The sequence below is a fragment of the Lepidochelys olivacea genome (genome assembly GCF_965140295.1).
Source record: "Lepidochelys olivacea isolate rLepOli2 genome assembly, chromosome: 11".
NCBI lineage: Eukaryota > Metazoa > Chordata > Testudines > Cheloniidae > Lepidochelys > Lepidochelys olivacea.
The window spans coordinates 72,071,733-72,360,090 of record NC_140421.1 but is presented as its reverse complement, the minus strand read 5'-3'; the positions used below and the strand labels follow the sequence as shown (position 1 = coordinate 72,360,090).

The 288,358-nt window shown below is 44.9% G+C and overlaps 2 protein-coding genes across 3 annotated transcripts; both read right to left on the bottom strand.

Moving 5' to 3' along the window:
• Positions 1-103,599: 103,599 nt before the first annotated feature.
• On the bottom strand, positions 103,600-129,963 carry SPP2 (secreted phosphoprotein 2). Of its 2 annotated transcripts, XM_084643770.1 has the most exons (7): positions 129,773-129,963; positions 129,559-129,683; positions 127,267-127,389; positions 124,779-124,889; positions 120,258-120,312; positions 116,002-116,109; positions 103,600-103,914 (listed from the first exon to the last, which is right to left on the bottom strand). In XM_084643770.1, exons 1-6 carry the CDS (start codon positions 129,822-129,824, stop codon positions 116,012-116,014), a joined length of 564 nt encoding a protein of 187 aa, XP_084499896.1. In that variant the 5' UTR covers positions 129,825-129,963; the 3' UTR covers positions 103,600-103,914; positions 116,002-116,011. The 2 variants fall into 2 exon arrangements, with proteins under 2 accessions (XP_084499896.1, XP_084499897.1); XM_084643771.1 differs by lacking the exon at positions 116,002-116,109 and having other exon boundaries at positions 129,773-129,961.
• A 22,722-nt stretch (positions 129,964-152,685) lies between these two features.
• Positions 152,686-282,632, bottom strand: TRPM8 (transient receptor potential cation channel subfamily M member 8). The gene is made up of 26 exons (XM_084643494.1): positions 282,614-282,632; positions 253,407-253,531; positions 250,429-250,502; positions 235,023-235,179; positions 229,290-229,467; positions 228,055-228,227; positions 226,547-226,721; positions 224,674-224,741; positions 217,456-217,653; positions 212,427-212,529; positions 209,655-209,773; positions 208,349-208,639; positions 206,039-206,134; positions 203,527-203,656; positions 200,489-200,634; positions 199,484-199,596; positions 196,221-196,437; positions 188,546-188,637; positions 185,290-185,431; positions 182,890-183,061; positions 176,813-176,990; positions 169,507-169,697; positions 164,710-164,809; positions 158,512-158,545; positions 157,059-157,146; positions 152,686-154,306 (listed from the first exon to the last, which is right to left on the bottom strand). Exons 2-25 carry the CDS (start codon positions 253,503-253,505, stop codon positions 157,096-157,098), a joined length of 3,297 nt encoding a protein of 1,098 aa, XP_084499620.1. The 5' UTR covers positions 253,506-253,531; positions 282,614-282,632; the 3' UTR covers positions 152,686-154,306; positions 157,059-157,095.
• Positions 282,633-288,358: the final 5,726 nt, after the last annotated feature.

The window sequence follows — 288,358 nt, the reverse complement described above, 5'->3', positions numbered from 1 at the left end:
TCTGATAAGCTAGCTACTTCAAATTGTGGCTAGTTTGGATAGTGCTTAATTTAGGAGGAAAGGTTCCCTTACGTTTATTGGTATCTGGACAATTGTGGGCATGAACAACATTAGTAGGACAGAGCCTCTGTCAGAAGGTGATCTGTCACTGAGTCTGAGGTGCCAGCTTTCACAGACTAATTAGCACATCTCTTGGACTACTGAAACGACTTAACATGCACAGAGCTCAGTTCCTTATTAATCATAGTGTCCCCCCACCAATGGTTCCAGTAACTACCTACCATTAGAGTCTTACACAAATCTCTTCCATTTAAAGCCTTCAGGCAATCTGAGAGCACGTGTCTTTTAACAGGCTGAAATAGTTTATATCAGAGGGTAAACAGAGGGGAGGAGGGAAGCTGATGTGGGTAAAGGGAGTTGAAGCAGGCAAAGACGCTGATGGTGAAAGGAGGTAGCAAGCCCTTGCTCTGCCCTAATGCCCTTCTGCCTCAAGTTGTAGCTCCCCATCCAAACCCGTTAAGTGAATTGATAAAAAAGTTTGCCCAATCACAATAAGCAGAAGCTTTGCTAGAATACAAGTGTACCAAATGAGTTTGGTGGGACAGGCCCCAGTAGCTATCTTCAAATGAGTTTTCCTGTTATTCTGTCTGTTGTAGGCACCCTTAGTACCCACCCCACCCCAAGGAATGCTGTTTATCAGCACAGTGGGTTCTTGAATCATGACAAGTAGGTACCACTTTCATTCTTAAATCTACCACCTCCTCCAGTGTAGAAACACCACGAGGGAAAAGCAAGTTCCCTTATCACTACAGTCTGTTTTTATATTAGGAGTACTTGACTAACACATTTATTTGAGCATAAGCTTTCGTGAGCTATAGCTCACTTCATGGGATGCATTCAGTGGAAAATACAGTGGGGAGATTTATATACATAGAGAACATCAGTGGAAAATACAGTATTTTCCACTGCATGCATCCCATGAAGAGAGCTGTCGCTCACGAAAGCTCATGCTCAAATAAACTGGTTAGTCTCTAAGGTGCCACAAGTCCTCCTTTTCTTTTTGTGAATACAGACTAACACGGCTGCTCCTCTGAAACCTGTTTTTATATTGCAACTTGAATTCAACTCTGGCAGGAGCAGGTGAAACTGCGCCATTACCCCAGGACTGAAGTTGGTCCCATAACTCTTTCCTCACCCAGGCAGTGTTCACTTTATGTAACATATGCTGTAATTCTCCACCAGGGCATGACTGCTGTTTATCCTCCCTGCTGTGGAGTTTTATGGGGCCATTGCTTTGAGCTGTAGCAGTGTAAATCAAACAAGTTTAGCTAGCACAGATCTCAACCGGGAGAGTTCCTTAGGGTAGTTCAACTGATCTTCCAGTCCTTTGTTTTAACCTTCATATTTAATTAAAAGCAATTAGCATTAGTGCAATGTTAATTTTTCACAGATCAGCACTTGTAGCTCATGTAAAATCCACATCCTTGAGAGATGTAGCTAGGCTGAACTAACCCCTGGAGCAGACAGTGCTAAATTGATGGAAGAATTCTTCCATCGAATGAGCTACCACCTCTCAGGGAGTGGATGATCTACACTGACAGGAGAACCCCTCCCACTGGCATAGCTACACTACAATGCTACAGTAGCACAGCTGCAATGCTGTCGTAATGTAAGTGTAAACATACCCTAAGCAATTTCTCAGTTTTTTCCCCCACATCTATCAGACTCAAGATTGCCATTTGAATTATGCTAGTCCAAAATCAAAATTAGGCAAGATTTAATTTTGTACCAGTGGAGGCCTTTCTAGAACAGCAGAGTCTAGTCTCTTGTAACCCTGCAGGCCTGGAAGTAGGAGCTTTATTCCAATGGATGAAAAAGAGATTCCCAAATTCCTAAGGGTACAAGAAACATTTGGTTCTAGTACGGTAACATCCAGAGATTTCTGTATAACTGGCATTTACAAGGCACATGGTTTGCTGTGTATCTATTTGAGATACCCTGCATAACTCATTTTAATTGCTCTGGGGTTAGATTGTTAGAATTCTCCATTGAGCTCCCTGTGCCTGTACAATGTTAGGTGTCAGATTTAGGACTTGATTTTTGCAGACAGCCCATTTCAAAGAGGCCCTGCTAACTCAAATTCAATTACTCTGAACCAGGCAGTGCCCATCACCTGGAGGATGAAATCAGCAAAGGTTTAAAGTAAGGGGGATTAGAAATTTCTAAGATTTATCAGGAAGCCCCATTAAGCTCATTATTTACTGTCAAAGTCTTCAGTCAGCTTGCAGCCCATTCTAATTATAGAGTCACTTAATGCTTTTCTAAAATCCAAGGAATTCAGAACGGGAAATGAAAATGACACAGACCTACAGTAGTGATGAAGGACTTCATCAAGGCTATTTTAAAACTAAGCCTCTGCACCTGAATGCACAAAGAATAGCCAAGATTCCACAGGGAAGGGATAGTTAATCAATGGAGAGCAAGGGCTACAGCAGGGGTAATCTATTTTTTGTCAAGGTCCAAATTCCTTGGTCAAGGTATAATCAAGGTCCAGACTCCAGAGAAAATACAAAAACAACAACAATGACAATAGTAAGTAAATAAAAAGATTTCACGGTCCATTCAAAAGTGTCTGGCAGTACGGATTTGGCCTTTGGTCCCCCTAGTGACTACCCTGGGCTACACTATTGTACTGCAAGAACATTCAATATTGCAACAAGATCAGCAATTCTTCTGTTTGACTCTGGAAGACACCTGACAAGATGTGTTCTCAGGAGGATCCCACATTTGTTAGCTGTTATCAGGAATGTCAATATGACTTATGCCCCAAATACAACATGAGTTTCTGAAGTTTCTAAATTCCCTATCAAGGTCACCCGTGATTTGATTGTCTCAAGGAGATGCAGCAGCTCTCCACCTTTGATAACCAAAGATGGGTGTGGCCTGATGTTTGTTTAGGATGTCAATAGATGATATTTCACCTTTTATGACAGCGGGCAAGCACAGTGCAGTCTCTAGTAGCTATATACTTGCCTTTCCCTTGACTCCCAATATCCAGTACTGAAAAGGCCTTTAGCTGTATCTGTTAGTACTTAATCAGTTAGTTACCATTAGAGACTTGGTAGGATCTTATATAGTACAGATTCATAGAAACAATGATATTGAATCAGACCAACTGTTCATCTAGGCTAGAGTCCTGTCACTAACAAAGACCTGTACCAGATATTTCAGACAAAGGAGCCAGAAGCCTTGCAGTAGAGTTCTATGGAATTCTTTGCCCCTCCTAAGCCCCTATAGCTATGCGACTTAAGTCCCACACATGTAGGTTTACATCCCTTCCAAAACCCCAATTTTTAATATTTACTATAATGGGATATTCTTGTTATTCACAAAGCTAATCCCTTTCTGAATCCTGCTAAGATCTTGCTGTCAAAGATATCTTGTAGCAATAAATTCACCCTGCTAGTTATGTTGTGTGATAAAAAAAAAATCTCATCAGTATTGAATTTACCACCTTTTCAATTTCATTTCATGTCTCCTTATTCTTGCAGTACGAGAAAAGGTCATCAGAAACTCCTATTCACCCTTTCTATCCCTTCATTATTCTATAGGCTTCTATAATGTCTCCTTTTTTCACCTGTCTAAGGTAAATAATCCCACTCTTTGATTAGAGGCATGGAAAAGCTCACAATAAATTCACTGGCTGATCTAAAAAAATCTGTGGAAAAAAATGTTTCATGTCAAACAAATGATCCCGCCCTCTCCCCCCGGTTTCTTGCTGAAAAAAAATCATTTCAGGTCAAACAAAGCACTGCATTTGATCCAAAATCAATTTTGGTGGGGGCTGTTTTGTTTTTTAGGGGGTCATTTCAAAAACAACAAGTTGAAACATTTTATTTAGACTCTCAAAAACTTTTTTTTTTTTTTTGGCCAAAGCTATTTGCTGAATGCATTAATTGTTTCAGTCAACCAGAAACTGCATAATTTGGCAAAGAAACCATTTCTCCAAAATTTTGCCCAGCTCTACTCTCATTATAGCATTCTTACCATGCTTGTTTGAACTCTGCTGTAACCTTCTGAGACTGGGTGACCAGAGTTTACAAGGACTCCATGCAAGGGTAAGAGGATTGATTTATTTAACAGAATTATAATATTCTCTGCATTATTCTCCATTCCACTCTTTAATGCAGTGGTACTCAAACTAGGGCCGCAGCTTGTTCAGGGAAAGCCACTGGCAGGCCGGGCCGGTTTGTTCACCTGCCACGTCCCCAGGTTCGGCCAATCGCGGCTCCCACTGGCAGCAGTTTGCCACTCCAGGCCAATGGGGGCTGCGGGAAGCTGTGCTTGCCGCCCTTCCTGCAGACCCCATTCACCTGGAGCAGCGAACAGTGGCCTATGGGAGCCGCGATTGGCTGAACCTGCAGATGCGGCAGGTAAACAAACCAGCCCTGCCCGCCAGGGGCTTTCCCTGGACAAGCGGCGGTCCTACTTTGAGAACCACTGCTTTAATATATCCTAAGGGCTTGTTTACACAGAGAAATTGACCAGAATAGTTATTGCAGAATGAATTGTTCCCGAATAGCTCCCCATATGGGCACACTAGTCTCCTATAATAAGCGATTTTATTCCACAATACTTACTGGACTTTAGAAGTAAATTTAGCAAAACCAAATTAATCATAGAATCACAGAATCAAAGAATATCAGGGTTGGAAGGGACCTCAGGAGGTCATCTAGTCCAACCCTGTCAAGGTTCCTCCCCCACTCTGAACTCTAGGGTACAGATGTGGGGATCTGCATGAAAACCTCCTAAGCTTACTTCCACCAGATTAGGTTAAAACTTCCCCAAGGTACAAATTAATTTTATCCTTTGTCCCTGGATCTCCACTGCCACCACCAAACTCTAACTGGGTTTACTGGGAAATGTAGTTTGGACACGTCTTTCCCCCCAAAATCCTCCCAACCCTTGCACCCCACTTCCTGGGGAAGGTTTGGTAAAAATCCTCACCAATTTGCATAGGTGACCACAGACCCAAACCCTTGGATCTGAGAACAATGAAAAAGCCTTCAGTTTTCTTACAAGAAGACTTTTAATAGAAGTAAAGAAATCACCTCTGTAAAATCAGGATGGTAGATACCTTACAGGGTAATTAGATTCAAAACATAGAGAATCCCTCTAGGCAAAACCTTAAGTTACAAAAAGGACACACAGACAGGAATAGTCATTCTATTCAGCACAGTTCTTTTCTCAGCCATTTAAAGAAATCATAATCTAACACATACCTAGCTAGATTACTTACTAAAGTTCTAAGACTCCATTCCTGGTCTATCCCCGGCAAAAGCAGCATACAGACAGACACAGACCCTTTGTTTCTCTCCCTCCTCCCAGCTTTTGAAAGTATCTTCATTTTGGTCAGGTGCCAGCGAGGTTACCTTTAGCTTCTTAACCCTTTACAGGTGAGAGGATTTTTCCTCTGGCCAGGAGGGATTTTAAAGGGGTTTATCCTTTTATATTTATGACAAACCCCCTGCTCAAAGCAGGACCAATCTCCAACTTAATCATCCCAGCCAGGGCTTTGTCAAGCCTGACCTTAAAAATTCCTAAGGAAGGAGATTCCACCACCTCCCTAGGTAACGCATTCCAGTGTTTCACCACCCTTCTAGTGAAAAAGTTTTTCCTAGTATCCAACCTAAATCTCCCCCACTGCAACTTGAGACCATTACTCCTTGTTCTGTCGTCAGCTACCACTGAGAACAGCCTAGATCTATCCTCTTTGGAACCCCCTTTCAGGTAGTTGAAAGCAGCTATGAAATCCCACCTCATTCTTCTCTTCCACAGACTAAACAATCCCAGTTCCCTCAGCCTCTCCTCATAACACGTGTTCCAGTCCCCTAATAATTTTTGTTGCCCTCTGCTGGACTCTTTCCAATTTTTCCACATCCTTCTTGTAGTGTGGGGCCCAAAACTGGACACAGTACTCCAGATGAGGCCTCACCAATGTCGAATAGAGGGGGACGATCACGTCCCTCGATCTGCTGGCAATGCCCCTACTTATACATCCCAAAATGCCATTGGCCTTCTTGGCAACAAGGGCACACTGTTGACTCATATCCAGCTTGTCGTCCACCATAACCGCTAGGTCCTTTTCTGCAGAACTGCTGCCTAGCCATTCGGTCCCTAGTCTGTAGCGGTGCATGGGATTCTTCCATCCTAAGTGCAGGACTCTGTACTTGTCCTTGTTGAACCTCATCAGATTTCTTTTGGCCCAATCCTCCAATTTGTCTAGGTCCCTCTGTATCCTATCCCTACCCTCTAGCATGTCTACCACTCCTCCCAGTTTAGTGTCATCTGCAAACTTGCTGAGGGTGCAATCCACACCATCCTCCAGATCGTTAATGAATATATTGAACAAAACTGGCCCCAGGACCAACCCTTGGGGCACTCCACTTGATACCGGCTGCCAATTAGACATGGAGCCATTGATCATGACCCGTTGAGCCTGACAATCTAGCCAACTTTCTATCCACCTTTATAGTCCATTCATCCAGCCCATACTTCTTTAATTTGCTGGCAAGAATACCGTGGAAGACTGTGTCAAAAGCTTTGCTAAAGTCAAGGAACAACACGTCCACTGCTTTCCCCTCATCCACAGAGCCAGTTATCTCATCATAGAAGGCAATTAGATTAGTCAGGCATGACTTGCCCTTGGTGAATCCATGCTGACTGTTCCTGATCACTTTCCTCTCCTCTAAGTGCTTCAGAATTGATTCCTTGAGGACCTGCTCCATGATTTTTCCAGGGACTGAGGTGAGGCTGACTGGCCTGTAGTTCCCAGGATCCTCCTTCTTCCCTTTTTTAAAGATGGGCACTACATTAGCCTTTTTCCAGTCATCCGGGACTTCCCCGGATCACCATGAGTTTTCAAAGATAAATTAAGGCCACATTTATTCCAGATAGTGCCCTCGCAAGGGCTTAATCCAGTTTAACTAAACTAGTTTGAATTCACACCATTAGTTAATCTGGATTAATTTTCCTGAGCAGACAAGGCCTAATATTCTTGACTCACTGTGTAGCAGTGGTTAAGAAGCAGAGGCCTTCATTGAGCTGCTAACAGTGATTCCCAGGTTTTTTTCCTGTCTTGATATAGGCCATTTAGAGCCCATTGACGTGCATGAGTAATTCAAATTAATCCCTCCTGTGGACATTATATTTGCTCTCACTGAATTCCATCTGTCATCATGTTACCCATTCACCTAGTTTACTGTAAAACTGGATCCTTGGGTATGTCTTGAATGTGGCAAGGCTGAAAAATATACAATTTTGCTGCATGCAATTTATTTTCCAATTTCAAAAAACATGTTCCTCTTATTAAAAAGGAACTGGTTTGAGAGGGAAGGGGTTTGGTGGAAGAGGATTGATAATTAAACACTTGGACTGTCTGCAGGTTCAGCACTGAGAGTTCTATTCCAAATGCAAGCTGAGAAAGTGGCAGTTAATTTTACCAACGAACAGCAGCTCAGGAATCAACTGTGCAACCCTTACACCTCTAGGTTATGATTTGCCACAAAGTTAGCTCCATTAAAGCTAGAAAGTCTATCTGGGTGAGTAAGTGCTCCTCAACTCCTGCCCCAGACAGGAGTGTGAAAATAACAAAGTTCCCAAAAAAGACAGAAGAACATTCACTAGCCTAAAAAACAAAACAAAACAAAAAAAACAGCTACCAAATTAGAAACCAGGCCCATCTAAAGAGACATAGGAGTTGGTTTAGAAGGCAAGAGTCAATGACTGTGGTATTAAAATTAGAGGTTAGCAAAAGACAACTCCAGTTCAGCCTCAGGTAGCTGCTAGGGAAAAATTCCTTTTGATCTCTTTCATATGAAAAGGATCAAAAAAGCCTTGAATGGTCTTTGCGTATGCATACAGCTTACTACACAAACCAAAACAAAGAGGCCCTCCCACTGAAAGAGGCCCTCCCAGTTTTGTGCAAGCAAAATAAAACCACAGGATCAAAATCATAAAGCTTGGTACCATAGCACTGACAAAGGAAGTCACAGCCTCTCTGGAAGTCAGCTGGGTTGCAGCCATGCAGACACGGATAAACCAGAAATACTGCAATTTCTATAATACTTATACATTTAAAGAGGAGACTCATAACCTGCTGGAACAGCTTCTCCACCCATCAGAACAGCTCCTGCTGTCAAGTTATAAGCAATGCCCTTTCATCATTTCCCCATCAAAGCAGCACATCATACCCTACCTATTTCCAAATTCAGCATAAATCAAGAAGATCGTTTAAATGATCTCTAAAAGTGTGTCTATAGTCCCAGAGGAGAAACCGCAGAAAGCAACCCCAGGTGTAATCAAAGTTAGCTAGCTTGGGACTTACAACCTATTTCCTCCTGAAGGCCTGAGGTTCCTATTAAAACATTGCCTTGTGGCCCCTTCTCAACAATTAAGCAGGCTCATGTGGAGTGAAGCATGTGCAAACCCCACTGTGGGGGAATTCCCCCAGTTCACAGAGCCTCTGTGCCCAGCCCAGAGCTGTCATCACCAGTTTTGTTCCTGTTCCAGTTCAGGGGGAGGGCTTGGTGGAGGGTGTGTTGTGGGCAGCACTGCCCTACAGAAGTTCTGTACCTCAGCTGTAGTCTACTGCACGGGTGTGTGCGTCTCACTCTGTCCATCATGTAGTGTAGTCAGTACCTTAGCCCTGGTCTACACGAGGAGTTGAGGTCGAATTTAGCTGCGTTAAATCGATTTAACTCTGCACCCATCCACATGACGAAGCCCTTTTTTTTTACTTAAAGGCTCTTAAAATCGATTTCCTTACTCCATCCCCGACAAGGGTATTAGCGCTGAAATTGGCCTTGCTGGGTCGAATTTGGGGTACTGTGGACGCAATTAGAAGGTATTGGCCCCCGGGAACTATCCCAGAGTGCTCCATTGTGACCCCTCTGGACAGCACTCTCAACTCAGATGCACTAGCCAGGTAGACAGGAAAAGGCCAGCTAACTTCTGAATTTCAATTTCCTGTTTGGCCAGCGTGGCAAGCTGCAGGTGACCATGCAGAGCTCATCAGCAGAGGTGACCATGATGGAGTCCCAGAATCGCAAAAGAGCTCCAGCATGGACCGAACGGGAGGTACAGGATCTGATTGCTGTATGGGGAGAGGAATCCGTGCTATCAGAACTCCGTTCCAGTTTTTGAAATGCCAAAACATTTGTCAAAATCTCCTGAGGCATGAAGGACAGAGGCGATAACAGGGACCCAAAGCAGTGCTGCGTGAAACTTAAGGAGCTGAGGCAAGCCTACCAAAAAACCAGAGAGGTGAACGGCTGCTCTGGGTCAGAGCCCAAAACATGCCACTTCTATGATGAGCTGCATGCCATTTTAGGGGGTTCAGCCACCACTACCCCAGCCGTGTTGTTTGACTCCTTCAATGGAGATGGAGGCAACACGGAAGCAGGTTTTGGGGACGAGGAAGATGATGATGATGAGGTTGTAGCTAGCTCACAGTAAGCAAGCGGAGAAACCGGTTTTCCCAACAGCCAGGAACTGTTTCTCACTCTGGACCTGGAGCCAGTACCCCCCGAACCCACCCAAGGCTGCCTCCCGGACAGGTGAGTGTACCTTTTAAAATACTATACATGGTTTAAAAGCAAGCATGTTTAATGATTAATTTGCCCTGGCATTTGTGGCTCTCCTGGATATACTCCCAAAGCCTTTGCAAAAGGTTTCTGAGATTCCATCCACCATGGTAGGACACTTTACCACTCCAGGCCAGTAGCACGTACTCAGGAATCATTGTAGAACAAAGCATTGCAGTGTACGTTTGCTGGCGTTCAAACAACATCCGTTCTTTATCTCTCTGTGTTATCTTCAGGAGAGTGATATCATTCATGGTCACCTGGTTGAAATAGGGTGCTTTTCTTAAGGGGACATTCAGAGGTGCCCATTCCTGCTGGGCTGTTTGCCTGTGGCTGAACAGAAATGTTCCCTGCTGTTAGCCACGAAGAGGGGGGAGGGGCTAGCCACGCGCTGGGAGGAGGCAAAATGCGACCTTGTAACGAAAGCACATGTGCTATGTATGTAATGTTAACAGCAAGGTTTACCAAGAAAGAGTGTACCCATTGTTCTATAAAATGTGTCTTTTTAAATACCACTGTCCCTTTTTTTTCCTCGACCAGCTGCATGTGTTTCAAGGATCACAGGATCTTCTCCTTCCCAGAGGCTAGTGAAGATTATAAGGCAAAAAAACCACACTCGCGATGAAATGTTCTCTGAGCTTATGCTGTCCTCCCACACTGACAGAGCACAGACGAATGCATAGAGGCAGACAATGTCAGAGTACAGGAAAGCACAAAATGACTGGGAGGAGAGGTGGCGGGCTGAAGAGAGGGCTGAAACTGAAAGGTGGCAGCTGCGTGATGAGAGGAGGCAGGATTAAATGCTGAGGCTGCTGGAAGATCAAACTCATATGCTCCAGCGTATGGCTGAGCTGCAGGAAAGACAGCAGGAGCACAGACCGCCGCTACAGCCCCTGTGTAACCAACCGCCCTCCTCCCCAAGTTCCATAGCCTCCTCACCCAGGTGGCCACGAACGCGCTGGGGGGGCCTCCGACCACCCAGCCACTCCACCGCAGAGGATTGCCCAAGCAACAGAAGGCTGGCATTCAATAAGTTTTCAAGTTTTAAACTTTTAAAGTGCTGTGTGGCCTTGTCCTTCCCTCCTCCCCTCTTCCACCACCCCTCCTGGGCTACCTTGGTAGTTATCCCCCTATTTGTGTGATGAATTAATAAAGAATGTATGAATGTGAAGCAACAATGACTTTATTGCCTCTGCAATAAAGGGAGGAGGAGAGGGTGGTTAGCTTCCAGGGAAGGAGAGTGAATCAAGGGGTTGGGGGTTTCATCAAGAAGAAACAAACAGAACTTTCACACCATAGCCTGGCCAGTCATGAAACTAGTTTTCAAAGCTTCTCTGATGCGTACCGCGCCCTCCTGTGCTCTTCTAACCGCCCTGGTGTCTGGCTGTGCGTAACCAGCAGCCAGGTGATTTGCCTCAACCTCCCACCCCACCATAAACGTCTCCCCCTTACTCTCACAGATATTGTGGAGCACACAGCAAGCAGTAATAACAGTGGGAATATTGATTTCACTGAGGTCTAACCGAGCCAGTAAACTGCGCCAGCGCGCCTTTAAACGTCCAAATGCACATTCTACCACCATTCTGCACTTGCTCAGCCTGTAGTTGAACAGCTCCTGACTATTGTCCAGGCTGCCTGTGTACGGCTTCATGAGCCATGGCATTAAGGGGTAGGCTGGGTCCCCAAGGATACATATAGGCATTTCAACATCCCCAATGGTTATTTTCTGGTCTGGGAATAAAGTCCCTTCGTGCAGCTTTTGAAACAGACCAGAGTTCCTGAAGATGTGAGCGTCATGTACCTTTCCCGGCCATCCCATGCTGATGTTGGTGAAACGTCCCTTATGATGCACCAGTGCTTGTAGCACTATTGAAAAGTACCCCTTGCGGTTTATGTACTCGCTGGCTTGGTGCTCCGGTGCCAGGGATAGGGATATGGGTTCCGTCTATAGCCCCACCACAGTTAGGGAATCCCATTGCAGCAAAGCCATCCACTATGACCTGCACATTTCCCAGGGTCACTACCCTTGATAGCAGCAGATCTTTGATTGCGTTGGCTACTTGCATCACAGCAGCCCTCACAGTAGATTTGCCCACTCCAAATTGATTCCCGACTGACCAGTAGCTGTCTGGCGTTGCAAGCTTCCACAGGGCTATTGCCACTTGCTTGTGAACTGTGAGGGCTGCTCTCATCTTGGTATTCTTGCGCTTCAGGGCAGGGGAAAGCAAGTCACAAAGTTCCATGAAAGTGCCCTTACGCTTGCGAAAGTTTTGCAGCCACTGGGAATCGTTCCAGACCTGCAACACTATGCGGTCCCACCAGTCTGTGCTTGTTTCCCGGGCCCAGAATCGGCATTCCGCCACATGAGCCTGTCCCATTAGCACCAGGATGCCCACATTGCCAGGGCCCGTGCTTTCAGCGAAGTCTGTGTCCATGTCCTCATCACTCTCATCACTGCACTGATGTCACCTACTTGCCCGGTTTCACTTTGCCAGGTTCTGGTGCTGCATATACTACTGGATAATGCGTGCGGTGTTTAATGTGCTCCTAATTGCCAAAGTGATCTGAGCGGGCTCCATGCTTGCTGTGGTATGGCGTCTGCACAGAAAAAAGACGCGGAACGACTGTCTGCCGTTGCCCTGACGGAGGGAGGGGTGACTGACAACATGGCTTACAGGGTTGGCTTACAGGGAGTTAAAATCAACAAAGGGGGTGGCTTTGTTGGAAACTGAATGGCGCCCTCAAGGATAGAACTCAAAACTGGGTTTAGCGGGCCGTTGATTTCACGGAGGGAGGGAGGGAGGAGAAAATGAATACAAAACAAATCTGGTCTATTTCTTGTTTTGAGCCACTTCATCTATCTTTATACATCTTGCTGGTAGCAGACTGTGCAGTACGACCGCTAGCCATTGTCAACACTTGGGTGCTCGGCAGAAGACGGTGCAGTATGACTACTGGCCATCGTCTTCTGCTAGCTGCAGATTAAAAGACAGTGCACTGCCAGTAGGACTCAATCGCCGTGAGACGAAACAAGGGAAATGACCTGGCTGAGTCACTCCCATGTTTGCCCAGGCGCCCAGATAAAAGAGCACCCAGGACTACGTCGATGACAGCTACCAGTCATACTGCATTGTCTGCTGCCAAAAGGCAATAAACTGCTGCTGTGTAGCAATGTAGTACCATGTCTGTCAGCACCCAGGAGACATATGGTGACGGTGAGCTGAACGGGCTCCATGCTTGCCGTGGTATGTCGTCTGCACAGGTAACTCAAGAAAAAAGGCGCAAAACGATTGTCTGCCCTTGCGTTTACGGAGGGAAGGAGGGAACGGGGGCCTGACGATATGTACCCAGAACCACCCGCGGCAATGTTTTAGCCCCATCAGGCGCTGGGATTTCTACCCAGAATTCAAATGGGCAGCAGAGACTGCGGGAACTGTGGGATAGCTACCCACAGTGCAACGCTCCGGAAGTTGACGGTTGCCTCGGTACGGTGGACACACTCCGCCGACTACGTGCACTTAGAGCATTTGTGTGGGGACACACAAAATCGACTGTATAAAAACGCTTTCTACAAAACCGACTTCTATAAATTCGACTGAATTTCGTAGTGTAGACATACCCTTAGTGACCCCTCTCACAAACAGGGTGGTTTCATCTTCTGGCTAAGCCCATATACTCCTCGCCTTCCAGGGCCACAGGAGTCCACAGGAACAAGTCCAGACTGGACTGGGCAGTTCACTTGCATTCTGTTTTCCTGGGTCCTGTAGCAAGAACAATAGAAGCAAATGAAATGCAGAGTAAATGACCACCACCCCTGGGGTTACAAGCCCTTTCCCTGCATGCTGGTGGTAGAGTCTCAAAGCCAGCCCCCCTTGCTCCCTGATTCCTGAGGGAACCCCAGGAGGTTTTCAGGACTGGATAGGTCCTCTGCTGAGGGACTCAGAAGCCGCTTCTGCTCCTTCAGTGCAGAGACCCCTAACAAGTCTTGCCTTTCCCTTGGTCTCTCAAATCCTTGCTGGAGAGACTCCTCTAGCAGCTCTCTTGCCAGGTCTGCCCCTCACCAGAGAGCACCATTGCCCATCTTACTCCTCCAGGAGTCTGTTGGTTATGAAGACAGAGCCTTTTTTACATTCCTGCACCCTTTCCCACCTTTCATTGCTGTCATCTACAAGTCCCATGGTTCTTCTAGTCCAAAAGAGAGTCAGATCAGGCTGGGCCAGATGCCAAATGCTGTTAACGGACCACACCACAATTTGCTTGAGGGTGTTTTGGAAGAAGAGAACCTCAAGATACCAGAAGCCCATTTCACCCTCTCTTTGGAAGAAGCGGGCATGTTCCTGGGGATCAGAGGGTGAAAAGGACTTCTGCTGCTCTGTTTATTGGGCTGACCAAGTTACCTTGTTATCAATGCATGATTATTTAATGAGGCTACACAGCTAAGTGAAATTGTTACTTTGTGATTATTGCTGCTCTGTGGACACCTTCAGGACCATAATTTTAATTACTTTTTAGGATGCCTAGAGCTTTGAGTGCTCACTGTTTCAATCTAAAGAAATAAAACACACCAAGCAAATAACTCCTTTAACATATTGCAGGCCACCATGTTCTGAAGTCAGTTGGCCAGTGAGGAAAGGGTCTACATCCTATTGGGCAGGCACTGTGCCCTATGTGATACAATTGGCGGAACATAAGCTGCTTGTCTTCACTTTCAAAGTCCATAACGGTCTACTCCACTGGGACCGAATGCACCCCGTATTCACACCCTAGACACTGTTGTAATAATCTTAGTATAAAATATGTCTTGTGAGGTATCATTTAAAAATGAATAATTCGCTGCTCAATAACGTCACAGTGAAACATGTGTAACATTATATGTAAAGTTATGAACGTACGTTGAAATGATGACTGAAACATGTTTACCAGACAAGTCTGAGGCAGGGGTAAACCTGTTTCTCAAAGACAAAGGACAAGCTGATGCCTCTAGCTAAGTGTCAAAGTTAATGGCCAATTGCCTGTCAAGCAGCCATTCTTTGGCAAGGAAGGAGGTTAGGGATCTGTATTTTAGCAAACAATCTGGAACCTCTTTCACCACAAGTCTCCATGTCTCCATCCTCATAATGGGAAGGAACTTTATCTAGTGGTAACCCTCAAGAAAATGCCTTTAAAGCGTGACTGGACTATAAAGTGAGGGGCAAAACCATCCCCAGGTTCTCTATTTTTTCACCTTCTCTCTCTCCCCAAAGATGACAAAGGAACCAGGCTTTTGACTTTGGGAGTGATCCTGACATGAAAATTTGGTTAGCCCCATTGCTGGGAACATGTGATAAGGATTTTACCTTGAACCAAGTCTAGTTTGTCACGTTTTAGCTACTAGAAAGTATTTCACCTTTATTTCTCTTGTAGCCATTTCTGTCTTTAATGCTGTCACTTAAAACCTCTTCTTGTAGCTAAATACACTTATTTTGTTATTTTTTTAAAATCAAAACTAATCCAGTGTTGTGTTTAAAGTGACCTGTTTGGTAACTCCAGTTAGAAAGCAAAGTGTTGTATATTAACCACTTACAATGGCAACGGACCCCTAATATCTGAGCTGCTCAGGAGAGAGCTGGACAGTGCAGGACACATGTTTTTGGGAAAATTCGGGACTGGGAGTGTGCAGGCAGTAACCAAGGCTGCTAGGAGCCAGAGCATGGCTGGAGTGTTGCTGACTGGCTGCTGGGGTCAGAATTGCTGACCAGGGCTGCAGTTGCACACAGAGACTCTGGATATGACATGCATGCTGTCTGTGAGCAGCCTACTTGGGAGCTACAACAGCAAAGCATTGTGAGGCACCCACGGCTGCAGGGTGGGTGGTGACCCAGCCCCTCAGTGGTCTAGATTGCACCCCACAATATGACATCCACCCTACAAGTCATCTCTCATTTGCTATTGAGATGTCAACTCCCACACCCGCTTGGCCCATGTCATTAGCTTCCACCACCCTTTTGTTATATTTTCAAATCAGCACCTTTATGTTTTCTGTCATGCGGCCCCACATAGTTGGGAGGAACTTCCCATACCCATCTTCATCCTTCAAACTCTCCCTTGCCCTAAAGCCTGCACAAAAATTGACAACAGTTAGGCTGCTGATATGCTGAAACCACTTTGATATTAGTGGCTCTTTGCTTTCTTGCACACCTTCATCAGTCTACATCCATGCGTTGTCTCTTGTCCTCCATTTCAAGCTCTTTGGGTGGCAGGGACCATCTCTTAGTACTGTGTTTGCGCCTAGCACAATGACATCCCAAGGAGCCCCATGGCAGCTATGAGCACAGTAATTCACTAAGGTGGCATGCATATACCTACAGACAACTCCTTAAGTATAGATATGCAATAGCGAAAAATTATGTTCTTAAGATCTTGGAGGTAAGGCAGATAGCAAGGTGCCTCAGCCCCCTGGATTCCCCTGGGAAGCATCACAGCCAGGACCCCTGGATGATGCAGATTTGTTCCTCAGTGCAGTACTCCTAATCCTGCCTCTTATTTCATCAGGAGGCTCTTTTAGGGTCAGGTTTCCCCATGTGAGCTCAATTACCCACATATATTGTTTTACTTCCACAACACTCTCAAGAGCCAATCGAGAGTTTCACAGCAGTTATTTGGAAAATAGTTTAAATAAACGACTACACGTGATTGGCTTGGGGAGAGTTAGCTCCTGAAGGGGAAATTCTAATGTATTTGCTCTGAACTAATCACCCAGCTACCCCCCGCTCCTATTACCATTAAAAGCCTAGGGACTGTAATTATACACTTGCACCTTGGAAACAAATTATTCAGCATAAATTACAGTTGACGTTAAGAGAAAAGTTAGAAGCATTAAAATGGAGAACAAAGAGCTAGAGATGCAAAAACATCAACAAAAGATGAAGCGTATCAGACGTCTGAAAAATAATTGGTGGGTTCTCTGGATCACCAAGGCTTGAAGGGAGCACTTAAGGAGGTCATTGATGAGAAGCTGAATGATTTATTTTCACCAGTCTTCACCCTTGAGAACATTGGGAAAATTCCTACCCCAGATGTGATCTTTTCTATTTGCAAAGATGAAGTACTCTCCGAGACAGAGGTGACAGAAGGAAAGTTGCTGGAGCAATAACAATAATATCCAGAGCTTTCAAACTGACAATACAATTTTGTGGAACGGACATTAAAACTCTTGCTACCAGCCTTAATCGAATCTCTATTAAAGATCCAGATGAGTCCAATGTGGGGGCCAATTATCCCAAGTCTGCTACTGCAAGGTTCTTACACATTCCTGCAAAGCAGGTGGTGCTGTCAGAGATGAGACACTGGGAAATGTGGGCCTCCACTCTAATCCAGTCTGGCCTTTTTGCATGATGTATTTACTTGTGTAGTTACTTTTCATACCATCCTTGTAAGCCCTTGGCACTAGAGTGCAGTATGCAAGATTTGTGGGTTTACAGTTTTTTGGAAGTGTCCAGCAGTTACTGGGAGTTAAGTGTTTACCTAAATAGAATCTGTCAGCCAATCAGATTTCTAAATGGATATCCCTTCAATAAGAGTGTAAGAAGAAATAAATCAGGCTTCAACTAGCCAAAAATATAAAAAATATGTTTTGTGTGTTTTTTTGGCAAGAAAGATTGGCAGCAACACAGGAGCTCTAGAGACTGAGCCAGTCAATGCAAAGATTCAGCAGGGATGGATGGCAGACCTTTGTGTCACTCTTGAGAGAGGGACACAGGGTGCTGGCCAGCAGCTGTGTAGAATTCCCAATTCTGTCAGCCAGCACCTTAAATTCTCACTTTGGCAGGAACGTTTTGAAAGCTTCACTATGGCCCTGCCACACTATATCAAGGCTTCATGCAGGGCCCAAAGTAGTATCATGACTGATGTAGTAAGTCCAGAAGCACTGGAGATGGGGTTCAACTGATACACATGCTCTGTTAAGCATCACATCAGAATACTACTGAATTGGAGAGAGTTGAAATCAGGATTTGAACTTTCCCTAAAGTTCAGGGATAGTAATTGGACCCATTAGGGTTTGTGTTGCATAATTCTGGATTAAATCCCAGTGCTATGGACTTCAGTGGGACTGGGATTTCACCCTTTGGATCCAAATCCACATATGGAGTTTGTATCCAGGGCATTTTTTGTGCTTCTATCAAAGGAGAGTCATCAGTCTCTCAGCTCCAGATCTATTTACTGTTCTAGCTTCAACTGAGATTTTGGGAGCTCAGAGCTAACATGATGTCAAAAAATAACACAGCTCTGCTGCTTCAGTGCAAACCAGTCAACTCAAGTGGGGGGGCCTATGACCACCAAGTTTCACTGTGCCCAAAATTCAGAAGGATGTTGATACACTGGAGAGTGTTCAGAGAAGAGCCACAAGAATGATTAAAGGATAGAAAACCTGCCTTACAGTGATAAGCTAAATGGATTGAGTTCTTTGAGCCTAACAAAGAGAAGGTGAAGGGGTGACTTGATTAGTCTGTAACTGGGTTCTCATAGTGAGCGTCCCTGAACTATGAAAAAAAATGAGTGCACCCCCCACTAGCGGGCTGGGGCTCCCACTGTCTCATTTATCCCCTCTCCCCACCTTCTGTGTGCGCACAGCTATTCTGCATGAGCCCCAGCCACTCAGGGCTGACAGCCCCAGCTCAGGGTGGGAGGGGGAGGGAAATAGCAGCACACTGCACACACCTCCTTCAACACATTCCTGTGCCTCCCTTGGGAGGTGTGCCCCACAGTTTTAGAAGTGCTAGTCTATAAGCATCTACACGGGGAACAAGTATTTAACACCATTACATTAGGCTTGAATAGAGACTGGGAGTGGATGGGTCATTACACAAAGTAAAACTATTTCTCCATGTTTATTTCCCCCCCCCACAGTTCCTCACACGTTCTTGTAAACTGCTCGAAATGGCCCACCATGATTATCACTACAAAAGGCTTTTTTTTTTCTCCTCTCCTGCTGGTAATAGCTCACCTTACCTGTCACTCTCATTACAGTGTGTATGGTAACAGCCATTGTTTCATGTTCTCTGTGTATATAAAATCTCCCCACTATAGTTTCCGCTGCATGCATCCGGTGAAGTGAGCTGTAGCTCACGAAAGCTTATGCTCAAATAAATTTGTTAGTCTCTAAGGTGCCACAAGTACTCCTGTTCTTTTTGCAGATACAGACTAACAGCTGCTACTCTGAAACCAAGTATTTAATAGTGGGCTCTTTAATCTAGCAGAGAAAGGTATAACATGATCCAATGGTTGGAAGTTGAAGCGAGACAAATTCAGATGGAAAATCAGAAACATGGTGCACGTTTTTAAATGGTGAAAGTATTCAGCCATTGGAACAAGTTACCAAGGGTTGCAATGGATTCTCCATCACTGACCTATTTTAAATCAAAAGTGGATGTTTTTTCTAAAAGATCCGCCCAAGGAATGTTTTTGGGAAGTTTTCTGACCTGTGTAATACAAGAGGTCAGACTAGATGATCACAATGGTCCCCTCTGCCCTTGGAATGTATACACTTACGACTAGGATTGTTGATGGGAGTCCTTCCTGTGCACGAGATTAGTTCTCTCTGTAGGGTACTTCCACTGAAACACTGGAATCATTCCCCCAGTGCATTAACAGCAGGCCAGGAAGAATCACTTGTTTCTTCTTTAGCACCTACCATCAAGAGGTTCACATTAGCAGGCAGTTCCCACTTAAAGGTCACATCCATTTCACACAACTGCAAAATGGGTACCTAATCCACCTGGTTAGGGCTGTTAAAGGCAGTCAGATGTGATGCTGGCCACACCACACCCTTGGTCTACCATTGGCTATGAAACTGACATGTCTTAATCATGTCAGTCGACCCTGTGGGCTGCCCCTTTGCTGCTATATTTAGGGAACTTAATATCAACACAAAGACAAATCCATTTTCCTCCAATGTTAATGCAGGATTGCACTTACTTGAAGGTTGCTGCCTGCATTCTGAATTTCAGTAACTGGGTTAGTTGGGATTGTGTGTCTGGAGAGCTTTTGTTCCCTGGATCATCCTTGATCAGCCTTAATCAGCCTTGTGATCACCCTCCGCTGTGTGATTAACAAGGGGGTAGGGCTCATGTAGGTGAGAAGGCCTTAAAATCCAGAAGCTAAGTGACCAAGGGACCGCAAACAGGAGAGCTTGTAAGAGGGAATCATAATATAACCACTATGGTTAGGAAGGGCCACATCACCAGTGCCAACGCTGCTCCTGTCTCCCTCACCTGCATCTAGACGGACAACTTAACCATGGATGCCTCTACCCAGATCCTGGTGTGGAGTTGCAAAGACTGTGGCTGGCATTTCCCACTCACAGAAAACCAGGCTGGGGGGGACTATCCAGTGTGAGAGGTGCCTGCTGATGGAATCTCTCAGGAAACAGGTGGGAGAGCTACAGGAGGAGGTGGCTAGGCTAAGGAGCATCCGTGCCCAGAGGAATTCCTTGAGAGTATTCATATGGTGACATCCAAGGCTGAGGAAGCTATCCAGCTAGAGAGGACTGCTGTCACAACACTAGGGGAGGAGGATATGGCTCTGTCACAGGGAGAACACTGGCTACTGGTTACTTCTGGCAGCAGGTAGTGCTCCACCCCTACTCCAAATCCACCCACTATGGTGATGGAAAACAGATATACTGCCTGGCAACAAGTGATGAGGAATCAACCGCAAAAGGTGAAGGAGGAGAAGCCATGTACCCTCAAGGCTGGGAGGATTGCAGCCACCAATCCTAGGAGGAAACAGAGTCAGAGAAGGCACTTTTTGCCCTCACTACTTCCTCTGCCCCTCTGAGTGGCCCAAGGTCATAAATCGCTTGTCGGGAGCATGCAAGCCCTGGGCTAATATTGCAAGGCCGCCTCTATGATCTGTGCTTACATTTTTAGTGGACTCCAGCCCACTGCCGCCAGATTGATGGTTTTGGGGGCTCTGATCCTGTAAGGACACATCCTTTATAGATACTTGTTCTCTATACCCCTTACATGAAAAAAAATTTATGCCTTCTAGCCTTCGACAGTTAGAAAAGCTATCCATGTCTGTTTTTCCCAAAGTAGGATCCACCTAGTACTGAACTCCACCTAGAAAGTAAAGACAGGGAAAATTATTTGCACTGTGCCTGCCAACACTACAAAGGTATGTCAGTGTAACTACATCGTTCGGGGGTGTGTACCCCTGAATGACACAGTTATACTGACCGAACTCCAGTGTGGATGGCACTATGTCAATGGGAGGGCTTCTCCCGTCGACACAGCTACCGCCTCTCGGGGAGATGGAGTACCTAGATCAACAGGACAAGCTCTCCTGTCCATGCAAGTAGCATCTTCACAAGCGCTGTAGCTGTGCAGCTGCAGTGCTGTGACTGTAGACAAGTCCTGTGTGAGACGCTTTGCCTAAAGACCCACTGTCATAAAGATAAAGGGAAGGGTAAACACCTTTAAAATCCCTCCTGGCCAGAGGAAAAACCCTTTCACCTGTAAAGGGTTAAGCAGCTAGGATAACCTCGCTGGCACCTGACCAAAATGACCAATGAGGAGACAAGATACTTTCAAAAGCTGGAGGGAGGGAGAAACAAAGTCTCTCTCTGTCTGTGTGTGTGATGCATTTGCCGGGAACAGAAAGGAATGGAGTCTTAGAACTTAGTAAGTAACCTAGCTAGATATGCATTAGATTCTGTGTGTTTAAATGGCTGAGAAAATAAGCTGTGCTGAATGGAATAGATATTCCTGTTTTTGTGTTTTTTTGTAACTTAAAGTTTTGCCTAGAGGGATTCTCTATGTTTTGAATCTGATTACCCTGTAAGGTATTTACCATCCTGATTTTACAGAGGTGATTCTTTTACTTTTTCTTCTATTAAAATTCTTCTTTTAAGAACCCTGATTGCTTTTTCATTGTTCTTAAGATCCAAGGGTTTGGGTCTGTGTTCACCTATGCAAATTGGTTAGGATTTTTATCAAACCTTCCCCAGGAAAGGGGGTATAGGGTTTGGGGAGGATTTTGGGGGGAAAGATGTTTCCAAGTGGGCTCTTTCCTGGATATATATCTGTTAGACGCTTGGTGGTGGCAGCAATAAAGTTCAAGGGAAAAAGGAAAATAGTTTGTACCTTGGGGAAGTTTTAACCCAAGCTGGTAAAAATAAGCTTAGGAGGTTTTCATACAGGTCCCCACATCTGTACCCTAGAGTTCAGAGTGGGGAAGGAACCTTGACACCCACAGATGAGCTAAGGTTAGGAGCTCCACTCTTAGAATAGAAACTAAGATGGCTAAATGAGAGTATTGTTAATCACTTAGGCAATGATCTCAAGTTACTTATGGATAAACCTCTTTCTCCCTCCCAGCCTAGCTAAAAGGAAACCCAAAAGGTTACGAAGTAGGTCAACATCCTACTTTCCTATGCAAGTGGCCCATTGCACACTGAATCAATCAAGAGATGGGTGGGGAAACTGCGAAGTAACCCAACCAGAGCTCAAAAGGGTGAAGTTGGTTCCTTATCCCCAGTTCCTTATTTGGGGTAACCAACTTCAGCCTAGTCTAGAAAGAGCTTGATGGGAGACTCAGAATACTGAAGGTCAAATAGGACAAAGCTGCCTGTTACCCCATAAAGTCCAGTTTACATGTCTTCTCCCCAAATTATAACCAGTATATGTGTTAGCCTTATGAATCCAATATGCCATTGATAATCTTTGTCCCATCGGTAGATCTTTCAACCCAAATTAGAAGCTGCACATTTGTCTGCCCTGTGACTCAGGCTGCCTCTCTATATGTGGATAATGTCTCCTGTTCTTTTGTAAGGCCTAAATGAAGTGAAATGCATATATACTGTCAAAAAATGTATGGAGCATGCCCCTTAGATTTGGAAGATAAGGGATTTTGCTGGTTTTCATTGTGTTCAGGTGGCACAAATTGCTTAAAAATGGGGAAATTCCAAGCATTAATTAGGGATAATACTGAAATACAATCCTTGAAATGAAACCAAAAGCCCCTGATAAGAATAAGCTTGAAGAAGTGTGTTATACACTGACTTCCTCTACTGGATACCATTAGATGCAGCAGAGAAACAGAGCTGAAATCCGAGCACTCAGTTGACAAGCATACAATAGAAGTCAGAGTGTGGCCCCTCTCCAACAAGCCCTGGAATCAAGATATATAAAACTGAGGTCAACATGTGGGACCCCAGAGTTGACTGAACCCATGGAGAAGCTGCAGATTCCAGAAGTGTGAATGACACCCAAACCAGCTGTGTGGAAGAGACTCTTCCACATCCCAGGGTTAACAAGATAAGAAGTGGGGAGATTTCATTTCAAAGATTGTATTTTTCTGTCTGTTCTTTAAAAATTGAAGGTTAGGTTGTTAATTCTACACTCCTTAGTGAGACCTCAAGAAACAATGTTTTACAGCAAAATAACGCTTTGTGCATGCTCTCCTTTATAAGTCCAAACAAATTGGCCTGAGAGAAATTTAAAACAATTTCTTTTGATAAATAATTTGGTATGAAAGGGACAAATTTTAACTAACAGTAGGGATCACACTCAAGTGCCTTTAAGACAGTGCATCCTTGATAAAGCAACAGAAGTGTAATAAACATGTTAGAGATACTAGAGAGTTGCTAACTGATGGTTATAAGTAAATGTAGTAAACCTAGGGAATTTGTATTGTTATGTGGTATAATTGCACTGCCTCAACCCTAGTCTATGACACTTACTTGGGAGACTGTGTTCAGAACTTGCCTAGAACCTAGGGGGGGAGGGATAGCTCAGTGGTTTGAGCACTGGCCTGCTAAACCCAGGGTTGTGAGTTCAATCCTTGAGGGGGCCATTTAGGGATCTGGGGCAAAAATTGGGGATTGGTCCTGCTTTGAGCAGGAGGTTGGACTAGATGACTCCTGAGGTCCCTTCCAACCCTGATATTCTATGATTCTTGGTGGCTTTTACACTTGATCGATGAACTGTGGATTATATACTGGTGTGGTTATGCGTGAATTAATAAATTGTTGATTCATTAACAATAATCAAGTGTCCTGATTTGAGAAATACTGTTCAAGGTAAAAACTGACCTGAAAAGAACCTAGCATTACATTCGTAAGCTAGCACTCTCTGGACTCAATACAAGGGATTATTCTATTAGATTACATTCTAATATTTGCCAATTGGATAAGCATTATTGCCATCTAGTTTGTTAGATTTCAGCTTTAAATCTAACTGGCACCTCAGCCAATTCATAACATTGGGTCTTTCACGCTAACACTCAACACTGCTAGCAGTGGCCACTCCAGCGCACTTACAGCTTGGTTGTTGTCTCCCCCGAAGCAACGAGGGAACCTTTGGGTGCTGACACATGAAGGACCATGCACCAAGCTGCTGGCAGTAGCTGCCCAGGCATCTTGCTGACCAGGCCTGCACTAGCCCAGATCAGAGAGCAAGATATCCTTAAGCGATCAGTAAAACCATTGCCAGTGAAAGGGAATGTGAAGAACAAACTTTACATAAAGAGTGAAGGGGACAAGTTAATCAGATCTCTGGCTTGCTATGAGTGTTGGAAAGGCTGGGTATCTGGGTAGAGCAGGGAAAGCCCTACATTTAATCCTATCCTTCATCTGGAACAAGCCAAGGCTGATCTGAAGCATAAGAATCTGTGTACCCCCTTGGTTTCCCATGGAATGCTCCAGTACAAAACCTAGGCTACAGTATTGCAGTCAGCCCTGCTCAGGTAGACCATGCATGCCTCAGAGCTCAGGCAACTTCAGTGGGACCTATGCAGGTTTAGTCCCTTCCCCCTCATCCCCCCTCAAACACACATGGTTGAAGTATGGTTCTGGTTAGAAGCTCGTGTGGCCTAGCAGATAGAGCATTGGACGGGGGTCAGGAGACCTGGCTTCAGTTCCTGGTTCAGCACTGCTTTGCTGAGTACTTCAGTTTCCCCATCTGCAAAACAGGGATAGTGATAATGATATAGCAGGTCCTCAAGGAATCAATTCTGAAGCACTTAGAGGAGAGGAAAGTGATCAGGAACAGTCAGCATGGATTCACCAAGGGCAAGTCATGCCTGACTAATCTAATTGCCTTCTATGACGAGATAACTGTTTCTGTGGATGAAGGGAAAGCAGTGAATGTGGTGTTCCTTGACTTTACCAAAGCTTTGGACACCGTCTCCCACAGTATTCTTGTCAGCAAGTTAAAGAAGTATGGGCTGGATGAATGCACTATAAGGTGGGTAGAAAATTGGCTAGATTGTCGGGCTCAATGGGTAGTGATCAATGGCTCCATGTCTAGTTGGCAGCCAGTATCAAGCGGAGTGCCCCAAGGGTCAGTCCTGGGGCCGGTTTTGTTCAATATCTTCATTAATGATCTGGAGGATGGTGTGGATTGCACCCTCAGCAAGTCTGCAGATGACACTAAACTGGGAGGACAGGTAGATACGTTGGAGGGTAGGGATAGGATACAGAGGGACCTAGACAAATTGGAGGACTGGGCCAAAAGAAATCTGATGAGGTTCAACAAGGACAAGTGCAGAATCCTGCACTTAGGATGGAAGAATCCAATGCACCGATACACACTAGGGACCGAATGGCTAGGCAGCAGTTCTGCGGAAAAGGACCTAGGGGTGACAGTGGACAAGAAGCTGGATATGAGTCAACAGTGTGCCCTTGTAGCCAAGAAGGCCAATGGTATTTTGGGATGTATAAGTAGGGGCATTGCCAGCAGATCGAGGGACGTGATCGTTCCCCTCTATTCGACATTGGTGACGCCTCATCTGGAGTACTGTGTCCAGTTTTGGGCCCCATACAACAAGAAGAATGTGGAAAAATTGGAGAGAGTCTAGAGGAGGGCAACAAAAATGATTAGGGGACCGGAACACATGACTTACGAGGAGAGGCTGAGGGAATTGGGATTGTTTAGTCTACAGAAGAGAAGAATGAGGGGGGATTTTATAGCTGCTTTCAACTACCTAAAAGAGGGTTCCAAAGAGGATGGATCTAGACTATTCTCAGTGGTAGCGGATGACAGGACAAGGAGTAATGGTCTCAAGTTGCAGTGGGGGAGATTTAGGTTGGATACTAGGAAAAACTTTTTCACTAGGAGGGTGGTGAAACACTGGAATGCGTTACCTAGGGAGGTGGTGGAATCTACTTCCTTAGAAGTGTTTAAGGTCAGGCTTGACAAAGCCCTGGCTGGGATGATTTAATTGGGGATCAGTCCTGCTTTGAGCAGGGGGTTGGACTAGATGACCTCCTGAGGTCCCTTCCAACCCTGATATTCTATGATTCTATGACACTCTTTTGTGAAGCACTTTGAGAACAAAATGCTTGCTAGCTAGCTCTCAGTCATCACAGCCTAATCATGCTCCTACTGAGCTCTATGGCAAGATACCCACTGACTTCTTGTAGGTCTCACTACTGCAACCATGGAATCTACTTCCACTATGTAGCGCAAATCCATCCTAGCTTCTTTGTGCAAGAACTGCACCTCCTAGACAGGAAGCACTTGATAAAGTGCTAGATGGCAGACAAGGAATTCACACTGTACTGGATCTAAACAGCTGCTCCTTCTCCTGTCCTTTGCTCACCGTGCACACCATCCCTGAAAGGCATGCTACCATCTCACATGGATAACTGCTAGTACACTACAGATCTTCCCATTCACCCCATGCGATGTATGATGTCCTAACTTCACTCTTAAATGACAGGATTCCTTACTATCCAATCACATGGGCATTCATGAACGGAAAACTGCAAACTGACCAAGCTAGAAAAATAATAGTATGCATTTGTCATGTGTTTTGCATATAGTGTATATTCAAAACTAAGTTTTGGAAAATAGCAGCTCACACTGAGAACCCTGAATCACCACCAGCCATTTCTGAATATTAAAAAAAGCCACAGTTCAACTGCATTAACTTTGATATTTCACTCAAGGGACCAAATACAGCCCTGGTATACATGTTTAACACTGAAAAATCACGACGCCCCATTTTGTAACATATTAGAGTATTTATATCTTACACACAATAAAATGTATGAAACTGATAGCAGAGGCCATATAGCTTCATTTAGAATCATGGCTTTTGACTGTTATTAAATTTAATTGCTTCCCCTGCAGCTTTAAATCAAGGGCAGATTCTATTAAAAGTAATTACTTTTTCCTGCACCTGGCATGGTGAAGTTACATGATAAAGGTTAATCTATTAAATGTCAGCAGCTACTAAATGAGGTTAGATTTTATTAATAACTGCCTAGTGAAGGTGAGCCTACAATTTATGCATAAAATGTATATGGCACCTGTCACCACAGCCCCTGGGTGCCCTACAGCCTGTTATACAGAGAAGGAATTTTCTCAAGTGATCAGGGTGCAGGAATGCATTAAATAGGCACCAGCCAAAGGGCACTGATTTCCATCTTGTACAGTTGTTTCTTGGTCACCTGACGGTACATGAATCCCTGTGCTCCAATTGTATCCTCCATTACTAGCCAGTCAGCACAGGAACTGGCAGAATCATTTGGGTTATAATGTATGTTTAACTGTACTGTCAGAGTGCAAGTCTTCCCCATCCGACGGGCTCTGTACTCAGAGTCTTTAAGCTCTTTTCTTTTTGGTTGCTTTTCCTCATTCAGTATCTAGCGAAGGGAGGGAGAAGCAGAGGCAACTGTCTCATGATAGAAGAAAGAAGCATATCAAACAGCAGAACGTGAATTTAGGTTTTAAATATTTAATCTCCTATTCCAGTTCCCTTCCCTGTAGGTCAGCAGCCCTTTAGTCCCTGCTTTAACCGTTTTTCTTGTGACAGCCTTGTCAACATAGTGACCATCTCAGCCACCTTCAAATTCAATGCGGAAATACAACGTAAACACCAGGCATGCTCATCTGGAGGCTACATATATTAAACAGCCACACACCTCTAATTGAAGGAAGTTCCACACATGTGCCGTGTATGGAGCAGGATTTTTTTTCCCCCAAAGGGAGGGGAGGAGCTTAAATTACACTAGCAGATCAATGTGTTAAGTGCAGGTTAGCCCCTCCATTTCTGTGAGGGGAGGGAGCCTGTATGGGGAAGCCCTGGGCCAAGGGGCACATAAGGTGAAGTGCCAGCTCTGTGGTTTATCCCCCTCCCTTGACCTGACTTTTGTTCTTCTGAAGGCACTGTGAGCTCAGTCAATTGGAAAGGAGCAGAACCAGGGGCAGAGGAGAGCTATCACTTTCCCCTCCCAACTCCCTGCAGAGAGACCCCATACAAAATAATGCAAATGTTAGCATGCGTCACTGACAGTCCTGCACCCCACAGTAACACTCCTTTCCGTGATGCAGAGCTTTGGGAAGGAGTGTGCTGCTCCGGATGCTGTAGTAAGCCATGCAAAGGTACAGGGCTCGTGCTGGTATCAGGGGATGCCAAGAGGATGGAAAAGATGTGAACAGATCATGCAGTGTTCTTGGCACACAAAACTATTTCATACAGTAGTAAGTGACAATATACTTGTTTAATCAAGGTAAATTCTCGGCCTTCCTGCCCCCACAGAAAATCTTGGGCAGCACTTTTGGGAGAATTCCAGGAAGGACTGTCTGTTTTCTGACACACCCGGTCATCCAAGTTAATCGCATAACCCAGACAAACTGTTGAGTCTAGACAGTGACGATCGTTACCCTCTGAAGTCAGAGCTGTACCATGATTGTGCTGAAATCGTGTAGATCTAGGAGTTGAGAGTTGCAGGGTAAGAAAAGCAAGAGCTGCAAAGTAAAGCCTAAGAGCAGGAAGAGGTTTTTGCATAAAACCAAATGCTCTGCTGAATAATTCACAAGCTATTAGCCGTGTATGAGAACTGGGTGTTGCTTTGGGCATCTTTTGGGACAAAGCCATTCAGCAATTCCTATACCCTCTTAAGATATTAGAGCAGAAGATGTGCACATATGTAATATAGGAAGAGATGATCATCTCCTCCGTGTCAGACAGATGTAGTAAGATCAAAACATGATGCAGACAGGATCCTTGCCACATAGGTATTTGAAAAGCACATAGCACACTTTAGGTGCTCAATAAATTATACAGGGGCAGTCCCTTTAATTGGGCTAATAATGAAAGCGGTGAGCTTTTGAGAATCACACTCTGCACTCATGAGGCTCTGGGAATAGAGCAAGGTAGAATGAGATGCGGCAGAGCTATGCTAATTCTGACCTCATGATTAAATTCATGGATACACCAGATTTAAAGGGGATTGCAGAAAGATAACTGAGTATAGAGTGAGGATTAGAGCTTCTTTCTGGAACGGTGCTGTAATCCAAAAAGAGCTATTAAAAAACCCTCTCATCTACACCCTGTGCTTAGTTCTGTTCAGAGCACCCCTTGATATGGGTTGTTGTTTTTTTGCAGAGGGGGCGGGTGGAGAAAAAAAATCAGAACTAAATACCTTGCTACTCTATATAACTGTTTTTAGGACATGACAAACTAAAATAGTCAAGCTGAATAAAAAAAATCATTTCAACATTGCACAGTAATGACTCCAACATTAAAGTTATCTATCATTTTTCAAGATAAGCTCCCCACCTCCCACCCCTTCTTTAAAAAAAGGAAGATACAGTTCTCATGCATAGTTTGCATCCAGAAGAGAAACTTGAGGTTCATCTTACACACAGACTCAGGATTTGTAATAACATTGACAGTCATATCAAACTATTTTTGCTTAACTCCACATGGAGAGGTTATGGGTGTTTAAGGGATTTAAAATCTCTGCAAAGTGCTTATGAACTCCATCCAAAGTGCTTATGAACTCCATGAGCCAAAAAGCTATTTTTAGAGCACAATCTGCACAGGAGTTTGTATGCTGAAGTCCACAGAGAAATTATGCACTTGAGATATCTGCAGAGGAGAATTTAGTTGCAACATCGCAATTCAAAGTTGGTATGCAGAGAAGCTTATTGTTAAAGTTCTCCACATTCCAACTGTCCTTAGACTATAGGCCAGAAATCCCCATCTATCTATCCATGTTATCAGCATGAGCTGCAGGCCTCCAGTAGCCCCCCTATATTCTGCCCCCAACTCCTGCAGTCACCACAAACAAGCTAGACCAGTCCCCTCTTTTTAATCTTCTCGCCTTCCATGAGCTGCAGATACAGTATCTTGACCTTCAATCTATAAACAGTTGTGAGATTCAGCCTGTCATAAATATAAAGGGAAGAGTAACCACCTTTCTGTATACAGTGCTATAAAATCCCTCCCGGCCAGAGGCAAAGTCCTTTTACCTGTAAAGGGTTAAGAAGCTCGGGTAACCTGGCTGGCACCTGACCCAAAATGACCAATGGGGGGACAAGATACTTTCAAATCTGGAGGGGGGAAAAGGCTTTTGTCTGTCTGTGTGATACCTTTGCCGGGAACAGATCAAGGGTGCAAGCCCTCCAACTCCTGTAAAGATAGTAAGTAATCTAGCTAAAAAATGCATTAGGTTTTCTTTGTTTTGGCTTGTGAAATTCGCTGTGCTGGAGGAAATGTGTATTCCTGTTTTTGTGTCTTTTTGTAACTTAAGGTTTTGCCTAGAGGGATTCGCTATGTTTTGAATCTGACTGCCCATAAGATTATCTTCCATTCTGATCTTACAGAGTTGTTCTCTTATCTTGTTTTGTTCTCCTAATAAAGTTCTGTTTTTTAAGAATCTGATTGGGTTTTTTGGGTGTTAAAAATCCAAGGCTGGTCTGTGCTCATCTTGTTTATTCTCAAGCCTCCCCAGGAAAGGGGGTGTAAGGGCTTGTGGGGGATATTTTGGGGAAATAGGAACTCCAAATGGTCCTTTCCCTGATTGGTTGTTAAATCACTTCGTGGTGGCAGCATTTAACTAATCCAAGGGCAAAAACTTTGTGCCTTGGGGAAGTTTTAACCAAAGCTGGTAGAAATAAGCTTAGGGGGTCTTTCATGCGGGTCCCCACATCTGTACCCTAGAGTTCACAGTGGGGAAGGAACCCTGACACAGCCCTCCCACTGTGCTACAGAGACACTCATCTTACCTTCCAAATTGGCTTGCAGCACAAGGGAAATGATCCAGTGGTTAGGGCAGTGACCTGGGACTTGGAAGCCTGGGGCTCAATTCCCTGCTGTGCCACAAACTTCTTGTGACACCTTGGACAAGCCACCATAAAAAGGTAGTTTGTGTGTCTCAATTCCCATTAGCATTCATGAACTCTGTCACTGAAGCACCTAGCAGCCCCAGTCATGGCCCAGGTCCCCCGTGCGCTAGGGGTGGTATGAACACAGAACAAAGACAGACCCTGCCCCAAGAAGTCCAAGTGTAAAACAAGAGTCAGCTGCACACAGAGACAGGGGACTACAATGAGACAGCATGGATCAGCGTGACAGGCTGTGGTCACTTCCCTTGCTCACAGGGTGTTAAGAGGAAGTTACACTGAAGATAGTTAAGAAGTTGCATCCAATGAAGTGAGCTGTAGCTCACGAAAGCTTATGCTCAAATAAATTGGCTAGTCTCTAAGGTGCCACAAGTACTCCTTTTCTTTTTGCGGATACAGACTAACACGGCTGCTACTCTGAAACCTGAAGATGGTGAGGTGTTCACATACTATGCTGATGGAGACCATGTCTCTACCCACAGTAGACAGAGACCCACAGTGAGCTGGAGAACCCAGGCTACCCCAGCCACCGTTTACATACGGGTTGGGAACCCTGCTGCACCTCCCAGTCTGGCTACAGAAACCTGGTCTCCATATACAGGCCAAGCCCTTGATGGCCCACATGCAGAGACTCTAAAATAGCATCCAACTTTAACCTCCTGCCATCGACCCCAGCAGCTCAGAGATGCCAGCTCCTCCCCACAGCTGTTGTCCTCTCACTCCATGACATACCGTCGATATGCAGCTGTATTTCCACCTCCCAGTCCAGCCAGCACAAGTTCAGCTGCTAAGCATGCTAGGCAGCCAGACAAACATGAAGGTCGTCTCGCCCAACTCTTGGGGCTGCTTCTTGCATGCCTGGCTGCTGCTCGTTAACTACCCGTCTCCCCTCCCTCAGAAAACCACACTCATTGCTCAAGTAGTGCTTGTCACTGTTCTTCCCCCATTCTACCTCCAGCTTCCACTTATATGCAACTCCCTTCCCCAACCACAAGTGAACATGGCTCCCAAATATGAGCAGTGATGGGAAATACAGGAGTAGATTGGAAATGTGATATATCTGGGAACAAAAGATTATTTGTAATACATTCTGGGGGACGGGTGTGTCTGTGAGAAGTTTGTCTACGTAATTATCACTTCAGTTTGAAGAAGATGCTGCCTCCCTTGGGCCAAATACAATAAGTAATAAAATGACATGTTCCTACCCGGCTACAATTATCTACAGCCAGCTCCTACTGTAAGGTCAGTGGAAGATTAGATATTCCCAGTCCCTGTAAGAAAAGGCACTTAATTAGTTATTTCTGCAGTTAAGTCAAGCAAGGGCTGGAAAGGTGTTCTATTACTGTCAGCTTATCCACAGGTTCAAAAATAAATTCTTTCCCCTTGCTGGATAGAGTCACTAGAGAAAATGAAATTGGAATGGAAAGCTGGGGAGGCAGACACATTCATTCAGACCAAGGCTGTCTGTCAAGGAAGGTCTGTACCTATTAAGTGTTGCTCAGCTCCTTATGGACAACTCAGAAAAGTGACTAGTCTTATCTGCAGATAGCAAGAGCATTTAGAGTACAGGCAGACAGCAGGTCTTGGGTTGCATATAAAGGATTGCAAAGGTAAAAACATGCATAGAATTGATAGCGCTCTTACACCCCAGACAATCTTTCACAGCCAAACAAATTGCAGTTGCTTGCATGATGGATCAGTCCTCAGAAACTGTTCTCTAGCAACCTCAGCAACAAAAGAGGTTACATGTGGGGCTTTGGATGAGCAAAACTACACGTAATTACACTGAAGAAAGACTAGTAATTTCTTTTCAGTCCTCTATTGAGTTTAATCAGACATTCAGTAAACATAGGAATCAGTCTTAACAGTTCCAAACTAACTCCAGTATCATTCTGATGTTATTGTTCCTGATATTGACCGGGGTACTTGTCACGCTCAGGACGGGATGTGGAGATAAAGTTTCTAGACACCTTTCATGATTGCTTCTTGGAAAAGCCAGTCCTGGAACCCCCAAGAGGAGAGGAAATTTTTGATTTAGTCCTAAGTGGAGCACAGGTTCTGGTCCAAGAGGTGAATATAGCTGAACCACTTGGTAATGGCGACCATGATATAATAAAAATTTAACATCCTTCTGGGGGGGAAAATACAAAAGAAACCCACCACAGTAGCATTTAATGTCAAAAAGGGGAACTACATAAATACGAGGAAGCTAGTTAAATGGATTTTAAAAAAAAAAGCCACCATGCTAAACAGAGTAAAGGGAGTAGTTAGAGACAAAAAAACATCTTTTGAAAATTGGAAGTCAAATCCTACTGAGGAAAATAGAAAGGAGCATAACTCTGGCAAGTGTAAGTATGTATAATTAGGCAGGCCAAAAAAGAATTTGAACAGCAACTAGCAAAAGACTCAAAAAAGCAGCAAAACATTTTTAAGTAGGTCAGAAGCAGGAAACCTGCCACACAATCAGTGGGGCCACTGGACAATCGAGGTGCTAAAGGATCACTCAAGGAACAGAAGTTCATTGTGAAGAAGCTAAATAAATTCTTTGCACCAGTCTTAATTGCAGAGGATGTGAGGGAGATTCCCACACCTGAGCCATTGTTTAGGTGACAAACCTGAGGAACTGTCCCAGATTGAGGTATAAATAGAGGAGGTTTTTGAATAAACTGTTTAGTTTAACTGTTTAATAAGCCACCAGGCCCACATAGCATTCTCCCAAGAATTCTGAAGAAACTCAAACATGAAATGGTAGAACAGCTAACTGTGGTATGTAACCTATTACTTAAATCAGCTTCTGTACCAGATGACTGGAGGATAGCTAATGTGACACCCATTTTTAAAAAAGGCTCAAGAGGCTATCCTGGCAATTAGACCAGTAGTCTAACTTCAGTATCAAGCAAATTGGATGAAACTATAATAAGGAACAGAATGATCAGACCCATACACGGACAAGATTTGTTGGGGAAGAGTCAACACAGCTCCTGTAAAGGGAAATCATGCCTCACCAGTCTATTAGAACTCTTCGGGGTGGGGTCAAAACAAACATGTAGACAAGGGTGATTCAGTAGATATAGTGTACTTGGACTTTCAGAAAGTTTTTGACAAGGTCTCTCAACAAAGGCTCTTAAGCGAAGTAAGCTGCCATGGAATAAGAAGGAAGGTCCTAACTGGTTAAAGGACAGGAAACAAAAGGTAGGAATAAATGGTCAGTTTTCACAATGAGAGAGGTAAAGAGCCGTGTTCCAGGATCTGTACTAAGACTAGTGCTGTTCAACATATTCATAAATGAGCAGGAAAACAAGGAAGCAGAAATGCTGCTTGTTTACAGCTGTAGCAGACTTTTAAAAGAGAAACTGATGCAACCTTTTCAAATGCATGAACACATGTTTTTGTTTGAGCCCATCTGTAAAACTAGTGTTCTAATAGGGTTTTTTAAATGTACTTCATTGCTTTCTATGGCATTTATCACTATAGCAAGTACCTGCTTTGAATTACAAAAGTTGAAAGCCACAAGTCATGCACTACCCATAAGCGATGGGCTGAAAACGAGAACTAGCATGAGCATAATTGTTACTGGCTAAACAGACCAACAGTTAAGCAAGATAAAGAGCAACAAGGTAGGGTAGTTACAAGGTAGTAACAAAAAGGGTTTCTTCAGGTATGTTAGCAACAAGAAGAAAGTCAAGGAAAGTGTGGGCCCCTTACTGAATGAGGGAGGCAACCTAGTGACAGAGGATGTGGAAAAAGCTAATGTACTCAATGCTTTTTTTGCCTTGGTCTTCACAGACAAGGTCAGCTCCCAGGCTGCTGCACTGGGCAGCACAGCATGGGGAGGAAGTGACCAGCCCTCTGTGAAGAAAGAAGTGGTTTGGAACTATTTAGAAAAGCTGGACGAGCACAAGTCCATGGGGCCGGATGCGCTGCATCCGAGAGTGCTAAAGGAGTTGGCGGATGTGATTGCAGAGCCATTGGCCATTATCTTTGAAAACTCATGGCGATCAGGGGAAGTCTCGGATGACTGGAAAAAGGCTATTGTAGTGCCCATCTTTAAAAAAGGGAAGGAGGAGGATCCTGGGAACTACAGGCCAGTCAGCCTCACCTCAGTCCCTGGAAAAATCATGGAGCAGGTCCTCAAGGAAACCATTCTGAAGCACTTAGAGGAAAGGAAAGTGATCAGGAACAGTCAGCATGGATTCACCAAGGGCAAGTCATGCCTGACTAATCTAATTGCCTTCTATGACAAGATAACTGGCTCATGCACCGCTACAGACTAGAGACCAAGTGGCTAGGCAGCAGTTCTGCAGAAAAGGACCTAGGGGTTACAGTGGATGAGAAGCTGGATATGAGTCAACAGTGTGCCCTTGTTGCCAAGAAGGCCAATGGCATTTTGGGATGTATAAGTAGGGGCATTGCCAGCAGATCGAGGGACGTGATCGTTCTCCTCTATTCGACATTGGTGAGGCCTCATCTGGAGTTCTGTGTCCAGTTTCGGGCCCCACACAACAAGAAGGATGTGGAAAAATTGGAAAACGTCCAGCAGAGGGCAACAAAAATGATTAGAGGACTGGAACACATGACTTATGAGGAGAGGCTGAAGGAACTCGGATTGTTTAGTCTGGGGAAGAGAAGAATGAGGGGGGATTTAATAGCTGCTTTCAACTACCTGAAAGGGGGTTCCAAAGAGGATGGCTCTAGACTGTTCTCAGTGGTAGCAGATGACAGAACAAGGAGTAATGGTCTCAAGTTGCAGTGGGGGAGGTTTAGGTTGGCTATTAGGAAAAACTTTTTCACTAGGAGGGTGGTGAAACACTGGAATGCGTTACTTAGGGGGCGGGTGTGGAATCTCCTTCCACAGAAGTTTTTAAGGTCAGGTTTGACAAAGTCCTGGCTGGGATGATTTAGTTGGGAATTGGTCCTGCTTTGAGCAGAGGGTTGGACTAGATGACCTCCTGAAGTCCCTTCCAACCCTTATATTCTATGATTCTAAGGTACAGAGCAGGCCATATCTTTGTAGTTTCTAGCTCACTGCTGCAGTATATTGAAGATTGTGTGTGTAGCCAAAGGCAGCCAATGAAGCAAACATATTGCTTGTTTACGGCTGTAGAAGATTTGTAAAGGAGAAACTGATGTAACTTTTTCAAATGCATGAACGGTGCACTTGAGATTCAAGAATACAGTTTTCTTAGATGTCCACTATCTTTTTGGAAGTTTTACCCTGAATTTCAAACTTGCACTCTCAAAAGAAAGCAAATGTGCACCAAGCTGAACCGGCTAAGTAAACATGTGAGAATGCAGGGACACTTGTGTTTTTACAGTGAATCATACTTAGATTTTAATTGCAATGTTATTGAAAGCTGCCTGAAAGAAAGACTATGGAGGCAATAGCCTAGGGACAGCTTTTCCCACAAGGCACTAAAGTTTTCTGGCACAACTCTTACATGCTTACTATAGTATGATTGCAACTGAAGACTGGAAAAGCAAACAGCTATTGAAGCACCAGTTCTGCAGCACTTAATTAAAGTTACTCTTGCAAGGTGGAAGAAAACAGCTAATATCTGTTTCAGTTAATACCAAGCATAGCCATCGTTTGGAATGCCCACAGGTAAGCTTACATACCAGAAACTAGAATGCCTTAAGGCTTGGAATCTCTGATCTGCTGTTTATTGCAAACAGCAATTAAATTCTGTGAAAAGAGCTCTGGAGCTCATGGCATCTCATCCCTCTATGGCTGGGTGGAGAAAGTGCAGCCTATGGACAAAGCCATGTTGGAGTTCAGTTCCTCCAGGTTAGTGTGTAATTGCATTAGAAAGCGAGATGCACATGAGCTGATTGCAATTGAGAAAAATGTAGATGAACCCCAGAAGAACAGTAAAATTAATTTATGAGTAGCCTGGAGCAGAAAGCAGAGGTCTAGTAGAATTTTTCATAGAACTGCATTGCATTCTCATTCCCTGATTCTGAGTGCTTTGTATAGCAGTACCATTCCACCTTTGAGTAGGAGTATATAGGACAAAAACTATCTCTGTAATATTACTTTAACATCTTAAACATGTCCACTCATCCTTCAGATAGCGGTTAGGGGAAGTTAAGTGAGACAACAAGCATTGCTTTCACTATTGATTTAGGAAGGCAGCAGCCTCAGTGTTCAGTCCACTTACCCAGCTCAGAAAGTGTCAGGACTTGAGCTTGACTCCATCTCCTCCAGGGTTTTGGAGCTGTTCTCTTGACTAACTGAAGCCTTGCACCTTCCATGGATCAGGGAACCTACATTTGAAGAGAGAAAAGCCTGTGTCAAGATTTATGGTAAACTGATCCTGATGTCTCAGGCTTTAAGAGAAGTTCCATTTTAAGGGAATCAAGTGTAAAAAAGCTTCATGCCTCTCAAAGGGAAGAGCAGGTTCCAGGACACTGTTTCATCTCTTGTTTTTAGGAGCACTTTTAGGCTTTTGGAAGGGCTGGTCTGTTAGCCAGCCCAATAAACTCCTCAAGGACTCTGCCAGCCCTTACTCTACCTTGCCGGTCATACCTGGCGTGCATCAGTTCCCAACCCCCTATTCGACATTGGTGAGGCCTCATCTGGAGTACTGTGTCCAGTTTTGGGCCCCACACTACAAGAAGGATGTGGATAAATTGGAGAGAGTCCAGCGAAGGGCAACAAAAATGATTAGGGGTCTGGAACACATGACTTATGAGGAGAGGCTGAGGGAGCTGGGATTGTTTAGCCTGCAGAAGAGAAGAATGAGGGGGGATTTGATAGCTGCTTTCAACTACCTGAAAAAAGGGGGTTCCAAAGAGGATGGCTCTAAACCGTTCTCAATGGTAGCAGATGACAGAACGAGGAGTAATGGTCTCAAGTTGCAGTGGGGGAGGTTTAGATTGGCTATTAGGAAAAACTTTTTCACTAAGAGGGTGGTGAAACACTGGAATGCGTTACCTAGGGAGGTGGTAGAATCTCCTTCCTTAGAGGTTTTTAAGGTCAGGCTTGACAAAGCCCTGGCTGGGATGATTTAACTGGGAATTGGTCCTGCTTCGAGCAGGGGGTTGGACTAGATGACCTTCTGGGGTCCCTTCCAACCCTGATATTCTATGATTCTATGATTCTAAGAATGTTCTCCTTCAGCCCCTATCACTGGACACTCAGAAATTACCAACTCCACTGTACACACCAGTCTGTGAGCTCAGCTGAGGATTCACACTTCAATATTTTGCACAGTGATGAACTTATTCTGGGTTTTACTGTTAGTTTATTAATAAAGAATAGAGATTCAAGTGATACTAAGCAAGCAAAACAGAAAATGATTATAATTAATAACACAAGCACATTGTCTCCTGAGTAAAATTTGTTAACAGGCTATACCCTTGTCTAAGGCAATTTCTCACCAAAAGCCTCCTCTCAGCATCACAGTGCAACTGGGCCAAGATCCAGTTTTCATGGATACAGAAAAGTGCTGCTCTTTTTGCTCCCTCAGTGACAGATAACCTCTTCCTATATGTAAGGGGACTGTTGCCCCCTTACTAACATTCAGTGGGGGTGTTTTAGTTGCTAGCTCCCAGTACTAAAAAGGGGAAGGGTCAATGGGAAATCAGGACCCTGAGACTGACAGTCCCCAGGAACAATGGGGAGAGGCCAATGCTCCAGGTCAGTGTGAATGACAGGGTGAGCACGCTAATCAGGGAGTCAGGAGGCCAGGGAGGTCCCGTCCTCTGTGTGAGCTGGATTTGCCTGGGTCAAACAAAGTGGGGCCAAGCTAAGGAGAAAGCGGGGGCCCGAGCTGAGCTGGGGAGCAGAGCTGAGCCAGATCCAGAGGGACCAGAAAAGCAGCCCAGAGAGAGCAGACCCTGTCCTGGGAGCAGAGCTGCAGCCCCAAAGCCAGAGGCACAGCCCATAGAGAGCAGACCTGCCCTGGGAGCAGAGCTGCAGCAACCAGAGCCAGAGGGGCCAGAGAAGCAGCCCAGGAAGCAGGTCAGTGCTGGGAGCAGAGTCACAGAAGCAGCCTGCAGAGCAGACCTGTCCTGGGAGCAGAGCTGTAGCAACGAGAACCAGAGGGGCCAGAGAAGCAGCCCAGGGAGCTGGAGGCAGAGCAGCAGCCGTGCTGAGACAGAGTGGGGCTGGAGCTAACAGAGTGGTGGAGTTGGGGCTAGAGCAGTCCAGAGCCGGGTGTCATGAGCAGCTGGGGAGACCGAGGGGGACCCTGGGCAGTGGGCCCCGCACAGGGAGACACCTCAGCCAGGAGCTCTGCAGGCCAGACTTGAAGGGGGATTGGTAACCCTGATGGGGGCGGGGGCAACGCTGGGAAGAAGGGCGCTGCCACCTAGAGCGTGTGGCCACCACCAGAGCGAGTGTCCAACCGGCAGCATCCCTGCAGCACGGCCAGGGCTGGAGAAGGGGCCTGGGTCTTACAAGGAGCAGACTGTGAACGGCCCTGACGTTCCAGAGACACTGTCTGTGATGTTCCCTGCCACAGAGCAGGTTGATGTGTTTCCTTTAACCTTTCCCATTTCCCCTTATTCTTTTTAAAATTAATTGTTTATTAAATAACTTGCATTTGCTTCAAATTGTATGTAATAATCAGTGGGTCAGAGAAGTGCCCAGTGCAGAGAGTACCCCAGAGTGGGGCATCCTAGACCCTGTCCTGGGTGACCACAGCAGGGTTGGGGGTCGAGCCCCCCAAGAATCCTGGGCTCAGACTTGTTGGGGTTACGAGAACTCTGCCAGACAGGAGAGTGGAAGGGGAGTCCTCAAGGGCAGGGAGGACACTGGGTAAAGGGAGTGGGAGCGAGGACTCAGATCCTTTCGCTAGCCCACTTCACCGGGGTAGTGCAGAAGCCAGGAAAGTTCCTCACAATAGCAGGACTATTCCCCGCTTACATATAGTCTCTAGTCAACCTTGGAAACGTCCCCTCTGAAGTACAGCCCCCGACAAAATACCTCTCCCCTGCTGTTTGTTCGTTAGGTGCAGATGCCATGGTGTTCTTCTAACCCTTCCGTTAACTTGCTTTCCCTGTTGACTCAATGTGGAAATAGAATTCCCATTGTGTCCGGCTAACACTGCTCCATTTACAGTCCAGACCTGGGCAGACAGGTCCGTCAACATCCCATTATCCAGGACACATTTGTGCCTGATTTCCAGTATGAACATACATCACACAGTGATCTTGATAACCAGCATGATAGAAATTCTCGTTGGATACCTTAAATGACGTTCTGTGTAGATAAATACCATGACAGTAATGTGTTAGGTATAGTGAGTTGGTCAGTTGCTGTTATGACAGGGATCCCTTTGCCAGTAGGCACTGAGGTGCTCTTAGGTCACCGTACGGTATATTTACTATCTTACAAGGCTTTTTTTGAGCAGAGACTTATGGCCTCGCTGAAAGCGCAGAGGAATTCCAAGCAGAACTGGCCAAAGTACTCTGAAAACTCAACTCACAAGTTCAGTCACTACAACTGTAACATGGCATTGAAAGCAAATGAAAAGCCTCCTAGCTTATGTACCTGAGAAAATTTAAGAATGAAATACACCCTTGTACTCTAACACCAAGCCCCCACAAGTGTCTGTCTGCATCAGCAAGGTACAAGCAGATATGAGGCTGGATCCATCCTAAGAACACAACTGACACCACAGCACTGTCTGCTAGATGACATCCTCAAATGGTCCAGAGTTAGCACTAGAAACCTGGGCAGAGTATTAGAGCCCTCTCTTTCTCAGTTACTGTCTGTGCCAAATACCCAGATGAGTGACATGCTTCTGACTGTTATTTAATCTGAGCCCAGGCGTGCTAGTACTTTACACTACTTTACACTAGGAAAGTGATCAGGAACAGCCAGCATGGATTCACCAAGGGAAGGTCATGCCTGACTAATCTAATCGCCTTTTATGATGAGATTACTGGTTCTGTGGATGAAGGGAAAGCAGTGGATGTATTATTTCTTGACTTTAGCAAAGCTTTTGACACGGTCTCCCACAGTATTCTTGTCAGCAAGTTAAGGAAGTATGGGCTGGATGAATGCACTATAAGGTGGGTAGAAAGCTGGCTAGATTGTCGGGCTCAATGGGTAGTGATCAATGGCTCCATGTCTAGTTGGCAGCCGGTATCAAGTGGAGTGCCCCAAGGGTCGGTCCTGGGGCCGGTTTTGTTCAATATCTTCATAAATGATCTGGAGGATGGTGTGGATTGCACTCTCAGCAAATTTGCGGATGATACTAAACTGGGAGGAGTGGTAGATATGCTGGAGGGGAGGGATAGGATACAGAAGGACCTAGACAAATTGGAGGATTGGGCCAAAAGAAATCTGATGAGGTTCAATAAGGATAAGTGCAGGGTCCTGCACTTAGGATGGAAGAATCCAATGCACCGCTACAGACTAGGGACCGAATGGCTAGGCAGCAGTTCTGCGGAAAAGGACCTAGGGGTGACAGTGGACGAGAAGCTGGATATGAGTCAGCAGTGTGCCCTTGTTGCCAAGAAGGCCAATGGCATTTGGGGATGTATAAGTAGGGGCATAGCGAGCAGATCGAGGGATGTGATCGTTCCCCTCTATTCGACATTGGTGAGGCCTCATCTGGAGTACTGTGTCCAGTTTTGGGCCCCACACTACAAGAAGGATGTGGATAAATTGGAGAGAGTCCAGCGAAGGGCAACAAAAATGATTAGGGGTCTAGAACACATGAGTTATGAGGAGAGGCTGAGGGAGCTGGGATTGTTTAGCCTGCAGAAGAGAAGAATGAGGGGGGATTTGATAGCTGCTTTCAACTACCTGAAAGGGGGTTCCAAAGAGGATGGCTCTAGACTGTTCTCAATGGTAGCAGATGACAGAACGAGGAGTAATGGTCTCAAGTTGCAGTGGGGGAGGTTTAGATTGGCTATTAGGAAAAACTTTTTCACTAAGAGGGTGGTGAAACACTGGAATGCGTTACCTAGGGAGGTGGTGGAATCTCCTTCCTTAGAGGTTTTTAAGGTCAGGCTTGACAAAGCCCTGGCTGGGATGATTTAACTGGGAATTGGTCCTGCTTCGAGCAGGGGGTTGGACTAGATGACCTTCTGGGGTCCCTTCCAACCCTGATATTCTATGATTCTATGATTCTATGATACACACTAAATGAGTGTAGTATCATCCCATAGTTAATGGCAAGGTAAGGCTAGAACATCCTCGCCATCTTCAGATGCAGATCTTCTAAGCCACGTGGGGCAGGGTGGAGGCCCCCTCCACAGCCACATAAGCTCCAGCTAACAGAGCTGTTCAGCATTTGTCAAGCTGTGAAGGAAGTTGTGACAGCAAACTTCACATTAGAGTTGGTCAAAAAATGAGAATAGAAGAGAACTAGAGGGTCTCTGCTGGATGTATTATGGGAAAGGGGGCTTTTGCTGAGAAATTTACGGTGGGAGATTGCCTAGACTAGGGGATAAGGAAGTGTAGATATACTACATAGAGGAATTCTAGGAGCTAGACAGACACAGTTAGGCCCTGATCCTGCTAACACTTATCCGTGGAGGTACTATGAGTAGGTTGACCAGATAGCAAGTGTGAAAAATCAGGACACCTTTCAGTAGGGTGACCAGCTGTCCCGATTTTATAGGGATAGTCATGATTTTTGGGTCTTTTTCTTATATAGGCTTCTATTACCCCCCCCCCCATGTCCCAATTTTTCATACTTGCTGTCTGGTCACTCTCCTTTTCAGGGGAGTGGCGGGTATATAAGACAAAGCTCCTAAATTTGGGATGATCCCAATAATATCGGGAGGTCTGGTCACCCTATGAGAGTCATGCTAGGCACATGACTATCAAAGACTGTTCCTGTGTGCCAAATTGTACACGTGTGTAAGTATTTGCAGGATTGGGGCCGGCTTTTTCTCATGCAAAACCCAGAAAAGTTTTTCCTCTGGTTCACACCACTGCTGGCTTCTAAGCCATGCAAAGCAGCAGAGTGCATGCTTGTGCACACGCCTTTTCTTCACTGTGTGCTCCAAGTTAACATGCTGAAAGGCTTGCCCCACTTTTAGCCTCCAGACCTTACTGTGTGTGAGATCACAAGTCACTAAAGATAAAGGCTTCATATTGGAGCGCTGCAGATACTGGCAGGGCAGTTGTGCAAAACTCTCTGATACTCCTGAATTCATAATAGCCTAAGAAAAGCAGCTTTGATAAAACAGCAGCTTTGAGTTTTCTACAGCAGCAATAAAATAAGTGAAGGGTCTGGAGTACAGACCCACTGAATGCATGGAAAGCCTGGAGAGATGCGCTTGGGAGTTACGGGGTTAAAACTCTTGACTGACTTTTTTTATTTTTTCACTTAGTATACTAAAAAAAAAAAACATTTGGATTTGAAAGAAAATCCAAATGATTTTTTTTCCATTTCGAAAAATGTCAAAATGGGATATTTTAACTTGAATTAAAATCAAACAGGAAGTTTGTCAAAAGAGACCCATACCCAAGAACAGTTTCAGTTTTGACAAAACTGGTGAGTTGAAAGATTTCCAAACAGCAGGACTAACAAAAGCTATTTATAGGCATTATTACATAGCCCCACATAATGAATTCATTGTCATGATTTAGTTGGGGATTAGTCCTGCTTTGAGCAGGGGGTTGGACTAGATGACCTCCTGAGGTCCCTTCCAACCCTGATATTCTATGGTTCTATGATAAGCTACACACTGAAAGCAATACACAATCCCCGATATACAAGTGACGCCCCAGCTCCACTGCCACTCTGCTCCCCTGGCCCTTAGAGAGCTCCAGGACATGCTGATTGTATGGTAGCTTAACGATGTGGACAACAGAGTGCGGCTGCATTTGGTGTATGCATGTAGAATGTGCCCCATAATATCTGTACACATTCAACTCCTGTTGCAGTAATTAGAAATTGCATGCAGGAAACTAGCCCTGCATGCTTGCAATAGGCTGAATAAAAACATTTCCACTACATGCAGTGGGGTGCAGTTTTCATGAGAAAGTTAAAGCTTCCTTAGACATGTAAATGTTTTTGGAGTAAAAACATATGGGGGGGTGAAGTGTGCTTTCCCTTATCAAATCTCATGGTGATGCACTCTTCCTACATGTTGTCTAAATATGGCGAACACTCAATTGGACTACTATTAACTTAAAAATAAAATATCTTTGAAAGGGCACAGCTAATCTGAAGACTGTGTTGAAGATTAAAAATCCTGCTCTTGCTTGACATATCTGAACTGCTCATCAGATCATGACCCTTCCTCTGCACCAGTGAAAGTCTGAGTCCCCTTTTCTCCTTTTTACTGCTTCATTAACATTCTACTAATTATCCCAGGAGCCAGAGTTAATGATTTAGAACTGTTAGTCGTTCTCTTACATGTTACTCATTATTATGAGTTTAGACACAAAGCCCCTCACTGTTATGCTCAGTGGCTTATTCACACAGGTGAACATTCCTGCAGCAGTCTATGGGACAATAAATTACTAGTGCCATGGAGCATTCTTGAAGCCCACTCAGTCACTTGGATCACTGAACCTGCCAGCAATGAGACAACCCTTCCCCCAAAACACTTGTCTTTCTAATAACTGCCTTGACAAGTTTCCCTTGTGACAGCCTTAGATATTCCAAGGCTATAGGTTTTCCTAGTTATCTCAGATATTTCAGTGATCTGACATGCCATAGTTCAAACCCTAGTACTCATAAGAAACACAGCTGAGCTACTGATGTTTTACAGAGCTGAGCGAGAGTAATGCGCTCTTCTTTTATGAATTCTCTTGCTAGTCCATTTCTATAAGAAAGGTCCCTCTTTCACCTTCCTTCTACCATCTCATTTCCCTAAGCCTCCAGCCCTACAAACCAACTTTCCATCTCCAGCCCACCGCCTTCCATCTCTATGTTTTTGTGGTCTTCCCCATCATACCATAGGACACTAGTATCTCTGGGGGCATTCTTTCCCAGATAGACAAAATTCTCTCCAACTTGACAGTTAGATAGAAGTTATTTTGGTGCTAATTAGCTTAGTGCAATGATTTTCAGTCTTTTTCCATTTGCAGACCCCTAAAACTTTAAAATGGACGTGCAGACTGCTTTGGAAATCTTAGACATAGTCCGTGGACCTCTGTGAGTCCATGGACTACAGGTTGAAGACACTAAGCCAGTGGTTTGCAGTTCAGTCTCCACAGGGAACTGATTCACATCACAGATCTTAACTCCTCTGTTTGACTTCAGTATAGTCCAAACTGGTCTCAGTGTACCTCTGCAAATATCAGTATAACTGTCCTATCAACTTCCTCTTATACAGATTGTTTGCATCCTGACCAAGAGGTTGACAATCTCAAAGATGCTCTAGAGAGCTTCTATCACAAGGCAGCTGCCTTTGGGCTACAGATTTCTCATGAAAACACAAAAATCCAGAGTGTCAGTGCAGAAGTTATGATACAAGTCATCTGTGCTTCTGGACAAGCCCTGGCAGTGGTGGATGACTTCATCTATTTAGGCAGCAAACTGTCAAATGGGCACACCCAGTCAGACAGCCTAAGAAGAATTGGTTTAGCAGCCTCAGCTGTGAAGGACCTGCATAGGGTCTAGAGCCAAAAAAGGTGAAATTATATACAAGAATATGGATTTCTCAAGCCTGTGTACTTCCAATCCTCTTATATGGAACTGAAACATGGACACTGCTTAAACAAGACATCAGGAGACTGGAAGCATTTCTTATGCCTTTCCAGCCACAATTACTGGTTTGGCTTTTTTAGGAATAGCGATGTATCATTGATAACTGCCCTTGAGAGGACTGAAGTCATCCTTGGCCACCACCAGCTGGCCCTTTTTGGTCATGCTGCCCATCTAGGAGACAGTCTCCTCACACCGAGCCCTGAAGGTTAGACCTGAGGTCAGGAGGGGACACTATCAGCTGTGAGACTGGCAGTGGTCATACGTTTGCCAACAATTAATCTAGTTGCATCAGATCACTAGTAATGCTGTGGAGCTCTTAGACACCTGGAATAAAGCCATGCACTGTCGACATGGACGCTCAATACTACAGACCTTCACTGTCTATGTGTATTGTTATTGGTCTTGACTGTCCATAGTACTGCTATCTTTCTGTTCTGTGTTTGTACAGTGCCTAGCGTGCTGAGGTCCTCTTGTGAGACCGGAGCTGCAATGATATACATCTACCACCACATTATACTGTTAAAGTTGTATATTTCCTATTCACATTTCAAAGTCCAGCCCTTGTTTTAGTTGTATTGCTCTCAAAAACCAGATTCTGTGGCTCGCAAAACTGTTTCATAATCTTATGTTAACAGCTCTGTGGGACTGATTCACAGCCCCTGATTCAGGCTCAGAAGTAGCGCAGAGCTTGGGATAGCATGGGGGAGATTTTTAGTATAGCAAACTGTTCCTGAGAATGCAGGATTTGAGCCAGACAACTCATTGACAAAGCCCAGTTTCTGGGCAAGTGGTGGATAGAGCAACAAGGCTGAAGTCACTATATTTCAGCTTATCCATCCAAAAACAACCCCAAAATTCTTATTGACATAACTTATTCAGCCTTCTAAGCCACTGACCCTCTTCTGCCTCTTTCACAGTCTTGTTTTCTCTGTGCTATTTGTGGGTATGAAGAAAGCAAGCTTTATGGTGGCTGTGAGCAAAAGTATTATGTAAGTCTGCAACAAATCAGTGCTACAGTGCTAGGTGTGTGTCATGACTATTTCATTGGGACAGCTGAGGGAGGAGAGAGGAGAGACAGCCACTGCTTTATCCTAGAATTCCCATGGACCTGCACCCACATAAATTGGATTGGAGGATCAGGGCCCCATATTAAGCAGTTCTGAGCAAAGACTGGGTTTACCCCCAGGTCCACACAGTGGATGCCACAATGGAGTCCTGATCCTGACTGGGACCTGTGGTCACTGCCACAGTTCAAGATTAGGTGCCCCTTTGACCCTTCTCAGGGATGTCTACACAGAAAAAAAGGGGGGAGGGGATTCTTAATATGAGTTGGGTAACTCTGGTTAAAATAGCAGTGAAGATGTGGCAACCAGGCTTAGCGGCATGAATTCAAACCTATGCTCCCCTATAGGCTTTAACTTCAACTGCTAAGCTGGGATGCCATGTCCTCACCAGTATTTTAACCCAAGGTAAGAACACACCTTTTTTGGCATGTAGATCTACCCTCAGGCTCTCATAGAGCAACCGCTCCAGGTGGCACATCTACATCCCTCAGTCCCTGCGTCTGTCCCCTACCAAAGCTCAGAGCTCAGGTTTCTATCTACTTCCAAGGTCTTTCTTTGCCCGTGCCTGGCACCTGATCAAACTGGTTTACATGCCCCACCAGAGGTAACACAGCAGAGTGAGTAATGCTGAGCTGCTGAGGACCTCTTATTGGGGATGCTATCCCTTTCCTGGCTGGAATTATCCCCTTGTGACCATGTAACAAACATAACAGTAAGGCTAACAGATATGAATATTATGTTCTAAGATACTACAGACAACATCTTGCTTTATATCAGCCGGTTAGTTTACACTGCCAACCACCATCGCCCCAGTGGCATGTGCATTCCATTGTAGTACTTTAGCATACATTCATAGGGTTTGCCAGAAGGGACAATCACATCTAGTCTGACCCCCTGCCTTTCACCAGCCACTAGCACCCCCCAGCCTCCTCCACACCAAGGCCGACTCCCAGAGCCAGGCTAGGAGACTAGATTATTCTGTGCCACAGGAAGAAAACAGGAGGGACCAAAGTGCCCCAACGCCCAAGGCACATGCAACGGGAGGGAATTGATAAAGTGAGAGACACCCAGACAGTCCTGGTACATGACTTGCTAATGAAGCAGTAGCCACATCCACTGCCATAGCTATTCATAAACATAAGGCCGGGGTCCCATTCTGAACTCCTTACTAGAACTGGTTGAAAGGTAGTAATTTGTTACATTTATCATACTTCTGAACTTATTTGTTAGAAGCTGGAACGGGATGGATCACTCTGCTCTGTTCTGCTTATTCCTCAAGCAACTGGCATCAGCCACTGCCAGAAGACTGGCTACTGGACTAGATGGATCATGGGTCTCACCCAATATGGCCATTCTTATGAACGCTGAGGAGTTTGGCCAACTGCATTTCCTAACCAGCTCTTAATGAGAGATTTGCCCAAGTGAGGAGTGCAGAAGAGAGCCCATACATAAATGTCTATCTCAGACAATACTGAACTTTTAAAGAACTAGCTTCGAAGTTTCACAGGAGAGTTGACTCTTGCAGGGCTGGTTGGTTTTGAATATGGGTATTAGAAATTTAGAGACATACTACTGAATTCACAGGCGTCTTTGTTTTGCTCATTCCCACTCCATATTTTATGGCTATTAACCCTAAAACCAAGAAAAGGAGTCTTAAATTCTGTACCACCCTCTGACTTGTGTGAAACTGAAAGAACCTATTCAATACAGTGGCCTCAGGTGAGTGCACGACTTATTTTGATATCAGGTGCCTGGCTATACCTCGCTTTTGTCCTTCCCGCCTAGCAGAGCAATTCAGCCCCCCCCCCGCCCCCAGCCAACCCAAGAGTCCTCCCCTTCTAGGGATATTCAAGCACAGTCAAGCCTTCTCCTGACTGTACAGGAAAGCTGCAGATAGTTCTTTACCCCTTGGTGGCAGGGGTGTTTGCACACCCCTTGCCAAACATACAGGGGAATCTGTGCCCTTCCTTTACTACAGGCTCTAGCAAAAGAACCTCCAGCAGAGAACACAGCTATTTAGGCTGACTTGCCTGACTCCTCGGCCTGCCTCTTGACCTTTCCACACCCTTCTTCCTCAGCTTCTCCCCAGAAAGCCCCCTGTAACAGAGCTCCCTCACTGCTAGGTGCCCATGCATGGCAAGGCACAGCATAGCTGCTCTCTCACTGAGCTAACATCCCCTGCCAACAATCACTCCAATGGTTTTTCTTCCAGTGACTTAGCTCTCCAGCCAGGGCACCAAGGACAAATTTGTCCAAACTGAAAGGCCCAAAAATGTCTTTAACACAAACAAAAATCCTTCCCCCTCTCTGAGGTTCTTCCTCAGGGCTGTCTTCAGCTCAGCCTGTAACCCCCTTGCTAATCTTAACTGCTTGTTCACCCCCTTCTCTGGGGCCAGTAGGGAACCCTGTCCTGCCCTCTACTGCATATCTCGCTCTACTCCTTTACTTATGTTGCAGTTTTCCGTAGGCCACTTCCTACCCAGCTTCTCCAGTTCTCCTAAACCTCTTAGCTTGCCTCCCAGCTGGGCTTTATCACAGCTTAAGGGTAGCTCTTATGGAGAATTTGCCTGACTCTCCTCAGGTGAGGCTTATTTTATAATCAGGCTGGTTTAAGTCCAGGCTCTCGAGCCCCTGGGGCAAGCCAGTCCATTGTACTCAGGGATACTGTAACAATTTGTATAGTTGGGGTGCTGAGAGCCATTGAATCAAACTGTAAATCCTGTATATAATGGAAACCACTTCAAGCCAGGGGGTGCAGCAATGCCCCTAGTTCCAGTACCTATGATTATATGCCATCAGGCGTCTATTTCTCCCTCTCGTTTTCCTAAGATTTCCTCAGGCAAATCTCTCATGAGCTCTACTCCTTTCCCCTACTCCACAGGGAGCCTTCCTGCCCCCCAGCCTACTGCTGTCTTTCCCCAGGACTCCCACAACTGGGTAGAAGGGTGCTATTTTTAATAGTCCTGCCCCGTTCCCCAACAGGCCTTACCTGGGAGGAAGATCATGCACCGGTGAGCACCTGAGCTAAGTCAAAGCCCTCTTCATGCCCCACTCACTCTGTGATGCCCCTGCACTGTTCTATGCTTTTTATACTCAAGTCTAACTTCTTCCAGACAGCTCTTTAGGTAAGTGTAGATGGGGACTGACATAGACTCTTATTCCTGTTCTGTGCCCAAACGGCCATAAATACCCATCCTACACAACCCAGAAATACACAAGAAATCTGAGCCAGGTACCAAGCACCAGTGTGTCTCAAGGTTACCTGGGTCCTGAAAGCAATTCTGAACATATTTTCTACATGCTAATGAGTCTATTTGTGTGAAACCTGGGCTCATTTTTAGTAGAATCAGTGTCTTGGTAGCATAAGCTCATTAATTATGAATTTTAGTGACTGTTCATTGAAATTTGTTTTGATTGGACAGGGAAATTGGTTGCAAAAGCACTTCCTTTGTATGAAGCTGAGTGGCGAACAGCAGAGAGGCTAACAGAGGGAGTTTGCCTCAGAGTTCGCCCAGGGAGAGCCCACTGAGGCTTACATCTTGCCGGCTTCTCTGAGTAGTTACTACAACTCCTGAGGAAGCTCGTAGAAGGAAGGTAATATGGATGGGGAGTGTTCAGCTGTTGTGACCTGCACTGGATGTGCCATGTTTGTCTTTCTTCCACAGGACAGAAGCGACTTTGTCTGTACAAAGTGCAAGCTGGTCTCCATATTGGAAGAGAAGGTTCAAGGTCGGGAGAAACAAGTATCAACCCTGCGTTGCATAAGAGAAACTGAAGATTTCCTGGACGGACATCAGGTTATGCTTCTATGGGCACAATGTTCTGAAGATTCAGAGCAGGCTGCGCAGTGGGGATAGGAGAACGGTGAAGAAATTTGGCAGCATGTGACCTCCAGAAGAAGAAAGGGGAGCGTCCATGTACCAGCAAAGAAGATACAGGTAAGCAACCATTTTCATGTTCTCTCCATAGGTACTAATGCGGAGAGTGGACTAGATGATACATTTGAGGGAAGGGAACAGAAGGAGACTCTGCCAATTGGAAGGCATGAGATGCAGTGTCCTAGGGATGGGGGTTCCACGACCACCACTCCCAAGGGAAGGAGGTGGGTGGTGGTGGTCGGGGACTCTCTCCTCGGGGACTGAGTCATCAATCTGCTGCCCTGACCGGGAAAACCGAGAAGTCTGCTGCTTGCCAAGAGCTAGGATTCACAATGTGACGGAGAGACTGCCAAGACCTATCAAGCCCTCGGATCACTACCCCTTCCTGCTTCTCCATGTGGGCACCAATGATACTGCCAAGAATGACCCTGAGCGGATCACTGCAGACTACGTGGCTCTGGGAAGAAGGATAAAGGAGTTTGAGGCCCAAGTCATGTTCTCATCCGTCCTCCCCGTGGAAGCAAAAGGCCTGGGTAGAGACCATTGAATTGTGGAAGTCAACGAATGGCGATGCAGGTGGTACTGGAGAGAAGGCTTTGGATTCTTTGACCATAGGATGGTGTTCCAAGAAGGAGGAGTGCTAGGCAGAAACAGGCTCCACCTAACAAAGAGAGGGAAGAGCATCTTCGCAAGCAGGCTGGCTAACCTAGTGAGGAGGGCTTTAAACTAGGTTCATCAGGGGAAGGAGACCAAAGACCTGAGGTAAGTGGGGACGTGGGAGGAAGCACGAGCAGGAGAGCGCGAAAGGGGAGAGCTCCTGCCTCATACTAAGAAAGCAGGACAAACAGCAAGTTATCTCAAGTGCCTATACACAAATGCAAGAAGCCTGGGAAACAAGCAGGGAGAACTGGAAGTCCTGGCACAGTCAGGGAATTATGATGTGATTGGAATAACAGAGACTTGGTGGGATAACTCACATGACTGGAGTACTGAAATGGATGGATATAAACTGTTCAGGAAGGACAGGCAGGGCAGAAAAGGTGGGGGAGTTGCATTGTATGTAAGAGAGCAGAATGACTGCTCAGAGCTCTGGTATGAAACTGCAGAAAAACCTGAGTGTCTCTGGATTAAGTTTAGAAGCGTGAGCAACAAGGGTGATGTCGTGGTGGGAGTCTGCTATAGACCACCGGACTAGGGGGATGAGGTGGACGATGCTTTCTTCCGGCAACTCACGGAAGTTACTAGATTGCAGGCTCTGGTTCTCATAGGAGACTTCAATCACCCTGATATCTGCTGGGAGAGCACAGACAATCCAAGAAGTTTTTGGAAAGTGTAGGGGACAATTTCCTGGTGCAAGTGCTGGAGGAACCAACTAGGGGCAGAGCTCTTCTTGACCTGCTGCTCACAAACTGGGAAAAATTAGTAGGGGAAGCAAAAGTGGATGGGCACCTGGGAGGCAGTGACCATGAGATGGCCGAGTTCAGGATCCTGACACAGGGAAGAAAGGAGAGCAGCAGAATACGGACCCTGGACTTCAGAAAAGCAGACTTTGACTCCCTCAGGGAACTGATGGGCAAGATCCCCTGAGAGAATAACATAAGGGGGGAAAGGAGTCCAGGAGAGCTGGCTGTATTTTAAAGAATCTAAAATTTGCGGATGATACTAAACTGGGAGGAGTGGTAGATATGCTGGAGGGCAGGGATAGGATACAGAGGGACCTAGACAAATTGGAGGATTGGGCCAAAAGAAATCTGATGAGGTTCAATAAGGATAAGTGCAGGGTCCTGCACTTAGGACGGAAGAACCCAATGCACAGCTACAGACTAGGGACCGAATGGCTAGGCAGCAGTTCTGCGGAAAAGAACCTAGGGGTGACAGTGGATGAGAAGCAGGATATGAGTCAGCAGTGTGCCCTTGTTGTCAAGAAGGCCAATGGCATTTTGGGATGTATAAGTAGGGGCATAGCCAGCAGATTGAGGGACGTGATCGTTCCCCTCTATTTGACATTGGTGAGGCCTCATCTGGAGTACTGTGTCCAGTTTTGGGCCCCGCACTACAAAAAGGATGTGGATAAATTGGAGAGAGTCCGGCAAAGGACAACAAAAATGATTAGGGGTCTGGAACACATGACTTATGAGGAGAGGTTGAGGGAACTGGGATTGTTTAGTCTGCAGAAGAGAAGAATGAGGGGGGATTTGATAGCTGCTTTCAACTACCTGAGAGGTGGTTCCAGAGAGGATGGTTCTAGACTATTCTCAGTGGTAGAAGAGGACAGGACAAGGAGTAATGGTCTCAAGTTGCAGTGGAGGAGGTTTAGGTTGGCTATTAGGAAAAACTTTTTCACTAGGAGGGTGGTGAAACACTGGAATGCGTTACCTAGGGAGGTGGTGGAATCTTCTTCCACAGGTTTCAGAGTAGCAGCGGTGTTAGTCTGTATTCGCAAAAAGAAAAAGAGTACTTGTGGCACCTTAGAGACTAACCAATTTATTTGAGCATAGGCTTTTGTGAGCTATAGCTCACTTCATCGGATGCTCAAATAAATCGGTTAGTCTCTAAGGTGCCACAAGTACTCCTTTTCTCCTTCCATAGAAGTTTTTAAAGTCAGGCTTGACAAAGCCCTGACTGGGATGATTTAGTTAGGGATTGGTTCTGCTTTGAGCAGGGGGTTGGACTAGATGACTTCCTGAGGTCCCTTCCAACCCTGATATTCTATGATTCTAAAAATAGTGCTCACAAAAATAGATCATTGTTTTTTCATCATTCCTGTTCCAATAGTTATTTTTGTTTGATTCAGAACATTTATGTGGCTGCAACTGTCCTTGAAGTTATTTAATCATCTCATTGGAGAAGTCATTGCAGAGAAAGAACTGAAGGGGGTAATTTGGTAAAATGTGAATACGAAGACCTGGCATTAGCTTCATACTGTTGCACAGTAATTGGAGCATAGATGTACTGTGTACAGACTCCGAGTGCCTCTAGCCCCAGATAATCTGCTTTGGAATTCAAATGTGACCCAATTACAATGGAAACCTTCACCATGAACCTCTGTTTGTCTTGTATGCAGTGTTGTAACCATGCTGGTCACAGGATATTAGAGAGGCAAGGTGGGTACGGTAATATTTTATTGGACCAACTTCTGTCATGGAGAGAGGCAAGCTTTCCAGGTTAAAGCTTGTGTCTCTCACCAGCGGAAGTTGATAACGGGCTGGTGGTGTTTGGGAGCTGACACCCAGCTAAGCACCAGCAAGACTCCCTCACACAGGAGGCAGGGGGACAAGGTGACTCACAGCCACAGGCATTGACTCCATGGGTGCTCTAGCCCTGGAGCACCCACGGAAAAAAAGTAGTGGGTATTTAGCACCCACAGCCATCTTCCCTCCTGCCTCCCAGGACTTCCCATTTGCTGGCGGCACTGCTGATCAACTCCTCTCCCTCCCTCCCTCCCTCCCAGTGCTGCCTTCCTGCTGCGATCAGCTGTTCCGCAGTGTGCAGGAGGTGCTGGGGATGAGGGGGAGGATCGGGGATGGGGGATGCTCAGGGGAGGGGGCAGAACTGGGCGGGAAGAAGCAGGGCAGGTGTGGAGGCTTGAGAGAAGGGGTGGGATGGTGGCAGGGTCTTAAGAGAAGGGGTGAGATGGGAACATGGCTTGGGGAGGAGCAGGGGTGGAAAGAGGGAGGGCGAGGGTGAGGGCTTGGGGGAAGGGGTCGGGTGGGGGCAGGGCATGAGGTGGAGTCGGGGGTTTCAATACCCCCGGGGCCCAGAGGAAGCCGGTGCCTGTGCTCACAGCCCTGGTTACCCTGAGAACCGTCACACATACTGCTGTGTAGGATGAATCTGCTTGGCCATTCCTGGATGCGATTTGGATACTAGATTGAGCTTTTTTCTCCCCACTAAAACACTGAAATAGGACTTCTCTTTCCCTTAGCCATGTTTATAGTAGCAGGAAGAAATGAGAAGCTGTAGTTACTGTCACCACATATCATTCAGCTGAAGTGACCCAGCCCAAAGTCAGGCCTGAGCATTGTACCTTGATGTGCCCACTACAGCCCTCTCCACATCCTGTAGTTTTATTGCTTGCCACCTAGTGCAGAATGCAAGGGTGGAGGTTGCATGAACGTGCGTTCCTTACTCATTGACGAGGGGTTCCGTCTTCTTTTGAGAAGTCTGTTATCTAATGCAACCAGCATCTAGGGGTTCTGGGTGAAGGAAGGCTGCTTTTCTAGTAGTTGGGTGTTTTCCTTTCACAGCCTGCCACCATGAGCTCCCACTTACAAGAAACTTTATTTCTGTTAGGAGAATGAAAGAAGAAATAAGGGCAGGGTCTCCACAAGCACATATATAATGTGCCTGATCCTCCTCGCCCTTTGTTATTGGTGTTACACTGGTGAAATGCCATTCGCTTCAACAGCATTGCTCTTAATTTGCATTAGTGTAAATCAGGGACATCAGGCTTCTGTGTGTTTATCTTCTCTGCTGCCTTGGTGGCTGCCTTGCACACAATAGGCCCACCCCAACAGTAAGCAGAATGACCACAGAGTAGACTTCCCAGGCCAGTCCTGTCTTGAAGGGGACAATTCTTGAACCTGTCTGTGGTCATGGAAGGTTCCACTCTGTGCAGAAACAATGTAGTTCCACTGAATTTCACTGGGGAGTGACTGATTTGAAGGTCCTACACAGGGTGTTTGTAACCCAACTCTCCCTTGTGTCCAGTTCCTAGGGTGTATGTCCATAAACAGATTTGGAGGTAGAGTCAGGGTGAGTAAAAGGAGCAACAGGGATGGTAGATCAACCAATGAACCTGCCTGCATGGAGCAGGATGAAGGGACCACTTCACCCTCAGGGCTTAGTAAAGTTCCTGTATTCCAATCAGCATGTTCTTCTGTGGCTCCTTTTAAAAACAGATTTTAATATGTAATTTGTGAAGGATTTGGGCCCTATGGGGTGTCACCTGATGTGCTGGGGTGCCACTGAATAAGCCTATTCTGCCAGCCTGGGTCCCCTTTACCTGGCCTTGCTGAATTAGGCTCACAAGCCTCTTCCAGCCAAGCGTACAGGCAGGGCCACACCTAGCTGCACAGAAAGACAGAGATCCACTCTGGAAAGATTCAGCCTTAGGGGCTCTCATAGAATCATAGAATAACAGAGTTGGAAGGGACCTCTGGAGGCCATCTAGTCCAACCCCCTGCCCAGAGCAGGACCAATCCCAACTAAATCATCCCAGCCAGGGCTTTGTCAAGCCTGACCTTAAAAACTTCTAAGGGGTTCCACCACCTCCCTAGGTAACACATTCCAGTGTTTCACCACCCTCCTAGTGAAAAAGTTTTTCCTAATATCCAACCTAAACCTCCCCCACTGCAACTTGAGACCATTACTCCTTGTCCTGTCATCTGCTATCACTGAGAATAGTCTAGATCCATCCTCTTTGGATCCACCTTTCAGGTAGTTAAAAGCAGCTATCAAATCACCCCTCATTCTTCTCTTCCGTAGACTAAACAATCCCAGTTCCCTCAGCCTCTCCTCATAACTCATGTGTTCCAGTCCCCTAATCATTTTTGTTGCCCTTCGCTGGGCTCTCTCCAGTTTCTCCACATCCTTCTTGTAGTGCGGGGCCCAAAACTGGACACAGTACTCCAGATGAGGCCTCACCAATGTCGAATAGAGGGGAACGATCACGTCCCTCGATCTGCTGGCAATGCCCCTACTTATACAGCCCAAAATGCCATTGTCCTTCTTGGCAACAAGGGCACACTGTTGACTCATATACAGCTTCTCATCCACTGTCACCCCTAGGTCCTTCTCTGCAGAACTGCTGCCTAGCCATTCGGTCCCTAGTCTGCAGCGGTGCAATGGATTTTTTTTCCAATCTTCCAGGACTTCCCCCGATCGCCATGAGTTTTCAAAGATAATGGCCAATGGCTCTGCAATCACATCCACCAATTCCTTTAGCACTCTCGGATGCAACGCATCCGGCCCCATGGACTTGTGCACATTCAGTTTTTTAAATAGTCCCGAACCATTTCTTCCTTCACAGAGGGCTGGCACCTCCTCCCCATGCTGTGCTGCCCAGTGCAGTAGTCTGGGAGCTGACCTTGTTCGTGAAGACAGAGGCAAAAAAAGCATTGAGTACGTTAGCTTTTTCCACATCCTCTGTCACTAGGTTGCCTCCCTCATTTAGTAAGGGGCCCACACTTTCCTTGGCTTTCTTCTTGTTGCCAACATACCTGAAGAAACCCTTCTTGTTACTCTTAACATCCCTCGCTAGCTGCAACTCCAGGTGTTATTTAGCCTTCCTGATTCCATTCCTACATGCCTGAGCAATATTTATATACTCTTCCCTGGTCATTTGTCCAATCTTCCACTTCCTGTAAGCTTCTTTTTTGTGTTTAAGATCAGCAAGGATTTCACTGTTAAGCCAAGCTGGTCGCCTGCCATATTTACTATTCTTTCTACACATCGGGATGGTTTGTCCCTGTAACCTCAATAAGGATTCTTTAAAATACAGCCAGCTCTCCTGGACTCCTTTCCCCCTCATGTTATTCTCTCAGGGGATCTTGCCCATCAGTTCCCTGAGGAAGTCAAAGTTTGCTTTTCTGAAGTCCAGGGTCCGTATTCTGCTGCTTTCCTTTCTTCCTTGTGTCAGGATCCTGAACTCGACCACCTCATGGTCACTGCCTCCCAGATTCCCATCCACTTTTGCTTCCCCTACTAATTCTTCCCATTTTGTGAGCAGCAGGTCAAGAAGAGCTCCACCCCTAGTTGGTTCCTCCAGCACTTGCACCAGGAAATTGTCCCCTACAGTTTCCAAAAACTTCCTGGATTGTCTGTGCACCGCTGTATTGCTCTCCCAGCAGATATCAGGGTGATTGAAGTCGCCCATGAGAACCAGGGTGTGCGATCTAGTAGCTTCTGCGACTTGCCAGAAGAAAGGCTTGTCCATCTCATCCCGCTGGTCCGGCGGTCTATAGCAGACTCCCACCACGACATCACCCTTGTTGCTCAGGCTTCTAAACTTAATCCAGAGACTCTCAGGTTTTTCTGCAGTTTCATACTTGAGCTCTGAGCAGTCATACTGCTCCCTTACATACAGTGCAACTCCCCCACCTTTTCTGCCCTGCCTGTCCTTCCTGAACAGTTTATACCCATCCATGACAGTACTCCAGTCATGCGAGTTATCTCCCCAACACTCTGTTGCCCACTCCATTTAAGGATTACAAACCCAAAGGTTTTTTTGAAATTTGCCCCCTCCCTCAATGTGGAGGGAGATATGCACAACTTCTCCCCTCCCCCCCATTAGATATTACATAAACTGGGTTATATTATAAACAAGCAATAAGTTTATTAACTACAATAGGTGAATTTTAAGTGCATATAAGAGATAGAACAAAGCGGATTAGTGACCAAATAAAGCAAAATACGCAAGCTAAGCTCAATATACTTAAGAAACAGATAACAGAATGTAATTTCTTACTCTAAATGTTATTTTAGGCAGGTTGCAAAGTTCCTATGGTTCAGAGTTCCAGTTATATTGCTTTTCAGACAGGACTCCTGTCTCAGTCTGGACTCCTCCCCCGTCTTTCCTTCAGGTGGCTTTAGCAGTCTTTCTTCTTGGGCAGACTTCCTCTTTGCCTTCCTCCCCACCTTTAAATAGGATTTACATAAGGCGGGAATCCTTTGTTTCCCAAACTTGACACCCCCCCTTCCCTTCCAGTGGAAAGTTACAAGAGTCCCAGGTAATGTTTAGTATCAGGTGACAAGACCACCTGACTCTGAAGTATCACAGCATCCATGAGTTAGTGGCAGTATGGAGCGTCCGCAAGAAGGCCAAGCCTTTTCATAGTCCATTGTCCTTGCTGATGGGTCATCAGCCCTGTCTGGCTTTTCCATTGTTGTACCTGAAATGTTAGCAGTGGGTGTCACCCAAAGTAGCATGGTTGAAATACAGATACATAGTCAATATTCCTAATTTCAGATACAGAAAAGATACAGGCATACACATTGGATAATCACATTCAGTAAATTATAACCCTTCCAATGATATCTTACAAGACTCATCTTGCATAAAGTACATCTCAGTTATGTCATATTCATATCATAAGCATATTTTCATAAAGAATATGGAGTGAAACATCACACAATCAACTTCGAAAATATTAAGAGAACATGAGTTTATTTTTCTTAAAAATTTATTCCAGGTTGAGTTATAATCAGTTCAGAAGCTCCGCCACCAAAAGCGTATCACCCCTAAAAACCACTAAGCAGTACAGCAGTTTTGCTACATGGCTGTTATGGGTCAAGAATCTTTGATGGCACAGAGCACTTCAAAACAGATGTGTAAAAATGGTTCTAAAATTAGCCACACCAGTTCTAGGATCCAGTGAAACATCTCATTACTATTATTTTCCTCTACAGTAGTTCATTACTCTGAGCAGACTTCCCCCACCCTGCTCCAAGTGCAGTCTAGAATTGTAGTGGGTCAAAACTTGCCCCTTTCCTGGAGTTTTGTTTCATGCCTCAAAGAAATTTGAGACAGAGCAAAATCCAGCTCAAGCTATCAGTGTCTTCCAAAAATTGTGGTTCAGCTCAGTACACTAAAGAGGGGGTAGAGCAAACTGTATACTATTGCACATATCCAGAATAAAAATACTGGACTACTCCATCATCTTCAGCTTGTACAGGAAGCATCAGGCAGTAGCTGTAAATATTGTGGATGGGGATAGAGAAGGTAGTTGATACAGGTGCAAGTGGCCAATTCATTCTGCACACGCACAGCTCAATCATCACAGGTATTGCATTGATTGCTGGCATCGAATTGGACACTCCATGTACCTAGGACACAACCCCACACACCTCTTTCCCCAGGGAAGGATCTGGCTTGAGCAATTTTCTCCTAACCCATGGTTTTCCTATAGGAGGGGAAGAGTAGCCCTTAGACTGTGAAACATCAGCACTCTTACTAACATTCTACTTTGGCTCATTGTCACTTCCCTGTCTATTATAAAAATAAATAAATGATGTAAAGAACATTAAGGTTGCAAAGTCAAGCACTCAAAAGTTAGGTGATGCCAGAATTAAAGTTGCCCATGTAACCTTTATTCAGCCCCCATGTGCATGTGTTATGATTCAGGGCTAGTAACAATGATAATTAAAGGCAAGATGAACTGGAGGCCTGGGTTTGAATCCCACTTCCAGATTAGCCCTTTTAAAGCCCCAGTTGTATCTATTATTGTTGGCTCTTTGCCCATAATTAATGTACTCTGTGCATTGGTCCCTAAGCCACCACCAGCTTCCAGTCCAGCGATCAGAGTGACAGACAAGATGCTTTGGAAACATGGAATATTCAAAGACTATTCTACTGAGATTTGACAGATGCTATGGACATATGGAATATTCAAAAGCCATTGAATCAATTTTAGAAATGTTGTTTAAGGGCTGGCTAGTGATCATGTTCCTGGCTCAATCGGTGAACTCAACAAGGCTTCCAACAGGAACTAAAATCAAGGGGGTCAGGGGATAGTTAATGCAAATCCCTAATACAAATAACAAGTCTGTGAATTGTCATCCCCTGGGGAATAGTATAATTGGTTTGAGCTGGTTCAAGAAGACTGTAAAACGTAACTGCCCTGACCTGGGCCAGGGTCACTCTCACTCAATTCAAGAACCAGTGAGAAACTATGACCGAGAGAGACAGGCCCTGCAGAATGGGTCTGAATTACTTTAGTCCTATCAGGGTCTCCATGTGGAAGATGGGTGACTGCCCAGTATAAACACTACTTTGCTCTATGAAAACTGGCTGGTCACTGGTTAACCCAGTCATGCTTCTCAGAGAACAGGAGTGCAGGTGCAGAACTAAATTCAGCCCTGCTGAGGCAATCATAGTGAATTGCAGGATGCTGCAGCCTGAGACCCCTGTCTGGAGGGAAAGGATCATGGGATCCTGCTCCAAGAAAAGTGACAGCTGAGCCCTAAGCGGGGTGTCCTCAAGGAGGCCACAAAGAGGTCAGAGGTGCAGTGCATGGTGCTGGCTTATCCCCTGCCCATGAAGGATCCACACCCAGAGTCTCTTTCCAGGCACAGTATAATTTTCCAAATATAGGCCAAACACAGTTCCTCAGCCCATCCTGGGCTAAAGCTCCCAGGGCATATTCCTCTTTGGGCATGGCTTACACTTGCAGATGTAGAGCACTTTGAGTTAAACCTGCCTTCAGAGAGCGCAGTAGGGAAAGCGCTGCAGTCTGTCCACACTGGCAGCTGCAAGCGCACTGGTGTGGCCACATTTGCGGCACTTGCAGCGGCATTGGGAGCGGTGCATTATGGGCAGCTATCCCACAGAGCACCTCTTCCCATTCTGGCGCTATGGCTTGTGGGAAGGGGGCGGGGGGTGCAGGGCATTCTGGGTCCTATCCAAAAGCCCTGTGATGCATCAGTTCTCATCCCAGCAATCCTTGTGCTTCCGTCCACATTTGGCGCCATCTTTCAACGTTTTTTGTACTGCGCGCTGTGTCTTCCCTTTCGGTCTGTGGGAATGGAGTCCAAACTGCTGAGGAGTCTGCTGACGAGTCTCGCCAGCATGTCATGTTTGGCAGTCGAGTTATTCCTTATGATCCAAAGTAACAGCTAGTGCGCCCGGGGCTCCTCTAATGTGCTCTAACTCGCAAATGTAGCCAAGCCCTTTGCCTCTCTCACTCTCTCCTGCTTCTGGGCCTACTGCAGGATTCTTCCTTGCTCTCTCTGCTTGGGTCTTTTACCCCAGCAGCGTCTCCCTGCCTCCCCTCCCAGGGGACTCCTGTTTCTCCCTCTCCCTGCTGACTCCAGTAGCTCTCCCCTGCTACTTCTTGTCTCCTCTTAGGCAGCTTTTTATACAAGCACTGAGTGGTGGGATCACCTGATCAATGGGAATAGCCGCACCTGATCAATGAACAGGGCTGGGTACTCCAGGCTTCTGGCCCTTAAAGTTTCAAGGAGCTACCCCAGAAACTGTGATATACTGGGTGGCAGCCTGTGTTGGATCTGTGATGTATTCCAACAGGAGGGGAAGCAAATAGCATAGAAGGGAAAAGCACAGAGAGAGTCTCATAGACTGTTTGGGGGAAAAAACACTAAGAAGACACAAACAGAAGAGATGAGTTATGAGCAGCTGAAGAAGAGTCAGCTGGTGGAACTATGCAGAGAGAGACGCTGACGAAGGCACAGATAGCCAATCTACTAAGAAGTGATAGTCCAGGGCTGCAAGGGGCACCCAGCTCACTGGCAGAGACACCAGTGGTTGAGGGAGATCTTGGAGGCTGCTTCCTAGAGGGAAGGCGGAAAAAGACTGACAGGAGCTATGAGGAAGCTTTAGGATCTGGATCAGAATTCTCCGCCTCCTCAGGATATACAGGTTTGGAGGCATGTCCACAAAAACCTGCAGTGCTTCCCAGGGAGGGCAGCATAAAAAGGCAACCCTGTATGGTGACTCTCATGCATCTATTCCTTGCCCACATAGATCGTATCCCTCGCTGGTGGCTGATCCTTACGATAAGAACTTACTGCTGCTGCCATCCGAGGGGCTCACATGGTAGAAGTATGAGCTTGGGAACTGAATCTGAGGCTTTAAGCTCCTAAAGTGACTAACCACATTTATAGACCCATCTATCTTTCTGCTGTTCGGCTACGAGGAAAGAACATTGTAGAGATACAGCAAATGCATCAGATGATGCTCCCGCCAGGAACACCCTGGGCATCTACTACAACAATAGAAGGGCTTTTCAGTATGTCACTGTTACCCTGACAACCAGGTGAAGCATGCAGTGTTGGTGCAGCTGTGCTGCTCCTAGGATATTATAGAGGCATGAGATGAGTGAGGAAATAGCTTTTATTGGACCAACTTTTGCTGGTCAGAGAGACAAGTTTCTCAGCTTACACAGAGCTCTTCTTCAGGTCTGAAATTGAAGAAATAGACATCAAGTTATTCCTAATAAGGCACTCAGAAACAGCTAGCATGCAAAGATTTAAGGGGGAAGGGGGAAGATAGTAAAGGGATAACTGTGGAGAAGGAGTTGTATAAATCCCAGGGCAAAGAAGGTCTGGCCCCTATTTCTTGGGGATCAGTGGGCAGCCTGTTCTTGTAGCTGCCAGTGCAGACCTGTCTGGTCCAGGTGTCCATCCCTAAGCAGCTGTCCTCTACGTTACCCACTCAGCCAGCCCAGAATGTTCTTGAGACAATGGGGCTCTCAATACAGCGAATTTAAATAAAGGAATGAATGAGGCACAAGGCTGAGTTCGGAGTCGAGCACAGTGGACAGGGCAGCTATATCAGTGGGGTTTGTGGATTAAAAAGTTCAAATTATATCCTAATTTGAATCCTTCTGTGCTCTTTTTGCTGCAAATAAATAGTTCTAGGAGAGCACAGCAGTGATCTATACTGGTGTAATTCTACATTAGTGTGTGTGATTGGGGGCTGCACATGTAAATTACACTCATTTATTTTCCCTCTCTGCCCTCTTGGAGTGACTTCTTTGCAGAAGAGGTAGCAACAGTCTGTTCTTATTGTCACCAGGGAGAACACAGGAGTAACTCCAATATAAGTGGATTTACACCCATGTGAGTGAGACCAGAGTCAGGCTCTTAAGTGTGAGTCTAAGGGAGTATTGGGGCCCGACTGATCTCAAAATCAGATCATTCTAAAATCCTGGTGCTGTAGCTTATTCCGCTGTCTTCACTGAGGGCTGTGGCTTTGGAATATAGTTTTAAGAAGCTGGAGTGGCTAACTTCTAAGCTATTCATTGAGGTACCTTTTCACCCCAACTTAATAAATCCACATTCTAGAGCACACACACACACAGATAGGGAGCTGGGACTAGAACATTTCGGTCCCTTAGTTCCAACACCTGTAGGTTTGTAGCTAGCTGTAAGAAAGAGCTCTTTGAGTTTAATCAGTGCAGCAAGCCAACTTCTGGCCTTCCTGGGAGCCATCCACCACAAGGCTTAGTGTTCACAAATGGAAACAGCCAGGTGCACACCTTAGTGGGCAGGGCTGGGGGTGGTACAGCCACGCCGGAGGAGTTGCCTGGGCTGGGCACGGCTCCTGCGAGAGGTGGCCCGGCATGCTGCTGTTTTTGTCGCTGCGGTTCCTGGTGGAGGCCCTGCAGCTCTGTGGATAGCCACATTGTATGCATGAAAAAAGAAAAGGAGGACTTGTGGCACCTTAGAGACTAACCAATTTATTAGAGCATAAGCTTTCGTGAGCTACAGCTCACGAAAGCTTATGCTCTAATAAATTGGTTAGTCTCTAAGGTGCCACAAGTCCTCCTTTTCTTTTTGCGAATACAGACTAACACGGCTGTTACTCTGAAACCTGTCATTGTATTCATGGACATCCACATCCGTGCATTTAGTATTCAGTTGAGGCATGGAGACTTTGTCATGAGCTGGCACCTGACCTGCCAGCATCACACCCCTTATGCCCTTTTACAGTTGGTATCAAGAGGTCTCTGGATCACAGTAACAAATCTGCTGTGGGGTCGCTAGGAAAGCTGAAGCAGGAGGCTCAGAGTTCTATCCTTGGTACTGCTGCAAATACAGACCTCGGGCTTGCCGAGAATCTCCACTAGCTATTAGCAGTGTATGGTCTCCTGCAGTCCCAGTCCATCTAAGAGAAGGCAGTGGTAACACCACCTAATTCTTTACAACAAGTGCTAAAGAGAGCCATCCCACCCTTCTGTCCATGTGTTCAGAGATCAAGGCGCGGCGGGTTATAGATGGGAATAAGTAAAATGCTGAGGGACCCTTTTGTTTCTCTTTTTTTATTCCCTACTTTCCCTGCTCCTGTCTGACTCATTCTGTCCATCTGCCTCTCCCACTAGGGCTTCTCTGAACTTTAGCTTCCAGCATAATAGATTTGTGATGGTACTTTTTTCTTTTTTTTTTTTTTGCTGACATAGGCCAGTAAAAGCCCCAGTGTAGGTTCAGTTATGCTGGCATAATGGTGCCCTATATTGGGATGGCTTATTTTGGATCCCTCAGTAGTATAAGCACTTTTATAGTGGGGTATAATTGCATCCAAATGAGGGGGATTTTGCCAGCTCTTGAGCTGGCAAAGAATAAGTGCAAGTTAGGCCTGGGTGTCTGTCTCTTCAAAACACAGAATCTTCTTTATCCCTGCTTCTTTCTTCCTTTGGTAATGCCCCATTCTAGCTGATTTGCCTCCCTGCTGCTGATTACTTCTCTGCATTACAAATAGCAAGCAGAGGCTCCATGGTGCTAGTTTCTGTACAGAGAGCCAGACCACACATGGTCCCTGCCCCAAAGAGCCAAGAAGCATACACTCTTAAGTAGGTGTACAACATATAGAGGCCTGGGAAGAGGGAGGCAACTGCACGTACAAAATGTTTCCATAGAGAGATCCATCTATGCCTCTCACCACCCATAGCTCTCCCCAGATCTGGCCCTGCCCCCCTCCCAGGTTCATTTAATCTGCTCCCCACTCACAAGACATACAGGTTCATTACCCCCCCTCCCCCCCACACTGTCCTTCAAGGAGGGAACCTCACCCCACCCCATTTCTGGTTATGTGCAAATAGTGATGTGCAGGGGCTGCCAAGCAGGGCCACACCCCTGATGCCTCAAGGCTCTTTGGTAGGAGGAATTGGCAGCCTACTCCCACTTCCACCCCTACACCCATCTTGCTGCAGTGAAGAGCCTCACAGACCCCCTCCCTGGCTCCAGCATCAGCATTGAGCTCTGCCTGGCTGCTAACCAGCCCCATCAACATGGTTTGTTGGAGGCCAGGACTTGTCAAATACAGTTTTGGTGTCTGCATTTTAAAAAGGATGTTGAAAAAATTGGAGAAGGTACAGAAAGAGCCACAGAAATTATCTGAGGGCTAGAGAAAATGCCTTACAGTGAGCAACTTAGAAAGCTCAAGCTGTTTAGCTAATCAAAAATATGATCAAGGAGTGACTTGATTACAGTGTCACAGTATCTTCCCAAGGGGAAAACCGTGGGGTACTCATGAGCTCTCTCACCTAGAGGAGAGGGGCAGCTGAAAATTAGAAATAAGGCACACATTTTTAACAGTGAGAGTGTGGTTAACCATTGGAACAAACAGCTAAGAGAAGTGGTGGGCTCTCCATCTCCTGATATCCTCAAATCAAGTCTGGGTGGCCTTTTGCCTTAGCCATGTACAAGCTACTGGATTCAATATGGGTGAAATTCTCTGGCCTCTGATCTACAGAGGTCAGACTAGATGATCTAATAGTTCCTCTGGCCTTCATCAATAAAATCCCCTCAAACTGTGCTCCCTCTCCTCTCCCAAGCCTGTCTGCCAGTAGCATGGAGGTAGGGACGACAGAGCACAGTTCCATAGTATGCCTGGTGGTACAACCCCTGTGCTGGCTCCTAGCATCTTGCCCCCTTCCACTCAGCAGAATTATGTTTGTTCCCCTGCAGCGCAGAGCCTCCATAGCTGCAAGGGATAAGGTAGGGTTTGGTTTTTAAGTAACATGGATTTCTAGTTATTACATTAATTTTCTTGTCCTTGTAACTGGTCCCATCCCACAGGGGACAGACTTTGTAACCTGGTGAAATGAAATAGTTTGCAAAGGCTGCTGAGCTACAAGCAACAGCAAGTCCATACTAAAAAGAAAGAGCTACACTACAGGACAACCATCTGTGTTGAGCTTCATATGTGCAGTCTGCCAGGGAGTATAATTAACACTGCCCTGACAGCTCCTCTTCTGTCTGCTGTCATCAGTCTTTTATATGTTGCAAAGTCTGCCAGTGGCACTAAGAACAGATGTCTCTAGTCTGTGCAAACGCTTGCAGGAGACTTCAAGATGATATTTTCACTTTCATACCCTAAGTGCAACAAAGGAAGGACTCTTTGTAAAACCATTTTATAAATTCCCTTCCATGTGTTTTCATAATAAAAAATTCCCACATTGCAGTCCCCTTATACTAAACCAGACCAAGACCTAGGGTATTACTACCCTAATAGCAAATAGCCTACAGATCTAGCAGCGCAGATGCCAACTTGACGCAAAGATCTCTCTGACCTAAGTTGCAGCATTCTCCCATTTCTTTGAGCTAATTTAGATTTGGTTTCAACAGAACTGGTTCTGCAGAAGTTGAAATGGGTCTGACTTAGCTCCTTGGGACTGGGACCTTGTTATATTTTGTTCCTGGAAAGCACCATGCATGCCTATGGCACTCTCTCCCACCTCCGCTGTTCCATACATTACCAGTAGTCTCAGGGACATTGACATGTTACATGGAGTTGCCATTCCAGAAGCATGGCATATGGAAAGCAATATATTTCTTGGACACAGCTTCAGCTACTCAGGAGTTTGCAGTTGAATCATCATTCTTTCGAAATTACATTTGTGAGGGGCAGTTATTCCAGGAATAACAGACGGAGTGGCAAATAGAAAAATGCCTTCCTCACAAAAGTTCCTACTGATAACCCTGTTTTTCTGGGTTATCAGTAGAGGCCTGAGTCTTTCTTCAACAGACTCAGACAATGTTGCAAGGATAAAACAGAGCACACAGATCAGTCCTGAGCCCCAGTAACCCAGCACTTGCTGCTAAGAAGTGTCTGAGTATCCACTCAAATAGCAAGGTGCTGTTTGGTACCACTGTGTTGTATAAAGACTGTTCTCTTCACAAGTACTTTATTTGCACATAACCAGAAATTTTTGTTCATGGACAAGATTATTGGTTCATTATTTCCTATTTGCCATTCCTTTTTCTCCCCCTTCATTTCAGTCATCCAATAAGTAAAGCAGGAACAATACCATGTACCATCCATAGATGCTAAGCATAAGTATTAATGCTTTGCCACCTTTGTGAAGAGACTAGTATAATATCCCCATTTGAAGATGGGTAAACTGAGGCACAAATTAAAATAACTTGCCCAAGATCATACAGCAAGCTAGTGGCACCGCCAGGATTAGAATTCAGCTATCCTCTCCATTTACTTATTTCTATTTTACTATTGGGAATTGCACACCAAAGAGCAGTGAGTTAAGTGAGCTTTACCTTACCAGTATTTGCTGCAGAGCTTCTGCCTATATGTGACAATAGAAATAATGAATAAGCCCTGATGCGAAGCAAAGGCTAAATCCCCTGGACATTTTTTTTTGCCAGTCATATTCACACATCACCTATGCATGCCCGCAGAGGTGTCTCCATACCCATACCCCCTGGAACTGTCACAGTCTGAAGGAAGAAATCTAATACAACTGAATATAAATCTGAGTTAAAAGTTTAATGTCTGAAGTTTTAGCATTAGTCTGAGTGTATTTTGTTACCAAGCAAAACAATTAGCTCAAGCGTGTAATTGCTTATTGCTGCCAGTAGTTAATTAGTATCAAATTAGTGATGTGTGTTTAATGTTATGTATAGATCTAATTTCAAGCAGCAAGTCAAAGAACAGCACTAAACACGCTTCTTTGATGTAAGTGGAAAAATGTATATTCCCAATATGGACTTACGAGGTTTCTATTCACTGGCATTTGTTTATTCTCATGCTCAGAGGAAACACTCTGGAAGCAGAGTTTTGGTGCCAAACTGCTCCCCCTATATCTGAGAGCTAGAATTCCCTCGCAGTCTCAGTCTGCTGCACATGGAGACATATCAAGTACCTTCTCTCAGCAGTCCTATAGTGATGCTTGTTAAACCGGGTACCTTTGGGTCCTACCAAGAGTCCTCTCTTCCCTTCTTCCTCTGCGTCTCTCTCCGCAGCCCTGGTACTCCGGACTCAGACTGTGATGGGGGCTATTGTCTAGGGCCACAGAAGGTTGCCCGCCAGACAGCGGGGGATAAAACAAACAAACAGTCTGGAGCCCTGCAGCCTCCTGGCTGGGGTGACCAGTAGCACTTGGGGTGTGGTAGGTAAACCCAGTCCCGCCCTGTCCACTAGGTTCCAACACAGGGTCCTATGAAGCTGGAGAACTTCCCGTCAGGGTCTCAGGTATCCGCTTCTCCTAACTCCCCCGGGTCACTTCCCACCACTAAGTTCATCCTGGGCGCCTCCTCAGCTGGCAGTGTCTCAGCTTTCCCGTCAGTCTCTGCAGTCAGCAAGTTGTCCACGGCGCGGTCTCGGTCTACTGCCTCTGCCGCCTGAAGCATCGCAGGTACTTCTGCAGGGACCTGCAGAATACGTCCTGCTCCCTCCACTGACCACCCCGCCTGAGCTCGGCTGCCTCCTTTTGTCTGGTTCTTCCACCTGGAGCATGTGCAGCACGGGAAGGTGGGCATGGACTCCTGGGCCAACAGTGATTGGTCTTCCCCCCTTGGCCCAGGGTGTAGTCGGTACGCCCCATCACACTTCCAACAAAGGGCTCTTCTGTGATGAAAAAATATTAGCAATATGTTTGGACTAACCAGTTCAAAACGAAGAATAGGAACTGTAGTAATTTGCTACAGCCGGGGTCAATATCTCCATTTCTTCTAATTGTTTCTGCCTATACACATTGTCTGTCTTCTCTGGCATGAACTTCAGAGAAGAAACCAACGTCCAAACCTTCATCTTTGGGTATGTCACTGAGGCCCAGCTGTCAAAATCCTCCATAAGCTATGGTGGTGATATCAGTATTCTAAAACCAGAGCGTCATATCCTCACTAACCCTCCTTGGAGCCTCAGATATTGAGCAGGAATGGTAACAAAATAGAACTCTGCAGCACAGCACATGAGAACCTTCATTACAGGCAAGTTATCTCTCAGCATAGCCCTTTGGCACCTTGCAGAAAGAAAGTGAGACAGAAGTCCAAAGCAACTTCAGCAGTGCTTGTTAGGGACTACAGGTATATCACTAAAACCTCCTGGTGATAAAGGCAACTAACAGACTTAGACATTTCAGCATGGACACCATTTTTTATCCATCATCAGCTGTCAGTTTCTTTATATACCTCATTACTGAATGGAAACTGACTAGGGTCAAGGAAGTTAGCAAAGAATCCTAGATATTGCCAGAATTGTATTGTCACACCTTTCCTAAAAAGGTTGGAAGCAGGCCTGTAACTGAGAGAGACCTCTATTCAAGAAGGTTTTTCCTGAGACACAGACAATTGTCTCTTAAGATGGAGAGGATCAGACCCTGAACCATTCAAGTTGGGTGAGGTAATATGTTTTATTGGATCAACTTCTGTTGGTGAGAGACAAGCTTTCAAACCTCTTCAGGTATGGGAAAGTTACTCCCGGTGTCATGGCAAAATACAAGGTGGAACAGATTGTTTAGCATAAGTAGTTAGCACATATTGTAAGGCACCAGTCAAGGTAGAGTGGCCCATTAACACCTCTGCAGTCATAGGACAACAGAAGTTGGTCCGATAAAAGATCTAACTTCTTCCACCTAGCTTGTTTAATATCCTGGGACCAATATGGCCACAACTGAACTGCATTCATGTATTAATATGTCCAGCCAAGGTGGTGAGAACAGCTACTGCCTGCTGATTTCCTCAACACTGATTGAATTCTGCATTGCTTTAAGATAGTTACCTGCAGAACAGCAGCCTTGTTAAGCAAGTCATAATTAAAGATTTTAGTCTAAAAATATAAACGTCGATGTTTAAATAGTGGCTATAGCTTAATAAGATTGACTCCAACTTTCCTTTCTATCCCACAGAAGAGACTCTATAGATTCATCTTGGATTATTTCAAGAGTTGTCAAAAATGTAGCCTATTTGGAGGTAGCCTGCCTTGCATTCAGCATCTGCAGAATCAGACCTTTCATTTAGAAGTAAATTTCTAATCTCCATGGCGGTAAAGAAAGCAGTATGAGTGTATTCGTGCAGCTGTGTTTCCAAGTCTGCTTTGCTGAAGAGAACATGGGCACAATCTGACCCTTCTGTTGTATGGAATAATAGCGTGCTTGTTTAAAAATTGTAATAAGCTCTACTATTATGACTTGCTGACAGACCTGTCAGTCAGTAATTATTTTAACTCAGAGCATAGTTTAGCTGTGACACATACAATGATCACAGTTAATTTAGCACTAGTTTGTTTTAGGAATGATGAACCGTAAATGGGTTTGTAACTGGAGTTGACAGATCTCTCTGACCCCCACCCGCGAACACTGCTTTCCAAATAAGTCACTTGAGGCATTATGATCTGTTAGACAAAGCCTGACCTGACTCACATTTCTCAGAATAAGAAGAGATACCCTCATATGTGGAAGTTTTGTTGTATCCGTCTCTTCATGGGAACCAGTAGGTCTGTTACACCACACATTGCACTATTTTACAGAAGTCTTAGCATTTGTTAACACAGTGATAGCTGAGTGTCTTCCCGTACTTAAAAAAGGAAATAACTGACTTTCACTCACTTATTTAAATAGAAACCACTGTCATAGAATCATAGAATCATAGAATATCAGGGTTGGAAGGGACCCCAGAAGGTCATCTAGTCCAACCCCCTGCTCAAAGCAGGACCAATTCCCAGTTAAATCATCCCAGCCAGGGCTTTGTCAAGCCTGACCTTAAAAACCTCTAAGGAAGGAGATTCTACCACCTCCCTAGGTAACGCATTCCAGTGTTTCACCACCCTCTTAGTGAAAAAGTTTTTCCTAATATCCAATCTAAACCTCCCCCACTGAGCACTGTCCTAGGCATCTGCTCCTATATTTTGTAAAAAAACGAGGAGTACTTGTGGCACCTTAGAGACTAACAAATTTATTTGGGCATAAGCTTTCGTGGGCTAAAACCCACTTTATCGGATGCATGCAGTGGAAAATACAGTAGGAAGATATATATATATATATATATATATATATACACACACAGAGAACGTGAAAAAATGGGTGTTGCTATACCAACTGTAACGAGTAATTAATTAAGGTGCGCTATTATCAGCAAGTGGGATCCCACAAGTATTCCTCTTTTTTTTTTTTTTTGTTGTTGTTGATACAGACTAACACGGCTACCACTCTGAAACCTGTATTCTTTGTGTGACCCACTGGGAGTTCTGGGTGCACAAGTGTTTTAAAAAAATGTTTAAATACGGCAGGTCAGCAAAATAAATATTGAGAACTGAAAAAACCCTTTACCTGTTTCTAGCCAACAACCACCAACCTCCTCTACCTCCGCAAATGAAAAATGCTGTCAGACACTTCACTGCTAAATGATTAAACCAATTAATAGGCATGTTGTGCTACCTTGAAGCGTCATATCCCAACTGGGGGGCCTCCAGAGTCAGTTTATATGCAGGGAGACAAGTTTGTATCTGCAGAGGTAGTTCTACTTTGATGCCAATGGGTGGGGATAAACAGGAAATTAATATATATTAGCTACAGGCAGCTTGTGATTAAGGTTAATGACTCACTTCTAACTAGTATCATCACATGGCTCTTAAATTAATATGCTTTTCCAAACATATGGTTGTTTGCACTGGTTAAGCAAGGTTGGGAAGCCAAGGTTCCAAAAAGGGTCAGATAGGTACAATAATCACTTTTCCTACCTACACAAAACCTCTTCCCCAACAAAATTGTAGCATAATAAGTTGTCAGTTCGCTCAATATGAAGAATTTAAAGACAAGGGGGAAAATAGGGCAGTAACATACATACCAAAGACAGGACACAATCCAATCAATCTCTAACAGTGATTTTCTCAGCTCTCCCCTTGAAGTTGGAGAGCATCCCTGGAGGGCCAGGGATAAGGGGTTGAGGAGGTGCTGTTTCTAAAGCTCTTAACCAGTTGACGAATTCCTAATGCATACTGTGACCTGCCTTTGTACTGTGCACCAACCTGTCTCAGAAAGATGGGTGCTCTTGAGTAAAATGAGTACAGGTTAGCTGCAATCAGCTGGAAATTCTGCGGCAGCTTCAGATTAAGTGTCAAAATCTTGAATTTTATTAACTATGCAAATATTAGTATGATACCCTCTGCCACTTTATTCATTTCAGTGTTCTGTTGCCCTTAATTTTCAGTGCTCTGCAGGAGATTCTATTAATATTAATTGCATCGTATGAATGGATATGGGAAACTGGGCATTTAAGCAGCTGGGGAGAGGACAGTTGTTGTTTTTGGCACCCAGGAAGGCATGTGAGGAAGAGTTTGTTGTTGTACCTGCCACCTCAGAACAGGATGCAGAGATAAAGTTTCTAGACACCGTTTATGACTGCTTCTTTGAGCAGCTGGTCCTGGATCCCACAAGGGGAGAGACAATTCTTGATTTAGTCCTAAGTGGAGCACAGGATCTGGTCCAAGAGGTGAATATAGCTCAACCACTCGGTAATAATGACCATAATATAACTAAAATTTAACATCCTTGTGTGGGGGAAATACCAAGGAAGCCCACCACAGAAGCATTTAACTTCAAAAAGGAGAACGACACAAAAATGATGAAGCTAGTTAAATGTAAATTAAAAGGAACAGTCACAAGAGTGAAATGCCTGCAAGCTGCATGGAAACATTTTAAAAACACCATAATAGAAGTTCAAATTAAATGTATACCTCAAATAAAAGATAGTAAGAGGACCATAAAAATGCAGCCATGGCTAAACAGAGTAAAGGAAGCAGTTAGACGCAAAAAGGCATCCTTTACAAATTGGAAGTCAAATCGTACTGAGGAAAATAGAAAACATTCTGGGAAGTCAAATGTAAAAGTACAATTAGGAAGGCCAAAAAAGAACTTGAAGAGCAACTAGCAAAAGACTCAAACTAATAGCAAAAAAAGTTTTAAGTGTATCAGAAGCCTGCCAAACAATCAGTGGGACCACTGGAAAATCAAGGTGGTAAAGGAGCACTCCAGGAAGACAAGGCCATTGCAGAGAAGCTAAAATGAATTATTTGCCTTGGTCTTCACTGCAAAGGACAAAAAGGAAATTCCCACACCTGAGCCATTCTTTTGAGGTGCCAAATCTGAGGAACTGTCCCAGATAGAGGTGTCAGTAAAGGAGGTTTTGGAACAAATTGATAAATTAAAAACAGTAATAAGTCACCAGGACAAGATAGCATTACCCATGAGTTCTGAAGGAACTCAAATGTGAAATTGCAGAACTACTCACTGTGGTATGTAACCTATCACTTAAATCAGTTTCTGTATCAGATGATTAGAGGATGGCTAATGTAACACCTTTAAAAAAAAAAAAGCTCCAGAGGCAATCCTGGCAATTACAGACCGGTAACCCTAACTTCAGTACAAGATAAATTGGTTGAAACCATAATAAAAAACAGAATTATCAGACACATACATGAACGCAATTTGTTGGGGAAGAGTCAGCATGGCTTTTGTAAAGGGAAATCATGCCTTACCAATCTATTAGAATTCTTTAAGTGGGGGTCAACAAACATGTGGACAATGGTGATCCAGTGGATATAGGGTACTTGGACTTTCAGAAAGGCTTTGACAAGGTCCCTCACCAAAGGTTCTTATGCAAAGTAAGCTGTCGTGGAATCAGAGGGAAGGTCCTAACTGGTTAAAGGACGGGAAACAAAAGGTAGGAATAAATGGTCAGTTTTCACAATGGAGAGAGGTAAAGGGTGGGGTCCCCCAGGAATCTGTACTGAGACCAGCGCTGTTCAACATATTCATAAATGATCCGGAAAACAATGAAGCAAAAATGTTGCTTGTCTACAGCTGTAGCAGACTTTTATGGATCAATAACTGGTTAAAAGACAGGAAACAAAGGGTAGGAATAAATGGTCAGTTCTCACAATGGAGAAAGGTAAATGGCCATGTTCCCCAAGGATCTGTATTAGCACCAGTGCTGCTCAATATATTCATATGTGATCTGGAACAAGGGTAAACAGTGAGGTGACAAAGTTTGTAGACGGTAATAAATTACTCAAGATAGTTAATTCCAAAGCAGACCGCAAAGAGTTACAAAAGGATCTTACAATGTGATTGGGCAACAAAATGGCAGATGAAATTCAGTGTTGATAAATGCAAAGTAATGCACATTGGAAAAGTAATCCCAACTATATCTACAAAATTAAGGGGGTCTAAATGAGCTGTTACCACTCAAGAAAGATCTTGAAGTAATTGTGGCTAAAAAGAAAAGGAGTACTTGTGGCACCTTAGAGACTAACCAATTTATTTGAGCATGAGCTTTCATGAGCTACAGCTCACTTCATCAGATGCATACCGTGGAAACGGCAGCAGACATTATATACACACAGAGATCATGAAACAATACCTCCTCCCACCCCACTGTCCTGCTGGTAATAGCTTATCTAAAGTGATCATCAAGTACACTCTCACAAATCTTGGGAGACAGGCCAGTCCTTGCCTACAGACAGCCCCGCAACCTGAAGCAAATACTCACCAGCAACCACACAACAAAAACACTAACCCAGGAACCTATCCTTGCAACAAAGCCCCTTGCCAACTGTGCCCACATATCTATTCAGGGGACACAATCACAGGGCCTAATAACATCAGCCACACTATCAGAGGCTCGTTCACCTGCACATCCACCAATGTGATATATGACATCATGTGCCAGCAATGCCCCTCTGCCATTTACATTGGTCAAACTGGACAGTCTCTACGTAAAAGAATAAATGGACACAAATCAGATGTCAAGAATTATAACATTCATAAACCAGTCGGAGAACACTTCAATCTCTCTGATCACGCAATCACAGACATGAAGGTCGCTATCTCAAAACAAAAAAACTTCAAATCCAGACTCCAGCGAGAAACTGCTGAATTGGAATTCATTTGCAAATTGGATACTATTAATTTAGGCTTAAATAGAGACTGGGAGTGGCTAAGTCATTATGCAAGGTAGCCTATTTCCCCTTGTTTTTTCCTACCCCCCCCACAGACGTTCTGGTTAAACTTGGAGAGTGGTCACTTTGGATGAGCTATTACCAGCAGGAGAGTGAGTTTGTGTGTGTATGGAGGTAGGGGGGTGAGAAAACCTGGATTTGTGCTGGAAATGGCCCACCTTGATTATCATGCACATTGTAGGGAGAGTGGTCACTTTGGATGAGCTATTAGAGGGGGGCGCTTTTCTTGACCTGCTGCTCACAAACCAGGTAGAATTAGTGGGGGAAGCAAAAGTGGATGGGAATCTGGGAGGCAGTGACCATGAGTTGGTTGAGTTCAGGATACTGATGCAGGGAAGAAAGGTAAGCAGCAGGATACGGACCCTGGACTTCAGGAAAGCAGACTTCGACTCCCTCAGGGAATGGATGGCCAGGATCCCCTGGGGGACTAACATGAAGGGGAAAGGAGTCCAGGAGAGCTGGCTGTATTTCAAGAAATCCATGTTGAGGTTACAGGGACAAACCATCCCAATGAGTCGAAAGAATAGTAAATATGGCAGACAACCAGCTTGGCTTAATGGTGAAATCCTAGCGGATCTTAAACATAAAAAAGAAGCTTACAAGAAGTGGAAGGTTGGACATATGACCAGGGAAGAGTATAAAAATATTGCTCGGGCATGTAGGAATGATATCAGGAGGGCCAAATCACACCTGGAGCTGCAGCTAGCCAGAGATGTTAAGAGTAACAAGAAGGGTTTCTTCAGGTATGTTGGCAACAAGAAGAAAGCCAAGGAAAGTGTGGGCCCCTTACTGAATGAATAAGGCAACCTAGTGACAGAGGATGTGGAAAAAGCTAATGTACTCAATGCTTTTTTTGCCTCTGTTTTCACTAACAAGGTCAGCTCCCAGACTGCTGTGCTGGGCATCACAAAATGGGGAAGAGATGGCCAGCCCTCTGTGGAGATAGAGGTGGTTAGGGACTATTTAGAAAAGCTGGACGTGCACAAGTCCATGGGGCCGGATGAGTTGCATCCGAGAGTGCTGAAGGAATTGGCGGCTGTGATTGCAGAGCCATTGGCCATTATCTTTGAAAACTCGTGGCGAACCGGGGAAGTCCCGGATGACTGGAAAAAGGCTAATGTAGTGCCAATCTTTAAAAAAGGGAAGGAGGAGGATCCTGGGAACTACAGGCCAGTCAGCCTCACCTCAGTCCCTGGAAAAATCATGGAGCAGGTCCTCAAAGAATCAATCCTGAAGCACTTGCATGAGAGGAAAGTGATCAGGAACAGCCAGCATGGATTCACCAAGGGAAGGTCATGCCTGACTAATCTAATCGCCTTTTATGATGAGATTACTGGTTCTGTGGATGAAGGGAAAGCAGTGGATGTATTGTTTCTTGACTTTAGCAAAGCTTTTGACACGGTCTCCCACAGTATTCTTGTCAGCAAGTTAAGGAAGTATGGGCTGGATGAATGCACTATAAGGTGGGTAGAAAGCTGGCTAAATTGTCGGGCTCAACGGGTAGCGATCAATGGCTCCATGTCTAGTTGGCAGCCGGTATCAAGTGGAGTGCCCCAAGGGTCGGTCCTGGGGCCGGTTTTGTTCAATATCTTCATAAATGATCTGGAGGATGGTGTGGATTGCACTCTCAGCAAATTTGCGGATGATACTAAACTGGGAGGAGTGGTAGATACTCTGGAGGGGAGGGATAGGATACAGAAGGACCTAGACAAATTGGAGGATTGGGCCAAAAGAAATCTGATGAGGTTCAATAAGGATAAGTGCAGGGTCCTGCGCTTAGGATGGAAGAACCCAGTGCACAGCTACAGACTAGGGACTGAATGGCTAGGCAGCAGTTCTGTGGAAAAGGACCTAGGGGTGACAGTGGACGAGAAGCTGGATATGAGTCAGCAGTGTACCCTTGTTGCCAAGAAGGCCAATGGCATTTTGGGATGTATAAGTAGGGGCATAGCGAGCAGATCGAGGGACGTGATCATTCCCCTCTATTCGACATTGGTGAGGCCTCATCTGGAGTACTGTGTCCAGTTTTGGGCCCCACACTACAAGAAGGATGTGGATAAATTGGAGAGAGTCCAGCGAAGGGCAACAAAAATGATTAGGGGTCTGGAACACATGAGTTATGAGGAGAGGCTGAGGGAGCTGGGATTGTTTAGCCTGCAGAAGAGAAGAATGAGGGGGGATTTAATAGCTGCTTTCAACTACCTGAAAGGGGGTTCCAAAGAGGATGGCTCTAGACTGTTCTCAATGGTAGCAGATGACAGAACGAGGAGTAATGGTCTCAAGTTGCAGTGGGGGAGGTTTAGATTGGATATTAGGAAAAACTTTTTCACTAAGAGGGTGGTGAAACACTGGAATGCGTTACCTAGGGAGGTGGTAGAATCTCCTTCCTTAGAGGTTTTTAAGGTCAGGCTTGACAAAGCCCTGGCTGGGATGATTTAACTGGGAATTGGTCCTGCTTCGAGCGGGGGGTTGGACTAGATGACCTTCTGGGGTCCCTTCCAACCCTGATATTCTATGATGATTCTATGATGATTCTATTACCAGCAGGATAGTGAGTTTGTGTGTGTGGTTTTTGGACGGGGGTGAGAGAACCTGGATTTGTGCAGGAAATGGCCCACCTTGATTATCATGCACATTGTGAAGAGAGTTGTCACTTTGGATGGGCTATTACCAGCAGGAGAGTGAGTTTGTGTGTGGGGAGGTGGAGGGTGAGAAAACCTGGATTTGTGCTGGAAATGGCCCAACTTGATGATCACTTTAGATAAGCTATTACCAGTAGGACAGTGGGGTGGGAGGAGGTATTGTTTCATGATCTCTGTGTGTATATAATGTCTGCTGCAGTTTCCACGGTATGCATCCGATGAAGTGAGCTGTAGCTCACGAAAGCTCATGCTCAAATAAATTGGTTAGTCTCTAAGGTGCCACAAGTACTCCTTTTCTTTTTGCGAATACAGACTAACACGGCTGTTACTCTGAAACCTGTAATTGTGGATAGTTCTCTGAAAACATCTGCTCAATGTGCAGCAGCAGTCAAAAAAGCGAATAGTGTTAGAAACCGTTCGGAGAGGGATAGATAAGACAGTGTGATGCAGTAGAGAAACTGACAAGCAGCACAGCAGGGATTAAGCAGAGGCTTTGGGCCCAGCTAGCCCCACCCTGTTATACCTAAAGCCAATGCCGGTCTGGAGCAGGGAGAAAAGGAGAGGACTTGACTGGCAAAGAGGTAAGAGCTATCTGCCTCCTTACCAGAACGGAAGGATCATGAACCTGCCAGCCAAAGCAGCCACCTGGGAGTGAGCAGTGTCTCCCCATCCAAGGGAGACTGTGGTGGAGACCTAGAAGCTTCCGGCACCTGAGTGAGCGAAGCTCAGAGACATTATGGGGCTTGACCTCACCAACTGGTGGATGCCCTACTCGAAGAAGCCTGGGACCGTGGCAGGGTGCCACCCCAGATCCATGACCAGGTGCTATGGGAAGCAAGCTTCCAAGCAAATTGGATTAGAGGGGCCATGCCCCAAACTGAACAGACACTGGTAGGAAGTAGCCCAGGGCTGTGGGTTTAGACTCCCTGCTGAGAAGTCCTCCGTACCCCCTTTCAGAGGTTGACATACACAGGGCCCTGGGTTGTGAGCCAGTAGAGAGGGAGGGCCTGGGTCCCCCTACCCCTCTGGCCTTAAAGACTTAGGCTCCTCAACCAAGCAGGGGGCTGAGAGCCCCATGCTCTAACCACTAGGCTCCTGGCTCTCCAAGCCATTTGTTACAGACAGTAAATATCATAATGCCACTGTATAAATTTGTGGTACACCCACATCTGGGTGCAGTTCTGATCACTCCATCTCAGAAAAGATATATGAGAATTGGAAAAGGTACAGAGAAGGACAACAACAATGATGATATGGAACAGCTTCCATATGAGGAGAGTAAGAACACCAGGACTATTCAGCTTGGAAAAGAAACAACTAAGGGGCGATATGATAGAGGTTTATAAAATCATGATTGATATGAAGAAAAAGTTTATTTACCCCTTCACATAACACAAGAACCAGGGGCCACCCAGTGAAATTACTAAACAGCAGGTTTAAAACAAACATAAGGAAGTACTTCTTCACACAATGCACAGTCAACCTGTGGAATTCATTGACAGGGGATGCTGTGAAGGCCAAAAGTATAACTGGGTTCAAAAAACAATTAGATAAGTCCATGGCGGATAGGTTCATCAATGTCTATTAGTCAAGATGGTCAGGGATGCAATCCAACACTCTGGGTGTCCCATAGTCTCTGACTTCCAGATGCTGGGACTGGACAACAGGGGATGGATCACTTGATAATTGCCCTGTTTTATTCATTCCCCCTGAAGCATGTGGCATTGGTCATTGTCAGAGACAGGATATTGGGCTGGATGGACCATTGGTCTGACCCAGTATGGCCATTCTTATGTTCTTGGGAGATCTGGGTTCTATTCCTGGGTCTGCCCCAGTTCCCAGTATAATGCTTTAGCCACAAGACCATTGTTCCTGCCCAAGAGCTTCTGGCTCTTTTTAGGTAAATTTAGTGAAGGTGTTTTAGAGCCACCACCCACATATGTGTTGAGAGCAATTTAATGGAGGATGCTCCATGTTCTCATCACAAATTGGCTTATTTCCTGCAGCTATGTTCTTTCATCCAGACAGATCTGTTCAGTCCAATACAGGTGCTCTTTGCAGTTTTGCTACCCAATAGTTGGTGTTCTGGTGCATTACTTTGATCAGGCTCCCACTAACAGAAGGAGTCTACTTCCTCTACAGTGAGTAGGTTTGGATTACAATCTGCTGTCATAGTAGATAACACATCCCTTGTCCAGATGTGCAGCAATCAAATCAGCATAGAAAGATGCCACCTTTTAAAACACACTTATGTTCTCTCTAGACCCACACATCCTGGCTATATCTAAATCTTGCCACTTCTTCATGCACAACATCTCCAAGATGAGGTCTTTCTTTCCCCTCCACACAGCTAAAATTCTTGTCATGGCATGAGATAAGGGTATAGACTACTTCGGCTTCCTTTCTGGTCCTTAATGTCATGTTATTTCCTTAAACCCGTTCACAACTGCTTACAGACACACTCACACCCACCACCCCTTCTTGGCTCCTCACTTTGACCATGCTATACCCACTCCCAACTCTTGCATCCCTCCATTTGACAAGCCCCTCCCCCCACCCTTTCCTACTACATCAAGCATAAACTACTTTGTCTTCACAGTCAAATGCCCCTCCTTTAAAAGCTATTGACTCTTTGCCTTCGCTCTGCCAATGGTGCCTTTTTTTATTACACATCAGTGCAATTCATCCATCCCCCACAACCCAACACTTTAATGCTTTCTCCCATGCCATTCCTTAAGCATGGAAAGAGTGCCCCATCAAAATTTGCAAAGCCCCTAAGTTGTCCTCAAAACTCACCTCTACCATGATATCTACCAAACAGTGATTAGACAGCTAGTGTCTTGTGATCACTGTCTTTCACACTGATCATGATCACCTCACTTATCTTGTTCTGTCATATCTGTTGTGTACACCTGTTGGCTCATTACAGACGTCTAACTGTAGTTCCCTGGAGCAGGGACTGTCCTTTTTGATATGTAGGTGTACAGTGGAGCCATGATTCCTGACTGACCATCTAGTCACTACTGTAATAAAAATATCAATATTTTGAGTCCCACCATCTGCAGTTCAAACCATTTCGCTCACACCCGCATAGCTGGCTCTTAGGTTTCATTTTACATCTGGTTTCTCCTTTGGCAAGGGCTTGCTAAAGCCAGATGTGGAGGGAGTCTTCCATCCTCTCCGCCTTGGATTTATGGATTATCATCCCCATGTGGCTGATCGTAGCTGCTTGATTCTTGAAGCTTTTCTCTGGCAACCGATAGCAATGGATGCAAAGCCCCTCCCATATACCCTCCTCCCCCACACACACACGCACAGTAGCTTATTGAGCTTTATGGCCATTATAATCTCTGATTTATGTGTTCCCAATAAGTAGTTTAAAGAGAAGGAAAAAAAACAAACTGAATTCTTTAAGGTTCAAGGCTCCAGGCTGGTCACAGATAATTAAATGTAGTGGAGGACAGTGACACCAGGAGTGATAAAATTAAAGACTTTATTTAATGTAAAATAGTGAGTTAAGCAAACAGGCTTCACACTATTGCCACACCCTGCCTTGATACTCACATTCAGAGATGAAATGATGCATTTGGGGCTAATCAGCCCTGAACTGAGAAGAACAGGTATAATCCTTTCTCTATCGATGCCTAATCTCAGATTAATTTGATACCCTTTTATAGTCAATTATAAGAGTGCCCCTTAATTAATGAGCGTTAAATCCACCTTTTTACCATAATTAAATATTTTCTACTTTCTCATTGGCTATTTAATGTTCAGCTCATCTTTATTAGCATCTGTATATGTTCAGGGCCTTTTCACTTACACTCTGGAGCATTATGTACATCACAAAGAACCATGGAACTGAGGTGATAGAACTGAGATAATAATTCAGATTGCGGCAGCACCTAAAGGCCCCAGCAGAGATTAGGGCCTCACTGTGCTGGACGCTGCACAAACCCAGTGAGAAGCTGCCATTGCCTTGAAGGGCTTACGGTATGAACGAAGGATGTGAAGGGAAAGAGGCACAGTGCTGGGGGAAAGTCATCTGCTTGAGGTCACACATCACGTCACTGGTAGAGGCAGGAACAGAACCAGATCTCTTGTTTCCCAGTTCACGGCCTTAACCACAAGACCATCCTTCATGAGGAAAGGAGCCCTCAACACATTCTGTTCTCGTTGATTTAGGGCCTGGTGTCACACATTGTGTGCAAGGATCTAGGATGGATCTAGACTGTTCTCAGTGGTAGCAGATGACAGAACGAGGAGTAATGGTCTCAAGTTGCAGTGGGGGAGATTTAGGTTGGATATTAGGAAAAACTTTCACTAGGAGGGTGGTGAAACACTGGAATGCGTTACCTAGGGAAGTGGTGGTGGAATCTCCTTCCTTAGAAGTTTTTAAGGTCAGGCTTGACAAAGCCCTGGCTGGGATGATTTAATTGGGGATCGGTCCTGCTTTGAGCAGGGGGTTGGACTAGATGACCTCCTGAGGTCCCTTCCAACCCTGATATTCTATGATTCTCTTTGGAACCCCCTTTCAAATAGATGAAAGCAGCTATCAAATCCTGCCTCATTCTTCTCTTCCGTAGATTAAACAATCCCAGTTCTCTCAGCCTCTCCTCATAAGTCATGTGTTCCAGTCCCCTAATCATTGTTGCCCTCCGCTGGACTCTCTCCAATTTATCCACATCCTTCTTGTAGTGTGGGGCCCAAAACTGGACACAGTACTCCAGATGAGGCTCCACCGAATAGAGGGGGACGATTACGTTCCTCGATCTGCTGGCAATGCCCCTACTTATACATCCCAAAATGCCATTGGCCTTCTTGGCAACAAGGGCACACTGCTGACTCATATCCAGTTTCTCGTCCACTGTAACCCCAGGTCCTTTTCTGCAGAACTGCTGCCTAGCTATTCGGTCCCTAGTCTGTAGCGGTGCATGGGATTCTTCCATCCTAAGTGCAGGACTCTGCACCTGTCCTTGTTGAACCTCATCAAATTTCTTTTCGCCCAATCCTCCAATTTGTCTAGGTCCCTCTGTATCCTATCCCTACCCTCCAGCATATCTATGTCTCCTCCCAGTTTAGTGTCATCTGCAAACTTGCTGAGGGTGCAATCCACACCATCCTCCAGATCATTTATGAAGATATTGAACAAAACCAGCCCGAGGACCAACCCTAGGGGCACTCCACTTGATACTGGCTGCCAACTAGACATGGAGCCATTGATCACGACCCGTTGAGCCCGACAATCTAGCCAACTTTCTATCCACCTTATAGTCCATTCATCCAGCCCATCTGTGGGAGACCGTGTCAAAAGCTTTGCTAAAGTCAAGGAACAACACATCCACTGCTTTCCCCTCATCCACAGAGCCAGTTATCTCGTCATAGAAGGCAATTAGATTAGTCAGGCATGACTTGCCCTTGATGAATCCATGCTGACTGTTCCTGATCACTTTCCTCTCCTCTAAGTGCTTCAGAATTGATTCCTTGAGGACCTGCTCCATGATTTTTCCAGGGACTGAGGTGAGGCTGACTGGCCTGTAGTTCCCAGGATCCTCCTTCTTCTCTTTTTTAAAGATGGACACTACATTAGCCTTTTTCCAGTCATCTGGGACTTCCCCCGATCGCCATGAACTTTCAAAGATAATGGCCAATGGCTCTGCAATCACATCCGCCAACTCCTTTAGCACTCTCGGATGCAATGCATCCGGCCCCATGGACTTGTGCTCATCCAGCTTTTCTAAATAGTCCCGAACCACTTCTTTTTCCGCAGAGGGCTGGTCACCTCCTCCCCATGCTGTGCTGCCCAGTGCAGTAGTCTGGGAGCTGACCTTGTTCGTGAAGACAGAGGCAAAAAAAGCATTGAGTACATTAGCTTTTTCTACATCCTCTGTCACTAGTTTACCTCCCTCATTCAGTAAGGGGCCCACACTTTCCTTGACTTTCTTCTTGTTGCTAACATACCTGAAGAAACCCTACTTGTTACTCTTAACATCTCTTGCTAGCTGCAACTCCAGGTGTGATTTGGCCTTTCTGATTTCACTCCTGCATACCCAAGCAATATTTTTATACTCTTCCTGGGTCATTTGTCCAATCTTCCACTTCCTGTAAGCTTCTTTTTTGTGTTTAAGATCAGCAAGGATTTCACTGTTAAGCCAAGCTGGTCGCCTGCCATATTTACTATTCTTTCTACACATCGGGATGGTTTGTCCCTGTAACCTCCATAAGGATTCTTTAAAATACAGCCAGCTCTCCTGGACTCCTTTCCCCCCTTATGTTATTCTCTCAGGGGATCTTGCCCATCAGTTCCCTGAGGGAGTCAAAGTCTGCTTTTCTGAAGTCCAGGGTCCATATTCTGCTGCTCTCCTTTCTTTCCTGTGTCAGGATCCTGAACTCGACCATCTCATGGTCACTGCCTCCCAGGTGCCCATCCACTTTTGCTTCTCCTACTAATTCTTCCCAGTTTGTGAGCAGCAGGTCAAGAAGAGCTCTGCCCCTAGTTGGTTCCTCCAGCACTTGCACCAGGAAATTGTCCCCTACACTTTCCAAAAACTTCCTGAATTTTCTGTGCACTGCTGTATTGCTCTCCCAGCAGATATCAGGGTGATTGAAGTCTCCCATGAATCCAGGGCCTGCGATCTAGTAACTTCCATGAGTTGCCGGAAGAAAGCCTCGTCCATCTCATTCCCCTGGTCCGGTGGTCTATAGCAGACTCCCACCACGACATCACCCTTGTTGCTTACACTTCTAAATTTAATCCAGAGATTAATCACTTCCCTCGATCTGCTGACAGTGCTCCTACTAATGCAGCCCAATATGCCATTAGTCTTCTTGGCAACAAGGGCACACTGCTGACTCATATCCAGCTTCTCATCCACTGAAATTCCCAGGTCCTTTTCTGCAAAACTGCTGCTTAGCCAGTTGGTCCCCAGCCTGTAGCAGTGCACAGGATTCTTCCATCCTAAGTGCAGGACTCTGCACTTGTCCTTGTTGAACCTCATCAGATTTCTTTGGGCCCAATCCTCCAATTTGTGTAGGTCACTCTGGACCCTATCCCTACCCTCCAGCATATCTACTTCTCCCCCTCAGCTTCGCGTCATCTGCGAACTTGCTGAGGGTGTAATCCATCCCATCATCCAGATCATTAATGAAGACGTTGAACAAAACTGGCCCCAGGACTGACCCCTGGGGAACTCTGCTTGATATCAGCTGCCAACTAGACATTGAGCCGTTGATCCCTACCCATTGAGCCTGACGATCTAGCCAGTTTTCTATCCACCTTATAGTCCATTCATCCAGCCCATACTTCTTTAACTTGCTGGCAAGAATACTGTGGGAGACCGTATCAAAAGCTTTGCTAAAGTCAGGGTATATCATGTCCACTGCTTCCTCCATATCCACAGAGCCAGTTATCTCATCACAGAAGGCAATCAAGTTGGTCAGGCATGACTCGCCCTTGGTGAATCCATGTTGACTATTCCTGATCACCTTCCTCTACTCCAAATGCTTCAAAATGTATTCATTGAGGACCTGCTTCATGATTTTTCCAGGGACTGATGTGAGGCTGTAGTTCCCTTGGTTCTTCTTCCTTTTTAAAAGATTTACACTATATTTGCCTTTCCCCAATCATCCGGGACCTCCCCTGATTGCCACAAGTTTTCAAAGATAATGGCCAATGGCTCTGCAATCACATCAGCCAACTCCCTCAGCACCCTCGGGATGCATTGCATCTGGCCCCATGGACTTGAACATGTCCAGCTTTTCTAAATAGTCCTTAACCTGTTCTTTCACCACTGAGGGCTGCTCATCTCCTCCCCATACTGTGCTGCCCAGTGCAGCAGTCTGGGAGCATGACTCTGGGAGTCAGTGAATATGTTTACACTTCTGGTAGATGAACCATTTTTTAAAGACCCTAAACAAACAGCTTTGCTTGGGATTACCTCCTGTTGTATTTTGCTTAGCTCTATTACAAGGACCTACGATTTGGGTCTAAGCAGAGCCGATAGAATTATTTGTCACAACAGAGAGAAAAGACTTTAGGGGATAGTCATTTGATAACTAACTCTAGGGCCATTAGTCAGAAAGATGCTAAAGCACAAGTTACCTCAAGCCACTCTCTAAACATTGACAACTTACACCTCTTCCAGGCAACTAGAAGGGGTCACCTCACTTACCAAATGCAGCTACCAGCACCCACTGTTTTGGTAACCCTCTCCCTATAGCTTAGGACAGGAAGTGAAGAGACATCTAGCAGAAAGTAAAAGTGGCACTGAGCCAGGGACTCACTAACATGGCTTTCTACGAATCTCTCATATATCTCCTATTTAGTTATGGATGCACCAAAGCCCTACTTAGCTTAGATATTGGATGGGATGGAAGTACAGGGGCACATTGTTAGTAGCCAGCACCAAGGTGTAAACAGAAAACCATTAGACAGTCCAGAAAAAGAGGATGAATGGGGAGAGCCAAGAGCTGTGATGCTCTGAGTATATGTCAGAGACCAGTCACCAAGCAACTGTTCCATTGCCTCTCCCGTTTGGAAAGACTCTGAGAGGTGCAATACTGCAAAGTTCTGCTGTCCTAGGGAATCTCTTGTAACCTGGGAAATGCTGTTTTGCCCAAGTTCTTGTCTCAAGCACCATGCGTTCACATCCACCCACAGTTCATTTTAGTTTGTCTTTGGGATCTGAACAGTAATGCACTCATGCAATAGACTAATCACTCCATTTCATTAATCATTCATTTCTTCAATCATTCCCTGGGGGCCACTCAGCCTTCCCTACAGCTTGTTTCATCTCTAACCTAGTTTCAGAGCTGCCTTGTCTCACTGCCTTTCATGTTTTCATCTTGCATTTTATTCACACAAATTCATTCTGCTGACCCTGCCAGTAGAAGGGGGTGATCCAGACTAATTATTGCTGTTTTTACTAAGCCTAGAATCTTGAAATAAGATGTTTCAGTTGCTTAATTCAAAGTCTTGGAAGAGCAAGAATCCACAAACTGGGCAAAACTCCATGCTAACCATTATCTATGGGTCTCTAGTAATTAGCAGGCATTTGATCACTGTATGAAACAAAACATGAAACAGTATGTCCTGGTTTTACATAGGACCCATCACACAGGAATTGGCAATGAGCACCAATGCACTTTAGGCTCAGTCATTCACAACAACGTCCACAAATTTAATCATGAGGACTAGCAAGATGCTTCCACATGTTTAAGTCTGGGAGTGGGGAACCTTTGTTCTTTCAGAGGCCCCAATGTACAGTAGTAACAGTGTGGCCTTTGTTGGCATGGTAGCAGACAGAGGGCTGCACTCACTCTCCCTGGGATAACAGAGAGAAAGGGCTTTTGGACTGAAGAGGAAGGGTTTGTCCAGCAGACCCCATAGGGATGTAGCTAGGGTGGAGAATGCAAACCTGGGTTAGGCAAAGTAGGAAGTAGTCCAGGGGAGAGGCAGGAAGGTTTGGGATAGTATAGACCTTGGCTGCTGGAGATAAGGCCCCTGGACTAGAACTCAGAGTAGAGGGCAGGATGGTGAGTAAATGGGAGAGTGAATGGAAAGATTTGAGGCTTTTGTTTACTCTTATGGTTATCCTGCCCTTGCTGAGCACTTTGGTCACTGGTATAAAAAAAATCCTTTAATGATAAGTCTTTCACACCTGGAGAATTCCCCCAACTAGTAAATTAAATCCTCCATAACCACATCATAGTCACCATGATGCCAACTAACGGGATGCAGTGAAGAGGCTAGCTGCCTTCTCCAGTGCAGATAGCAATCTTCTTCCAGTGAGTTCCCCACTCCAGAAACAGACCAGAAGTTATAATCCAAAGAAAAAGCCGCCACCTTAGTCAAACAGCTCGCAGCAGATCCTGCATCTCCCAGTCTCCTTCCCAAACTTAGCCCCAAATCCTCACTCCACCTAGTGTCCCCCCCGCCACCCAGACTGATAGTTTGAAAGGAATAAAGACAAGGGGTAACCTGAGAAAGTTTCCACTCTGGGATGGGGGGGAGGGGGTTAATGTAGCTTTAGGTTTTGCAAAGCTCCTTTCTTTATCAGTGAATGAACTGGAACCCCGAAGCCAAGCACCCCTGAATTTGGGGATATTTAAAGCCCAGACGTAAATTTTGCAACGTAGGCCCATTTCTATGTTGTGTGTAAACAGAGAAGCAAAATGCCTCAAGATAGCCTGCAGAAAGGACATGTCATGTACACATACACACCAGCCCCTTGGGCATAGCTTTCTCCTGAGCATCCCTGAAGGATGAGGACATAATTCCTGCTATAGGCACCAAGCATGAGTCAGTGGGAAGTGAGAACTCCCTGTTTCTCATGAGACACTTAACACTTGGCAGGATCAGCTCCATTAACATTCTTCTGTGGAGGGCAAGTCTACCTTTGAGCTATTCACCCAAGCAGGGCCCAGTGGGAAACCAGCATATAGCTTACACAGGAAGACTTTTTTTTTAGTGAAGTCCCACACTCCTCTCAGCAATAACATTGCCTCATTGAGAACAACCTGAAACACCATCACTTCCTCTGATCAGTCTCTTAATATCTCAGACTAACCACATGGAGCCAGAAATCCTTGTCTGTGTGCACTTCTCACTTGGTAGGATGCACACAAAAAAAAATTGTTTTTTTCTTTATTCAACTTTGCCCTGCAGATTAGCTCTTGAAATGCTGCAGTTACTCTCCTCCTTTATGCTTAAACTTGTTAACGTGTTATCTCTGCCTGTCCCCAAAGTGATAAATAGAAAACAGACAACAGCTGCTTCTTTTCTGCCCTTTGGCTCTGCTTGACAGACAGGATGTATAGCTAGCTTCAAAGGGTTCCACTGACATACCCACTGTCTTTCACATACCTACACCGGCTCAATACAAATATGTAAATCCAGCAATTTATGCTTTGCTTGAGAAGAGGCTTCATACAGTGTTTTGTGGAGAGGAACGCGGGAGTTCAAATCTGCTACTCCAGACCCTTTCAGAACTCACCAGCTGTTCACACTACTGTTTCTACCCTTATAATTATAATGTTCTGGAGAGCACCTAATCCACTTTGATCATTGCCTTTTCTCTGGGAAGGATGGTATGAAGGGTGGGTTATTTTTGGACTATCTGTGCCTGATTAAACATTAAAGAAGCAGTGCATCACCACCCAGGCATCCATCACTTAAAAGCACTCAGTTGGAAGTCTAAATAGCTAAAGAAAATCCCAAACCAAACACCGTAGTCAGATGCCTTCAGAGATGAAAGTCCAAGTATCCAGGATGAAGACAGGTTGATGTTTTACAATTTGTTAGGATCACCTATCAGACCATCATGTCTCATATCCTGCTCCTGGCAGTGCCTTACACCCAATGCTTTACCAGCCCCTAACAAAGGCTGTTCCATTGTGCTGTGTGGTGCATGAGAGGAAATATTCCTTACTGAGCCCTATGTCAATCAGCTAGTATCCCGATTGGAAGATCTAGCCGTATTCTTTGACAAGCATGACGACTAAGGTGGAGTTGCTCTACAAAGGTCGTAGTCATTGCTGAACAAGAATTAATGCCCCCGCTAAAACTTGGAGAGACTGTTGTAAGCCAGCAGAGCAAGTGAGCCTTATATTCCTAATCCTTTCGTTACCCAGGACCACTAGCATGTGATAGGTGAGACCAGCAAAAATTTTCCCCAGGAGTAGCTGGATAGAAGCCTGGCACAGAGGCACCCACCACAGAATGATGAATTATGGTTGAATTACACCACATGGGAGACCCACCCTTGTTTTGCACTTCCTGAGCCAGCTGGTGGAAAGCTCTGTGAGCTGAGGATAAGGGAGGGACTTCCAGCAGTGGGGTCAAAGTTGTGTGTGTGTTTGTGAAATATTGAAACAAATCTGTAGTCATATCGGGTATCCTGGTGGTCTTTGGGACCATAGGAATTGCCATGCTGGATCAGAACTGTGATCAATGGCTAGTACCATATGTCCCAGAAGAAGGTGTAAGGGGCAGACGTAGGAATACTCTTCCTCCGACATAGGTCTCATCCTGAGGTCCAATAGCTAGAGATTGGCTCAAACATTGAAGCAGGAGGTTTAATATCCCTTCCACAAAATTAATCCCAATAATTCTGGATATCTGTGTAAGTGTCCCAGTCCCTTCTGACTCTTGTTAAATTCTTGTCCTAAAAGAATCATCATAGAATATCAGGGTTGGAAAGGACCTCAGGAGGTCATCTAGTCCAATCCCCTGCTCAAAGCAGGGCCAATCCCCAAGAATTCCTGTGGCAATGAGTTCCACCATCTAATTCCATGTTGTGTGAAAGAGCATGGTCTTTTGTCAGATTTGAATTTCCTCCTTTTAGTTTCACTGAATGTCATCTTGGCCTGTGTTCTGAGGTAAGGGGAGTGTATCCCCCATACCATTCATTATCTTACATAAATGAGAGGGGATGTGATAAAATTATCTCCTTTCTAAGGGAAGGAATCCCAATCTGTTCAATCTCTCTATGTGGGAAGGTTTTTCCAGACCCATGATCATTCTCAGCACCCTAGTCTTGAATGCCTTCTATGTACTTTTTGAGATGGGGTGACCAGTGGTGCACATGGTATTCCAGGTATTGCACCATTGATTTATAAACAGGCATAATCCTGAATTTCATCTGCCACTGTGTTGCCCATTTACCTAGCTCTCAGTACCTGACTAACCTACATAACTCTATGCCATCTGCAGATTTTGCTACCTCACTACTCACCCTGCTTTTCAAATTAATATATTAAACCCAGGACTTGGTACATTGCCTTCAGTACTCCCTTTTGCCATGATGAAAACTGACCATTTAATCCTACTCTTTGCTTGGCCTTGGCAGTTTTTGATCCATGACAATACTTTGCCTCAGTCCATGACTAGCTTCTTTAGTAGTCGCATGCCAGACCTCGTCAAAGGCTTTTGGGGAGTTTACATAAGTTATGTTAACTAGTTCTCCTTCATCCATTCCTTATTGACACTTCCAAAGTATTCCAAAGAGATTAGCATAACAATTTCCCTTTGCAGAATGGGTGCGTGTTAGGCCTTACTGTATTATGATCTTCTACATATTTTATTATCCTGTTTTAAATGATCATTTGAATCAATTTGCAGAGTACAGATGTAAAGCTAAATGATCTAATATCTAGGATCAAATTTCGTTACATTTCAATCCAATCCCCTGGAACAGTGGCTGTTTTTAATGAGATGGTATATTTTAGTTGGCACTCAGCCACCTCATGCTTAAGCTCCTTCAAAAGTCTTGGATGTAGACTATTTGGGTCCAATGAATTACTGTTTTTTAAATGATCAGTTTGCTCCAGAACCTCTGAGACCTTAGTCTCTGATGGCACCTCACCTTTATTATGAGAAAAGAGCAGCCCCAACAGACTTGGCAGTGAAGCCTGATGAAAAGAATTCATTTAGCTTCTCACTGTCCTTATTTCCCTTAATCACTCCCTGCGACAGGACATACCAGGCCTTCACTGCCCCCTAACAAAGACATCTGCCTTGACACATCTACCTGTAGGAAACATGTCACTTGAGAAGGTGGGACAGTGGGATTAGACCTCTGATACTGCCTAGAGAGGCCACTCTGGCTCTGGTATTAGCAGAGCCACTTAAGACTTGATTCCCTAAACCACTCAAAGGGCTTGGAGGAGGCAGCAGCCAACCGCCAACCAGCTACATAACCAAATAGATAAGAGGTCTTGCCTGCTTCTAAGAGGAGAGCTGGTGGAGCTAGGGCAGGAGAACAACTCACAGTCCTACCCCAAAAGCGCCAGGCCTGGGTCAGGGCCTCACAGCCTGACTGCACCTTCAGTTAAAGTGTGCAACAAGCATCATTTTGGAGTTAAAACCCAGAAGGACACTTGTGTTGAATTACAATTAACCATGGCAGGACTAGCAAGGGGTTTATGGCATGAGACACTGCTCTGGCTCTCCCTTGAACCCTGCGGGATCCAGTAGACCTACCAGTTCTTTTACAGATGTCCTGCTTTTTATATATTCACAGAATCTCTTGGTGGGTGTTTTTTTGGTTTTTTTACACCTTTAATATTTGCTTTCTGAATTCCATTTTGGCCCTTCTAATTTCCCTCTTACATACTGCCATCTGTGATTTATGCTCCTGTTTATTGGCTTCTCTAAGCTCAGATTTCCAAGCCTGGAAGATTTCTATGTGTCATGAATACCCTCTCAAACCTGCTGTTTACTCCATGCCTCAGTGGTTTCCTATTTGTTCATCAGCAAGCATCTTCCAGGACTGGTTCTTAAGTAGCATCCATGCCACCTCCCAGGATTTTGCTTCCTTTACTTTTAAAGTTAAGGCCTTTTTGTCTATGCATCTCATTTTGCTGGAGACTCCCTTTCTATAATTTGTTCGCTGTAGACTGTTGCTATCCAGAACTCCACAGTAGTAGCAGAGAGAGAACCTAAATCCTCCTGGTCTGAAAGCCCAAGCCCCCGCCATCCGAGCACAAGGAGAATTGCCATTAGTCATGAAGTATAGGGCCTGTGACACACAGAAGTCAGACATTGAGGCTGTTCTAGAGAGCCAGTTGCACCCTGCCCAATGAAGACTGCATATGTACACCTTTCAGGATCAGGGCCCAATGACAAAGGACTGTCTAGGCACTGTGGTAGAGGGATACATTCCAGTTGCATGCAGTTTTTATATCCAGATCTTTAAAAAAAAAGAAAAAAAGATATTCACACCAGCTTATACTATTACAAGAGACTAATTGTTCTCATACTCAGGGCCCAGTTCCTCTGAAAGGAAGATGTGTAAGAGGTCTGAACAGTTCTTCTAACCCTGCTGGCCTCTCTTCTTAATGCCACAAGTGACTCTGACTCCCTGGGCCAATGGAGCGATTGTGCCTCTCATCTCCTACTTCAGTTACACTCCTTTAAGTCTGGAAATGGAGAGAAAGCTAGGATGACCCTGCTAGCTCATTTCTGTGCAGCTCTCCCCTCACCCCAGCAGAGCTGGAGGGAAAGGATCAAGCCAGTGGAAAACCCCTTATCAGCCAGCCAGTACAGGGCTCCAGGATGTCTGGTGTGTAGGCAAAGGAAGAAACACTCTGGAGATCAGAGAGGGGAGGGTGCAGGGGATAGCAGAGGGAAGGCTGGGCAGCAGGCAGTCCGAGAGCTACGACTAAGAGCTCTCCAGCCTTCAAAATGCCTCCTCCTGGCCTGTGTCTCGCCTGCCACTGGCCCACTGTCCCTCCTGGACCCCGGTGCCCTTTTCCTCAGGGTTCTGTTCCAGAAGTACCCCCACACTCTGGGTCTCCCCTCCCAGGGGAACCTCCAACCCTCTAAACCCACCTTGCCTCAGTGGCTACTGCCAGGTATCATCTAACCCATGCTCACTTTGCCCTTCCCCAGCACTGCTCCAGCTCTAGTTACCTTGCTCCTAGGCAGCTAGCCCTTCCCACTCCAGGGCTAGAGTGAGACTCCTCCAGCTTCTGGCCCACAGCCCTCTTATAAGGGCCAGCTGTGGCCTGATTGAGGCGTGACCCCAGCTGTGGCTGCTTCCCCCCAATCAGCCTAGCTGTTCCCAGCCACAGCCCTCTCCAGGCCGGCTTTAACCTGTTCAGGGCCGGAGCAGGATGACCACCCTGCCACAAGGACTCACAGCACCCCCTGGCAGCAGGGGCGGGGACAATACCACAGCACAGCAAGGAGGAATGTGTGCAGTGAACACAGTTCCAGCAAAGACGAAGCTGGAATTTGGTCCAAAAACTAGTCAGACAGTGTGGGATAAAAAAATTGTAATAAAATCAGGCTGCTCAGGTGGAAATCAGGCCTGTCAAAAACGCAGAGAATTATGAGTTTGTCAGCTCAGCTCCTGATCGACGTGAGGTGATCATGTGCTAGCTGAGACCAGTGCCCCATTGAGCCAGGAGCTGTCTGGTCACATAGCAAGAAAATCCCTGGCCCAAACAACTTCCAGTCCAAAACAGATCTGATAGACGGAGGGTGGGAGGGGAGACAGGAACAGAGGGGAAGTCTGTTGTTTGAGGTCAGTGATTAAGTTGGGTACAGAACACAGGTGTCTCAAAACTCTGCCCACTGGGCCATATTGTCTCTCAGCCAAGAGGTGTGCTCATCCTCTTTAACAAGAAACATCCTGTTTGCAGCTTTGTTAGCCCAGTATCTGAGCCCCTTCAGACTGAACAAAAGACATTATGAAAACAGTTGGAGAAATGTTCATAAGAGATTTAAAAAAACTAATGAAAAGATCCATCAATACCTGAGTCAGGTCCAGTGAACAATGCACAAAGCAGGTCGGCCATGTGCTCTCCCCGCTTACAGGCCTCTCTCTGGGAAAGGAACTTACAATGGAAAAGATAGATCTGGGAAATGTGATTTCTTTGCAAGTCCGATTTGAGGTAAATAGGGATATGACCCTAACAGCATCCCAATGCAAGAGGGCCAGGGGCTCACTGGTATCTGGTAGCAAGTTTCAGCCAGCCTGACCAATTCAGTTTACCCCAGCTCACTGTCGTCATGACCTGTATCTAGAAGGTATCAGGTAAGACAACAGTAGACAGCTAATAACATACTGATCAGTGCAGGGCTGACAGCCAACAGGCAATGTAAGTAACGCAGCCTCTACACAGACACTGCATCGCCCAAACTACATGAACCTAAGCAGAGGTGGAGTTGTTAGGTCGGTGTAGTGGGTGACTTACACTGGCGGGAGGGCTGTAGTAGTGTGGACACTTATGTAGTTAGGTCAACAGGAGCTGCCTTACATCAACCGAACTCTGTAGCATCGACCAGGCCTCAGGAAGGCCCAATGCAGAGAAGGCAGAAAGAAGCCGCAATGTAGGGTTTGATTCCTGAGTAAATTAACCCCTTTAATGGAGAGCACAGTGCTTAGCAGAAGTGCAGTAAGGTGCCACTGGACCTGCCACTGTTCAGAGGATATAGCTAGGAGATCCAAACAGGTCATTGGCTAAAAACTGATCGTCCTTCATCCAGCTCCCCTGGTATTTTACAATAAACCCCTCACAGCCTCAAGACTTGCAGTTATTCAAGCCTACCACCTACTGGCCCCTCAATCACGAGCCAGCGCAGAAGTGGGAAAGGAAACTAGATAGCGCTTTCAGAACTAGCATTAGTCCCTGTATCAGTTTTTGGCCAACCCTATACTGCCACCAGAGGTTTCATGCAAGTCTTAGAAGAACTGTGTAATTATGATGAATTCTGTCTGCAATATGCTTTTATAAGTGCATCTTTATGTTACATTGGAACTGGGAAAAGCGCTAATGTCAAATGTGAATCAGCTGATCAGACTGAGGTTTTGCAGTGCAGGTCCATCCATCATCAAAGGTCCCTCTTTTTCATTACCCACCTGAGATTAAGCTGATGGCAGAAAAGGATATTCCTGAACTCACTGTATTCCCTTCGAGTGACTAAAAGCCTTCCTTTCTAACGAGCCTTCAGCTCTGTGCAGTGAACTCACTCAAGAACGTTCCTTCTACATTGAAATCAAGTTGGTTCCAAACTAGTCTCAAGGAACTTTGAGCTATTTCTTAGTTGATTTAGTGCTGAACAACATATCTAGCAAATATGCTTCCCTCGCTGCTACCAGAAATACAGTACATGGCACAGCACACACCGAGGGTAGCATCAAGCAAGTCAACAGTTAGTGGGAATCTCCTATCAGAACACAAGCATTTCATGGTAGCTGGTATTATTGAAGCTTTATATTACAGTAGCACCAAAAGCCCACAATCAGGTTGGGGCCCATTGTGCTAGGTGCTGCACAACCCTAGAGCCCCAGTCATGCAGTGAGTGCTGCGCACATAGACACACAGAGCCCACCGAAAGCAGGCACATCGATCCTCCAGCATGTAGGTCATTGTAGGATCAGGGACTAGGGCAGTGTTTGCTTAATCAGGCGTGAAGGGGAATTGTCCAGGTTTAGGGATTCTTCTTGAATATTCAGAAGAAATGCCCTTGCCCCTCTTGGCGATGGTGGTGATGCCCACTGCTCTCAGCCCCTGCCACACCCTGGGCTCTAAGTGGTTTCCAGGGTAACCCATTGCAGAATGTCACACTGACAGGAAAATGGAGTTTGAATAATGAGGGACACATTATCATTGCCTCTGGACTTTCCCCCTCGATTTTCTAGATGAGCAAGATGTGCTCTAAGTGGGATTGTCTCCCACTTCCACCTGGGGCAAACATGTTTCCCTTAGATCTGGTGAGGGATTTTGTCACTGTTCTAGACAATTTGATCGAGAAGAGCAATGCTTCCACCCAAGCCCTCACACACGCTGCAGTCTCCTATCTTGTGCTACAAGACAGCCGTCCTCAGTTCTCTCTTCACCTAGATGGCCTTTGTTATTGCTTTAGGTTCAACACTCCAGGCAGATTAAAAACCCACTTCTCCTCAGGGAATAGGAGTCCAAACCAACAGCCCAGACTTTCTTCACCCAGTGTGTGGTAGAATCATAGAATCATAGAATATCAGGGTTGGAAGGGACCCCAGAAGGTCATCTAGTCCAACCCCCTGCTCAAAGCAGGACCAATTCCCAGTTAAATCATCCCAGCCAGGGCTTTGTCAAGCCTGACCTTAAAAACCTCTAAGGAAGGAGATTCTACCACCTCCCTAGGTAACGCATTCCAGTGTTTCACCACCCTCTTAGTGAAAAAGTTTTTCCTAATATCCAATCTAAACCTGGTACACAGGCTCTACAGCAGAGGGCTGTGCAGATTTCTACCCTGGATGCAGTGGGGCTCAGTAGAACTTCCACTCACCCGCTACATGAAGCAAATGCCCAGTCTGAACATCAGGCTTGCTATGTTGCCTTGCCTGATGCCACCTCTGTCATATCTTTCCCTTTCCAAGATCCTCCAAAGAAGCACTTCCTCTCCCCAAGTGCCTTCTGCTATCTGGTTCTTCAGAAAACCATGCAATAACAAGGACTATCCATAGCACCTCCCAGGAGTAAGGAATAAGAGCTGCATATATAAAGCCTGACTCCTTCTTAGGATGCATTTCTCCAGAGGTAGCAACTCTCATCAGCCCTTGGAATTACAAATCCCAGTATTCCTTTGATCTGGACTGAACCCCAAAGCCTATCTTAAAGAGTCCACATACTCTATTACACAGAGAATATTTTTCCACAGGTCAGGTCCTTTCAAAAGCCCCCAAAGTTCAAATGCAATAGTTCCTTGGTGTGCTGCTACCTGCCTATATGAAGTTACTGTAACTACTACTCACTAGGGAGTTACATGACCTGACTTCAGCATAAACCACTTTTTGACTATATTTGTTTTAATAGAATTTGGTGCTGAACTCTTCCATTTGCAGCCTCTTCCTCCTAAGCATAGAATGGACCAGAACCATCACTAGGTGAGGAAGGAATTTTGCATTGAGGGCACATGCAGGTGAAATACATTATGCCACTGGTAAATTTTGGAGGTTAAGTTCTGACTGCAAGGAAATCCATTAGGAAAAGGCAGCACATCCTCTCCTAGGATGCTAACAGTGCTAACAGTGGACAGTGGACAGTGGGGTGGGAGGAGGTATTGTTTCATGATCTCTGTGTGTATATAATGTCTGCTGCAGTTTCCACGGTATGCATCTGATGAAGTGAGCTGTAGCTCATGAAAGCTTATGCTCAAATAAATTTGTTAGTCTCTAAGGTGCCACAAGTCCTCCTTTTCTTTTTGCGGATACAGACTAACATGGCTGCTACTCTGAAACCATTCTAAATACGGTATTTTCATTGATTCTGGCATGTTCCAGCCGCTCCCACCTGCAAAAAGATTTTTTTAAAATGCTACAGTATTTCCCCCCAAAAAATGGAGTGAAGGAAATCCCAGTCTCTCCATAGCTGGTGTTTTTCTTAAAGGCCCAGCTCCTGGAGTTATGTGAAGATCCCAGCTTTTATTTTAAACACCATCTCTGGTTCTCTGGTGTGTAGCAAAAAGCTTGAAAACATGGCCCTGTAAAGGCTCAAACAAAAGAAGGGAAAAGAACCCTGAATGCATTAGTTTTATAATCTCATGAGTTTGAAGCCAGTCTCATCATTTCTTGGGACCTGTTTTGAGATTTTTTTAAAAAAAATTTTTTAACACTTGGTTGCCCAACCTTCCACCTTATCAGGACCTGATTTTCAAGGGCGGGTGCACACCTGTTTTGGAAGCCCCATTAGCCGTCTCAGTTTGCACCCCCAAAATCACTGGTTACTTTGGCCAACAGCGATGCTATTGCGAAAAAGGCTAATATCATTATGGAGAGTATTAATGGGAGTGTCATGTATAAGAAACGGTAGATAATTGGCCTGCTCTACTCAGCACTGCTTAGGCCTCAGTTGCCAAGAAGGCTAACGGCATATTGGGCTGCATTAGTAGGAGCATTGCCAGCAGATCGAGCGATGTGATTATTCCCCTCTATTCAGCACTGGTGAGGCCACATCTGGAGTATTGCGTCCGGTTTTGGGCCCCACACTACAGAAGGGATGTGGACAAATTGGAGAGAGGCCAGCGGAGGGCAATGAAAATGATCAGGTGGCAGGGGCACATGACTTATGAGGAGAGACTGAGGGAACTGGGCTTATTTGGTCTCCAGAAGAGAAGAGTGAGGGGGGGATTTGATAGTATCTTTCAATTACCTGGAGGGGGCTTTCAAAGGGGATGGAGCTCGGCTGTTCTCAGTGGTGGCAGATGACAGAACAAGGAGCAATGGTCTCAAGTTGCAGTGGGGAGTCTTGATTGGATATTAGGAAAAACTATTTCAGTAGGAAGGTGGTGAAGCACTGGAATGGGTTACCAAGGGAGGTGGTGGAATCTCCCTCTGTCAGGGTTCCTCCCCACTCTGAACACTGGGGTACAGATGTGGGGACCAGCATGAAAGACCCCCAAGCTTATTTCTACCAGCTTAGCTTAAAAACTTCCTCAAGGCACAAATCTCTGTTTGTCCTTGGACTGAGGCATACTGCCACCACCAAGTGATTTTGACAAAGAATCAGGGAAAGGAGCACTTGGAGTTCCTATTCCCACAAAATATCCTCCCAAGCCTACACCTCCTTTCCTGGGGAGGCTTGAAAAATAAACAAGGTGATCACAAACCAGACCCTTGGGTTTGTAGGACATTAAAACCCAATCAGATTCTTAAAAAACAGAATTTTATTATAAAGAAAAAAAAAGTAAAAGAAGCACCTCTGTAAAATCAGGATGGAAGGTAACTTTACAGGACAATCAGATTCAAAACACAGAGGATTTCCCTCTAGGCAAAACTTAAAAGTTACAAAAAACTAGGGATAAACCTCCCTCTAGCACAGGGAAAATTCACAAGCTAAAACAAAAGATAAACTAACGTATTTCCTTGCTTTACTTACAGTTTTTGTAATCCAGATGCTTAGTTCAAGTAGGGCTTTGGGAGATGTATTTTCCCTGTCCTGATTCCTCACTAACCTGGAGAGAACCAACAAAGAGAACAAAGCAAAAACCTTCCCCCACAGATTTGAAAGTATCTTCTCCCCTTATTTGTCCTTTTGGTCAGGTGCCAACCAGGTTACCTGAGCTTCTTAACCCTTTACAGGTAAGGAGGGATTTTATGATACCCTTAGCTGTATGTTTATGACACCATCCTTAGAGGTTTTTAAGGCCTAGCTTGACAAAGCCCTGGCTGGGATGATCTAGTTGGGGTTGGTCCTGCTTTGAGCAGGGGGTTTTACTGGATGACCTCCTGAGGTCTCTGCCAACCCTAATCTTCTGTGATTCAGGTTAGATATTAGGAAAAACTTTCTAGCTATAAGAGTAGCTAAGATCGTTCCCGTCTATTCGACATTGGTGAGGCCTCATCTGGAGTACTGTGTCCAGTTTTGGGCCCCACACTACAAGAAGGATGTGGATAAATTGGAGAGAGTCCAGCGAAGGGCAACAAAAATGATTAGGGGTCTAGAACACATGACTTATGAGGAGAGGCTGAGGGAGCTGGGATTGTTTAGTCTGCAGAAGAGAAGAATGAGGGGGGATTTGATAGCTGCTTTCAACTACCTGAAAGGGGGTTCCAAAGAGGATGGCTCTAGACTGTTCTCAATGGTAGCAGATGACAGAACGAGGAGTAATGGTCTCAAGTTGCAGCGGGGGAGGTTTAGATTGGATATTAGGAAAAACTTTTTCACTAAGAGGGTGGTGAAACACTGGAATGCGTTACCTAGGGAGGTGGTAGAATCTCCTTCCTTAGAGGTTTTTAAGGTCAGGCTTGACAAAGCCCTGGCTGGGATAATTTAACTGGGAATTGGTCCTGCTTCGAGCAGGGGGTTGGACTAGATGACCTTCTGGGGTCCCTTCCAACCCTGATATTCTATGATTCTATGATTCTATGATTTGGAACAGGCTTCCAAGGGAGGTTGTGGAATCCCTGTCAGTGGAATCATAGAATCATAGAATATCAGAGTTGGAAGGGACCTCTGGAGGTCATCTAGTCCAACCCCCTGCCCAGAGCAGGACCAATCTCCAACTAAATCATCCCTGCCAGGGCTTTGTCAAGCCTGACCTTAAAAACTTCTAAGGAAGGGGATTCCACCACCTCCCTAGGTAACGCATTCCAGTGTTTCACCACCCTCCTAGTGAAAAAGTTTTTTCTAATAGCCAACCTAAACCTAATCTCCCCCACTGCAACTTGAGACCATTACTCCTTGTCCTGTCATCTGCTATCACTGAGAATAGTCTAGATCCATCCTCTTTGGATCCACCTTTCAGGTAGTTAAAAGCAGCTTTAAATCCCCCCTCATTCTTCTCTTCTGTAGACTAAACAATCCCAGTTCCCTCAGCCTCTCCTCATAAATCATGTGTTCCATGGAGATTTTAAAGAACAGGTTGGACAAACTCCTGGTTGGGATGATCTAAAATTTACTTTGTCCTGCCTCAGCTCGACTTGATGGGAGTTGGACTTGATGACTTCTTGAGGTCCCTTCCAGCCCAACATTGCTGTGATTCTGTGATAAAGTGTCACATATAGAAGATGCTGTTTTGCAAAACTGATGTGCCTGTAGTGAAGTATCAGTCTTTGGCAATCAGATGCAAACCCAAAGCCATATATTGTAAATGAAGGCATGGCTGATGGTTTCTGCTCCATTTCCACAGACAAAGGACACCTAAGCCCCTAGGAGGGCAGATGTTCCTTTGCTCGCCTGCACCCCTATGTCTCTTCAACACCTTTTTTATCCTGCAGCTAGTACCCTGTAAACTTGGAGAGCTCTGATTCCATGTTGTTGCATTTAAAGGACAGAAACCCATATGAAATTGGGCTATTTTGCTGCAGTCTGGAAAGCGAATTAGCAGAGAGGGAAACAGCATGAAAAAGTCGCCCTACAGAAAAAAAATCAGCAGGCTTCCAAACTGGGAAGGTCCCATAGGGGCTAAAATGCTAAGCATCCACCTTTTGTACAATGGCCCATATCCCAAGAGACAGGCTAGCGGCTGAGTCTGTCGGGTTGGCTGCAGATCAAACTGATGCTGCACATGCTTGGTTTAAACAATGACAGTGGGAAGGATTTAAACTCTGCTTGATGCTTTCTTTAATTTGCCCCGAGAGAAAAATTTTATTGTAGGTTTGCCTATTCTGATGAGCTTGTCATGTGACAAGGTCACTCCTGTCCATGGGTACGCAATAAGCCTTTGATTTTGCCATCTCAGCAGACTGACCCTGGCTGAACTGTTCCAGATCAGTCCAAAGGTACAAGCAGTTAATGGCAGAGGTAAGTGCACCCATCTGTGTATTTCAGTGGCATGACACTTGCTTTTATTGTACAATGCTTTACACTTCTGTCCATCTCTGCTTAATTTCACCCAAAGCTCAGAACCACATACATTCTCGCAGTGAGGTTTCAACCTTTTTCCTACTGTGATGCCCTATATTACAACAGAGAAAAGTTCTGAGATTGCACTCACATCAGGGACACTTGGGTGGAAAGACAGGGGGATAAAGCGGATGGGGCTTTGGGCCAGCATGGTAGATATTTACTGAAAAGTGCTTGTATCCCTCTGGACCAGCTACGATGGTGCAGCGGGGTGAGTTCCACACTTGGCTAATAAAGAATCCTTATGATATATATATATATATATATATATGGGTGGAGAGAGAGAGAGACATGCACAAGGAAGACTCAGACTAATACAAGACATTGCCTAATTCAGATACCTGTTATTGAAATTATAATCCTTACCCTGTGCACTATCAGCTGTGAATTACATTGTGCTGCTGATATGGCGAACAAAGACCCGTTCATTTTGATCCAGTCCGTTCCTTATTTGTATCACCGTCAATGAAATAAGACAACATGGGAATGGCATGTCACTTTCCATTGGAATTTATTAAATAGGCAGGATTGAGTGAGTAATCTGATTAGCTAGCTAAACTACCAGCCTCAATTATAGATTAATTATGGGTATGCAGTTGACAGCTACTGTGTCAACATTTCTGTCAACGTAAGGGAGCCCACTGTAAAAGCCTCCTCTTTCTTCTGAGCCATGTTCTCTCATGTGCGCGTGCCATCTCATGTCATTTTTGAGCTCAGACTCTCTACTACAGTACAGATGTTTCTATTACAACTGTGCGTAAAGGCCTCAGGTAGGATACAGACCCCTGTAGGCCCTGTACAGAAGTACAGTAAGACAGTTCCTTCATTGAGGAGCTTACAGTCTAAAAGCACCAAATAGGAGTGGGAGGACAACTAGTGAAATGACATGCACAAAGGCACAGAGCAGGTCAGTGGCACAGCTAGGAATAGAACTAGTTAGTCTGCTCAGTTTCATGGCTGCTATTCAGTGGCCCTGCATGAAACTGACAAGATCATATCAGTTGCACTGAGCAGCTGGGGAGGATCCCATGGTCTGTTGCTCCAGGGAAGCCCTGCTGTATGAACTGCCCAGGTGAGCCCAGAGCTATCAAACTCCCAGCTGTCCTCAGGACAGGGATAGCCAGGAGAGGCTTCCATACTCCGGGTGCTGTGACAGGGAGGCCGGATCCCTGTAAGCCCTAGCTTAAACTGGGGCTCATTGGAGCTAGGATCCTGGCACCTAGACCCTGCTGCAAAGCCAGGACTTTCAGGCTCCCAGCTCCAAAGCAAGTAGAAGATGGAACCCTAGCTTAGCTTGCAGGGAGCCAGGCAGGTTTTCTGGAAGGGAGAGGTCTGGGAAGACCTTACCTGCCATTTGAGAAAACTGAACTGGTTTTGTGAAACATTTTGGGTTCAACAAATCAGCATATTTTGATGGAACTCTTGTCAGAAAAGTTTCCAACCACCTCTAAATAGAACCTAGGACTCCTACTTTTTATGTTGGGTTATTTTTTATATTTCTAACTACTCATTCCTGCAGTCCTCACTGCCACTCCACAGATGGAGGGATCAGGTAGGGTGACCAGATGTCCTGGTTTTATAGGGATGGTCCCGATACTCAGGGCTTTGTCTCTTATAGGTGCCTATTACCTCCCTCCCCCATCCTGATTTTTCACACTTGCTATCTGGTCACCTAGGACCAGGACACTAGAAGCCCAGGGAGGGGGTCTGCCCTCATTCTGTGCCATGCTGCCCTGCTCTGTCAAGGTGTCCTTTGCAGACTCACACAGCATGATTTCAAAGGCAAGGACCAGGATCTATCACTACCATGGAGCTTCTGCTCCTTCTCTCTTCCATTCCAGCTTCTATGGAGAAAGGGTACAAGGACTATAATGTTACTCCACCTCTTAGGAGGTAGTAGCAGACAGTGTCACTGTTGCTGTATGGAATATTCTGGGACACTAGACCCCCTTCCTGTTTTGTGCGTGGAAAGAATAGCCTAGAGGGCAAAAATTGTTTTTATTGTGTTTTAAATTGAACAAGAATTAGTAACGAGCACAACAGAAAGTGATGAGTGTCGCCGGCGAGTGAGCCACCCAACACATGGAGACGATATAATGATCCTTTAATAGCACCATTATGAGATGATACACCGCACATTGGAGACAGTTATGCTAGGTGCATGAGACAGCTCTCCAAATGAGCCCCAATATACAGCAATGCAATAGAATGCCCATTTCCACACATTTGTGTGCATACTTCAATGGACATTTGCCATTAAATGGAAAGTGGTCGGGGGAGGGGGTGCTGGGAGTCAATATGTTACAAAATGGCTTTTGCTGATGAAATAAAGTTAATTGCTGTCGAGTTCCTCCTTCATGTGCTGGTTCTTTGGCTTCTGGTCCTGTTGGACCTTCAATTTACTTTAAAAAAAAAGAAAAGAAAACAAATCATAGTTAAAGCATTCAGTGTCTCATCCTTAACAAAACCTAATCAGACACAGCTTAAGGAAGGAAACCGTGTATAAACCTGTATTCATATCAGCTACTAATTATTTTCTTTAGCATCAATATCAGTTCACACCCTGCATTGCCATCTCACATTTCTGGTGTTCAGTAAAGAGGGTCCATAATATTCCATGGCTATTGCTCACACAGGTATGTTGAAATGTCATTCCTACAAGGTCACTCTCCCCAGCAGAAGTTGGTCCAATAAAAGATACCACCTCACTCACCTTGTCTCTCTCATATGCCTACAAAGTAGTCCCTCAGACTTTTGCAAATAGTAAGACCATATAACTGGCTCCGTGGATGAGGGGAAAGCGGTGGACATGTTGTTCCTTGACTTTAGCAAAGCTTTTGACATGGTCTCCCACAGTATTCTTGCCAGCAAGTTAAAGAAGTATGGGCTGGATGAATGGACTATAAGGTGGATAGAAAGTTGGCTAGATTGTCGGGCTCAACGGGTAGTGATCAATGGCTCGATGTCTAGTTGGCAGCCTATATCAAGTGGAGTGCCCCAAGGGTCGGTCCTGGGGCCGGTTTTGTTCAATATCTTCATAAATGATCTGGAGGATGGTGTGGATTGCACCCTCAGCAAGTTTGAGATGACACTAAACTGGGAGGAGAGGTAGATATGCTGGAGGGTAGGGATAGGATACAGAGGGCCCTAGACAAATTAGAGGATTGGGCCCAAAGAAATCTGATGAGGTTCAACAAGGACAGATGCAGAGTCCTGCACTGAGGACGGAAGAATCCCATGCACCGCTACAGACTAGGGACCGAATGGCTAGGCAGCAGTTCTGCAGAAAAGGACCTAGGGGTTACAGTGAACAAGAAGCTGGATATGAGTCAACAGTGTGCCCTTGTTGCCAAGAAGGCCAATGGCATTTTGGGATGTATAAGTAGGGGCATTGCCAGCAGATCGAGGGACGTGATCGTTCCCCTCTATTCAACATTGGTGAGGCCTCATCTGGAGTACAGTGTCCAGTTTTGGGCCCCACACTACAAGAAAGATGTGGAAAAATTGGAGAGAGTCCAGCTCTCACCAACAATAATGATTAGGGGACTGGAACACATGACTTATGAGGAGAGGCTGAGGGAACTGGGATTGTTTAGTCTGGGGAAGAGAAGAATGAGGGGGGATTTGATAGCTGCTTTCAACTATCTGAAAGGGGGTTCCAAAGAGGATGGATCTAGACTGTTCTAAGTGGTACCAGATAACAGAACAAGGAGTAATGGTCTCAAGTTGCAGTGGGGGAGATTTAGGTTGGCTATTAGGAAAAACTTTTTCACTAGGAGGGTGGTGAAACACTGGAATGCGTTACCTAGGGAGGTGGTGGAATCTCCTTCCTTAGAAGTTTTTAAGGTCGGGCTTGACAAAGCCCTGGCTGGGATGATTTAGTTGGGGACTGGTCCTGCTTTGAGCAGGGGGTTGGACTAGATGACCTCCTGAGGACCCTTCCATCCCTGATATTCTATGATTCTATGTTTGGCTAACCCAGACAAAACTGAAGAGATCACAGTACAAAATGTACAAAGTGACCTAAAACAGCTTTAGAGAACTAAAATTAGCACTACAATGGACAGTCTAAAACAGAGGTGGGCAAACTACAGGCCGCAGGCCACAACCGGCCCGTGGGACCATTCTGCCCAGTCCTTGAGCTCCCGGCCAGGGAGGCTAGCTCCTGGCCCCTCCTCTGCTGTCCCCGCTACCCCGCAGTCATGCTGCTGTGCGGGTAGCGCAGCTGGCTCTGGCCGGGCAGTGGGGCTGCTAGTCCTGCTGCTCTGAGCTGCATGGTAAGGGGGCTGGGGGGGTTGGATAAGGGGAAGTGGGGTTCTGGGGGGCAGTCAGGGGACAGGGAGCAGGGGCAGGTTGGACGGGGCAAAGGTTCTGGGGAGTGTGGTCAGGGGACGGGGAATGGAGGGGGTCAGGTTGGATAGGCGTGGGAGTCCCAGGGGGCCTGTCAGGGGCAGGGGTGTGGATAGGAGTTGGGGCAGTCAAGGGACAGGGAGCAGGGGGGTTGGATGGGTTGGCGGTTCGGGGGGGGCGATCAGGGGATGGGGAACAGGGTGGGTTGGATAGGCGTGGGAGTCCCGGGGGGCCTGTCAGGGGCTGGGGTTTGGATAGGGGTTGGATCAGTCAGGAGACAGGAAGCGGGGGGGTGGATATGGGGTGGGGTCCCAGGGGAGGGCAGTTAGGGGTGGGGGGTCCCAGAAGGGGGTGGCCAGGGGGGTTGGATGGGTTGGGAGTTCTGAGGGGGGCAGTCAGGGGGCAGGAAGTGGGAGGAGGCTGATAGGGGGTGGGGGCCAGGCTGTTTGGGGAGGCACAGCCTTCCCTACCCAGCCCTCCATACAGTTTCATGACCTTGATGTTGCCCTTGGGCCAAAAAGTTTGCCCACCCCCAGTCTAAAAGGAGGAGCCATTGCTCATCATAACATAGTGCCAGGTTTTATGGGAAATGCAGTTAAATCAAAGGTTCCCATGAGCCCTGTACTCTTGGGTTACATGTGTTTCTGGAAGAACACATGAGCATGTCTCCAGCATGCTCCGCCAGATTTTCATGGGGTAATCGTAGCCAGAAATCTCATTTCTAAGCATTTCCCTGCACACTACCATTCTATAAATTAGTGAAAACAACTGAGGCACAGACTTCTCCCAGGAAGAAAAGCCTAGATGAGCTGCAGTAAGCTACCAGCTAACAGCCACTCGCTGGCTTGTGTGAACAAGTTTGTGGCCTCAGCTCAGTTCCTCACTAACAGGTGTCCAGGTCAGAGAACTAGCACTGTAAGCAGCACTCAGTCTCAGAAGGACGGCAGGATCATGGACAAAGAGCTATTCTCTGGGCTAGGCATGGAACCCGGTGTGTAAATCCCCACCTATGTGAGGAAGTGGACATCATAGAATCATAGAATATCAGGGTTGGAAGGGACCCCAGAAGGTCATCTAGTCCAACCCCCTGCTCGAAGCACATCACCACTCCCTGGGCTATGTATTAGTTGTGGGGGTAAACACGGACTTAACCTTTGGTGCTTATGAAAGATGCCATCTTGACAGTACAGGAGAAAACTATAGGGCTTCCATCAGTCTGCCTTTGCCTGGGAATAAATCAACAACTTTGGATCAGGCCCCCCTAACTGCAGAGTCAAAAGGAGTCTTGCCTTTGGCTTCAATAGGCTTTGAACCAAGTTTGGAGTCTCCTGGGAGCAGTAGCAATTCCTAGACATCAACAAGAGCAAATACCTATAGACTCCGGGTCCAAGAGGGAAAGGCACACTCTGGAAAATCATAGTAGACAGTTTCCTCGACTGCTAAATGGCAGAGAAAGTGACAAGTCTTCAGAACAGCTGGAGTGGACTATTGTAGCCACTCTCCTATTTGTCAGGACACCTGGGCTTTGTTCTCCTGCAGAAAGCAGCCTGTGGCATTCTGATTTATAAGCAGGGCGGGGGTATCAGATACAGAGTGCAGAGATAGCAATAGCAGATTCTGCAGGGGAAGGGGCAACAGCTGCAGGGAACTAGGATCTTTGCCGCTGCCTGCCACCTTACCCAAGTTGCATAATGGTGAAATCAAGGGCCCTTGCTCTGGCTCTGTGCCAGGATGAACACTCACTCTGAGCTCATCAATTATGCAGCAGCTCCCAGCTTGCAGGGATTTTTTCTTTCCACCAAACAGAGATAAACCTCCTGCAGAGGATGAGGGGAGGTGGGGGGAAGTGAGTGACAACCCAGGGCTGGGCACTAAGTTCTGGAGAATGCAATGCTGTGCCTAAAGAGGTGGTCTCCTAATGAGTACACCAGGGATGATGTATTTTCCTCCCACACCCTGGAAACATGATGCATCCTACATTGGGACTGTCCTTTACCTAGAAGGACCAGGGCAGCTCTCAGATCCTCCCTGTATTTTTCATCCAGGATTCCTATTAGGTACGTACATACGATTAAGTCCAAGGTTAGCTAGGCTTTCATTGCTGGAAAATCCCAATATTCTATGCTGTCACACTCTTATCCATTCTGTTCGATCCCTCCTCAACTTCTCAATTGCCTCTTGTATTCAGAGTCTACTATAATGTGAGTCAGATGCCCAGCTCCATTGCAGTCAATCGCAATTTATCCCAGCTGAAGATATAGCCTTGTCTAAGACTATATTTCAAAACCCCCATTACTTTGCATTGGACCGGATCTGCTTTGAGGAGACACTGCCCTGGTGTGATTAAGACAGAGAAAACACATTAGTAACAGTGATGACCCACAGGTTACTTGAAGTAGAATCAGGGGCTTGTTGCTTTGTTTGTTTGACCTCAAACTTCAGGGAAATACACCCAACCCTGGACATGAGAGGGATTCAGAAAATAAACCCAGCTGCAGATTTCATAGCTGACTTCAGCAAAGAGAGATTTCCAGAGGCACAAAGGGGAAGCAGGTGCTCCACAGCCCTTTGTGGCTTTGACAATCTCCTCCTAAAACTTCCAATCCACACACCTGACCTTTGGAACATCCAAAGCCTAGCCCTCAGCTGGGGGGGGGGGGTCTCTGGCCTATATTTACCATTGGCAGCTTAACGTTTTCAGTTCATCCTAAGAAAGAAAGCAGGTAAGATTTTAAGAGTCATATGTTCCTCTCCATTTGCTTTATTTTCCTTTAAAAGGATGTTTTCCTGCTTATTTGTTTTTAGGTGTGGTTGGTTTTATTGGGGGCACGCGGGGGGGCATATACACTTTATACCTTAGGGAACACAAAATATTGGTGATATTACTGTTTTACCTGGATGACTTCTTGGGGGACTAAAGAACTGGTTTGGGAGACCTTGCACTCTTTAGATTAAAAGGAGAAGGGCCATGAATTTATTCAAAGAGAATCCCTCACCTCCCTCCCAAGTTTTATTAGAAGTTGGTTTAGAGAGATATTAAAAATGAACACAGATTTTTAGGCAGTCTGACAGACTCCATCCCCCTCTCAGTATCACTTCTTACAGTCTCTTGACCCTTCTGGGGTCATTTCACTAGCTTGCCAGCAAAACCAAAGAAAACCCAGTATTTCTGATGCAAGATCTGAGCAAAAGAAGTTTTAAAATAAATATTATACATAAAATTAACACACACACACACCCCCACCATAGGTCTATAGATGAAAGAGTTACAGTCATCCTTGGTGCCACTCTACTGAGCTCATTGGAATGAATTCACAATCTAACCACAGCCAATTATTTAATTTATTTTAATCTTTGTTTTAGAACATTGAGGGAGATCAAACCTTTTATTTACTCTTGATTTAGCTTTAGTTTTGTCATCTTGAGCCTCCTAATGGGAAAAAAGCCAGCTAGAAGAAAATAACTTGCATGCTGGAACAACACTGCAGCCTGACCATGGAAGTCGGAAGAAATTAGAAAGGTCAAAGATTACATAAAAAGGAAAAGCACTAATTAAAATGGTGTGTCAGCTTGACATGACTTGTGACTAGCATAAAAGAGGACAGACTTAGGGAAAGCATTATTTTTTAAATAGCGTGATGAAATAAAACAAGCCCTGATCTAGCAGAGTACTGGGTTTTCTCTTTTTAATTTTGACCTCTCGTTTGAAAGAAAAAGTACTCTCCCCTATCGTGTAATTTTAAACAAGAATCTGGCTCAGGATCGAACAGCTGCTTGGGGTTTGTCAGTGACTCACTGACATTAAACTTTGTCTAAAACTATCATTTTTCCAAACCGGAGAAGTTAGTTCAGCCTCCTCACATATGGTATGGTATCCTAGCTCTTTCTGCCCGGGCTGTGAGCAACGGTGCCAATCGTGCTGTGGTTACATGGTGAATAGGAACTGCACACAGGCCATCTCTTATCCTGTAGAAAGATTCTTCTGCTTAAAGAACAGCTTTCCTTTTCCTCAGCAGACTTTGAAAGTGTTTAAAATGCTAACCAGCTATCTTCATGGTGTGCACATTAATCTCATTTAAAGTCACTTTCCTTTAGATTAACTTCTCTGTCGCATGATATGGTGGGTGACATAGCAGCAGCAATTAGAACGACTCCCACGCAGCCTCTCAGAAGTAGGTTAGCAAAGACAGTTTGTGCAATGCAAGACTTACTGAAGCCAATGAATTGCTTGTGCCTTCACTATTATTTGCATTAATTAGACTCTAAATAGATTACCCTTGCAGCCAGACTGCAGGTGGAGGTGTAATGAACAGCTGCTGCAGTTACATTGCTTCTTTGTTCTTTTAGATACTGTAATACAGAGGTAATGGTTTGTATGACAGAAGGGCCCTGAGGCTCCATTGTGATAGTCAAAGAGACTGCTCCAGAGACCTTAGACTCTAAATAAACATGACAGACACAGGGGAAGTGGATGTGCCCAAGGTCACAGAGCAAGTCTGTGGTGGAGCTGTGAACGGAGGAGAAGCCAACAGAGGGAGTTTGCCTGGGAACGGTCCGAGAGGAGCTACGGTGAGTGCTGCATTAGGGGGACTGTGTTCTGAGCTGGTGGGGTGAATATCTGAGTGTCTATCTGCTGTGACCATTTGTTGGACTGGAGCTACTTTGACCCTGTGGTTCTTTGTTTGAAAAGTGTGAATTGGGAGTGCTTTGTTTCAGATGGGCCTTGAGTGGTTGATTGGAGGGAAGGCTTTGAGCTGGGGCAACTGCTTCGAACCAGCAGCCTTATAAAAAAGCAGCCAGTTGCAAACCGAGTGAGTGGCCAACAGAGGAGAAGCCAACAGAGGGAGTTTGCCTGGGGTTGGGAGAGTTCCCATAGAGTTTTAGCCTTTCAGGCTTCTATTAGCAGTAAATACAACATCTGAAGAGGCTCTTAGGAGGAAGACAATATGGATAGTGAGTCTGTTGTGACCTGCACAGGATGTGCCATGTTTGTCTTTCTCCCAGAGGATAGAAGCGACTTCATCTGTACAAAGTGAAAGCTGGTCTCCATATCAGAAGAGAAGGTTAAAGGACTAGAGACCCAAGTATCAACCCTGCGTTGCATCAGAGAAAATGAAGATTTTCTGGATAGAAATCAGTGTTTGGTACTGCAGCACAGCATGCTGAAGAATCTGAGTGGGCAGTGCAGAATGGGAAGAAAATTGGCAGCATGTGACCTCCAGAAGAAGAAAGAGGAGAACCCATGTATCCCCAATGCAGATAGAGGTAAGAAAGCATTTTCAGGCTTTCTGCACAGGTACTATGGCAGAGAATGATTTGGAAGAGTCATCTGAGGGACGGGATCAGAAGGAGACCCCATCAACCGGAAGGCATGGGATGCATTGTTCTAGGGCTCAAGAAGAGGAGATGGGTGGTGGTGGTCAGGAACTCCCTCCTAAGGGGGATGGAGTCATCCATCTGCTGTCCAGACCAGGAAACTCGAAGTGTGCTGCTTGCCTGGAGCTAGAATTCAGGATGTGACGGAGTGTCTGCCGAGACTGATCAAGCCCTCAGACCACTCCCCTTCCTACTTCTCCATGTGGGCACCAATGATACTGCCAAGAATGACCTTGAGCAGGTCACTGCAGACTACATGGCTCTGGGAAAAGGATAAAGAAGTTTGAGGTGCATGTCATGTTCTCATCCATCTTCCCTGTTGAAGGAAAAGGCCAGGTAGGACCATTGAATTGTGTAGGTAAATGTGTGGTTACGCAGATGGTGTCGGAGAGGGGGCTTTGGTTTATTGGGCCATGGGATGTTGTTCCAGGAAGAAGGACTACTAGGAAGAGATGGGATCCACTTAATGAAGAGAGGGAAGAGCATTTTCGCAGGCAGGCTTGCTAACCTAGCGAGGAGGGCTATAAACTAAGTTCACCGGGAGATGGAGGCCTAAGCCTTGAGGTAAGTGGGAAAGTGGGACACTGGGAGGAAACACAAGGAGGAGGGTGCAACAGGGAAGGCCTCCTGATTCATACTGAGAAAGTAGGGCAATCGGCTAGTTATCTTAGGTACCTGTACACGAATGCAAGAAGCCTGGGAAACAACCAGGAAAAATTGAAAGTCCTGGCACAGTCAAGGAACTATGATGTGACTGGAACAACAGAGATTTGGTGGGGTACCTCACATGACTGAAGCACTGTCATGGATGGGTATAAACTGTTCAGGAAGGACAGGTGGGGGAGAAAAGGTGGAGGAGTTGCACTGTATGTAAGAGAGCGGTATGATTGCTCAGAGCACCAGTATGAAACTGGAGAAAAGCCTGTTGAGAATCTTTGGGTTAAGTTTAGAGGCAGGAGCAAGAAGGGTGGGCATCTGCTATAAACCACCAGACCAGGAGGATGAGGTAGATGAGGCTTTCTTTGGACAACTAACAGAAGTTTCCAGATCACAGGCCCTGGTTCTCATGGGGAACTTCAAATCACCCTGACATCTGCTGGAAGAGCAATACAGCAGTGTACAGACAATCCAGGAAGTTTTTGGAGAGTGTTGGGGACAACTTCCTAGTGCAAGTGCTGGAGGAAGAACTAGGGGCCATGCTCCTCTTAACCTGATGGTCACAAACAGGGAAGAATTGGTAGGGGAAGTAGAAGTGGGTAGGCAGGGTCCTGGGCAGCAGTGACCATGAGATGGTCGAGTTCAGGATCCTGACAAAAGTAAGAAAGGAAAGCAGCAGAATATGGACCATGGTCATCAGAAAAAGCAGACTTTGACTTCCTTCATGAACTGATGGGCAGGATCCCCTGAGAGGCTAATATGAGGGAGAAAGGAGTCCAGGAGAGCTGGCTGTATTTTAAAGAAACCTTATTGAGGATGCAGGAACAAACCATCCCAATGTGCAGAAAGAATAGCAAATATGGCAGGCGACCAGCTAGGCTTAACAGAGAAATCTTTGGGGAGCTTAAACACAAAAAGGAAGCTTACAAGAAGTGGAAACTTGGACAGATGACTAGGGAAGAGTATAAAAATATTGCTTGAGCATGCAGGGGTGTAATCAGGAAGGCCAAAGCACAATTGGAGTTGCAGCTAGCAAAGGATTTGAAGGGTAACAAGAAGGGTTTCTACGGGTATGTTAGCAACAAGAAAGTGGTCAGGGAAAGTGTGGGACCCTTACAGAATGAGGAAGGCAACCTAGTGGCAGATGATGTGGAGAAAGCTGAAGTACTCAATGCTTCTTTTGCCTCTGTCTTCACAGAGAAGGTCAGCTCCCAGACTGCTGCACTGGGCAGCACAGTATGGGGAGGAGGTGAGCAGCCCTCAGTGGTGAAAGAACAGATTAAGGACTATTTAGAAAAGCTGGACATACACAAGTCCATGGGGCCGAATGCAATGCATCCAAGGCTGCTAAGGGATTTGGCTGATGTGTTTGCAGAGCCCATTGGCCATTATCTTTGAAAACTTGTGGCGATCGGGGGAGGTCCCAGATTGGAAAGGGGGAAATATAGCGTGAATCTTTAAAAAATGGAAGGAGAACCCAGGGAACTACAGACTGGTCAAACTCACCTCAGTCCCTTGAGAAATCACAGAGCAGGTCCTCAAGGAATCCATTTGGAAGCACTTAGAGGAGAGGAAAGGGATCAGGAACAGTCAGCATGGATTCACCAAGGGCAAGTCATGCCTGACCAACCTGCTTGCCTTCTAGGACGAGATAACTGGCTCTATGGATATGGGGAAAACGGTGGACATGGTATACCTAAACTTTAGCAAAGCTTGTGATACGGTCTCCCACAGTATTCTTGCCAGCAAGTTAAAGAAGTATGGGCTGGATGAATGGACTATGAGGTGGATAGAAAGCTGGCTAGATCATTGGGCTCAATGGGTAGTGATCAACGGTTCAATGTCTAGTTGGCAGCCGATATCAAGTGGAGTTCCCCGGGGGTCAGTCCTGGGCCCAGTTGTGTTCAACATCTTCATTAAGGATCTGGATGATGGGATGGATTGCATCTTCAGCAAGTTCGCAGATGACACTAAGCTGTGGGGAGAGGTGGATATGCTGGAGGGTAGGGATAGGGTCCAGAGTGACCTAGACACGTTGGAGGGTTGGGCCAAAAGAAATCTGATGAGGTTCAAGAAGGACAAGTGCAGAGTGTTGCACTTAGGACAGAAGAATCCCATGCACTGCTACAGCCTGGGGATCAACGGGCTAAGCGACAGTTCTGCAGAAAAGAACCTGAGGATTACGGTGGATGAGAAGCTGGATACGAGTCAGCAGTGTGCCCCTGTTGCCAAGAAGGCTAACGGCATAATGGGCTGCATTAGGAGGAGCTCTGCCAGCAGATCGAGGGACATGATCGTTCCCCTCTATTCGGCACTGGTGAGCCCACATCTGGAGTACTGTGTCCAGTTTTAGTCCCCCCACTACAGAAGGGATATGGACAAATTGGAGAGAGTGCAGCAGAGGGCAACACAAATGATTAGGGAGCTGGGGCACATGACTTATTAGGAGAGGCTGAGGGAACTGGGCTTATTTAGTCTGCAGAAGAGAAGAGTGAGGGGAGATTTGATAGCAGCCTTCAACTACCTGAAGGGAGGTTCCAAAGAGGAGGGAGCGAGGCTGTTCTCAGCGGTGGCAGATGACAGAACAAGGAGCAATGGTCTCATGTTGCAGTGAGGGAGGTCTAGGTTGAATATTAGGAAACACTATTTCAGTAGGAGGGTGCTGAAGCACTGGAATGGGTTCCCTAGGGAGGTGGTGGAATCTCCATCTGTAGAGGTTTTTAAGGCCCGGCTTGACAAAGCTCTGGCTGGGATGACTTCACTGGGGTTGGTCCTGCTTTGAGCAGGGGCTTGGACTAGATGACCTCCTGAGGTCCCTTCCAACCCTAATCTTCTATGATTCTATGGTTTCCATTCCAGTGCTCAAGCCACTAGACCACTCTTTTCCCCCACCACCCTGCAGCTCTAGATTAAGCTTTACATTAATCATTATTCCTACAACAGTCTGAATGGCTGCCAAGTTGTACCTGTGTGTGTATTTGAATCAAATATGGCTACACAGCAGGAACACAGTCAGGACTCACCAAGAGATTTATAACATTTCAAGATGTGCCCTCACATCAGACACCTCAACAAGGGCATGATCCGGAGCCAAAGTCAATTGGAAAGGCCCTAACTACACATGATGTGCTTTATTGCTGACAGAAATTTCCTCTGTATCAACCAGGACAGGTCGAGAAAAGTGGTAGAGATGAAAGAGTGTAGGCCTGTGAACACCAGAGTTCATTCTAGGCTACTGAATCAAGGATTTATTTGTGGGGACGGTTTTTGGGATGTGGAATGGGATTAAACCCATAAATATATCACAGTCTCCCCAAAAGCTATCTGATGGCAGTAACCTCCAGTCACTACCTGTCCATGGAGCTATCCAGTCCTGAATGCCTGCCAGGCTCACAGAATATGAGGGGGGACGAGAGAGGGGGGCGGTTAAAGAGACTGCCAAATTATTACATTTGGATGAGAGAGCAGATTGGATGGGCTACAAACTCCATCTTTTCAAACAGTTTCTGTGCTTGTTGTGACATGTCAGTTTAGAGTTCATTAGTTATTAGTTCATTTCCATGGTGACTACACAGCACATTATACAAAAGTGTTCCCTTAATTTGGCCATTGCATTGTAGAACTGCGAGCATTTCTTTTTACCTGAGTAACACAGTGCTACTGCTGTTTCCATTCTTGCTTGTCTCATTGGCATTGCCACCAGTAAAATCTGTATGACAAGCAACAGCAAGTCTCGGAGCTTGGGTCCACAGACTGGGGCTCACACTATAGTGCTAAAAACAGTTGCAGATGTTCAAGCTCAGGCAGCAGCTCAGACCCCAGAGAGGGCTTCAGAGCCTGAGCCCAATCATCTACACAGCTATGTTCAGTGCCATAGCATGAGCTCAAGTCTGTAGCCCCTGGCTCTGTGCCTCATTGCCGTGAGCTACTGCTTGTTTTGTAAACATACACTAAATTCCGAGGACAGGCTGGCTTCCAGCACACTAGTAGCCAAGTCACAGTTTATGGATTCCTATATTCTCAGGAGGTCATTTATTCTAAGCAATCAGATTCCGAAGTTCCAGGATATACCTTGATAGAAGGCACATTCAAGAAAGTGTATTTACCTGAGTGGGGTTATTCCAATGCATAGGAGTTTGTTTTACTGGATTTGCGCTGAGCTTTATAGCTCTGGCGTCTTCTCCCTGCAGAGAAGGCCTCAGGAGCAAGTTTAGCTTTTCGAAAAGAATATGAAAAGTTAGTGGGTCCCTTCAGCATTCTCATGAACGGTTTGAACAGGACATTCTCCCAAAGCATCGGAGTAAGGGTTAGGACAGTCAGGGTCCAACCCCATACTGAAAAAGCACATACTGACTTCTGATGAGGTGAACATCATGATGTACAGACTTGAGGTAAATACTGAATGAGGCCAAGCAGAAGTCGGGATTTCCTTTATGGGAAAATCATGATGTTCACCAACATGAGCCATCGGTCTATGCTGGGGTATATATGTTCTGAACATAGCCATGAGTATGCGTAATCTCTCCATGGTGGCTCTGAATTGCTGGAGCATCACTGTATTTCCATTTTACACTGATGTTCCAAAAAGAGTATCAGCTCCCAGCTGTGGAGCGGGGATCCAAACTTTGAAGATGATGAGGAAGAACCGTTACCACCTCAAAAGGTCTCCATCAAGGAAATCTGGGACAAGCATCCCATTTTGTCATGGGGCTGCTTTGAGCCAAAGGGCTGTGTTCTGTTCAAGATTAAATCTTGTGCAACTAAAGAATTTCAGCCCTCTACTAAACATTCTCTCTTCTAAGGACTGACTTTACTGACACACGTATTTAAACATGGAGCTGGAATCTGGCCCTTTATACAGCACAACTATTCCCTGAACACAGAAGAGCAACAAAAGCCTGCTGTAAGCCACAGCCTGCCACTGCCTGATCTGCCTCCTGCAGTCTAGAGCCCCATCTTCCTAAAAATAGAGATCTCTGCAGCTGCATCCAAAGCCTTATGAAACAATGACAGCTGCTCTATATGAACTTGTGTCAAGGTTCTTTCCCCACTCTGAACTCTAGGGTACAGATGTGGGGAACTGCGTGTTAAAGAACAGGGAAAGAGCCCACTTGGAGACATCTTCCCCCCAAAATATCCCCCAAGCCCTACACCCCCTTTCCTGGGGAAGGCTTGATAAAAATCCTCACCAATTTGCATAGGTGAACACCGACCCAAACTCTTGAATTTTAAGAACAATGAAAAAGCAATCAGGTTCTTAAAAGAAGAATTTTAATTAAGGAAAAAGTAAAAAGAATCACGTCTGTAAAATCAGGATAGTAAATACCTTACAGGGTAATCAGATTCAAAACATAGAGAATCCCTCTAGTCAAAACCTTAAGTTACAAAAAGACACAAAAACAGGAATATCCATTCCATTCAGCACAGCTATTTTACCAGCCATTTAACAAAAGGAAATCTAATGCATTTCTAGCTCGATTACTTACTAACTTAACAGAAGTTCTGAAGAGCATTCCTGACCTGGTCCCGGCAAAAGCATCACACACACAGACAGACCCTTTGTCTCTCCCCCCCCCCCAGCTTTGAAAGTATCTTGTCTCCTCATTGGTCATTTTGGTCAGGTGCCAGCGAGGTTATCTTAGCTTCTTAACCCTTTACAGGTGAAAGGGTTTTGCCTCTGGCCAGGAGGGATTTTATAGTTCTGTATACAGAAAGGTGGTTACCCTTCCCTTTATATTTATGACAACTTGTATGGCTATGAAGGGTGGGGTGGGAGGTATGGAGTCCTTTCCTAATCCCCCACTATACACACTTTTGCAAGGAACAGCTAGAGTCCCTGCTTGAACCCTGAGCACAAAGGAAGAGTTTCCATGATGCCAAGAGCACTAATTAGATGTTCAAATGGAGCAGTGGGGATGTGCTAATGGCCCGGCCCTCTCTGCATAGGCTCTTGGACAAGCAGCAGAGCTGGGAGCACATGTCTCTCTTGCCAGGTGCAGCTGTTGTTCCAATGCACCTAGAGGTTCTGCCTCAACATATCCTCCACATGCAGCATGCCTCCAGCTGTGGTGCTGATTGCCTCCTGCACTAGCTCTAGCATTGGCAGGAAGAGCTACAGGATAGGTCTGTGGGACATCCTGGGCCAGGTCAATGGTCCCTCCAGCCCAGTAGCCTGTCTCTGACAGTGGCCAGTGCCAGGTGCTTCAGAGGGAATGAACAGAACAGGACAATTATCAGCTGATCCATCCCCTGTCGTCCAGTCCCAGCTTCTGGCAGTCTGAGGTTTAGGGACACCCAGGGCATGGGGTTGCTTCCCTGACTATCTTGGATAATAGCCATTGATGACCTATCCTCCATGAACTTATCTAATTCTATTTTGAACCCATTTATATTTTTGGCTGTCACAGGTTTGACTGTGTGTTGTGTGAGGAAGTATTTTCTTTTGTTTGTTTTAGCCTGCTGCCTGTTAATGTCATTAGGTGACCCCTAGTTCTTGTGTTATGTGACCGGGTAAATAACACATCTCTCTTCACTTTCTCTACACCAGTCAAGACTTCATAGACCTCTATCATAACCCCCCTTAGTCGTCTCTTTTCTAAGCTGAACAGTGCCAGTCTTTTTAATGTCTCCTCATATGGAGAGATCTATACACCATGCTATTAAACATTGGCCTAGCAATGTTTTGGGCAAAGAGTAAATTCACCCAAAAATGCTATTCATGAATTCAGCTCAAATTGGGCAAATAGTTTCAGCCCAAAACCAATTTTGAAAATGTTAAATCGACATTCTATTCCAGAATTGTCAAGCTGAATCAACATTCAAACTGTGTCATTCGACCAGAAGGAAGTTTTCTGTTGTTTTTATTTTGTCAAGAAAACCCTGAAAAAAATTCAGCTTCAGTTTGAAAGCAAGCTTTCCCACCCCAACCCGTTCAGCCAATGAACCAAAAAAAAAAAAAAATCCATTCCTTGCTCAATTCCAGGGTAACAGAAGACCTGCCCAGGGGAAGCTTGGAAAAAGATTGTGCTGGTGGGCACAGGAAGAATGCAAGTGTCACCACTGCTTGAGATTGCAGACTGCTCCTCTCATAAATATAAAGGGAAGGGTCACCACCTTTCTGTATACAGTGCTATAAAATCCCTCCTGGCCAGAGACAAAGTCCTTTCACCTGTAAAGGGTTCAGAAGCTAAGATAACCTCACTGGCACCTGACCCAAAATGACCAATGAGGAGACAAGTTACTTTCAAAGCTGGAGGGGGGGGGGCAACAAAGGCTCTGTCTGTGTGTTGCTTTTGCCAGGACCAGAGCAGGAATGCAGGTCAGAACTCCTGTAAAGCGTTAGTAAGCAATCTAGTTAGATATGCATTAGATTCTGTTTTGTTTAAATGGCTGATAAAATAAGCTGTGCTGAATGGAATGTACATTCCTGTTTTTGTGTCTTTTTGTAACTTAAGGTTTTGCCTAGAGGAATTCTCTATGTTTTGAATCTAATTACCCTGTAAGGTATTTACCGTCCTGATTTTACAGAGGTGATTCTTTTACTTTTTCTTTAATTAATATTCTTCTTTTAAGAACCTGATTGCTTTTTCATTGTTTTTAAGATTCAAGGGTTTGGGTCTGTGTTCACCTATGCAAATTGGTGAGGATTTTTATCAAGCCTTCGCCAGGAAAGGGGGTGTAGTGCTTGGGGGGATATTTTGGAGGGGAGACGTTTCCAAGTGGGCACTTCCCCTGTTCTTTGTGTAACACTTTGGTGGTGGCAGCTTTTAACCTAAGCTGGTAAGAATAAGCTTCGGCCGTCTTTCATTCAGGTCCCCACATCTGTACCCTAGAGTTCAGAGTGGGGAAGGAACCTTGACAGCTCTCCTCTCCACGCTCTCAGAATTACATGTCCTCCCATTCCTGTGAAAACTAGTGATAGTCTGGTCCTTCGCCTGGTTGCATCGCTATCATTCCACATTGGCCACTCCCTCAAGTTATGCTTCCCTGTCTCACCCTCACCTTGGATCAGTAAGTCAGGGTTTTTTACCCCATTCCAATCAGAGCATTCACCCAAGCCTCACTACCTCAAGAATATATCGAGAATTCAAAGCACCTACGCTAAGGTTAGGGTGGCTATATGGTAGTTGAGAGGGTAAGAGAAACCATGATTTGAGGACTTCAATAGCTCAGACATAGGTGAGAGGTTTATTACAGGAGAGGGTGGGTGAGATTCTGTGGCCTGCATTGTGCAGGAGGTTAGACTAAATGATCATAATGGTCCCTTCTGACCTTAATATCTATGAAAATCTTGTCTGTTAGGCTGCCAACGATATGCATCAAAGCTCTGAGTGACAAAGAGTCAATCACCCAGATTACTTACCTTCATTGCGACTGTCACCCCTTCTATCTGGGGCCATCATTTCCATGAACATCATCTAAAAATAAAGAAATCTTTCAAAGGCATATATACCAAGCTGTCAGAGTAAGCCACAGTCAAAGGCAGCCTTTTGGATTTGCAATGATTTTATCTTTTTTAAAGTTACTCTGTTTGGGAAAAACACCACTGAACCAGCCTAGGGAAATATAAGTACCAGAAAGGGGACAGCCAGTCCAAGAGGAAACTGGCTTGCTAGCCCTGACTGGCATGCAGGGAAATCACCTTTAAAATAGGACCCTGGAAATAGATGCTCCCCCCGCTCCCCAAATCAAGAGGAGCTTTTCAAAGGTATCCCCTTGTTAATTAGAGCCTCTGAAACGAATGAGATTAGGGACTTCGGCTTGGAGCCTTTGGGGTTTTCTAGAAGCCTTTAGTGTTTATACCAAAGTCACTCTGTCCCTGCCTGCCAGTAGCATCACATGGCCACGAGCCTGATCTTGCCCCCCTGAAGTCAATGGGAATTTTGTTGGAAGATGACTGGTCCCCAGGCCATTTATGGTAACAAACGTATGACCATAGAAATTCTCCGTTCCAGCAAGCCAGCTTCTCTGATGCTCTGCGACACTTCCAATCAACCCCACCCACAAGCAAGCAGGAATTCTCCCCTCTCGTGTTGCTGCAGAGACAAGTGCTTTGTGGTTCTAACTGAATTCACTGGTGCCAGGACTGGCCCTTCAGTCAATCCATGGCAAGGCTGCCTCAGCCTTGTTTGTCTAAGCTAGCTTTTGTACTGTGACAGGGAAGGGAAGGGCGGATGTGCCCCCTCATCCCACTCCCAACACCTAATCACAACATGCCGGACTGGGAACTCCTGATCTAAACCATAACCTCCAAAGGCAGATTTACAGGGCACCTTTTGCAGAAAGAAACTTATTTCCTTTTTCTGTGGCATCACTTCCCTTTGGCTTTTATGCTCCATAAATACTATAGCAACTGTTTCCTGACAGAAATAATGGCAGCAATCAGCAATTTTAAATGACTGTTAAAGAGTATTCACCAAAATGACTCTACTCCAAAAAGTGAGTATTTCCACTGAAACCCCACTGTAGGAGTCATGTTAGTCAGGAAACAGAATCAATGCTCCAGATATACCCACATAGCTTGAATTTTAAACACTCAAACGGCACTGCTTCCGTGCTACAGATCATGAATTCCTAGAAAGTATTCTCTGAACGGTTTGGAATAGGGACTAAACACAAGAAAGTCACAAGCTACTCTGACAAATCAAAGATGCTGAAGTTTGAATCTTGCTACAAGTTATTCATTGAGCTCTAGCATTTAACCAATGGCACAAGTTGTCCCCATACTCTGGCACTATAAGCTTTTGCCTGAAATGAAAACTTCATTTCTGAACATAATTATTGGGCACAACCTTAAACACCATGGCAATTAACAAGAAACAGAGTGGTGCAAAATGTTCAAACACCAAATGTAACAAAATCAGGTACAAAATCAGAAAAGCAAGTTGCAGAATGAGTTATACCCGGAAAGGGACATAAAAGATAATAAGGGCTTGTCTACACTTAAAGTGCTGCAGCAGCACAGCTAGGAAATCTCCCGTCAACCTAACTCTGTCTACACTGGGGATTAGATCGTTTTAACTGCATCACTACGGGGTGTGGATTTTTCACATCCTTGAGCCACGTAATTGTACCAACTTAATATCCTCGTCTAGACCAGCCCTAAGAAAAGGTTCTATAAATACACAGGAACAAGAGAAAGACAAAGGAGAATGTAGGTCTGCTACTAAGTGGGCAAGGACAGCAAATAATAGAGGACATCAAGAGGCCTTAGGTGTTACATGCCTATTTTGCTTCAGTCTTCACTAAAAAGGCTTAATTGTGACCAGATGCTTAACAATTAATATTAACAAGATGGAAGGAACACAAGCCAGAATAGGGAAAGAACAGGTTACAGAATATTTAGGTAAATTAGATTTTTTTCCAGTCAGCACAGCCTGACACAATCCACTGTAAGGTACTTCTGGAACTAGCTAATGCAATCTGAACCATTAGTGATTATCTTTGTGAATTCACAAAGGATGGGTGAGATCCCAGAGAACTGGAGAGGAGCAAACATAGTACCGATCTTTAAAAGGGGGAATAAAGATGATCCAATCAGCCTGACTTTGATACCTGGAAGGTTATTTGAACAAAGATTAATTTAACAATCAATTTGTGAGCACCTAGGGGCTGATAGAGTACTAAGGAATAGCCATCATGAATTTGTCAAGAACAAATCATGCCAACCTAATTTCCTTTGGCCTAGTAGATGGCCAGGAAGCAGTAGACATGATATATCTTGATTTTAATAAAGCTTTTGACAAAGTCCCACATGACATTCTCATAAACAAGCAGGGATAGTGTGGCCTAGATGAAATTACTGCCAGGTGGGTGCCACAACTGGTTGAAGAACAGAACTTAAAGAGTAGTTATCTATGGTTCACTGTCAAACTGGGAGGATGCCTCAAGTGGAGTCTCACAGAGGTCCATCCTAGGTCTAGTACTGTTCAATATTTTTATTAAAGACTAGGATAATGGAGTGGAGAGTATCTTATAACATTTGTGGGGGACACAAACCTGTAAGGGGTTGTGAGCACATTGGAGGACAGGATTAGAATTCAAAATGACCTAGACAAATTGGAGAATTGATCTGAAATCAACAGGATGAAATTCAATAAAGACTAGTGCAAAGTACTACATTGGGGGGGGGGGAATCAAATGTACAACTACAGAATGGGGAATGACTGGGTAGGTGGTTGTACTATTGAAAATGATCTGGGGGTTATAGTGGGTCACAAATTGCATATGAGTCAGTATGATGCAGTCGCCGAAAAAGCTAATTTTCTAGGGTGTATTAACAGGAGTGCTGTAAGACACAGGAGGTAACGGTGCTGCTCTATTCAGCACTGGTGAGGCCTCAGCTGGAGTGTTGTGTCCAGTTTTGGGCACCACAATTTAGAAAAGATGTGGAGAAAATGGAGAGAGTCCAAAAAACAACAAAAGTGATAAGAGGTTTGGAAAACCTGGCCTATGAGTAGGCTTGGCAGAGTTTGAAATTAAAAAAACTATGGATAATCTGAATGTTTATTTTTAAGCATTTTTTCTATTTTTATTTTTTAAAATTTTCACAGTTCCGGGAAATTATGGGGGAATCAGACTATACCTGGTTAAAGACAGTAGACAGATATAAGAAGTTAAAGTTTTGCAATAGTTTAAACACAAATCGCCAATATCTCATGTCAAAATATACAACTAAGAAATTCTGAAGCAGCATTTTTCTTACTTTGCCTATCTGTACATTTTGATTATTATTGATGGAAATATTTTTTTGTCGGTTTGTGTGTAGCCAATGAAATTGACATTTACCAACAAAAATCGAATCCTTCCAAGTCTACCTATGAAGAAAGGTTAAAAAAACTGGTCATGTTTAGTACTGAGAAAGAGAGACGGGGGTGGGGAGTGGAGGACCTGAGAATAGCCTTCAAATATGCTAAGGGCTGTTATAAAGAAGATGGTGACCAATTGCTTTCTGTCTTCACTGAAGGTAGGACAAGATATAATGAGTTTAATCTGCAGCAAGGAAGATTTCTATTAGATTTTAGGAAAATTTTAGGGATGGACTAGATGACCTCTCAAGGTCCCTTCCACCCATACATTTCGATGATTCTATGACGCCATCCAGAACTCAGCTGCTTCCGTGCTTTGTTACAATCTGGAAATGCAGGAATATGTTTGTCCATCAGTGGGAAAACTGACACCCAGGTGAACCTGGTTTTGCATCAAAGTCTTTCAAAATGTGCATATTTGCATGGTTTTGAAACAGAGCCAGGTGGAGCTCAGCTATTTTGATCAACCTTTACCCAAATCCAGGAATCGAGTGAAGCGGATCAAAACCAAAGAAGAATGTGGAACAGTTCCCAAAGTGAAAGTGCTTTAGTTATAATATGAAGTGCTTGGACTAGTGATGACATGATCACCAAAACAGAAGTGTAGGTGAATAAATTATATTTGTTTCTGACTATTAGAGCTGCATATCTGCATCTTTATGATCATGCAAACAAATACTATGCTGGACAATGTAAAATTAGTGTCAAAGTCTGCAACTCAAGTTCTACCAAGGTATCCATCAGGGAAGATCAAAGATCCCAGCTGATCTGGGGTGATGCCTGAGACAAAATAGCCAAGTTCCAGACCAGGAGAGGGGAACAGAACACTGTTGGGAGAGGCAGTTCTTGTTCTTTGTTGGTGGTGTGCTGAAGGGCTGTTTCCCCCCCTAAAGTGATCACCACATTTGTCTCAGTCATTCACTGTTTCAGTGGAGCAATCTATGAAGTCAGGGTGTCTTCTGATATGCATATGCAACTCCTATTCAGGTTAATGGAAGCCAAGCCTATGTGCACCAGAGGCAGAATTTTCCTTAAGACAAAGCTGCATGGCAAAAGCAAATTTTCTGCTTGCTTACCTCCTCACTGCTTGAGGATTCTGAGCTGGACCCATCCTGGCTGCAGTAAACTGTCAAGTTCTGTATCTGCTCTTCAGAGACCCACACTGTACTTCTGCAGAAGGCCGTTTGCTGTAATAGATCAAAATAGAGTTCACTCATTCAGGTATGGAGGCTATGGCATAAGCCTACTGGCACTGCCCAGAGAACAAGTTTCAATCACAAGTCATCAGCCTTTTGATAGCCAGCTACCAAAAGCAGGGACCTGAGAGAGCACACTTTTCACAACCATGGATTAGCCTTTGGTTCTGGTCTTCCAGCAAAACTTATTTGTGGCAGTTCAGTGTAGTCACCAGTCTCTGGAGTCTTTCCATTTTTGAACTGGGTGTGTATGGCTTTTGTGCTCCTGAAATACATCACCTCCACACCCTGGAGACTGTTGCCTTCTGCCCAACCACAAATAGGGGCATAATGGATAGTGCTAAGGTGAGGTACCTCACACTTGCTTCCCCAATGTTCCTCAGCCCCCTACAGAAGGAACCCCTCCAGGGTGGGGAGAACATCGGTCCCTTCTGATCCACCCAATAGTTTTGTCTTCTGAAGGCTGTAGTGTTTTGGTCTAATTCTGGTTGCTGGGCTGGGAGGTGTTTAGTGGCCTGTCATACAGGCGGTCAGACTCGATGCCCATCTCCATTTCAGAGGCCCTTTTCATCCCCTTGGCTCTCTGAGGTTGCAGACGGGGAGCTATACAGTGCTGAGCTGGTAGTAGCCCCATTTTTTTAAATTACTTCTTTAATCACCAGACTGGAGGCGGTAATGATTAAGCGGCAGTTTCATCCAAACTGAAGTACAACCAACAGCTATTTTAGGTGATGGAGTACTCCAGGGTTGCCCTTAGCTCCATCCTGGTGATATTTTGATACTGTATTTTCATACTTTTGCATGTTTATTAGGATTGCCTGTAAGTGACACAAAGCGGAGAAGACAGTTTGAAATTTCTATTCCCTCATTTGGGGAACTTTCCTGTACTTCACCTGACCGAGCTGAGTAAGGACACAATTGCAGACATAGTAGTATGTGCAATACACACAGGCATCAAATTCAGCCACTGGATAGGGACTCCCCTAAATGATAAAATCCACTGACTAGTTGCCAATGGACTTGGGTGTGGCCCTGTGATAGACTTCAGTTAGCCTGTTAACTAGTGTTGCCTGATAGAGGATTCAGGGAGTCCTTCAGACTGCTCTACTCTATGCCAGGAAACAGGCCAGCATATAGCACAGCTCAGGAGTGGGAGACTGTGTGCAGAGGTGGCTTTAAGCCACATTTCCTTCCGCTCCCATCCTGGGGCTAGCTGGCTGAGTGACTATCAGATAAGCATTAGTTTTTAATGAATCCTAAATATCCTCAAACAGCTTGGTTTTCATATTATGCTCATCCTGGTAGCAGACCAGCTACATGGGGGACTACCCTGGGAAGCAAAAAGGACTTCAACATCATGGTGGATAGTCAGCTGAACTTGAGCTCCCAGTGTGACAGCATGGCGAAAAGGGTTGATGTGATCCTTGGGATGTATAAACAGGGGAATCTCGAGTAGGAGTAGAGAGGTTATATTCTCTCTATATTTGGCACTGGTATGACTGCTACTGGAATCCTGTGTCCAGTTCTGTTGTCTCCAATTTCTCAATACCCTTCTGGAATTGTTGAGGGTTCAGAAAAGAGCCACCAGAGTGATTAAAGGATTGGAAAATTCAAGGAGCTCAATCAGAAGGTTAAGGGTGACTTGTTGAGCATTGAAGTACCTACACAGGGCATGGACATTTGATAATAGAAGGCTCCTCAATCTAGCTGACAAAAGATACAACAACATCCAATGCCTGGAAGTTGAAACTACATCAATTCAGACAAGAAAAAAAAAGTGTCTCTTAAGCGTGAGAAGAATTAACCATTGGAACAATTTACCAAGGGTCGTGCTGGGTTCTCCATCACTGGTCATTTTTAAATCAAGACTGGCTGCTTTTCTAAAAGACCTGCTGTAGTTCAAACAGAAATTCACTCAGAAAAGTTCTCTGGCCTGGGTTCTACCCACGAGGGGTCATTCTCGATTATCACAATGGTCCCTTCTGGCCTTGGAATTTATGAATATGCTGGAGAGGAAGATGTAGGAGCAATTTTTCAGTCGGGTATTTTTTGCTGTGAAAAAAACATCTTAACTACACCTGTGTTGTTAAGTGAGGCAATATAAAATAATGAAGATGGGCTTGGTCTGGTCCTTTCTAACATGGCATAGAATACACTTCTTTCTCCCACCCTGTGCATGTTGAGCAGGGAGGAGTCTACAGCAGCTTATGTATAGTGGCCAGTCCTCAAATGTCATTTACTTAATGCTTCAAGCCAGGTATTTGCTTAGCAAAGGGCTTGAATGATCAGCACAAAAGCTGACAGAATCCCAGGCCATGTTCAATTACAGAGAGGGTGTTTTCCATGCTAGGAGACCCGGCACGCTTACCACATAGTGTCCCACTCTGAAGTTACACGAGGACGGGTCCTTCTCTGAATCTTTAGTGCAGGTGGTTTCTCGAACAATGAAGTCCAGCATTATACTGTAGTCATTGTTATCCAACAGGTCAACCTGTATACGAAGGAAGGGCCAATAGCATGTGTGATTGCTGCTTGAGTTGCTTTTCTCTGTGTACACTACACGGTACTACTGCCTCTTTGCCAAACTGTGACAGAAATCAAGGCCTTGGGAGTAAGTATCCCGTCTGGAGCAGAATGCCAGGGACAGGGTAAGGGTATTTTCTTGTGGACATTTTGTAAATAAACCAGTTACACCACGTCTTATTTCCTTCAACAGAGTTGGTAAAAGCTGCACACAACTCCTCCTGCAGAAGCCTCAGGTAAGGTGCGATGGCCCCAAGCAGCACCTGCCATGAGTGACTCTCTAGGGTCTCTCGCCAGTGCAAATTGCTTAATTAAACAGTTCCCTTCCTGCCCCAGTCCTGGGGTTTTACACCTGGTGCTCCCCTGTAGCTCACAGATTTCCTCTGGGAGTATATGGGCTCTGAAAGAGTCCGAGCATCAGCTCTCCTGTGTGGTTGCTTTGCCATCCAAAAGGAACCTCAGAGCTCTAAGGGCTAACAGTGAGACTGCTGCTTTAACTCACATGCTCTCCCTAATCACACACACACACACACACACACGTCATTAGCACCTTTCAACCCAACAGCAAGGCTACTGTTGAATCACAGCTCCGCCTTGTGTGCTGTAAACAGTACCAACAATGAGCTGTCAAGGCTAGAGAATCAGAGATCAGTTACAGTTAACCTGCATCCGACGAAGTGGGTATTCATCCACGAAAGCTTATGCTCCAATATGTCTCTTAGTCTATAAGGTGCCACTGGACTCTTTGCCGCTTTTACTGTGTCTACTGTTAACTACCTTATTTATAAGGTATCTGTTACACCAAAAAAACCCAAGGATGATTGCTTTAGAAAAAAAACTCCCTATTGAGCTAAAAGGAAATCTTTCCCGGGTTTTCTCTTTCAATCATTACCCCTGCAATTGCAACTTACCATTCACCCTATGGTTTATTCATGCCTGGCTAGGGTATAGGTCTGTCATCTCATTATTTTAGCTTATAAATGTCACAGAAGCTGTATAACAATCCATTTCCAAAGTGAGACCCTTAAAAAGAGTGTCTGTACAGTGCCTAGTACCATGGGACCAAATCTGGTTGTTGCCTTTAGGCACTACTCACAATATAAGTGTTCAATAATACCGAACAATAATACTATTACCAGAACCGGTGCTGAGTAGTACCATCCAGCAGGAAACATGATAAACTTTAAAGACTGGCGGGTACATTTGCAGTTATATGTATTAAGGACTTCTCTCCTCTTCCTCTCATTCTTATTGACTTTTCAGACCCAGTGAATCTCCCTTTCACTTTCAGCACCTTATTTTCCAACCTTGCTACCTGCAATATTTCCAAACTAGATTTATTCCAGCAGGACCATGGGACACTCATCATGCAGGAGTAGGTACATTCCAAGTTTAAAGTTTAGAAACAGTGGGGCTTTGGGTTTGTCTGGGAATGCAAGCCTCTTAATTTTATATCAAAATGCAGTAGTTACAGCATATGTCACTGGGGCTAGAGGTGTGACAGTCACATTTGGTTTTTTGCTTTTCAAAAAGTCCCTTGTGGAATAACAATTGAGCATAAGAAACTTGAACCTGTTAAAGCAATTTTCTAAGGAAGCTGTAGGCACTGAAGGCAGCGAGGACCAGCAACACATGACCAGTAGAATTGCTGCCATGATACTACATACAGATTGAAAATGTTTAGACTGCATGAATGGTGAACGTAAGTGATAAGGAGAAGTGCATCTACTAAATATTATAAACACTGGCCAAGAAATGTTCAACTGAGCCACATTACAACGCACCCAAAAATGGAAAGCACTTTTCTAGAGCTGATTGAAAATGCCAATTATTTTTCCATGGAAGATCATGAAAAAATTGTTTTTCCTTGAAGTGTCCCTCAAAAAACCCCCAAAACCCACGGTTTTTAAGGCAAATGAAAAGCTGAAAACTGACAATATTTTGGTTTTCCAAAAAACATGATTTTAGTTTTTGAAAACCAAGAATTTTGATTGAATGACAAGGAAAAAATCATCTTTTTTTTTTTTGGAAGAAAATTAGCACATTCCAAACCAAAAGAAAATTGGTTGACATTTCCTGGTTTTTCCCCACCACAAACATGTTTCAGTGACATTTTTTTGACTAGCTCCACACTCACCCCTCTAACGTAGCTCTTGACGACGCCAAACAGGGCTGGCCATTGTGATCTAGAATTCACTCTTCCAATGGAGGCATGCAGAGCTTCTTCCGTGATGGACAGTTCATAGTCGTACACTGGCAATGCTGACACAAACATATCACAGGCCCATTAAAACAAGCATTAGTCATTCATCCAGTAAGAATGGATGCTCTTCCTATTTAGAGGAACTTACCAGAACAAGACCAAACACTCATCACAAGGACAAAAATGAATAAGGTCTTCATGGTTTCTCTTCTGGAAAACCTAACTTTCCTCCTCTAAGCAGCAAAGTCTTCCCTTCAGGTTTCCAGCATATATTTCTCTGCCTTTATATAATGCAACCTTGATACTCCGCCTGACCTTCCTGTGTCAGAGCTTAGCTATAAACATTGCACTTTAAACAGAAAGGATTGATCTAACAGCAAATATTTGTTAGGCTTTCTACTGCTTGTGGGAATTCTCCATCACAGGGATACTGCAATACTTCTCCACAGGTCTGTGACCAAATCAGAGAAGTCAGGGAGCATCAGAAATACAGCTCCTAACAAGCTCCACGTCCAGTTATAACAGTTTGCTTCTAGCCTTTGCTCTTCAGTTTAAAGCCACTGGATCAGACCTAATCCAGCCCCTTTGCACCACTCCAGAGACAAAGGGTCCATATTCTGGTCCCATTTGGGCAGCAGAGAATTCCCCTGGCATGGGGATTTTTTTGTCCATGTAAAGCTGGTCTGGCCAATTCTTAAGCCACCCCTGCACCTGGCCCAGGTGTAAGGGATGTGCTGCTGGTGGCAGGGGCATGACCAGGGCACTGCTGCACTCTGGCTATCATCAGCTGCAGACAGTCCTGCCAAGGACCACTGCCAGCTGGTGCAGACTAGAGAAGCCCCTATGCTGCTCTAACTTTTACCAAGTCTAGAACCAAGCTAAGCAAAGAAAATATGGCCCAAACCAGCTCCCTGATACCCTCTGATGCTGCAGTAAGCAGATCTCAGTTGCAGCAGAGTAATTATGGATATTTAGTCTACTTTTAGAGTTAGAGATCTTTGGTCAAGCTCTAAGAGTTTACAGGGTGGAATTGGAGACAACAGGAGTTGGATACATGACAGCTCAGTTTACAAATGATTTAAAGCCTTCGTGCTTCTATTTTGCCAGAAGGCAGCTAATCAAGAGGTTCATGGGATGTGATCTCAAACATGCCAAAAGCGAAGTGATTAAGCGCCAGTCAGTCCTTCAGTTCAGATGATCAGATGTCCAAGGCAGCTCTGGTGCCTGTACCACAGCAAAGCCACCCAACAAGTCTGGGTAAAGTTTTCTAAAGTGCCTAAGTAATGTAGGTGCTTAAGTCTCACTAACTTTCAGTGAGAGCTAGAGGGTAAAAGTTTCAAGGGCGCTCAAGTGATTTACAAGCCTATCTGCAGTAACGGGTCTGTCATGAATGTTATTCTGTGCATTAAGCTAGTGCCCGATACACAATAAGTTTGCAGATCTGACGGCTAAGATTTCTGACATGGTCTTGAAAACGGCAGGGTTATTCTTACAATTGTCGGCGGCTGAGTCTTCGTTTAACCTTCCTGAACATAGAGGACACAAGGGAACTTGATAGACAGCTGCATGTCAAATACCGACTGGTCAGAAGCCCAGATTTAATAAGTACTGCAAAAATGAGGGGGGAGAAACATTACATTAGATTGCTGGGGGTTGGGACAAACAAGGCTTGGTGGATTCTATCAGCCCTCAGTACCACTGGTCTTGTGTTGCCTGGATAATCCTTCTAGCTGCCTCACATACACCTTAAGCAGGTAAGGTGATGAGACAGAACCTTACGTAACAGAGCCTTCAGAAGCAGCCTCTGGGAACTTGAAAGAAAGGGCCAGAAACACTCTAGGGGGACTCCATCTGCCCTATGCGACACTGTAGACCCACCACCAACACCTCACGGTCAGCATGATCAAAGGCATTTAACCAATCAGCAAAGACTTCCTTAACCGCATTGCTCAGAGTACCTTCTAGCAGAGCAAATGCTCATGACAATTGTCAGAACCCACAAAATGGGTAGCAGGAATGACAAATATGGACAAGGGGCCAGGACTTCATTAAATATGGTCTCGGAAATAGGTGGGGATAAGGATTAGGTGCATAAAAGGGAATCAGTGTTCATGCTTAATCTCATTTTAAAGGGAACCACAGCCCCTCAGATTCGTGAATATAAGGGATACCATCTCTGCTGTTATTCTCATATTGTTTGTCTACTTTTGTAATTTTGCTTCCATTGATTGTGGTATTAATAAAACTCAGTCTCTGCATGTCACCAGTAATCTTCTTCACTAATCTCTATGTAGCCACCAAAGAACAAACCTGTTATTAGCAACAAGTGCATTTTGCAACCCAAATTAATAATAAAGCTACACTTGGGAGATCTGGGTATGAGTCCCTGCTCCACCGCAGACCATATGACCTTGGGTGAGTCACTTTGCATCTCTGTGCCTTAGTTCCCCATCTGTACAGTGGGGATAATAGAGCTGCCCAGCCTCACTGGGGGGTCATGAAGATACCCATACTAAGGATTGTGAAGCACTTTGAAATCTACTGATGAAAAGTGCTATGGAAGAGCTAGGTATTATTGTTACAGAATGCCATACAGGAGTGGCACACAGCAATGCTGTTAAGTGTTTGAACTCCCCCCAGCTCTTGCTACCCAGTGCTACCCAGTAAAAAGGTTAGTACTCCCCTCATGTAACAGAGGTCAGAAGCACTAACTCCAGTACCCGGGACACTGCAGGCAGGCAGTTTTGAACTTCCCCCTGTGACGTTATGAGTGTAATATAATATCTCATTGAAAGGTGACACAGGGCCAGAAAGAGTTAATTAACTCAGACTGACCTGACCTAGGGCCGAACTTTAAAGACTGGTTGGGAAGATATGTAAATGAAAAGAGCTTGAAATGCAAGCCTTCATGGTTAGAGATAGAAGGGTAGCTGTTTGCTCGGGTCTTGTGATGTAAGCAAACAATTCTTGTCTATTATTATGGCTTTGATTCAAAGATCGAAAAAGGAGTATTAGAATTTAGGAAGATATTTGAGTAAAATAGTATTAGGGTTTGTCTGTATGTCTTTTTGAAGGTTGTGGTAACCTGTATCTGAACTGTTCAATGGATAAATTACCCTGTGCTAATTGCCATGACGTTTGGGAGATAGAAAGTTAAGTGGATTGTTTTCTCAGGCCAAGAGGCTACTGGAAAATGTATAAAAATCCTGGGACACCATCCTCAGATCTGCTTGGGGATTCAAGAGAGGGAAACCTTAAGCCACAAGAATTGAAATCCCCAGTCATTCCCCAGACTGGAGTCACCCTGAATATGGACATTGGACTATAACCTAAGTTCTAAAAGGACTTTTGGCAACTACAAACTCATCCCTGCTATGTATTTAAACCTCAAGAATTGAATTCAAGTCTGTATGTATATTGACCTTTTAACCAACGCTCTAGCTCTTTTCTTTTTTAATAAATTTTAGTTTAGTTAACAAGAATGGACTAATAGCGTGTATTTGGGGGTAAGATCTAAGTTATCATTGGACCTGGGTCTGTGGCTGATCCTTTGGGGTTGGAAGAACCTTTTCTGTTATATGATGAGATAAGATTTTCAGTCATCAGCATCGTTTCTGACATGTGTGTCTGGAGGGAGGCCTGAGGCTGGGCACTTTAAGACTGTGTTAATTGGACTTCTGAGTAACCAGGGAGGTGCTATAGAAGCTGTTTTGGGCTGGCTGGGTAAATCTAAGTGTTGGAATATCCACCAGCCTTTGGGGTTTGTCTGCCCCATTCTGTTTGCAGTTCACCCTAATTGAGTGACCTCAGCTGGCTCCCACGGACAGCATCATCACACCCACCCCCAACTGGATGTCACACTGTAATCCAGATTTTTACCCTGAACTACCGCAAACAGAGGTATGTCTAAAACAAGGCCATGCTGCGTTCTGTCCAACTGGAGTCTGGCTTTGCTGTGCCACAGAGATACAGTACATTGCCTAGGTTCTAGAGGGAACTCCTCAGAAGCCTGATTTGGATACCAGCTGTTTAATTTTCTCCAAAATCAGTGAATGCGCCATCTACAGGGTAGCTCCCAAAAGCCATAAGAGAACCAGCGAAATGCAACACACAGGAAAATTAGAGTTCTGACCATGCGCTCTGGAGTACCAAGCTCAGGATAAGGAGTTTGCATGCCCTGGGGATCATTTAACAATGACTCACTGCGAGACCATGGCAAGTTACGTCCCCCATCTCAGAGTCACATCATCTCAGTTTCTCCAGCTGAGAAATAGCAACATTTACCCATCTACCTCAGACAGGTTGAACACGTACTGTTTGTCCAGGGGGTTGAACAGGTAGAATGCCATAGAAATGCCAAGCACCATCATAAAATAAATAGTAATTGCAACAAAGGAATTGATAGAGTGTTTTGAAGATTCCAGTCTTATCCTAGCTACAGTGATACAGTCCCTGCACGGCGATAGGAGAGGTGCCGATTGGTGCTCAGAAATAATTGCTTGCTGAAATAAAAACTTCCTCTGCCTGGTTCTGACTTGCCTAGTAAACGTGGACACTATGCATTTCATCTACCTGAAGTTCAGCTCATTAAGTCTGTAATGAGCTCAGTAAATATTTCCCCTGTGTCTCGGTTGATACATTATACACTCCAGTAGTTTTTGAAGTTTAGCAAAACTGGTTTTGCTCAAGATATTAGTAACTGGTAAATTTAAGGATGAGGCAAGTTTGCGTTCAGTTTAGATATCCAACCACGGATTGACTCTTGGGTCCAGAGGTATTATTGTAAGCAGGGGGATGGGTGAAATTACCCCTCTCCCCACCCTGATATTTCCCCAGCTTTTGGCTTGCTTAAGAAGGAAGGGGTGGGGTGTGCAGTAGAGGTGGCTGCTTTGAGCCTTAGGCTCTCCTCCCTCTGGCTAGCTGGCCAACAGCGGTTCACTTCCTGGCCAGAGCAGGAAGCTCACTGCAGCATCCTGCCAGCAAGGGCCGTTCCACCCCGCTCCTGGTTAGGCAGAAGGTCAGCAGAGAGCTTCTCTGCAGCTAGCCCAGCTCTTTTCCTGCCCTTCCAGAGGAGTCAAGAGCTAGTGAGGCCGAGGTAGCCTGCTGTCTGGCCCTTCAGGAGGGAGCTGAGCCAGTCAAGAAGTCAGCCACCACCAGCAGCTTCTCTACCCTTTAGGAGACAGGTAGCTGTAGGGTGGGTGGGAAGAAAGGACTCCTAGAAGGAAAGGAACTTTTGGGGGGCACCAGTAGAACTCGTGGGGTGTTGATCTTTAGTGGGGATGGGACGGACCAGGAGTACAGGACAGAAAGGATCTGTAGTGGGGAAGGGAGATGGAACCAGTTGAAGGCAGGTACAGGAGCACTGGGAGAGGATACAGGAGGTAGCTTGTGGAAAGAAACACCCCAAGAGGACAGAAGTAAAAGGAGTGGGCCCCAGGCATGGGGGAGTCTGATGAAGCAAGGGCAGGAACCTTGGGAGAGATAAGGGATGGGTACAGGGAGACCTGGGGGAAGACTCCTCCCTTTACTTTAGGTTGGATATTAGGAAAAACTTTTTCACTAGGAGGGTGGTGAAACACTGGAATACGTTACCTAGGGAGGTGGTAGAATCTCCTTCCTTAGAAGTTTTTAAGGTCAGGCTTGACAAAGCCCTGGCTGGGATGATTTAATTGGGGATTGGTCCTGCTTTGAGCAGGGGGTTGGACTAGATGACCTCCTGAGGTCCCTTCCAACCCTGATATTCTAAGATTCTATGACTCTCAGAAATCTGGAGCTGTGGAAGAGGAATCTTGTGTACAACTAGAAGAATGGAAAGAAACAGTGGACACCTAGGGGAGGGAAAAGGAAGTCTGCGGCAGGGTTGGGAAGCTAACCTCATTCTCCCAAGTCACAGACCAGACACTTATCCATTGAAGAAGTAGAAAGGAAGATCTGAAGGGTTCTGCTCAGATCTGTTGCAGAAGTCGAGCCAGTTCAGCCATCACGCTTATGAGCTCTGCCTTTCAAAGTGAAGAAGGTCTGATAGCCCCCAGCATACTGCCTATGAACTAGAGACTGCCCAAAACTAGACTCATGATTTAAACATACCTGAATTTAGGATGGTGGTTGTAATTTGAACTTAGATCTAACACCTCAGAGCGTTCAACATCCAGACCCAAGGTTGTTTTTCAACTGTATTAAAAACAAATACATTTATTACTGTCACCCCCACCTTAACGAGTTATGTCTTTGTAGTGGTTTTGTCTTGTCTGCTCCTGCAGCTTTGATGAGTTGTAAAATTGTACAGTTCTATTGGAGATCCCAGGTAGCGTGCTGTTTTGGAAACATACACAATCTGGAAGCCATTCACCTTGTTCTATTTTTCACTGTTTCTTTACAAAATCAGTTGAAAAAAAGTAAAAACCCAAAGCAATTACATAAAACATTTCACATGACTTTGGACAGCACATATGTTTCTGAAGCGGATTTGCATTATGGCCTACCTGGATTATGTACCTCAATTCAGAAGTTCGCCTACAAGTATCTACATGGTATACAAGTATCTTTGGGAAAAGACTCTACTATTAGCTATTTAATGCTATGAACTAATCATAAGGCAGGTATATAGTTGTGTCCATCAGATTTGGCAAATAGAACCAAAACCAGACTCTAGGGCATTGAGGGAGATGTGGAAAGATCAAAAAGTTAAACCATTTGATTTTTTTCAAAAGTACTCCATTGTTGATCTAACTCTGCTCTCACTTAAGCCAATGGGAGTTACATTGACTTCAAGGAAACAGAGCTAGGCCAATATGGAGCACTTGGAATATAGCCTTAACTTTTTGGTTTTCTCTCTCTATCAGGGCCAGAGAGAGAAAACTCATGGCATTTCTGTACTATCTGGATAGTATTTCCAACTTAATCAGATTTGGGAAGGTCTAGGAGACTTTCAAAGAGAGCCTGAACTTGCACAACTGATAGAAAATCTTATGGACACAAACAAACATGTCTTCAGAAACAGAACTGAGTCTGTCTTTCAGGATATCCTTAAATCTTCTGAAACTTAAGGGGGAAAAGAGATACTTTAAGGCAATTTAACTGTTGTGCATTAGCTCCCCTACCAGCAAATTCCAGATGCCAAGATTTCTGGGGAGCTTTTTGTATCCAATTTCATTTCTGCAATGAAGAGATATGCACCCTTTATGAAAAGAGAAAATTAAGGAACTTAATAGCCCTCAGTTAGGCAACAATTTGCAGGCCAGTTTCACTCCCTGCAATCAAGACTACTCCTTTCCTAGACAATTGAGAGAACAATAATTTCCCTTTAGGAGAGAAGTTTAGATAATTAACATACATTGTCATCTAAAAGGGTAAATCATGAAGCATTACTGCATGTTTACACTTCTGAGAACATGCCCAGTTGCATCATCTCAGGCATTTAGAACTATCATTCTCCCTGCATAGCTTCCTAAGAAGATACTGTTGGTTTTGCCGACAACCTTCTGCCTCTTTATTGTTCCTCCATGGTAGATTTCCTCCTTAGAGCCTCTGAAGAGTGGCACAGTAATTCTATGACTCAACTGGTTAAACCAAAGTCAGCCACAAAGGTTATAAAGCCTGATTCAAAGCCCATTGGAGAGACTCCCATTGACTTCAATAGGCTTTGGATAAGGCTCATGTTCCCTTTAAGAAACTGGCTAAAAGTCTGCTCTGACCAGCCCACAGTCACTCCCTGCAAACACGTCGGAACATTGTTGCCCTACATGTCCCTATGATGGAGTATGCGGTGGAAGAGAGCTGGATCGACTATGCTTGTTCTTCTGGCTTCTCCGTGATTGTTCTCTCTCTCTCCCCTCAGATTCAGTCCCGTGATGTGACACGTGCCCTCACCATCAACAAGAGCAGAGGGTGAGCCCTTTGTTTTAAAGATTAGCAAGGAGCAAAGCAGCTGAAGGCTTGGAGCTTCACGTGGGCAAGAACAGCGAAAAACCAGAAATGCCAGAAACAGCAGGCAAACTCAGACAGTCACGTGCCACCAGATGAGAGCGTATTCTCCCATAGCTATCAAATTGAGGGTATGCCTCTCATAAGAGTTACAGCCTAAATCAGTTCTATATTTCATAAGCCTTATAGAAGCACCCAACAAAGTTACTGCCTGTTCTTTTATGGCCTTTCTGTTGCCTTCACTAGGATTCAGTTTAGCCCCTTGAACAAGTATTTATATGTAAGACCTGGCTTCCTGTGTGTGAAAAGGTTTAGGTTGGTACAGAGAAGGCACTCACAATTTCCATTCGTGTTCCTGGAAGTGGACTTTGAACGTGGAGCATTGGAAACATTTTATAACCTCAAACAAAACCTTGATAACACCGTACAATTCTTATGAAACATCAGAGAGTGCATGAGAATCCCACAGCTTTCAGTTCTTATTTCTTTGAACCTAGCTGCCTTTGAAACTTAAATATTTGTGTTTGCTGTTTCTGCATGCTCAGCAGTTATCAGCTCTGATATGGAGTGATGGGGACACATTTTAGTTTTGTTGCTGAGTCAAACTTTAACCTAGAGATCTAAAGAATTGGCAAGTATGAAGCAAGGGACAGATTTTTTAAATACTATATTTATTAATTTTCACAAAGTTCTGTAGTCCAATATGCAGGGCATATACACTCTTCTAGGTATGTTGTTTTCTGTATGTTTCAGTTTACGTAGTTAAGGCTGTTAACAGCAAATAAGCAAATCAATGCTCATAAGAGCCTGGAAATTTAGACTAAAACCCACACCCTCTCCCACACATATCTTCCCTATGCCAAAAAAATCAACAGTAGCCAACCAGTGTCTTCAAGGTGACACCCAGTCAACCCTCACTCTGCCCTCTGTTGAGAGCCTTCTGTCATTGGTACAATCTGGACAGCCTTCCTGTTGCTAAATTAAGTTATTGGCACATTACAATAGTTTCTCTGTCATTGCCCTATTGCTACTGCAGCAATTTATAAGTAATGTGCATTCCTTGCTGTGTGTGAGCATTGTGAGTAGCATGATGGTCATAAATTTCAGTCTGTTTGCAAGTGGTACAAAAGACAACTTCCCCAGACTGTCACGGGGTCCACACACCACAGGTCGAGCCTCCTCCTGTCCGCTCTGGGGATTAGCTCTTTCCAGGTCCCCTTCTGCTACTCACTGCATGCCGTGCTGCCGGTCTCTCACTCTCTGGGGGGTATCAAAGTCTTTCCTCAGCAGCAGTCTTAGGCAGTCTTCCCATTCACTGCCCCTAGGCTAATAGGGGACCCTGGGCCTACCCTTTTCTTGGGTTCCAGCTCAGGGACCCTGTAATCCACAGCCAAGGTCCGCACCATCGTGAATCTTGCTGCCTTTTCCCTGAGCCCCAAACACCCCTCCCTCAGGAGTGAGTGCAGACTACTGCCCTGCAGCCCCTATCTGCTATCAGCTCCCTGGCTTTATAGAAGCCCCACCTTTTCTGGCATAGGTGAGCATCCCCTAATTAAGGCCTTCCTCTCAGCTTTAATTCCCTCAGCTTGCAACCTAATAGGTTAATTGGCGCCTCTGGCCTACATTAACCCCTTCAGGGTGAGTATGGGGAACACAGCTTATCACACAGGATAGCTACATATTTTTCCAAACAAAAAGATACTTTACTAATTTAATTTGCAACCCCCGCTCTTGTCTCTTCTACCAAGTGTGAAGCAGCTAGCAGTCAGCATGGTAGGTTCTCTTGCTAGTGCTGGACATTTGGAAACTGTCAACAGGTCTCAGTGTCAGAAGTAGCCCCAGCTGGCATGACTTATCTGTCTGATCACTGCAGACATTCACACTGGGTACATTTCTCAGCACGATGGTTAAGTGAAGCATAGCAAGCCATCCAAGCAGTCAGCCATCTGACAGCCCCAGAGGGCAAGTTTTCGGGCATTTGAGCAAAGCAGTAAGTAAAGAGATCCTGGGTCACAGCTGTCCAAGACCTGCTGCTATGTCTTTCCAACTCATTGCTTTAGACTCCGAACTACTGAGTACCCACAATGCCCAGTGAAGTCAAAGGGCGCCGTAGATTCCCCGCACCTCAGGATCAGGCCCAGGTTCTGGCACAGCATAGTTCTGGTGCTTCTGCTGAATACGCAGCATATTCCCTTATGTCCACAGTCTAGCCTTTATGGTATCAGGATTCTGTTCTGACAGCCAGTAAGAGGCCAAATGAAATCTGATAGAGCCCAGCTCACTACCAGAAAACATGTCCCCTTTGCCAAACCATGTCTTTAGTGCCCCAGATACAAAGCTGTTCATGCCAAATACACATGTGTAATATAACAGAAAAGCAAAGGGGAAATTAACCAAGTAATTCCTGCGAACAGTTGCCGTGGTTTAGACAGCAGCTGCATGGCCATCCTGCTGCCATGCACTACAAAAATCTTCCCTTAGCACTGCAAACAAACAGTAATCTGTCCTCACCCCTCCCCGGAGAGACATTTCATTTGTAGCCACATGGTAGAGATGGAGAAGCTCAATGGTGCAGCAACTTGTGTCGGGCTGCAGAGGGAATTCAGGGAAAGCACCCGGAATAGAATTCAGCAGTTCCTGGCTCTCAGGCCAGTGTTCTAGCAACCAGCTCCCACCACATTCTAAAGGACATTTTATAGATTAAACTTGGAAAATGGACACATTGCTCAATACCCCTACTAGCTGAAATTTTACGAGCCAGTTTTAAATGCTGTAATTACTTTAGAAGGTACATTTTGCACAGAGCTCTCCAGCCTCAGGAGAGGACAAAGGAAATGGCTGATAGAGGGTGCTGGTCAAGAAGAAAGCAGGATGTGTGTTGTCTCATTGTTTCCTTGTATCCCCATCTGCCTCCAGCCCTCTGTCATCTCTTGTCTTATGCTTAGCTTGTCAGGTCTTTGGGGCAAGGCCCATCCTTTTCCCTGTGTTTGCACAGCGCCCAGCACTATGGGGGCCTGGCCCATGACCGGGGCTGTGGTTATACCCATAACAAGTGCTCATGGTGGAAGCAATAAAGTTGTGGATAGGAGAGATGAGGCTATTGGCTGGATGAGCTCAGTGTTGATGGTCATAGCAGGAGACATGGGGGCAGGAGATGGGCTGGTCTGTTGCGCAGAGGTGAGGGAGCAGAGCAATGGGGCTGCAGTAAGAAGAGTGGGAAGAAGGTGTGAGCAAGGCAGGGTAAGGAAAATTTAGGAGTATGTGCAGGGACTATGAGCCCATCCTTGTCCACCTCGCAGACCTGTAACAGCTCCCTCAGAAGCAGCTTCCCACCCTGGCAAGCCGTAAACATGCTGAAGGCTGAGCATGCAAACATTGGCTCGCACCTACTCTGCAAGCAACCCTCTGCCCACCTGCAACCTGCTGTGCCAACCAACAAAGGGTGGGGGTCCCTTACAGCTCCCAGCTAGAGCCTGGCTCTCGTGCCTAAGCAGCAGGAATAGCTCATGCTTTTCCCTCTGGAGGACCCTGGTGTGTAGGACGAGCTGACAGCCACCACACACGAAAGCCAGGCAGCTGGGCACCCAAGCCCAGATCCTCAAAGGCATTTAGGCTCTTCACTTCCATTCAATGGAAGTCAGGAGTCTTCTGACCCCCAGCCAGCCAGTGTGCATGCCCACTGGCACAATTTGTGCCAAATGACTGAGTGCTCACTCTGGGGGCACAGCCAGTTGTGCATGCCAAAGTGGGTAGAACTGGAGGCCAGCTTGAAGCTGGTGCTGAATGCAGCCCTTGGGGTCCGAGCTTTGAAAAACATCTACCAGCTATTCTCACACCTGTCTGGCTCTTCCCCCCTGTTAGTGGGTCCATCTGCAAGAGTCATTTTCCCATGCTCCGAGAACTGTCCTTGCTTCAACGTCCCTATCTGCTCTATTGACAAAAGGCATCATAGAAGTGTGTTTGCTTAATTGTGACTCATTGAAAGACCAGAGTTCAAGTCACTCCCTCTGCCACAGACTTGACAGGGTGTGTTATGCAGCTAAGTGAATTCAGAGCTGTGAGGTGCTCGGATACTGTGGTCGTGGGAGCCATATAAGTTCCTGAGTACAGTGAACCAAGCGTGAGACATCCTTCCAATTTCTAGTACCTCCAATCTGCAGTGACTAGTTTTGTGAGAACTGTACCTTTGCCAGGGTATGTGGGGGAAGGGTTCTGAACAGCTACAGCCCATTTGGGACCTCGGATCAGAGCCTCTGCTCCCAGCCAGTCATCTCTTCTGTGGGAAAGTCTTTGTAGTGAGTGTGATCAGCTCCCATGTGCTTCCTAGGCCCTGCACCAATCCTTTCCTTCCCTCTTGGGTGCATGAGCATATAAATCCCCGCTCAGCTGTGGCTTCTGATCCTTGCTTTAGCGCAGAGAAGGTGCATCACATGCTCAGAAAATCTGTGGCAGTTACCCCCATCTGGAAAGAGGGGACCGTGAATTCTTTCCTACTTCACAGGGGGCTGTGAAGGTTAGTCCATTAGCATTTGCAAAGTGCTTTGAGATCCTTGGCTGGAAGGTGCAATAGAATTGTTAAGTTTTATCAATGGACTTCTGACTGCCAACAAATCACTCAGGAGTAAATAATTCAAAGCAATCTTTTTTGAATTTGCCTCCTCTTATGGAATGTCCATGGACAGATCATTATTTTCTCAAGTGTATACAAACACTTACAAACACAAACACTAGAATTTGAAATTCGAGCTATGTTTGATTGCAACTAGTCACATGCATCATGTGGTACTGGTTCTGTTCCCTGACTTGATTAATTTAGCCATTGCAATCAGATTTCCAGTGCTAAGTGACAAAGTGATTCAAATTCATTTTCTGTATGTATCAAGCCTGCAAACTTGAATATCCCAAGAGCATTTATATTAGTAAAATGCAATTACACTGAATTGGCAGACAGTGAATGAAATAGGTACATGCACATGACTGAATTGAATCAATTTAGAAATTCGCGGTATTCTTGAAATACTTGCTGCTTTAGTCTCCCCTCTCTACTCATTAAGATAATCAAACAATTAATTTCTTTGTTGCAAAATTTCTGCCTATCCCATAAGCTCTAAGTGCCCTTAATGTAACTTTGTGACAGAATATACCCATGTTCACACCCTACACACTATTGCAATAATGTTTGTATGAGGTATGCCTTGTAAGGTATCGTTTGAAAACTTGTAATTTGCTGGTCAATATTGTATGTGGCAACGTTGTATGTGAATTTATAAGATTCACCTGTATGATGTTATTAACCAAACCTTACAGACCTGCCCAAACAGAAGTTAGACTAAGGAATGTGCATGCTGCTTAATTTGCATTTAAGCAGTAAACAGAGTCATCAACTGGGAAGGGAAGACAAAGGGCACTCAACCAGGTGAAAAAACCCAGCAACCAGCAGGGAATATCCTTCTATGTAGACTCTGGCTCTTGGTTCTCAGCTGGAAGTGTTTTTCAAGATTGGGACAGAAACTATAAAAAGGAGGAACAAACACCCCAAGGTCCCCCCCCCAACCCCTGCCACCTTCTCTGCACCCGAAGAGACAAAGGAAGCAATGGTTGGCTTCTGGGGGAGGGGTCCTGACCTGAGCGTTTGGTCAGTAATCGGCTGGAACATATGGTGACAAAGTTTGCTTTGCAGCTAAGATAGTTTCTTAAGTAGATACCAGTAAGCATTTTATCTTTATTTATCTTGTAACCATTTCTGACTTTTATGCCTCATTACTTGTACCCCCCCTTAAAAACTATTTATTTGTAGTTAATACACTTGTTTCATCTGATCCAGTGTGTTCAAGTTGAAGAGTCTGGATAACTCCATTTGGGGTAACAAGGAATAACAGACTCAATGTACAGTATTTGTACTGTCCAGGAGAGGGCTGAGTGGAACAGGACATACATTTCTTGGGATGGGGAGGGGGCAGGAATCAGATAGTGGGAGTGTGGTGGGGTCACCCTGGAGTAAGCTTTAAGGATGGTAAGAGCCAAGGTGTGTCTGCCTGTCTTCAGCACACACACAGACATAGCTGGGAGTGACTTGCATGCTGGAGGCTGTTTGTGAGCAGTCCAGGCTGGAGGCACTAGCAGCAAGCCATTGTAAAGGGCACCCCAAGTTACAAGGTGGGGTGACTGTCACTCCTCAGTCTGGATTCTACCATGGTATGTCACAAACTTGAAGTCCACAATTGTAGCAGTACCGTATTACCAATTCCAACCACTCAAACATGTATCAGGCTCCAAAACATCATGAGAATTTTTTTAAATTAAGAAATAGGCAATGTTGGGATTTTATTGGTCTTCCTGGGTTTGAGTCTCCAGGGTTTGTATTTTCAAGCTTCTCTGAACCCATGAGCGCTAGAAATGTACTTTAAAAACTGGAAGATGATTCCCATATACAGTAAAAGCTTTTTTATCCAGGATGTTGGGAGAATGGGGGGTGCTGGTAAGTGAAAAATTCCAGTTAACTAAGAGGGAGAGTGTTTGGGTGCAGGGCTGGGGTGCAGGAAGGGGTTCAGGGCGCAGGATCTGGGAGGGAGTTTGGGTGGGGAGGGGGCTCGGGGCAGGGGGTTGTGGCATGGAATGGGTTTCAGGGTGCCGGATCCGGGGGGCGCTCACCTTGGGTGGCTCCCCACAAGCCGTGACCTGTCCCTGCTTCTCTAAGTGGAGGTGTGGCTAGGCAGCTCTGTGTGCCGCCCCCAACCCACCCTCTCCTAAGTGCTGGGTCCGCAGCTCCCATTGGCTGGGAACCACAGCCAATGGGAGCTGTGAGGGCGGTGCCTGCAGGCGGAGGCAGCACGCAGAGCCACCTAGCCATGCCTCCACCTAGGAGCATCAGAGGCTGGTCGCCACTTCTGGGGAGCCACACTGAGCCAGGTAGGGAGCCTGCCTGCCCCACTCCAACCTGACTATACACCGGATTGTCTATGAAGATTAGAAATGCTGGTTTATAGAGGTCTCTGGTTGGTACAGGGCCAGATAACACAGCTTTTACTGTAGTAACATGATTGAAGAAGCTAAGGCATAGACAAGCCTTTGGTAAAGGGAGCACTCAGTATTGAGCTAATTTAGTGATTTCTGCCCAGTCCATGAAATCATGATTGTCCCACAGCCCTAATTATAAACAAAACAACGATGAGCAAGACAAGTTGAACCTGAGATGGTATTAGGAGTCACCAGCACTTTCCCCATAATAAAGACTTTTCCCCACAGTATTCTTTCCAGCAAGTTAAAGAAGTATGGGCTGGATGAATGGACTATAAGGTGGATAGAAAGCTGGCTAGATTGTCGGGCTCAACAGGTAGTGATCAATGGCTCCATGTCTAGTTGGCAGCCGATATCAAGTGGAGTGCCCCAGGGGTCAGTCCTGGGGCCAGTTTTGTTCAATATATTCATAAATGATCTGGAGGATGGTGTGGATTGCACCCTCAGCAAGTTTGCAGATGACACTAAACTGGGAGGAGAGGTAAATACGCTGGAGGGTAGGGATAGGATACAGAGGGACCTAGACAAATTGGAGGATTGAGCCAAAAGAAATCTGATGAGGTTCAACAAGGACAAGTGCAGAGTCCTGCACTTAGGACGGAAGAATCCCATGCACCGCTACAGACTAGGGACCGAATGGCTAGGCAGCAGTTCTGCAGAAAAGGACCTAGGGGTTACAGTGGATGAGAAGCTGGATATGAGTCAACAGTGTGCCCTTGTTGCCAAGAAGGCCAATGGCATTTTGGGATGTATAAGTAGGAGCATTGCCAGCAGATCGAGGGACGTGATCGTTCCCCTCTAATTGACACTGGTGAGGCCTCATCTGGCGTACTGTGTCCAGTTTTGGGCCCCACACTACAAAGAAGGATGTGGAAAAATTGGAAAGAGTCCAGCAGAGGGCAACAAAAATGATTAGGGGACTGGAACACATGAGTTATGAGGAGAGGCTGAGGGAACTGGGGATGTTTAGTCTATGGAAGAGAAGAATGAGGGGTGATTTAATAGCTGCTTTCAACTACCTGAAAGGGGGTTCTAAAAAGGATGGCTCTAGACTGTTCTCAGTGGTAGCAGATGACAGAACAAGGAGTAATGGTCTCAAGTTGCAGTGGGGGAGGTTTACGTTGGATATTAGGAAAAACTTTTTCACTAGGAGGGTGGTGAAGCACTGGAATGTGTTACCTAGGGAGGTGGTGGAATCTCCTTCCTTAGAAGTGTTTAAGGTCAGGCTTGACAAAGCCCTGGGTGGGATGATTTAATTGAGGATCGGTCCTGCTTTGAGCAGGGGCTTGGACTAGATGACCTCCTGAGGTCCCTTCCAACCCTGATATTCTATGATTCTATGAAAAATTACAGCATGTGTCAATACAAACCTCTCACTGCCCACAGCCGAGTCAAGCTGAACCAGGAGAACAGCAGGGTCTTAGAAACTACGGCGCTAGTCCTCAGACAGTTCACCCCACAGACGAGCAGTCCCCAAAATCTTTTCCAGTATACAGAGAACAGCTTGCTCAAGCAGCAAATCCCTCACCTGTAGAGTGCCACAGGAATACTCTACTAACATCCTTTTCAGTGCCCCTTTCTCTGGTTCTCTTTCCCCAAATATTATGCAAGAGCTAAAAGCGCCTGTCTTATAAAGGCTCCAGACTCCTCCCCTTCCCAGCATGCTTTGCTTTAAGGAGCTTGACAGGTAGCCCGGTCTTTCCCACTTTTCTCAGTAGAACCAGCCCGCTTTCCACCAACATCTGGAATCCATCTCCCAGGTGAGGACAAAGGTATCACAGGCCATTTCCCCTGAAACCAAACTACCAATGAATGTTAAAAATGGGAGGAAACCGGGCTCCACGCTCCTTTCTCTCCAGGCCTCCCAAACAAACAAGGAGGAAAAGCTCTTCTTGTTAAAAAGAAATGTCTGCTTCCCCCGGGCTCATCTTTAATCCTCAGCGCCTGCTCATTCCATCACAAAACCCTGCTTTTCATCCCCTAGCTATACATATGGGCCAATGGGGTTGGAAATTGGCCTCTGGGGCTAAGGTCGCATTTTTCCATCAAATTTCACAAAGAGTGAGCAGGTGGTCCCGGAGCTGAGCCCCTGCCCACCTTCCCCTCTTCCCAAATCCAGTAGGAGCTCAAGGTTTTGTTTGTTTGTTCCTGGAGTCAAGGGGTGGAATGAAGAAGCAGCAAAACAAACCAACCACATGAGCACAGCAAGCCGCACATCCAAGAAGAACGTAGTAGCAAACGCCCAGGCTGTGTGCACCTAGGCCTTCTGGAGGCATGCTGAGCTAGTGCTCTGTCCAGAGGTGGGTGGCTCTCCATTAACATTATACAACGGGCTGTGTCCAGTCGGTACAATCTAGCCCAAAAGTTCTTCCTGATTGCTGGGGGTTTCCTTCAGATGCCTTTGCACTGAATAAAGTGTGTGATCAAAATGGATGTCTTTCAAGAAAACTGATGTGTCTAAATAGGATCTGAGCACTTGGAAGATTAGGACTCCCAGTTTAAGTTTATCCTCTCTCAGAGGATTAAGGCACATCTATGTGTACACATGTGCGCACACACACACACATATTCTGGGATCTTCAAACCATCCAGGTGGTGGAAAAAGGCTAGAAAACAGCTGGGTTGGGGCTGTTAAGAATTCCCCACCGCGGCATTGGTCTCAGCTCATATCAAACTAACCTACCTGGCGCCTATGGAAACTGCACCACTGTGCTGTAGTGTAGGGGGCATGTCAAAGGCCAAGGGACCTTTGTCTCCTGCATAATTTAAAGGCGCCATAGGCAGTTCTGCTTTAAGCAGCAGCGGGTACTCCCTGAAAACTCAGAGCTGGAGCCAGCTCTCAGCTGCTCCCAAATCTGTCCTGCGTGGTTCTCAGCAGAGGAGAGAGTCTGGGCCTTTATGTTTTACCCTACTTCTTTTATGACAAACTCAGTAAGACATTTAACATAAAACCAGGTTCTTCCTGCTGAAGAATTGGCTTCTTTCCTGATATAACCCATTGGCCCTCCCTTCAGTCAGCTGGCCGGACAAAGGGGCCTCCTGTAAAGCTCCCATGAGGCTGCCAGGAAAAGGTGTGTGGCACTGAAGTAGCAGTCACCTCCTTCTGGAAGTTCTGGGAAGGAAATGCTTTATTCTGGTAGCTGGGTTTGCTTGAGCACAGTGTTCATTGCTGCTGCTAACCCAGTGGCTCATGCCTCACCAGTGCATTTTGCATGGGGCTGTTCCTTGGTGCCCTTTCAAGTTGATCACTCAGGTCACGGTGCATGCAACTTTGATTCTATTCACTGCGCTCCGCCACTTTAAATGTAAGAATTCTGCCTTCTAACGAGGGGCCAAGGCTGCGGCAAGGTTCAAGCTATGGAAGCTTAAAGGGAAAACATGTTAGTTTGCATTTCATAGGGTGAAATTCACTGTGGTGCTGAGGGCCAGAAGGAGGGTTATGCACCACAGCAGCCTTGTACTGGCTCTGAGCCAGAGTGGATTTCACCTAGGGAGATGCTGGACCTACCTCGCCACCTTGCTTCAGTCATTTACAGCCATGCTAACTCACACTGGACAGACATAAGTGTGGACACAAGATAGAGATTCAGATGCTTGAGCACTGGAGTCCTAAATCTTAAGGTGGTCAGCTAACTTGTGCGCACATCCTTTGCCCTGTGCCTGGAAAATATAATTGCTTTGGGATGGTAATGTCTAGCAATTTTATATACAGGTCTTAATCCATAGTTCGTGGTAAAGCACAAGCTGGCACAGCTGTGAATGTCAGTAAAACTTTCCCTTTGAGTATGCAGAGCCATGTGAGGCAGCCTGTAAATGTATCTGGTGTTAGAATGATGTCTTGGGACAGGGCCATGCCGATACTAATTGCACATTTGGATGCTGGCAGGAAGCCTGGGAGCAGAGGGAAAGAATGGGGATGACCGCATAGGAACGAAGGAGGAGCTGGCATACCAAGGCGCTTCGTACTACCAATAGCGTGGCAGAGCTGGTCACTTTAATAAAACCTCTGCACCCATCTCAATGTCATTACGTGGCATAAAGCTAGAGGAAGGACTCAGACTCCCTCTTGCTACCTTTAATGTTCAAGTTAACTCATCTCGCCTCACCCACTTTGAATCCATGACACAGCTCTGCCCTGCCACTGGGATCCAGATGGAGGGGGATGATTCCAAGTGCCAGGGTCTGTTAGACTGAAACCTGACAGTGCTGGCACGAGTCCCATAGACCAAGCTCAGAGTCGGCATTCCCGTCTGCAGCAACACTGACACTGGATTCCAAGACTCGTTTCCATGCGAGTGGCAGCTGTGTAACGATTGCAGAGATCAGCGTTGGCTGGTGCTTTTCCTCGTCAGCCTCTCTGAGGTGCAGTGAACCAGGGTAAATGGGCTGCAGGGAGAAGGAAGGTGAATTCAGAGCAGCATTTGCATGTGTCAGACAAACCCCTAGGACGTGTCTCACTGGAAAACTATTTAGCTGCAGTTCCGGGTCACTGGGAAACATGGCTCCAGCCACTGGCAACAACCCAAACACCTGAGCCATCTGAAACAGCCTAGCAGGGTGTGAAATGAAATCCAGTTGCATCACTGCCCCAGTTTTACAGCATTCAGTCCTTTGTTTTAGCTGAAAGGAAGAGAGGAATATCCCTCTGCACCCAAGCAGAGTGCTCAGCTTAGAGCCCTGAGCAGAACAAGTCAGCTGGGGACTGCTGCACTGGAGAGGAGTAATGGACTCCCGTGCTGGGAAGCTTCACACTACTGAAACATGAGTGCTAGGACCAATTCTCCTCGTTATTTGGGTGCTCCCTGCTGGATTTTTCCATACCAGAGCCCCCGTCCCATTTAGCAGGACAGGAAGGGCAGGCGGGACATAAACCCCCGGCACATCTTTACAACCCCTAGCTTAGGGCTATTGTTTCAGGTTATGTTCAGACTCCGGCAGGCAGCACTGGCCTCAGTTTATATTCCCGACGTTCGCCCTGCAACTAGAAATACAGCTTTTAAATGAAATGAAGGTGGTCTAAAACCTTAGTGCCGCAGGGCCTTCCCCCAGGCCGCCCCTTGCTGCACTGCAGCACTCTCTGTGCTCATGCTGAATAGGTTGGCAGAGAGGGGTGTCCTGTGGGGCACAGGCTATGTTCTAGATGACAGATTGGAGTAAGAGCCATGCAGCTGCAGGGTCTATCCCTCTAACCTTAACCTGGTTTCCTCCACCAAGGCCATGGACTTGGGCTTTGTGTAGTGGGTCTTTCCACTGACCCTCATACTAGCGCAGCTGCATCAGCAGTGAATAATGGGCTCCCATTTGGGACAAGAAAGACAAGGCTATGGATAGCAAGAGTACCCGTGACTGATGCTCCTCTTCCCCACCCTGCAGAGACGGCAGTGAGGGAGGTTTCCCTTCCTCTTACCTTCTATGACATTCTCCTCACTTTCTTGCATTGGTGAGCAGCTTCCTGAAATCAAAACACTTCAGTTTAGGGCTACACTGCAACTGGAGGTGACACTCAGCACTTGTAGACTTACCCAAGCCAGCTTTGACCTAGCCAGCTCAAACAATAGCAGGGAGGCTGCACAAGCCCTGCAGGACCCTGAGAATGCACTCAAGTGGCAAGCCCATGCCGTCACGGCTTCACTGCCACGATTATTTGGTCTAGGTAGATCAATGCTAGCTCAGGTACGTCTACATGTGCTGCAGTCACACCTCAGGTATGTCTAGATATGCTGCAGTTCCACCTTACAGTGCAGGCGTACCCCGAGTTAGGGAAAATGTGCAGCTGTGGAGCAAACCAGTTGGTTGACCCTTCCCAGGAGTTTTATAGCATGGAAACACATTTCTCCGATGATCTCCCAAGAGCAATATGAAAGCTTGGAAAGGATCTCAGCATGGGGCAGCAACAAAAGGATATTGACAAGAGGATTCCATCTCTTTCATAAGGATCTGAATTGTACCCTGGGGCCTGATGCTGAAGTTAACATCAGTGGGAGACGTGGGTGCTGGACCCCTTGGGAAGTGAGGCTCCCTCACTGCAGAGAATAGCATGCTCTATTGGTCAGGAGGAAAGGCCAAAATTCAGCAATTTCCAAATGGACACCTCAGAACCAGTCATCGGGGCAGTGGATTTTTTTTTTATTTTCAGTGTTGGTATTTAACAATCCCCTTTTACTTTCACTAAAGAGGTGTCAAATTACTTCAAGAGGTGACACTTACAGGACGTACATGACATTTAACCTGGCACAGCACAAAAAGCAGTGTGCTCGTGGTGTGCGTTGTACCGCTGGAGCATTGGGTGCTAATCAACTCCTGACACAAGGTACATTCAGAATGAACAACACTCCCATTCTCATTTACTAGAAACTAAGCCAGGACTTTTACAATATAATAGGATGCTGTGGGGGAAATTGCAGTTAACCTTGCTGTTGAAACTGACCCCATCCCATTCTATGGCAAAATCTATGCATTATATGCAACATATGCAAGAGGCTTACAGGCCTGTATCCTGTAAGACTTGGCTTAAGCTAAAGCATTTACGTATGCTAGGCTGTGGCACTTGACCCAGATAATGGACTAGGCCAATCTCTAACTAGAAAAGAACCAAAGGGTCTCCAGAAAAGTCCCTAGCTGTCCATTATATGCACCCTCCACCCTGCAAAAGTCCCTAGTCAAAACGCTGCCACAGTGAACCGTAGATCTTGATAAGATCTTGATAATAACACGGTGCATCAGCACTGTGCTAATTATGAAACTGCCCTTCCATTAATTCCTTATAAGGCTTTATAAATAATGCTTGAGTGGTAAGGAAATGTATCATTTGACTTGAATTTGGACCTATATAAGTCTGATATTATAGGGGCAGGGAAGAGAGAGACCAGGGTGACATCTGTGTGTGACCAACTTTATGTCCCTCTCCCTGCATGCTTGTATTCAATAAAAGATCTCAGGCTGTTTGAACCAAACAGATGGTGTGACTTGTTTTCAACAACAATGCTTATGAAGTTGCCAATTGTTGTCTGGTCTTTGCAGATTAGTAATTCCATGGTATATTCTTGAATTGATCATTCTGTTTTGGTCCACAACATTACACTTTTTTAAAAAAAATCTTGATCACTAAAGAGTAATCCAATTTCATTAAATTTTGGCTCTATCCCCTGTGATACAGCATGGCCAGAGAGCAGCAGGAGAGTGATAAGAGGGGAGATATGCAAGCCCCAGGATGATGAGAGCCATTCCCTGTAGAAGGAAGAAAGGTTGCTATAGATCAATTAGAGCACCTGAAACCAATTAGAGCATCTGAAGCCAGTCTCCTGATAAAACCCCCCTGCTTCAAGCAGATAGTTGGGAGGAGTTGAAGCAGAGTGGTTTGGTGTTGGAGCAGAGAGCAGTTTGGAGAAGTGCTGTGGCAGGCCAGAAGACCAAGACTCTAGGTAAAGGGAAACCCGGCTTGTGCAGAGCAGAGGGACTCCACAGACAAGGGGTTGGGAGAAACCTGTCCCAAGCAGAGAGAGGGAAGATACAAGCTGAAGGGCCGGAGAGGGAAGTAGCCCAGGGAAAGGAATCACTAGTCCAAGTGGTTTGCCGCTATCCCTAGGGCCCCTGGGCGGGGACCCGGAGTAGAGGGCGGGCCTGGATCCCTCCCTCTCCACTCCCTTTCTCTGGACTACCAGTGGGACAGTTGATACCCCAGACTAGGGGTGAGAAACAGCGTCCTGAACCCCCCACAAGAAGAGAAAGCATGGGACCCATCATAGTAGTGCTGGCAAATTTGCCACACCCCCTAGAGAAATCCCACTGGCGTTGACCATCAGAATGTCTTTCCTCTCATTGGAGAATCCTTTTCAAACAGAGATGGGTGCCTAGTGCGATTGTTTCCCTAATTATTCCCAAAGTCGTCTCAGTTGTGTTGCAATTCCTAGAGTAAGGCAATGGGTGATATGTAGCTGGCAATAACACAGAACACTTGCCTGTAGAAATGAGATTAGACAAAGAAATACAGAAAGTGTCACAGGGGTAGCAAGGTAGCAGAACCTACTTGGCTTAGGAAAATACCTTGTTTATCTCTTCCCACCCTGAAATAAGGCAAGAAGCCAGAGTTAACTTACTATTTAATGTGTATGTTCATAAAGGTACATTTGATTCTTTGTTACACTACTCATAGCTACATCCAGCATAATATGCAGGGGAACAACACTGTTACAGGTACCATAGAGTACGGCACGGCAGACAATAAAAATGGAAGGAAGACACATTAGCCACAGTAAAGGCAGACACAAGTGACAAATGAAAATCCATTTATATAAAGTAGATTTCTCTTAGTCATTTAGGACCCAATCCAACTTCCACTGAAGTCAGTGGGAGTCTGAGTATGTCCTGACAAGCTTTCCCAATTTCCGACGACTGAAATCTTATGTTGCACTGCTGAACAGATATCCCCCTTAGTATTGGTGTTGTAATCAACACTGAACTTGACCTGTTTCAGTGCATTTGGTAAGTTTTGATAGCAGATCAAACAGCAAAGATGTGAACAGCAAGATGCTAAAAAGTTTTACTGTAACAGGCAATTAATAATGCTTCCCCTGGAAAATATATTCAGTTGTTTTCTTATGCAGAGACAACACAGCAGTCATTTGAGTTAATGGCTTGCTAGGGCTTGGCTCTCTGGAAGACTTTCAGCATGTAACACAAAGGCAGAGCCATTCTGGTTGAGCCAAGCTGTCATCCAGCGGATCTTGCTACAGGCAGCATTGCATTTAGAAGCCCCTTTCCCTTCCAGGAAAGAACACTTAGCTGGGGACACTTGCTTTCTAAACTACTGTGATACCAGGAGCTAGCCCTGCTGTTGCATCAAATGAGCGGTGAATCATATACCACCTCTTGTTTGTTAATGAATCAGAACACGAACAGGCCATACAGAAACTTGAACAAGTGAAACCAAATGCAATATCAGGGCCTTGCAAAACATCACTGAGGCAGCAAGTAGTGATCCTATTAGACTTATTTGTGAATTGCCTGCCTTCAGCCCTGTGGTGTGGGCACTCAGAGTCTGGGCTACAAAACAGTATCTCAGCCTAATCTGAAGAAGTCTTTATTGTTCACCAGGAATCCAGGGGGCAGGTTAGTTTTGGATGCTGAGTGCAATATTTCCTATTAGGGAAGGCAGGAGTGCCTTTTATCTTCATACACCAGCGTGTAAAACTTTAGTCAGGGTTTGGAAATACACTATGTGGGTAGCAAGGGAGGCAGGGGAGGAGATCATTGGGGGTCATTAAAAGAAACAATGAGGCCCAAATCCTCAAGAATTTAGGCTCCTAACTTTCTTTGAGCTAGGAGCCTAAACACCTCTGAGGATCTGCACTTGAGTGTCTAGTTGATGCCTGGGTGAAGATCCGTTCACGAGACTCAAACCAGAGTGGTTTGGCAGCAGAATTCTTGGAGTTAGGAAAGTGATCTCTGAGCAGCTGATGAGAGCTACCTGCTTACAGCCAGTAACGAAGGACTGAGAAGAAAAGCAACAGATCAGCTTTTGGAATTTGGAGCTCAACTAGGAGGATAATTTTTTATCATCATCATGTAAGATGACCATGGAAATAAAAGAGACCAGAGCCCACAGCTCTGAGACGTGAAGAGCAGAAATGTCATTTTAAAAGCACCATGCATCCTCCTCACTCCTTCCCAGGTGCTACCATTTGTCGCAGGATACATTTCACTTTGAGACATCTCCTAGAAATTAGTGTGAACAAGTCAGTACCTGCGTGAGCAAAGAAAATAAAAAGAGAATTTTAGAATAAATCTCCCACTGCAGTCAGTTGACACATTTTGTTTTCGTTCCAGTACCTGTCAACATGGAATCCAGGGGTCTAATCCTAACAAATTACCAGGGATAAAATGGGCTTGCTGCTGTGCTAAGAAATGAGGAAGAGTGGCAGCTCTGATGTGTATTAGATTAAGTAAGAGCAGAGGCAGAATTGCGAAGTTTTGGGGCTGTCAATTCAGCATCTTCTGCAGGTGCTGGGCCTGATTCTCCGATGCACTGCATTGTATGCAGTGATCTCCCCCTGTACCAGACGAGCGCAGCGTGGATGTAAACATTATCATTCTGATTGGCCAAAGTACTACAAAGATACAGCTTCAGCTTCTTGGGAGGCATTGGCTTGTCTGCCCTTCACATGAATCTAGATTAGTTAGTACATTGGGTCATTTTTTGTGGGAGCCCAGCTTCAGAACCTGGACAGCTCATACGCAAGAGAGCATTCACAGCACCAGGAAGATTTCACTGAGCTGCCAGCAAGCAGTAAACCATTTTTCAGGTGGACCCGGCATCCTCAACTTCCATTATACTTCATCACTTAGGAACCAGAGTAGTCCCCAAGCTACCAGACTAGAGTTTAGACCTTTTACCTGACTTGAGCTAACTTACAAGCTGAACGACTTCAGATTTACTACATCTAAGGATGTGGCTAAGGACTAGAGAGACTAAGCCCTTTCCTGGAACTGTGCAGTTTACCCCCATGGGTCTCTCTGGCATTGCGCCTTATATAATCATTTACTTCTGTGCAAAGTGGGTATAAAATCATACCCCCACTGTGAGCGAGTAGAGAATTGAGTTGGTAGTGTTTAAGGTTCATTTTGCACTTGCCAAAATGATTCTCTACAAGGAACAAATCTCTTCAATCCCTGAAAGAGAGCCCTGTGCCTTTAAGGCAGGGGTGGGCAAACTTTTTGGCCTGAGGGCCACATCTGCGTATGGAAATTGTATGGCGGGCCATGAATGCTCATGAAATTGGGGTTGGGGTGAAGGAGGGGGTGAGGACTCTGGCTGGGGGTGCAGGCTCTGGGGTGGGACCAGAAATGAGGGGATCGGAGGGCAGGAGGGGAAACAGGGTTGGGGTAGGGGGTTGGGGTGTGAGGGGGTGAGGTCTCCGGCTGGAGGTGCGAGCACTGGGGTGGAGCTGGGGGATGAGGGATTTGGGGTGTAGGAGGGTGTTCCAGACTGGGACCAAGGGGTTTGGAGGGCAGGAGGGGGATCAGGGCTGGGGCAGGGTTTTAGGGCACGGGGAAGGGAGGGGTCAGGGCTTTGGCTAGGGGTGCAGGCTCTGGGATGGGGCCAGAAATGAGGAGTTCAGTGTGCAGGAGGGTGCTCCAGGCTGGGACAGGGGGTTGCGGTGCAGGGGGGTGAGGGCTTCGGCTGGGGGTGAAGGCTCTGGGGTGGGGCTGCGGATGAGGGGTTGGGGCGCAGGAGGGGCTCAGGGGTGCAGGCTCCAGGCGGCACTGACCTGAAGCAGCTCTCGGAAGTAGTGGCATGTCCCAGCTCTAGATTCTAAATGGAGGTGCGGCCAGGTGGCTCTGTACGCTGCCCCGTCCGCAGGCACTGCCCCTGCAGCTCCCACTGTCTGCAGTTCCTGGCGAATTGGAGCTGTGGGGGCAGTGTGCAGAGCCCCCTGGCCGTGTCTCCACGTAGGAGCCAGAGTGGGGACATGCCGCTGTTTCTGGGAGCCACACGGATCCACGGTACACATGTGCAGAGCAGCCCCTGACCCTGCTCTCCGGCAGGAGCGTGGGAGCAGGGCAAGCCCCAGACCCCACTCCCCAGCAGAAGCTTGAGGGCCGAAATAAATGGGATGTGGCCCGCGGGCCATAGTTTGCCCACCCCTGCTTTAAAGTTTAGTTTGACATAGTAATTCCAGATAGTCCTCACTTCCACACAACCACATTTCTTATTCCGTTTTCTCTGCAAAGGAAGATGCCAGTCATTGCTAGTTTTGATGTTGTTCTACATCACTCTAGTCTTTTTGTCAGGCATCTTAAATTCCTTTTGCTATCCCAAGGGCTCTGAATCCCTCACACCATTCAGTAACACCAGACAATCACAAACTGGAGAAGAATAAGGAAATCTATCAAAGGAAGTGAATAACTTGCTGAGAGAGAAAGGATAGCCTTGTTGGTGAGCGTACTAGCTTAGGACTTGGGAAATCTTGGTTCAGTTCCTAGCTCTGCTATAAACTTCCTATGTCATTTTGGGTAAGTTACATTCTATGCCATAGTCCCAGGGAATAATAATCCATGCTCTCTCATCCCCTTGGGTCTGTCTTTTTGATTTAGCTGATCAGGACAAGAACTTTCATTGTGTTTGTACAGCACCTACCACAATGGGACCCCTGATCTCAGTTGGGACCTCTAGCATAAATAATACATAAATTGGTTCAGCTTGGAGCTTTTCAGCAAACCCGGGGTCAAAACAAGACAATTCTTATGGGGTTTAATAGGTTGTTTTTTTTTTAAATTACCGTCTGGAAATTAAAGATGGTGACAGCATATCCTTGGATTTAATCCAGAATGACCAAGTGAGAAAGAAATCCAGGGCCTAGTGTTCCCTTTTTAATGCTGAAGATATAAATAGAAGCATCAGTAACCAATGTCAGATAGAACCCTTCCTCTCTATTAGACAGATGCATTTAAGCACCGGAGATGCTCTTGTATGTTAGTCAATAAAGTGAGCTTACATTGCTGAGGTTTGCCTCCTCTGCTTTCAAGCTGCTTTTATTTTATTTTGTTAGCAATCTCTTTCAGAAGGCCTTTCAGATCATTAAGCTAAAAACAAAAACAAATCAAGATTCATGTTAGTTTGAAGCCAGCCTAGCTTATTCCAAGGCATTTTTGCAGCTTGGATAACAGGCAGAGAGATGTATGAGGCAAATAAGCAGTAAGTCGTTTAAAATGCCCGGGAATGGTTGTAAAACAGTAACAATAACTCCCATGGCACCTCCAAGTTAAGCTCCTGTTTCTTTGGTTACCCTCTGAATGCCGGCTGTTAGTGACTGAGCATTAGCCAACTGCTATTTGCATTTACTAGATAAACTCAGCTGTGCTGATAAACAATGCAGTGCTTATATTTATTTTTCACAGGGAAATAGCCCTAATGAGCAATAGAAGTGCCTCTTCAAACATTGCCCCAGTACAGTCCATTTGGAAGGACAACAACAATTACAATTTTCATCAGTCAATAAATGTAGTGAGTCCTAATGCATACATATTTCATGCATTTAACAAGCAGGTATCATGAAACCAACTGACTCCAAATTACTCTGAATCTGCATTTACTCCTGAGATGGGATCTGGTCATTGGAGTTTTGTGGAAACCAGTCTACTGTAAAGATTGTTATGTTTTTACATTGGTTTCCTCCAATGCTTCTTTCACTCAGATGCACACAGAGCAAACTCTGGGGGCAACCTGATACCCTTACCCGCACTGAGACATAACTTACTTCCTGGGAAGTCTGTGGGACTTCTCATGGATAAGGTGCTGTAAGGGGATCAGAATCTTGCTTGATGGAATTAACTGGACAAGCGACAGCGCACGCTGCCCTATGAAGTTTCTGCCTTCAAAGTGTATTTACAATGGGGAAGACACCTTGCTCAGTACTATGCAACCCTGACATCCCCTTCTGCTTTAGAACTCTCCAGTGGTTTTCTAGTAATCAAGCAACAGGTCTGACAAGTACATTGCTTTGAGGCAGTTCATTTAAGACATGTTTAAGGCACTATTTTGAAATTAAATCCTACCTAATAAAGCTCTTAGAAGCAGCAGCACAGCGTGGCCTCTCTCCACCTTTGCAGAGCTTAGAAAATATCTGCTCCTTCATTCTTCAGCACAACTAGATGCTTTTTAGCATCTAAGCGACCTCATGTGGATGTTGTAACCTTATCAGAGGTCTGTGCCACACACACAGTTTTCTGCTTGAGGCACAGTGCCTCCTAGCATGCACATCTGGGCAGCGTACCTCCACGCTGCCCCCAACACAGGACAATACCTTGAAAGTACAGCCCTAAGAAAATAATATCTGACTACAGTTAAGTGTAAACAGTGCATAAATACGGGGGTCCAGTTTCTATATATGCCACTAGCTGTCATATCAGATAGCCACATATTCCCCAGACCAATCAAAAACAAAGTACCTTCATATCCAGTTGTCTAAATCGATGTGCCATCCTGTGAAAAGATGACAAATACCAAAATGAGCCATGTGGGACTAAAAATTAAACTAGCAATTGGCATCTACTCCTTGATTCGGTGCCAAACTGGGCAGCAGAACATTACATACAATTAATTTAAGGCAGGACATCTAGTCACATAGGAACACCTAAAATGTGGACCAAAGAAAACTATGGGCTCTTGGATCCTAGAATGATCTTCTACTCTGAATGCACATAGTTGAAGGTTAATGACAAGGCTGATATGGACTGCAGGTGTTATTGCCTGGGAACTCAAATAGTTCCCATTCATCTTTCCAGGATGAGACAAGTTATTATGGCTGTGTGCACCTGGTTTTGATTACAACTCTATGTATAAATTACTGTCAGTGCTGCTCTTGGCAAGTTACTTACACAACCTCTTTTGGCTCAAAATTTGGCCACTCCAATTTGAATACATCTAGCTTGTAACTTAATGCTGAGCAGCATATGGAAAATCTTACTTATGCCTTTAAGGATGGAATGTCCGTAACAGGAAAGCTGCATGCCCTAGCACTAGTGAAACCCTTCACCCAAAGTTACCAGCTTTTCAATGCCAAAAATGGAAATGAAGAACACCTAGACACTATTGGAGGGTTGCTACAAAATAAAGCCTTTTATATTCAGTAGCACGTTGAATACAGTTGCATGCTTGTTCTCCACGGGAATTAGGTACCTAAATACCTCTAAAAATCTGGTCCTATGCCTTTTGACAACTTTGTTCTCTGATTCTGGTCTGTATACATTTCTTTTTTTCTTGGCAGTTTGTCAGACTTAGTTGTTGCTCTAAAAATGCTGAGGTGATTCCTGAAGGAACTCTGAGGCTGATCAGCCAAGTGTCAGGATTTGACAAAGGATTTCTGAAGGTACCCATAGCCTTAGGACATAATTAATCTTTCAAGTCCCAACTAAAAATTGGAGACCCCATCTACTACTAGTATTAAGTAAAGATTTCTGGTCAGCTTGGAATCCCCGCAACCTATGTATAACCTTATTTCTCATGGTTACATGGCTGGTATTCTCCATTAATCTATGTAAAAATACTACCTAGCTCTTATATAGCACTTTCAATCAATGAATCTCAAAGCACTTTGAAAAAGGAGGAAAGCATGAATTTTTGGGTTAAGTTTAGAGGTGAGAGCAACAAGGGTGATGTCGTGGTGGGCGTCTGCTATAGACCACCAGACCAGGAGGATGAGGTAGATGAGGCTTTCTTTGGACAACTAACAGAAGTTTCCAGATCATAGGCCCTGGTTCTCATGGGGGACTTCAATCACCCTGATATCTGCTGGGAGAGCAATACAGAAGTGTACAGACAATCCAGGAAATTTTTTGAGAGTGTTGGGGACAACGTCCTGGTGCAAGTGCTGGAGGAACCAACTAGGGATCATGCTCCTCTTGACCTGCTGCTCCCAAACAGGGAAGAATTGGTAGGAGAAGTAGAAGTGGGTGGCAACCTGGGCAGCAGTGACCATGAAATGGTTGAGTTCAGGATCCTGACAAAAGCAAGAAAGGACAGCAGCAGAATATGGACCATGGACTTCAGAAAAGCAGACTTTGACTCCCTCAGGGAACTGATGGGCAGGATCCCTTGGGAGGCTAATATGAGGGGGAAAGGAGTTCAGGAGAGCTGGCTGTGTTTTAAAGAAGCCTAATTGTGGGCACAGGAACAAGCCATCCCGATGTGCAGAAAGAATAGCAAATATGGCAGGCGACCAGCTTGGCTCAACAGAGAAATTTTCAGTGAACTTAAACACAAAAAGGAAGCTTACAAGAAGTGGAAACTTGGACAGATGACTAGGGGGGAGCATAAAAATATTGCTTGAGCATGCAGGGGTGTAATCAGGAAGGCCAAAGCACAATTGGAGTTGCAGCTAGCAAGGGATGTGAAGGGTAACAAGAAGGGTTTCTACAGGTAAGTTAGCAACAAGAAGGTGGTCAGGGAAACTGTGGGATCTTTACTGAATGGGGGAGGCAAACTAGGTAAAGTTCTCAATGCTTTGTCTCGGTGTTCACGAACAAGGTCAGCTCCCACACTGCTGCACTGGGCAGCACAGTATGGGGAAGAGGTGAGGAGCCCTCAGTGGTGAAAGAACAGGTTAAGGACTACTCAGAAAAGCTGGACATGCACAAGTCCATGGGGCTGGATGCAATGCATCCGAGGGTGCTGAGGGAGTTGGCTGATGTGATTGAACAGCCATTGGCCATTATCTGTGAAAACTCATGGCGATTGGGGGAAGTTCCAGACAATTGGAAAAAGGCTAATATAGAGCCCATCTTTTAAAAAGGGAAGAAGGAGAATCCGGGGAACTACAGGCTGGTCAGCTTCACCTCAGTCCCTAGAAAAATCATGTGATCAGAAACAGTCAACATGGATTCACCAAGGACAAGTAATGTCTGATCAACCTGATTGCCTTCTATGATGAGATAACTGGCTCTGTGGAGATGGGGAAAGCGGCGGATGTGTTATACCTTGACTTTAGCAAAGATTTTGATATAGTCTCCCACAGTACTCTTGCTAGCAAGTCAAAATAGTATGGATTGGATGAATGGACTATCAGGTGGATAAAAAGCTGGCTAGATCATTGGGCTTAACGGGTAGTGATCAATGGCTCGATGTCTAGTTGGCAGCCAGTATCAAGCGGAGTGCCCCAGGGGTTGGTCCTGGGGCTGGTTTTGTTCAACATCTTCATTAATGATCTGGATGATGGGATGGATTGAACCCTCAGCAAGTTCGCGGATGACACTAAGTTGGCAGGTGAGGTAGATATGCTGGAGAGTAGGGACAGGGTCCAGAGTGACCTAGACACATTGGAGGATTAGGCCAAAAGAAATCTGATGAGGTTCAACAAGGACAAGTGCAGAGTCCTGCACTTAGGACAGAAGAATTCCATGCACTGGTATAGGCTGGGGACCGATTGGCTAAGAGCAAGTTCTGCAGAAAAGGACCTGGCGCTTACAGTGAACGAGAAGCTGGATATGAGTCAGCAGTGTGCCCCTGTTGCCAAGAAGGCTAACGGCATAATGGGCTGCATTAGGAGGAGCTCTGGCAGCAGATCGAGGGACGTGATCGTTCCCCTCTATTCGGCACTGGTGAGGCCACATCTGGAGTACTGCATCCAGTTTTAGTCCCCCCACTACAGAAGGGATATGGACAAATTGGAGAGAGTGCAGCAGAGGGCAACACAAATGATTAGGGAGCTGGGGCACATGACTTATTAGGAGAGGCTGAGGGAACTGGGCTTATTTAGTCTGCAGAAGAGAAGAATGAGGGGAGATTTGATAGCAGCCTTCAACTATCTGAAGGGGGGTTCCAAAGAGGATGGAGCTAGGCTGTTCTCGGTGGTGGCAGATGACAGAACAAGGAGCAATGGTCTTAAGTTGCAGTGGGTAGGTCTAGGTTGGATATTAGGAAAAACTATTTCAGTAGGAGGGTGCTGAAGCACTGGAATGGGTTACCTAGGTGGTCAAATCTCCATCCTTAGAGGTTTTTAAGGCCCAGCTTGACAAAGCCCCGGCTGGGATGATTTAGGTGGGGTTGGTCCTGCTTTGAGGTCTCTTCCAACCCTAATCTTCTATGATTCTATGATTATCCCCACATGACAGATGGGAACATTGAGGCACAGAGAAGTGATTTGCCCAAGTCTGCCCTAGCAAGCTAATGGAAGACATTTTTGGTATGTAATTGTACATAAATAAATTTATTTAGCCAGGCCTGGTGTAACCACTAGGCGAACTAGGCGGCCGCCTAGGGCGCCAAGATTTGGGGGTGCCAAAAAGTGAGCCCAGTGGCAGAGGGGCTTGGCAAGGAAACGGGCGTCTGCCTTGGCTCAGCCTCCATGCTCAGCCCCAGCAGGGGTCACGGAGAGTGCATTCACACTCCCCTCCCCCCGGAGAACAAAAGAGCCTCGCACAGCGGCCCACCGGAGGAAGAGGATGCTGGTGCATTGGCCAAGATAAGCGCTTCCCCACAGCTTGGGTACCTGCTGGTCTGTGCTCCCCTCGTGTGCGGGCAGCTGGAGAGGACGGCAGCCCACAGAGCTGAGCTGCCCCAGTGCCCCTCTCCCTGCCCCAGCCTCTGTCAGCAGGGGAATGGTCGGAGCTGCCCTGGGCTGGGGCTTTCTGCAAACTGGGACCCAGGTGGGGAGAGAGGGACAAAGCCAGAGAGACACTGTGCCCCAAAGAGAGATCAGGGCTAAAGGGAAATGTAGAGTTGCACTAATGGCTTCAAATGCAAATAGCGATTGATTGGCTCCAACTATGCGGTACTGGAGAGGGAGAGGAGTGTAGGGCAAGCAGGGACCTGCAGTACTTCCTAGCTGAGTCTCTCCATCCATCCCAGGATGGTCCTGCCAAGACTGACAGTGCGAATACAGACACATCGAATTTGGTTGTTAATGATGCTGCAAAATGTTGCTTGGAGGCAACTGCCTTCTTTGATTTAGTTCAGTGTGTTTATGTGTATTTCTCAGCTTCTACACATGGCTGGGAAGTTCTAGCACACCACGAATCTAATCTCACAGGTAAGCTATGGAGTGAAACAAGATGGGAAAGTCGAATCGATGCCTTGAAACCTCTTCGCTATCAGCTTGGTGACATCTATGATGCTCTGATAGAGATCTCTGATGACACTACTCTAGCAGGATCACCTGGCAATACATCACGAGTTGATGTAAAGGATCTTGCAAAAGCCATTTCTAGTTTCAAGTTTCTTCTTTCTCTTGTTGTGTGGTATGACATATTGTTTGAGATCAACATGACTAGCAAACAACTTCAAGTGAAAGAATTCGACATACGTGACACCATTAATCAACTTGGAGAAACCAAGAAGTTTCACTCCAAGAAGTGACGCAGATTTGGAGAAAACATTGGTAGATGCAGGTGAACTTGCGGAGGAGTTGGATATACTGGCACTTTTTGAACCAGATCCAATCCGTATTAGAAAAAAGAGAAAGCAGTTCACATATGAGGCAGATGATGAACCTATTTATAATCTGAAAGAAAAATTTAAAGTGAACTTTTACCTTGCAGTCATCGACACAGCAATACATTTGGCTGAAGAAAGATTCACATTGATGCAGCAAATTAGTTCAGTATTTGGCTTCCTATATGATGTTTATAGTTTGCAAAAACAACACCAAAGCAAATTATGGAACATTGCTTGAATCTGAAGCAAGCTTTGCAACATGGTGAATCCAAAGATGTTGATGCCTTTGACTTGTGTAATGAATTGCAAGCTATTTCAAGATGAGTCCAAAAAGTGCATCACCGCAAGATGTATTGAATTTCATATGGAAAAATAAGATGACAGATAGTGTCCCCAACACAGTTCTTTGCATCCTCTTGACTCTGCCAGTTTCTGTGGCCAGTGGTGAGCGAAGCTTCTCAAAGCTCAAGTTGATAAAAACATAAATGCAAACATCAGTGTTGCAACAAAGACTTGTTGGACTATCTACCTTGATAATAGAACATGACATTGCTCGCAGCATTGACTTGGAGGAACTTGTTTCTAAATTTGCTAAACTGAAAGCATGGAAAAATAAATTCTAAATTATAACGTGTTACTCTGTGACAGTGTATTGTGTATAATGTATGTGATTTATTTTAAGATCCATGCTATGTTGTGCAAAGTGAAAACAATAACAATATCAACACTGTCAGGTTATTCATTTATTTTCATTAAATATGTAGACTAAATAATGAAATTAATAAATTTTCAAGCCGAACGTGTATTAATTCTAATGAACAATGCCACATTATGCAGTATTCATTTTTGAAAATTTATAATAAGCGATGCTCCGGGGAGAGGGGAAGGGAAGGGGGGGCGCAAGGTGGAAGTTTCGCCTAGGGTGCAAAATAGCCTTGCACCGGCCCTGTATTCAGCACATATTGTGTGAATAATGTGTCATGTCAAATTTGCAAAATTGTAATGAAAATTTAACAGCCTAGGCAACCAATGTATTGTAAAATCTCCAATATTTTACTTGAGGCAGAATGGTGAGCTGTTTTAGGCTGCTTTTATTAATATATAGTGTATAAGCAGACTTTCTAAATGTAAAAAAAGGTTTTATTTTTCTTATTAAAAAAAGTTTGCAGAAGTGAAGTTTAGTCTAAGAGTATAGCAGAGAGAAAAAACAGACATACTCTTCTGATGAGTCGTTTGCTTTGGAATTGATTTTGACAAGGTAATTTTCTTTCATGACAGCTTCCCATGCGAGCGTTTCATTGTCCTCATATTTTGAACCTGAGAAATACAAAAAGGCATTAGACTAACTTAATTTGCCTCTACCATTTTGAAATGTGAAAAAGCCTGCCAGTGATTCTGTTCACCAGAGCTAATGGAATTCATTTCTCTGCATACGGAAAATTAGCAGCGATAATGTAAATAGAACATAAATGTATTTTATTGCATGGTCATGGGACAGGACAAGCTAACCGGGTTTGTATTAAAAAGAGGAATTGACCCACATTTCCACTCCAACCTCCGAATGGACACTATTTGAGGTTTAGAAGCATTCAGCTTTGAGGAGGTTTTAAATGAAGTGTGAATTTTCTGGCTTCAGGCAAACATCAAACATGCGAGTGACACTGTGTGACAACTTGGGGAACCTCACAATTTAGTCATTCTGTATGTAATTATGAACTCTGTATGTACCTGTGTCAGACTGCAAACTCCATTTTGATTGTAAGGCTCGCCTTCCCCTTCTTACTGCCTTTTGACCTCCATAGCTCAGTGGTTTGAGCATTGGCCTGCTAAACCCAGGCTTGTGAGTTCAATCCTTAAGGGGGCCATTTAGGGATCTGGGGCAAAAATTGGGGATTGGTCCTGCTTTGAGCAGGGGGTTGGACTAGATGACCTCCTGAGGTCCCTTCCAACCCTGAGCTTCTATGATTCTATGGTCTTGAACTAGAATCCCAGAGGGGTGCTAGCATAGAGCTAACAATAGAGGGTCATTAAACTTTGATGATCAACTAACCAAATGACAAAGAGATGGTTGCTGCTCAGGGCAACCCAGTTTTTAAAGTATCACATTTGCTCATGGGGAGGGAGGTCACCTTGGTAACAAAGTCACCTGGGAGGAGTCTCTGGTCACCTGAGGGTGCCACCTGACAGAGAAGACCGGAAGGTTATAAAAATAGAGGAGCTGATCTACGGGGGGCCATTTTTCCCAAGATCAAGAGGAGGGAGAAGCAATCCGGAATGTAGATGCCTTATGAAGCTGGGAACCCTGCCTGCTTACCTGAAACCAGACGGTCCCCTAGGAGGGGCAACTGCGGTTAGGATTTATGTTATGTTCTAAAGGAGCCCTACTCCCTTATGCTTTATGTAAAGTAGAAGAAGAGCAATAGTGAGACTGGCAAGGTGTCTATACGGGTTATATACCTCACGACTACTACGTGCCTTCTGAGAGAGTTCAATAGTGACCTAGAAAGCTCACACCTTGTGGGGGAGTTCTGGGAAGGGTGTGTTTAAGCTATAGAGGCGTCTAAAGGCACTGAGCCCAAGGACTAGGCAGCTGGACAGCAGATCCCAGCAGTCTAGTGAGTGGCCAATGTGGGGTGCTCGACCGGGAACTGTGACATGCTGAATGGACACTCCTGCAACCTAACCAGGCTTCTGCCTCAGTCAGGGCTGCCACGTGACTTAAACCCTGATTTTGCAAGCTGCTGCGTATGAGCAGTCCCCTGTGCCCACATTGAATCCCGCTGATGGCAATGGGAGCCCACCCCACACAAGAGTGAGTTCTTAGCCATCTTTCCCCACTCCTCGCGCTGGAGCTAGAGCCTTATGGCTGCCTGCTGCACAGGGATTAAGCAGCCCCCCGTGCTCTTTACCAGTAGCACAACCCTGCTGGAACAGCCACAAATTGGCTCTAATTAAGTCCTCCCACTGGTTCTAGAAGTACAAGATAAATTATAGATCAGCTCAGCAGGAGTTTCTACAGTTAGATCATCATCTGTCTGGTAGAACAGAATCATAGAATATTAGATTTGGAAGGGACCTCAGGAGGTCATCTAGTCCAACCCCCTGCTCAAAGCAGGACCAACCCCAACTAAATCATCCCAGCCAGGGCTTTGTCAAGCTGGGCCTTAAAAACCTCTAAGGATGCAGATTTGACCACCTCCCTAGGTAATCCATCCCAGTGCTTTACCACCCTCCTAGTGAAAAAGTTTTTCCTAATATCCAACCTAGACCTTCCCCACTGCAACTTGAGACCATTGGTTCTTGTTCTGTCATCTGCCAGAGATGTCATTCTGCCACTGAGAACAGTCTAGATCCATCCTCTTTGGAACCCCCCTTCGGGTAGTTGAAGGCTGCTATCATTGTGTGGAAGCTAAACACCATTTGCAACGCTGATTTGGACAACTAAACCCACGAACAGTGCAGAGGACCTGCACATTCTACAAGTAACTTTTTCCTAAACTAAATAAAGTTTCAATCAATGCTGCAGGGCAAGAGCCATGCTGCTGATGTATAGGAACAAGCCTCTCAGTTATCTGAAGCTCTCATCTCTCTCATCTCTTATGAACAGCACTTTAACAAAAAGCTGGGAGAAAAACCAGAGACAAGAGCCAATTTATTTGAAAAGTTTGTTAAAGCAATTCATATCTGTGCTCTCTGACTGAATAAATGCAGGGAGAACAGTTAGAGGCCGTACCCAAAGCCAGGCATGGATTTCTATATATATGTATTCCTGATATAGCGCATTTAGCAGCAGCAGCAGCCATGTGGTCAGGAGAGTATTAGTTTTCTTTTACAATCAATCTCCAGAGGCCAGAAGAGCCACTGGAGAAGTTAGCACTGGTAACAGGCTGTCCTTAAATAATGTATTATAGTGCCCATTCAAGCATCATTAGCTGAAGGAGCATAAATAAAGGGCAAGGATAAATATCAGCGGGTCAGACTGGGGTGAGGAGTTGGCCTACACCTCTTATATTTTAAGCCATTAAAACACCAATCCTCTAAGATCTAATAGTTTTGCCACCCTCTTTGTGTTGTGACATGAAGGCCAAGACTATAACAGGGTTCAAAAAAGAGCTAGATAAGTTCATGGAGGACAGGTCCATCAATGGCTATTAGCCAGGATGCGCAGGGATGGTGTCCCTAGCCACTGTTTGCCAGAAGCTGGGACTGGGCAACAGGGGATGGATCACTTGATGATTACCTGTGCTATTCATTCCCTCTGGGGCACCTGGCACTGGCCACTGTCGGAAGACAGAATACTGGGCTAGATGGACCTTTGGTCTGACCCAGTATGGCTGTTCTTATGTAAGTGTCCAAATCAACAAGTCAGGGGAAGGGAGAGGGGGAAGGGGAAGAAAACTATGAAAAGGTAAGTACTGATTGGAAAAAAAGGGGAAGTGATCTTGTATTTAAATCTTGTTGAAGACTTTAGTGTGAGAGCTGCTGGCTCAGACTCAATTCACTCCCAAGCCTCATCCGAGACTGTGCAGGAGCGCACCACTGCCAGTTCTGATGTTGACAGGAAATGGATTAAGATGATTTACTCCTTTCACATACAGGCCAGGCTGCCCAGCCATCAAATAATGATTTTCAGCCACTGCCGGCCTTGGCTTGAACTGAACCAGTGCCCTAATGGAGAAAGTCTCTGAAATCTATTAAGCACCATATGCACCTTAAAGGTGCAAATTTCATTATTTTAAAAGTTCTTTACAAATATCAACTAATTATACCTCAATACCTCCAGGATAAATAATGTACAGGGATCATGCAGCCCACCACTGAACTGCTTTAGCCTTTGGGGTGGAATGCAGGAGCTGCTTACCTCAGCAAAAATCTGAGCAATTTAGAGCAGAAAATGAAAAAACTTACACTATGTCCAATTGCAAATTTAAAAGGCAGTTGTAGGTAGGTAGAAGTATGGTGTTAGCCCCAAGTTCCTGGACAAGTTTTAACTTAGATTTTAAGCACAGTGGGAAGTTTATTCATCACAAGAAATCAGGGACTCCATTTTACATCTACTCTAAAACATGGTACCTTCAGCAGTACACAGTGACAACCTACTGAATTACCACAGTTACTTCCTACATCATTTAGTTTCCCCTGGAAGGTCTCCCATCTAAATACCAACCCCATCCAGTTGTTGCTTACCTTGGGAGATCCAACAGGATCACAGCACACAGTAGTGTGGTTGCAGGCTATTTACCACAGCACTGGCTCCATTAGGAGAGTGAAGAATGTGGGAGATATATGTAATGTTTTTATGAATCTTGTGTGTTTGAGCACTGCAGTATGGCTGGCTCTGTGGAACACTAAGGGTAATGCCAGCTGCAACTCTCAGCACACACCCCAGTAATCGGGCAATGACACGTTCAATTAACACTGCTCAAATGAACAATATGACAACTCCACTACTACAAGTTTGCCTCCGTCCCACCTGGGGAGATGCATAAACCAGACTCACCAGGTTCAGGTGTTCCAGAACAAAGAAAGGGACTTTGAAATAGGTAAGAGACTGCCTATCGATTCAGGATGGAGACAGACTGGGGCTGACTAAGTGAGAGGGTGCTGACTGCCTGGGACAAGATACATTTGCAAGGTAAGGTTTATGTTGGAGGACATAAGTATAGGCCTTTTGTTGTTTTGACCCTCTTCCTCTGTTTGTTGTGTTCCGATGAATAAATACATACTTTGTATTGAACAAAGTGTTCTGCCATTGGACTTTCACACTGACTCCGGGCTCCTGGAAAGAAATCCAGGGCCACCTGGGCCAGAAAAACTCAGTGGGACCTGCTGAGGACACTAGTGGTCAACAGGGGTGCTGTAACCTGGTGACCCATTCTAGGAGTGGGATTCTACCCTGAGAGAAGTACAAGCACTGGGAAGGGGTACCTACAAAGGGAATGAGTGCGGGGACAAAGGAACAGCTCATCCTGGAACCCTAACAAGGGGTAGAAACAACACACAATGCTACTTACAACAGATGGATGGCTCTTTGCATTCCTTTTTACAGCAGCATTTAAAGCATTTCTTCATCACCATGTAGATGTAGGCAAAGATGACGAAAGGAAATGGAATAGTCAAACGGCTGCCATACTCCTGAACCAAGAAATAGCGCTGGAACTTCCACACCTGGTCGTTGTTTTCTTGTACTGATCCAACCGTGTAACTAAGGGGAAGATTAAAAGATAAACTTCTGTTTGTCTAAGAGTACCACTAGTAATTTATTATCCAGTGAAGATTTTCATTAGATCCAAATAACAGAAATTTTCCTATTAGCAAGGGTGGGGAATTGGTGTTGCATAGTTTCAGTCACATGAACATCCTGGATTTAAAAGTTGGACTCTGATTTGGACAGACTGAAAAACGGAGAAAGAAGTGGAGCAGAGGAAAGTGAAAATACAAACTGATTGTGAAAAAAGGCACCCTGAGTAAAGACTAATGAAAGATTAAATGTTGTATGGAGCTCTACCTACCTCATAGAATCATAGAAGATTAGGGTCAAAAGAGACCTCAGGAGGTCACCTAGTCCAATCCTCTGCTCAAAGCTAAATCAACTAACTAAATCATCCCAGCCAGGGCTTTGTCAGTCTGGCTTTAGGGGATGTTCTTCTAGCTTTGCCATACAACACAGGCTGCCCTAGAGCTAGACAATGTGTTGCATGAATAATATATGCCAACTCTTACAATTTTGTGCAAAACTAGAAAACAGGCTGTTTGCAAAGCCTGCAACTCCTCCAAGTTTATTATTAGGAGTAGTATTATAGGAGCCCAAGTCATGGACCAGAACTAGGTGTTGCACAAACAAAACAAAACGATGGTACCTGCCCCAAACCTTTCCCTGCTATTATTAAAGGACAAATGAGATATTTCAAAATGTCTCTTTCAAGAGCTCTTAATAGGATCTTCAGAAGGTTAAGATACACTTGAACATTTCTATAATCTAGTGTGAAATACCCTTCAGTTTCCAGTTCTCTATAAAAATTAATTAAATCCTTAATTTTGCAGACAAAATGTTTATATTACTTGAAAAGAGGAAACAAATATTGATACATTTTGACTGAGTTGTAGCTCTTATATGGTATGCCAGATGGTGGTTGGCATCTCCATGGTATTTACTTATATTTTAATATCAATTTTAAAGACAGACAGGATACGATCTACATTATTCTTGCTCTATTGCTGCAGAACCAGAGTCCGCCAGCAGCATTATTACAAACTGACAGATGATCAGAGAAGATGGGGACCCTGGGAGAAGGAATCATAGATGGAAATATGCTTTGTTTGGTTTTTCAGCAGGTAATCACATCGCAGAGAGGCTGCTATTTGCCCGACACACCTGAACTCAAAGTACAACACAACCCACTCCTCTCACCTGGCTCAGTCTCCCCTTCAGAATACTAGCATTTAGATTTGCTCCCTACAGCCTACTCTAAACTAGGGAAGCTTAGAAAGGTCAGCTGGTACAGCTGTAACGGCAAAGTGGGGACACAGCTCCCACAGGCAAATTGTACCTATACCTAAATTGTACCTATAGTTTGCCAAATGAAAGCTATTCCAGCAAAAGTAATTTTTAGCTGGTACAACTGCATTTATACTAGGGCTTTTATTGGTATAAACATGCTGTAAAAAATAAAATCATACTCCTAAGTGACCTTGCTACAGCTGCAAAAGTTTTTGGTCCAGACTCAGTCCCATTCTGATTTGATTGTAAAGTGAAAGCAAATAAATCCAGTCAGTCACACACACACATTACATTAATAGGTGTGACTACGCTCTGCTTGTGGGTTCCTCAACATGTTTTACATACATAGGTCTACACCCAGACTGCTCCAGGAGCCCCAGTTGGCCACAATACAGACCATAAGCCAGCAGCCAGAACCACACTTCCCACCAACCAGAGTCCTCCCTGGCCTCCACAGACCGTGCGGACAAACAGGCTTTGCAACATGAATTGAGGATCGACAAGCTAGGACAAATGTCAGACCAGGTTTCACACAGACTTTTATTTTCTGACTAGCTCCAGTCCATTCTGATTTTACCAAATCAGTTCATCTGTTACTAAAATAGTAGATCTTTTTAACTCTGTTTATCTGAAAGACCCACTACCCTAAGGATTTATGATAAGGTGAAAAATGACTGATAGCACATTTCAGATGTCAGACTTACCTGCCGGGTCAGTCTAGCCTCCTCAATGCTAAACACATGGGAAACTCCCATCTAAAATAAAAAGCCATTAATATCTCCCTAGAGGAAGTCTCTTGAGTTCTTCCATTCATCCACAGATGATACAGCATGGTGCTTGTGCTATTTATCAGATTGATAAATAGCAGGAACATTAAGGCACTAGTGCACTGAATATTTGCTACAAATCATGCACCAAAGCAGCAATTCTGGTTATTATTGAGTCATAAAGAGAACGTATTAAATAAGAACTTATCCGGTGTATTGTACGAACTGCAAGATCAACTGATGGAAAGCGCCAGCTCATGGTTAATAAAATGTTGATCTAGATTTCTAGCCCCTCCTAAGCTGCAGGGCTTGAGTCCAGCACAGAGAGATGGAGAGGAGCTACAATTGTTGGATCCAAATCTGAGTTGGGATTCAGAACCCCACACAAAGGTGGGGGACTCTCTCTAGTTTTGGAAGTTTAACTCCGCTGAGGTCAAATATTTTAATTGTGGGAAGGGACTAAAGGCAAACTTTTTCAACAGCACCTACCTGCCTTAGGAGCTTACATACCTATAGCACTCAAATGCCCAAAGTCGCTTTTGAAAGTGGTAACAGGGTGCAAATTCCAGCAACCAGCAGCAATAATCTTGGATGATTAATGTTCTAGGGTCCAGTTTTCAAAAGCACCTCCCTGATATAGAAGCCCAACTTTTCCCAGGTATGGAGAGTCATTTAAAGTTGTTAATGCAGTAAGGCAAGTTAATCATCCACAATTACTGCATCTAGCTCCTGGAACAGACACTCAGTACCCACCCCACAGCTAACTTCCATTTATCGCTTCAGGCTCTGTTTGTAAGCAGCTGGCTTGTGCATGTCTATATTCATTTCCCTCTGCAGCCAGGTAACCCCATGGCTTGAGCACTGGAACTGGATTTATTCCAACCGGTTATTCCAGGGTCAGCGTTCACCTCCAAAATGGGAGTAAGAGAAACCTCTACCTGATGGGCACAGTCTGAAATCATTTGGAGTCAGTTCTGCCAGACATAGGGAGGCCTGTGGGAAAGTTGGTTAGTGCCATGTTTTAAGTCATTCTCATTCAGTAACTACTGCATTTTAAGCATAATGAAGGGCCAGTTGGGTGTTTAGGAAGTGGCTTTAACCTTATTCTTGCCAGAGAATCAGTGAGGCCCTTTACCTCCATCAGAAGGAGATGTAAAGGAGTCTGAGGGTTCAGAGGCTGCAGAAAGACACCTGACCAGCCTTTGCATATTTTCCAGACATCCCGTATCGATTTTACAGACATTGCAATGGCCTCTGCGTCCCATCAGAAAAATACAAGGAGCTATAAAACCAAGAGGTGAATTAACTTCATTTACAATGTGAAAGAAAATTTGTAAAAGGAGTGTCAGGGAATGTGGTAGCAACAGGAAACTGAGTGCCTGCTGGGAAAAAGTTAAATCATTGGATGGGAGGACGCCACCAATGCGGAAAGATTACCTGGCAAAGAGCAAAAATTGATGATCGAAAGAACTGGGCTTGAACAAACAACATTAAGGCATGGCAGCTCCCAGAGTGCATGGAAGGGATAAGCCTGAAGGAGCTGATGGCACACTGTTCAGCCCTGAATGTGAAACCTGTGAGCTGAAAGCATTGTTCTTCCAAGTGAACCACAGGGTTGTGTGATGAATGCCCCAAGTGGCAAGGAGAAGAGAAGCTTTGCGCACACACATTGTGACTATAACATGATTGCTCTTTAACTCCTCTAAAAGTTGCCCTCTCCTATACCACTGTAATACCCAGGGGTGCTGAAAACTAAGACATCGCAGCCAGCATCCAACCCTGCTGGACAATGAACAGCCAGCCTATGCAGGGATGAGGAAGAGGGTGTGACGGTGGATCCACGGGCATGTGACTATGGCATAGTTTGCCAAGACTCTTTTATTTTAAAGCTAAAGTACCAGTTGATTTTGACTTGTTAGTAATCTTTGCACCAGATGCAAGAAATAATCCATTGACTTTGAAGTGTCAAATTGCAGAACTTCTGGTCACAAGATGTGAACTTTCTATCAATATCAATTAAGTCCGACTTTGTCATGCTATCCAATATGGATGTGCAAATCCCCTTAAAGTCACTGGCACATACTTCTCTCAGGGGAGTCTGTGGGCCTTCTGATGTATACTTAGAGGCTTTCAATTTCAAATGAAAAACGTTTGTGAGCAGTGATATTGAACAGCAACAAATGTGCATGTTCTTTTGGAAAGGAAAGGGCCTCCCTGATAGATATTGACTTATGCTGCATGTGTGTGTCTGAGCATGAGAAGCAGTAAGAACTTCCTCAGACCCCTCTCCAGCCCTTGAGTTTGGATGCACTTGGGTAACAGTTTGGTGCTGTTATAGCGCAGTACCAATTACAAACCCACCTCCAGGAGCAAATAGAGGAACAGGGAAGGAATTGCGAATATAGTTCTTTTCCCTGGGAAGCTCTTAGGATAAAGCAGCCACAAGTCGTCCCCTTACAATGGGCTGTGTCATTTGGACACACACTAGACCAAAGGATGGTTAGCTACTCCATGAAATGCCAATTGTGCCGAAAGCTGTACCTCATCAGGGTCCAGTTCGTAACTCTTGTCTTGAATTGCTGCAGGTAGAGGATGCTGCTGAAGACTATGGTTGATGTATTTTGCTTATGGTCATGGCTTCTACTATCTTTAGATGTCTGTGCCTTCTAATTTATTTTATTGCCCTTGTCCATGTAGCTGCAGTGTGTGGTGTGGTAATAGATGCTAGGTGGTTTTCTAGTTTGTAATTTTGGAGCAATATAAATAAATATGAAGGAACTGAAATGACAAGCACACACGTAAACAGAACCTAGCTCCTGCATGTGGCCAATTCTACCCCTCCCCCACCATTCTCCACTTATCGTAACCCACTGCCTGGGAAAGAGATTCTGGATTCTACTCCAACCGCTGCTACCTCCCCCATGGCCCCCAGTCGCAAGGAATGGGGGGATACTTAACTCCCCCATCTCCTGAGCAGCCATGTTGGGACTCAGGAGAATCTTAGCCCTTAGTTTGGACTGAATCATTTATTTGAATGAGTGGACATTTGGGGGAAGTTTGACAACTCTCCTACAGATCTGAGTATTGTATGTTTAGTCCCCACCGAGTGTTATCTCGGACCATAAGCGTGTGTTAAATTCAACCCATGGAGCCCGCTATCCATTATGGGGCAGTCTGGGCATGTCAGCATTTAAAGGGTTATTAGGACAGTAATTACACAGGTGTAGAATGTTACACAAATACCAGATTATCATCCACAAAGAGGATAATTTAACAGTCCTGAAACAGACAGAATCAAAACCTCTCAGCAGATCCCTTTGTTAATTCAGACCTGATCCAGCATCTGCTCTCCTACTCCCAAACTCTCCCTGAGCTCTACAGACATGCTGTAAAGGAAGGCACTGCAGGGCTGGATCCCAAGCTTGTAATAAACTATCAGGGGTAGCTGAAGAGTAAGGACAGTCTGTACTTAAGGCACTGAACTGGGAGTCAGCCTTGGTTCTTCTGCCACGGACGCCCTGGGGGACTTTTAGGACAGTCACGTGGTCTCTTTGTCGGTTTCCCCATTCATAAAAGGGGACAATAATACTCTCCTCCTCCCACCCTGACTTGCTAATTAGACTTAAGCTCTGTGGGATAGGGACTGTCATAGTATAGTGTGCACAGCCCCCAGTATAATGGGGCCCTGGTTTTGGTTTCGGGCTCCAGGCACTACTGGAATGTAATAATTATTTAACAGAGAGTTGGTCGATCTACAGCACCATGTTTAGCGCTTTTGATTGAAAAGCATCATGGGCCCGAGCGCTCAAATTAATCAAGGAGTGGCAGACTGAACTCCATATCCCCCCTCCTAAAATACAGTGACAACATCCCTTTAAAATGCTTTCATTCTCTGTACTAGGGCTAAACCCTCCACCCTCCACCCTAAAGGCTAAACTTTCTCAACAATGCAGGACAGTAAGCCGCCCCAGCCCCAACGCAATCAGTGACGACCTACCCAGATCTAGGGTCTATGTCCAGTGCAGAGCTCAGCCCCTGCTTTTCCCACCCCAGCTGCAAACACATGGATAAGGAAAGGGTGGAGAGGAAAGCGGGAGGGGCCACAGCATTGGCTAAACCCTCCTGTATTCCGCTGTCAGTGGAAATAGGCTGACATGAAGGAGTGAGAAAGCTGCAGTGAGTAACATGCCCAGAGGAACGAGTTCCTTCCCAGGGCTCCTCCCAGGACAGCATAGCTACACAATGCTCCTCGTACAGGGCTGAATGTAAACTTGCCATTCTGTCCTCAGTTCCCTACAATCAGGAAAAGAACCAAGCTGTCTTCCGAAAGAGGAGCACCAGACATGTGCAGGTCAGTTTGTAAAGATCTGCTCCTCCGGGAGGAGAGGTGCCACAGAAATATGAGTTCTAAGTACAAAGAGATGGTCAGTGTATCTAGTAAACCTGAATCTGTGGCTCCTGCAAATGCTGCCTGCACATCATGCTGCCCCTCTGCTGACTTCCCTCATGAGCCAGCAAGTGACTTAAGTCATCAAGAACATTGCTCTTCATTCCCTTGAAACAGCAGGGTTCTTATCAGCTCCATGTCCTACCAGCTCACAGAAAGAGAGGGACTCTTGTGCATGTCATGTCACACCATTGCACATGCTTCTCATTCACATGTGCACTTGCACCACATCTAGTGCTTTAGATTTATTGATGGCGAGTCACCTGAAGGAGCTGAGATTTCAGCAGAGCTGCCATTTTTATTTTGGCAAGGTTGGGAGGTTCTTTCCAGTAACAAGGCAGATATTTAACTTATGAGTGAGGCTTTCTTTTAGGCTGGAAAACCTTGGAGCTGTCCCTCTAAACAGCACACTCACACACCCTGGTCTCTGACCTTCTTCGGTGAGTGTTAAACCTGTGGAGTCTAACACAGGGCTTTCTCCAGCGTTTCCACTCCTTAGTAGACTTTCTAAGAGGGAAGTTCCCTCATGAACCCATTTCCCCCCTGTCTGGCCATTCTGCAGACTGCGAGGGCCACCATCAGAGAACCGCTCATCTAATACGTACCCAAACATGGCAACCAGCAGGTTAACCAGGAGGATGTTGGTGGAGAGCATGTAGATGCACACCAGGGGAATGGTGATCCACTCCGGGAAGCGGGGATGGTTGTTAGCATCCAGTTCTACACACAAAGGTTTAGACTCATTCCCAGAGAAGGTGCAGCGATCAAAATTGTATGTGGTACCTAGAGCAAGAGGAGGAGAGAGTGAGACTGTGGGGGCTGTGGAAAGGAAGCCTTTCGGTCTCTGGTGTGTCTGTAACATCGGGGATTTACCCCAAGACCACCCACTGATGCTACCATTTAGTGTAAACGGATGAAATGCAATTTGCCTGGGAGGGGACTACCGCTGCTTGAAACCAGTGTTAGTGCCATCAGCAGCAGCTCTGCCTGTCTGCACTAGGCACTTACAGCAGTGCCCTGGGCTGCAGTCATTGCTGGTCGGATGTCAGTGCAGCTGCACTAGGGCGGTCACTGCAATGCACAGGGGAGGGCAGACTGTGGCCCTGCGGTTTACATGGAGATGGCGGTTGCAAAGGGCAGCTTGTGAACTAGAGAAATGAATGTGGCAATGATATTCCATTATCACCAAACACATCAGACACATATGTACGAGAGAAAGAGTGCGCCAAAAAGATCTGGCATTAGCCATTTAACGTTAGACAAGTCAGAGAAAGACTGTAACCACCAACGCTCTGATACTGGAATGGATTGCATGGGATGAAGTCTCATGTGAAAACCCACCTTCCTGCTGTTTGGAAGGAAGGCGTCAGGAAAGTTGGAGCAGGAGCCTGTTAGGGGGTTTGATTGGAGTGAGTATGCCTGGACGGAAGGGCAGTAGGAACCGGAGGGGCATGCTGGAGCTGGGCCGGGTCTGGCGAAGTGCTGGGTGCCAGATGGAAGGGGAGTGAGGTCTCATGTAAGAGGGCCCAATTTTCAGAGGGCTGATGAACCACATCCCTTTAAGGTCTCCAATCACGCCCCCACTGTCATCCGATGCCTTGGCCCCAGTCACTAATATTCTATCCTGCTTTAACACTGGCTTGGCCCTGGTCTACACTTGGACTTTAGGTCGAATTTAGCAGCGTTAAATTGATTTAAACCTGCACCCGTCCACACAATGAAGCCCTTTATTTTGACTTAAAGGGCTCTTAAAATCGATTTCCTTACTCCACCCCTGACAAGTGGATTAGCGCTTAAATCGACGTTGCTGGCTCGAATTTGGGGTACTGTGGACACAATTTGATGGTATTGGCCTCTGGGAGCTATCCCAGAGTGCTCCATTCTGACCGCTCTGGACAGCACTCTCAACTCAGATGCACTGGCCAGGTAGACAGGAAAAGAACGGCGAATCTCATTTCCTGTTTGGCCAGCGTGGCAAGCTGCAGGTGACCATGCAGAGCTCATCAGCACAGGTGACCATGATGGAGTCCCAGAATCGCAAAAGAGCTCCAGCATGGACCGAACGGGAGGTACGGGATCTGATCGCTGTATGGGGAGAGGAATCCGTGCTATCAGAACTACGTTCCAGTTTTCGAAATGCCAAAACCTTTGTCAAAATCTCCCAGGGCATGAAGGACAGAGGCCATAACAGGGTTCCGAAGCAGTGCCGCGTGAAACTGAAGGAGCTGAGGCAAGCCTACCAGAAAACCAGAGAGGCGAACAGCCGCTCTGGGTCAGAGCCCCAAACATGCCGCTTCTATGATGAGCTGCATGCCATTTTAGGGGGTTCAGCCACCACTACCCCAGCCGTGTGGTTTGACTCCTTCAATGGAGATGGAGGCAATATGGAAGTAGGTTTTGGGGACGAAGAAGATGAGGAGGAGGAGGAGGTTGTAGATAGCTCACAGCAAGCAAGCGGAGAAACCGGTTTTCCCGACAGCCAGGAACTGTTTCTCACCCTAGACCTGGAGCCAGTACCCCCCGAACCCACCCAAGGCTGCCTCCTGGACCCAGCAGGCGGAGAAGGGACCTCTGGTGAGTGTACCTTTTAAAATGCTATACATGGTTTAAAAGCAAGCATGTGAAAGGATTACTTTGCCCTGGCATTTGTGGTTCTCCTAGATGTAGTCCTAAAGCCTTTGCAAAAGGTTTCTGGGGAGGGCAGCCTTATTTTGTCCTTCATGGTAGGACACTTTACCACTCCAGGCCAGTAACACGTACTCGGGAATCACTGTAGAACAAAGCATTGCAGTGTATGTTTGCTGGCATTCAACCAAAATCCGTTCTTTATCTCTCTGTGTTATCCTCAGGAGAGTGAGATATAATTCATGGTCACCTGGTTGAAATAGAGTGCTTTTCTTCAGGGGACACTCAGAGGAGCCCATTCCTGCTGGGCTGTTTGCCTGTGGCTAAACAGAAATGTTCCCCGCTGTTAGCCACAGGGAGGGGGGAAGGTTGAGGGGGTAGTCACGCGGTGGGAGGAGGCAAAATCCGACCTTGTAACGAAAGCACATGTGCTATGTATGTAATGTTAACAGCAAGGTTTACCCTGAAAGAGTGTAGCCACTGTTTTATAAAATGTGTCTTTTTAAATACCGCTGTCCCTTTTTTTTTCTCCACCAGCTGCATGTGTTTCAATGATCACAGGATCTTCTCCTTCCCAGAGGCTAGTGAAGCTTAGAAAGAAAAAAAAATGCACTCGCGATGAAATGTTCTCCGAGCGCATGCTGTCCTCCCACACAGACAGAGCACAGACGAATGCGTGGAGGCAAATAATGTCAGAGTGCAGGAAAGCACAAAATGACCGGGAGGAGAGGTGGCGGGCTGAAGACAGGGCTGAAGCTCAAATGTGGCGGCAGCGTGATGAGAGGAGGCAGGATTCAATGCTGAGGCTGCTGCAGGACCAAACCAGTATGCTCCAGTGTATGGTTGAGCTGCAGCAAAGGCAGCTGGAGCACAGACTGCCACTGCTGCCCCTCTGTAACCAACCGCCCTCCTCCCCAAGTTCCATAGCCTCCACACCCAGACGCCCAAGAACGCGGTGGGGGGGCCTCCGGCCAACCAGCCACTCCACCACAGAGGATTGCCCAAAGAAAAGAAGGCTGTCATTCAATAAATTTTAAAGTTGTAAACTTTTAAAGTGCTGTGCTTAAAGTGCTGTGTGGCATTTTCCTTCCCTCCTCCACCACCCCTCCTGGGATACCTTGGTAGTCGTCTCCCTATTTGTGTGATGAATGAATAACGAATGCATGACTGTGAAGCAGCAATGACTTTATTGCCTCTGCAAGCAATGATTAAAGGGAGGAGGGGAGGGTGGTTAGCTTACAGGGAAGTAGAGTGAACCAAGGGGTGGGGGGTTTCATCAAGGAGAAACAAACAGAACTTTCACACCGTAGCCTGGCCAGTCATGAAACTGGTTTTCAAAGCTTCTCTGATGCGTACCGCACCCTCCTGTGCTCTTCTAACCGCCCTGGTGTCTGGCTGCGCGTAACCAGCAGCTAGGCGATTTGCCTCAACCTCCCACCCCGCCATAAACGTCTCCCCCTTACTCTCACAGATATTGTGGAGCACACAGCAAGCAGTAATAACAGTGGGAATATTGGTTTCGCTGAGGTCTAAGCGAGTCAGTAAACTGCGCCAGCGCGCCTTTAAACGTCCAAATGCACATTCTACCACCATTCTGCACTTGCTCAGCCTGTAGTTGAACAGCTCCTGACTACTGTCCAGGCTGCCTGTGTACGGCTTCATGAGCCATGGCATTAAGGGGTAGGCTGGGTCCCCAAGGATACATATAGGCATTTCAACATCCCCAATGGTTATTTTCTGGTCTGGGAATAAAGTCCCTTCCTGCAGCTTTTGAAACAGACCAGAGTTCCTGAAGATGCAAGCATCATGCACCTTTCCCGGCCATCCCACGTTGATGTTGGTGAAACGTCCCTTGTGATCCACCAGAGCTTGCAGCACTATCGAAAAGTACCCCTTGCGGTTTATGTACTCGCCGGCTTGGTGCTCCGGTGCCAAGATAGGGATATGGGTTCCGTCTATAGCCCCACCACAGTTAGGGAATCCCATTGCAGCAAAGCCATCCACTATGACCTGCACATTTCCCAGGGTCACTACCCTTGATATCAGCAGATCTTTGATTGCATGGGCTACTTGCATCACAGCAGCCCCCACAGTAGATTTGCCCACTCCAAATTGATTCCCAACTGACCGGTAGCTGTCTGGCGTTGCAAGCTTCCACAGGGCTATCGCCACTCGCTTCTCAACTGTGAGGGCTGCTCTCATCTTGGTATTCATGCGCTTCAGGGCAGGGGAAAGCAAGTCACAAAGTTCCATGAAAGTGCCCCTACGCATGCGAAAGTTTCGCAGCCACTGGGAATCGTCCCAGACCTGCAACACTATGCGGTCCCACCAGTCTGTGCTTGTTTCCCGAGCCCAGAATCGGCATTCCACAGCATGAACCTGCCCCATTAGCACCATGATGCATGCATTGTCAGGGCCTATGCTTTCAGAGAAATCTGTGTCCATGTCCTGATCACTCACGGGACCGCGCTGACGTCGCCTCCTCGCCCGGTATCGCGTTGCCATGTTCTGGTGCTGCATATACTGCTGGATAATGCGTGTGGTGGTTAATGTGCTCCTAATTGCCAAAGTGAGCTGAGCGGCCTCCATGCTTGCCTTGGTATGGCGTCCGCACAGAAAAAAGGCGCGGAACGATTGTCTGCCGTTGCTCTGACGGAGGGAGGGGCGACTGACGACACGGCTTACAGGGTTGGCTTCAGGGAGCTAAAATCAACAAAGGGTGTGCCTGTACATCAAGGAGTATTTCAGGCAGGACTGCACGGAGGGTTCCAATAAGAAATGGTGCACCTAAGTTATCGTTGTTATTGGAACAAGGAGGTTAGCCTGGCCTCTGATTGATACATGGCTAGATTTACCTCGCTGCACCTTCTCTGTGAGTGACTGCAGTGTGATCTAGACAGGGGAGGAGGCAAATGAGTACAAAACAAATCTGGTCTATTTCTTGTTCTGACCCACTCCATCTATCTTTTACATCTTTGGCTGGCAGCAGATGGTGCAGAAGGACTGCATGCCATCCACATCCCATGGCTGCTCGGCAGAAGATGGTACAGTACGACTGCTAGCCATCTTCATCTCTTGCCTGCCTGGCATAAGATGGTACAATACGACTGCTAGCAATCCTCATTTCTTGCCTGCCTGGCAGAAGATGGTACAGTACGACTGCTAGCAGTCCGTATCGCCTGCCCGCTCACCATAAGACGGTTCAATAGGTCTGCAGGACTAAAGAGAATGACCTGGTCAAGTCACTCCAAATTTAGTCCCTGTGCCCATGTCTGCCCAGGCGCTCCCAGCCGACGTGGCCAGGAGCACCTTGGACACGACGAGGACGACTACCAATCGTATTGCACCGTCTGCTGCCAGAAGGCAATGGGTTGCTGCTACTGTGCAGCAAAGCCGTACCGCGTCTGCCAGCACCCAGGAGACATAGGGTGACGGTTACCTGAGCGGGCTCCATGCTTGCCATGGTATGGCGTCTGCACAGGTAACTCAGGAAAAAAGGCGCAAAATGATTGTCTGCCCTTGCTTTCACGGGGGGAGGGAGGGAACGGGGGCCTGACGATATGTACCCAGAACCACCCGTGACAATGTTTTAGCCCCATCAGGCATTGGGATCTCAACCCAGAATTCCAATGGGCAGCGGAGACTGCGGGAACTGTGGGATAGCTACCCACAGTGCAACGCTCCGGAAGTTGACGCTTGCCTCGGTACTGTGGAAGCGCTCCGCCGAGTTAATGCACTTAATGCACTTAGAGCATTTTCTGTGGGGACACACACACTCGAATATATAAAACCGATTTCTAAAAAACCGACTTCTATAAATTCGACCTAATTTCGTAGTGTAGACATACCCTTGGATAGTCATTAAGGGTAAAATCCTGCAAGCAGCTGTCCATGGGCAGACCCGAGTCCCTGCAGAGCCCCACTCAAGTCAGTACGGCTCAGTATAGACACAGGTCCAATGCAGAATCTGGCCCTACGAGAGTTTAGGCTCCCTAGCTGAGCCAAACGAGTGCAGCCCCTCCCCTGCCCAAGGGAGGTACATACAGAAGATGGCTACCATCAATGTCATCAGGGTACTGGCCAAACATGGCCAGGTAAGGCTCGTAGATAACTGATCGGAAGATCCATTCCCAGCGGTACTCATTCTTCCTCAGGATGCCCTGCCTGGCCACACCAAAAGCCACCATCCACACACCGAAGAGGAACAAGAAGAAGAAGACATCAATCATCTAGAAAAGGAGGGTATAAAAAACAGATCAGTGCATCCTCCACATTCCTGCAGCAAGTCACACTGCAGGAGGCCAGGAGTTTGTTCCCCATGAGTTAAATAGCAGGTTGGGAATGGATGTGAAAATCCGGTCACTCAGCAATACAGTATAGCCACATTTTCAGGCGGCCTCCATCCAGTCTCAGACGTTATGCTCGAGCTTAAGTGGTTATAAGATCAGGGCCTGATCCAAAGCCTATTGAGATCAATGGGAAAATCCCAATGACTTTCACGGGGTTCAGATCAGACCCCAAAATCTACACACGCAAGTTCTGTATACAGGTCCAAAATGAATAAATGACCTGATTCACAGACAAACGTAGGTCTGATGTATGCAATATTTAAAATAAGCAAAACTGGTAACCACTTCTGACAATTTGGTCCTGGGCACCTTGAAAAAGACATGGTCATTTTCTGGATGCCCACAGGTGATGGATTGCTGAATTCTTTCCCCTTGCTGTTCCTGCAGAGACTATCAACAGTGCGTATTCCAGGAAGCAACTTTCCATTTGATTCACCCACAAACGACAGGCATTCTCTTGTCTCCTCTATCCTCTCCCACCTCCTCAAAATATTACCTCTTTCCTCCAAATACTGGGAATCTGCCATTTGAGAGACTGACAGAGAAAAAGAAAAAAATCACACTAAAGAATAGCCCCTACATTGAGGAAGCAGGAACAGCATCCTCCTATCTCCTGCCGCCCCACCCCTTCCACGCTGTAGGCCAAGAGGCCGGCCTTTGTCTGCTGTCTGCCCGAGTTAAGAATCCAGATCTTTGTTTGCTCTGCCCCATGTGAGGGTCACAGCGTGCTAGACTTGTACTTGTTGTCAGCCCCAGCCAGAGGCCTGTGGGCTAAAGCCTGTTCCCTGCTCTGCCCCGCCCAAAGAACCAGAGCCTAGATTGAGTGTTTGCTGGCTGCCTTAGCCAGGGGGTTTAGGCTAAAGCCTGCTCCCTGCTCTATCCCGCCCAAAGGGAGAGAGAGTCAGACTGTGAATTACTGCCCCCTCCAGCCCGGGGGCTGCAGGTTACAGACTGCTCACCGCTTCGCCCCGCCCATGGGGGCAGTAGCACCAGATTGTTCCTACTGGTTTGCCTCTGCTAGGAGGCTTCAGAACTATAGACTTTGTATGGCTTGGGTCCACCAGCAAGGCCCGAGTCTGGGGGTTGTTGCCTGATACAGCAAGGTGGAGCGGCCTCCCTCCCCTCTTGAGAGTGAGAGACCACTACAAATCCCTTATTTAGTAAGAGCCCAGTTCTGTGATCCTTTGTCACCAATAGCAACTGGGGGGCCAGGATGACCTGACCACCACAGAAGTGGCAGAAAAATGGGAAGCCAGCAATGTAGCAATTGTTTAAAAACCTCAGTGTTCATTTCACCTGCATGTACATTCAATTGCTCTCAGTGCCATTTCTTCATAAGTTCCCCAGGTTCAGTGCAGCCCAGGTATGATCAAAGCCTCTTTTCCTTTCCTGGGAAGTCCAGAATCTCTATGGGGTAGACAGGCCCAGCCTGTGTGCACAATCCAGTACCTTTTTCGGCTCACCGTCCATACTCTGACTGAGACCTCTCTCCAGAGGCCCCTTCTCTGGAGCTGTTCCTTCAGCGGCATGCCTCTCCTCCTGCCACCACTGAAGTAAGCCAAGCCACGCTCCAGTGTCTCCCACTCCCAGCAGGCTTTGCCAATGATTAGTAGTCAGGGCTCCCCTTCCCCACTCTAAAAGGGAGTGAAGTCAGCAAGACCACTCTCTAGTCCAATTCCTGAAGTAGGCGAACTCCCAACAGCTGCTAAGTCTAGCTTCTCAGAGGAATTGAGATTTTCCTTCCTCAGCCATACCCTTACTTGTGTTGAGTAAGGAATCTTCATATGAGTAATGAGTTGGGCTGCAAAATCCAGTTCTGAAGCATTTAATATGCCCTGAGGCTGAAAGGTGCTGTGAAACCAAGCTTGTTGTCTTTCCAATGTTAACTGTTCATTCAGAGTGAACCCCCCCACCCCACACAGAAAGCCAATACACAGCCCTGTCCTAGTTATGTCCCTCTTCAATCTCAATTAAACCCTATTCTGAGGATGTACGAGGGGCTTGGGCCTTGTGCTGGCCCTCTGTACAGGGCAGAATTTCACTCTCTAAGAAGAAAAGCTTGTCACATCGTTTATTTAGAATGTTATGAACAATTGCCCATGTCTTACCATCCTCTGAAGCATAATAATTTTTGGTCCTAGATTCCTGCTAACTGTGAAAATGTGGATCAGCCTTAGAGTAAAAATGATGTAGTCCAGGCAAAAAATGACTCGCCCAGAGTACCAGGAGCTTTCATTGGAGGAGTGGAGCCTGGGGAAGAAAAATAAGTGTAGTGAAACACTGGCTAAAGTTATGACAAATATATGTTGAAACAGCCTAGTCCCATAAAGTAGAACCTGATTAATCCATGTGTACTTATTTGCTCACTTTATAGTTTTTGCAAAAGTTGGTGGTCTCTTCTATCCTCTTAGCAAAAATGTAACAGCAGATGCTGTACAGGTCTCATTCCTTTCATTTCTTCCCCCAAAACTATACCACAAACTTTTTACTAGTGTATGACAACAGAGTAGCATCAATAACTGGAACTACAATTGACAAAACAAGTGAACAAGGTATATTGCAGGATGTATGTATCCGTGCCTGTTTATTTACTTGCCCAGTCATAGAATCCAGTCTGTACACAGGAGTGAAGTTCTATTGTATAGTGTATGTAAATTACAGCTGTCCTCTTAAACCACACTAAAAGGCTAGATTCATTCTATTAAGTGAGATTAGGTGTCAGACAATCCAGAAGAAAAATCACTTCCCGCACAACCCTTTCATGACCAAGGACATCTGAATTCTGCTAGAGAACAGGAGTCTCCATTCCCATTCTATCCTCTTGGCCCCTTTTTTTGAGGCTGTCAAAAGGTACAATTAAGTTGTAATTATGAATCTTTTAACTGACAGGGATATCTGTCCATTAGAAACCAAACTAACAGCACTAAGGGCCCAGTCCAAAGCCCATTGAAGTCAATGGCAATCTTTTCCACTGACTTCAGTGGAAGCTGGCTCAGGCCTCAAGTTGCTTCACACACTGTATGTCACTATCAGCTGATAAACAGCTTTCAGCCACTAATAAGCAGGGGCAAAATCTCAGTGGCAAATCCAGAAAGCTTCATGCCCCATTACCAATCAGCAGAGTCATCCAGTTCATCTCAAATGTTAATTGGGTATCCGGATCTTTAAACAAGGTCAAAGCTGATGAAGCAGCAGTACAGGATGGAACTAGACAAGGCTGCTAAGGCCAGGTCTTGATTTTGCAAAACTAAATCTAAACCAGAGATGGTTCAAACTGAAGGGTGCCTTACTCTGAGCCACCTACCTTTGTGGAGGGGAGTGTGGGAGGTTTGAGCTTTTGCAAAAACTCAAGGAAGTTGGTTCAGAGCCAAGTTCCATTTTACTCCAACTAATGGTTTGAGGATAGAGAATCAGATGGAAAATTCTGGTTCTGTCCCCACAAGAAGCCACAGATCCTAATCAAACAGGCCTCCTTAAAGGAAACCTACAAGACAGTAGCACATAAGCATCAGTCGTGCATCCAGCCAAAGAGCAGAGATCCTCAGGATCACCCATCAGTGCTACTGCAGTCAGGAGAACAGAGGTATTTCCACTGAGCATACTTCAGGCCTCATTGGTCGCAATTCTGACCTCAGCTACACCAGCATCAATCCAGAGTCACTGCACGGATTCAGTAGAGTGACACCAGATTCATTCACACTGTGGTAGCGGAAAAGACAGCAGGCCTCATGAAGGTTCTTAAAGAGAAAGACTGGCACCCAAAGGAAGGCTGGGGAGCTCATCCTCAGAAACATAATGCCAGGTGTGTGGCAGGGGAGGGAGCTGAAGCTGGGGACCTCTGCCCACTTGGCTTTTGATGGATGCACATCAGAGAAGTCTGAAGTAGCAAGGCAACCCTCTCTTACCAGGAGCTACAATAGATACTTGGTGAATCAGGAATAGACACTAGGGCCAGACAAATGGCTTGAGTCAACATCTAAACCCCTCAACTAGCTCTGTGTGATTCTGCTAAACCATACCCTGTATTCCCTATAACTCTGGATCATACTGTGCTGCTGGCCTAGAAGGGCCCTGAAATCCAGGAAAACATCCTCTGAGTCCAGAGAATCCTCTGACTGTAGCAGCACCCAAACCAAACTTCTCTCAAATAAAATTGTTAGTCTCTAAGGTGCTACAAGTATAGAATCATGGAATCACAGAATATCAGGGTTGGATGGGACCTCGGGAGGTCATCTAGTCCAACCCCCTGCTCAAAGCAGGACCGATCCCCAATTAAATCATCCCACCCAGGACTTTGTCAAGCCTGACCGTAAACACTTCTAAGGAAGGAGATTCCACCACCTCCCTAGGTAGTGCATTCCAGTGTTTCACCACCCTCCTAGTGAAAAAGTTTTTCCTAATATCCAACCTAAATCTCCCCCATTGCAACTTGAGACCATTACTCCTTGTTCTGTCATTTGCTACCACTGAGAACAGTATAGAGCCATCCGCTTTGGAACCTCCCTTCAGGTAGTTGAAAGCAGCTATCAAATTCCCCCTCATTCTTCTCTTCCGTAGACTAAACATCCCCAGTTCCCTCAGCCTCTCCTCATAAGTCATGTGTTCCAGTCTCCTAATCATTTTTGTTGTCCTCCGCTGGACTCTTTCCAATTTTTCCACATCCTTCTTGTAGTGTGGGGCCCAAAACTGGACACAGTACTCCAGATGAGGCCTCACCAGTGTCGAATAGAGGGGGACGATCATGTCCCTTGATCTGCTGGCAATGCCCCTACTTATACATCCCAAAATGCCATTGGCCTTCTTGGCAACAAGGGCACACTGTTGACTCATATCCAGCTTCTCGTACACTGTAACCCCTAGGTCCTTTTCTGCAGAACTGCTGCCTAGCCATTTGGTCCCTAGTCTGTAGCGGAGCATGGGATTCTTCCATCCTAAGTGCAGGACTCTGCACTTGTCCTTGTTGAACCTCATCAGATTTCTTTTGGCCCAATCCTCCAATTTGTCTAGGTCCCTCTGTATCCTATCCCTACCCTCCAGAGTATCTACCTCTCCTCCCAGTTTAGTGTCATCTGCAAACTTGCTGAGGGTGCAATCCAAAGTACTCCTTTTCTTTCTCTGGGTTAGTTAATCATTATCTGAGCAGGAGAAAAGTTCCTCAGCACAAGTTCTCCTCAGCCCACAAGATGTTCTGCAGAACCAGTCTTTGTGCCTTGGAACCAAAATCTACAACCTTTTTTGACTTTAGGGAACACAAAGAATTTGCTACTAAGTTCAAGTGACTTTGTTCATCATCTTCTCACAGCCAGACACACACCGTAACAGTACCTGGCATGGTAACACGCCTTTAAACCGAACACTACTCACCTGAATATAATCCCTGTTATGAAGTAAAAGATTCCAAGCGTATCCATGATGTTCCACAGATCTGAGAAATATTTATTCCCATTCATGTACCACTGGAAAGGGAAAAGAGCAGAAAATCACCACAACAGCACACGTCAGCACTGATTACTCCCATCGTGGGCCTAATTCCACCACCATTACTCACCTTTGGTACCTTAGTCTGCGAGTGCCCTCATGGATTTCACTGAAGCCGCACATGCGGTAAGGCACTATTCACAGTAAGTGTGGTCAAACTCGGCCCTTTACAACCATAGAACTGGCTCTTATTTTTCCATCTCCTTGTTGAAGACATTTATTGGCTGCAGCATAGTTCAAATCACTGACATTTTAGGGAAAACATCATTCTCAATATTGGTGTGTTTCATCGGTCACCTCTATCAGGGAGACACAAGTCAGGGTTTTCTAGCCCTAAAGGTTCATTTGAAAATGCTTTTGCTATGGCAGTCTGAATGCTAGACTAATTTTCTTGAGCTGCAACTGATCACTCATGTGAGTAGCATCATTGGCTTCAGTTGGAATACACAGCTGAGTACAGCCCACCAGTGGAAATAAGGAGTACCCAATCTGGCCTTGAAAGCTAAGCCTGCAAAATGATGGATACACAGGAGGGGTACACAGGTAGGAGGTGTCATTGCCAGTGTATGAAGAAATACACATACTAGCTATGATCAAGCTAGTGCATAAATAGCAACATGGCCATTGCAGCATAGGTGATGGCTGGGGTTACCTAGTACAATCCCAGAGGACCTAGGTATGTAATCCAGCAGCTAGCCTGAGCCACCATCAATAGTGGCCACACTGCTATTGTTAGTGCACTTGCACAACCAGAGCTAGTGTGTATGTCTATCCAAATCGGGAATTACACCTCCCAGCCGCTGTGTAGACAAACCCTAAGGTAGGTTGAACAAATTTGTGGAGTGTTTCATCTGATGGCTGGGTTTGCTATGTCTCATCAGCAAGAACTAAACCTTGGACCTTTTAACCTAAAACCATGCCCCTCTACTGCTTAAACTATAGGATGACAGCCATTAACTGGAGTCAACACAAATCTCCTAGTGAGCCAGCCTCAAGAGAAGAACAGAGTCCCACAGTGTGTTAACATGCAGCCTACGCATTACCTCAGCTGAGACATTAATTGGGATACTTGTGGAACACAGGCAGCAGCTCTATCAGATGGGCCAAAAGAAAGTCCTGCTTTGGACAGTTAAAAGTGATCACCATTATGACTTTGGCCCTAACCTTTGCACTTCAGTTTCTCCCCCCTGTAAGATGGATGTAGTAGAACTTTCCTACCACAGAGGGAGCTGTGAAGTTTAACTAACAGTTGCACAGTGCTTCAAAGATAAGTGGCTCGTGGACCAGCAGCGGTCCATGGACCACAACTGGAGAGCCACTGAGGTAACACAGTATTCTTTGACTGTGTCCCCTCACGTCTTGTCCAGCAAAGACACAGCTCACTGCTGGAATCCCATGGAAAGTAACTGCTAACTCACTATTAAATATTTTTGGATCAAGTGTGTTTTTTTCCTAAAACTCTCCAAATGAACGCTATTTACCTGTATGTATTTTCAACCAACGATGGCTCTGAAACGCAGTCTCAAATTTAACCCTCACCCCCCACCTCTGCATTTCATGGACGGGGTCAGATTCTAACCTCCAGACCAGAGCCTCCATTCAATGCTTTGGGGTCCACATTGGGCCTGAAATGGGGAAGGATTCTGAATCCTGGCCACATCTGACAGAAGTACCGTGTGATCAATCAATAAAGAGATTTCTGCATTTTGACCCATTCTCCTCAAAACAGCTCAACAGCACCCAGCACAACAAATCTTATCCCAAACCTTAGTTCTGATTCCTCTTTGAACTCTATCCTAAGGGTATCACAGATCCAAATATCACCTCCTTCAGTTAATTCTAGACTCCTTTTGTATCAATCAAAAAGGAAATGATATAAAAGTATCAGATCATTTCAAACAGCACACAGAGATCTGGTCCAAATGCATATTCAATCATAATAAAGAATTGTCATGTACTGAGAGTTAATCACAGATTTAACAATCCTTTAAACATGTTTTACAACCAGTCTGTTTAGGACCAAGAATCCTTCTTATGGTACAAGTACTTGGCTGTGTTTATGAAGTGGAATGGTGGCATCTAGTGGCTGGTTGAATTAATTTCAGGGTTGTTTTTTCCTCTAGGTATCCCATTCTGGAGTAATATCTTCCATGTATAGGCTCATTTTTCCCTTTGTAATTAAGTATCATTAGTTCAAATAATTCTGAATCTTTGGAATAGGATCAATTACTGTCAGCCCAGTTGCATCTCAGCCACTGGAGAGCAGTGAATACCTATTCAATCCTCCCTGCATTTGAAGGAAAACCCGTGTACTGGACATTTTCACCTTTTACACCATGACATAGCGTAGCAGAGTGCCCGGTGTATATGACTTGTTACTGATGCTACTCAAATCCATCTAAGGTCGCTGTCATTTTCCATAGTATGGGAAGAATGGTTAATAATGCACCTTGGTAACACAAATGTTCAGATTAGAAGCTGCACTGTTACTGTAGCCAGGTTGGTCCCAGGATACCAGAAAGGCAAGGTGGGTGAGGGAATATCTTTTATTGGACCAGCTTCTGCTGGTGAGAGACAAGGTTTCAAGCTACACAAAGCTAAAGAGTAGCAACTCTATGTTGCTTGAAAGTTTGTCTCTCTCACCAACAGAAGCTGGTCCAATAAAAGATATTCCCTCACCCACCTTATCTCTCTACATTAGAACTTGTCAAATTCAAGATATTTCTATTTCTGCACATGTTCAGCTCATACCTCGCTTTGAACATTGGGTGTTGGGAAAGGCAGACGCTCAAGGGAGAGAGAATGCAGGTCAACCAGACTATCACAGTTATCCTCTCATTAGGGCTTTGTAAATGAAATTAAAAATCCCTTGCTTTTTATGAACCAAAGATGGCCAGAACTGACCTGGATTAAACATTTTATTGTAGCAATTGAAGATCTAGAAGCCAAGTCCAGGGCTAGACTCCCTTTGAGTCACTGGAGCGATACAAGTTTACACCAGCTAAGGATCCAACCCTAGAAATATACTCTCCTCTAGCACTGCTGCCTATTCATATCAGAATGAACTATGAATAGGGAGGAGCACATCGCTTCAAACCAACCAGAACCCTGGCTCAACCCTCAAAGCAAACCCAAATCCAATCACTGAGGTTCAGTGAAGTGTTAACTCTTTACATTATCATTCGCTTCTGCTGTTTCTGGATCCATACATGCCCTACCCTCCAGCGTATCTACCTCTCCTCCCAGCTTAGTGTTATCCAAGAATTTGCTGAGAGTGCAATCCATCCCATCATCCAGATCATTAATGAAGATGCTGAACAAAACCAGCCCCAGGACCAACCCCTGGGGCACTCCGCTTGATACCAGCTGCCAATTAGACATCGAGCCATTTATCACTATCCGTTGAGCCCGATGATATAGCCAGCTTTCTATCCACCTTATAGTCCATTCATCCAATCTGTACTTTTTTAACTTGCTAGCAAGGATACCGTGGGAGACCGTACCAAAAGCTTTGCTAAAGTCAAGGTATATCACATCCGCTGCTTTCCCCATCTCCATAGAGCCAGTTATCTCATCATAGAAGGCAAGCAGGTTGGTCAGGCATGACTTGCCCTTGGTGAATCCATATTGACTGTTCCTGATCACCTTCCTCTCCTCCAAGTGTTTCAGAATGGATTCCTTGAGGACCAGCTCCATGATTTTTCTAGGGACTGAGGTGAGGCTGACCCAGTCTGTAGTCCCCCAGATTCTCCTTCTTCTCTTTTTTAAAGATGGGCTCTATATTAGCCTTTTTCCAATTACTGGAACTTCTTCCAATCACCATGAGTTTTCACAGATAATGGCCAATGGCTCTGCAATCACATCAGCCAACGCCCTCAGCACCCTCGGATGTATTGCATACAGCCCCATGGATTTGTGCATGTCCAGCTTTTCTAAATAGTCCTTAACCTGTTCTTTCACCACTGAGGGCTGCTCACCTCCTCCCCATACTGTGCTGCCCAGTGCAGCAGTCTGGGAGCTGACCTTCTCTGTGAAGACCGAGACAAAGCATTGAGTACGTCAGCCTTTTCCACATCCTCTGTCACTAGGTTGCCTCCCCAATTCAGTAAGGATCCCACACTTTCCCTGACCTTCTTCTTGTTGCTAACATACCTGTAGAAACCCTTCCTGTTACCCTTCACATCCCTTGCTAGCTGCAACTCCAATTGTGCTTTGGCCTTCCTGATTACACCGCTGCATGCTTGAGCAATATTTTTATACTTCTCCCTAGTCATCTGTCCAAGTTTCCACTTCTTGTAAGCTTCCTTTTTGTGTTTAAGCTCACCAAAGATTTCTCTGTTAAGCCAAGCTGTTGCCTGCCATATTTGCTATTCTTTCCGCACATCGGGATGGTTTGTTCCTGCATCCTCAATAAGGCTTCTTTAAAATACTGCCAACTCTCCTGGACTCCTTTCCCCCTCATATTAGCCTCTCAGGGGATCCTGCCCATCAGTTCCCTGAGGGAGTCACTCTCTATGCTCAACAGAACCAAGTTAGTTGCTATGAGAATTTCCACTTGGAATTTTATAGGTCACGTTTTCCTTGCCCATACATTTTGTTCAAACCACCACCACCTGTGCCCCCCAAATCTAGTCAGAACTTGGTCCCCCTTTGTTCTGTGCACATGCAATTCCAACCATTACATTGCATTAACACTTTGATAGTTTGTACTAAATACACAGCAGACATCTTCATCATTTCTGTAGACTGACATACAAACGTGGGACCAGAACCTGAAATCGTCTCTCACACAGTTGGCTGCAATAGGCATGTTGCCTGACAAAGGACTGCCAAATCAAAACCTCTCTCACTCAGTGACCTTTCAGAAGTTCAGCGCAGATTTCTGCTGTACATTTAAAAAATTGTAAGCACTGTACTTTTTACTATTAAACATCTATATAACCCTCCTTCCAGACCTTAGTGTTATACACTCACCAGTAAGGACAGAGCTGATCAAACGAAGCCCATTCAACTACTGAGCCCAGCAAGCAAACTGCCTCTGATCCCAACAGGTAACTCTATGTCAGACCACTGGGAACTGTGGTGCTTGGATGTGGACATTTAAAACACGGAGCATGACTGGTTATTCATCTGCAGACATCCAGCTCAATCCACCTTTCTACGATGATTTGACCTTGAATTCAGAACAAAAACTGAGAGTAGCTTGGAGGGGTGGGAATTATCATTTCCTTCTGCTGATAGTGGTGAATATTGCTAATAGCGCCAAGAAGCTCTCCAGGTGCAGGAGTCCCATTGAAGTCAAATACAGTTCCACACATGTAGGTATTGAAGAAGTGGGCCATGAGAAAACAAAGATCAGCATTGAAAGATGAACTGGCACCCATACCGATCCCATCCAGCCACTCCTCAGAGGTGAATCAGGCTCTTAAGTTCTCCTTTTATTTAGCTATGTCAATCGAAAAAAAGCCCCCAGTTTGAGGCTAATTCTGCCCTTAGTCAGAACATTCATTTCTGATGAATGAGAGGATGGCTTTTAATTGGTTTAAAATGATCTATGTGTCTCAAAAGTGAAGATAGGCTGAAGCCAAAGAGTCTGGCTCTAGATCAAAACCTTCCCAAAGATGTGCAGTTTAGGTTTGGCCCATTAGGGTGGTAAGGGCTGGCTATTGGTTGGGGGCACACTCTAGTCAAAAGCTTACTCTGCAGAGCCAACAGAGTTCCCTTGAGTACACTGGTTCAACTCATTTCTCAGCTGCGTGCTTTTAAACAATCTGGATTGTCTTCAGTGGAGCCCAGGCAACACTAATCTCCCTTAGCATCTGAAGTGAAATTGGAGCGTCAGACATGCCCACTTTCCTCGAAAAGCCGGTAAGCATAGCAGCCGGTAGGAACATCACCTGCATTTTTCTTTGATATTTGCCTGCTATGCTCCTAGACAGTCCAAATTAAAGAGAAACCAAGTGTTGGGATTTCTCAAAGAACCTAAGGGAGTTGGACACTTCATTGACTGCCTGGGATTTTCAAACTTTTCTTCTGCAGCCAGGCCACACAATACAACAGTGCACTGCCGGAGTCAGCCTGACTCTGGGTCTCAACATCCATCAACGCAAATAAATGAAATGCCTGGTAAGTGCCTATCCTGCCAACCTTTACTCAAATGTAGAGACCTTGGGCATGTAAACCTCATCAAAATAATCAGGAGTGAGACTATTTGCTTCGTGCCTGCTCATATGAGTAAGAATATGCAGGGTTGGAGCCCTAGATCTGAAGCAGTTCCGGCTGCCCCAACTGCTGGTGGGTGGTACTGTAAGAGGAGGGGAAGAAAGGTTTCCCTTATGGCCAGCTGCTTTTTCAGCTGGGTTTTATGATCATCCAAACCCTTCAGTATTCATTTTCTGAACTGAGAGCTGCTTAACACTCTTAACTCAGCTGCTGCAACTAAAAATGGCTGGAAGGCTATGTCGTGCTGCTCAAGTGGTGCCTGGGCCTACACGGGAGGTGTAAGGAGGGGTCCAGAGAGACCAGGAAACCTAATCAATCAGACAAGAATAATATCAAGGTAGCAGACCCTTATAATCTTTCCCCTTCATCCCCTAGATAGTACATCTGTCTTACCAAAGGTACCCTCCTATTTATTTGGTAATGGATATATTTTTTCCCGAAGAAAAAAAGATTAAATAGCAGGGTTATGGCCACTCTGGTCATGGTGATCTTTATGCATGTGATCTTTATGCATGCAGACCTTGTGCTGGCACTTGTCCTCTGGCTGCATGCCTAACACGGTACTCAAGACTGCACTGAACAACTAATACATCACACACAATCTTCTCAATGACAGATTGTAAGTTTCCATGACCTCTTCGCCAGCCACACTCTAATCCCCCAGCATTCTGAAGGACTCCTATTACTAGAGGCATTCTCTCCTCAGAAGAAAGCCATTTCCCCCCACACACAGATAGTCAAACAACTCTGCAAAAAAAATAAATTAGTGTGTTTCATCCAGAGTACCTTGGTAGTGCATAGACATGTTCCCTCTTTGTGGTGTGAGTGCTGGGCCTCCATCAGCCACAGTTCACTCACTCATGAAATGACAAATAACAGTGATAGCTGCATAGGTTTGTCAAAGAATTCTAGAGCATTATGACACATTTGCCATTAAAAAATTAATCTAAATGACCTAGATTGCTTTGACAATTTATACCACATGATTTTGAGAGCTCTCTCTAATGGCAAAATCCTCAAAGATATTTAGGTGCCTCAATCCCATTGAAAGACACCTAAATATCTTTGAGGATCTGGGCCATGGACTAGTACATACAGCACTGGATCAGTGTGTTTCCTTCAACACACACACACAAACACACACACACAGCTTCTACCAGCATTAGCAGGAGTTGTGTGTGTCAGTTGTGAACACAACCACTTCCTTTGGACTCTGAATTACTTTTGCATCACATTTTGCACCTAGCCGTAAGAAGGTCTCCATTTCTTTCTGCATCTAGGAGAAATAAAAAAGTGTCTGCCTGGAAACAGGCCATTTTGGTTTGCAAGCATTGCCTACTTGTCTCACTTCATCACAAAGCAGGATGAAGACCAGAACATAGAGGATGAGCTCCAGCATGGTGGGTTCTTTCTGGAAATCCATGAGCAGCACGTAGGCGAACAGCAGCAGGAAAACAATGTAGAAGATGACGTTCCAGGAGAAGACCACGAATGGGGAGGTGAAGAATGAGGCATAATACAACAAGAGCTTCTTGCTCCTCTCCACAGGCTTTTTCCTAGATAAATAAAGGATGATTTCAAACACACATCCCTCACGCCTTTAAAAAAATCTTCCTTGTGAAATTAAAATAGTGACCCTGCAAACGTGCCTGGTTTTTTAATCGAAAAAATCACTCTGAAGTGCTACCAAATAATTATAGTCTGAGCAGCATCAGTTAAATGTCCTGACTCACGGTACGTTGGCAGGGTGGCCTATCTTGTCCCTGAAGGACCAGATTAGTTCTGTCTCTGGCTCATTCAGCCACTCGACATCTTGTTAGCAATCCCAGCCAAATTAGCATTGATGTGATCACTTGTCAACCAGGAATTTTGCCGAGGCCATGCCTCTCCTTTCATATAGGCCACCAAACTGCGGCCAGATGGGAACAACTTGTGTTCACTCTTTTCAGATTTCAGAGTAACAGCCGTGTTAGTCTGTATTCGCAAAAAGAAAAGGAGTACTTGTGGCACCTTAGAGACTAACCAATTTATTTGAGCATGAGCTTTCGTGAGCTACAGCTCACTTCATCGATTGCATACTGTGGAAACTGCAGAAGACATTATATGCACAGAGACCATGAAACAATACCTCCTCCCACCCCACTCTCCTGCTGGTAATAGCTTATCTAAAGTGTTCATCAAGTTGGGCCATTTCCAGCACAAATCCAGGTTTTCTCACCCTCCGCCCCCGCACACACAAACTCACTCTCCTGCTGGGAATAGCCCATCCAAAGTGACCACTCTCTTTACAATGTGTATGATAATCAAGGTGGGCCATTTCCAGCACAAATCCAGGTTCTCTCACCCCCTCACCCCCCTCCAAAAACCACACACACAAACTCACTCTCCTGCTGGGAATAGCTCATCCAAAGTGACCAATCTCCCTACAATGTGCATGATAATCAAGGTGGGCCATTTCCAGCACAAATCCAGGTTTTCTCACCCCCCCCCCACTCCCATACACACACTAACTCACTCTCCTGCTGGGAATAGCTCATCCAAAGTGACCACTCTCCCTACAATGTGCATGATAATCAAGGTGGGCCATTTCCAGCACAAATCCAGGTTTTCTCACCCCCCCACCCCCATACACACACAAACTCACTTGATAATCAAGGTGGGCCATTTCCAGCACAAATCCAGGTTTTCTCACACACACACCCCACTCCCATACACACACAAACTCACTCTCCTGCTGGTAATAGCTCATCCAAAGTGACCACTCTCCCTACAATGTGCATGATAATCAAGGTGGGCCATTTCCAGCACAAATCCAGGTTTTCTCACCCCCCCCCCCACTCCCATACACACACTAACTCACTCTCCTGCTGGGAATAGCTCATCCAAAGTGACCACTCTCCCTACAATGTGCATGATAATCAAGGTGGGCCATTTCCAGCACAAATCCAGGTTTTCTCACCCCCCCACCCCCATACACACACAAACTCACTTGATAATCAAGGTGGGCCATTTCCAGCACAAATCCAGGTTTTCTCACACACACACCCCACTCCCATACACACACAAACTCACTCTCCTGCTGGTAATAGCTCATCCAAAGTGACCACTCTCCCTACAATGTGCATGATAATCAAGGTGGGCCATTTCCAGCATAAATCCAAGTTTAACCAGAACATCGGGGGGGGTTAGAAAAAAACAAGGGGAAATAGGCTACCTTGCATAATGACTTAGCCGCTCCCAGTCTCTATTTAAGCCTAAATTAATAGTATCCAATTTGCAAATGAATTCCAATTCAGCAGTTTCTCGCTGGAGTCTGGATTTGAAGTTTTTTTGTTGTAAGATAGCGACCTTCATGTCTGTGATTGCGTGACCAGAGAGATTGAAGTGTTCTCTGACTGGTTTATGAATGTTATAATTCTTGACATCTGATTTGTGTCCATTTATTCTTTTACGTAGAGATTGTCCAGTTTGACCAATGTACATGGCAGAGGGGCATTGCTGGCACATGATGGCATATATCACATTGGTGGCTGTGCAGGTAAATGAGCCTCTAATAGTGTGGCTGATGTTATTAGGCCCTTTGATGGTGTCCCCCGAATAGATATGTGGGCACAGTTGGCAACGGGCTTTGTTGCAAGGATAGGTTCCTGGGTTAGTGGTTCTGTTGTGTGGTATGTGGTTGTTGGTGAGTATTTGCTTCAGGTTGGGGGGCTGTCTGTAGGCAAGGACTGGCCTGTCTCCAACTCCAAAGATTTGTGAGAGTGTTGGGTCATCCTTCAGGATAGGTTGTAGATCCTTAGGGAGAGTGGTCACTTTGGATGAGCTATTCCCAGCAGGAGAGTGAGTTTGTGTGTGTATGGGAGTGGGGGGAGGGGTGAGAGAAAACCTGGATTTGTGCTGGAAATGGCCCACCTTGATTATCATACACATTGTAAAGAGAGTGGTCACTTTGGATGGGCTATTCCCAGCAGGAGAGTGAGTTTGTGTGTGCGGGGGCGGAGGGTGAGAAAACCTGGATTTGTGCTGGAAATGGCCCAACTTGATGAACACTTTAGATAAGCTATTACCAGCAGGAGAGTGGGGTGGGAGGAGGTATTGTTTCATGGTCTCTGTGCATATAATGTCTTCTGCAGTTTCCACAGTATGCAATCGATGAAGTGAGCTGTAGCTCACGAAAGCTCATGCTCAAATAAATTGGTTAGTCTCTAAGGTGCCACAAGTACTCCTTTTCTTTTTACTCTTTTCAGACTTTGTCAGCCTTGCTATCATGCTCAGATTAACCTCCATAGCAGATGGAATCTATCAGAGTAAAGATGGATTTGCATCTAAGATACTGGAGTGGGACTCAAGAAACATGGGTCCAATTCCCAGTTCTGCCACAAAGTCCCTGCATCACTTTGGGCAAATCATTTCATCTATCCTGTGCTGTGTTTTTTCATCTGTAAAACAGGAACGACACTTCCTGCTTAAAAAGGCTCTTTGGGATACATTCATTGTTTGGGGCACTCAGATACTACAAGGAGGTGAGCCAGACATTAGCACCTAAATAGGTTATATAGACATGCTTCCCTTCTGTTTTTCTACCAATGAGAGTGTTGTTACCTGAAGGAGATGAAACCACAGCCAATTAAAGGGAAAAGGAACAGACACAATATAATCTTCCAGTTCTTAGTGTCCCTCGAGATCTCTCCATACCACTGTTTGGAAAGGAAATTCTATAGCAAAGAGGAGAAAGATTCATCCAGGTTTTACTGAAGCAGGGTAGAGAAAGCAGAACTGTAAAATATGTTTGATGTTTAATGCAGAAAGCCCAACGATGATTTCTACTGAAACATATTAAGTTGTTGGATTTCTGTAGCATTGGAGGCCTTGGGAGCTGCAGAAATATTGAGCTACTCAGGTCAACAGAAAGGAAAGGCTACTGCATAAGCCCACTGCTCCATCTTGTGCTATAGGCTAGCATCTCCAGGATGTTCCAAGAGCTTTCGAGATAGGAGAAGCAGTTAGTTTCATTTAGCTGAGGGAGTCTTAGGTAAGGACACTACTCCACCAGATGCTATGCCCAAGAACACGAACAGAGGGAGGAGAGGCACCGTGAGTAAAAATCTCAGGCAGTCTCCATCAATAGACCCTCTAGGAACCCCAGCTGTAAATTAAAACTTCTCTCTCCTAGCATAACACCTAGGGGTGAATCACCACTCCTCTCCCTGCGTACTCTGCATCATTCAATGCTTACTTTGCACATGCAGGTTTCAAACGCACCCCTCCACGTGGGCCAAGGGCATCAGAGAACCAGTTATACAGCATGTTCCTCTCAGCAGTGCAACCACCACTTTATCTGATCACGCATGGGAGGAAGTAATTCACAATTGCAAAAGGACATCGTTCACGTTGCTGTGGGATCCTTCTCTGAAACTCCCGACTTCCAAACAAATGAGAGCCTCAGCCATTGTATTTCTTTAAGATGGGTTTTTTCAAACAATTCATCTATATAACCTTTAAAAAGGAAGTGAGCACAATATTTACATAGCAAATGAGCAGCCTTTTCTTTTTCTTTTTGGGGGGGGCATGGAGGGGGAAGAATCACTGCTTTTTAGTTTGTGTTACCTGCACTCCCGGCTGTGCAATGAACTGCTGATCTTTAGCTTCCACAGCAAGTTCCAGGCAATTGCTCCCACCCCAGGCTTCACAGGAATAGGTCAGCAGCTGTTCAGCCAGCTCTTCATCACTGCTATAGCACTCAGAGAACAGCTCTAAAGGAGAGACAGTCCCACAAGGACAGAAGGGAAAAAAGAAAACCTGTGTCAGACACGCACCTCTTCACTCTACCCAGATCCCTGGCCCCATTTCACTCATGCTTGCAGAGATCAAGAGGCTGGAAATCTTGAGACTAAGGTTCATACAGCAACATTGACTCAGCCATTTTGCACATCCTGTATATTTTACAATATAATCGGTGACACGCTAAGCTATACATTTAATAGGAATAGGGGATACTATGTTTGTACAACATGACTGAGCTAATGTAGCTGTAGGAGTCAACCCATTTTTTTTCTGACTGCCATATTTGCTCGTATAATCTTCAATTTGCATTAGTAAAGTTTTTGGCAATTAATGTACAATACAAGAGCTCCTTCCCCATTTTCACAACTGTAGATTAGAATAGTGGACTGTCCAAATTTAATATCTGCATGGAAAAGTGTATGGTGAAACTCAAACTGATTTGATGATTACATATGGATATCAAAACTACGTTGTGATTCAGGTCTGAGAAGTGGTCCAGTAAAAATGGCACCTTCTTACTTAACACATCTGCTCTGTGTGCGTGTCTAGCTACTGGTTGCAGTGATCGAAGTGAGTCTTTGTAGCATTTGACTCCCATTACCCCTGCAGAACCAACACAGCTAAAAGTGAGCAAGCTGACAAAGTTCCTTCCGTGCTGGCAAACCGAATGCAGACAGCAGAGCTGCAGCAGCAGTGTCACTGAAGGCATAGGTCTTACTTGCTGAAGCTTTACTTCTGGTGATGTGCAAGAAGTGAAGAACCCAATATGACTTGTGAATGCCAGGGGGATTTTGTAGAGATGGCAGTTAGAAAAATACCCACTTTTAACCAGCACATTGGACAGAGCGTTTGAGACTGTACGCAGACACCTCACAACTCCAATCTTCAAAAGGCCTATGAGAGCTCAGCAAGTCAATAGCAGTTTTGCCATTAATTTCAATAGGATCAGGACTGAGCCCCAAATTCTGCTGGCCTTATTTCCATGAATAACCCCATTATTTTCAACAGGGTTACCCAAATGAGGACGGTTGGCAGCATTCTGGCCTTAATATTTTTTATTTTTTTTAAAAAATAAGGGCGAGGAGAACTATGGCAAGATTTTTTAATGGTATTTAGGTTCCCAAAGGTGCAAATAGGTGTCCTGTAGAATTTCGAAAAGCACTTAGGCACCTAGCACCCATTGATTTCAAAAGGAGTGTTTGAAAATCGCAGTAGGCAACTAAATCCTTTTAAAAATCTGACCCTATAAAATTAGGCAATTTTTACAAACGCTGCACATGAAATAAAATGTTCTGACAACACCTATTAAGGATTTCAGAATAACTCGTGAGTTACAACCAACTCCTCAAGAGAAAAGTCAAATTCATTTGAGAATTGGGTATGTTCTTTCTGCACAAGCGTGTAGCTTTGATTTCCCTGCTTGTGTGCTGAAAAAAAGTTTCCCCATTTCACTTTATGGGTACGTCTACACTGCAAAAAAAAAAAAAAAAAAAAGACCCATGGCACTGAGCCTCGGAGCCCAGTTCAACTGACTTGGGCTCACAGGGCTTGCTCTATGGGGCTAAAAGAAGCAATGCAGATATTCTTCCTTGGGCTCTGAGATTCACCCCCCTGGCTGGGTTTCAGAGCTTGAGTAGGAACTCTACACTGCTATTTTTAGCCCCATAGCATGAACCCGAGTCAGTTGACTCAGGCTCTGAGACTCATTGCGAGGAGGTTGTTTTGTTTTCTTGCAGTGTAGTGTATTGTAGTGTGCCCTCAGTGTCTATCGTTCTTCACTGTCGAATGACCTTTTTTGGGAAGATGATACAGACAAATTACTGGGAAGCTGAAATGCAACTTCAAAATCACCAACCTCTAAGTGCAGAAAGGGACTTGTCCTTTTGTCTTTGCTTAATCTGTAGTGAATCACCATGAGCTGCCCTGTGCCATCTTTCCCTTTAGATCATGAATCAGTGCTCTGCATTGAGTGGCTTTTGAGTTATGGGTATTATACCGATTAATAAAAACAAAATATTAATCCCTGTGCTGCTAGCTACCACACACATTGATTTTGTTTTTCATATATCAATGCCACATTCATTTGGAAATTATTCCGGGAAGGTGTAATTAATAGCATCAGGACTCGTCCAGGTTTCAGATAAAGCCAGAAAATGAACTTTATTAATGACAGAAGAGGTAGCAGGCCATGAATTACCATGTTACCAGGAGGGCTGCCAATCATCCTAGCACCATGAGCTCTATACCACATGGACTGGATACCAGAGGATTTAGAAAGGCATAACAAGAGAGCAGAGCATAAAGGATAAGAATGTCTGGCTAAGAAGTCCAGCTTCAGATAACAGACTGTAGCCCAGCTGACTCATCCTTGCCACAATACTGCTTCTCCTCCTTGGAAGTTGTTTCATCCCTACGTTCTTGGCATGAATTGGACTGATGGGACTGAAGTTAAGGCATGGCACTGGGACTCAGAGCTGGGCTCAGCTCCCAGCCTTGACGTTCATCACACACTTCCTGTAGGTGTCCAGGCAAGTTTTAAAGACACAGGCCTCATTAGCCACCACAGGCTTTTTTTCTTCTTTTTTTTTTTTTTTTTTTTTTTTGAGTGTTTTACCTATCCAGGGCCAGGAGCTAGCAAAGAATTTTCTGTCTAACTGTGTTCTCTGCTCCAGTCCACAGACACCCCTTCTTCTCTCCTTCCCCTGGAGGCTCTTGCCAGCCCAGCCACAGGCTGTCCCTACAACATGACATCCCATAAAGCTTCAGTGAAAAATCTCGCAGCTGTGCAGCCGTCATTACAAGCTGCTGATCACCATCTGAACACAGCTCATCTTTCCCAGTCTGTTAACACAGGCGCTTACCTGCTGCTCTCGTCTCGTATTCATTTGCCAGCTCCTCAGACTCCCCAGCAGCATTAATGTCATTCTTCACTTTTGCCAGGCTTTTTAATAGTTTACTGGCCCCAAGTGCTGCCAGAGTGCAGCCCCTGGTCTGCAAAAAGACAGAGAATCAGGAATTACATGGAGTTCTTTGCAAAGCGTGGCCATCACCATTTTTCTCCACTGTTGGCTCAGAGCACTAACAGTTCTTCCATGCAATGAGAGGATGTGTTCCATTGCTTAATGACCCACAGGCTTCTTCCACCACCCCCTTTTACATGACTGCTTTGTCTTTCTTGCCTTGTTTGCTTGTTCTGGAAGTTCATTAAAGGCTGGTGAATAGTGCCACGTTGTCAGCAATAGAAAATGAAGATCCAGATCCACAAAACAAGCATAAGCCAACCACTCAATGTAACACCATCACACCAGGCTGTAATTGAACAATTCTAGGCACAAGGTGACTCGTTTTGTCTCTGTGGTTAAAATCACCTTAAAACCCTCTCCAAGGTGTCCGGAATTTAGACACGAGTCAGACGTTTAGAATGCCCTCTACAGTCCTACACTGCAGCTCACTCACCTGGATACCTCCTGATCCCTGCTGAACTTGCCATGGCTTGGCATGGGCACAGGGACCTGTATTAGCAGATTGGGTGCTCAGCTTAAGACACACAAGCCAAAAGGATCAGGAGTGTCCACAAAATTTCAGGTGCCTCCATTTTTGAGTGTCCAGTTATTTAACCAAGAATTAAGGAACCCCTTAACTAGGGAAAATTTTAGCCTTTCAGTCTTTGGGAATGGATCACTTGATGATTAACTGTTCTGTTCATTCCCTCTGGGGCACCTGGCATTGGCCACTGTTGGAAGACAGGATACTGGGCTAGATGGACCTTTGATCTGACCCAGGATGGCTGTTCTTATATTCTTACATTCTTATGTATGTTCTTATGTCTTTCAGGGTATGCCTATGATGCAACAAAAGATGCATGGCCTCCACGCAGCTAACCTGTTTCAACTGACTTAGGTTCGCCAGACTTGGGCCCCAGGGCTAAAAATCGCAGCATAGACATTTGGACTCAGGCAGAAGCCCAAGCCCTGAAATCCCATGATGGGGGTGGATCTCAGAGCCCGGTTCCAGCACAAGCCTCTACACTGCCACTTTAACCCTGCAAGCCTGAGTCTCTAAGACTCAGTGCAGCAAGGTCTTCTATTGCAGTGTAGACGTACCCTCAGTCAAGTCTGCCAACAAAGAGGTTAAGTAGTGCTAACAGGTATAGACAGAGGGTAAGTCTACACTGCAGTCACGGGACGAGGGGCCCGCAGCCCAGTCCACACAGGGAGTGACTTCAGTATGTGTATACGGACCCAAGCTACCTTTAATCTCGATAGCTCAGGCACCACAGCAGTGAAGATGTGGCAACACAGGCTAGTCGCTGGGCCAATTCTGCAGGGTGCCACGGGCCCCGTACAGCCCGCACCACACAGCTTCACCACTTCCGATTAATGCTAGCTCAGGTAGGTCCACATGAGCCACAATTACAAACTACAGGAACAACGGGGAGTCCTTGTGGCACCTTAGAGACTAACAAATGTATTTGGGCATAAGCTTTTGTGGGCTAGAACCCACTTCATCAGATGCATGGAGTGGAAAATACAGAGCAGGTATAAATAAATGAAAAGATGTGTCCTACCAGACACTAGAGATTACCACTGTATTTTCCATAGGCTGCCAGTGTGCTATGAGGTCATCAAATCACTTTCAGTCACTGTCTATTATCAGCCAAGCTCTCAATCGGAGATAAGAGGCCTGAAGCCAATATACAGTTTTGGTTTCCTTAAAAAATATACCTCTCTCTTTTTCATTGGAAGTAGAAACTGTATCAAACCATATGCCTGGATCACATGATCTTCATACTGTGAAGATGTTCATAATTCAAACCTGAGTCCAGCTATGAATTTCACAGCTAGCACCTTTCAAAGGCTGAATCAACCCCTCCCTCAAACTTTAGGTGAAGAGAGTGTCTTGAAATCCATATATGGATCCAGATCCAGATCCAAATTTAGTAGTTCAGGCCCATTTAGTTAGAAGATTGCAGTGGGGGAGGTTTAGATTGGATATTAGGAAAAACTTTTTCACTAAGAGGGTGGTGAAACACTGGAATGCGTTACCTAGGGAGGTGGTAGAATCTCCTTCCTTAGAGGTTTTTAAGGTCAGGCTTGACAAAGCCCTGGCTGGGATGATTTAACTGGGAATTGGTCCTGCTTTGAGCAGGGGGTTGGACTAGATGACCTTCTGGGGTCCCTTCCAACCCTGATATTCTATGATTCTAAGATAGAGAGAGGAAAAATTGTAAAACATTTTAAATCGGTAGCTTATCTATCATGCATTTGAGTTCCAAGGTGGTTACTCTGGGGAGGACAGAGGGCAAATGCTTGCAAAGGCTTAAAGTGCCAAAATAAATACAACAGTGCTGGGGGAGAGGGTGGTATACCCTACCTGTTCCCAAATGACTTTGGATAACTCCTTCTTGTTCTGAAGAACCGACCAGATAAAGAGAGCTTGCAAGGGATGCCTTGTAATAGAAGATTCATCCTGGCAGGAAGTAAAGGCACTATCTGTTCAATGACCTTGGCTTTATTTTTTAAATCAAGTATATGTTAGGTTACTAAACCTCTTAAACTTGGCTCCCTACTTTGTCCTCTCTGCACTGCTGCCCAGCAACGTTAAGGCTGCTTTAAGTTGTGCTGGAGAATGAACTGGCTCTCAGCTGCTCCCAAAATGGAAAACAATGGAAAGGCAGCAGAAAATCATCTTTGTTCCCATGCTGCTCATATGCAGAGCATGGCTCAGTCAGCCTCGAGGATATACACATGGATTCATAGGTAAATGCCATTTTTACAAGGAGATGAATGATAGGTGGAAACACCTCCATTCTATACATTTTAGTTAAGCCCTTAGTGTTGAACCAGACCTCTTACCATAAACTTGAAAATATTCTGATAATAACACCTTCCATTATTTTATTTCATTTTAATATAGCATGCATCCATTTATGACACTCAAAACGTATAGCCCTCCAATAAAATTATTACTGGACATTAACTGCCATGCACCAAGTGTAACTCAGCAGAAAATGGGGAACAAAGAGTCGGTTGAAGATTTCAAAGCCAACTAGGGGATTTAAATAGACAACCCGTATTAATTTTAATGGGAGTTGTGTGTCTGAATTCCCTAGCTCAGCATTGGGGTTTATACTTTCACAGAGCGTAAGGCCAGAAGGGACCATTAGATCATCTCTCTGTGATTAAGTTTCACCCCATTTCCCCTACATTTAACTCAATAACTCAGGTTTAAAGAAAGAAAATCAGTCCCCAGGAGACTAAGCATCTGGTGTGCCACAGGCAGAGAAGAGGAGGGACCAAGATACCACCAACGTCTCGGGCCCGCAGCAAAGACAGGCAATTGTTTAGGTGAGATATGTCCAGATGATCCCAGCAGGCAATCCACAGAGGAAAGCAAAAACACCCAAAGTCCCTGCCATTAATTCCTTGCCAAGTCCAAGTCTGGTGATCAGTTTGACCCTCAGCATGTGGGCAAGACCCACCAGCCAAGCATCTGAGGGTATGTCTACACTGCAAAAAAAAAACCCTAACCCATGACAGTGAGTCTCAGAACCTGTGTCAACTGACTTGGGCTTGCAGTAGAGAGCTAAAAATAGCAGTGTAGACATTCCCGCTTGGGCTGGAGCCCGGACTCAGACCCGGTGATGAGAGTGGGAACGTGGGCATGAGCCTCACAAGCCCAAGTCAGTTGACCTACGCTCTGAGATTCGCTGCCACAGTGTGGTGAAGAGGGTTTGCAGTGTAGACATACCTTGAAAAAGAAAATTCTCTATACCACCCCACCTGGCGTTTGTATCCAGCTGCAGCCAATCCCTGTTGCTTTCAGAGTAAGGTGACCAAAACCCAGCTGGCCAAATGTGCATCAGAGAAAAAAATTCCTTCCTGATCCATGCAGGTGGCCGGCTAAAGCCCTGAAGCATGAGATTTGACTATAGTCATTGTCTTAATGCAGAGCAGCAGGGCAATGGAGAGGTTCTTGTTCTCTCCATGGCTCAGGAAGGAAGATAATGTACAGGGAATCAGATTCACAAATTCTAATGCCAGAAGGGGACCATCCAGTCCAATTATCCTTCATGCACAGGCCTTAGAAATTTGGAAGTTCCAGTTCTGTAATTCAGATGTGGATTAAAGGCCTGATCCTACCCTATTGAAAGCAATGAAGAGTTTGGTGGTACATAGCAATAGAAGTAGGAGTAGGCAGACCCAAAAGTAGCATGGGACCCAAGGGGCTAGAAAGATGCTCTTGAAGTATTGAGTTAAGTTGTCTGGACAAGCTGGTCTCTTGTGAAATGTCATGTTTTCTAACTTTTTCTTCCCAGTAACATAAAAAACAATTTCCGTTTCCTTCACTGAGCCATTTTCAATTGAAAGTTCTATCATCCACAATGATATGGATTGGGGTTCTTTATAGGCCTTAATTAGAACATATTTTCAAACTGCTCTGAGATAATCACAATATGGAACCATGACCCTCACACAAAAGACTCACTTATTCTTCTAGCACTTGAGCAATGCAAAGATCCACGCTGTAGATTAACATGTGAAATGCATCAGTAGGTTAAAGGCCATTGTACCCCGCACAATTTGTAGCACTTCTTAAACAACTGAAATGCAAATTCATTACTGCTATAATGGCAATAGGGAAGACAATTCTTTTCCTAATAAGGAACACATGGTCACTTACCACCAGCCGTATTTCTGTCTCATCCTTGCCGTTCTTATCCTCTTTTTTAAAGCCTCTTCGGAAGTCCTCAACCATCTTCCACACAAATGTGAGGAGTGCATCATTGTAGGAGTTCTTAGCAATCTGCAGGTTCTTAAACACCAGGCTGCTAAAGTTGTTGGAAAAGAGCTCTGTAAGGACCTCCTTGCTGAGAAACTTCCTCAGGTTTAAGCCATTCTCCAGAAAGAGGCGAACAAATTTGGGCCGGTCCTTGATAAGAGCTATAAACATGACATCCTGAAGGTCTGCAGACTACGGAGAAAATGAGGGAAAGCCCAGGTTTATCATAAGGCCAGCTGTGGATGGCTGAGCAGAGTTCATTGTCCCCTACCCATCTGCTGTTGCTCACATGTTTTGTTACAGATAAATATTGGTCATATTTTGCCTTTGCTCTACATTTCCTTCAGAATCCAGCCATGGCTGTAGTTTGGGAAGTGAGTGAAATAAGCATACTTAGCTATTCCATGTAGAGGCTTCAGCAAGAATTTCCAGATTAAAATGTGTTAACATTGTAAAAACGAACACACGTTGCCACCCCCAGCAAGGTTCTACTTTAAGCATCACTCCCACCCCATAAACACTGGCAAGGCAGAGCAGAACAAGGCTTCTTATTCCACAGTCTTAACGATGTTTCAGATTAACAGTTGACTAACAACCACGACTAAGCTCTGGATATTTTTCTTCTTTCTTATACATGCATTGAAGCCCATGAAAGCTGTGGGACTGACACACGCTGAATATAAAGCGTGGTATTTGGCCACAGAATAGGTTTTGACAACACTGCCAGCGGCAGAGCTACCCTCTGCACTCTGCCCCCAAAATGCCCAAATCTGACTCTAGAGGGCCCACTTCTAGAAAAGGTGGTTCACTCTCTGGATTCTTTCAAGCCTTGACCTCTACCCACAGAGCAAAAAATAACATTACTCATCAGCTAACATAACCACCACCATTGTGGCTGACAAGGAACTGGAGTGTGACCATCAGTTTCCAAGCCATCGAGTAACCTACCGGAAGTAATGGTAAATTTCAAAGCCAGGTAAGCTGTGACTTTGCAGTGCCACCATAGCACTTGCTTTGCCATGTTAGAATACCTGATAGGTTAGTGTGTTTTAAGCCCATACCTTCTGCTCACATCAGAATGAGCTGGAATTGAATTGTTATTTACAAATATCAGAATAGCGGTGTCTACATAAATGGTGCATGTAAGAATTTCACTCCTGGTCTCCCCCAACCCCACTAGTTGTGCCAAGGTGCAATATTTGACTACCTCCCAGCGTCGGTCATTAGTGAAGATCTCATCGCTGGCCAGGTCCAATTGGTTCCACTCCAGCAGCAGCTTCAGCTGCCCATTCCAGTTATCTTTGTCCTGTTCATTGGTACTGAAAGCTGGAGGAGGAAGAGGCAGCTAAGTAAGGACTAGAAATTGGAGAGCGCCTTGGCTTATATTCTACCATCCCCAACTCTCTCCCCATCCCAGCCACAAAAGAAGCCTCCATTGTCTTTTTGTAATGCTCGCTTATAGCTTTAACAGGGCTTCAGAGGTTGTGCACATTTTAAAACACACGTACCTATGTGGGATGTATGGACTGAACTGCACTTAAAATAAACACAGATTGCATTACCTGAAGGCAGATTGTCTATGTAACTCCCCAGAGGGAGCCTGTGACCCTAAGAGCATCCCAATGCCAGAGGCTCACTAATATCAGGTAGTGAGTTTCAGAGGGCCTGACCAGTTCAGTGTGCCCCAATTCACTTATGTCAATCTGTATCTAATAAGTGTCATGTAAAATAGCATTGGAAAACCAATGATACACACTGACCATTAATATTCTTGTGTTGTCTATGTAGGGTAAATTCTCAAAGGACTGAACAAATGTCAAGGAAATATGGGACTAAATGTGTTTGAACCAGAAAAGTCTGGTGAGTGGGCAAACTGGTTTTTTTTTCCAGACAAAGGAAAGGATTGCACCTCTATCCAGGTGCAATCACAGACAACTGGTAATCACAGTCAAGTGGCCATTCACTGGCATATCAGCACATGCAGGACATATCAATCTGCATTACAGAAAGCATCAGCAGGGAAGAAACCAGCACAGAACCTTCTCCATTGACTCCATGGCACCTTTCCTCACTGCGGGGGCACTGGACTTTGAGAAGGGCACATTTCAAAAGTTCAATTGACTATGGAAGAGAGGGGCAAAGAACCCCAAGTTATCTTACATCTAATACATAAAAGGAACCAAGCACCTTGCAGGAGATCCTGACTATGGGGGTGGTCAGATCATCTTGATGATAGGAAGCGAGGTAAGAATCTTACCTGGAAGCAAGGCTGTTGTTTTGTTAAGTCTTAGTCACTAGAAAATATTTTTCATTTTTAATCATTTCTGACTTTAGCGCTTATACTTGACCTCACTTAAAATTCCCCTTTTTTGATTAAATAAACTTGTTTTGTTGTTATTTTAAATCAACCCAGGACTATGTTTGACCTGAAGTGACAATTAGCTCCAAGTAAAGCAACAAGCTGCTGTGCTTTTGTCTCTTGAGAGCAGCAATGGACCTCAGTACTCCGAGTGTTTTAGGAGAGGGAACATTTCAGGGCAGATGGTTTTGGGGAAATTCGGGGCCAGGAGTGTATTGGGGGTCACAAAGTTGTAACCGGGGCTAGTGGAGACCAGGGAGGGGCCGTTGTAGGCAGGCTGCTGGGATCAGTACTGAACCAGGGCTGCACTGCAGGCAGACACACGCTCAGGGAACTGCATGCTTGTCTGCTGGCTGTTGGTATCTGGGCTCTGAACAATAGCAGCAGGGCATTTAAGAGTTACAGGGCAGGCAGCGACACAACCTCTCACTGATCTGGACTGCATCCCAGAATGTGTCCCCTGCCTGCCCACATGTAATGGGGGAGTGCTGCCTCTCTGGCACAGTCCCTCACCCAGTAACCCAAGCAAATTCCTCCATGGGTGCTCCATGCAGAAAGAGCTGCCCAGAGTTTGGGAGGGGAAGTAGGAAGGGAGAAGGGGAGCAACCATACCTTGGGGCACCGACCTACCAGATGAGTTAATATCTCTGGTTCCCCTCTCTGGTTGCTACTAAGCAGTGAGTGACCACAGTCCGCTCAGTGGAGTCAAAACCTTTCCAGAGCCACCCTGATGGGACTGGTAGCAGGAAGCATGGGGGGAAACTCGATATGGGGCCCCATTCTCCATTCACAGGTGTAAAATCAATAGAATTTAACTTATACACTAGTGGGACTGTGAGGAGAATCTGGCCCCGGCACATCTCACTGCAGTGATTAAATGGAATTTGCAAGTAAGAAGGATCAGGTAGCATTAGTGAGATGAACTATTAATTGGCCATCACCTCATTGCTGACTGTCAATCAAAGTTCTCTCTCACCCAGTGCTCTCAAGCCTTTTTATTGTGAGTTTTACACCACAAGTTGCTGAGTAATCCATCTACTACAGTATAATTGGAGAAACCCCTTTTGTATTGGTTTTCAGCCATTTCCTAATCTGTAGAAAATACTCCATATTACGTCAAAGTCAACATTTTAGAGGGTCTAATTGCTTAGTATTTGCAGTGGGCTTCCCTCTCCACACTGGAATTACCAGTCCTGAGTTACTCCAATACTTTGACTTGCTTCAGTAAGAGTATGGAACCACATTCTCTTCTTCTACAGCCATACAACTGCCAGGAGAGGGTACCAATGTAGGATGGGGCAAGAGGGCCTGACTCTCAGTCTCCTGTTCTCAGTGCTTGTTTCTCATATGCAGGGTGCACTTGCCATCTCCCCATGAATTTAACTCCCATTAACATCAATGGCAGTCCAAACTGGGACTTCCTTTAGGTGCCTTTGAAAATTCCACCCTCCACGGAGATGGTCCAGCAGATAAGAATCATGACAGGATGGGGAGACAGACTTGTCCAGGGAATTGAACCCAAATAGCCAGCTTCCTAGGCTAGTGCCCTAGCCATGGGGCCATCCTTGTACCTAAGAGCAAAATGAATTGAAAGCCAATGGGCGAGAGCTCAGTGCTCACCTTTATACAGAGCAAACGAAATGGCATTGCTCACGATTTCATCTCCAGCTTCTTCTATTTTAATAACAGTTAGCAGATGAGGGTTTTCCAGGATTTCTTTGATCTACAAAAAAAGAACAGTACAATGCTAAAGCTCTCTCAGTACTTTGTGGTTTATCTGGTCATGTCCCTTTGGGGAATGTCCCATCATACAGTATTATTCACAGAGCTGTTTATCATAAGTCCTCTCCCTAAACATAGTTAAAACAAACTATAAAATGAGAATTCCAGTGATTAAGTTCTAATAAACTCACAGTAGTACAAATTAAAAACAGTAAGATTAATGATCCTTTAACGTGTGGCAATTTCTTGTCATTCCCTTCCGCCCCCGCCCCCAACACAGAAAATGATGACCAATTAGGCAATTCTCACTAAATTAAAAACTAACAAGGAATAAATCTCAGATACCGTGGTCGTGCCAATTCCCAAACATCTAGAAGTTTATATGTTAAGGAAAAGTTTATTCTGGCCACTTTGCCTAGTCTAAAAACAGAGCTTATGTTCTCATAGCAACACACTTTATGAAATTTCCTTCTTTCTGGCAAGTTAGAAATCTGAGAGACTGTAAGGAATTTGTGTTTACACTTTCAGCCTCTGAATGAACCAAGAGAAGCAGAGTCATGTGAAATAAAGTAGAAATGAACCAAAACCACAAAACGCGGATCCAGAACTTGATTGCAAATGTCTTCCAATTCAGTTTGGATTCCAGGCTTTGGTTCATCCAACTATAAATATACAGGGCCAGATGTGAAATAAAGATCCATATCTAGATTGAACTTTCAGGCAACCCCAATGTTCAGTTCTATTTGAGAGTTTTGAATCATGGATCATGCTTTTTAGATATATGAAGTAAGCTTCATGTTTGGTTTTAGGCCAACGGTGCAGTTTTGTTTCTGACCTGTGGGGTGGATACCACATCACTGTTAAAAGACTGTAATTTCACTCCAGCTATTAAGAATCCAGCAGCCTATCAGTTGTTTCACTTCTCAGCATAGCCATGAGCTGGGTTCAAGAATAAATACCTACCTCTGCCATCTCTGGGATGGTATTGCATAATTTGGTGCATTATAAAAGGTTTAAACCTTCCTTTAATAGCAACCAATATATGATGTTTCAAAGACGATACTGCACAAGACGGGCAGTTGGTTTGCTCCATCATCTTGTGATATGCATAAGCCATGCAGAACAACCACCTTGTGCTGTAGTCTAGATAGAGAGATTTATTCCCCCCATCATGGCATTCCCAGAAGGGCACAGAGAAGGGCACAAATGATACACAGTAGTCATTGCAAGAGTTCAATGGAGAAGTTTGGTTGCTTGACTCTGACACCTAGATTTGTAAAGATTATGTTAAAGGACATTCATTAAAAAAAATAAAATAAAATCATGATGAAAATGAAGCTAAGAAGAAAAAAATAATCAAAAAGAGTACAGAAAGTAATGGCACATTTTCCATAAACTTAACATTAGGAATTTTAACAGATGTTCTAATGAGCAATCATTCCCCCAGAGATGATCACAGCCATAAAATAATTGACCAAATGAAAGATAAGGAGACCCTAGGATGAAGCACTGGGAAAAGAAATTGAGAAAGCCAATTACCACATGATAATGGGTCCTTGAGTGAGTGCTATTATGCACTGCATTTCTAAAAATAACTAAACATTAAGGCTTTCATCAACTCAGTTTTTCCTACCACTATTAAAAAGGGTAGAAACACAGCTGAAACAGCTCAGCCTGCTGGTTAGGTGGCAAGGGAATCAGATTTTTATCCTGAGCATGCCAACATCTCCAAGCTGGCAGCACTGCAGACACAGCACTTTCAGGCATCATGGCAGGAAGGCATAAGCCACGTAAACCACCCATAGTGATGTCTAGTGTCCTGAGGCCTCTCTCTTGTGTTAAAGTAGTAAGGGAAAAGCAAATCTGCTGGGAAAAGACAACGTTAATTTTTTATCTGCACCCAGTGTACAGTAGTAGTGAGCTTATACGTCACTGCAGGAGATGTCTGTGGTGTACTGCTGTGATGAAAGAGTGGCCAGTGTGCGTACAAACTTAGTATTGCTAGCTTCAGCCCAGTCTAGAAGGGGAAGGGGGAACTTGTCCATGGCATTGTTAAGCCTGAAAGGAGGGGGAAATAAGTGAAGAAACTTGAGCAATGTTATACATTTAACATAGTAAGCTTGTTGCCATAAGAAAACTATGGAAAAAGAACAGAATGATACTGTGTCAGCTCGGAGACATTCAGTAGTTATAATGCTTGTTTAGTGAATGGTTGTGTCAGTCAACCCAGACCCCAGCATTTTTCTTCTTTACAAAGCTTACATAGGAGCTGCCCTGCTCATCAGATCAAAGGTTCCAAGGCCAGAAGGAACCATTGTGATCATCTAGTCTGACCTCCTGTATAATACAGGCCAGAGACCTGCCCCACAATCATTCCTAGAGCAGAACTTTCAGAAAAAAAATCTAATCCTGATTTAAAAGTGGTCAGTGATGGAGAATCCACCATGGCCCTTGGTAAGTTGTTCTGATGGTTAATTATTCTCATTGTTAAAAATGCATGCCTTATTTCCAGTCTGAATTTGTCCAGCTTCAAATTCCTTTCTCTGCTAGATTGGAGAACCCACTGTTAAATGTTTGTTCCCCATATAGGTACTTCTAGACTGTGACTGAGTCACCCCTTAACCTTCACTTTGTTAAACTAAACAGATTGAGCTCTTTGAGTCTATCACTATAAGGCTGTTTTCTCATCCTTTAATCATTCCCGTGTCTCTTCTCTGAATCTTCTTCAATTTAACAACATCCTTCTTGAATTGTGGGCACCAGAACTGGACACAGGATTCCAGGAACGGTCACACTAGTGCCAAATACAAGAAGTAAAATAACCTCTCTGCTTCTACTCAAGATTCCCATCTTGATACATCCCAGGATCATAGCATCATATTGGGAGTACATGTTCAGCTGATTATCCACCCCTCTCCCAAATCTCACTGCTTCCCAGGATAGAGTCTCCTATCGTCTAAGGATGGCCTACATTCTTTGTTTCTAGATCTCTATATTTACATTTAGCTGTGTTAAAACATGATTGCTTGCTTGTGCCCAGTTCACCAAGCAATCCAGGTCACTCTGAACCACTGACCTGTCCAGTTCATTTTCATTCCCCCAATTTGTGTCATCTGTAAACTTTATCAGTGATGATGTTATGTTTTCCACCATGTCGTTAATAAAAATTTTAAATAGCGCAGGGCCAAGAACCAATCCCTGTGGAACTGTACTGGAAACAAACCCGCTTGATGACGATTCCCTGTGTACAGTTACATTTTTAGACCTATCAGTTAGCCTATTAGTGGTTCCTTTAGTCCAGTATCCTACCAAGAAAAGCAGCTAGTAGCTGACACTTTAGATGAAGGTGTAAGGAATCATGTAGTAAGTAGTTATGGGATAACCTGCCCTTAGTTGAAGTTTCTTCCTCACATCCATTGATTAGAATTTGGCTTGAGCCCTGAAGCATGGGGGTTTACATCCTTCTTTAAGCACCTTGGTATTTTACATTTTAATCCTCATTATAGTAACCCTTGGTGTTCTTGTTATCCAGGTAAACATCCCATCTTTTTAAAACCCCTGCTAAGCCCTTGGCCTCAAAGGTATCTTGTGGCAAGGAGTTGCACAGGCTAAATGTGCACTGTGAGAGAAAGTGTTTTCGTATTTGTTATAGGAAAGCTCTTTAAATGTTTAAAATACTTTAGTGCTTAACTGTAGCCCTTTCCCCACTGGTCCCCCTTGTGACAGGTTCGGTCACAGAGACTCCCCTCGAGACTGTCACTCGATGATCTGGAATACCACTGAGAACAACCCTCCTGCCAGTACAGGTGCCTCTCCACTCCTGTCTTGCTGAGTTAGACTCTCCAGTCAGCTCCAGCACAGACCAACAGGTTGGGACATACCTCTCTGCAGTTCACTGAAACTGAGATTCACTCAGCCCAGGGGCTTCTCAGTTAACAGGGACTTTCCCAGCTCAGTGTTCAGCCTTTCTGGGAGTCTGAACTCCAAATAAATCCGTTTTACTGTGTATAAAGCTTATACAGGGTAAATTTGTAAATTGTTCGCCCTCTATATCACTGATAGAGAGATATGCACAGCTGTTTTCTCCCACAGGTATTAATCAAAAAGTGATTTTATTAAGTATAAAAAGTAGGATTTAAGTGGTTTCAAGTAATAACAGCCAGAACAAAGTAAGTCACAAAGCAAAATAAAACAAAACACGCAAGTCTAAGCCGAATACATTACGAAACTGATTACAGGGAATATCTCACCCTCAAAGAGGTTCCAATAAGCTTCTTTCACATACTAGACTCCTTCCAGTATGGGCCCAATCCTTTCCCCTGGTAGAGTCCTTGTTAGTTCCAGCAGACATCTCAGCTGGTAAGCAGGGGTTTTCTCATGACTGGCAGCCCCCTTTGTCCTGCTCCACCCACTTTTATGGCTGTGGCACAAGGCAGGAATCTTTTGTCTCTCTGGGTCCCCACCCCTCCTTCTAAATGGAAAAGTACCAGATTTAAGATGGGTTTCATTACCTGGTGACATGGTCCCATGTCACTGTAGGACCCCTAGTCTCCATTCTTCCTGGGTTGGCCCATGTACACAGGAAGGCTGGCAGGTAAATAAACCATGTACAACCAATTGTCCAAGTCAATGGGAGCCATCAAGACTCTAAATCACCATTAATGGCCCACACTTTGCATAATTACAATAGGACCTCAGAGTTATACTTCATATTTCTAGCTTCAGATACAAGAATGATACACGCATACAGATAGGAGGAACATATTCAGTAGTTTATAACCTTTGTTATGATACCTTACAAGAGACCTTTTGCATGAAGCATATTCCAGTTACACCACATTCATAAGCCTGCTTCCATACAGCATGTGGAGTGCACCGTCACACCCCGCTCCTTTCTGTCTCATCAACACTATGGCAAAGCACCTACCCATCTGATCCAGCTTTCAGTCTCCTCTTCCGTGAGTCTCGAAACAGTGTGAGGCAGGTATCGGAGCAGCCTCTCCTTGACAGAGGAAGAGGCTAAAGTGCCTTCTGCCTCCACTAAGCTCGCTATTACATCAGCAATCTGGCCTGAGCCCTCCACTGCTATGCAGGGAATTTTACTCTTGATGGCAACATTGATAGCCTAGGAAAATACAGCAGAGAGGAAGAGAGATAACAGTCATTAATAAAGGTGCAGGCTATTTGGAGTCTACTGTTCAGTAACCAAGTGAACAATTTTTAGTATGGCTTGTGTGGCTCTATTCTGTAGGCACTGAAGAATTCCCCACCTCCAGCCAATATTTTCACTATTACCAGCGAGGGACATTACAATGCCAGTTCTTTTCAATGGCCTCTAATTCAGTGGTTCTCAAACTTTCACACAGCAAGCCTATGAGTGCAACCCCCCTTATAAATTAAAAACACTTTTTTATATATTTAACACCATTATAAATGCTGGATGCAAAGCAGAGTTTGGGGTGGAGGCTGACAGCTTGCAACTCCCCCGCCCCCCTGCATGTAATAAACTCGCAACCCCCTGAGGGGTCCCAACCCCCAGTTTGAGAACCCCTGCTCTAATTCAATAAGAGCAGAGGGCCATGGAGAGTTGCATGGGTGCTCAGGGACAAAAAGCATAGTGGGGCGAATGTCAGAGTAAATAAAGAAAGCAGGAAAAGAAGGAGGAAATTGCACAAAAGAGAAGGCATTTCCAAGATTGGACAACGCTGCCTCCTGAGAAATGACCTGAAAGTTCTCCTTGCCAGCTTTATGGGTATCACTCTTGTTCAAGAGAAGCACCAGTAGCATAGCGGGCTCTGGTCTATTTGCTGAAGGTGTGGGAACCAGACCCTTACATCCACACAGGATTACTGTAAATATCAGGTTATATTATTAAGATTGTATTTTTATTAATTGCACACAATGCACCTAATAATTTTTGTTAAATATCACAGAAGATAAATATCACTATTTACTCAGTAAATATCACTATTTACTCAGATAGTTGCTCAATTGAGTTAGAAAAATTACCCTTTTATTTAACCAGACATTAGAATGAGGACATGTCAGCCCTATGTCGTAAAGAGCATATACAGGTCTATTAGTTAATACTCAGCAGGTGGCTTTAATTTAGTTTGCCATTAGCAACAGAAGTTTATCCAGTGGAACCCCATTCTTACTGAATGTTAATGAGACAGGAGAAATAAAGGCACGTGACCACAGAGCAGAGAGAACGTACACTAATGATCTGAAAATACTTGGGGGAAAAGGCAGATTTATTGAACAAAAACTACTCTTGAGCAGTCAAACACAAGCACATAGTATGCCTTCCAATTGGACAATGGATATATGACATAAGCAGCTTGCTTTCCATGCCAGTTGGACCAAGGATCTTTTCCTGTGTGGGGCATAGCGAACGTTAAAATAAGGAAGGAGCCTGAAAGATTTCCACTTCTATTCTGCTTAAACTGAAGCCAACAATCAGAAAAGAAACACACAAGCCTTGTGTATGGCCCCCTCTCAGATTCTGCCAATTGCTGACATCAGTAAGACCTATCAAGCATGACTATTCAGTTGGGGTCTCTTTTAGCAGGAGAAGTTGACAGGTTGGAAACTACTGCTATACCTTCTTGGACTAAAACAAAGTTTTATCTGCTTCTGGAGATGATCACTCCAGCCATGAGCTGTAACAACTGAGACATAAACATCTGAACAATATTTAGAAAAGCTGGACGTGCACAAGTCCATGGGGCTGGACGAGTTGCATCCGAGAGTGCTGAAGGAATTGGTGGCTGTGATTGCAGAGCCATTGGCCATTATCTTTGAAAACTCGTGGCGAACCGGGGAAGTCCCGGATGACTGGAAAAAGGCTAATGTAGTGCCAATCTTTAAAAAAGGGAAGAAGGAGGATCCTGGGAACTACAGGCCAGTCAGCCTCACCTCAGTCCCTGGAAAAATCATGGAGCAGGTCCTCAAAGAATCAATCCTGAAGCACTTGCATGAGAGGAAAGTGATCAGGAACAGCCAGCATGGATTCACCAAGGGAAGGTCATGCCTGACTAATCTAATCGCCTTTTATGATGAGATTACTGGTTCTGTGGATGAAGGGAAAGCAGTGGATGTATTGTTTCTTGACTTTAGCAAAGCTTTTGACACAGTCTCCCACAGTATTCTTGTCAGCAAGTTAAGGAAGTATGGGCTGGAATGCACTATAAGGTGGGTAGAAAGCTGGCTAGATTGTCGGGCTCAACGGGTAGTGATCAATGGCTCCATGTCTAGTTGGCAGCCGGTATCAAGTGGAGTGCCCCAAGGGTCGGTCCTGGGGCCGGTTTTATTCAATATCTTCATAAAAGATCTGGAGGATGGTGTGGATTGCACTCTCAGCAAATTTGCGGATGATACTAAACTGGGAGGAGTGGTAGATACGCTGGAGGGGAGGGATAGGATACAGAAGGACCTAGACAAATTGGAGGATTGGGCCAAAAGAAATCTGATGAGGTTCAATAAGGATAAGTGCAGGGTCCTGCACTTAGGACGGAAGAACCCAATGCACAGCTACAGACTAGGGACCGAATGGCTAGGCAGCAGTTCTGCGGAAAAGGACCTAGGGGTGACAGTGGATGAGAAGCTGGATATGAGTCAGCAGTGTGCCCTTGTTGCCAAGAAGGCCAATGGCATTTTGGGATGTATAAGTAGGGGCATAGCGAGCAGATCGAGGGACGTGATCATTCCCCTCTATTCGACATTGGTGAGGCCTCATCTGGAGTACTGTGTCCAGTTTTGGGCTCCACACTACAAGAAGGATGTGGATAAATTGGAGAGAGTCCAGCGAAGGGCAACAAAAATGATTAGGGGTCTAGAACACATGACTTATGAGGAGAGGCTGAGGGAGCTGGGATTGTTTAGCCTGCAGAAGAGAAGAATGAGGGGGGATTTGATAGCTGCTTTCAACTACTGAAAGGGGGTTCCAAAGAGGATGGCTCTAGACTGTTCTCAATGGTAGCAGATGACAGAACGAGGAGTAATGGTCTCAAGTTGCTGTGGGGGAGGTTTAGATTGGATATTAGGAAAAACTTTTTCACTAAGAGGGTGGTGAAACACTGGAATGCGTTACCTAGGGAGGTGGTAACCTCCTTCCTTAGAGGTTTTTAAGGTCAGGCTTGACAAAGCCCTGGCTGGGATGATTTAACTGGGAATTGGTCCTGCTTCGGGCAGGGGGTTGGACTAGATGACCTTCTGGGGTCCCTTCCAACCCTGATATTCTATGATTCTATGATTGATTCTATGATTCCAGTGTCACTGACAAGTAATTGGTCAGACTGTCACAGACCCTTGTCTGGATTATGAGCCAGTTATTCTTCAAAGTTATTAAACACTTCAAGAACCGTCCATCTGATTTTAAGTTTGAATGCCTTATGCACTAGTTACTTGGGTTTCGGATTAATATTTACAGTATCATAGAATCATAGAATATCAGAGTTGGAAGGGACCTCAGGAGGTCATCTAGTCCAACCCCCTGCTCAAAGCAGGACCAATCCCCAACTAAATCATCCCAGCCAGGGCTTTGTCAAGCCTGACCTTAAAAATATCTAAGGAAGGAGATTCCACCACCTCCCTAGGTAACGCATTCCAGTGTTTCACCACCCTCCTAGTGAAAAAGTTTTTCCTAATATCCAAGGAAAAACTTAGGCTACTTATATTTTGTTAAGAATACTAAACCTTAAACTCAGTACAATGTAGAACTCATTCTGTTTGCTTGAGTAATGGTTCTATATGATGCATAAGGACATAAGTGATGGAGTCATGGCCAAAATTATTAACTTGGGTGCCTAAAACTTGGCACCTAAAACAACCTGAAGTTGATCTTAAAAATATTTGATTTGTGATGTTAAATGAATGGATATTGCTTTAGAAACAAAGAACAATTTTAACTATTAAAATTAAGATTGAGTGTATTGAAACAATTAAAAATCTATGTTAATTAATGCTACCAGATGCAAATACCTGTGGGTAAAGCCTACTTAATGCAGGCATATTAGAACATCATTCAATCAGTGACTCTGGGGACATACTTTAATATTTCACAGTCTGTGTGTGGCATTGACAAATTGATTAATTAACATTGGTGAAGAAATTATACAGATGAATTTTAGTATTGATTTTGATGGGACTGTGATCATCAGTATAACATAAGTTTAATTGGCATGATACATTTATATATTAAAGTCATCTATCTCCGTGAGTGTTGGCAGCAACAAGATTGATAATCATTTCTAATCCTCTTCTGATGAGACAAGTACTAATCAGCTTTGATTATTTGTACTGGATTATTTGTACTGGACGAGAAGCTGGATATGAGTCAGCAGTGTGCCCTTGTTGCCAAGAAGGCCAATGGCATTTTGGGATGTATAAGTAGGGGCATAGCGAGCAGATCGAGGGACGTGATCGTTCCCCTCTATTCAACATTGGTGAGGCCTCATCTGGAGTACTGTGTCCAGTTTTGGGCCCCACACTTCAAGAAGGATGTGGATAAATTGGAGAGAGTCCAGCAAAGGGCAACAAAAATGATTAGGGGACTGGAACACATGAGTTATGAGGAGAGGCTGAGGGAGCTGGGATTGTTTAGCCTGCAGAAGAGAAGAATGAGGGGGGATTTGATAGCTGCTTTCAACTACCTGAAAGGGGGTTCCAAAGAGGATGGCTCTAGACTGTTCTCAATGGTAGCAGATGACAGAACGAGGAGTAATGGTCTCAAGTTGCAGTGGGGGAGGTTTAGATTGGATATTAGGAAAAACTTTTTCACTAAGAGGGTGGTGAAACACTGGAATGCGTTACCTAGGGAGGTGGTAGAATCTCCTTCCTTAGAGGTTTTTAAGGTCAGGCTTGACAAAGCCCTGGCTGGGATGATTTAACTGGGAATTGGTCCTGCTTCGAGCAGGGGGTTGGACTAGATGACCTTCTGGGGTCCCTTCCAACCCTGATATTCTATGATTCTATGATTCTATGATTTATTGTATTTTATAAACACATCTTGAAAAGTTTGGGTTACAGCTCACCTGACAAGAGTGTCAATAACTCAATTCATCAGCCTAGATAGCTTCTCTGGAACAGAATCCAGCTCATTATAGATGGTCCATGCCATTCATGCAGCCCCAGACATGAGGTTATAGATTCACACATTTTAAGGCACTAGGATCAATTCTATTATGTGTGACTGTGGCAATTCCCCCTGTCACCAGCAGGCTTTGAACCTTGAACCTTCAGCACAGATTTCCACCACATGAATCACAGAAGAGCCACAATATTGTACCAGATTTTCCCATGCAAACCTGTAGCCTCGGTATCCCCTCCTGGCACTGCATAGCACTACCCACAATGCCCTATAATTGGTGAGCCTCTGAGACACATTGGTTACACAGATATGGCAATTTCTTCCAATATCCTTGGAAACCTTATTGTATTAACTTTCAATATCTTTGGAGTCCATTGTATTAAATGCAAAGGTAATGTACTATTGTGGACTGGGATCGTATGCTGGGAGAGATGTGATGTGAACCCAGGTGTGGCAGGGTGCTGAGCAGGAACTGTGGAGCCAGCCCTGTGTCACTCCAGCTCCAGTTAAGGGAGGTAAATTGGACTTGGTGAGACCACCTGGCCCAAACTGGGGAAGCAGGGACAGCTGCTGCCTAATTAGGTTGGGGCTGTATAAAAGCCTCAGGGGAAGGAAGCCAGGGGTGAGCAGGCAGAAAGGGAAAAGGCAGGGATTGGAAGCAGGGAGGTAGCTCCCCCACAGAGGGTAAAGGTGGTGGGAGCACAACCTGTAAATAAACTGCCCCAGTGGTTACTGAATCCAGGGTCTCCGTGTGACTTTATCAGCCCAACGGGGCAAGAGCCAAGATAGCCCTGCAGCACCTTGTTACACCTGGGAAGTGTGATGAACTTCAAAGGACTGTACTGAGCGTGTCAGATAAGAATGGGATTTCAGATAATCTGTCAAGTGGTTTGCCTGGAAAATCTCTAGGGGAAATTTGCATGCACTTCCCCATCTCCAGTTATGCAAATTCCCAGCCTTTTGAAGTTATGCCTGAGAAGAGATCCACACTCTACTGATAACCTGTTCAAAATCAAAAGCCAAGCTGTATACAGGAAAGACTAAGTTATTATAGGGGTACTAGTCCTGAGCTGAACTAGTAACCACAGAAGAACCCCTTGGTGAGGTGTTCAAGGACTGACTCCCACCACAGCCCTGGCGGAGGTTAGGGGTGGGGGGAGAGGGGTTGATCTCTAGTAAACGTATTAACACATGTGTAGGTTCTTTTATTGTTTTTCATATGTTTTCTCTGTAATGCTTTCACCTTAAGAATAACCCTGTTTGCTTAGAAAGAGCTGTGTGGTAACTTGTTAACTGCTGGCCATTACAGCTGTTCATAGGCTCTGGAGGGAAAGCCAAGTGCTGACGTTGGCCTGATCAAGCAGTCTGGGTTGCTGGGAATATCACAGCAGAGGCAGGGAACTGTGCAGCCTGAAAAAAACCCAGTCGAGAGAGAGAGACCTGCATCTCCGCCCAAGAGAGGTGACTGCTGAGGGGCATAGAGTGGGTGCCCTTGTGGACCATGATGGGGAAATACAGATGCAACTGCTCTGAATTGTGACAATTGGTATAGCCCAGAGCTGCAATTGCAGGGAATGTCCTGAATCGGATTGAGATGGAGTATGCTCAGTGCAGATAGAATCTTCACAGAATTTTGCTGTTAAACTCTAGACAGTCTCTACTGATAATGTGTGAACTAAGATTTTTCAAATTTCAGTGGATATTCACAGGAACAGCAAAAGGCACATCTAACACAAGTCCCTGCTCCGAAGCATAGGGCAGTACAGATTCTCAAATTAAAGGTCACCAGAGTTTGGTCTGGTTTTTTCTTCAGCCTCTTTCTCAGAAACAGCTTATCCATGTTGGCTGAAACTTCCTAAAACATTTCAGCCTGAGGCAGACATGTGGCATGGAAAATTTCAGCCCAAACTTGGAAAAGTTAAACACAATTGAAAATAGGGTCTAATAACTGGAAGTGTCAGGCAACCTTAATACTTTGCTACCAGCCTCACCTAGAATACAGTTAAAATTGAGACAAGACACACTTAATTTTTTCTGTCTTATTTTCAGACTTACCTTCAAAGTTTCTTTCCCTCCTCCTTGGGTGAAACACACAATTGGAATCTTCCCACCATAATTAGAATCTGAAATACACCAAAGAAAAGGGAGAGGGTCTCACTTTGCAGTGTTGATGTATTTGAACAATTTTTATACTTCACAATAACCACTTATGCAGTGGTTTATTGGATTTAGCTTTGATAATATTTTAAACACAAATACTCGTATTCCTGGCTTTCAGCTGGTTTAACCAAACTCTTTTAAAAGTCATCTACTCCATTGTTACATGACCTTTAGTTATTCTCACTAACCCATTTTGCCTAATCTAGTGTCAGACATCAACACTGAGATGGAGTCTTCCCAGAAGTAACAAAGCAAGGCTAAAGTCTTAAGTAATTAGTATTACCAATGTACAGTGCTTAAAAAAAATGACATGATTTTGATGGCGGGGGAGCTTATTTGCATGTTGGTTTCTGACCCTTTAGAATTCAGGTATATTGCCTAGAACCCAACAGGAGCAGAGAAGGAATTGTACTTCAGAGGCCCAACACTACTCATGAGTCAGGTCAGTTCGCTCCTTGGTCAGGGCTGTGCACAGAGGCACAATTGTGCTTTTACGATAGGTAGGGTTTGAGCTGTAAATTTAGATCTACAATTTTCACACACACAGGTTTGGGACTGCTTGAGTTCAAGGTTTTGAATTACTCTGGTATAGAGTGGGGGATACCTGAAACATTCGTATGTTAGCTCAGATTACAATCCCGACCGGAAATTGGGAGTGTCAGACTGTTTAGGCCTATGTCAAAGTCTGAGATTCTTTTCTAAATCTACCTACCGCAATCCTGTGTTTGTACTATCTATACACAAAAATATATACCCGCACACACACATAGGATCATGGTAGGTAGATTTATACATTAGTAATTATTAAAGGAATAAATTAATCGAGAAGTTAGGCTGAAGGACCATTAACATGAATGTAAAATTTAATCATTAGAAAATCAAAATATAGCACCTACAATTACATCTAAAGGGTTTAATGTAATAGGAGTTTCATATGTGAAACACTAGTTGATAACAAACAGCATATTTATTGAAATTAAAGCCATGTGATATGTTTGTGCAGTTTTATTGCCTGAGTGAATATAAACTTAATAACACTAATGTATAATACTGATTTTATTTATTACAAAATGATTCATGTAGTGGCTAATAATCAGCATCAGTTATTATTATTTATTTTAACATAGTGGCTAGGAGCCCCAGTCATGGTTTCCACCGTGCCATGTGCTGTACAAAGTACCACACAATAAAGACCATAAACATCATAATAAACAAGAAGCAACAGTCGGCCTAAAACATACAGCTAGTTGAGTCCAGAGGTGTGACACAAGGGCAAATCCCAGATTCCTCAGGCAACCCTTCCCCCATCACACCAGCATCTGTCAAAAGGGATGAATTCCCAACACACAGATAGTAAGAATGGAAAGCAACCTGGGCCCATCAGGTGATCTCCTCTGACACAGCAAGTGAAATTGCTTTGATTCCTGAACTGAAAGGAATGTTTATCCCATATAGTACTTGAAACCCACCTTACCCAGTAAATTGTGCTCTGTGGTGAACCTCAGATAGATTATTGCATGAGTATGTAAGCTCTTCTTATTTGTACCTTTAAGAAGCATGTTCTCCTTGAAATACGCACAAATCACCATGGGTCACATTGACGGTATACCGTCAGAAGCCTTCTTTGTTATTAGGCACATGAGCAAAAACACTTGTCATCCATAGCATGGCAACATGAGAAAACTTGTTTCCTCCCACAGTATGTTCTGTAGCATCAAGCCCTGTAGCACCTGAGCAGAATGATCTGAAGTTAGAGAACTGCACCAACCTGGGATAACACGTTCCGAAATGTATTTTTCTAACTGTGTCCGTAGCTTAGCCTCTATTGCTGGATGTCCATGGGTGCCGTTATCGACCAGCAATAGGTGGGTGTGGTTATTGTCCAGGCAATACAATGGGTCTCTCTTAACGTCATCCATTATGTAGTGGGCTGAATAGTACCCCTAGAAACATCAGCAGAGGGTTTCCATTGAGATCAGAAGGGCATGGTGCATGCAGTACTTGAAATGGGGTCACAGAAGGTCAGTGGGCATGACTATTGTTCTCTTATTTTCCAGATTTTAGCAGCATAAAAATTTCCAGACCAAGTCAGACCAAAGGTCCATCGAGCCCATGGCCAGCACCAGCTGCTTCAGAGAAAGTTGCAAGAGCACTCATAACTCAGTTATGGAATAACCTGTCCATGGAAGACATTCTTTCCTTCCCCCCATGTGATGGGTTTGTGCCCAGGAGAGTGAGGGTTTACACCTCCTATAATTTCATTTTATATAACGGAACTGTGGATGTTCTCATCACTCATATAGATGTCTAGTGATTTTTGAATCCTGCTAGGCCATGTTGAAAATTAACAATTCATTTCTCCTCTGTTTTAACCACTTTCTAATTTATGACCAACCTTTACCCCTCACCCCAAGACTTAATGCTACTTAGTGAGGGTTTTTGTCAATGGGTTTTCAAAAAAAACCCAAACAATCTATTGTCTCCTTTGTCTGCTATTTTGCTGTTATGCTCTAAGAAATCTAGCAGAGTGGACGTAGGATAAGACAAGCTGGTTTGTTCCTCCTCCTCTTCAGTTGAAATTTCTGCCTTTTACCGACATATGCAATAATACTGTTGCATTACAGATATTTCTGGTAGATACCCCAGTTCAATCCAAGCACTACTGAGTGCCTCTTTGCATTCCCCCAGCCTCTAATGCTGCCACAACTTTATATTCTTATGCCACAGTAACCAGTGGCTGCTGGAATAACCTCTTAAGATCACTAGCAGACGAATGAGTTAGAGCAGCCTAGCTTACCCAGGCACATGGCCAGCACCAGAAATGGGACAACACAAACGTGAACAAAGACACTTTTGGACCACCCACCTTGTTCCTGTGCGGAAGTGCAGCTCAGCTGGATGAGAGACTATATTGCCCCCTTCTCCTTTTTTGAATCCACCTGGCTGAGTCTAAGTGGCACATCTTTTCCAAAATCCAATGCACAATTTGTGAGTGCCATACATCTCATTTGTTGTTTAACCATTATCTTTAATAGGCAATGACTATTTTACAACACAGTGCAGCACAAGTTCTGTAGCAGGAAGAGTTTCTAATAGGACCTCACATCCAAATCAGCCACAGGCCAACGGCATCAGGCTCCATGCAGATAATGGTGTGGATGGAGAGCAGTGAGGCATTTACCGAGAGTAGACTGCGTTTAGTCAGAATATAACTCAGTTTTGCAGGGTTTTCACTGGCTTCCCATGACCCCATTGACAGCACTACATGTTCCTCACCTCAGTATCACTGCTTCTGATCAAACTATCCCGGTTGGAAATCATGCCCCAGGCTGCTATGCCGATAGCCACCACGTTCTCCTCTGAGCTCCTACTGATGGTGTTGTCTCTCACCACCTCTCCAATGTATTTCATCAGTCCATAGTGAGTGCCTCCTGTGAAAATCCAGGCCCCTGCAGATGGTAGGTACCAAATGAAATTTAGCCACAGACCTACCACTGTGCACAAAAATTGTTTTCTCTTTGTAAATATGTGCGTGTGTCATCCCCAATTCTCCTCTGCCCTGCATCTCGTGTAGTCATGAAGGCCTGTGTTACGTGGATGCAAGAAGCTGATATGGTAGTACTGCGCACCAATGCAAGTGACAACACAAAAGGGCAAGGCAGTGGGGATTTTGGCCCTCGGGGTTGTTTACCTTCAAGACACTAAGCCAACACATTTATCCTCACTAGATCACAGGAGATATGTTAATTTCCATATGATACAGGAAGAAGAGATGTTAGGAGATTTACCCAAAGCTACAAAGGACACCCTTGTCAAAGCCAAGAATGGCTCTCCACCCAGTTCCCAGGTCATTAGGCCATACTTGTCTGAAGTGGACTAAACAGGCAACAACTAATAGAAAGCTCTGCCTCTCTGCTGAGTATTCACAGCTTCTTCTTCTCCGCCAGACTTATTTGGCAGAAGGCTAATATACCAGCTGACTGAAATATTCACCTCTCACTTCAGCTAAATCACAACTGCACTCGCTGAACCAAGTTCTTCACTTGCTTGAACAATTCTGACTTCAAAAAGGGGTTACACTAGATGTGAATTTGTAGTAAAAAAAACTTAGCCCAGGTTTTTTAATACAAATTATTATGATTTCTATTATCCTGCTCTATGTGCCAATGGCTACAACTGAATTCACAGGTATTAATTGCATAAATGATTGTAAAAGGCATGGGAACACTCAAAGTGGCATCAGAAAAGATAGACTTGTCCCAAGATATATGCCTAGTTTTTTCGCCAAATTAAGCCCACATTCATTTAACTAAAAGACTCTCATGGACTTCAGTGGGACCAGGATTTGTGTCTTGATCCATATTCCCTGATAATCTATTTTCCTTTCCCTATATTAGTGTCTAACATCACAGTTTATCCACTATACTGACAAACCAAGAGATACCAGGCTAGCCCAATGGCGGAAAACATAAAAACTAGTAGCTTCAAGGCAGCCCAGATACCCCTTTTACCTTTGGACTGGGCAATGTAGATCAGCCTGCTGAATATCTTGCGCATCCGTGGCTTTAGGGCAAAGTTTTTTGCTCCCCCTGTGACTGAGATGACAAGGTTGGGATTTTTCAGGTGCCAGTGTTGAGTCATCAGATCATAGAGCATTTCAGAGTCTGTGTCGTAGGATAACCGGATGTACTTCAATGAGAGAGGACACAATACAGGGTTAGCAGCAATAAATGGCAACAGAGTAATTCTATTTGGTCTCAAAGCGATGGCCTGGTTCCCCACTCCCTTGCCCTCCATGCAGTCATTTATATCTAGACAAAATACAAAGCAGGTGTCAGAATGATTCCATTAGGTGACATTTGTCACCCGCATTGCACAGTAGTAAATGACCAAAGTGCAAAGCAATGGAGAATCAGGCCCAGTGTGTGTTTTCTAAACACTAATTTTATGGCCTGTATTTTCCCCACTCCTAGGACACCTGAATAGAGATGGGCTAAGTTTTTCAAACAAATTTATTCAAAAAATGCAGTTTCAGCCAACCTGAAACTATTGGTGAATTTGATCCAATTAGTTTTGGTTGGGAAAAAATGTTATTTTAAGGTCAGCTTCAGAAAAAGGATGTGTTCCCCTTTCTCCGCCCTTATAACCTTTAGCCCAGTGGTTAGGGCACTTGCCTAGGATATGAGACCCAGGTTTGAGTCCCCACTCTGGATCAGGGACTTGAACTCACATCACATCCCTGCCAGGTGAACATCCTAATCACCAGGCTGTAGGCTAGCCCAGGGTAGGTGGCTCCCAATCTCTCCTACCGAAGCTGTTCCACTTGTATCAATTCTTAAATATTTATTGGGCCAGAGAGAGAGAGAGAGAGAGAGAGAGAGCGAGCATGGCTCTCTGCATGGTGATTAAGGCTCTCACCTGGGAGGTAGGAGATGGGGATTCAGATCTTCTCTCTGCTTGTGATTTACCTGTGCATGAAGTCATCAGCTCTGAGGAAACTCCAACAGCATGTCTCCCCAGCAACATGGGCTACCACAAGCACAATCCTGTTCTCTGCACTGGCTTTCCAAGGAAAACTCAGGCCTTGTCTACACTAAAGGTAAAAGTCGATCTAAGCTACGCTATTTGAGTTACTTGAATAGTGTAACTCAAATCGACATAGCTTAGATCTACTGACCTCAAGGTCCATGCTATGCGACATCGACAGGAGACGCTCTCCCATCAACTCACCTTATTCTTCTTGAACAGGTGGAGTACAGGAGTCTACGGGAGAGTGATCGGTGGTCGATTTAGTGGGTCTTCACTAGACACACTAAATTGACTGCCGATGCATCGATCGCCAGAGTGTCGATCCTCCAGTAAGTATAGACAAGCCCTAAGTCACCTGCATGGTCCCGGCGAGGCATTTAATGGCTTGGGCCCATGATGTTTAAGAGATGGCCTAATGCTTCAAGGTGGAGACTGTGTTCAACGAATCCACCCCTTAGGCACCATGGAACTTCCTATTAGAAGGGTAAAGCTTATCACAGAATCATAGAATATCAGGGTTGGAAGGGACCTCAGGAAGTCATCTAGTCCAACCCCCTGCTCAAAGCAGGACCAATCCCCAATTAAATCACCCCAGCCAGGGCTTTGTCAAGCCTGACCTTAAAAACTTCTAAGGAAGGAGATTCTACCACCTCCCTAGGTAAAAAGAAAAGGAGTACTTGTGGCACCTTAGAGACCAACCAATTTATTTGAGCATAAGCTTTCGTGAGCTACAGCTCACTTCATCGGATGCATACCGTGGAAACTGCAGTAGACATTATATACACACAGAAACCATGAAACAATACCCCCTCCCACCCCACTGTCCTGCTGGTGATAGCTTATCTAAAGTGATCATCAAGTTGGGCCATTTCCAGCACAAGTCCAGGTTTTCTCACCCTCCGCCCCCCCACACACAAACTCACTCTCCTGCTGGTAATAGCTTATCTAAAGTGATCATTAAGTTGGCCCAACTTAATGATCACTTTAGATAAGCTATTACCAGCAGGAGAGTGAGTTTGTGTGTGTATGGGGGTGGGGGAGTGAGAAAACCTGGATTTGTGCTGGAAATGGCCCACCTTGATTATCATGCACATTGTAGGGAGAGTGGTCACTTTTGATAAGCTATTACCAGCAGGAGAGTGAGTTTGTGTGTGTGTGTTTTTGGAGGGGGGTGAGGGAGTGAGAGAACCTGGATTTGTGCTGGAAATGACCCACCTTGATTATCATACACATTGTGAAGAGAGTGGTCACTTTGGATGGGCTATTACCAGCAGGAGAGTGAGTTTGTGTGAGGGGGTGCTGGAAATGGCCCAACTTGATGATCACTTTAGATAAGCTATCACCAGCAGGACAGTGGGGTGGGAGGGGGTATTGTTTCATGGTCTCTGTGTGTGTATATAATGTCTACTGCAGTTTCCATGGTATGCATCCGACGAAGTGAGCTGTAGCTCATGAAAGCTCATGCTCAAATAAATTGGTTAGTCTCTAAGGTGCCACAAGTACTCCTTTTCTTTTTGCAAAGACAGACTAACACGGCTGTTACTCTGAAACCTCCCTAGGTAACGCATTCCAGTGTTTCACCACCCTCCTAGTGAAAAAGTTTTTCCTAATATCCAACCTAAACCTCCCCCACTGCAACTTGAGACCATTACTCCTTGTCCTGTCCTCTTCTACCACTGAGAATAGCCTAGAACCATCCTCTTTGGAACCACTTCTCAGGTAGTTGAAAGCAGCTATCAAATCCCCCATCGTTCTTCTCTTCTGCAGACTAAACAATCCCAGTTCCCTCAGCATCTCCTCATAAGTCATGTGTTCCAGACCCCTAATCATTTTTGTTGCCCTTCGCTGGACTCTCTCCAATTTTTCCACATCCTTCTTGTAGTGTGGGGCCCAAAACTGGACACAGTACTCCAGATGAGGCCTCACCAATGTCAAATAGAGGGGAACGATCACGTCCCTCGATCTGCTGGCTATGCCCCTACTTATACATCCCAAAATGCCATTGGCCTTCTTGGCAACAAGGGCACACTGTTGACTCATATCCAGCTTCTCGTCCACTGTCACCCCAGGTCCTTTTCTGCAGAACTGCTGTCTAGCCATTCGATCCCTAGTCTGTAGCGGTGCATTGGGTTCTTCCGTCCTAAGTGCAGGACCCTGCACTTATCCTTGTTGAACCTCATCAGATTTCTTTTGGCCCAATCCTCCAATTTGTCTAGGTCCCTCTGTATCCTATCCCTGCCCTCCAGCGTATCTACCACTCCTCCTAGTTTAGTATCATCCGCAAATTTGCTGAGAGTGCAATCCACACCATCCTCCAGATCATTTATGAAGATATTGAACAAAAAGCTTGTCTGGGCAGAAGACCAAGCTTCCTTGCGGGCTGATCCCAGACTGTGGAATGAGCTAAGACTCTTACAAACCTCACCACGTTCCACTCCAAGTGCAAGGCATACTGCTCCAACATGCCTTCTCCGCACACACAGGCTGCACATATTTTAGGGAAAAAAATATAAGAACCCCATCACAAAACGGCTGCATTGCACATACACACCCCTCTGGGGACAGCGAGAGAGACAGAACAAACCCCCGTCGTGAATATTAGTCCTGTCGCTTAATGCACTATTTATTATTTGGATATAGCACAGTCATGGACCAGGACCCCACTGTGCTAGGCATGGTACAAACAGACCAGGGACAGTCCCTGTTCCAACCAACTTATAGGTGTAGAACTCATATCCCAGACAATTGCACTACTTTGTTAATTCTGTTTGGAGTACTACAAAGCAAGGAAATAGATTTTCAAAAGCACAAATGGCACTGAATTCCATTAACTCCCAAGGGGCACTTAGGCCCCTAAATCTACTTGTGCATTTCAAAAAAAATCTAGCCCAACATCAACTGATCCCCACAGGAACACACCCCTGGAGACTTTAATGTCATCATTTTATCACACATAGAATAGGCCATGGAACCAGCCTCCAAACTCCAAGAAATATGGAGGATTAGTAGGAGGCCAGGACCATCCACAAACCTCCCTGCATACCCTGAGGATACTGGAGAGACTGATGTCTTCTGCAGCTGGTGGCCACCCTGGGAACCTCCTTAAAGGGGAACCACAGTGCACAAGGGACCAATGCCACTGAGGGATGTATTATTGTCCTGCCCTGATCTCTGCCTGATATATGAAAGGATGAAGTGCATCTCTTCTCAGCCCTAGCCTGACCCACCTTTTCTCCCCAAGCCACTTCAGCCACTGCTCACCCTTTACCCCACTACATAGCACCCACCTCTGGACAACACAAGCGCTGAACGTGTAATGGGGGAAGCTGTCAGAAGGCAGGTGCCAACTCACACACAGATCTGCACGCTAAGGGTCCCCTTCACAGGTACACCAGGGATCAGGCCCATTATTGATTAGCAAGAGAACCAGAACTTGAAGACTTGAATGTATGCACCTTGCTTTACAAGTGTTGGATCACATTTATATAACAGATCATAGGAAGGTGTGGAGAACAAGCAGAACCTGCTCCCCTCCAGCTGCCCTGCAGTTCAGATAACATGCTTAAGACAATCAATTTTATGTGCCCATAGCTCCATTTTAACAGTGACCATGGTGGGCAATTCCATTTTTTCATATAGCCCCCTTTAAACACTTATTCTAAGTACCATAATCTGGTTCTTTACAATATGGCATCTCCAGCTATCACTTAAAACAGACTTCCTCTCTTCACTTACAATTCTTTTGTTCCTTTTTCAGTTGTGCATAAAGCTAGGACTGATTGTATTATATGCCAGGATGTTAATGACCTCAGTGAACAAACCAAGCAATGTTCCTGAACATCTCAGAGCAAAAATACGTTTTTCTTTTTTTTTTATTAAGATGCTACGGGGTCTTCAAATATGGCCATCTGAACATTTAAAACTGGGCATAAGATCATCCAAAAGTCTTCTAAATCCATATTGAGCTGTGTGAAAAATGAGAATTTTCCCTGCAAGAAACTTTGCAAGAAAAAAATCCCAGTTGAAATTTTTCAACCCAACTTTTTTCAGTATTCCACAGAATTTTTGCATTTGAAATTGGATGAAAACAATTTCATTTCAAAACCATTTTGTTTCTAAATGAAATTTTTCATTTCGATTTTTGAATTTTTTTGGTTTCTTTTAAGGTTTTTACCCACTTGAAAATGTGTGCATGTGGTGGGGAGTGGTTAAAAATGTGGTAAAGTGGGGGAAAATTCATTTGTGACTGTTTCCCCAACTTTCTCCAGTTGGAAAAAACAAGAATTTCAAAACCAGTGGTTTTTTTCCAAAAATAGTTTCAGTTCATATAATTTCAGAAAAACAATTTTTTCTCCAAAAAGCACATTTAACCCTATTTTCCAACATTAAAACAGGTCAATTTTAACACCTCTGTTAAACTTTAAATAAGTTGCCATTTTCCAAATTGCTCAGCACCCAGCAGTTCTCACTGACTTCAGTGGAAGATATTGCGGGCTTAGAATGCTTGGAAAAATCAGATTGCTTATTTAGGTACCTAAATTTAAGTTCCTTGTGTTTGAAAAATCTAAGCCTTTTTTCCCCTTTTGATTGTTTTGGCTTCTTTTTAATTATTCTGAATTTATTTCATAAAGGCTAATGCAAAAAGCCACAGGACAGAAGCCATTTATGGATAGGCTGGAGTTAAAATACCCAGTGGCAGCTCAGCAGTTACTCACCTTCCCTCTTTTCCCAAGATTTTCAAACTGAATGTCACCAAAAGCATCAGTGGGAAGTTCCTTTGTGTGTTTCCTATAACTCCATTTCTCAGTGTTATTTACCTGCGTCCCCTCTATATGTTGGCTTTTGGAATACCCACACTTACACAAGTTGTCCCTGCCAAGAAAAGTGAATAGAAAAAAGAAACAGATTAATATATTTTGCCCAGAAAACTAATATTCTTCTCTTTCAGTGATTGATAGCATAATGACAACTAAGACTGGTGAGCAGTTTTTCCACATGTATTTGGCAAGTAGGTTGGCTGGACATCATTCAACTATAATGTTACAACTTATGCTTGAATAAATAGGATACTTCTAAATGGGAATTTAAAGTTTTATTCTTGAACAAGTTATGGTGCTTGGACAGAAAGATGCACAAGGCCCAAGGTGAAATGTAACATCTATAGCTGAGGTCTAAGCAAGTGGGGAAGACTGAAGAAAACTAAAACTCAAGTGCTAACACATATTTTCAAGTATTCGTGTCATGGGCCTATCCAACAAACAAAAAGTATATTTTGTGTTCTAACTCTGTAACATTGCAGAAAGACCTCAGCTTGTGTATGTACAAAATCAAACACGTGTCAACACCTACTCTGCTCCATATTAGAGGGGCTCTGACCTGTTTCTTGTTTAGACAATGAGGGATTTTCAAATCCCTCTCCCTTTTACTCTGCTTTAGCCAGATTGAAGCTCAGTTTATTAGTGCCTTTCGGATGGTTTCCATCTTCATGTGCTAACACCATAACATTTGCTTCTAGACTAAATCCTGCCATGAGTCAGATGATGCCAACTTGAACTTAACTATCTTAACTTCACTATCTGAAGCCTATGACTTGGGGACTCCCAATGACTACATCCCAGGATCATCTCAACATGTCTTGGTATCCACCACCCAGATGGATTGAAAGAACATATAAAAGTTACAGTATGTGACTTCTCTTGAGATAAGCCCTATACACAGGCACCAGGTGTTCCACCACCACCCAATTTACATCATGCCACAGAACTGCGCTCCAGAATCTCAGCTTTGCTTTTAATAAAAGAAAAATGTTCCTTGTTCTTATGCTTGTGAAGATAACCTTGAAAACATAGAACAGGAAATCAATTCAATATAGTAAATCAATGCAATGCACGTGGCACCCACCTGAGTCTGCAGAAAGCTTTAAACAGTAACTCCAAAGGGTGTGACCAGCTCCATTCATTTTACTCGAGGCTTCATGAACTCTGGTGTTTTCTAAGATGTATGGGATTCAGCAATTCTGCCACAGATTTGGCCATTTTGCTGCAGCTGCAGCCAAGAGCCCAGCATTTTGTTACAGACAGAGCACAGCCCAATATCTGCCTCTTGCTCTCCAACTTTCCTCACAAGGCAGTGTTATTGGATTACACTGCGGGAGGGATAGCTCAGTGGTTTGAGCATTGGCCTGCTAAACCTAGGGTTTTGAGTTCAATCCTTGAGGGGGTCATTTAGGGATCTGGGGCAAAAATTGGGGATTGGTCCTGCTTTGAGCAGGGGTTGGACTAGATGACCTCCTGAGGTCCCTTCTAATCCTGATATTCTATGATACACTGCAGGCTTCTTGCACGGGTTCATGGTACCAAGCAATAGGGTTTATGGAGCTAAAGTTGGAGTCCGGCTTGCAGCCAAAGGAGCTGGAAGTGAAGGCTACTGAGATGAGGTACCTGAGCCATTGAAGCTAACTACAAGGTCCCCTTTCTCTGGATGAGGATGCGGGTTCTGAGCTGGGTTACCTGGACAATATTGCAGAGAGTGAAAATGGGCTGCTTACAGTATAGAGGGAAAACCCATCCTTAGAAATAGTCACTGTCAAAAATCATCAGAAATTTTTGGCCCATAAATATTTTCAACAATGGGTTGAATAGGTGGTTGGATAGCGATGTGTGGGTGGTGGGAGGGGAGACAGAGCTGGGAATGAAGCACTTTTCTTGGTAACAGAATATATTCACATTGCCTTGAAATTTAGGGGTGGATGATGCAGAAATTGGTCCCAAGGTGTTATGGGGTACACAAAGGCTGTTAATAAGTGTGGAACTGACTGGCTAAAACCTTTTTTCTCTGAAGTAAGATATATGAATTGCTGTGGTGGGGGTGCAGGCTGTGAACTCTATTCATAATGCTAAACAGCATGACACAGGTGCTCATCTGGTGCTAATTATATCTTTGAAAAATCAAAAAGTAAATGCCAGATCATGTAATAGTGGCATCCCACCATATATCATTGTGAAGTACAAAGGCAACAGACCAAACAGACTTTAAAGTGAAGACATGAACAATTGCCCAGGTCTTTAGGTTTGACCCGTAATCTGAGACAGGAACGGCAAACCGCAGCCAATGGGAGCTGCGGGGGAGCCGTGCCTGCAGACAGTCAGTGTCAGCAAAATGTCTCATGGCCCTCAATCAGATTATCCTGATCGGCCGCTTGCAGCCCATGGGCTGCCCACCACTGCTTTAGAGGATATAGCTCAGAGCAAGTCTCTTTAATGAGAGGATTCTAATATACTTCTCAGCAACACTGCAGTTCATGAATATTAATTAGTTCTCTTACTCAAGAAAGTTAAGTGTACTCCAGACAGATAAGCTGGTAAGGTTTCGATGTTGTCCTGCATAAGCCAAAGATTTGGAAGAGACACTTGATCCAACACCATCCAAACAGAACGGTTTTGGACTGTTGGAAGTAGCCCTTAGGGTGAGTCGGTATGGGCATGAAGCTAATGGAATGCAACCCAGCTGGACTCCAACCTCCATTTTTGTGCTGTACTCAAGAAGATACCTACAGTGGTCTGGCCATCTATAGCCGTAAGTTTATAAGAGTGTTAACATCCCTGATTATCTGCAAGGTCTCTGAGAAGTTCTCTCAGGAGATGATTATGGACAAGAATATGTCATATATTCCTTTCCCTTCTGACCCTATCAGAACACGGCACTGACTGCCTTCAGAAGAGCAGCTCAGTGCAAATAGGAAAGTTGAAATAAAGAAGGGGAAAAGGCTTTATGAACCCAGGTTTTCCAACACTCTAAAAGAATGCTTCATAAATTCTCTAGGAATATAAAGTGCTGATGTGTTAATTGGGAACTCTGATGAAAGACAACAATATATGATGTGTTCTCTCACCAAGCAGGCACAGCCCTCTCTGGGATTGAACATGGCAGCTAACCAAACCTATCCCTCCTAAAAGGAGAGGATGGTGGTGGGCTCTACAGAATGGAAATGCTGCGGCAATGTCTGATATTTTCCTCCTGGATTTGTGGGGGGAGAATCTGATGAGAATCAGCTCACTGTCCTTTTTCCACCCTTCCTCAAAGCTGGATCCCTACAGAACTCCAACAAAGGGCTTCTCTGAGGTTGTGGGAAGCATGCCGCAGTTTATATGTGAGAGGAGAGGCGCCTGTGCCGAAAAGGAGCGTGCAGTCCTCAGACATGCAACAGTTGGGTTTTGTTGCGGTATCAGTTATTAACCAGTTTCCTTCATTTCTAGTTTGCCTTTAGGTGAGATGTAAAGCCAAAATCCTGACAAAGTCACGGTGCTTAAAAACATCCAGCAGGCCTTGACAAGTTTAGTTTTTATGCACATAAGGTATTAATTTTCCCTGGAGTCCTGTCCAAATATCAGCCTGGGCAAATAGATCCTGACCTAAATTTCTTACCTACTCTCATGTTTGTGCTGCTTTAATTATACTGATTTAGATACTGGCATAGCTAAAGCATTACTACCCTCTAGGGTGGGCACAATTATACCAGTATGCAGATGCTTATATTGTTATGGCTCACTCTTGTAAATGTGTGGGAATAAACTACACCAATATGAGCACCTTTATACTGGTGTGACTGGATCCACGCCAGGGGGATTATCGATTTAACCATTTCAGCATTAAAAAAGTCCACAGCCCTAACAAAGAGTTAAACTGGTACAAAGAACTGTGTAGGCCAGGCCCCATGCTTTCATGAAGTGATGCAGCTACATTCTATGCACCTACCCATAATGTGGGGGGTGGGGGAAAGCTGTGTTATCATGGGGGCTTCAATTCAATACGCTGTAGATCTCGTGTTGCCGGTATTAAAATATCCTTGCAATTTCTAAATATTAGAAGTGACAACTACCTAACTCAAAAAGTATTGCAACCACCATGGCAGAATTCTATATTAGATGTTGCTTTGACAGATAAAGAGGAATTGATCACAGAGCTAAACAAATCAACTGTAGCTGAGGTACCACTTTCACCAAGCTGAAAACAATTATAAGCCAGCTCAGCTGGGAGGAAAAATGTAATCAGAAGAATGTGAATGATAGGTGGGAATTGATTAAGAACACTTTACTAGATGCCCGAAAAGCCATAACCAAGGAAGGCAGCCATATTGGTTAAAAAAAACTACCTGGTATAGAGGGAAAATAAAGGCAGCTATAAAAATGTAACATATGGAAGAAAGGATAAATTAATAGTAATGAATATAAATCAGAAGCTAGCAATTGTAGAAAAAGGGAACCAAAGGGACACAAGGAGAATTCTATGGCCAGCACAGTAAAGGACAATAAAAAGGAGATTTTAAAGTATATTAGGAACAAGAAGTTTCCTGAGAGTAGTTTTGATCCATTACTAGATGGAAATAACCGAATTATCATTACAAATGCAGCAAAGGCAGACGTGTTCAAGTCTGTGTTTGAGAGGAAAAAACAGATGATGGAGTCATATCATGATGAGGGTGATGATAACACTCTTTCCATTCCACTAGTATCTCAGGAGGAGGTTAAGCAGAAACTCCTAAAGTCTAGGGTGACCAGATGTCCTGATTTTATAGGGATAGTCCCGATATTTGGGGCTTTGTCTTACATAGGCACCTATCACCCCCAACTCCCATCCCAATTTTTCACACTTGCTATCTGGTCACCCTACTAACGTCTGACATTTTAAAATCAGTAGGTCTGGATACCTTGCACCCAAGAGTTTTAAAAGAGTTGGCTGATGAGCTTGCTAGACTGTTAAGATTGATTTTCAATTAGCCTTGGAATACCAGGGAAGTTTCAGAAGACTGAAAGAAAGCTAATGTTGTGGCAATATTTAACTAGTGTAAATGGGATGGCCAGGTAATTATAGGCCTCTCAGTTTGACATTGATTCCAGGCAAGATAGTAGAGCAGCTGATGCAGGATTAGATTAATAATCAATTAAAGGATGGTAACACCAATCAATCAACATGGGTTTATGCAAAATAGATCCTGTCAAACTAATTCGATATCCTTTTTCATGTGATTACAAGTGTAGTTGATAAAGGTAATAAAGTTGATGTGATATACTTAGACTTCTGTCAGGCACTTGACTTGCTACCGCATGACATTTTGATTAAAAAGTTAAAATGATATAGAATTCATATGGCACCAATTACATGGGTTAAAAGCAGCCTTACTGATAGGTCTGAAAATGTAATTGTAAATGGGGAATCATGATCCTATGGGTGTGTTTCTTGTGGGGTCCTACAGAGATCGATTCTTGGCCCTATGCTATTTAACGTTTTTATCAATGACCTAGAAGAGAACATAAAATCATCACTTATGAAGTTGGCAAATGACACTAAAATTCAGAGAGTGGTAGATAATGATGGTGACAGGTCACTGACAGAGTAATCTGGATTGCTTGGCGAACTGGACACAAGCAAACAATGGTGTATTTTAATATGGCTAAATATAAATGTAAACATCTCAGAACAAAGAACATAGGCCACATTTAGAGGATAGGGGACTCTACCCTGACAAGCAGTGACTCTGAAAAAGATTTGAGGCGGAACATGATGGAAAATCTGCTGAACACGAGCTCCCAACACAACACTGTGGCCCAAAGGGCTAATAAGAATCTCAGATGCTTAAACAGAGGAATCACTAGTAGGAGCAGAGAGGTTATTTTAACTCTGTATTTAGTACTGGTGACCTCGCTGCTGTAATGCTGTACCCAGTTCTGGTGTCCACAATTCAAAAAGGAGGTTGATAAATTGAAGAAGGTTCAGAGAAGAGCCATGAGAGTGATTAAAGGATTCGAAAACATGCCTTTTAGTGACAGATGCAAGGAGTTCAATCTATTTAGCACTTAACAAAAAAAGAAGGTTTAAGGGGTAACTTGATTACAGTCTATAAGTATCTACTTGAGGAACAAATATTTGATAATGGGCTCTTCAATCTAACAGAGAACAGTATAACACAATCTAATGGCTGGAAGATGAAGATAGACAAATCCAGACTGGAAACAAGGTGCACATTTTTAACAATGAGAGTGATTAACCATTGGAACAAATTTACCAGGGGTCATGGTGGATTCTCTCTCACTGACAATCTTTAAATCAAGATTAGATGTTTTTCTATATGATGTGCTCTAGGAATTATTTTGGGAAATTCTCTGGCCTGTGTTATACAGGATGCCAGACTAGATCATCATAATAGTCCCTTCTGGTCTTGGAACCTATGAAATTCCTGAGAGTTGATGAATTTCTCTAGTAACTTAGTTCCCTCTAAACATACAGTGTAAAGAGTGCCCGAATGCTACTGGGGATGAAAGATTCTTTTATTGAGGCTCTTTTCAGCTCGTGTCTCAATTACTGCAACCATCTTCTCTTTGGCCTTGACAAATGCAGTCTTGCCCCATTCATATCCATTCAGAATCCTGCTGCCAAGATCATTTTCCTAGCCTGTCGCTTTGACCATATCACCCCTCTCTTTGCATCCCTCCACTGGCTCCCTCTTCACTATCACATTGAACAGTAGCTCACCCTCACTTTCAAGGCCCATCCCCACCCTCTCTCTTATCTCTCATCCACTATCGAGATGTTGACCACCATCTCTGATTGGCCCATGATACCAGCCTTCACCACCTGCTTGTTGAGTTTTCAAACAAGCACCTTCATGCTTTCCCCCATGCTGCCCCTCTTGGGGAGCTCCTCCCAAGCATCAACACCCACAAAGCTATCTCATTATCCGCCTTCAAAACCCTCTTAAACTCTCCATTTCTGTGATACCTACAAAAACTTTAGAACAGCTAGGCCACAGGTGTGCTGAGACCACTGCCTATCATACTGACCAATACTGTCTCAGCGTTTCCTTGTACTCCCCTTTCTGTCTGTATCCATCTGTTGTCTCTTGTTTTAGACTTTGAGTGTCAGCTCTTTGAGGCAAGGACCGTCTTTTTGTTCTGGATTTATACAGCACCCAGCACAGTGCTATGGTAATACAAATAATAATAAAAATAATATGCCACCTCACATCAATCCCACTAGACCCCATTCACTTCAGTGGGATGCTTGCCAGTAAAATAATGGTACATCTGACCCAGACAACATGACAACTGAATGTATTATTTCCCATGCACTTGATGTTGGGACATTCAGCAACACCCAGCCAATCATTAGGGCTCTGGATATGCCTTGTCCCTTGATCCCTGTTTCTTCATACTTGTTGCATCAGTTTAAATTCGGAATACCAAGGAGAAGCTTCTGTGCTAGCCATGAGCACTTCTGTCCCCATGTCTATGCTATCCAGCTAGTTGTATGCAAAACTGGCATTTGGGAGCCATGGAATCTGCTGATGGGGAGGGAAGATGCCTGCTGGCAGGGTGCGCCCCCCATTTGCATGACCATCCCAACTTTAAAGTGGGATTGTGTGGCTTACTCTTTGAGTGCATTTATCAGACTCACTTCCCAGAGTAGACTAGACTGGAGGCCTGCTCTCTCTTCCCAGCCAGAGTGTTGGAGGGTGGAGTAAAATCTGCTATTCCAACCTCTTAAGCATAACCAGAGCTGTATCAGGCCTCCCCCGGACCATGACCAGAACACAGGGAGGAGGACTAGAGAAGGGGAGAAAAGAAAAAGATTGAAGGCATTTGTGGAAGGCAAAAGTGAGACTTAGAAGACGAGGGTGCGCAAGGAAGAAGTGCACTGACAGTTCCCCAAAACCTTAACACTGGCATTGACTGTTACTTCATTACGTTGCTCTCAACCAGCACTACCTCCCGCTCCCGTAAAAAGCAAAGCTCAGAGTATTTGCTGATGTAAGCAGTGTCAGGATGAGCTCCACCCTGACATCTGGTGGTGAGGTGTGGCAAGTTGTGGAAAAGAACTTCAGGGGCTGATCTCATTTGCATAGGCACACCCACCCCACCTAGAATGAGGCCATAGCTGCCCAAATGGTCACTTTGGCTGCTGTGGGATCCCCAGTGTCTCTGTTATTGGGGCAGGAAGAATAAATTGTTATTACCCTGATTATGGGAACTGTGCTTGGAACTGTACTTGGCCTTTTGTTATGATGGAGGGACTCACCATCAACTAAGTAGCACTCGCTAGGCAAGGGTCATGGGTTCCAAAACTCTGTGAATTGAAAGAGGCTGGGGATAAGTATTAATACTTGGTGGCATGTGCCCCTTGGTGAGGGCCTTACATGCTAATTGCATTTCCTCCTCTCTCCACTGTGGAATATCAGAGCTAATTTTGATTCCATTAGGAGTCTAGTTACAGGCTGCTGAGCTCACTTTGGGCTAATGGTGCACCAGCACTGAGGCTCCCCTACTACAAGCTGAATTCACCTAAGAGCTGACATCACTGAGCGTTGTGTTAAGTAGTGGGGGAGCCTGAAGAGATAGTGTGGAGCAGTTTGCGGGAGGGCTGGAGTGCCTTGTGGACAGGCTGGTGGAGCAGTTCATAGGACGGCAGGAGCTGCTTGTGGGCTGCAGAGTGGAGCCGAGCGAAGCAGTTCGTGGGGCGGCTGGCGGAGCAGAGTGAAGGCCTATGGAGCTGTGGGGCGGTCAGCTTCAGATCATGCTACCCCGGAAGCCGCCGCTCCCGCCGCCTTACACAGTTTCCTGCTCCCGGGGACTCGCAGGACAGAGGAGCAGCATGTGGGCGCTGAGTGTAGGCGGGGGAACTTGCCCTGTGGCTGGCCCCAGGGAGGCGCCTCTGCTGCTGCAGTTTCGGGGACAAAATGCAGGACCCTAATGCAGATAGAGTGGAATGACATTTTGTGTAAGAAGGGCATCCTCCCTTCCAAGGAAAAGCCAAAAGAGCTTTCATGAGGGGAGCAGTGACGGCTGAGCAGATGGATCGGACTAGACTGGCTCAAATTGTAAGAGGAACTCAGTATCAGAATCCGATTCTACTTCATCTCCAGCTAAGAGAACGACAGGAACATCCCCCAAGTTACTCCCAGCTGATAAAAGAGGTCAGAGAGGAGGAAGAAAGGCAGGCTCCAGTGAATTTTGGGAAGCCCAAACATTGGATCCAGCCAGCACAACACCACTGCAAACGGCCAGTGTACTGATGGTGAGCACCAGAGAGGAACTTGACCAACAAATGCAGGTCCTGACGGAATGGATAGCTGAGCTGCAAAGTACCGTTGACCGAGTTAAGACTTCCAGGAATAAGAAGCCTCAAACTGTGGCGATTGAGAAGCCCGCACTTAGAGCCACCATCCCACCCAGGCAAAGGGGGAAGGGTCAGTTCTTCTGTTACTGATGTGGTCAGGATGGACACAGTGCTGCAAAGTGCTGTAATGAAGAAAACCCCTCCTTAGTGTATGGAAAGCTGAGGATCAGTTGGGAGAGATCCGGTAGCTGCCAGAGGGTCTGGGGACGGGGACCCCCCAGGTCTGCAGGATTTGAAGATTCTCCCAGAAAAGACTGTCCAGCTGGGATCCCCGCAGGACTGATAGGGCCTCGAGCAGAGGTCACGGTGAGGATTGAAGGGGTGGAGTGTAAAGCAGTGCTTGACACTGGATCTCAAGTGACTATTATATTTCAGTCATTCTACCAACAGATGCTTAGGCACCTGCCTATACAGCCATTGACTGGCCTTGGCCTGTGTGGTCTCAGCATGGATGAGTACCCCTACCAAGGGTATGCCATAGTGCACCTGGAATTCCCAGAGGAGGTTGCTGGGTTAAGAGAAGAGGTAGACACAGCTGCTTTAATATGCCCTGACCCTAAAGGGACTTCTGATGTGTCTGTGCTGATAGGGACCAACTCCAGTCTCTTCAAGTTACTCGCAGATTACTGCAGAAGGCGGGCCGGGGACCAGTACCTGAATACCCTGATGATCCATACGCTTTGTGCTGAAGCCTATAGAAAAATTGAGAGCACTAAAAGGGACACATCTGAGCTACCGCTTGGGGCACTGAAGTACGCGGGCATGACCCCCTTAGTAGTGCCTGCAAGGACAGAGCAAGAAGTGCTTGTCATGAGTACCTGGCTGAAAGGCAGTAAACGGACGTTAGCAATGATAGAGCAGCCGATGGGAGGAGAGCTCCCTGAAGGAGTCATAACCCTACCTGCTGAAGCCCAGGAAAGGGTGACTATACTGATTGCTAATGAAACGAGTCGTGATGTTGTTGTGAAGCAAGGACAAAAGATAGCAGACCTCTTTGAGCCTGAGTCGATTGTAAAACCCCAGTGTGAAACTAAGTTCCGACAATAGACCCAGCAAAGTTTGACTTTGGAGATTCACCAGTGTCCGAGGACTGGAAAGATCGCCTGATGAAGAATCTTTGTGAAAGATCCAAGGTGTTCTCACTGCATGAGGGGGATGTGGGATGTGCAAAAGGAGTAGAGCACAATATCAGACTACATGACTCTCGACCTTTCAAGGAGAGATCTAGGAAGATTGCTCTCTCTGAGATGGAAGATGTGCGACATCATCTTCAGGAGCTGGCTGCGAATGGCATCATTACAGAGTCCTGCAGTTCGTACGCCTCACCCATTGTGGTAGTCCATAAAAAGAATGGGAAAATCCGGATGTGTATTGACTACCGCACCCTAAACAGCTGTACTGTGGTTGACCAGTACACTATGCCTCGAGTGCAAGATGCCTTAGACTGTTTGCTGGGAAGCCAGTGGTTCTTTGAAGTGGATACTACCAGATCCCTCTGGGAGAAGAAGATAAGGAGAAGACAGCCTTCATCTGCCATTAGGGTTTTATCAGTTCGAACGCATGCCCCAAGGGATTTCTGGAGCACTTGCCACCTTTCAACGTCTCATGGAGAAAGTTGTGGGAGACGTGAATTTACTGCAAGTGTTAGTTTATTTGGATGACCTGATTGTGTTTGGAAGAACCTTAGAGGAGCATGGAGAAAGACTTCTTAAAGTGCTTGATAGTTTGGAGGATTATGGTCTGAAGCTTTCAATTGACAAATGCCAGTTCTGCAGAACCTCAGTGAAGTATGTGGGTCACATCGTGTCCCAAGAGGGTGTGAGTACTGATCCTGATAAAATAGAAGCACTCACTACATGGCCACATCCAAGTAACTACAGAGAACTCAAGACCTTTCTTGGATTTAGTGGCTACTACCGCAGATTTGTGAAAAACTATGCTATGATTGTAAAGCCTCTGAACGATCTTACCAGGGGACATCAGTCCAGCAAGAACAAATCTAAGACCAAGAATAAGGAGAGGTCCCCAAAGCCTCCTGTGCAGAGACACTATGGCCCCTTTGAACCATTTGGGCCACGGTGGGATGAGAGATGTGAAAGGGCTTTTCGAGAAATCATAACTTGCCTAACTCATGCTCCAGTCCTAGTTTTTGCTGACCCAAGCAAACCATTTATCCTGCATACTGATGCCAGTTTGGAGGGTCTGGGAGCAGTCGTATACCAGGAAGTGGAAGGCAAACGTAAACCTATAGCCTTTGCCAGCCGAGGATTGTCTGATAGTGAAACTCACTATCCCACCCACAAGCTGGAATTCTTGGCCTTGAAATGGGCCATCACTGAGAAATTTCGAGACTACTTGTATGATGCTCAGTTCCAGGTGTGGACAGACAACAATCCACTGATTTATGTGTTAACAAGTGCTAAGCTGGATGCTACAGGGCAGAGATGGGTGGCCGCCTTGGCTAGCTATGAGTTCAGCATTCAGTACCGATCAGGGAGAAGCAATGTAGATGCAGATGCATTGCCCAGGCGTCCGCAGGCTCCAGAAGTTGCTGTGATACCCACAGATGGAGTGAGAGCTATTTGCAGTGTGAGTCGCCGAGAGCCAGAGGCCCGTGAGAGCCTTCAGGGATGTGTTGCAGAAGCTTTGGGCCTGCCCCCTGAATGCATGCCTTCTGCTTCAGTGAACGATATTGCATTGGACCAATCTCCTTTGCCCATGCTCAATGCAGCTGACTGGCAAGAAGCCCAGTGGCAAGATATTGACATTCGTGATACACTACTTGCCAAAAGGGAGGGGCGAAGCCCAGCTGCGGTTGTTCCACCTAACCCAGAGGGTAAACTACTATTGAGAGAATGGACCAAACTAAAACTGATTCAGGGAGTGCTACATCAAATGACCACCGACCCTTTACAAAAAACAACGAGCACAACCAGTACTGCCAAAAAAGTACAGAGCCCTGGCCATGAGGGCCCTGCATGATTACTTTGGGCATTTAGGGATGGAGAGGACCCTGGAACTTATTCGTAGTAGGTTCTATTGGCCCCGAATGGCTGAAGATGTTCGCAGGAAATGTGAGACTTGCGCTTGATGTGTTCAAAGGAAAACTCTGCCCACGAGGGCTGCATATCTCAAGAACATCACCAGCAACAAACCTTTGGAATTGGTATGCATTGATTTCTTGTCTGTAGAGGTAGACAAGAGGAATGTTGGGAACATTCTAGTAGTGACTGACCCTTTTACACGGTATGCACAGGCATATCCCACACGTGATCAGAGGGACACCACCGTCGCTCAAGTATTGTGGGACAAATATTTCTCAGTCTATGGATTCCCAGCTCGGATACACTCTGATCAGGGGCGGGATTTTGAGAGTCACCTTCTGAAGGAGGTGCTGAAGATAGCAGGAATTAAAAAGTCTAGGACAACGCCTTATCACCCCCAAGGTGATCCTCAGCCAGAGAGGTTCAACCGAACCCTATTAGATATGTTGGGAACTTTGCGACCAGAGCAGAAGGCAACCTGGAGCCAGCATGTCGCATTTCTGGTGCATGCTTACAATGCCACAAAGAACGATGCTACGGGAGTCACCCCATATCTCTTGATGTTTGGGCGAGAACCAAGATTACCCATAGACTTGTGCTTTAGTGTATCAGAGGATGGAGATAGCTATGAAACTCATCAGCAATATGTATCCCGACTAAGAGAAAAGCTGCGGGATGCTTATCACTTCGCTACCGCTGTGGCTCGGAAGAACGCAGACCGCAACAAACATCGATATGATGCTAGAGTTCGTTCGCAGGAGCTCCAGCCACGGGACAGAGTTCTGCTGCGAAATTTGGGTATTGCTGGCAAACACAAGATAGCTGACAGACGGAAGGTAATACCTTACCTGGTGATGGAAAAGCTGGGAGATCTGCCGGTCTGCAAGATCAAACCTGAAGACGGTCCAGGGCAAATAAAGACAGTGCATAGAAACCTTTTGCTCTCTGTGGGAGAACTGGTAAGCACCCCTTATGAGATGGGCCACGACAGGCAGCTGGGCAGAACAGAAGTGCTAGACCAAAGTTGCCATCCAACACAGACAGCGGGCCCCGTGCAGCTAACTTACCCCTATTCTGCACATTTGAGAATGAGTCTGAGGAGGATGACACAACCCTGGTGTATCCTGGGATGGAGACAAGATTTCAGTCTCGATCAGCTGAACCAAACAAGAGTTTTCCCTCTTCCGCCCTAAACCCCATGGCGGAATTATTTAGGCCCATTTCTGACACCTCTGTGCCGCTGATGAGACCCCCGTGTGATGACACACACAGATTATTGGACAATGGGGACAGACAGGTAGAGGATGTCCTGGGCACCTTGGACCCTCTAGCGTTAGAACTAGGAGTGCAGGGGCCTACGCCAGTAGCCAAGAGACCCTCAAAGGAAGCCTCTCCTTCCGTCACTCAAGAGGATGTTCCCCCTACCTCAGCAACAGAGATTCTCAATAGACGAGACAGGGTGATAAGACCAGTAAAACGGTTAACTTATGATGCACCTGGGGTGACTAGTGAGGAGCCAATACATTTAGCACACAGGCTTGTGGAAGCTAAAGTGGGCTTCCTGAGGCCCTTTGGAGGAAACCAATGAGTTGGTATAAAGGGAGTGTGATTTGTCGAGACGACAAATTCTTGGCTGGGGAGAGGATGTAAGCAGTGTCAGGATGAGCTCCACCCTGACATCTGGTGGTGAGGTGTGGCAAGTTGTGGAAAAGAACTTCAGGGGCCGATCTCATTTGCATAGGTACACCCACCCCGCCTAGAATGAGGCCATAGCTGCCCAAATGGTCACTTTGGCTGCTGTGGGATCCCCAGTGTCCCTGTTATTGGGGCAGGAAGAATAAATTGTTATTACCCTGATTATGGGAACTGTGCTTGGAACTGTACGTGGCCTTTTGTTATGATGGAGGGACTCACCATCACCTAAGTAGCACTCACTAGGCAAGGGTCATGGGTTCCAAAACTCTGTGAATGGAGAGAGGCTGGGGATAAGTATTAATACTTGGTGGCATGTGCCCCTTGGTGAAGGTCTTATATGCTAATTGCACGTCCTCCTCTCTCCGCTGTGGAATATCAGAGCTAATTTTGATTCCATTAGGAGTCTAGTTACAGGCTGCTGAGCTCACTTTGGGCTAATGGGGCACCAGCACTGAGGCTCCCCTACTACAAGCTGAACTGACTAAGAGCTGACATCGCTGAGCATTGTGTTAAGTAGTGGGGGAGCCTGAAGAGATAGTGTGGAGCAGTTTGCGGGAGGGCTGGAGTGCCTTGTGGACAGGCTGGTGGAGCAGTTCATAGGACGGCAGGAGCCGCTTGTGGGATGCAGAGCGGAGCCGAGCGAAGCAGTTCATGGGGCGGCTGGCAGAGCGGAGTGAAGGCCTATGGAGCTGTGGGGCGGTCAGCTTCAGATCATGTAAGGTGCCCCTTACCTCTCTCTTCCCCCTCCCCATCTCCACCCAGGTTGGGAGGTAAAGCTCTGCAGATAAACTTTCGAACTCTGGGGCTGCCCTGACCAGGGACAGAGACTTTTGGGTCACTGGACTTTTGGGATTTTGGGTGATTGGGGGTTGCAGAACTCAAGAACCAAAGGGAAAGGGCATGCCCCAATTTGCTTGGGGTGGGATTTTTGCTCATGGGTTGTGTTATGAATCCTGTTGGTGGTGTTTCCCCAACATAATGCCACATTGTTTCTCTCGGTTATTAAAAGGCTTTTTGCTACACTCAGACTATGTGCTTGCGAGAGGGGAAGTATTGCCTCTTGGAGGCGCCCAGCAGGGCTAGTATATATTTGTCCCAGGTCACTGGGTGGGGGCTCGAGCCAGTTTGCATTGTGTTATTGGAATGGATCCCCTAGATATTGAACCCGGCCCTTGTTGCTGCCAACTCTGACGGGCAGAAGGGTTACACTTACATTGACTTGGCATCTCTCGTGAAGAAGACACATTCTCTCTTCTTAAAATGTTCTTGAATGAAGGTGACCAAATCCTTTGGGGGAAGATTAAAGGGGAAAGTTTTATCTCAGTGACTCCCAGCACTGCAAACGCTTTAAAGGTAGTACAGGTGCCTTACACTGGCATTTAAAGGAAAACTGCAGTGATTCACTGTAATTCATTTGTTCGCAACGCAGCATCAGGGCCTGTGTGGACGCAGCTGTTCAGGAGCACGGCATGCGATAGCTAAATCCTTTAACTACAATTGAAATACTAAAACAGGAACTTTAAAAAAAAATTAATGAATAACTATCAGCATGTCCTAGTAGGCCTTGTTTAGATCAGGAAAAAGGTGTTTTTAACAACATGATGAGCACCAAAGCAAACAGTTCTTGCATTGTCCCTCAAGCGCATGTTGGGGACAGGTGTAATGCCGACAGACTCCGGTCGTCATCAGGTGGGATTAAACTGGGGACCTCTGGAGCTTAGTGCATGAGCCTCTACCGCATGAGCTAATAGCTAACTGGCTGTTCGCTACGGCTATAGAGCAGATTCATTAATTGCTCTCTAAGTGGTCTCTGTGCCACTAGATGGGACAGAACGCCACACCCAGGAGGTGTGTGGGTTACACAGGCTCACATTTAGAAACATGGCTTCATCTTCCTCTTTGCTCTATAAGAGCTCTATTGGTTTAACCCAGCATGTTCATACAACAAACATCCCAATAACTAGGTCAATATCCAGAAGTTACAAAGTAGCCCCCACTTCCACCACAATTTTGAACACCACTCAGCACCTAATGTAGACCTGGTTTAACACCTTTAGAAATGTTATGGGATCACAGGTAACCATACCTGCTAAATGGTGTTGAAAATCGTATCACCAATATTCCAAACAAACCCTTTTTCCCCTTAGCCCCTACCAAAAGCGATGCCAGCTCCACTTGCTATTTTAATATAACCCAGCATGCCCCAGTAGGTGATTAAGTCTCTCGAGTCAAACCCCAGTGGAATTCAGAGACTCCAGAGTGTTTTAAGGTAACTTCCAATTCTAATTTAATAATTAAACTCTGCTAAATTAAACACACCAAGTGTTTAACACTACAATATACCTTGCCTTAGAATGATTGGAAGCTGTCTGATATGCAGCTGTTTCTATGGAGATGTTAATTCTTTTGCACCTAATTTGCCTCCAGAGACTAACAAAGTGGGAGCTTCCTATCTGATCATGAAATGCTTTTATTTGTCTTTTATTTACTCTTATTTGTTTAGGGCTAGAACGTGGCGTGGACTGTGCTGGCTCCAGACGTGGAAGGAGAGACTGATTGCACCCCTGCCTCGTATGCTGCTGCACAGCCTCCCCTGGCCATATACCTGCTACTAACCCCATGAGCAAGTGTGCAGAGAGTTGGCAGAACTGGCAGAAAATGGCCCACGCCCACACGTCAGCCAGGATGAGGGATGTAGTAGGTTGCTACCATTATGGACGAGTAGCAAAGTTACTCCCCACCTGGAACAAGAGGAGGGGAGTCACGTCCCTCTGAAGTACAGTTTCTTTCCTTGGTGCACATGGCCCCACACACAAGGCCTGCAGCCCATAGCAGTTTACTCCCTTTTGCGACTAGTTCTATGGCCATCTGAATCTTTTCAGTACAGTGGAATTCTCCTTTAACCATACGAGAGTTCTTAAAGGCACAGCCCGTTTGGGGCCTTGTTGTGCAGCTGCTGCTAACTGGGGAGTTTAATCTAGACCAGGAAAGAAGCCTGGATAAAAATTCTACTGGAAATAAAAATTTCCATTGCTAAGCACTTGGAAAGACCTCAAGTCTGACGTGCATTTCAAACCAAGAGAACCATATGTATGAAAATCGACTTTGCATTAAACTTCAAGTGTTTATTCAAAAGTGGGCCTAAACCAAACCCACCCAGTCCTGAACATCCCTAGACTATGAGAGAAGGAGGTGGGACAGAATCCAAACACAGACCCCATGTCACATTTTGCAGCTGCCCCCTGCCTATGAGCCAGACCAAAACCCTGGACCTGAACATGTTTCAATTTGGGGTGTTCTGAATCCAGACTTGGATCCAACTGAAATAGATGGGCCCATCTTGAAAGTTACTTCTTTTGCACTGTTCCATTTCAGACGCCTGCCCATTTTATGAGACAAGTTCATTCTCTTGGTTTTATATGCTCCCAGCATAGGAACCTAAAGGACATCTGAAATATATGGGAGATCTAATACTTATACTTCAAAGTATACTGCCCTTTCAGAGATGATACTATTCACCAAAGCACAAAGCTAATATGATTTTACATTAATAATTCATCATTTTGGCAGTATGAAAAATAATTTATGGGAGACCCCCAACCTCACACTAGTTAGGAGCCCATCTGCAGCCACTCACAGCATCCAGGCTCCATCACCTTGCAAGGATTTTTTACAGCTACTCTGATCTGGTAACTCCACAAAGTGCAAGGCAGCAGAGGGTCAGAGCCAATGAGTCTTGATTGGCATGAAGGAAAAATCCCTGGAATCCAGGATGTGCGGAGGAGGGGGAGGATGTAGTGCTTTAAATTCTCATTTCTGGACATCTAGTTTCACGTGGTAAATTAGACCATGACTCATTCTAATTTAACTTTGTCCATAATGGAAACCTACCCACACAATTTGGCAGTATTCTATTGCTGCTCAGGGAAGGTCCAGAACTGTGATAAAGTCCTTCAAAAAAATGTTCTAGCATTCTGTGACACTGACCTATCTACTACATCTTACAGTAGCTTTAGAGGCCATTGGCTACAGAATAAAATAGTATTTTTCTTTAAGGAAAAAGTGCTGCAAGACCATTATACATCTTCCTCCTTGTGTATGAGACTAATTCATAATTGTCACTGTGGCAGAGTTCCAAGTGAGACTACATCCACGCACTTACCATGGAAATGCATTGCACCAGTTACTTACACTGTCATTGTACGACACATCTGTGCTGCGAGATATACTGGAGTAAAGAACTTTTGAACCTTCCAAAGTGCCATTTCGTCTGTTTCTCATGGTTCCCATGCAAACTTAAAGTAGTCACCACCAGCCTGTGGGGGAAGAGAAGGATTTTGGGGATCAACATTAGTGTTAGCCTTTCCCCCGCCCCAAAGTAGACCAAAAAAATTGCGATTACACCTGGTGCTTTGGGTTCCATTCAAATCCTGTATTAGTGGATTTGTTATTCTAGTTGGTTTTTCGAATGTGAAATGCAATATCTAAAACCTCAAAAATCCCTCATGCCGGAGTATGAAAGAAATAGGTTTTCCTCCCAGGACTGACTTAACACCTTTCGGCAAAGGAAGTGTGTAATATATTCCAAAATGTATAGATGTAGAGATGCTGAAATTTCAGCATCTTGTACAGTCCTGTAGTAATTCACATACTGTGGTGTCTAGGGGTCCCATCAGAGATTAAAGCCTTGTTGTGTCACTAGGCACCGTATGTACAAACAGAAAAAGAACAGTTGCTGCACCAAAGAGTGTTCTGTCTAACCAGACAAAAGGAATTATTCCTACAGAAAGTACTCTAAGGCACAGAGAGATCAAAGAGTTTGCTCAACATCACAGAGGAAGTACATGGAGGCAGAAACTGAAATCAGATCTCTTCAATCCTACTCCAGCTATTTAACAAGAATATCCTTCCTCACCTGGGTTTCTGACAATCTTCTCTGATCTCTATAGTGAAAAGATATTTAATGGTTTCATTCTAGTCTCTCTTCATTATAAAAATTATTGTATTAATATGCCACGTCTAAGCATAATTCACAATCTGGTCAGAAGGACCTTGAACTGCAATAGCAAGCGGCTTTGAAGTTAGAATCAAGGCATAGGGGCACACTGCTGGATTGAGAAAGTTGAAATGGATGGATGGGTATGTACTCCAGGTTCCCCAGAACAGAGCTTTAACTATGACTTCACTAAGCCACTTTCAGGAATAAGAACTTGGTCCCAATGGCAGTGAGCATATTTGAACCAGATTCAGAAGCTCAGAAAATAAAAACACTAATATAAATTTTAGTTGCAAGTATCTAAGCTATTTCCAAGGCACTTAGCACCTTGCAATGAAACAAGCTATTTCTCCCTTCTAAAAGGGAACTAGTCTTGTAGTTAAGGCACTGGGTTGGAGCTCAGGAGATCTAGTTCAATTCCCAGTTCAGACGCAAATTTCAAGTGTGACCTTAAGTGCCTCTATCTTTCTGCTCCTCAGTCCCCATCCATAAAATGAGGCCAATATTACTTCCCTTTTCCATCCTGGGACTATTTAGAGTGTAAGATGTTCGGGGCAGGGACCACAGACTCCTCTGTGTGTGGAGAGAACCACGGTGTCACTTAGCACCTCTATATAGTAAATAATAAATACTCATTTCTGTGTGATAAGGCACATGACTTCTGGTGACTGAAAACTGGCGAGTGATTTATTCATGAGTTTGGAGAGAAAAAACAGCAATGAATGCAGTAAGATTGCCTGGAAATACCATTTCAGCACATGATCCAAGCAACCCCAGAAGGCGATAAAACAAGCTAGCTCAAGAGACATACCATCAGGTATTATTTATATTACACTTCTCTAATGAATGTTTAGCAAATATTTAATGTGTGTTCCTAGGCTAGAAAACTGTTCCACTCAAATATTTAATATCATTCTTCACTGTGGGACAGATTCTGATCCCAGTCACATTGGTGGAAATCCAGACTTTCACTCCATAACTTCACCAGTGCAACCAAGATCAGAATCTGGCCCTGCATCTGTAACATGCATTCCTTATTGTCATCCCAAAAGAGTTACATCTCTTGCCATTAGATGTCTTTCAAGTAATCTCAGTTCCCAGAAATTTTCCATCAACCCTCTCACTAGTTATTATCAAAAGTAACGACACCGTTGTGTCCCATCATTGCGAATACACTTCATATGCTCTGTAGCAGCACTGATTTTAAGAAATAAACTCTGTATAATTACTCGTCTCCCTGTCCCATGTGCTCCATAGGTGTTCCATTACAATTCAACATTACTGAGTTAATGGATTCTTAAAGCTGTCCCCAAATATAACACTCCTTCAGTCTTGAAGTCATTTTGCCCCCCAGAGACTTTTGTCATTTCAAGAACTGCTGGAAAGGGATTCTAGTGAGCATTCCCTTAGCAACAGTAGAAGTATTCCAGCAACATTTGAGTATGGCAGAGTTTTTGCCAGTTGGATTACGGTGCACTGGTGGTAGCAAATTGAGTGGCCTCACTTTCGGCATGTGTCATAGAGTAGGAATACTTCAAAGATGACCTGCAGAAGGGGGGAGGACTTGAGACAAAGTCAGGTTAGGCACTTCATGATGTATAAGGAAGGCTGGATTAAAATGTCAAGAACAAGGGTGTTTTCCGCCTTTTCTTTTAAAATAGGAAATATGACAACTCAAGAGTGAAAGCTGAACAATTAAGATGCAATGAGATTTTAAATCAGATTGTTTAAAGCTGCTTGGTTAACGCCTATGTAACTAATGAATGCTTGAGAGAATATCCCTCACCCCATGCTTTCACAGAAGCTGTGAGCTCACACCACATATCTGGAGACCTAAGAAAGTCATCCTACAGGAGCAAGAAAGACCTTACTTCCCATTCCGGTTATTTCTAGGGTAAAATCAAAAGCACGGAAAACTATATGAAGCAAAAAAAAGGGGACAAATCCAATTTTAAAAAAATAATTTCAAGTTACCTTTAAGTAACACTAGCACATGGAATCTGCATTCTGTCAGATGACAAAACCAGGATACTCCATGTCTGACAACCTGCCACTTTCAGACCTTACATGTGTACATTACAGGCAGCAAACGTTCCCCCCTGCCTCTTCTTTATGGAAGTCACTCTGGTCCAAATTGTGGCTCAAGCATCAACTCCTCATGCATAACCAGAGACCAAGTTTCCTACATATTTTTCCATAAGGGCTTCAGGATGATGGTATTTTCCTCCTCCACTCTCTCACCTCTGCAGAAACATCAAGCGATTCACCCTCCAGAACCAGGGCCACTGGAGAACCCTCCACATCCCTGACAGCCCAGCTGCAATGAAGCCACATTCTCAAGGATTCTTTCATTGCCATTCACATCCTCTCCTATCCCCACCCAAATAGAAAAAGAAAAAACACTTAGTTGCAAACAGCACAAAATCTCCACTGAAGTGCAATTGTAGGGTGGCTCAGTGACAGAACTGCTTTTGTTTCCCACGAAGATTCTCTCGAGCCAACCAAGATCTTCCTGCAGTATCCTGCTTCTCACTGTGGGTCTGGACATTGCCAATCAAAATGGTGAAGATAATGGCAAAACTTCAGTGGGAGCCACCACAGGTGTCAGGTGCATTTTATTCAATGGACGGAAGTGTGCCATGGAGCAAAGAGTGCCCACGTTTAAAAGTGCTTCCACACAATCTTTTCACGGAGAAGCCCTATCACCTCCATACTTTGGAACAGGGGGTTGACATTCGGTGGAGGTTGCTCTGGTATTCGGAATATGTCTTTTGCTATCCCCATGAAAGTAACAGTTCACACCTATTCAGTGGATGCTTGTTCGAGTTTGGCAACTAAATTCTCTGCAGATTCCTTCTGTACTGGACACATTCCTGCCGAGGGATACAGGACGCAATCAGGGTTGAAGTTAACCTATGATTGTTTCTCCTCCTGGCTGCCAAAGGCCACTGTGGCACCAAACACAGGAACTGAGATCAGGGAGGCTGTGTTCTCAATGCTGTCAGTGTTGATGCTCAGGAGGAGCTAAGCAGGGAGCTGACAGCAGATGTGGGGGTACCTGGGGGCAGAAGAGTCTATAACCACTGGAAACCACTCCCTTGCAGAACCCGTATAGAACCAACAAATCCCAAGTCTCAACATTGCTCCACTGTCTAGCGAACAGCTGTGAAACTCCCTGGCAAAGTGTGTCACTAACCTCTAATGGCGGATCCAAACACAGGGTAACAACCAGCTAATGCTATTGATTACTCGGTTAGCTCAACTGATATAAGATTGTGCTGGGGGTTGAACAGTACCTCTAAATGTTGCAGGGATGCTGATGACCTATGTGGGGGTCTGCATAGTTCCACAGGGTGCAATTTTTTGTTTTTTTAAATCTTTGTTTTTTTAAATCTAGGAAATTACATACAAGCATCTACTGCAAACGAATGTTCAGTTTGAAGAGACAAACACTTGGAAGTTTGGAAATGCTAGAATCACACGATCCACTGTCTACAGTCAAGCTCTAAGATACAACTACATTTGCTCCAATCCCTCAGACAGAAACAAACACCTACAGGATCTCTATCAAGGGTTCTTAAAACTACAATACCCACCTGGGGAAGTGAAGAAACTGACTGACAGAGGCAGAAGAGTACCCAGAAGTCACCTACTACAGGACAGGCCCAACAAAGAAAATAACAGAATGCCACTAGCCATCACCTACAGCCCCCAACTAAAACCTCGCCAGCGCAACATCAAGGATCTACAACTTATCCTAGAAAACGATCCCTCACTCTGACAGACCTTGGGAGGCAGTCCAGTCCACGCTTACAGACAGCCCCCCAACCTGAAGCAAATACTCACTAGCAACTACACACCACACAACAAAAACACTAACCCAGGAACGTATCCCTGAAACAAACCTCACTGACAACTCTGTTCACATATCTATTCAAGGGACACCATCATAGGACCTAACCACATCAGCCACACGATCAGGGGCTCATTCACCTGCACATCTACCAATGTGATATTTGCCATCATGTGCCAGCAATGCCCCTCTGCCGTGTACATTGGCTAAACCAGACAGCCTCTATGCAAAAGAATAAATGGACACAAATCAGACGTCAAGAATTATAACATTCAAAAAGGTTTCAGAGTAACAGCCATGTTAGTCTATATTCACAAAAAGAAAAGGAGGACTTGTGGCACCTTAGAGACTAAGTCACGAAAGCTCATGCTCAAATAAATTGGTTAGTCTCTAAGGTGCCACAAGTACTCCTTTTCTTTTTGCGAACATTCAAAAACCAGTCGCAGAACACTTCAACCTCCCTGGACACTCAATAACAGACTTAAAAGTGGCAATTCTTCAACAACAAAACTTCAAAAACAGACTCCAACGAGACACTGCAGAACTGGAATTAATTTGCAAACTGGACACCATCAAATTAGGCCTGAATAAAGACTGGGAGTGGATGGGTCATTACACAAACTGAAACCCAATTTTCCCATGCTAATTTTTCCCCCTACTGTTACTCACACCTTCTTGTCAACTGTTTGAAACGGGCCACAATGATTACCACCACAAAATTGATTTTTTCTTCTGCTGATAATAGCCCACTTTAATTGAATTGTCTCATTAGAATTGGTAAGGCAACCTCCATCTTTTCATGTAATATGTATATATATCTTCCTACTGTATTTTCCACTCCATGCATCTGATGAAGGGGTTTTAGTCCACAAAAGCTTATGCCCAAATAAATTTGTTAATCTGTAAGGTGCCACAAGTACTCCTCGTTGTTTTTGCTAGAATTAAGGTTGTCTATGTAACCTTCAGTCTGCCCATGTGTGCACGCATTATATTAGTCTTACTTGCATGATCATATACTTTCCCACAAGCCCCTTGTCTTATTCCGTGCACTGGATGGATCTGCTCTGGGGATGAGCTGGGGTGATGTAGGGAATGAGTCTATTGCTTGTAGAACCCTGGCCTCCTCCTGTGTATGGGATGTACCAGGGCTGTGCAATGAAGGAGACTTGCCTGAAGGACTCCTGTCTCATTTACTGCAGACGCTAGAAAATACGTTGTGAACGAGGCAGGGTGCTGCAGGAAGAGAAAGGAAGGGTGCTTGGTTAAGGCAGCTGAAAGCCACCTTAGAGAACTGGATTCTATCCCTCCCTCTTAAATCAAACATTTTCACAGGTGACCACTAATTGTGGGATCCTTATTCTATAGATGCCCAATTTGACACCCAGAGGTGAGATTTGCACAAATTACTGAGCACTCATAACAGCAACAGAATTAATGGGACCTGTAGACTGAAATATGAAGTGCTATAAAATGCTAAATACTCTGAAAAACAGGTTCTAGGCTTCTCAAATCAGACACCCAAAATAGCAGATGATCTAGACAATGCTGTCTCATTTCTCTGTGCCTCAGTATCGATAAAATGGTGATACCTCTCTATCTCAGAGGGGCTTTGTTAAGCACTCGATTATTACAGTGACGAGTGCCGTGGAAACGCCAAGGAGGAAATTAAATAATTCTGGATTCAGTGGAGGGTTTGGTGATGCAGAGTCAATAAGGCAAGAGGCCAACACACTGAAAGATGAGGATAAAAAGAAATATTTAATAGCTACCAATTCAGGAAGCACTAGCCATCCTGTGCACTGAATGCGGAAGGGGTCCTGTGGAAAAAATATTATGCTATCATGTAATTAGTGCATATGCGCGTGGGGGCCAAATTACAGTTGCACAGTTGATGAATGCTGACATTTCCTAATTTATGAGTGCTTGACTATGCAACCTGAATGCTGGTTTAATGTATTTTTTTGCACATAATGTACACAAACCTCTTCACATGGCTATGGGTCACACACATTTCACACAGATCCTTCACATTTATGGGTGTTCTGTCCCAGTGAGATAATCTCTTTCCAGCCACAGACACGAACTACAAAGGCCAAAATCTGCTCCTAGTTTAAAATCCAAAGTAACTCTATTGCAGTAACGACTCTGTATTTATGGTGGTAGAACAGGGAACCCAAACCGGACGCCTAGACTACATCAAAATTCAATCCAAAAATACAAAAGCAGAAGAAAAAGGAGGCTACCACAACTCTTTAGGTCCTGCTTTTCAGGCTGGTTCTTCTGGTGGATTAGCCATCATTAATTAGATGGGAGGTACCCATATGCCAAAATCTTTTTTTTAATCTGATAAAATTTCATAGCACATAAGAACTATATAAAAGACATGGCAAAATAACTATTTGGGGCAAGTTTCAGAGTAGCAGCCGTGTTAGTCTGTATTCGCAAAAAGAAAAGGAGGACTTGTGGCACCTTAGAGACTAACCAATTTATTAGAGCATAAGCTTTCGTGAGCTACAGCTCACTTCCTCAGATGCATATCGTGGAAACTGCAGCAGGCTTTATATATACACAGAGAATATGAAACAATACCTATTCCCACCCCACTGTCCTGCTGGTAATAGCTTATCTAAAGTGATTTCCAGCACAAATCCAGGTTTTCTCACCCTCCACCCCCCCACACAAATTCACTCTCCTGCTGGTGATAGCCCATCCAAAGTGACAACTCTTTACACAATGTGCATGACAATCAAGCTGGGCTATTTCCTGCATAAATCCAGGTTCTCACATCCCCCCACCCCCATACACACACAAACTCACTCTCCTGCTGGTAATAGCTCATCCAAACTGACCACTCTTCAAGTTAAAATCCAAGTTAAACCAGAACATCTGGGGGGGGGGGGTAGGAAAAAACAAGAGGAAACAGGCTACCTTGCATAATGACTTAGCCACTCCAAGTCTCTATTTAAGCCTAAATTAATAGTATCCAATTTGCAAATGAATTCCAATTCAGCAGTTTCTCGCTGGAGTCTGGATTTGAAGTTTTTTTGTTTTAAGATAGCGACCTTCATGTCTGTGATCGCGTGACCAGAGAGATTGAAGTGTTCTCCGACTGGTTTATGAATGTTACAATTCTTGACATCTGATTTGTGTCCATTTATTCTTTTACGTAGAGACTGTCCAGTTTGACCAATGTACATGGCAGAGGGGCATTGCTGGCACATGATGGCATATATCACATTGGTGGATGTGCAGGTGAACGAGCCTCTGATAGTGTGGCTGATGTTATTAGACCCTGTGATGGTGTCCCCTGAATAGATATGTGGGCACAGTTGGCAACGGGCTTTGTTGCAAGGATAAGTTCCTGGGTTAGTGGTTCTGTTGTGTGGTATGTGGTTGTTGGTGAGTATTTGCTTCAGGTTGCGGGGCTGTCTGTAGGCAAGGACTGGCCTGTCTCCCCAGATTTGTGAGAGTGTTGGGTCATCCTTTAGGATAGGTTGTAGATCCTTAATAATGCGTTGGAGGGGTTTTAGTTGGGGGCTGAAGGTGACGGCTAGTGGCGTTCTGTTATTTTCTTTGTTAGGCCTGTCCTGTAGTAGGTAACTTCTGGGAACTCTTCTGGCTCTATCAATCTGTTTCTTTACTTCTGCAGGTGGGTATTGTAGTTGTAAGAAAGCTTGACAGAGATCTTGTAGGTGTTTGTCTCTGTCTGAGGGGTTGGAGCAAATGCGGTTGTATCGCAGAGCTTGGCTGTAGACGATGGATCGTGTGGTGTGGTCAGGGTGAAAGCTGGAGGCATGCAGGTAGGAATAGCGGTCAGTAGGTTTCCGGTATAGGGTGGTGTTTATGTGACCATTGTTTATTAGCACTGTAGTGTCCAGGAAGTGGATCTCTTGTGTGGACTGGACCAGGCTGAGGTTGGTGGTGGGATGGAAATTGTTGAAATCATGGTGGAATTCCTCAAGGGCTTCTTTTCCATGGGTCCAGATGATGAAGATGTCATCAATATAGCGCAAGTAGAGTAGGGGCTTTAGGGGACGAGAGCTGAGGAAGCGTTGTTCTAAATCAGCCATAAAAATGTTGGCATACTGTTGGGCCATGCGGGTACCCATAGCAGTGCCGCTGATCTGAAGGTATACATTGTCCCCAAATGTGAAGTAGTTATGGGTAAGGACAAAGTCACAAAGTTCAGCCACCAGGTTAGCCGTGACATTATCGGGGATAGTGTTCTTGACGGCTTGTAGTCCATCTTTGTGTGGAATGTTGGTGTAGAGGGCTTCTACATCCATAGTGGCCAGGATGGTGTTATCAGGAAGATCACCGATGGATTGTAGTTTCCTCAGGAAGTCAGTGGTGTCTCGAAGGTAGCTGGGAGTGCTGGTAGCGTAGGGCCTGAGGAGGGAGTCTACATAGCCAGACAATCCTGCTGTCAGGGTGCCAATGCCTGAGATGATGGGGCACCCAGGATTTCCAGGTTTATGGATCTTGGGTAGTAGATAGAATATCCCAGGTCGGGGTTCCAGGGGTGTGTCTGTGCGGATTTGATCTTGTGCTTTTTCAGGAAGTTTCTTGAGCAAATGCTGTAGTTGCTTTTGGTAACTCTCAGTGGGATCAGAGGGTAATGGCTTGTAGAAACTCGTGTTGGAGAGCTGCCGAGCAGCCTCTTGTTCATATTCCGACCTATTCATGACGACAACAGCACCTCCTTTGTCAGCCTTTTTGATTATGATGTCAGAGTTGTTTCTGAGGCTGTGGATGGCATTGCGTTCCGCATGGCTGAGGTTATGGGGCAAGTGATGCTGCTTTTCCACAATTTCAGCCCGTGCACGTCGGCGGAAGCACTCTATGTAGAAGTCCAGTCTGCTGTTTCGACCTTCAGGAGGAGTCCACCTAGAATCCCTCTTTCTGTAGTGTTGGTAGGGAGACCTCTGTGGATTAGTATGCTGTTCAGAGGTATTTTGGAAATATTCCTTGAGTCGGAGACGTCGAAAATAGGATTCTAGGTCACCACAGAACTGTATCATGTTCGTGGGGGTGGAGGGGCAGAAGGAGAGGCCCCGAGATAGAACAGCTGCTTCTGCTGGGCTGAGAGTATAGTTGGATAGGTTAACAATATTGCTAGGTGGGTTGAGGGAACCATTGCTGTGGCCCCTTGTAGCATGTAGTAGTTTAGAAAGTTTAGTGTCCTTTTTCTTTTGTAGAGAAGCAAAATGTGCGTTGTAAATGGCTTGTCTAGTTTTAGTAAAATCCAGCCACGAGGAAGTTTGTGTGGAAGGTTGGTTTTTTATGAGAGTATCCATTTTTGAGAGCTCATTCTTAATCTTTCCCTGTTTGCTGTAGAGGATGTTGATCAGGTGATTCCGCAGTTTCTTTGAGAGCGTGTGGCACAAGCTGTCAGCATAGTCTGTGTGGTATGTAGATTGTAATGGATTTTTTACCTTCAGTCCTTTTGGTACGATGTCCATCTGTTTGCATTTGGAAAGGAAGATGATGTCTGTCTGTATCTGTACAAGTTTTTTCATGCAGTTGATAGATTTCCACTCCATACGGCTAAATGCAGTGCCTTGCATAATGACAGGTTTCAGAGTAGCAGCCGTGTTAGTCTGTATTCGCAAAAAGAAAAGGAGGACTTGTGGCACCTTAGAGACTAACCAATTTATTAGAGCATAAGCTTTCGTGAGCTACAGCTCACTTCCTCAGATGCATATCGTGGAAACTGCAGCAGGCTTTATATATACACAGAGAATATGAAACAACACCTATTCCCACCCCACTGTCCTGCTGGTAATAGCTTATCTAAAGTGATTTCCAGCACAAATCCAGGTTTTCTCACCCTCCACCCCCCCACACAAATTCACTCTCCTGCTGGTGATAGCCCATCCAAAGTGACAACTCTTTACACAATGTGCATGACAATCAAGCTGGGCTATTTCCTGCATAAATCCAGGTTCTCACATCCCCCCACCCCCATACACACACAAACTCACTCTCCTGCTGGTAATAGCTCATCCAAACTGACCACTCTTCAAGTTAAAATCCAAGTTAAACCAGAACATCTGGGGGGGGGGGGGGTAGGAAAAAACAAGAGGAAACAGGCTACCTTGCATAATGACTTAGCCACTCCAAGTCTCTATTTAAGCCTAAATTAATAGTATCCAATTTGCAAATGAATTCCAATTCAGCAGTTTCTCGCTGGAGTCTGGATTTGAAGTTTTTTTGTTTTAAGATAGCGACCTTCATGTCTGTGATCGCGTGACCAGAGAGATTGAAGTTTTTCCAAAAATCTTGACTACCAAAGTCTATGTGATCAGCATATAATTACACCAGGGCTAAACTTTTATTTGAGTAAAACTGATAGTATTTGGCCCACTAACTTCCAACTCACAACCCTGTAAAGCAAATGCTTTTAACTTTCAAGAATTTCCCCTCAGGGTAAAGCTTCCTTTAAAGCTACATTTCAAGGTAAAAACTCCACAGGGAGAAATGCATTTTCATCTGTATTTATGCGATAAATTTATTAAGCAACCCAACATTATAAAACGCAGCCAATAAATCTAACACCCAGAGAAGTGACCGTGGACATAACTGCATTTAAAAAAAGAAGTTAAATGGAAATGAAAGCTTCAATTATTCATTCAACACTCGAAAGGATTTCAATTCTCTCGCTGTCTTTGTAAATAATTTAAATGATTTGCTGTGCTACAGCAGAACTAAACAAAGTCTGAGAGGACACAGAATCAGTGCAAATCCTGTGCCCCACCTTTAATTTAGGTTTCAAAGAGGTCTGATTTCTATCACTGTTAGAGAGCTTGTGAGAAAAATGTAGCAGCTAACTAATTATGGATAGTTCATATAAAGTGCTCAATACGCATAATCATGTTTTGGTTAGAAATAAAGGTATTGCGCACATTTAAATTATATAGAATAGTATGAAATACAGAATTTCAGTCTATGAGAACTGTCCAACTGGCTAAATCAATATGTTTCCTTCTTTTTTTTTATAGAGTGTATTGCAATATGTTTATGGAAAAACACTAGCTTTTTATAGCATGGGCTATTCCATTACAGTTTAGCCTTCTTAACCAGCAAGTTTGAAAGGTATTATACCACCAGCTAAACAACAGAATAATCATCTTAACCATAAGAATGTTACTGTGAATTCCGTAGCAGTTCCAGCAATAAGTACATTCCAGTGAAATCTTTGTACCTGGAGCTAAATGAAGTAACTAGAAACGGTAATTACATTTAAAATGGTATTTTTAAAAAGTCTCCAATACATCACGCCAGCATTTCAAACTATTTTCTAAACTGAGCTGTACTTGGTCCCAACTTAAACAAGGAAAACTTTAATGCACAAAAATGTTTCTCACAGTTCAATGTATGCTTCTAATGCCAATTTGCATCAGTCTAATCATGCCACTTAGCTGAAAAAGCAAAGCTTACAAACAGAAAAGAAAAATGTTACAAAGTACATTAGTTACTAAGTACATTTCCTGAACCACTGCCATCTCTTCTTTGGACTTCAAAAGGCATTTGTTGAAAATCAACCCCAAATGACATACCAGTGTAGACTGCTCAGCCAAAATCTCGTGAATGTTTGTCCCAGCAATCTTGTTGTATACATTACTTTTCAACAGGAAGGGTTTGATATATTTCAGCATTCAAAGCCCCACCTATTTTCATGTGTGTCATACTCCCTTTTAAGGGGGATGGTCGGTGGATGAAAAGGTCAGGACACAGAAATCAAGAGCAAGATTAGTCAGTGATTGATAATGAGCAAGAAATGAATAATTGCAGCAGGATATTTATAAACTCTGTTGAAATAATACTGGTTTCCACTTCACAGTATGGCTATCAATTTCTACCGTACATTGGTAGTAGGCAATTTAATTTCTACAATTATCAGCACTATTAGAAAGCCACAAAACAGAAATGCGCATTATGAAAACCAATAATCTGTGTTAACTAATATCTTTATGTTGATAACACAAAGATTTTATTTTTAGGATAAATCTGATAAGAACCCTGATGAGAATGACACTGAAATTTTATTGCCAAGGATTGAGATCTCAAAAGAGAATTTATTCCACATTTCACAGCTTTTTTTTTTTTTAACTGCAAGACTTTTCTGTCTCAAAACATCTCAGACTATTCCACTGAAATGAATGTAACTGCACTGATTTTTGAAGGCTCAACTAACCACCTCGCTAGAAGAAACTGTATTTATAGGGATCGCATTATGTGGAATCCCTGAAAATAGCTACAGAAAAACAGCTGGAGTTTTAACCTTCTCGGCCTTGTATCCCGGGAAATTATACAGCACTGAAGTGGATGTAAATGTTGCAGGAAGCAGAGGTATGTGTTGTAGCACTGTTATACAGAAGTAGATATGCCACTACAACACTGGGAGCAATAAAAGTACATATCTGAGGCAATATTGTTTGGAGTGTCTCAGGTACAAGACAAGTGTTTGATTTAACACAATTTTACTTTCAGGTGATCTGCAACACCAGTGCAGTGTGCTGCCAGCCCCTGTTAAAGCCAACGACCATGTAGTGTAGTTTTCTTGCAATCTCTGGTCCTCACTACTGTATTATCGGAGCACCTCACAGTGTTGACTATATATAACCTCACAGCCACCTGGTGAGGTAATGAAGCATTAGTTACCCCCATTTTACAGGTGGGGATGTGAGGCACAGACACACTAAGGTGTGTCTACACTGCAACTGGGAGGCTGTCCCACTGTCTGGCTCACAACCATGAGTGCTGACCTCAGGGCAGACTGTCAAAAACAGGTCAGACGCTCCAAACTGGTGGTGTGTTCTATAATTAGATTTCACCAAGCCAGTAATTAATGTGAACTCCTGGATCACTACAACACTCTTACCGTGAAAACAGCAAGGAGTCTGGTGGTATCTTAAAGACAAACAGATTTATTTGGGCATAAGCTTTCATGGGTAAAAAAAACACTTTTTTCAGATGCACGGAATGAAAATTACATATGCAGGCATTATATACTGACACATGAAGAAAAGGGAGTTACCTCACAAGTGGAGAACCAGTGTTGACAGGGCCAATTTGATCAGGGTGGATATAGTCCACTCCCAATAATTGATGAGGAGGTGTCAATTCCAGGAGAGGGAAAGTTGCTTTTGTAGTGAGCCAGCCACTCCCAGTCCCTATTCAAGCCCAAATTAATGGTGTTGAATTTGCAAATGAATTTTAGTTCTGCCGTTTTTCTTTGAAGTCTGTTTCTGACTTTTTTTGTTCAAGTATGGCTACTTTTAAATCGGTTAAGAATGTCCAGGAAGATTGAAGTGTTCTCCTAGTGGCTTTTGTATGTTACCATTCCTGATATCCCATTTGTGTCCATTTATTCTTTTACGTAGAGACTGTCTGGTTTGGCCAACGTACATGGCAGAGGGGCACTGCTGGCACATGATGGCATATATCACATTAGTAGATGTGCAGGTGAATGAGTCCCTGATGGTGTGGCTGATGTGGTTGGGTGCTCTGATGGTGTCACTAGAGTTGGTATGGGGACAGAGTAGGCAACGAGGTTTGTTACAGAGATTGGTTCCTGGGTTAGTGTTTCTGTGGTATGGTGTGTAGTTGCTGGTGAGTATTTGCTTCAGGTTGGGGGGCTGTCTGTAACTGAGGACTGGCCTGTCTCCCAAGATCTGTTTTCCAGGATAGGTTGTAGATCGCTGATGATGTGCTGGAGAGGTTTTAGCTGGGGGCTGTACGTGATGGCCAGTGGTGTTCTGTTATTTTCCTTGTTGGGCCTGTCCTGTAGTAGGTGACTTCTGGGTACCCATCTCGCTCTGTCAATCTGTTTCTTCACTTCCCCAGGTGGGTATTGTAGTTTTAAGAATGCTTGACAAAGATCTTGTAGGTGTTTGACTCTGTCTGAGGGATGTTCCTGGACGCTACAGTGCAAATAAGCTATGGTCACATAAACACCACCCTATACCAGAAACCTATTGACTGCTATACTTACCTACATGCCTCCAGTTTCCATCGAGGACACATCACACAATCCATTGTCTACAGCCAAGCCCTAAGATACAACTGAATTTGCTCTAATCCTTCCAATCCCTGTAACAAACCTCGTTGCCTACTCTGTCCCCATATCTACTCAGTCAACACTGGTTCTCCACTTGTGAGATAACTCCCTTCTCTTCATGTGTCAGTATAATAATGCCTGCATCTGTAATTTTCATTCCATACATCTGAAGAAATGGGTTTTTTACCCACAAAAGCTTATGCCCAAATAAATCTGTTCGTCTTTAAGGTGCCACCAGACTCCTTGTTGTTTTTGTGGATACAGACTAACACGGCTACCCCCTGATACTCTTACCGTGGAGTCACAGACAGTCCCCTTAGACTCTCCAGTCTCACTTGTCACCCAGACAAACTGGACTTGGTGATAAATGGTCACTTACACCAAAAATCACACCATAATCAGGTTGCTTCGAGTCCCAAGAGACCAGTCACTTACCCTAGATCTTACATCAAAGATGATGCCTGTAGCCAATCCTGTAACAAGTTATCTAAAGGTTTATTAACTAGGAAAAAGGAATTTACAGGCTAAAGCAAGCAAACACACCCACAGATGAGTTACCATCTAAATCCTAAGAGTGACAAAGTTGTAGTGATCTATCAATTCAAAGTGTGTTTCTGGGAAGATTCAAGGGGCTACCCCTGGGGAATCTCTGGCTTGAGCTTAGTGATTCCAGCCCTTCAGAGTTCAAACAGCCAAAAGATGTGGGGCCTCCTTGTCAAGGATTTTTGTTCCCTTCCCCCCAGAGTTCAAGATGATGGGATGAGTTCACGTGCACGTCTCCTCCTCATGTGGGGTGTGGTCAACAGTCTTTTGTCCTCTGACATTCCACAATGATTTGTCTCATGTCTATTGGTCTTCTTTTGCTGGGCAGGAGATAACACCTCCCATGGCAAAAAAGTATTTCACACTTGGTAATGTTTCTCTCCTGACTGGGGGGGGTGTACAGTTTCAGAGCAAACACTTAAATATTACCTTATAACATGGGTCATAGACATTACACATGAGATTAATGCAGGCAGCAACATATTAGCATTTCACAGGGTCCAAAGACTAAATACATTCTTATAATACTACTACCTATTTTGAGCAAAACTAACATACAGGTGACCTGGTTTGGTCTCCAGCTAGGAGGGTTGTCAGTTCTTAGCTAATGCCTGCAACCTGGGCAAAAGCTGGCATCTGGCCTGCCAGCATCACAGAAGTATTATTGGAGTACATGTAGATGTACCCCACCTAGCTAGCAGCAGAGACTGCCTAGGGCCCTGTGTACATACTCGAGCGGCTGCTGCTCAGTCGAGCAATATGTGTTGCCATCACACCTCCTGACTGCAGCATAGACACACCGTAACTAACTTGCTCCGTGTCCCACAGAGGATCTGCATTAGCACAGGGAATTGAACGTGGGTCTTCAGAGCCCCAGGCTAGCACGCTAACCACTGGACCATCCTTCCATCTCAGTATCAGGTTCCTAATGATCCTTACGGCACAATAGTATATGTACACAGAAAGGTGCCTACAATAGTCTGGCACTTTTACCTTCCATGCCGCATGCTGATAACACCGTCGGCAGGATCTGAACCTTCAACATTGCACAGGCTGCTATCAGATGAACCACAGAACTAACTACATTAGCTGGCAGCAGAATAGGGCTGCTCTCCCAGAGAGGGGGATGGGCTGCTGGCACTGTGAACTGGATACAGAGTGTGGTTGTGGGGAAGCAATGGGGTGGCTCCTGCCCTAAGTGGTGTCCCCAGAAGAGGTGGAGCCCGGGTTGTGTCTCTCCCCCACATCTCAGGAGTTAGGAGAGTTCCTGAACCATGTGGTGTTCTCTCTCTCTCACGTCCACTCCCAGTAGGTGGAGAAGCTCCTATCCTATCTGGTCCCCACAAGACCGCACACTGGTTCAGGAGTGTGGAGCAGACAGTTGCAGCGGGAGTGTGGAGCAGACAGTTGCAGCGGCACAGGAGCCAGCAAACAGAGCTGTAACAGGGGAGTTTGAGGGGGAGTTTGTCTTGTGGTGCTTGTTTGGGGTTTGTTTTTGCTGTGGGTGGTGGTGTTTTGGTGTGGTTTGTGTTTCCCAGATTAACAGGATTGAGGTGGGAAGGCTATGACAGATACAGAGGCAGCAGTGGGAGTGACCCATGTCGTGGAAGACACAATGAAGATGACTGGATGTGGAAGCTGTGGTATGTACATGATCCTGGAGGGGGTACCTGGAAAGAGTTTTGTCTGCATGAAATGCCGTCTGATAGATCTGATGGAAGAAAATACCCGAGGATTGGAGATGCAGGTGGAAAGTCTGGTTCAGTTTAGAAGGGGGGTCGAGCAGATTATGGAGCAAAGACATGAGGCAGCTGAAGGGAAAAGCTCAGACTTGCAGATGGAAGCAGGACTGAAGAATTCTGAGGGGACACTGCTGGGTGAAGAAAATGGACAGTGGAAGCATGTGACTAAGAGAACCAGGCAGAGGAAAAGACGGGCTAGTGAAGGAGATATACAGCTCAAGAACAGGTTTTCAGAGTTGGAAAATGAAGAAGGGGCTCAGCAGGTGGTCACAAAAGGTGGAAGGGCAAGGAAGAAGAGAAGAGGAGCTAGTCCTATAGGAAAAGGGGAAGAGTCAATGGAGATTACACCAAATATGAGCACCAGGAGGGTACAGGCTGGGTTGAAGAGGATTACAAGGGAAAATGGGAATGGAAAGAACTTGCAGCCAGAGGGAATAGGGGATAGACTGGAGAATTGTACCATCGCCAGAAAAAGGCAGGCCTATGTGGTTGGGGACTTCTTACTGAGAAGAATAGACAGGCCTGTAACAAGAACTGATGCAGAGAACAGAAGGGCGTGCTGTCTGCCGGGTGCTAAAATACGAGAAGTGGACCTGAGGCTGAAGAGGATCCTAATGGGAGCAGGAAAGAATCCACTGATTGTCCTTCATGTGGGAACAAATGATACGGCTAGATTCTCAGTAGATTGTATCAAGGGAGACTGTGCCAGGCTGGGGAATACGCTTAAGGAAATCGAGGCTCAGGTGATCTTCAGTGGGATTCTGCCTGTTTCTAGAGAAGGGCAACAAAGGTGTGACAAGATTATGATGCTCAACAGATGGCTCAGGTACTGGTGCTATAAGGAGGGCTTTGGGATATGTGGCCACTGAGAAGCATTCATGGACAGAAGACAGTTCTCTCGGGATGGACTTCACCTGAGTAAGGAGGGAAATAGACTTCTAGGATGGAGGATGGCACAACTGATCAAGAGAGCTTAAAACTAGGAATCTGGGGGAGATGGTTGGGAGATATCCAGGTAATCTCCAGGCCGGATTTTAGCATTGAGAGGGAAGAAAGGATACAGCCGTTGGTAGGAGAATGGACATAAGGACGAAGGGCAGTGTGGATACAGTCTAATAGGTCATACTGGCTGTAGAATGTCCGTGCCTAATTGGGTACAGAATGCGAGCGAGGCCAAACAGCAAAAATTAAGATGTTTGTACACCAATGTGAGGAGCCTCGGTAACAAAATGGAGGAACTAGAGTTACTGGTGCAGGAAGTGAAACCAGATATTATAGGGATAACAGAAACATGGTGGAATAGTCGTCATGACTGGACTACAGGTATTGAAGGATATGTGCTGTTTAGGAAAGACAGAAATAAAGATAAAGGTGGTGGAGTAGCATTGTATATCGAGGATGAGGTAGAATGTAAAGAAATAAGAAGCGATGGAATGGATAAGACAGAGCCCGTCTGGGCAAAAATCACATTGGGGAAGAAAACTACTAGAGCCTCCCCTGTGATAGTGCTTGGGGTGTGCTGTAGACTGCCGGGATCTAATTGGGATATGGATAGAGCCCTCTTTAATGTTTTTAATGAAGTAAATACTAATGGAAACTGCGTGATCATGGGAGACTTTAACTTCCCAGATATAGACTGGAGGACAAGTGCTAGTAATAATAATAGGGCTCAGATTTTCCTAGATGCGATAGCTGATGGATTCCTTCACCAAGTAGTTGCTGAACCAACAAGAGAGGATGCCATTTTAGATTTTGCTTTGGTGAGCAGTGAGGACCTCATAGAAGAAATGGTTGTAGGGGACAACCTTGGTTCGAGTGATCATGAGCTAATTCAGTTCAAACTAAATGGAAGGATAAACAAAAATAGATCTATGACTAGGGTTTTTGATTTCAAAAGAGCTAACTTTAAAAAATTAAGGAAATGAGTTAGGGAAGTGGATTGGGCTGAAGAACTTATGGATCTAAAGGTGGAGGTGGCCTGGAATTACCTCAAGTCAAAGTTGCAGAAACTATCAGAAGCCTGCATCCCAAGAAAGGGGAAAAAATTCATAGGCAGGAGTTGTAGACCAAGCTGGATGAGCAAGCACCTTAGGGAGGTGATTAAGAAAAAGCAGAAAGCCTACAAGGAGTGGAAGATGGGAGGGATTAGCAAGGACATCTACCTTATTGAGGTCAGAACATGTAGGGATAAACTGAGAACGGCCAAAAGCCATGTAGAATTGGACCTTGCAAAGGGAATTAAAACCAATAGTAAAAGGTTCTATAGCCATATAAATAAGAAGAAAACAAAGAAAGAAGAAGTGGGACCGCTAAACACTGAGGATGGAGTGTAGGTTAAGGATAATCTAGGCATGGCCCACACTTCTTCATCTGTAATCTTTTGTCATTGTTATACTTGTGTGTGGTTTTTTCCCCCAGTGCAGCAGAGAAATGCAGTGTCTGAGCTGGAGACAAGATGAAACACATATATTGTCCCCAGTGGTTATGAAGGGATTGTTTTTCTTCTTCATTGTTACCACACAAGTGGGCAGAAGTCATACAAGTTGTTACCTCTTAAACTGAGTTACAACAGTTTGTATAAAAAGGGAATAAATGGGCCATTATTGCCTACAGCTATAAAAGAGGACACAGGAGACAGGTCATAGATGGCAAATTAGATGGAATGTGAATTTTTTATGAACTAAAGTGGCTGTTTTCTTCCCTGGCTCTGAGCTGAAGTGCTAGCAGACTGGAGCATAAGTGACATAGAAATTTTCACAGTTTGATTTCTATTACAAATAAGGTTCCTACAAAAGGATAAAATTGCTTCTGGAAGTGTCTTTTATATTTGATTTATTTAAATCAGTGTAATAAGCCTTGTATTACAGAGCATCTTGGACACTGATTAGTAGGAGCAGCTTGCCAGAGTTGTGGTGGTGATATGAAGACAGCTGGAGGGTCCCTGCTTCTCTGGGGAGGGGTTCTGAGCCCCTTTCCCTGCCCCCCTTGTGTGTGATCCAAGGAAAGAGGTGCCTATTTTGCTTCAAGAGAGTCTGGATGCCTCGTTTTAGAGACGAGTTCTGTAGGTGGGGGTCATAGCCGTGCATAGGGGTCCTCTTGCCACGAGGATTGTCAGCGGCAAAGTGGGGTGTGGGTGGTCTGTAGGTGTGTGAAAGTAGAGTGTGAGATGGTGTCCTGTTGTTGTGGGAGAAGGCGTGGTGAAGCTGAGTGGCCATGGTGGTTCTGTGGAGTAGGGTGTATGTTTGTCTGAGTCTCAGGCAGGTGTAGGTAGGTCCTGCTCAGTACAGCTCACTGAAACGCAAGGTTTGCCTTAGCAAAGAGGAGGCATTTGACTCTGTCCTATAGTGGCCAAGTGGCCCATCCCCACAGTGTTCTGCTGCAGCTGCAAAGGAAGGGTGAGAGTATGTGTGCCCGGAGTCTATTGGGACATGGCTCAAAGAGGGTAAAGGTAAGGTCGTGTTGTCCCTCAACTCTTTAGCTCCTGGTTTTCAGACGTCTGGGTTTTGCTGAACTCGACAGTGAGAGAGGCCAAACACCATGTAGAGTTGGACCTTGCAAAGGGAATTAAAACCAGTGGTAAAAGGTTCTATAGCCATATAAATAAGAAGAAAACAAAGAAAGAAGAAGTGGGACCGCTAAACACTGAGGATGGAGTGGAGGTTAAGGATAATCTAGGCATGGCCCAATATCAAAACAAATACTTTGTCTCAGTCTTTAATGAGGCTAATGAGAAACTTAGGGATAATGGTAGGAGAAGCCCGGGGAGGAAGGCTACACACCAACTTCTACAACAAGGCCAGGGTCCTACAAACAGCCTCCTTCACTACCCAACCTAGCAACTGCAGAAAGTAATTTTAACAAGGCAATGATCATCTCAGGACTGCTTTCTGCCTACTTCACTCTAGACCTTCTTGTGCTCACTGGCTGTTTGCTCCAACCTCTCCCATTTCCTCCCTTTGTCTGTCCATCTAGACAGGCTCCTCCTAACACAATCCTCTAAAAAGCTTTAAACAAATCAAAATGAAAGTACAGGTCACAGAACTCACTTGACATTTGCTGCCATTGCATTGTTCACTCTGAAAGTTATAACCCTTTACCCTAGACTTTGGCTTGTTAATTTTGAAAGCAAGCTCTTCCAGGCAGGAAATATCACTTATTCTTGTTGTATAGTGCCTATCACAATGGTGATCCATTCTCCATTGGCCCCATGTATACCATATAATGACATTGTATACATATATAAAATATATTTCTGTATTTACTACACAGATTACTAACACTCAGTGTCCAAGATGCTCTGTAATACAAGGCTTATTACACTGATTTAAATAAATCAAATATAAAAGACTCTTCCAGAAGCAATTTTATCCTTTTGTAGGAACCTTATTTGTAATAGAAATCAAACTGTGAAAATTTCTATGTCACTTATGCTCTGGCTCCAGTCTGCTAGCACTTCAGCTCAGAACCAGGGAAGAAAACAGCCACTTTAGTTCATAAAAAATTCACATTCCATCTAATTTGCCATCTATGACCTGTATCCTGTGTCCCCTTTTATAGCTGTAGGCAATAACAGCCCATATATTCCCTTTTTATCCAAATTGTTGTAACTTAGTTTAAGAGGTAACAACTTGTATGACTTCTGCCCACTTGTGTGGTAACAATGAAGAAGAAAAACAATCCCTTCATAACCACTGGGGACAATATATGTGTTTCATCTTGTCTCCAGCTCAGACACTGCATTTCTCTGCTGCACTGGGGGAAAAAACCACACACAAGTATAACAATGACAAAAGATTACAGGTGAAGAAGTGTGGGAAAGTACTTAGCACTTATCTAAGCACTTTTCAAGCACAAAGTGCCTTACAGACATTACTGGAGTGATCTTCACAACAGACCTATGAGGTAAGTCATTACTGTTTTTCCCTCCCCACCCCCATTTCAATTCCAACTCATTTCTACCTCTGGCCTTAGCTCACTTCTGAAGTTCTCAGTGTTCTCAGCAATGGTGACAAGATCCATATTTCCAAGTTGTGGCTAAAGGGCATGGTCGAATACATGGTTGAATAGCTGGGGTTGGCCCTGCTTTAAGCAGGGGATTGGACTAGATGACCTCCTGAGGTCTCTTCCAACCCTAATCTTCTATGATTGCATCATATATATATGGGCTCAATTCAGAGATGCACTTTGCAGTAACTCTCAGGAAATTTGTTTAAAATAGGGAAACACACTAATGGTCAAAGCAAAGTTTAGGCCACGTGGAGCCATAATGGAGTGGAAGATGGTGAGTGGCCTGCTGAGACCAACCGGTATATCTCTTGGTGTCCTAGGTGAAAGGCAGTCACTCACTGCTCTGAGCATAGATTCCCCCTCAGCTCTACTCTCCAGTTTCTGTGCAGCAAACAGTAGAGCATTTACAATCATTAAAGGATGCTCTCAGGCAGGTCTATGTATTGTAATTGCCATGCATATATCAACAACCAGCCAAATAATTAAGTATCATTCTTTAACATCATGCCTAATGGAGATCAAGCAAATATTTCTAGCAATGTTTCTGCATCTGGCATCACACCCACCAGCAATGCTAAGCAAAAATTATATACGGCATTAAGCAATTGTGCTCTAAGTAGTGCATAGGTATTACAAGAAACACACATCTGAGAATATTCCAGTGCCTTGTACAATGGTACTAACACCTCCTTATCTCTACTTGAAATACCTCGCCTCATGCATCCCAAGACTGCATTAGCTTTTTTCATGGCCACATCACATTGGCAGCTCATAGTCATCCTGTGATCAACTAACACTCCGAGGTCCTTCTCCTCCTCTGTTACTTCCAAGTGATGCATCCCCAGCTTATAACAAAAATTCTTGTTATGAATCCCTAAATGCATGGCCTTGCACTTTTCATTATTAAATTTCATCCTATTACTATTACTCCAGTTTACAAGGTCATCCAGACCTTCCTGTACTATATCCCGGTCCTTCTCTGTATTGGCAATACCTCCCAGCTTTGTGTCATCCGCAAACTTTATTAGCACATTCCCACTTTTTGTGCTAAGATCAGTAATAAAAAGATTAAATAAGATTGGTCCCAAAACCAATCCCTGAGGAATTCCACTAGTAACCTCCTTCCAGCCTGACAGTCCTCTTTTCAGTATGACCCGTTGCAGTCTCCCCTTTAACCAGTTCCTTATCCACCTTTCAATTTTCATATTGATCTCCATCTTTTCCAATTTAACTAATAATTCCCCATGTGGCACCATATCAGACGCCTTACTAAAATCTAGGTAAATTAGATCCACTGCACTTCCTTTGTCTAAAAAAATCTGTTACTTTCTCAAAGAAGGAGATCAGGTTGGTTTGGCACGATCTACCTTTTGTAAAACCATGTTGAATTTTGTCCCATTTACCATTGACCTCAATGTCCTTAACTACTTTCTCCTTCAAATTTTTTTCCAAGACCTTGCAAACTACAGATGTCAAACTAACAGGCCTGTACTTACCAGGATCACTTTTTTTCCATTTCTTAAAACTAGGAACTCTGTTAACAATTCTCCAGTCATATGGTACAACCCCAGAGTTTACAGATTCATCAAAATTTTTTGCTAATGGGCTTGCAATTTTATGTGCAATTTCATTTCCTTTAATATGCTTGGATGAAGACTATCTAGCCCCCCCGATTTAGTCCCATTTACCTGTTCAAGTTTGACTTCTACCTTGGATGTGGCAATATCTACCCCAATATCCTCCTTCCCATTTGTCGTCCTACCATTATCCCTAAGTTTCTCATTAGCCTCATTAAAGACTGAGACAAAGTATTTGTTTCGATATTGGGCCATGCCTAGATTATCCTTAACCTCCACTCCATCCTCAGTGTTTAGCGGTCCCACTTCTTCTTTCTTTCTTTTCTTCTTATTTATATGGCTATAGAACCTTTTACTATTGGTTTTAATTCCCTTTGCAAGGTCCAATTCTACATGGCTTTTGGCCGTTCTCAGTTTATCCCTACATGTTCTGACCTCAATAAGGTAGATGTCCTTGCTAATCCCTCCCATCTTCCACTCCTTGTAGGCTTTCTGCTTTTTCTTAATCACCTCCCTAAGGTGCTTGCTCATCCAGCTTGGTCTACAACTCCTGCCTATGAATTTTTTCCCCTTTCTTGGGATGCAGGCTTCTGATAGTTTCTGCAACTTTGACTTGAGGTAATTCCAGGCCACCTCCACCTTTAGATCCATAAGTTCTTCAGCCCAATCCACTTCCCTAACTCATTTCCTTAATTTTTTAAAGTTAGCTCTTTTGAAATCAAAAACCCTAGTCATAGATCTATTTTTGTTTATCCTTCCATTTAGTTTGAACTGAATTAGCTCATGATCACTCGAATCAAGGTTGTCCCCTACAACCATTTCTTCTATGAGGTCCTCACTGCTCACCAAAGCAAAATCTAAAATGGCATCCTCTCTTGTTGGTTCAGCAACTACTTGGTGAAGGAATCCATCAGCTATCGCATCTAGGAAAATCTGAGCCCTATTATTATTACTAGCACTCGTCCTCCAGTCTATATCTGGGAAGTTAAAGTCTCCCATGATCACACAGTTTCCATTAGTATTTACGTCATTAAAAACATTAAAGGGGGCTCTATCCATATCCAAATTAGATCCCGGCAGTCTATAGCACACCCCAAGCACTATCACAGGGGAGGCTCTAGTAGTTTTCTTCCCCAATGTGATTTTTGCCCAGACGGGCTCTGTCTTATCCATTCCATCGCTTCTTATTTCTTTACATTCTACCTCATCCTCGATATACAATGCTGCTCCACCACCTTTACCTTTATTTCTGTCTTTCCTAAACAGCACATACCCTTCAACACCTGTAGTCCAGTCATGACGACTATTCCGCCATGTTTCTGTTCTCCCTAGAATATCTGGTTTCACTTCCTGCACCAGTAGCTCTAGTTCCTCCATTTTGTTACCGAGGCTCCTCACATTGGTGTACAAACATCTTAATTTTTGCTGTTTGGCCTCGCTCACATTCTGTACCTGATTAGACACAGTCATTCTACAGCCAGTATGACCTATTAGACTGTATCCACACTGCCCTTCGTCCTTATGTCCATTCTCCTACCAACGGCTGTATCCTTTCTTACTTTCCTTTCTTCCCTCTCAATGCTAAAATCCGGCCTGGAGATTACCTGGACATCTCCCAACCATCTCCCCCAGATTCCTAGTTTTAAGCTCTCTTGATCAGTTGTGCCATCCTCCATCCTAGAAGTCTATTTCCCTCCTTACTCAGGTGAAGTCCATCCCGAGAGAACTGTCTTCTGTCCATGAATGCTTCTCAGTGGCCACATATCCCAAAGCCCTCCTTATAGCACCAGTGCCTGAGCCATCTGTTGAGCATCATAATCTTGTCACACCTTTGTTGCCCTTCTCTAGAAACAGGCAGAATCCCACCGAAGATCACCTGAGCCTCGATTTCCTTAAGCGTATTCCCCAGCCTGGCACAGTCTCCCTTGATACAATCTAGCGAGAATCTAGCCGTATCATTTGTTCCCACATGAAGAACAATCAGTGGATTCTTTCCTGCTCCCATTAGGATCCTCTTCAGCCTCAGGTCCACTTCTCGTATTTTAGCACCCGCCAGACAGCACACCCTTCTGTTCTCTGCATCAGTTCTTGTTACAGGCCTGTCTATTCTTCTCAGTAAGAAGTCCCCAACCACATAGGCCTGCCTTTTCCTGGTGATGGTACAATTCTCCAGTCTATCACTTGTTCCCTCTGGCTGCAAGTCCCCTCGATTCCTATTGTTCTATTGTCCCTTGCAACCCCCTGCAACCCATCAGTGGCCTTGTTCCTTATTTACCCTGTGGTATGACAGATCAGAATCATACTCAAAGGCCCAAGTTGAGCTAACCATAAACTAATCCAAAATCAATCCTTCGTCAGACTTATTGGCCCAATTAATGATATGGAATCTGGTTACTGCAACAGTCATTTTATTTTCATAGGTATTAACTCCTATACAACATGCTCTAGACACCCTGACAGTGTGATCTTCACATAGGAATATATAATCCAACATTGGTCTTCTTAACTTGCTGGCCTAGCTTAAAAACTGTCCACTAAGCAAAATGTACCACATCCAACTGCACTGAACTACCCCACAGACCACCTCAGAAACCCTACTAGATATCTAGTTTTTGCAATGCACCCTGAAGGTCAACAAATTAGGATTATTCTGGACAAAAAGGTAGAAGAGAGAAGGTCAGAGAGACAACTGGTCCTTCTGCAGCCTTGTCTCTGCCTACACTGGAGCTGGAAGTATGATTTTCAGCTCAGACAGACACATACATGCTAGTTTTGACCAAAGTAGCATGCCAAGAATAGCAGTATAGCCATGGCTGCATGGGCAGCAGGATGGGCTAAGCACCCTGAGTACATATGTTGGGGCTTCAGAAGAGATTCTATCTGGGGTGGCTAATCTGTCCTGCTGCCCATTTTGCTGTGATGACATTCCTATTTTTAGCGCACTGGCTCGATCAAAGCTAGCACCTGTGGGTCTATCCAAGCTGGCAATGACACCTCCAGCTCCAGTGTAGAGGTACCCTTGGAGCGCATGTATGTTAGGGGGCAAGGAGATCCCAGCTCAAGAGTCTCCATCGACTACAATTGAAGGAGTATATGGCAAAAGTAGAGAGGCAGCCATCCATATATATCGTCAGGACAAAAACAACCACTGTAATGCCTTCTGGAGACCAAGGGGAGTGCATGTCATGGACTACAGGTTCCATTGCATCCAGCAAGACAATTGCTGTTGCATTCTGCACCAACTTCAGTGGTTCAAAATAAATGTAGGCTGGAGTTTAATGCAGAGCACATTGAAATATCTAACCTGAGGGTACAAAGGTATGGATAAGACAATTAAAGCCCGCATCCACACCAGATGGCTCATCAGCCCAGGAAAATGAGACAACAGCCTTAACCAAGAATTCCAAAATGCTACAAAATACATTTTGTATATTCTTTTTTATTTAATTGATAAATACATACAGATGTACGAACAAATTATGATTTGATTTGAAAAAAGAAAAAGAGTACTTGTGGCACCTTAGAGACTAACAAATTTATTTGAGCATAAGCTTTCGTGAGCTACTGCTCACTTCATCGGACATCTGAACGCATCCGATGAAGTGAGCTGTAGCTCACGAAAGCTTATGCTCAAATAAATTGGTTAGTCTCTAAGGTGCCACAAGTACTCCTTTTCTTTTTGTGAATACAGACTAACATGGCTGCTACTCTGAAACAACAACATAGTGCTGTGAGATGATCAAATCTTGGAATTGTTAATAGCACCTCAAGAGGCTGCCTTGTTACCATGGTAATTTACCACACCACTTTACGGGAGCCTTGCTGTGGTTATCACTGCTTGGTGAGGCCACAACAGTATTGTAGCCGTTAAGCCCAGGCTACAGGAAGTTTTCAGGTGGTAGAGATTGGGCCTGCACCCTGCACCTCTCCAGTCATGAGTTTTCAAAGATAATGGCCAATGGCTCTGCAATCACAGCCGCCAACTCCTTTAGCATTCTCGGATGCAACGCATCCGGCCCCATGGACTTGTGCACGTCCAGCTTTTCTAAAAAGTCCCTAACCACTTCTTTCTCCACAGAGGGCTGGCCACCTACCCCCCATGCTGTGTTGCCCAGCGCAGCAGTCTGGGAGCTGACCTTGTTCGTGAAGACAGAGGCAAAAAAAGCATTGAGTACATTAGCTTTTTCCACATCCTCTGTCACTAGGTTGCCTCCCTCATTCAGTAAGGGGCCCACACTTTCCTTGGCTTTCTTCTTGTTGCCAACATACCTGAAGAAACCCTTCTTGTTACTCTTAACATCTCTTGCTAGCTGCAGCTCCAGGTGCGATTTGGCCCTCCTGATTTCATTCCTACATGCCCGAGCAACTTTTTTATACTCTTCCCTGGTCATTTGTCCAATCTTCCACTTCTTGTAAGCTTCTTTTTTATGTTTAAGATCCGCAAGGATTTCACTGTTAAGCCAAGCTGGTTGCCTGCCATATTTACTATTCTTTTGACACATCGGGATGGTTTGTCCCTGTAACCTCAATAGGGATTCTTTGAAATACAGCCAGCTCTCCTGGACTCCTTTCCCCCTCATGTTATTCCCCCAGGGGATCCTACCCATCAGTTCCCTGAGGGAGTCGAAGTCTGCTTTCCTGAAGTCCAGGGTCCATATTCTGCTGCTTATCTTTCCTCCCCGTGTCAGGATCCTGAACTCGACCAACTCATGGTCACTGCCCCCCAGATTCCCATCCACTTTTGCTTCCCCTACTAATTCTTCCCGGTTTGTGAGCAGCAGGTCAAGAAAAGCTCTCCCCCTAGTTGGCTCCTCCAGCACTTGCACCAGGAAATTGTCCCCTACATTTTCCAAAAACTTCCTGGATTGTCTGTGCACCACTGTAGTGCTCTCCCAGCAGATATCAGGATGATTAAAGTCACCCATGAGAACCAGGGCGTGCGATCTAGTAGCTTATAGAATCATAGAATCATAGAATATCAGGGTTGGAAGGGACCCCAGAAGGTCATCTAGTCCAACCCCCTGCTCAAAGCAGGACCAATTCCCAGTTAAATAAACTCGCTTCTGCGAGTTGCCGGAAGAAAGCCTCATCCATCTCATCCCCCTGGTCCGGTGGCCTATAGCAGACTCCCACCACTACATCACTCTTGTTGCTCACACTTCTAAACTTAATCCGGAGACACTCAGGTTTTACTGCAGTTTCATACCGGAGCTCTGAGCAGTCATACTGCTCCCTTACATACAGTGCTACTCCCCCACCTTTTCTGCCCTGCCTGTCCTTCTTGAACAGTTTATAACCATCCATGACAGTACTCTAGTCATGTGAGTTATCCCACCAAGTCTCTGTTATTCCAATCACGTCATAATTCCTTGCTTTCACCAGGACCTCCAGTTCTCCCTGCTTGTTTCCAAGGCTTTGTGCATTTGTATATAGGCACTTGAGATAACCTGCTGACCCAACCAACCTTTATAACCTTTACCCAAAAGGAACTGTCCCAAAGTCTTATTCAGAGTCTTTCTGGTCACTGTTTTACTATGACCTTATAAAGGCTGCTGTGGCAAAACCATACCCCAGGTGACCAAGAGCAGACAAGTTTCCTCAGAGAGGATGTTATTACCTTAAGGTAGAGATTGTAGTCAGCTGAGTTCCTTAATGTATCCTTGGAGAAAGCGTCCAAAATTAAAATTGTTTCTTCTAACAGAAAGCCGGCATGGTTTGATGTTCTATGAACCAGTTGAGCTTCCCAATAAAGGTTAGGTGCTGAAAGTAATTAACTGTAAAGAAAAGGAACTGGTGAGATGATTATATTCATGGACTACAGTTGACTTCTCTCTGTTCAGTAGCAATGCTCTGCATTGGAAAGATGGCTAAGAGAAACATGATCATTCCCCTCTATTCGACATTGGTGAGGCCTCATCTGGAGTACTATGTCCAGTTTTGGGCCCCACACTACAAGAAGGATGTGGAAAAATTGGAAAACGTCCAGTGGAGGGCAACAAAAATGATTAGGGGGCTGGAGCACATGACTTGTGAGGAGAGGCTGAGGGAACTGGGATTGTTTAGTTTGCAGAAGAGAAGAATGAGGGGGGATTTGATAGCTTCTTTCAACTACCTGAAAGGGGGTTCCAAAGAGGATGGATCTAGACTGTTCTCAGTGGTAGCAGATGACAGAACGAGGAGTCATGGTCTCAAGTTTCAGTGCGGGAGGTTTAGGTTGGATGTTAGGAAAAACATTTTCACTAGAAGGGTGGTGAAGCACTGGAATGGGTTACCTAGGGAGGTTTTCAAGGTCAGGCTTGACAAAGCCCTGGCTGGGATTATTTAGTTGGGGATTGGTCCTGCTTTGAGCAGGGGGTTGGACTAGATGACCTCCTGAGGTCCCTTCCAACCCTGATATTCTATGATTCTATGAAAGTTCTCTCCATAGAAAAAGAGCTTCCCTATAAACATCTCCTACAACAAGGACTGGTTTTACACCATTCACAGCTGGACTACACATACCACACGAAATGAAGACTGGTATTGTGGTTAAGGCATCGGATTGGATTAAATTCCCAGCTCTGCCACAATCTCTCTGATTTTGGGCAAGACACAGTCTCTGTGCCTCAACTCCCATCCCTACATGAGAATATTACTTGCACCAAGAAATTCATTAATGTTTTGAGGGGCTAAGAGAGCAAACAAACACATTTCTCTACCAAAAAGGCATTTTGTTGATATGTTTATGACATTTGAACAACTAATGTGTTTGGTAACTTGCTCTGATTATTATATTATCTCTTTTGGTTTTGGATGACCTGTGCAACCTCTAGCCTCAACCTGGCTTCATATATATATTGTTTGTGACTTGTCGTGATTTTACTAATTTTTAGCCATTTGTCTTTTAAGTTACAGATCAGTACAGTACTCTATCAACTCTACAGTTCATAACACGTTCAAGGTGGTATAGATCTAATGAGAGATGAATATTCAGATAATTACACAGGTCTGTTATCTCAATAAAAAAGTGAAAATCAATAAAGTTAAAATCTACTAAGCAGTCATGTTGTTCTCGTCTCTTAGGTTGTCACACTGGCCCATTTTGCTGGTCTGCTCTTCAAGGCAGATTTCACTGAACACGAAAAAAGCAATTCCATGAAGGGAAATGCATTTTTACAATTAGGAAATTATGACGGCTTGTACAGTGCTTCCAAACTGGACTTCAAAAAGGAAGAGATTGGTCCCTACTGTCCCTTACTTTCTATCTTGCTGTTTGTTTCACAGGTATTTTAAATCCATTTTAACAATGTACAGTCCTAATTGCAAGACTATGAACAAGAATAATGACTCGGAGCTTAGTGGATGAGTGCGTTCTATAATTTGCATGTTAGCCCAGAATGCCCTGTGGTCAAGTTTTGCTGTGAAATATTAATGGGTGACAAGAACAGAATGCTACATGAAGGTGGTTTTGGGGCTTGTTTGTTTTTCAAAAAATAGGGAACAAAAAAATGAAGGAAATAAAATCTACTAAAAATAATCAGTGTAACTTTCTGTGTGGCATATTAAACATTTAGGGCAACATTTGCAGAAGTGACCAATGCTTCTGTATACCTCAGTCAGACACCTTTTAAGATATCACCACTTTTCAGAAGATGCTGAGTCTCCCTTTGAAATTCAAGCGCCTTTAAGGTGTCTCAAGTTGAGGCCCAAAATCACTAGTCACCTCTTAAAATCTTGGCTTTAAGGCTTGATCCAGCTTCCGTGGCTTCACTAGTGTGAGATCATAACCTTAGGTTTGCTCCGACTGCAATGGAATTACTCCTGATTTATACTGGTGTGAGAGAGATCAGAATCCAATTGCTAAAACAATCAAATTGATGCTCAGCAGAAACAAGAAGCCCTTCCCATTTAAGTTGCACAGTAACAGAGAGAACTCCCTACAGGCTTAGCAGTGTATGCTTTTTATCAAAGAACATGACTAAATCAGACAACGGATGTTACACACTTACCCTAACTCATCTCACCTATGCTACATTAATTCCACTGACGTTAAGTGAGAGTCAGGCTGGTATATATGGTGCAAACATCAGAAACTAGCCTCAAATTAATACTTTTAAAGCAGAATTTACAATAAGGACCTTACTACAACAGCCAGTGTCTGGTAAGTAGCTAACATAACCTCTTCACTATAACATCATTCTGATATAGTATATTAATCTAAACCCTTTATCAGTGACACATGGTACAGAACATTGTCTTCCATATAGAATTAATGTCTGTATTTTATTGAGGGTTTTTAGCATGATGAGCTCAAATTGAAACAGGATAGCATAAAACACAAAGAACAAAAATTATTTTTTAGAAACAAGAAAAAGTGTTTTCTAATGGGCTTCCACAGATGAAAATTCATTTAATAAAAAGGAAACAGCTATGCAGCAGTACTTGTATCTGCTTTAGCTAAGAGCAATATTACTATGAGGCAGCATCATTAATATCAGACTCCTGATCAACTGCACAATTTCTCCTTAACTGTTTGAGGCAGATTATTACCTGTATTACTTCTTTTTTCTTCAGTTGTCTTCTCCGTTCTTTCAAGAGGAAAATGGAAAGCATACCCTCTGTCATCATCCCAACACAACACCACTGGAGGAATTTAATGGTTGGGGGGAGAGATAGCTCAGTGGTTTGAGCATTGGCCTGCTAAACCCAGGGTTGTAAATTCAATCCTTGAGGGGGCCATTTAGTGATCTGGGGCAAAAATTAGGGATTGGTCCTGCTTTGAGCAGGGAGTTGGATTAGATGACCTCCTGAGGTCCCTTCCAACCCTGTGATATTCTATGAAAGCCATGTTTGTCTAATCCATGTTAGTGCATTCCCTTTCCCTATGAAAATAATCAGGATCTCTTTCACTGAACCAAGGAGCCCTAGTCACAGACTAGGACCCTATTGTGCTACACTGAAGTCAGTGATGGGGAGGGTGTATCCAAAGCCAATTGAAATAAATGGAGACAGTCCTATATAAATATTCCTTTGCATTCAATCCTCTGTTTAGAGAGAAGGGAATGACAGCATGTTTCCTCAGTCTGCATTGATCATCATTAGTAGTAGGAACATGCAGACTGGCTTTGTTCTTTTATACAAATTGCTTCTCAGCATTCGGTTTCTCTGAATCAACCGAACAAAAACAGGAGACTCTTGTGCCTTGTCTTACATGCTGTAATCACTCCTGGTACTCTCCTCATGGAGTGCCAGACATACAAGACCAGCATTCCAGCATCATGTGCTGTGGTAGCTTCACTCAACTCATGAGGTCACCAGCAGAAACAGAACCAAAAGAAAGAGGGCTGTTCCCCAGCCAATAGCAACTCTGTCTCAAATCACAGCTGGGTATAACCCGTATAAGTCTCTTGACAAGGGCATGAGGGTGGGAGAGGTGACTTACCTGTCTTTCCATGTCTGTCCAAAGTGTTTCCACTATTCACAGTCCTGATCAGAATTCATTCTAACTTTCAGACCTGGGAATGGTCAGAGTTTTGGTTTATTTCAGTCATTACTGTCTTCTGTTTTCTGTTGTCGTTTCTGATGTCTAATTAGTGGCTCCCTTCCAGATACACACTCTCTGTCACAGATGCTAAACAGCTTTAGACTATTCCAAAGCAGGAAATTAGGGAAGGAGACAACAGCTCATGGGGGGAGGGATAGCTCAGTGGTTTGAGCATTGGCCTGCTAAACCCAGGGTTGTGAGTTCAATCCTTGGGGGGGGCATTTAGGGATTTGGGGCAAAAATTGGGCATTGGTCCTGCTTTGAGCAGGGGGTTGGACTAGATGACCTCCTGAGGTCATAGAATCATAGAATATCAGAGTTGGAAGGGACCACAGGAGGTCATCTAGTCCAACCCCCTGCTCAAAGCAGGACCAATCCCCAATTAAATCATTAGGTCCCTTCTATGCTGTTGGCACTGCCCTCAAGAACAGCACCCACTCAACACATTAGTGAGAAAGAGACACAGTATGTTAAAAAGGGAATACCAGAGAACAGTTGAACAATGAATTCTAATATATATTGTGCATCTTGAGTCCTTTGCATCATGCCTGGTTAGGTGCATTTAATACTGGGCCAGTATTAATACATGGAGATGCAAAATCTTAACTAGCAGAAATTAGCAGTGCAGAGAAGAAGCAAAGACCAGCATCTGAAGCAAAGCACTAGGTGTCAGGAACCATTGTTCTAATCTGGACTCTGCCACTGGCTCCTTGGATCATGAGTCAAGTGCCTTCCTGTGCCTCTTTTCCCATGTGTAAACTAGCAGTAGTAATCCTTCCCTCTCTTTCACAGGGCGGTTGTGAAAAGTTAATGACTGCAGAGTGCTTTGGAATCTCAGATGGAAGGCGAAACTGGAAGTGCAAAGTATTAACCCTTGCTGTGCCTTGAATCTATAGTGCAAGTCCTGGAAACTGGCAATTATTGGCAGTAGTCACAGAAGCGCTGTGCCCTGTTGCTGCATTGCTGTAACAGAAAATAAATAGTTATGAGGGGTGGATTCTCCTTTCAGGGTGTGAGCCTCAGTACCCGTGGGAAGTGGCAAAGAAAGTGTTCAGCAACAGCCTGCATTCAAATAGGTCCTGACTCGCACTCCAATTCTGCCTATCGGCTCCTCTCTCATTGCAGTGCCTGACACATCCAAGAAGCCCAAGCTGTTGCAGTCATTTCCAATCCCTTATTTTTAAGGACTCTTGCATCAATAATCAAAACTGGCATTTTGCGTAAGTGCTCACTACCAGCTCTCCTGGAACTCTAGCACTCCATCATAGTTCTGATATCCAACAACTAAAAGTGAAGAGCAGCTAAGTTTTATTTTAACCATTTGCTCTCCAGTATGTACCAAACTAATTTAATATTACACACACACACACACACAAAGACGCACACACACGAAAACCTTGCTATGTTAAGACAACATTATGGTTGCAATATCAAGTGATCAAAAGTTTGGAAATGACAAAACAGTCAATCTCCCAAGAGCTACAAAAAACGAAAACAAAAACCAAAAACACACACATGGCTAGTCAGTGTATTTCTCTCTAACCTCATTCTCAAATGGCAAAAACGCATTCTGATGGAAACTTTCCAAAAAAATTCAACTTGAGGCAGACACCTGGCACGGCGTTTCACCCTGCATGGGTGAAGTTTGGCAAAGTCATACGCAACTGAAAACACAATCTTGTAATAAGACGTGTCAGGCAACCTGAACAGGCCTGACCATCTGTAATGTAACAACTGAGAGGGAGGAAGGAAGAGAAACATTCAAAAGGCATAAAATCCACCAAACAGGGAGATCTGGTGGTAAGGATCAATATGGTATTTCAGTCAATATCTACAGAA

Coding starts and splice junctions, on each gene's coding strand:
- SPP2 (XM_084643770.1), bottom strand. CDS start 129,824: ATGAAGACCTTATTCATTTTTGTCCTTGTGATGAGTGTTTGGTCTTGT. Junction 129,684..129,772: donor GAGTGTTTGGTCTTGTTCTG/GTAAGTTCCTCT, acceptor TGTTTGTGTCAG/CATTGCCAGTGTACGACTAT. Junction 127,390..129,558: donor TCAAGAGCTACGTTAGAGGG/GTGAGTGTGGAG, acceptor CTTCGTATACAG/GTTGACCTGTTGGATAACAA.
- TRPM8 (XM_084643494.1), bottom strand. CDS start 253,505: ATGGGAACCATGAGAAACAGACGAAATGGCACTTTGGAAGGTTCAAAA. Junction 209,774..212,426: donor TTCGTTTGCTCTGTATAAAG/GTGAGCACTGAG, acceptor TTCCTCCTCCAG/CTTTCAGTACCAATGAACAG. Junction 206,135..208,348: donor AGACAGAAATACGGCTGGTG/GTAAGTGACCAT, acceptor ACTTCCTGCCAG/GATGAATCTTCTATTACAAG.